The sequence below is a fragment of the Misgurnus anguillicaudatus genome, chromosome 12 (genome assembly GCF_027580225.2).
Source record: "Misgurnus anguillicaudatus chromosome 12, ASM2758022v2, whole genome shotgun sequence".
Classification (NCBI taxonomy): domain Eukaryota; kingdom Metazoa; phylum Chordata; class Actinopteri; order Cypriniformes; family Cobitidae; genus Misgurnus; species Misgurnus anguillicaudatus.
The window spans coordinates 22,214,637-22,502,994 of NC_073348.2; the positions used below are offsets into that span (position 1 = coordinate 22,214,637).

At 37.0% G+C, this 288,358-nt stretch overlaps 4 protein-coding genes across 6 annotated transcripts; 3 read left to right on the forward strand and 1 right to left on the reverse strand.

Moving 5' to 3' along the window:
• The first annotated feature begins 6,360 nt into the window (after positions 1–6,360).
• lrrtm4l1 (leucine rich repeat transmembrane neuronal 4 like 1) lies at positions 6,361–178,201 on the forward strand. Of its 3 annotated transcripts, none has more exons than XM_073874123.1 (3): positions 6,361–6,516; positions 143,675–145,299; positions 177,627–178,201. In XM_073874123.1, the coding sequence occupies exons 2-3, from the start codon at positions 143,758–143,760 to the stop codon at positions 177,690–177,692; spliced, it is 1,608 nt and encodes a 535-aa protein (XP_073730224.1). In that variant the 5' UTR covers positions 6,361–6,516; positions 143,675–143,757; the 3' UTR covers positions 177,693–178,201. The 3 variants fall into 3 exon arrangements, 2 of the variants coding, with proteins under 2 accessions (XP_073730224.1, XP_055064737.2); XR_008645386.2 differs by lacking the exon at positions 6,361–6,516 and adding an exon at positions 125,345–125,889 and having other exon boundaries at positions 143,675–145,367; XM_055208762.2 differs by lacking the exon at positions 6,361–6,516 and adding an exon at positions 125,346–125,889.
• A 19,843-nt stretch (positions 178,202–198,044) lies between these two features.
• Positions 198,045–241,296, reverse strand: LOC129447135 (probable flavin-containing monoamine oxidase A). The gene is made up of 12 exons (XM_073874124.1): positions 240,999–241,296; positions 240,788–240,875; positions 240,085–240,265; positions 239,549–239,663; positions 239,312–239,469; positions 237,087–237,176; positions 230,802–230,886; positions 216,461–216,561; positions 214,132–214,296; positions 209,919–209,999; positions 202,484–202,584; positions 198,045–198,482 (listed from the first exon to the last, which is right to left on the reverse strand). Exons 1-12 carry the CDS (start codon positions 241,144–241,146, stop codon positions 198,188–198,190), a joined length of 1,608 nt encoding a protein of 535 aa, XP_073730225.1. The 5' UTR covers positions 241,147–241,296; the 3' UTR covers positions 198,045–198,187.
• Positions 241,297–245,013: 3,717 nt separating this feature from the next.
• vsig8a (V-set and immunoglobulin domain containing 8a) lies at positions 245,014–254,659 on the forward strand. Its single transcript, XM_055206882.2, has 10 exons — positions 245,014–245,689; positions 245,966–246,031; positions 248,506–248,574; positions 248,691–248,782; positions 249,281–249,450; positions 250,542–250,746; positions 252,609–252,761; positions 253,615–253,737; positions 253,841–253,979; positions 254,054–254,659. Exons 2-10 carry the CDS (start codon positions 246,012–246,014, stop codon positions 254,217–254,219), a joined length of 1,137 nt encoding a protein of 378 aa, XP_055062857.2. The 5' UTR covers positions 245,014–245,689; positions 245,966–246,011; the 3' UTR covers positions 254,220–254,659.
• Positions 254,660–255,654: 995 nt separating this feature from the next.
• On the forward strand, positions 255,655–263,044 carry atp6v1b2 (ATPase H+ transporting V1 subunit B2). Its single transcript, XM_073874125.1, has 14 exons — positions 255,655–255,863; positions 256,717–256,772; positions 257,392–257,490; positions 257,574–257,667; positions 257,746–257,823; positions 257,913–258,052; positions 258,304–258,405; positions 258,485–258,579; positions 259,216–259,342; positions 259,420–259,570; positions 259,649–259,731; positions 259,810–259,914; positions 261,850–261,979; positions 262,066–263,044. The coding sequence occupies exons 1-14, from the start codon at positions 255,731–255,733 to the stop codon at positions 262,200–262,202; spliced, it is 1,530 nt and encodes a 509-aa protein (XP_073730226.1). The 5' UTR covers positions 255,655–255,730; the 3' UTR covers positions 262,203–263,044.
• The last annotated feature ends 25,314 nt before the right edge of the window (positions 263,045–288,358 follow it).

Below are 288,358 nucleotides of genomic sequence, written 5' to 3' on the forward strand. Positions count from 1 at the left end.
CTTTGGGATCAAATCTATTTCTGACACGCACAGATTCAACTTTCTATTAGATATTAAGTGGATTGTGAAATCCTGACAGGTTACCGTGAACACATTAGTCTCTCTCTCTCTCTCTCTCTCTCTCTCTCTCTCTCTCTCTCTCTCTCTCTCTCTCTCTCTCTCTCTCTGTGTGTGTGTGTGTACGTTGAGCTTAAGAAGCACTGCCTCCATCATTATCTGCTCCCAGTCATGGCACATGCTACATTACTCACAGCGGTGGTGAAAAGCAAGATTTCACACCAGCATGCAAACTGCATTTCTCTCTGTTTTGTTGGTTTTCGCTTTCTCTGGTCGTCATTCTTTTAAATTCGCTGTAAAATTAAATTGTTTTAGGTGTATGTGTATGCATACTTTATATAATCAACCATAAACCTTTTTTGATCTCACACACTGCAGGAACTATTAAAATAAAACCTTGCAAGTTACAAAGACGACCACCGGCACGCTGCACAGACTCTTTAATGTTTCGTCTGGCAGAGAGACCTGTTGTTGTGACCCCGGCCCTTCGCTGTCAGGTTAACGTGCACTCAGATGGTCTCTGCTATTTCTTCTCGGTGCCCTTTAGACCTGACTGATTATCCAGTCACCGTGTGAAAAACCTTTCATTGGCAGCCGCTGTAATTGGTTCTGGATCTTCTTCATGTACTTAACACAGTGAAAAAACCCAAGACATTTAATTAGGGTGGCGATCTTTGGCTGGTTTACTGCATATTTCAAACTAATGTAAAATAAATGAACATGCAGATTTTGGCATTTTGGTACCACCCTTTTTACTGGACGTCTGATTGACATGTACAGTAAAGTGACCAACCGTAACCTTAGAAAATTTATATCTGTATCATTTAGCTGCTGGTAAATGAGAAATGTGATGGTACTAAAATAGACCAACATGGGAAGAACATAGCATAGATGGTTGTACTAACAACCCCAAAGAAAATGAAAAAAAGTGCAGAAAACTAAGCATATACACTTACAGCAAATATGAAAATAGATTTCAGCTTTTAGCAGTACAGTAGTTGGCCTGCTTGTAAGTATATACATCATTCAAAACTAAATAAAAAATAAAGAAATCTGAGACCATGCATGGCAAACTTCAAAATCAAATCATTGGTAAGTCCATCCACCAACAGTGCAAAAAATTTTTCGTACAAATATCCAAACATTTCCAAATCAAGATGTATTTTCTTGATAAGCAAAATAGTTTTTAGACAAAAAAATATACAATTTAAGTGACTTTAAATAATAAATAGAAAATAATAAAATCTGCAAATGGGGTAAAAAATAATTGGATTAAGTGTTTAAGAAAAAAGTTAACTTATTTCAAGATTTTTTTCTTACCCCATTGGCAGATTTTTTATTTGCTTGTTTTGAGCACAAATTCACTTAAATTTGATATATTTTGTCTAAAAACTAGACTTTTTTTCTTGGGTCATTTTGCTCATCAAGAAAATGCATCTTGATTTAAGAATTTTTTAGAAAAATACCAAGTAAGAAAGTAATTTTTTACAGTGAAACATGTATTATGAAATATTTAACAACCATATTTTTATTTTATTGAAGCATAAATACTTATTTATTGCATAAATCGCTTAAAATTCCATGTAATACTTATTTTACAAAAAAATGGTGCAAAAATGATGCACTATATTTTTAAGTAAATCCAGCCTTTATTTTTTCAGTGTACACTGTTGTATCATGAGGTTAACATTGGTAACACAGTCACCTAAAAACCCAAATCAAGAATAAACACTTAAAAGAACAGTATGTAGGATTGTGGCCAAAACTGGTATTGCAATCACAAAACTTGTGGCTAAAACTGGTACTGCAATCACACAACTGGTGGCCAATACACATAAACATCAGTTGAGAGCTGCAACTCCACTTTTTAAATGACAATATACTGGCCGGACCACTGTTGTCAGTGATATAAGTATTTGAAATAAAAATGATTTCTTAATGTCTAGTGACATATCAGTGCCATTTTATGATTAATTGATATACATTTCTTACATACTGTTCCTTTAAGTATTAACTTTATAAACAAATGTTAAAGGGGACATTTCACAAGACTTTTTAAAGATGTAAAATAAATCTTTGGTGTCCCCAGAGTATGTATTTGAATTCCAAGCTCAAAATACCATATAGATCATTTCTTATAGCATGTTAAAATTGCCACTTTGTAGGTTTGAGCAAAAATTAGCTGCTTTTGGGTGTGTCCTTTTAAATGCAAATTAGTTGATCTCTGCACTAAATGGCATTGCCATGATTGGATAGTGCAGATTAAGGGGCAGTATTATTATTATAATAAGATCCCCTTCTGACATCACAAGGGGAGCTCAATTTCAATGCCCCATATTTTACATGCTTGCAGCAAATGGTTTACCAAAACAAAGTTACTGGGTTGATCTTTTTTCACATTTTCTAGGTTGATAGAAGCACTGGGGGCCCAATTATAGCACTTAAAGACATCATCTTCTCAAATGTGCACATCGTGTGTTTTTTAAGTTGCACACAAGTAGAGTATAAAAGCTGTATACTTATAATATGTTATGGTTACTGAGACAACAAATCACTTTTTTACAGTGTAAAAGTATAAAAACTTTAAGTTCTTTGAGGACATTTAAAACACAAAAAATGTCTGATCCGCAATCGTCGCAAGTGATTCCTAGTTGTACAATATCCATCAGAAGGTCAGTGAAGGGAATATCGTCATTCTGCGGGCATGCCATCTGAAGCTGAGACCATATTAAATTTAATCCTGTTCAGTGCCCGGTGTTCGAGGTTAAAGCCGTCTATCCCGCTCATCACAAGATAAAATTAGAAGCTGGACAGTGCACAATAGTTTAAATAACTGCAGTATACTCAGGTCCAGCCAGATCTTTTGATAGATTAAGAGAGCAAAGTGTGACGATGATTTCAGTGAACCTCCTAAGGGCATTAGTCATTGCAGGCCAGTCATTTTATTTTGGCATGAGGTATAGAAACCTTATAGTTGAAGCAGAAAGAGAATTGAATCCTCCATCTTCTTTTATAGTGAAATAAAAGACGATTTTCATTGTGAACGTATTTGTAGACATCTCTCTATTATACTTTATTTGTGTTGACTTGAGTACTTTCTGAATGCTGGGTAAAGACATAAAAACACTCTGGTGTGTCACTGAACATGATTTATTTTTCCCTTTATTATTCATGTGCATGTTTCATGCTGAACGTTTCTCTCAAGTGTCTTTTATATGGCGAAGCTCGGTTGCAAGTAAAGCGCAGTTAACAGATCTTCAGGGACGATGTTTTTTCACACTGCAAGTTTATTTTAAAGAGTATTTCACAGTGAGACTAAAACTGGTCTTTGGTCAACATCCAGGCTTTCTGGACGTCTAGTCTCTGTAAATCCAAATATAGTTAATGTTATCCTTCCCAGGTCCTGTGCATCATCTATACAGTAGCAGCTAAATCTGGCTCTTGCCGTCAGTTGTCCCTCATGACCTGTAGCTTGGCTGATGAAATAAAGTTGGAGGATGACAGCCCGTCTGTTTTTGATGACTGCAAATTTCATTTGATGGCTATTTGGTTCATGGACGCACATAAACTGCGTTGCATATATTGGATTGAATATCTGCTGCAGCACAAAGAGCCCCACTTCTGTTAGATTGCTGAGATCTTTACTGTTTGCAAAGGGAAGTGGAAAAGAATTGATGTTGAATATAAATAAATAAATCTATTTTTGAGCACGGTTTGTGAATATACTTGAGGAGGAAGGTTAGTTCACTGAACAATTGAAAATTATATAAATGGTTTCCCAGTATATTAAATCAAGAGACAGAACAGAAAATGCCTCCTTCTTTGTAAGATTCAGGGGTTATTTAAAGTATTTTATGTTGACCCTAATTTTCGATTACAAACACAATCTTCTGAAGCAAGAACAGGTGCACATTGAGATATGTAGGCCCACTCGAAAAATGAGAAATCCATTTAAACCTCACAGACGGTAAGTGAAAGAAAATATGGATTTATATTTGATCTATCTATCAATCATTAATTAATCAATCTATCTATCTATCTATCTATCTATCTATCTATCTATCTATCTATCTATCTATCTATCTATCTATCTATCTATCTATCTATCTATCTATCTATCTATCTATCTATCTATCTATCTATCTATCTATCTATCTATCTATCTATCTATCTATCTATCATGTATTTATCAATCATTCAATCACGTATTTATCAATCATTCAATCACATATTTATCAATCATTCAATCATGTATTTATCATTTATCTATCTGTCTGTCTGTCTGTCTGTCTGTCTGTCTGTCTGTCTGTCTGTCTATCATCTATTTATCTATCTATCTATCTATCTATCTATCTATCTATCTATCTATCTATCTATCTATCTATCTATCTATCTATCTATCTATCTATCTATCTATCTATCTATCTATCTATCTATCTATCTATCTATCTATCTATCTATCTATCTATCTATCTATCTATCTATCTATCTATCTATCTATCTATCTATCTATCTATCTATCTATCTATCTATCTATCTATCTATCTATCTATCTATCTATCTATCTATCTATCTATCTATCTATCTATCTATCTATCTATCTATCTATCTATCTATCTATCTATCTATCTATCTATCTATCTATCTATCTATCTATCTATCTATCTATCTATCTATCTATCTATCTATCATGTATTTATCAATCATTCAATCACGTATTTATCAATCATTCAATCATGTATTTATCATTTATCTATCTGTCTGTCTGTCTGTCTGTCTGTCTATCATCTATTTATCTAACAATCATTCAATCATCTATTTATCAATCATTCAATCACCTATCTATCTATCTATCTATCTATCTATCTATCTATCTATCTATCTATCTATCTATCTATCTATCTATCTATCTATCTATCTATCTATCTATCTATCTATCTATCTATCTATCAATCATTCAATCATGTATTTATCAATCATTCAATCATCTGTTTATCATCTATCTATCTATCTATCTATCTATCTATCTATCTATCTATCTATCTATCTATCTATCTATCTATCTATCTATCTATCTATCTATCTATCTATCTATCTATCTATCTATCTATCTATCTATCTATCGTACATATACAATCTTGAAAAATGCATGTCACATTCCCAGTGTAGACTGCCAAATAAAAGCAAAAAATGTCTTGTGACAGTTTGATATCTAAATAAATGTGTGCTGATATTTGTACAGTATAATGAGCTGAGCTTTTTTCCCAAAGAGACCATAAACTCATTTCATTACAGCAGTAAAGTGAAACGCTTTGATTTTGGCAGATTCTCTGTGCTTCCCCTCCAAAATAAAGTTAAACTTGTATTGTAAACTACACAGATAATATAGGACTAAACAAACGGAGCAAACAAATTTAGACATACAAAGTAAAATGAACACTTACTGTCTGTTTAATACATCATGCATAGGCTATATCTGCATATTTATGAGTTACTTTTGGTGCAGTCCAGACACGATGAGAAGGCAAGACTTTTCAGAATGACCTCTATGAAATTATTATTTTTATTGCTTATTATTATTGCAGGCCTTGAATTTCAGGGTCATTTCGCTCAAATACAGAATACTGAGAAAATAGTCTGTACGAGGGTAAACAAAGTCCTTTCAGAGACAGCTTTGGCTAGTTTAGTGGAATGAGATTTTTGTCAGTAGGACAAATAACCACGTTTACTTTCATTTTAACAAAAAACAATGTAAAAAAATGCTACATTAAATACATAATAATTAGCTTACTCTAAAAACCTTGACATTTACAGTTAAAAACTGTAATAGATTTATCAAAATATTTCCCGTATTTTTTTACAGTGGTTTTCTGGCAACCACCATATTTTTAATTTTGCCATGAAAAATACATAAAAATTGTGACATGTACAAAAACTTTGCTGAAATGAAAAATAAAATGCCACTGTATTTTTTTAAATAGTTTTTAACTGCAACGTTTTTTTTTACATGTTTCCTGTATTTTTTACGGTGATTTTCTGGCAACCACAGTTGCCAGTTTTTTTACCTTAAAACTGTAATGTCGCTTCCAACTTCATTTATAGCTATTACTATGGCTAACATATTCATACTAAAAATACATTAATAAAAAATATGATTTAATTATATATGGACTAATGCAGCCTTACAGTCAATTTATAAATAATATTTTTTATTTATGGATTTTCAAATAGCATTGTTTCTGACATCATTCCTGGTTGATGTGGGAAATACGAGGAACGGCATAAGCCTGTGGCTGAACAACGTTATTTCCGCCATTTTTCCTCCACCATACGTCAGATCTACCTGTGTAACGGCGGGCGGATATCGAGTAACAGTTTAGTCCACCTGTCACCTTCTTCTCCAAATCCCATCATTATCTCGAAGTCACAGCGAGGACTGCAACACATGTCAGCAAAAAAGTAAGTGACACTACCATTCAGTGGGTGTACAATCTATCTTTGTCTATTCAGTCCTACAGCAAGCTTGTTTCTGTCATCATCTGAGTGGGATGTCTACACAAAAGACCCGTTTTTAGATGTTGTTGCGCGTGCGTATTGTCTCCCACAAATCAGACCTTACTTTAACTGTATTCATTACAACTGTGTGTTTTATTTATGCACAAAGTGTAAAATAAATGATTAGTAATGGATGAAAAACAGAAACAAAAAATGTTTGTGGGATCACAACAAGCTAAACTCATCACACAAAGTAATATTGACTTGTCCCTCAGTTTCTATAGCAAGCAATTGAAAAGCAATGCATTCCAGATGGTTTAAAGCAGCACATATTTTTGGTACAACAGTTTTTAATGATTCCAGATGAAAGCGTGTATTCGGTCTGTGAAATCGGTCGTACATTTAGCAGCAGGATAATGGCGGATGAATTTCTAAGTATGCGCGTTTCTGATATAACTTAGTTCTTATGGGCGGATGTAAATAGTCCCGTTCTGGTATGCTTACAGGAATCATACAAACATTTAGATAATCATAGAAGGACAGATTGAATATAAATTTTACGTGTGGGCTAATTCATATAGATTTATTGTAAATATGTACTGTACATCTAAATATGACTTTTGCTGCTTCTTAAAAACATTTTTTATTTGTGGTGTTTTAAAGGATTAGTACATTTTCTTAAAAAAAAATCCAGATCATTTACTCACCACCATGTCATCCAAAATGTTGATGTCTTTCTTTGTTCAGTTGAGAAGAAATTATGTTTTTTGAGGAAAACATTCCAGGACGTTTCTCATTTTAATGGACTTTAATGGACCCCAATACTTAACAGTTTAATGCAGTTTAAAATTGCAGTTTCAGTATCAAAGGACTCTAAACACTCCCAAACGAGGCATAAGGGTCTTATCTAGCGTAATTATTGTCGCTTTTGACAAGACAAATAAAAAATGCACTTTTAAACCACAACTTCTCGTCTATCTCCGGTTATGTGATGCGCCAGCGCGACCTCACGCAATACGTCATCACGTCAAGAGGTCACAGATGACGAATGCGAAACTACCGATGCTGTTGTATGTGGAATGATACTAATTAATGTCTTTGTGTCAGTTTATTGTTTAAAATGGTCCACAAATGTGGGTTTAATATATCTAACACGTGACCTTTCCACGGCATTACGCAATTACGTGAGGTCGCACTGGCGCGTCAGACAGCTGGAGGAAGATGAGAAGTTGTGGTTTAAAAGTGCATATTTTTATTTTTCTTGTTAAAAATGACAATGGTTTCGCTAGATAAGACCCTTATGCCTCGTTTGGGATTGTTTAGAGTCCTTTAAACTTGCAATTTTAAACTAAATTGAATCTGTTACGTGTTGGGGTCCATTAAAGTCCATTAAAATGAGAAAAATCCTGCAATGTTTTCCTCAAAAAACATAATTTCTTCTCGACTGAACAAAGAAAGACATCAACATTTTGGATAACATGGTGGTGAGTAAATTATCTGGATTTTTGGAGAAAATTGACTAATCCTTTAAGGTCCGCTAAAATTCCTAGAAATGCGCAGCTTGTTCGATGTGTTGTTGAACATATTGAGTTGCTCCCATTTAAATTGGCTTGTAGCGGCCTGAAATCTGGAATCAGCCTGGGTATCTTCACTTTGACTTTCTGACACAGGAAGTGGATGTTTACAGGTCTATAGGCTCCTACAGGCCAAAAGGTAAATTATATTTATGTGCTTATTCACGAAGCTATAAACACAAACGTGGAAAACTTGGCTGGCATATTTTATTAACAGGCTTTAGCTCTGTGCAATGAAAATCCACATTATGAATTCCATACATTAGGCAGAAGGCTGTGTTCAGCACCTAAACTGTGTGTGTGTGTGTGTGTGCGTGCGTGTGTGCGTGCGTGCGTGCGAGAGAGAGAGAGAGAGAGAGAGAGAGAGAGAGAGAGAGAGAGAGAGAGAGAGAATTTACAACAACCAATTAGAAACATAAAAACAAGTAGTTGGAGATGTAATGTGCAAATGCGCAAAATTTCAAGCTTACTGTATGTGTGCATGTGATTAATATGTGTATTTGTAGTTATTGCCGGTCCATTCACTGTGTATTAAGTTGTCTGATTGCTTTGGGGATGAAACTGTGTACAACTGTATTCCTTCTGCCATGGTGAGGAGTTTATGTGAGGGGTGTGTGGGGTTGTCAATACTGTTGGCTTTGTCTGTAATGTTAATGAGAGAGACCCGGATGACCTGAAACATGCTGACAGTAAACAAAATGCATAGAATAATTATGAAGAATAAGTTTGTCCTTAAAGCTATTTTCAGCTAGGTTACAGACTTACCTTGCTCTTGTTAGCGCGATAACCCAGAACAGGTAATTATCAGTAATTATTTTCCCTGGTAATAATGACATAAAACCTTTACAATCGATTGCTTTTATCCGTAGCGACTTCAGTGCATTACAAGCTATCCTTTTAATCAGCATGTTTGTTTTTCTTGAGATTGAACCCATTTACTTTTGCACTAATGTAGACAGGTAAGTTTATTATTTGTATTATATTATTGGACCACAAAAAACATTACAAATTACTAATAAATATAGAAAAACATAATTTAAACTATCTAGATGTGTTAACATAGTTGAGGTGGTTCGATGGTATTTCATGCATTCTGACTTATTACAGTTTTTCTCCATTGGTTTGGCTCATTTCTTGAAACAGAAATTACATTCTCAAAACTCTAAGATCATTTGGCAAAACAGTCTTACAGTTCAGCTCAACACTATAGCTGACTTGCAAAAGCTCATATATTTCCCAAAACTGTTCACTCATGCTTCAAAACTAAATTCCTTTACCATATAAAGCGTCAGTGCCACAAAAATGGCAAATATCCTTATCCTTGCTTTGGCTCATTTCTTGAAACAGACTGGACGTTCTCAACACTCTTGGCGCTTTTGTCAAAATAACTTGGATGGTTCGGCACAACACCATGGTTCACCTGCAAAAGCTCATACCTCTCCCAAAACCGTTCACTCATGTGTCAAAACTAAATTTCCTTCTCATTTAAACAGTCAATGCCCCCAAAATGCTTTATCTCTTTGGCATTGTGTAAGCAATGCAAGTCAAAATGTTTAGATGTTTTGTCACTATGGCAGAGGACCATTGAAATATACCTTATGTCCACATTTCAGTCTTAGCCCAGTCCTTCATTGACAATGGTTACTGTACTGTTTTTTGTCTAGCTAACAGAATACAATTGTGTATAAAACTGAAAAAAAAAAATAGGATTTTAGGGTAAGAGTAGCCTCCAAGGTTTGACACCACACATTGCACTCACACTGCCAAGGAAATTGTAACCACTTTTATTCACACACAAAGTAACTTCCATACACCAGACCAAAAAGAAAATATATAAAGCATAATATACTCTAATATAAACACAAAAAACAATGAAAATTATATGCAGCCTACAGTGCTGTAAATAATGCGGGAGTTTCAGAACTAACATTTCTTCACTGGTCGCTGTCCTCACCCTTCCTCTCCTGGCCACCATCCTCACCCTCCTGACCATCCACACGCTGCTGTCTGTCTGGCCACAGATTCTCATCCACATCACAGTGTATATTCTCCCTTGCAATGCAACGAGGGAACAAAACAGCTTGCATGTCGCAACCATCCCCTACACTGATCTAATGTAATATCCTAACATGCAGCGTTCATCATGGAGCAGGGATCTTTGATTTTGAGCCCTATGCTCATATATCTCCACCTCCTAGAGGAGAAAAACTCAATAGGATTGAGGAAAGGAGAGTAAGGTGGTAGGAACACCATGACCATCCTTGGATGAGTAGTGAACCAGTCCCTGATTAGCAGGCCACGGTAGAAATTCACATTGTCCCATACAATGACATATTGTGGTAGGTGAGGCCCGACGAGACCTTTCTCATTTTGAGGGATCAAATCAAACTGAAGGCGGTCCAAGAAGATGAGGAGCATCTGTGTATAGTATGGGCCAAGACTGGGGATGTGAGTGGCCACACCATTCTCAGATATGGCATCAAACATAGTACAGTTTTTCTCAATTGCTTTGGCTCAATTCTCAAATGAAAATTTTATTTTCCAAAACAATAAGATCAGATCTCTAAACAATTAGCTTATTGTTCACATCAGATTGGAATTTCTTATTGATTTGAGCAAATTGCAAATGCTTTGGCACATGTGTGCAAACAATAAGTACAACCGTCTGCAGTTTGCCCAACAACTAATTGCATATGGCTTGTTGATCAAAACTGATGAGTCAATTCTCACTTAAACTGTCAAACTCTTCACAACTTCTCAATCATTTGTCATCGTGTACGCCATCACATTCAAAACGATCCATTCACTTATCAAAAACTACTAAACATGCATGTACATTCCATAAATATATGACATTGATATTGTTTGTAATGTCTGCTTCATTGGAGATTTTTTCCCCGGTGCATGGCAATGGAAAATATAAGATGTGGTGTGGATGAAAATCTTTGGCCTGACCAACAAGAGCGACAGGATGTCCAACAAGAATAATTAGTTTTTCATTGAGGTTATTTTGTAGTTATTTTCTATTATATTTTTTTGTAACATAGGAAATATGAAATGTACAGCAATTGGACAAGCAAGATTTCAGTTTATGTAAATGTAATACACCTACAAAAATAAATGAAGTGAATAAATAGAAATGTTCATTTACTTTATTTTTCTATGGTGACTTTCATGGTGAAAAAACAACTAAACATTTTGACCAGTGTTGCTCACACGATGACAAAAATACTTTATATTTTGGTGCCCTTGGCCAAATTACTGACAAGATAACTAGGTTTTGAAGCATGAATAAAATGTTTTGGGTGTGTAACTTCATTTTGCAGACATGCAATTAAGTTCTGAAGTTCCAGCAAACAGTTGTGACATTTGCACTCACAGTTTAGAGAATAATAAGACTGTTGCGAAAAATGTGCCAAAGCAATTGAGAAAAACTGTAATATTGCCCCCTCACTGGCCTCGGACATCCACCATGGCCCGGTGGGCAATAATTTTATGGCCACGTCTTCGGCCCTTGGCCAGGTTGAAGCCAGCTTCATCCACAAACACGAGGATGTGAGGGGCCTCGTTTCCTTCCAATGCCATTATTCTCTACAAAAGTGTAAACTCCTACTTTGTTAGTCAAGTTTTAGTTTTCCCTGACTGTCAATTGCTGTAATAAATTTATCAAATGTTCAAAGCATTCATATATGTTATTCATGGTATTATGTTCTTGACTAATTTTGCCAATTAAACAGACTATTGTGCATGTGATGACTTATACAATGAAATAACGCTGACACATTTTGGAGTAAACAACCATTAGACTGAGAATCAACCAATCAGTTTAGATCAACAAGATCTATTCACTTGAAAATTCTGCTAAATGTACTTAATCAGTTGCAAAGATGTACTGAGCTATTGAGACATGTACTTAGATATTTGCAATTTGATGAAATGAATGAGAAATTCAATTCTGTTGTGAACACTTGCCACGTGGTTTGGAGGTTTGTCCATGTTGTTTTGAGAATGTAATTTCTGTTTCAAGAAATGAGCCAAACCAATGGAGAAAAACTGTAACACAGTTATAGAGTCGTTTCCTCATGCTAAACGTAGGCAAAGTGTCAAAAAAGCAGTTGGGCATGTTACAGAGTATTTCTGTGCCGAATGCACTTCGCCAGGGTTCGTACAAGTTTCGGAAAGATTTTTTCCATTACAGGTCCAGCTGACGTTTCAGGGGTTTCTATACGTATCACTTCTTTATATGGGCACTTCCCCCGGAAAACCCTGCCCACCCGTCAATCAGCGGGAGACGCTAGAACTTACAAACATCACATCACGTGACAGCTTTGTTTAATTTCAAAACTCAACAATTGCATGAAAGAAGAAGTGTGTTTTTGGATGTAAGAAGAAAGCCAGACTTATGAAAACAATGGATATAGTTTATTATCTGGGGTAGCAGCGGAGTTTTGCGTGTGTGTTTGATGTGCTGGATTTCATTAAAAAGTCCCAACAGGGTCATGAGTTGCACGCGGTAAGTAAGACGTCTGTCTTATGTTGAAAATAGGCGCGTGCATATTATATAAATGACATGAACATGTAGTGAATCATAAGTTAAAACAGTGTTGTATAGTGTTGCATGACTCGTACTCGCTCCACCCGCGGTATAATTCCTCCTTCTTCATTTTTCATACGTTATCGGAAAAAAATCTGTAATCTTTCTTTTATAAATCTGATTAAACTAAAGACTCTTCGGAGATATAAAGGATTTAATACTACTCTATAGCAGTGGTTCTCAAACTGGGGTCCGGGGCCCCCATGGGGGCCGCGAGATGGTGCCAGGGGGGCCCCAGTTTTATGACATTTTGTAAAATACATTAATTTGTCATGAATTATGTGTAATTAAACCAAAAAATAAGCCTACTAACCAACAACACTATTTATTTTAATTAAACAAAATGTATTAAATTATACAGTTACATTTTAGAACTTGTTTTTGTCATAAATTTTCTTTGGGGGGCCGCGAAGGAATGCACCGTACACAAGGGGGGCCACTGCTCTATAGGTACTCCAGATTAACATCAGAAATGCAAAACCAGTGTGTGTTATGTGAGCTTTAAATGTCATTGGCTGCCATCGTCTGAGTTTTCTTCCACAGATCTCATCTGGCCCTTTGTCTAAAAACTAGTCCAAAAAAATATACCCAGTCTTGCATAAAGAACAGTGCGTGAAATTACAGAAGTGCCCACTCAAAGTAAGATGTTGCCCCACTGTGTTTTGGCTCTGAATGCATTGAGCTTCATTCCACAGAGCGATGTTACTTTAATTGTCTCCTCGCTGAATAGCTGTCATATTTAGAAACATTTACATAATCAGACTAATTTGCATAAGGGCCAATCGAGTTTGCCGTGGAAGAATGACTAGCAGGTGCGTGATATTACACCAGCTCCGTGTATGTAGTTTTTAATTTTACTTAGTGTTTGTCTTTGAATGATGGGATAGACTCTAACCTTTCAGTGTATGCCTGTAATTTGAAGATGGCAGAAACTTGGGTACAAGAAACGCTTAAAGCAAAGTGTAGTAGACTCTGCCTATTCATTAAGGAGCATTACTTTGGGATAATTTTATCACAGGTAATTTTTTCGTTCTTAAGCTCTGTGTACTTATGTGGAGAGATAAATGAATTTCTCATCTTATCATAAATAAAATCACTAGTTATGCTAAGGGACCAGATATCGGTACCTTTTGAGGTTCAGAGGAGTGTTTGCTAAAACCCTGAAGACAATGCTGAAAATTATTTATGGAGACATAAATAAGGTCAGTCTTCAGGGAGTGTAAAGAATCATGCTGTTTACCCCAAAGATGTGGTAAAATCCTTTTTGTCTGTTTTTAGGTTAACAATAGCATGATTTTTAAAAAATGAAAGCAGACTTATATTTATGATGTTATATATGTATTACTGTAAGTTTATGCATTTGGCAGACACTTTTATCCAAAGCACTTTCAGTGCATTAAAGGTATACAATTGAACCCATGACCTTTTGCATTTCTTTATTTTACAGGTCTATATTCAGTTATAATTTGGACCTGGAACAGGGTGCATAAACATAGCCGTTAAGTGAAAGAAGATATGGTATTTTATGCATTCTGACTGACTCTCCATTCAGACAGCCAGCGACCAGAAGTAGCAGAGCGTTGCGATCTTATTCATTTCAATGGAAACCGGGCGACTTCCGGCGGCATGAGTGAAAGTGACAGTTGGTGACCGTGTCCGGCGACGCGAGAAAGTTAAGAAAAGTTTAACGTTATGCAAATGTCGAGCGAATTTCGGGAGTGACTACCAATGAGAACGAAGCAGTTGAGTTCACGTCATCCTTCTCTCGTCAGTTACTGGCGTGGATGGTACTCATTTGTTTATGACAAGCAGATTTAGAAACGCCTCATTGAAAGAGACGGCCGACACACAGCGATAACATCGCTGGCTGTCTGAATGTAGCTTTATTAACACTGTTAAAGAGTTGGATTCCTTATGCTAAACATAGGCATAAGTGTCAAAAAAGCAGTTGGACATATTTCTATGCCAAATGCACTTCGCCAGGGTCCGTACAAGTTTTGGAAAGTTTTTTTTTAGAACATAAAAGATTCATAACAAATTTGATAAACTCTTTGGACTCTTTGGAGACATGAAGGATGCAACTCTGTACCCAGATTAACACAGGATTGGAAGAAATTGTGTGTTTTATGACCTTTAAAGTCTGATAATTTTCTGTAGCTCAGTGGTGATCCTAATTGGTGTAATTATGTCATTTTATAATGTAAAATGCAATTTTTTTTGATTTGAGGATTAGACCTATGACCCGTGTGAACGTTGAAGTTGGTTTACATTGTATGAAAAAATGGTTCAATTAAGTGTTCTAAAACAGATTGAAAAGCCATTTATGTTTAATTGGAGAAAAATTAAACCAAGAATAACATTGTCAATGGCAGTAATTGCTTTGCTATGTCTATTATTCTATTAAGGCACTCAATAGCTTTCAAATGCACACAATTTTATTATCATTTGTAAAGTCAAAACAAAGAATCCCCTTTAAAGATCGAGTCCATATATTGTTTCACGATTTTACATTTCTTTTGGTGTGTAAGTGTGTAAGTTAACAAAGTTACAAATCTCAAAGTCTATGACACAAGTTATTGTCTTCAACTGAAATCTCTTTTCTTAGTCTACAGTGATTGTAGGCAACAGTTTACTTCCTCAGCCTGTTGATGTTGACTCGATGCAAATTATCATAATTTGCTTCTGGTTGCAGCCTGTAGGTAGTCTGTTTTCATATTTCATATGTATTCATATTTTACTATTGAGTATTCAAACCATGATTCAAATGTGAGTTTTGATCAGTGCAGAGTAGCGCTTGTGTGTTTTTATGATTACAAATGCAGATATGGTTTTATGTTTTATTATCCTGACCTTACTAATTTGTTACTTTCTGCTAAAGTTGCTTCGGCAAAGTAAAAAAAAAAACAGTTTGATCAACTGCATTTTTTGAATTAGATTCAAGTTTGTATTGATAAGGTGGTAAAGGCGGTTATCTTCTGTTGGTAGCCGATCTTTCAAATATGGTAATTGGAGCCACATTATTACCACCAGACAGTAGACGTATTCAGCCAAATGCACTGGATCCAGAGTAGGGTTTAATATTTTCCCGAAAATTAGATCAAATCAAATCCCGGGAAAAGACGACCCATTTCCCGGGAATCCTGGGAAATAGCTGTTTTTTTGCACAAGTAATTTATCAATAATATCATTCAAATATGCGTTCCCAACATGTTTTATATTATTTGTATCATTATTAGGGCAAGAAACACAGTTTATGTCCATATCAACAACGTTTTTTGCAATGATCAATTCTGCTGCGGATCAAGTGAGCTGCGTGCGTGACAGCCTGCCGTAGAGAAATGCCAGGTGGATTGTCTGTGACTTCTGAAAATCTTTAAAATTATAAAACTATAATTTAGAATAACTGAGGAATAATCACTCGAAGTTAAGCAACAATTTCTTTATTAGGGCAGGTATATTTCTCTTTTAAATAAATATAGGCTACAAGTTTTGACTACCCTAAATAAAGCAAACGACCCACAGAAAAATGCAACTGTGCACGGCAATAATTAAAGAAAGGGCCATGCCTATGTAGACTAAAACTGAATTTAAATAATAATTTAAAAAACTACAACAAAAGCATAAGCATAAACACAAACAGTAACACTGCCGCAATAGGGCAATTTCTTGCAAAACTGTCAATTACAATTTAAGCAACAATTTCTTTATTACGGCAGGTATAATTTTCTTTTAAACATAAAACATTATTAACTGAATAAAAGCAAACGACCCACATAAAAATGCAACTGTGCACGGCAATAATTAAAGACAGGGCCATGTAGACTAAAACTGAATTGAAATGATAATTTAAAAACAAAAGCATAAACACAAACAGTAACACTGTCGCAATAGGGCAATTTCGCGCAAAACTGTCACTCACAAGTTAAGCAACAATTTCTTTATTAGGGCAGATATGAAGAGTTTCGTTGCAAAACGAGATAAATCCATTTTTAACATTTTTGTCAAAACATGTTTAATATTATGTTATCATGTTATTATTTTGTTTTATGGTGCTACTTAGCCGTATTTGTTAAGTTATGAAGTATTAAATCAAAACAAACCAACTGCAGTTGAATTGAAATTAATTGGAATGCACAACCAAAAAACGTGATTTCTGAACAATTAAAAAAACGGTGGTTATCTCGTTTTGCAACGAAACTCTTCATATATTTTTCTTTTAAACATAAATTTAAACTAAATAAAAGCAAACGACCCACAGAAATGTGCAACTGTGCACGGCAATATTAAAGACAGGGCCAGGCCTATGTAGACTAAAACTGAATTTAAATAATAATTTAAAAAACTAAAACAAAAGGATAAACACAAACAGTAACACTGTCGCAATAGGGCAATTTCGCGCAAAACTGTCAGTTACAAGTTAAGCAACAATTTCTTTATTAGGGCAGGTATATTTTTCTTTTAAACATAAAACAATTTTAACTGAATAAAAGCAAACGACCCTCAGAAATGTGTAAATGTGCACGGAAAGATTAAAGACAGAGCCATGCCTACGGTAAAACAGAACTAAAATAATAATTTAAAAACTAAAACAAACGCATAAACAGTAAAACTGCCGCAATAGGGCAATTACAAGCGAAAGTGTCACTCACATTATCAGCATTGCATTTCAAACCATTTTTATTTCTCACCTTGCCCTTCATTTATTTAATTTTTTTGGAAATGTGCTTTTAAAAAGCAGAGAGCGTCGATGGACTCAGGCGGTTTCGTATTTTTGTAACAAATTGGCCGCAAATAGAGAACGCTCTCTCCATCTCCACAGATGTAGCCTGAATAGTGCTAAGAGCATCAAACAGCTGTTGCAGGTGGGTTGGTCTCCTTTTGGTGGCTTCGAAGAGGGAAAACTCTTTGTTTAGAATGCTCATGAAGTCACCGTCTTTCATTTCTTCTGAGGCTGGCTTAGTGGTCATTGAAAAAGCCAGCTGCAAATCTAATCTAGCGCACGTTTATATAAAAAAATATATATATAAATTTCCCGTTTCCCGTCATAACTTTTCCCGGGAATCGGGAAATAGTCTTGATAAGATTTCCCGGGAATCCCGTTTCTCGGGATTAAACCCTAATCCAGAGCCGGCCCTAGACCTTTGGGGGCCCTAAGCAAAATTTGGTTGGCGGCACCTTTGACCGTTTTAAGTAAGGCCTAAAGAAAAGCAAAGCCTACCTTATGACTATATTGCACATATTATATCTACTATGTTATTTTTTTTAAATGTGTCTATTAAATTATGTTTTAATTATTCTATGTATACTGTATGTTAATGATCTTTTTTACATTGCTGGTCCTGAGTACGTATTTCGTTCTTATGTGGCAACATGTAGCCTACAGAATGACAATAAAAAACCTTGGGGTGGTCCCGGACAGGGAATATCTTAAGACAGGACTCGGCCTTAGTTTAATTAGAAAACATAACTAATTTTAACAAAAATGCCTTACTAAAAACATTATTTGTGTGGATTTTGAGGCAAAACAAAGGGCACTGGTGTATTTTAAGTTATGTCAGTGCAAGCTTTTTTCAGTTTGGACAGCTCTTAGTCTTCTTTTATTTTAGTCTAGGACTAGTTTAATTCCTGTCAGGGAAACTGCCCCCTTGAGTTCTTGATTTGAGTTCCATGTTTAATGTCTAACAGAAAAATATGATACCACTGAACTGAACTGAATGGCAGTGCAGTGCAACAAACACACACTGATGAACTTGCTGAATAAAAAGACTGATAGTCATTTTCACTGACCATCAAAGAAACATTTTTAATTGACACCAGAGTTTAAGAGGCACAAACAACAGCCTATAAATAATTTAAATTAAATAGAGTAAATAGAATAACATTTAAATAAAATATTATATAAAATAATAAATATAACACTTAAATGTTTAAATTTTTCAAATAAACAAACAAAAAAAAAAAATAATATCTAAAACACCACAAACAAGGTTAATAGTACCTAACATTCGCTATAACAACCCCCTCACTATATATTATCCCTTACGTAAATAGCATAACAAAAGTTTAGGCTTGTTTGAGATGAGCTAAATCTGACACAAACATAGGTTTGTGGATAATAACAATTAACTTGCAAATAATATCAATAATTGAAGATTAACAATTAACATTGCATTCATAACATTAAAGCTGGCTACTGTATGTCAAATGATACTGTATGTCAAATGCATTGCTATAGTTTAAATATTAAACACTGAACATTTTTCGATAACCACACACCTAACTTGTCAAATGTCTTAAAAATAGGCACCTTAGCAATGTTTGTGGTAACCGTGGTATAAGCAGAATAATTGACTCTGGTCCTTTGAATTAGTTGAAATTATACCACGGGTCTGTTGAATGCTGCATTCTGATTGGCTGAGAAATGTTCTATGGTGTTGATTATTTTTCTGTAAACCGCACACCTAACTTGTCAATTGTCCTAAAAACAGGCACCAGAGCAATGTTTGTGGTAACCTTGGTATAAGCAGAATAATTGACTCCGGTCCTTTGAATTATTTGAAAATAATGCACGTCGTGCCGCATTACCACCTTGGTGTGCATTATTTTCATATAATTCAATGGCCCGTCATCAATTATTCTTTACTTAACACATTGCATTACACCAAACATAATGTTTTTTTTAATAATAGCTCCTTTCAAGAGCCCAAGGACGCTTTTAATAAAACTGAATGTTTTTAGCAACTTAATAGGGGCTCTTTACTCTTCCTTTCACTCCCAAAAGCATCATTACATCTTTCCACTGTAATTGTGCTCATGGGTGATTCAGAACGATCATCTTTAAACTTTTCAATGCCATTCAATACACCGTGCTCATGAGACCCACAGCATGACAGGGTACAGAAAGCGTGAACGGAGGTTCAAAGCACGAGAGCCTATTTGACTTCTTGCAGACATGCTTACCAACACCTCTCGGTCTACAACTGATCAATAAAACATGTGCACAAACACAAGCAGCTAACAAAGGAAAGGTGGCAGGATGCCTGGATTTGTCAGCCATATTCTGCTTGTTAAAGTAGCAACAAAAGTGGCACGATTTCGTTCAATTTAATAAGATTAAAGCATATTGTATCATTTTCAGGCAACTTGTCATGCTTCATGTTTTTGTTTTTTTTACCCGGGGTGGTTAAAGTGTCACATTCATACTTAATTGTAAACCCGAGCCTTTATTTAAAGATGGAAAAAAAAAGGAATTCTGTCATCATGGGAGCAGTTACATGGTTAAGATTAATCCAAGACTAGGACATTTAAGTAGTTTTTACAAGCAAACCTTACAAAAACATTACAAGTGTGCATCTTGAGACAAAACGACAACACTGATATATGTTAAGATATGTGAATGCAAGGTGTTGTTAAATGTAGTCAGCTTAAACATGCATTTTAGTTTGGGACTAGGAGTTGTTATGATATATTTGTGTGAATAACAGAGAAATTTTTAATTATTCTCCGATAATCTTTCCATCTGTCCTATCAAAAACAGCAGGTTTGCATCAACAGTCATTATTATAGAGAGAAGAGCAGTCTGGATTTAATGCTAAAGCCGGTAAATCAAAAATTTGGGACATTATTGTGAGTAAATAATGGTAGAAAAAATGTAATGCGCAAATATGTGCCGCTGCACTAAACATTTCTCGCCTGGGGACGTACATATGGGACACATAAAAACGAACGTGTCGTTGTACATGCAGGCTGCTGCTGTTGTATTGTCGATTATGTGAGGATAAATATTCCCATAGCAGAATAATAAGCTTGTCCTTTGACCTGACACCTCACAGATATACAGTATGTCTATTATTCATTGAGTAGGGTGTGCATGGCAGTCAGCATAAGTGTTCACATTATTCATATTCATCTATTATTACCGGGTACATGTTTCATTTAGATCTACATGTGTGCAAACACAGTTAATGAACATTTTAAAATGAAAAATGAGAACATGTACGCATATGGAGGTTTTTATTTTTATTCATGACCCACGCACGCAGTCACGTGATCAACTGGCGGTTTGACGTGTCGTCTAATTAGCCATTTCTAATTAGAGTTATTAATCTAACATCAAATGAAAATAGACCGGGAACCTTTTGTAGCGCAAATTCGCCCTCAGCATGATTTCCACTGGCACTAAATCAAATTCAAGGGAGATAATAATGTGTTGTCAATTGCAGTGGCGAGTACAGTCTGTTTCTTTAAGAAAAAAGACCCTTCACGTTGTTTGTGTGGTAGTAGATTGTGTTTGCTCTCATACAACCTCTCTGTATTACTTAATAATGCAAAACGCTACGTTTGATCAAATCCGATCCCTGACGTAAGCAGCGTGCATGATTAAAAAACTGAATTCAATTACCGGCAAAGTCATTTGAAGTGCTTTGAGACATAGTTCATGTCTCCTCTGAGATATCATTTGTGCCTACAGAATGAACTGCAGTGCACCGTCACTGTTTATCTTTGTATACAGGGAAGGGTGCAGACAGATGTTTGCTTCAAGTGTCATGAAAACAAGGCAACTTTCTCATTTCTAATTTTTTTGAGGAGCTCGCGCCTCGCGGCTTGTTTGACTGGTGCTCTGTGGGACTCTGTGGTAGCGGGAGTGGATGTTGCCTGTTATAAGCACGTTTTTGTAGAGTATCTTTGACATTTGTACTTGTACAAAACTACGCTTGCTGATGTAATTAATGTTGTTTAATTCAGTGGTTTTCAAACTGAGGGCCGGGGCCCCCAGGGGGGCCGCGAGATGGTACCAGGGGGGCCCCAGTTTTATGACATTTTATGAAATACATTAATTTATCATGAATTCTGTGTAATTAAACTACTACTAACCAAAAGCACTACTTTTTTGTATAAGTTAATGTTTTTTTTACACAAATTTTCTTTGGGGGACCGCGAAGGAATGCACCGTACACAAGGGGGGCCGCACGCTGAAAAAGTTTGGAAACCACTGGTTTAATTGATAAAATTTCACTTGTGGTTACCGCCTGAAGTGCAAAGTAGGTAAGAAACTGGAGAGGATGATGTCTTTGTTACTGCAAAGGTCAACCTTACAAAACCGCGACAAAAAAGAATCTCATAACCAGTGTTTGAATTATGTTAAAGATCATGGGGGGGGTCCCATAGCTAAGCTCCTGCTGTCATTATAGGGTCACCATGATTTCACAAAGTAAGATGTGATCCTGGTTTAACATTTTTTGTTGGTCCTGAACAGTGGTGGCTCGTGACTCCTTATCAAAGGGGCGCTATTTCAAAATAATTGTTCGGAGTATCATGTGTGTGGTTCCCTTTTCCAAAATATGTGTCCTGCGTGTCGAGAGATCCTGTGTGCATCACGTGTTTTGTCAAAATATGTGCCTGCTCCACACGCGTCAAATCCGTTTATGATAAAAGAGACGCTCACATTCACCAAATACACGCAAGACACTCTCTTAACAGTAAACTGTGATTACACATGAGATTATGCGAGTATCTGGCAAACGCGAGCGTCTCTTTTATCATAAACCCAGCAGGCACTTATTCGGGCAGGACACGTGATGCACACACGATCTCTCAAAGCACAGAACACATCTTTTGAAAAAAAAAGAGCCAGACACATGACGGGCTACATACATGTTGTGACGAACTTCGCATCGAGCGCCCTCAGAAAAAGAAGTCACCAGCCGCCACTGGTCCTGAACCAACGTTTTAACCAAAGAAACCCTTAACTGAAACCCCAACAATTTTACCCCTCAAATTAGTGTGAAAAAATGGTTTAAGAAGATCTTGTCTGTCAATTCCTCCAGAAAACAGCATGAGGCGCACTTGAGAGTTCATATTTATTTCAGACAGAAATCTTTTTTATTAGTTTCTTGTAAAATTGGGACAACAGTATTGCTTGTGGCAGTGCAGGACGAGAATTTAACATTTTTATTTTTGTGTTTAATGTTATAGGAGGTCTGGGACCACCCCAGCCCCCCCCTTAATTTGGACACTGCTCCATACCCTTTCACACAGTGCGTTAGGGGCCGGACACACCAAAGCTTTTACGCCCACGGCAGGCGCATGTTTTCAGTTGTTTCCAATGGAAGCTCGGCGTTCTTCAAATAAGCCAGCAGCTAGCAGTTTTCTTCCGCGCTGAAAACCGGCACACGGTGGTTTTTCCGCGCTCAGCGCTGAGAGTTGAAAACTATTCAACTTTGGTTAAAAAGCTCCGCTCGTCAATGTCAGTTCTCACGCGGCCGTCCAATCGCAGTGCAGGAGGGGCGGGACATTACCACAGCAACCAACCGGCTCACAGCTGGAGTATCGGGACTACCAAGGCGCTCGGCTGAAGGAGGCTGGCGCTCGGCTGAGAAGGCAGCTGGCATTCGGCGTTGTCCGGGCGTTTTCAGCCGCGTTTAAAAGTTTTGGTGTGCACAACCCCTTAATCCTTGAAAATTGATGAAAAATCGGCAGAGTGCCTTTTGTGTGAATACAAACACATCCTGGAATTGATTATGGGATCGCTCCTGTAAAAAAGAGGATCTATATTAGCATTGCAGTAACGTTTCCGCTATGTATCCCGTGTGTACAAAAAGCAGGAACAATACCATAAGGGTTAGTGTCGTCATAGATATGTATAAAGGCTAGATGGCTCAAGGCGGAGTCCCTAACGGCATCACCTGGCGGCCATCTTACGACAGGGCGCTCGCTCACTCGTAGCATTGAGTTTAATGGTGCAGGTACTTTTAAATGACCATAACTTGCTCAATTTTCTACCGATTTTCAAACGGTTTGGGTTTTTACAAACGTTATTAACGTGGCTATAATTCTGGATGCTTTAACATGTTTCATGAATTTATTTTTTATTTTTAGTATAGGTATGCAGTGTCATAGGTACATCTTTGACGTTTATAACAAACCAAACCGTTTGAAAATCGGTAAAAAATTAAGCAAGTTATGGTCATTTAAAAGTACCTGCATCATTAAAACTCAATGCTACGAGTGAGCGAGCGCCCTGTCGTAAGATGGCCGCCAAAATGCGGACGTTGCACTCAATTGGCCAGCAGCGCCGCGGACGAGACATTTAGCCTTTATACATATCTATGAGTGTCGTACTGAGGTTGCAACAGATATTGTTCACACGACCCCTTAATGGAAAGCAGAGGGGGGGGCAAGGACCCCCAGTACATGTATCAAATTGATTACTGGATTTACATACTTTGTTGTGATGGTTACACTACAAAGATATTAAAATAATCTCTGTATATTTAAAAAAAATATTATAATTAAAATATAATTTTTGGTATACAGTCACATACAGTTAACATACTACATAACATTTAACATTTACTGACTCGTTTTTAATATGGAAACCTTAATTTTATCAAGCTGTATTTTTAAAATTAGCTTATTAATGTCTTTAGTTTAATTTCATAAAAAAATTAAAAGTCAAAGTTATTGAAGCACCCCTGGTAATACCACCACGGACCCCCTGTTGAAGACCTATGCTTTAATTTGAACACTTAATTAATTTTAATGCATCAATAAATTGCATAAATTCCTCAGGGCATTAATGTATAAAATGCTGCTTAAAATAAATTCACACTTATGTAATAGACTAATTTTGCTATAATTTATATAATGAGACTAATTTGTTTTAATATAAAAAATACATTTGAAGAGTTTCGTTGCAAAACGAGATAAATCCATTTTTTAACATTTTTGTCAAAACATGTTTATTATTATGTTATCATGTTATTATTTAGTTTTATGATGCTACTTAGCTGTATTTTTTAAGTTATGAATGTTGTTTAAATCTAAACAAACCAACTGCAGTTGCATTGAAATAAATTGGAATGCACAACCAAAAAACGAGATTTCTGAACAATTAAAAAAACGGTGGTTATCTCGTTTTGCAACGAAACTCTTCATTTGTTGTTTTTCAATTCAAAAAAACTTTCTGACAAGCGATGTATGTAAATGTGATCAGATTTCTCATCAGTAAGCAGAGGCTATTAAAATGGCAGGCACAATTATATATCTCAGCCAAAGGGCATTATATAGTAGGTGATTCTTATTTCTAATAACAGCGACAAATAAACCTGCCCTTCACCCGTCTCTCCATGTCATAAGTACAAAGCTTAACAGTTTTAAACAGAATTCATTGGTATGATAGACAGTTAAACCCAAAAGAATTATCTAAAGGTTGAAAGTCCAATGATGTCTGAATGACATATACAAATTAGCAAACTTCATCATATCGAGTTCTGGAGATAAATAGTTTTAAATAGTCTCTAGAAAAGAGTAAATTAACAGGTATTTCTCATTAAAAAGTAGCCTTCAAAATCTGTGCACTCTTAAAAATAAAAAATAAATACATTTATAAATTAAATACATTTATTCAGACCAACAAATCAGTTATACACAGTGGTGTAGTCTAGATTTTTGTAGTGAGTATACTGTGATTTTTCCCTCTCACCCTTATGCTCACTCGTCCCAGAGTGACACCCCACAAGCACCACCACACTTACAGATGCATACAGTATGGATCTTCATGTAATCGAGAGCATTTTGAAAGTGTACTCATAAACACATAAACTGAATGTGTTATCAACATGTCAGTTTATTATAAGAAAAAAAGACTTTAACAGTCAATGGGTTTACAGCTGGGGAAACTGGATGGATTTTTAGACTGGTTTAGTGTTAATCAACATCTAACTCAGGGCCAAAAGTTACTCAACTGTTAATTAAAATTAAATAAACTGTTTACAATCTTCAATCCGTGGCTAACACATGCATTGAAGGAGAATAAAAATATCTACTCTTTCAATAGCTATTATCTGACATATTGATAACATTACCATGTGTAATTTAATGGTGTAAATGTTTTTAATTAATACACATTTAAGATGACCATGAATTAACTCTAATTTGCATAGTCATTGAAATAAAAGCTTATTTTATGCATATAATACAAGCATTGTCTAAAAATTAAAATTGTCTTTTACTTAATTATTATTACAAGACCATCATGTAGCCTAATATTAGACACCCAAACCAAAGTGAAGAAAATAATCTTTAATTTGCAAGTCTGAACTGAACATCAACGCAGACATGATTTTCCTCACAAAAGTTTAAGATCATATACATCTTGAACGTAGATATATAAATTAACACAGAGAAGGAAAGTTTAACACTATGAACCACAAGCAAACATGCTGAAAGCTAAAACCATCAGGATATAATTACGGGCTTATTTTATTGCATTTGGAGCCTTACCTCCAGATAAAGTAATAAACTGGACTGATGTTTTAAATGTTGTTTACTCACATGTGCGTTGTTAACTCTCCGGATTTTATATTGCAGCAGCTCGTTCACTTCACATGGTTTGTTTACAGTGTCGCGTGAGCAGCTACACTGCAGGTTCGACTTCATTTGGCGCTAAGCAGACCCTTTGGTGATGTCAAAGTACCGCGAGAGCGATTTAAAGCAGATTTCTCCATGTGATAAATGCAATCGCTCTCGCGGTACTTTGCTGTCACTCGCATGTGGGGTCTTCTGGTGCCACACCAGTCTGCTCCCCAGTCACTTTCGCGCCGCTATGGTAATTTGATTTCATACGCGAATCGGATCGCGCAGTTCGGCAGGAATTCAAACCACCAAATATGTAGCCTAATATACAGTATATGCAGTTCAACCCGCTAAAATAGCAAGTGTAGCATGCTACTGGTCAGTGCTTTACATCTGAATTATGACTAAAAGTTTCAGAAAACCATGCTGTTACGCATCCTCAAGCTATTTTTAGTGGGTATACGGAAATCCTTGACAATTTCTAGTGGGTATACGGCGTATACCTGCGTATCACGTAGACTACACCACTGGTTATACAGTACTTGAAAAATACTTTTTAAAGAATGTGCTGTAATAATGATCATAAGTGAGATTTCATGACAACCCAGCTGGAACATAAACTTGCATAAAGCTTTTGTGTTCCACATTACCAAATGTCTCAGATGAAAAGTCATAAATGACTTGGTTAATTACTACTGTATTACATTGAATAAGCCATGCAGAAGGAAGTTTTTGGCTTATGACAGTAAGATCGCTCTTGCCCTCCTTTTTATCTTGCCCTCATTTCATCTTCAAAGTTACCAAAATACTAACAAAAGGATTTCTTTAGGTGAGTCTTATTTCACCTAATGATGTCATGCAATGAAAAGATGTGACAATTAGTTTCACACTTTTTGAAAAACCTGTAAGCTTCATTACCTTCCCAGGTTCGCATAGGACTTGGGTACCAAAGATGAAACATTGTGGAGTGGGTCACTGGTAGCATATAATTGGGGGAAAATGTCATGGAGAGAAATGCTAATTTTCACTCCCAATTATTAAGTCACAATAAGGGCAAACTTGGTTTTTGTGAAAATTAAATTGACCTATATATTAAGTGCTTGCTCTTGCTTGCCTTATTCCTGTAATGGTTTGAAGTGTGATTTTAACATGAGTTTCTGTACTGAATGTAACCTATTGTTCATCTGGGTTTGCGTTATAAATTCTTTGCCAATATCTCCTGGCATTTTAACTTGCTCGCTGTCAAATTAGCCTTGAGACTTTTTCTCAAATTGTTTAAATTTTCTACATTTGTCTCGCACCTGCGGTTATCACTTTGGGATGCTTGACAGTATCTGTCAACATCCTCCACATCCGCGTTCCACATCATCCAGCTAGCCAAGCCTGTATATTCAGGGTTTTGCATCATTCAGAATTTTTTTGAGAATGCCTTTTGAATTCCAAGTTTCTGATTTTGAAATGAATTACACAAAGTACTACACATGGTGTAAGGGTTACACCACACTCTAAAACATGCTGGTTGTTCCAAAATGTGCACAAACCCATCAATTATAACTGCATTACTGAAAATACTTTGATAAGAAATAGTCTTAACTCTCTATGCGTTTGTTGCACATGCCATTATGCACAATTGATAAAACTTTTAGAATAGGAAGAATCATACAACCTCCTTGACTAATTCTAGGCATAAGATACCCAAAAAGACTCGGTGTACAATAAAATGTATAACATTTCTGCCAAATATAGACGTCTTTTAAATTAGCCACAGAGATTCTCTATGCTGATCTTAGGTCAGCAACTAGTAAATATAATCACTATAGTTAAGTTGTAATTGATGTGTGGCTGGTGACATGCATAATTATATTAACAACATACTTATTTTATTTAACTATATATACACAATCAGTTATATTCAGTGTTATCCAGTCAGCATATTGTAATGAGATGAGTGGCATGGCTTTACATTAGTGGTTGACCGAAGTGGGTTTTTAATGGCTGATGCCGATATTAAGAAAGCAATGTAGCCGTTATTTAAAATGTATAAGAAACATACAAACAATTAATGAAACAAAATAAAAAATTTTTTTTAAGCATATTTATGCAATATTCACTTAATTTAAATAAACTGTACTGAGATACAAATTGTAATGCAATTAAATAATTCCTGCTTATAAGATAACATGTATAAATATAGCTGCAAGCAGCGATTACCGGGGTTCAAGCAATTTGGGAACTTAAGACCTTTAAGGGCATACATGTGTATATTTGCTGCATTGTACAAAATAAATGATGAAAAATAAGCTACCAGACACACGTGTTCAAAGTTATCAGGAAAAAAGTTGCTATCATTCAGTGAAATGTCTCCCTCTCTTCTCACGGAACATTGACAAACAGAACACTGAAGGAAATGTTTGTGGTCCTTGCATTGGCAAAAATGTTAAAATAGTGTTAATGAGTCAAAAGAGCCGAACCCCATGTCTCTACGATGTTCTGATACAGAGATACAGCTCTTGCTAAATGACTGCTAGGGTATTCTCATTGGTTGCTAGGAAGTGAATTGCAATCCACCAATGATTATACTCAAAGCCATGAAAGGCATAATCCATGATGACTCATGATTTTTGATGTAAGGTTGCAGTATTTTTAAGTGAAAATAACAAATAACCACTAGGTGGCGCTATGACAAACTCGTGCATGCAAGCTCAGGTCATGACTGTGTTACTTGTAGCTAGTATCACGGCTATTCACTTTAGTATAGTGAAGAAACAGTTGTATGACCATTGGGCTCACTCAATGTCAAAGATTTTGTTCAATTATGAGGCCAACTAGTGGTGCAGGCATACAATTTTTTTTTTGTATTGCCTCAGACTCTGCTCAGACATCAGCGTATCAAATTTGGTGAAAAAATGTCATTTTGTTGCAGAATTATATGCATTTATATCTAAAAAACACAAAAAATGAATGTAATTTTTCGTTTTTTTTGCAATTTTCGGCCATTTCTGATGGAAATTTTAACATAACGGCAATAGAGTTTTTTGTTCAGAAGGTAAAGTTAATTTCTTCGATTGTTTCGAGTCGATCGGAATAACCCTTGCGGAGTTATTCCCGCATGTTTTTTAAGCGCTATTTTGCTGCGCAGGGCTAACCGTTAGGCGAAACCTGGCACCTCTTTTGGGCCACTTAAAGCACTGCTAGGAATTAACTTTTTTTTTCAGTGATTTGCCATAAAATGCAATCTGATCATGCGTGTAATTTGCATGGGGGTTACGGGGGTCATGACCCCCTCAAAAATCAAATACAGCTAATATAACCCCCCCAATATCATCACATCATTCAGATTAAAATAAATACGAAATATTCCGAATGAACACTTTTGTTCGTTTTCTTTAATAATTTCATTTGCCAGCAAGAAAGATAGTATTATATTTTAAATAATCTGTAATTCTCAAAGTCAGTGTGGGGCATAGAGATATGACAAGTGGGGCGCGACAAACAGATTTTGTGCCTATCTTTTTAATTCCTTTATTTTTTGACCATACACTCAAAACAAAGACACATTTAAATGTAAGCCTTACTTAACCTTTTTACACATAAGTTTGAACGTTTTTTTTTTGAAGTTTTAAAAAAGTTTTTCAAGGCGACCGTTATTGATCGTAGTATCACCCTATGGCATTGGTTCCCACGGAGATGCGTCATTAATCACAGCTATTAGGATATATCTGATATTCCGATTGTCAAGTATGTGCAAGTGTCATTATGGCATAAATAGTCAAGTGAACAGCTGCATTTACGTTAAGTAGTCTAAATCAGTAAAAGTATCACAATGTATTTCTAATACAGGAACGGCAAATTAGCCTGTTACCTTTTACACAAGAAAATAATTTAATAAATAAATAAATATGCTGCGAGTTTAACCCCCCCAATGGTAGACCCAAAGTTACGCCCTTGGATCTGATCCTCATCTAGGTCACAACAATAGAAAAACCCAATGTGTATAAGCTGACAACACAAATATATATATTTTTTTGAAAACACCCATTAAACATTGACGGTTCTGCAGGAAAAAGTAAGTAAAGCCTTGGATTTAATATCTTGTTGAACCTCCTTTGGCAGCAATAACTTTAAGCAAAGGGATGATGTTGTTAAGCTGTGCCCCTTTTGCGCCATAGTATTTTTCCCGAACAATTCAACTTTTGTTTCATCAGTCCATAAAATATTTTCCCAGTAGCACTGGGGTTTGCCAAGGTGCTTTTTTGCACACTTCAGGCTCACAGCATGTTTTTCAGGAGAGCAGTGGCTTCCTCCATAGTGTTCTGCCATGGACACAGTGCCTGTTCAAATACGTACGTATGGTAGACTCATGAATAGAGATGTGTGCCTGTTCCAATGATGTCTTCAAGCCTTTAGATGTTACTCGTGGGTTCTTCTTTACTTCATTGAGTATTCTGTGTTGTGCCTTAGGGGTCATCTTGGCTGTGCACCCACTTCTAGAAAGAGTAGCTTGAGGTGTCGAATTCACATCTACCGCATCTAGTTTGCCGCTTAAACATTTTGAGTTTACTCGCTTTATTCGAGCGTGAAATTCTAGTCATTGAGACATTCATACGGAAATTCGCGTCATGGGAGGGGCTTCAGCGACTCCTCTTGCTTCCTGTAATCACTTCATTACCAGAGCAAGCTCCTGATTGGTTAACGTGCCGTGTTTTTCTGCCAAAATTCAATTTTTCACCTTGTGCGTTTCCTGCGACAACGCTCAATTCGCACAAACTAGACATGCGAATGAGGTGGAATGGTGTAAAAGGGCCCTGCAGCTCAGCGTTGCACCGCGTCGAGTCGCGTCGCATCTAGGACAACTCGGCGGAGGTATTGTAAACTGGAAGTGCACATTAAATAGCGCGAGCTTCGTCAGATAGCGTCTACTTCAAAATGCAAAATATACGTTAGCAGCCAATGTTAATCGTTAATATATATGATGTTATTTAATGTTAAACTATGTGAGTGGCGCAACAGGGATTTGAGTCAAACCCTGGTGGCGCTGGTGTGCATATACTCATAGAAAACAATGTGTTCAATTTTTTTTTGATTTTTTTAGAACAGATGCGCGTCAATTGACTTAACATTGAAATCACATTTTGGAATTGTTTTGTATCCCTTTTCAGCCTTATGGAGTGCAACAACTCCAGATCACATATCTTTAGAGAGTTCCTTCTTGCAAGGTATGCTTCATAAGTGTTGATGCTTTCTAAGGACAGCAATCTTAAAATGTTTAAGTGTCTTTTTATCATGCAAAGTATCACTAAACCACACCTTTCAACTCATTTTATTTCTGACAAAAATTAGCTTTCATTAAATTAATTAGTCTATGGCAGGGGTGTCCAAACTCGGTCCTGGAGGGCTGGTGTCCTGCAGAGTTTAGTTGAAATCTCCCCTTAACACACCTGCCTGAAAGTTTGATTAGGACACCCCTGGTCTATGGGTTCACTTACATTTTCTTTCAGCACTGTAAATGTTTAATGGGTGTTTTCAAAAAGACACAAGAAGCTAGAATTATTTGTGTGTTGTCAGCTTATACACATTGGCCCTCATTTATCAAAAGTGCGTACACCAAATTTCCAGCGTACACCTTGCGTACACCCAAAACCACGGTGACTTTGAGATTTATCAATATGGACGTTGGCGTACAGCACGCTCAAATCCTACGCCAGCTCAGGAGGTGGTGTACGCACATTTTGAGTCAGTGCAGAAATGCGCAAACACTTCCTAACACCACAAAACGCACTGACAAACTAAAATATTTTATATATTATGACCCACTGTAAAAAAACGTAGTAATTATAAACTTCAGTATTTATTTTTATGCAACAATGTTCAATGTTTAATTTGTGAGACTTTACCAAAGCATTTGATTTGTATGCATATGTATTCCTTCAGTTGAGAGCCTGTGCGCTTTACCTGATGTTTCAGAGCGAGCATGTGAACGGAGCTTAGTGGGAGCGGAGCGTTGAGCTGTGCGGTAATATTACCATCAAAGCGCCTTTCCGAAAATTCCGCTCCCTCAGCACCGCTCGTTGAACCCAGAACGCCCTTTGATAATTTGCTAGTTCGAGAATCTGTTAAAACGTCTAGCAATACGTTATGGAATTCAAGCCTTATACATAAATGTAAAGTAAAAATCAAAGTTAAGATTGAGCAGAAAGAAAAAATTGAAAGGGACTGCGGAGAGACTGAAGAGTTAGCAAATATTCATCCTGGAATCTGAAGCGGCACATTGCAAGAAAGCACAAGGATGTGCTACGAAAACATGGTAATGCAATAAAAGGTAAGCTAGTTACATACCATTCGATGATAAATAAATACAGATGAGGTAAGGTAAAATGCTTGTGTTGAATGGAGCCGTAAATCCGATCATGATGACATGCGGACAAAATTATGGCCACGAATTATCTTTTATGCTACATTATGGACACTTCTTTTTCTTATTTAGTCTAAAGTATGACCATACATTTAGAATTCGTTCCCAATATTCAACAGTTTGTTCCTTGGAATTAATTATTATAATATTTCGTAATTACTATTACAATTATTATTAATTAAAATTATGAATTAGCCTAGTAAAACATGTGGATGTCGTGGAAACAAATTGATAATTTGAATATATCTGGAGCTCCGTATCAAACTGGATCTAAAATATAGCTAACAAACAACTGTATGTAAATACAGAACAACACACTACAAAAGTTACTACATAATTTTAAAATATTATTTAAAAAAAATTAACTGAACCATTAAGCAGACATAGAATTTAGATGTAGGCACAGTAAATAATAATAATAATAAATCATTATTCTTCTAAATATCAATATTAATAATAAAAATAATCATAAGAATATTACAAAATGTCATCCAGTTATTAATGTGTCTTTAATCCCACTCTTTAAACTCCCAAATAAAACAATTTTGTTTCTTTTCACTTCCCCGGTTTCTGTTCTTTGCCGTCTTTCGTGTGTCAATGTCGTAAAATGAGGGCGTGGGGGAGGCGGAGACTTGAATTTATATGGGCTTGTTATTCTAATGACGATCGTTTTCAGCCGCGGCATTTATGAAGGGCAGATATTGCGTACACCTGAATATCAATGGTACGCACAGTTTCATAAATCAGGCGGTGAGAGGAGTGTAAGCATAATCTTACGCCAACATATACGCTCGTTTCTACGCAAGAATGATAAATGAGGGCCATTGTGTTTGTCTATTGTTGTGACCTTGATGAGGATCAAACCACATTTGATGGCAAATCACTGTAGAAAACCAGTTCATTTCTAAGGGTTCACATACTTTTTCTTGCCGGAGTGTTACACACAACACAATGTTATGTTGAAAAGAGAATAATAATTAGTTATCTCACCGTCTGTTAGATGTTGGCTGTGTTTTCGACTTTGTGCGATGCTCCATGAGTCGGTCGGCCTGTAGCACAGGGCTTCCGCAGGAGTGATTTTAAAGCATATGAAGCAGTTTGCTCTCCCGGTGCTTTGGTGTCATGCGCCAAATGGTCTGTAGGTTGCTGCGTGGGCTCAAGTGTATTTATCTTGAAACACAATGCTAATGCACTAACACAGAGCCGGCGCTAGACCATAACTAACAGGGGGGCACGTGGCGTCCATTGGGGGGGCACGCAATTAGCAACAATAACTTGCAAAAACAAGGCATTAAAACAACAAATACAGTGCAAGCACACACTCATACAACTGGTACAGACTGTCAGCTCATTTCCCGTTTAAATTGCAGAAGATCACAAACTATGCGTAAAAGTTCAACTATTTTGAGCTTTGACCGTGGCGTGAGCGCAAGCTCGTACAACAACAATAGCCCTCGTGTGCCGCAAGCCATTGAAATGAATGGGTTTCATAGCACAGCGCACACCGCGTCCTAAAAGCCGCTTTACCATAATCACGTCGTAATGCTGTTAACGGTCTATAGCCACACTTCACATATAACGTAAATTAAAACAAAGCTAACTTACCTTTAAAAAAGTTGAAGCCAGCGTGTACGAACAATAAACTTCCTTAAAACAGTGTCATGTAGATTTGGAAATTCCACCTCGACCTCTAATCTCCGAGTTTGAGCGGTTGCATGAAGTCAGATGAAGCAGGCGGTGCTGGTTCGTTCTAAATGTTCTAATATCCATATTTTACACAATCCATAAAATGCAGCGAAAAAACACGTTGCTAGTATCAAGTCACAAATATGCTAAAGACGTAAAGATGCATAAGAAGCCGCAATACAACCAATCAGAGAAACTGGGCTATTTTAATTAAAGAAAACATATATCAACTATATTTTCCTCATTTGATTACATTAAAAGTCATGAAACATTCAATGTTTAATTTATTTTAGTTATTCTTAATATGTATTAAATTAATAAAAAAACTGTGTAGAGGGCACAACAACCTGTTTGGGGGGGCACGGCCCGCGAATGCCCCCCCTTGACGCCAGCCCTGCGCTAACATAACCCAACCGGAGAATCTATTGGCCAAAAAGAAAGATTTATTGGCCGATGTCGCTAATAATGTTTTGTCCAAATATCACCTGATAAATCGGCCTTGGCAATATATTTAGAAAGATTATTAAAACTACAAGTTATAAGATTGTAGGCTCCTGTTTGTGTTTGAGGGAATACAAACGCGTCGTGCTGTCAGTCATTCTTTTTCTCTGTCTATCGCACTCGTGAGGCCGTTCATGGTTGGATAGCGCAGTTGAAGGGGCGGTTTCATTATAATAAGAGCCCCTTAATACGTCATGGGGGGAGCGAAATTCGAATGACCTATTTATTCACATGCTTGCAGAGAGAGCCTTACCAAAACAAAGATACAGGGTTGCTATTTTTCATGTTTTATGGGTTGTTAGAAGCACTGGGCACCCGATTATAGCACTTAAACATGGAAACAGTCTGATTTTCATGGAATGTCCCCTTTAAAGTTCGAGGGGATTTTTTTGAGGGGTGGCCTATTCTTTTCAAATTCATTTCAAACGTATAAACTGAAATAAAGCTAATTCTGAATTTTGCACAATCCTGAAAGTAACCGACTGGAGTCCTGTAGCTCAACTAGAAGAGCATTTTGTTACCGGTTTGATCCCAGGGAACACACATACTGATAAAATGTATACTGTAGATTGAGTACAGTAAGTCTCTATAGATAAAAGCATCTTGCAAATGCGTAAATGTAATAATGATCAAATCATCTGATGCATACAGTATATATTGCAAGTTTACTCTCTCTCCTGTGACTCACAGATACGTTTGAGTTGCAGAACTAAATCCACTTTCTTATTATTGCCTTCCTCCATGTCCCTTTCAATGGCAGAACAAAAGTGGTTGACGTGACAAGGAGACGCACGCTTTGCTTTGCCAGAGAGGATATTGGAAAAAATGCTTCTGAGGGGTTGTTTATTTGAGGAGATGTTTTGTATTTGCCATCCTGTTTGAAACATCCTCATTTGGCCTGGACTTTTCTTATTTGTGCACTCTTCTGAACTCCTGTGCAACTGCTTGAAAATCACACAAAAGATGATTACAAAAGTGATGTAGAAGCTAGGCTGCTTTTCAATGGATTCGGTGCTGTGCCTTAAGCACAACAAACGATGCAAAATCCGCTAAGTGCATCTGATATGTTTAGGTACTTCACTTTAATGGCCATGAAAACTTTCTTAGTCAGTAACTGAAATGCTTTATTTTCACACATACATTTGAAACTCACAGATAATCTCTGGTATCCCCAGAATGTGTCTGTAAAGTTTTAGTTCAAAATACACCACAGATCTTTCATTATATGATGTTGAATATGGCCATTTGTGGCTGTAATGAAAAATGCGCTGTTTTGTGTTTCTTTAAATGCAAAGAACGCTTCTGTTCCCCTTCCTGTATGCAAGGTAAGGGTGTAGTGCGGTTACACAAAGATTACACAAAGAAGAATAGATGGATTTGTATAATAACAGGATGTTTCTGCACGCACACTGGCGCTTCGTTTTCTGATAGAAACACATTTAAAAGTGCATTTTTTTAGTTAGGGGGGCTTTAAGTTGCAGAACTAAATGCACTTTCTTATTATTGCCTTCCTCCATGTCCCTTTTACTGGCAGAACAGAAGTGCTTGACATGACAAGGACTCCTTGAAAATCAGAACTGCTTGAAAATCAGAAGATGAGTATAGAAGTGATGTAGAAGCCAGGCTGCTTTTCAATGGATTCGGTATGTGCTGTGCCTTAAGGAACAACAAAAGATGCAAAATCCTCGAGTGCATCTCACATGTTTTCTTTTTATTAGGCTTTTAGGCTAAGTAATTTCACTTTAATGGAAATCTTAATTAGTCAGTAATTGAAATGCCTTACTTTCACAAATTTCACTAAATAGTAATTTCATTGGTATTGAACAAATTTGACTGACTTTCGTTGCAAAACCCTCTAAAGGGCTCATTATAGTTGTTTTATATGAAGAGATACGCACCAGTTTTATATGAAGAGTTTGGTTCCAAAATGCGATAAACGCCAAAAAAATGAGTTACTCCCAAAATCAGTATTGTATTAAACAGTAAAAATTCTTAATTTTACGCAAAATCCAATATCTGCCATTTTATTCTGTCATCTTTTCTCCATTTTTCCCAAAAACGCGATAAATGGCAGTCCTCCTTCTCTGCAGAATGCAATAAATCCGCTCAACAAATCACAGTGCACCATTCCACGCATTGTAAACAGCAATGATATACAAATACATAAGCTCAATGTTTTCGAAGTAAAGCCAATGTTTTTGGGCTATTAAAAAGCAATCAGCAACCATCTAATGGGAAGCAATTAATGGCAATTGCAAATCATTTTAATGCACTGTGAAAATGTTTGTCAGTTGCTTTAACATGATACTAATATATTTAAGGAAAACAAATAATAGGTAGTTTGACTGACTTAATTCAATTTCATTTTATTTATATAATGCTTTTAACAATTGTTCATCCTACCAAAACAGCTTCAGGTGAAATAGAAATGAAGAAAACACAAAATAGCAAACTCCTACCTTTTTACATTTACCATGGTACTGCCATGGTTTTACCATCTGATACAATTACTGTACCACAGTGCAAAACTTTGTGTAGCACATGTGGTTTCAGTGTGCTTTATAATGTTCAAAGTATTTTTAACATTTCTTTATTTTCTTCAAGGCTAAAAAAGATTCACTTAAGCTTTATTTTGAAAGTTTATGTCACTGAAACCGACAGACGTTGAATAGAATGGAACAAACACCAATTTGTTGTCTTGCAGTTATTGCTGGAAACAAACTGATGGCCACTGCTTGTTTGTACCTAATCACAGAAAAGAGCTATACAGTAACTTTAAAACTTTATAATAAAGAGTATTTAAAGAGCTCAGACGAGCTTAGACGCAAAACCCTCTATGTACATCTGACATGATTTCTTGTAAATTAGCATTTTTATCAGACTCTTAACAGATTCTGCCAACAAACCAATATTTTTGAATGACCTAAAGCCGGCATTACGCGGATTTGATGCAAAGTATTTAATAAGCGTTTATACCACGGGGCTGTTGAATGCTTTATTCTGATTGGTTCAGAAAAGTGTGTTGATTATTTTTCTGTAAACCGCACACCTAAACTGTCAAATGTCTTAAAAATAGGCACCAGAGCAGTGTTTTAGGTAACTGTGGTATAACCTTTGAATTATTCAAAAATAATGCACACCCGCTTCACGGCATGCGGCATTACCATCTTGGGGCGTGCATTATTTTCTTATAATTTAACATGCATTTGTTTAATATAATTATCTCATTTTGGTGAAGGTGGCATTTAGAAGCTTTTGCATCATCATTTAGTACCCCAGAGACACATGAGTGGCAGATGAAAGTGTTAAAGTCTGGTAACATTTAACTAACATGAACAAACCATGAGCAATACATTTGTTACAGTATTTATTAATCTTTGTTCTATTCATAAATGCTGTATAAGTGCAGTTCATTATTAGTTCATGTTAAAGGCTCTCTAAGCGAATAATGTGCGATGTCACTTCCTGTTGATGCTTGAACTGTTTTCAAACAAACGGAGCGTAGCTAATGCCTCCCCCTCCCTCTCCCGTCCGTGCTTTCATGAACGCGCCCAACCCCCACCCCCAAATCCTTCTTGTCGTTTATTGGCTGGAACACTTTGTTATGTTTTGTTGTGCTAGGTTTGGCCACTATGTTGATATTGTCGGTTGTCGAGCCTGAGCTGTCTACAGAGATCGCGTTTTTTTACAGTTTGATCAGCGGATAGTGAGGAGATGTTTGCTGTATGTAACAAAAAATGTTTTATGGTCTAAAACGTGTCAATTCGCTAAGAGCGCCTTTAACTATAATGTAGTTAACTAATGAGCCTTATTGTAAAGTGTTACCAGAAGTATTTTCCACATTGCTTACCTTCTAAATATAATTCCATATTGTCACGACTGGGAACAAGAATCAGGACGCAAGTGCAGGGTTCACCATGAAATAAATAACATTTAATATAAAATGAACAGAAACAAAACACGAGGAGTAAAACAGCAACACAGGAACATCCAAAATGTGACACGGGGAACAGACAGGGTAGTAATGACAATGACAATGATCCGGCGACAGGTGAGAAACAGACAGCAGTATAAATACACAACACTTAACAGGGAACAGGTGTGATGAATCAGTCCGTGAATGTCCAGGTGACGTAATCGGAGAGACAAACAAAACATGACACGGATCACCGTGACACATATATCTTGTGTAAAACCTCACACCAGGCCCAAATTAAACATGGTCCTACCTGTAGATATGTCTCTGATCATTTCAGTGCATTTCAGTGCAAGACATATTTAGGAGGTCAGAGGTTGTCCTTCATTCTTTTGCCTGATAGTTATCCTTTACACTGTCGGAATTAAACGGTCCCTAGCTCTTACTGGGGCGATACCCTTTCAAAAAGTATGCCTAAAGAGTTCATAATACCAGTACTTTACCAGCCATTTACACTTTTTAAAGTGTACTGCCTTAGTGACAGATAGGGACCATTATTAAAAAAAAAAAATTCTGACAGTGCACCTTAGATTTTGGCACCTACAGTTTTTAAGAAAAAAAACTTTGATTGTCCTTTTTATTATATTTTTTACATGTCTACAGTGATTTTCATGATGATAATAAATACAGTAATGATGGAATGCATGGCAAACAAATTTGTAACCAGACCAAACATGTCATTTGATGTTTGAAAACGAATCTCTCACACCTTGTTATAGTAACTCGTTCCCTAATAGCTCCTAAAGCAAACATCCACTGTAAAAAATGGCTGTGAAATCTACAGTTATTTACCGTAGATTTCACAGTTACATTACTGTATAAGATTTTTACAGTAGAACATTTTAAAGTTTACAGTAAGACAGTAAAAATCACAGTAATCCAAGCATTACAGTTGAAATCACAGTAATCAAATCATTACTGTAAAAAAATCACAATTTAGCCACTATGGTACTGTAAATAGTAAAGTAAACTACTGTAATTTTCCTTTTTTTATCATATCTTTCTTTGTACCCCTTTCACATGGACGGCCCCAGATTATTGTTGTTCAGAATTCATTACTGGAATATGAATAAATACTCAATGGTGAGTAATATTAATAAATTAAAAAAGGGGCCATGTAACTTTTAGTTTGAGCTTTCTATTCCATACAATATATAATTTTTAAAGAATTCACATAAGATTCCAAGAATATATATATATAATATATATTGTGACTGGGTGTTTAGGTGTAAAATGGGTGTTAACAGGGCAATCAAATATTAAAATATAAGCTTTATCTTAAACTTCTCTAAAGTCTTCCCTCACATGGTCTAACAATATAGGCTTCATAAAAGCATAATTTTTGAAGATATAATCCTCAGATCTCGCGAGATTAAATATGTCACGAGATTTCTCGTGGAGGTGAAATACTGGCCGTTTCTCAAACAAAAGGCTGCATCCTTAGGAGGTCGCATTTGTAGACTGCATACGTCATAAAGACTGACTTATTACAGAATTAACAATTATAACGTTTTACACTATTATATTTAGTTAATCATAAAATGTTGTAATATGCTTATGACTTGCGAATGTAATGCTCAGTTAACTGAAATAAACCAGGCTTGATGACGTATGGAGCCTGCATATGCGACCTCTGGAGGCTGCAGCTTTCTGTTTTTATTTTTGAGCTTATGTATCTCAATTTTAATAACATCTGGGGCCTATACCATGAAGGTAGCTGAACAAACTCGGGGTTACAGGATTGATTTTGAGTTTTGAACTTGAGCCAAAACTCTAAAGCGTGTCTATTCATAAAGACTTTTATTTTGGGTAGACTTTTATTTTATGTCATGTGCATTACTTGCCAAAATTGGTGCTGTCTGGTCAACTCATAAAAACGTATCATTGTTTTTTTATATATATTTACAAAAATCTGTATTTTTTCTTCGGAAGCAGCTGCAGGAGAGATAAACGTGCAAGTTTTCAGAGCTGTTTCTGAGCTGCAGGGCGAAATCAAAGCGCCGGCGGAGTGGGCGGGGTTTACGCAACCCAGTCTAGAAAGTTCATTCTGTGGGAAAAAAGCGCGAAAGAAGCAACACTTGAATTTCTGACTCGTCGTTAGTAACAGAAAAGCTCCATTAATTCTCAAATTAACGTTTCTTTACACACGACTTTGTCTTGTGGTTGTATTTATTTCGTTTTCTTCTTTGTGTTGATTTCTTTCACTTTTTGCCTGAGAGGAATTCAGCGAAAAGGTTTCAGTGAGAGCTCCGACGGAGACGTTTTCACAGACGTTAATAACATACTATTACTCAAATGTATCTTTCTTTACACACGGCTTTGTCTGGTGGTTGTAACGTTATTTATTTTGTTTTCGTCTTTGTGTTGATATTTCACTTTTTGCCTGAGAGGAATTCAGCGATAACGTTTCCGTGAGACGTACGACGGAGACGTTTTCACAGCCGTTAACGTTAATATATTTTTCCCACCCGTGGCCTCTGCCGGAGTATTCATCTTGGAATCGCGGATCCGACCTTCACCAACTGCTTATACCTTTATACAACTTCCAGAATATAAGTAAGTACATTTACTATCACTACTAGGAGCAAAAAGTTCAGTGCCATAACGTTAACGTTACAAATTTTAGCTTGCCATAAAAATGAATTACGTACTCGTGCAAGCACTGTATTTTCACCACAACTTTAATTACTGCATTTGTTCGTCATTTGAGCATACACAGAAATCTAGCTAACTTTAGATTTCCATGTGGCGTCGCAAAATGCTTTGCCACTTTTGTGACGCGTGGTGCCGTTTAAAGCGTTTAAATGTACCGCTTTCACAAGAAGACAGCTAAAAGTGGCCGTGACGTTAAGACTGCGTCGAATGATTCTGACTAACTAGCAATTAGTTATGGCTAATTCAGTCTTATTATTTCGATTTAAATTAGATCAATCTACCTTTCTATGTAACATACTTAAAACAGTTATCAGTCTTGAAGAAAAAAAATGACTAACTTTTAAGACTATTAAAATTTTATGCAACCGGCCACAGTACTTAAAAGGAAAATTTATGGAGTGTTGTAATTGATAAGGTTATTGTGGTACTTAGTTAATTTTTTGTGTGTAAACATGCACAAACCTTCGGAGCACAACAAATTTTAGTGCTTCATTATATTCATTATCAACCTTGTTTCAAGTAACTCTTTGCTGTCATAGGCGAGTACCACTCCCGCAGACGCAGAGGCCCATCTGTCTCTCCCAATCACTCCAAAGATCATCATGCTCGGTAAGTTTCACATTTAATGTTAACGAATCCTTTCAATGTATAAGGCACAAGCAAAGCAAAGTTTCTGGAAAACACTAGTGAATGTGTGTTGTGTCATTCTCTGCTATGCACCAGTCAGGAAAAGCACCAGTCAGGAAAAGCATCACTTCAAAAAAGTAAGTTAAGTGGAGTAATCTAAACTTTAGTAGCCACCTATAATGTTGTGATTGCTATTTCAGATAGCTTGCTATGCCTGTTTCACTCATTGTTATTCTATCACCAAACCAGCTACTGCTGCTTAAAGCGATATTCCATCGTTTTGTCATATTAAACTATGCCATTACCTTAACTAAGAAGAGTTGATACATACTAGTGGTGGGCGATACTGCAAAATTTGGTATCGATTTGATACCAAATACATATAGGGTCAGTATTGCCGATACTAATATAATACTTTTTACTTTAAAAAAATACTTTTGTGTAGGGGAGAGCAGTATGTCATTATTTCTGAGGTGAATGAATGATCAATTCTTTAGGGATTATTTTTTTTATTAATGTATTGAAGTCCACAAAAGTATTAGTTATTAGGAATTGTAGAATGAATTCTGTACAACCTTTTAAAAAATAAAGAATAACAATCTCTCCCTTTTTTCTGGTTTTAATAGCAAATGAAATAAAGTAAAATAAAGTGCACACAATTATTACTTTTTACACAGTATTATTATTTAGAGCTGTAAAATAGCTCCACACAACGCTTCTCTTCCTCTTGGCCATCCTGATCTCTCACTCAGTTCGCTGCTTCTCGGCGCGTTGTGTCAGTGAGTCACGTGATGACACAACAACGAATTGCAGCAGGAGGATGAGGAGTAGCAAAGTGGGCAAGGATGTGAAAGCAGCGTTTGCTCAGGATTGTAGAGTTAGGAGACATGAGCAAAGTATAAGAACGTAGAATAGAGATATTTAAATTAAAGTATCTTCAATTACAATTGTATCGATCTGATACCAATACCAGTGTTGGCATCGATACTATTGATATTTAGATCGATCCGCCCACCCCTAATACATACTCTATCATCTTAGTGGGTGCACTTAAGCAATGTGGCGCGCGGCGACATCTTGGTAGCACTTAGCTTAGGCCAGTTCATTCAATGGTACCAAACAGAGATGAAGTTAGAAATGACCAAACATATTAACGTTTTTCCTATTTGAAACGAGTAGTTATACGACCAATATGGTGGCACAAAATAAAACATGGCGCTTTTTAAAGCGGTTTAAAAGGGTAACTATAATGTATGGTGGAATAGCACTTGTTGAAGTACTTTGACTCAGCGCAGTAAAACTCTCCCTCTCATTATGAGAAGGAGAAGGGGAGCAGATTTTTCAGGCATGACTTTTTATTGCGCCAAAAGTATTCCCAATAGTGCTATTCCACCATACATTATAGTTACCCTTTTTAACCCACTTTTAAAAGCGCCACGTTCTATTTTGTGCCACCATATTTGATCGTATAACTACTCATTTCAAATAGGAAAAATGTTGATGTGTTTGGGCATTTCTGGCTTCGTTTCTGGTTGGTACCATTGAATGAACCGAGCTAATCTAAGTGCTATCAAAGTGTCGCCGCGCGCCACAGTGCTTAAGCGCACGCACTAAAATGATAGAGGGATGTATCAACTCTTCTTAGTTAAGGTAATAACATAGTTTAATATGACAAAACGATGGAGTATCCCTTTAAAGGATTAGTTCACCTCAAAATGAAAATTTCCGAATAATTTACTCATCCCAATGCCATCCAAGATATCCATGTCTTTCTTTTCTCAGTGGAAGAGAAATTAAGTTTTTCTAGGAAAACATTGCTGGGTTTTTCTTCGAATAATGGACGTTGTTATCAATGTTTTGAAGTCCAAATCAATGCAGTTTCAAAGATCTTTGAAGTGCTTCAATGGGCTGTGCAGGATCCCAGCTATTAGGGTCTTATCTAGCGAAACGATCGGCCATTTTCTAAAAAAAAATATATGGGAACTACGTTATCACGTTGAAAGGTCGCGCTCGATGTCGCCGGCCATCTTTGGGTATTTCCGGCGGCGATATCGAGCGCGTCCTTTCAACATGATGACATAGTTCCCAGCTCAATCTGAACAATTGTAGTTAAAAAGTATATAAATTATATATATATATATATATATATATATATATATATATATTTTTTAAGAAAATGAAAGATCTTATCGCTAGATAAGACCCTAATCCTCAGCTGTGATCCTGCACAGCCTGTTTAAGCACTTCAATTGTAACCAACGTTTTAAAGTCCAAATCAATGCAGTTTCAAAGATCTTTGAAGTCCACTTTTAGAAGAAAAATCCAGAAATGTTTTCCTCCAACTTAATTTCTCTTCCACTGAGGAAAGAAAGACATGGATATCTTGGATGGCATTGGGGTAAGTAAATTATTAAGACATTTTAATTTTGTGATGAACTAATCCTTTATGCACTGCTTCGAAGATATGTGTGCTCCCTGCCCTGTTTTTACAGTTTATGTGGAGAAAATCTTTTATAGAATGTATTAGAGCCCGACCGATTTATCGTTTTGCCGATTTTATCGGCCGATATGAGCATGTCGCAGATATATCTGTATCGGCGTATAAGCCGCAGATATGCGCCGATATGAACGTTTGTTACAGAACACATTAAATGCATTTGAAAGATGTAAGTACTTGTTTGTCCAGCAGAGTGCGCCATACTGGTTGCTAATGGCGACCCAGATCACTCACTGTAGTGACACCAGCCAATCCCCCACCCCCTTCACTTCAGTCAGTCAGTCTCTCAGTTCAGGTGGCATGGAAGCAGTCACGCAGTGTCTTCTTCACAACATTTTTACACCTGGTATTAAGACGCGCTTTGGTCGATTGGATTATAAATGGACAAGAGAGACGCATTCCCGCTTACATTTGGTGTTTTTAATCCGTCTCTTTGTCGACTTGCGAGTTAAAACGCAAGCGGGAGAAATGACGCGAGACGGAGAAATGACACGTTTAAACTACGCGCAGCCGTGCACTTATATAACACTATATGAGATTACTGCTGCTTGTGTTGTTAGTTAACAGGCTAATTTCAGAGCAATTGATTCAATAAGCTCGCGCAACTCTACACCCTTGCTAAATAAAAGAGGCGGAGCGAAGACGCTTTAGTTTTATAAAAGTCTAAAGTTTGCACGGACCCCTGGGTTTGTGTTATAAAAACGTTGTGCACAACATTAAACATAGCGTACATTAGTATGTGCTCCGTTAAGCATTGTCTTCGTAACTGTGAGTGGCTAACTAATTTGTGAAGAACACAACTTACTGTAAAGCTAATATTAATCAATGACTTCATAAGTTTCTCTTTATAACGTTATTCTCGTCAAAACTGCAAATGATGCAAGTTTTATGTATTTTGTTCTCTTTGTGTTTTAAAGTTATTTATAATAAGTCAAGTTTACTGTTTGGTGCACTGATATCAGACTAATTTTGGATAATAAAGTTTATTGTTAACTTCTTGCCTATAGTACATATCTTTGTCACATCAATATAAGTGTTGGATCACCACATTTGTGAGTGATCATTGCATTGCATTGTAGTTATTCATAGTATATTATGTTAAAGTATATAGTGTATTCTATGTACAGTACTTTAGTATAATATACTGTAGTATATACGTAAGCAATAAGGTACGAGAGGCTGTGCTGTATCGTGAATAAGTAACGGCTGAAGGGCGTTGTTAGGCACGACGCGAAGCGGAAAACCACAGAAAGCTATTGTTCAATAACTATTTTCTTTGTGCATGCCCACAAATATCAAAAGAGTTATATCTGACTTAATTTCCCTAGAAATGCCAAGAAGTGGCAATCCAATCAAATGTTAATAATTATTTTAATACGGTATGTCACTGGTTTAATTCAAAGCTTAGAAATCTTTCCTGTAAATTCTTTCAAAATGCCTGAGCAGAAAATAAAAACCAACCTGGAACCAAGGATGCTAAAAAAAGTATGTATTTCGCTGTGTTGAAAATAGGTGAGCAGGGGCTTCTGGAATTGGCGAGAACATTTTTTGCTCTCCGTGTTTTATATTTAGATGTTAATCTAAGAATGGGCTTGCAGACCTGACACCATCTGAGATGAAAACGCTAATGGAAAGTGCACAGGACGAGATACAGTTAAATACAGAAGAGGAGTGCAGTAATTTACCGTACGAGCTTTAAATGGCATCGCTTAAAGAAACAGCCAAGCAATTTCCAGGCAGATTTACAACAACATTTGCTGCATTAAACTTATAAGCCACTCTCTGGTGTGATTTTATATATGTTTTAAAAACACTGGATAGTTTGACCTTTAAATATATTGACAGCTAACATTTTAAGACAACTACACTGTAAAAAGTGAAAGTTGGATCTACTTTAAGTGAAAAATTAAGTGAAAAAATTAAAGGTAAAAAAATTTAAAATCACTTTAATTAGTAACGCCTAAATATTTTGGCTTTTTCAATGTAAATATTTTACTTAACCCTCATAAGCCCCTCTATTTTCTTGTATACATTAGAGTTCCTTGGGGATAAAAATGACCCCAGAAATTAAAAGAGTGATTACAAAAAATATATAAATTTTTAATGATACAAATAATATATCGATTTTTTTTTTGTTTGTTTACTTCTCATCTATACATTAATGCTGTGTTTTGGGAGATATGAAGTACTTTTGTACTTGTTTACCACTCAATTCCTCAACATCATTAGCTTGCCTGTAAAATATCAAATTTTTATGAAAATTTCACATAAATTATGATCTAAATTTGATTTAAATTGTTTTTAGATATTGATCTAGATGTTATGTGTTAATCTGGTAATTTGGTCATCTGGTGTTTAGAAAAAAACAAAAGAATTACAGTTTAGGAAATAAATCATTTTGACCAGCGGATGCCCATAGAGACCCATTTATTTCACTGGATGTGGCCAGCTGCTCAAATAACCACTTTAGTGATACATTTTGTGAATTTATGTATATATATACATTAGAACAGACATTAAAAATAAAAATTATTTCAAATAGTGAATTTTTTGATGCATTTTGATGCAGAAATTTGACTGAATGTAAGTGTGTGTGTCTGTGTGTGTGTGTGTTTTGTGTGTGTGTGCACATGTGTACGTTTGTGTGCGTGCATGCATGTGTGTTTGTGTCTTTATGTGTGTGTCTGTTAGGGGTGGGCGGTATGAGCAAAAATTCATATCAAGGTATTTTTCACTCTTCAGCCGGTATTACGGTATGTTGCCATATGAGATAAAACAATTTGGAGTCACACTGTAGTAAACCTTAGTTAAATTACGGACAAAATTTGTATTTTTAACCTTATGTTACTAATAAGTGAGGGATTGGAGATAGACATGATTTTTTATGTTTTCCCATTTTTTCCTGTCAAAGCGCCATTGTGTGGATGGGTGGACTCATCTTCTTATGCATATTGTCACTAATATGGGAAGTATGAAAATATGGAAATTAGTATGGTCATTTGCTGGTAGGCTATGTGCCTTATTACAATGTTTTACGCTACGTCCAACAACTTAAAAGCTGTGTGCTGTGTATATCTTGTGTCTGTTTGATTTATAAATATACAAAGAACAAGATTTTCTTTTTGTTGTTAATATGAACATCTGATGGGAGATGCCATCTCACTTTAAATTATTATTAATCCCTGAACGCATTAATGAATGCAGTTTATTAATACAAGTTAGTTATATTAATAAATGTATTTATTGCATTTAATTGCATTTAATTTAATTAACCAGCAGATTCACATTGCCAAAAACACTCCACTCATACGATTTTATGCGTAAATATGCACTATGTATTGTTTAATAGCCTCTCTAATTAATAAATCTGCATTAAGAAAACGAAATTTACCATTTAAAGGCTGTTTTTAATGTGTTTGGTACGTTGCTTGCGTTATCTGCTAAAGCACTCTGAAAGCGCTCTTCATTTAACCGTAACTCCTCAACCATTTGCGCTATCAAAAAAAGGAATGGTTCCTAAAAGAAGATACTTTGCACTTTTTGGCAATTATGGGTTATTACGGTAATTTCTTGCTTTCCGTCCTCGAGCGCGTGCAGGGCGCAGTAGAGAGAGCAGATCTGAGTAAAAAGGGAGTAACACCGTTAAACGACTTTTAAGCCGTGAGGTAAAAAAGCCTCCTAAATGTATAACACTGTTGACGCACTGTTAGTGTCTTGGAAATCGACAGCCCGACTGTTTAAGTTGATTTTAAATAAAGCAGTGTTGATTTTGTTCGCTTCTGGGTCCTGTTATGTTTCAGAACCTGTAATGCTTAGGTAAGCCACGGGCTTGTTTCTCGCCAAACTCGCTGTATACAGATCACAACACCTGAAATATAGGCTTTGGCAGGATTTGCGTCCACTATAATGTGCATCCTCTTAAAAAAAAATGAGGATTAAAAATGGATTGAAGTGCGATCGGAGCCTTTCGTTTTGTGTTTCTGTGGACAGCGCATCTCGGGACCGGAGGTATGACTTTTAAGACTTGGGTAAACTCCCGCGGGGTCTTAAAAAACATTCATAAAGTTAACGTTAAATGTAAGTCCTAGGATGAAGATCTGGGCGTTTTAAGGCCATAGATATAACTTTCTGAAGGTTAGTTTTTTGTAACACCCCGCGGGAACCCTGATAAGTGCAAAAATATAATTTAAAATATGTAACGCCGGTATCAACGGTTTTGCAAAATCCATATCATGGCGTGACACAATACCGGTAATTACTATCATACCGGTTTATTGCCCACCCCTAGTGTCTGTGTGTGTAAGTTTTACTGTGCCCCAAAGGGCCTCTTTTGGTCATTTTTTCATCTTTAGAATGACCGAATAAATCCCAGTTTTTTATATGAATGTTGACAGATAGTCTAGAAAAGTCACAAAATCCATTATTCCACTGAGATGAAGGAAACCATGTTTTTTAACTAAAGAAAAGTGACTTGAGGGTAAGATTGACCCCCAAGGGACTTACTGTAGGGTTAAACTGAGAAAGTTTTTTAGGAGTTACCAATGCAAGTATTTTTTTTTTAGTTAATCCAACTTTTCGCTTTTTAGAGTGAAGAGAGTATTGCTGATTTTTTTATTTCTCTATACATTTGTTTGTGTACAGTACACATTATGAAGATGAGTCATGCATTACGTTAATCTTACCTATTAAAGGATTACTCCACTTTCTTAAAAATAAATCCCGATAATTTACTCACCCCCATGTCATCCAAAATGTTGCCTTTCTTTGTTCAGTCGGAAAGAAATTACGTTTTTTAAGAAAAAAAGATTCTATGATTTTTCTCAATTTAATAGATTTTGTTGGACCCCAACAGACAATGCAGTTTAAAATTGCAGCGTCAACGCAGCTAAAAAGTGCTCTAAACCATCCCAAACAAGTCATTTTCGGCAAGAAAAAACATGAATTCCCAACTGAGGCATAAGGGTCTTATCTAGCAAATAAAAAATGTGCACTTTTAAACCACAACTTCTCGTCTTGATCCAGCCGTGTGATGCACTGACACGATCATGTAATGCGTCATCACTTCGAAAGGTCATGCATGATGTATGTGAAACAACCGCCCCAGTGTTAACAAGTATGGAGAAGAGGACCGTTCCGACATTGTTGTATGTGGAATGATACTAATTGATGTCTTTGTGTCAGTTTATTGTTTAAAATGGTGCGCAAATGTGCATTTCATATATGTAACGTGTAGGGCTGCAGCTATCGATTCTTTTTGTAATCGATTAATCTAGCACTGAATCGATCGATTAATCGAGTAATCGGATAAAAATTTTGTTTGTGTTTTTAAACAACCAAAACAAATAATGCATAACGAAAATGACGTGGCTGTAAAATGTTTAAGCATTTGGCTTTTATTTCTAAAAAAAACAGAGGTATTTGGCTCCAAAAAATAAGCCTATTAATTTCAAAGTTTATAAGTGCCAGTGCCAACAATTAAACAACAATTAAACTTTAATTTATTAATATGCATAACAGGTTTCATGCTGTAATCTAGCACTGACATCAAAGTAAATATCTGGTTTATGTACATTTCTACACCTGCAGCATTTACCATTAGGCTACTAACATGTAATATATCATTTCTGGGGTGAGCCTATTTGCTATGGTAACAACCTGTGTGTGCGCGCGCGCACACGTGCACCTGTGTTTGTGTGTGCACACGTGCTGTGCGTGAGGAAGAGTGACACCCCAGTCAGACGTTTAGTTGCTTCATTGCATTTTGGTACGGCAGAAAAACATACATTCCTTTTCAATAGAATGCTGCATTTGGTTTGCATCACTTGCATTGCGGTGCATTTTAGGTTAAGAATCCGTTCGAAAAATCACAACATCACGTCCCGCTCTATACAGTGAATGCATGCTGAAATTACTGTTGCGTGGCTACATAAAAGTTTAAGCATATGTGATGCATTGCGCGATCGGTCTGACTCGCGTGAGAGAGAATAACTTCCTAATGCTAAACTCCAATAAGACAGAGATTATTATTATGGAACAAAATATGTCAGATTACAAGTTGCCCATATATGATTGCACTGTGGAGACGTTTTTTTGGTAAACACACCTGTAAAGTGCATGCGTGTTTGTGAAGGGGTTCTTTTTTAAGCAATTGAACGTGAATACGAAAACATCAAAGCTAAACATCATATCTAGTCAAACCGCATAACGACATCGCTACAAATACAGTATGGGATTAAAATCAGCGAAAGCTATGTTACCTTGTTTCATCGACGCTTGGTGAAACAGCAGTGGATGTTTTCGGTTCAGATGCTGAATGTAATGATAATGTAATGATCCCAAACTTTAAACATTCTCTCTCTGCCGTTTATGGACATATTTGCTCCGCCATCGCGCCAACTAAATTCAAAATGTATCACGCGCTATGATGTGCTTCCTGAACATTGAACAACGGTCGGTGTGAATCAGATCTCGGCGCGTGTAGTGCGCGTCATAGGAATTTAACGAGGCTTCGAGGCAGAGTTTTTGCCTCGAGGAATTTTTTGAATCGAGTAAATCGAGTAACTCGATGAATCGTTTCAGCCCTAGTAACGTGTCACCTTTTGCCATCATTACGCATTCCGTAAGCATCACACTGCTAGTGCAAGACGAGAAGTTGTGGTTTAAAAGTGCATATTTTTTATTTTTCTTGCCAAAAATGACAATCATTTTGCTATACAAGACCCTTATGCCTCATTTGGGATCGTTTACAGCCCTTTGAAACTGCAATTTTAAAACGTATTAAAACTGTAAACTATTGGGTTCCAATAAAGTCTATTAAATTGAGAAAAATCTTGGAATGTTTTCCTCAAAAATTAATTTCTTCTCAAACCAAATCCTTACCGAACGCAATCACTGCTTCATTTAACTGGCTTTGCATTCAGGCATTCGGAACAAGAAAAACTTGAACTTGATTTATAGCCAATTGTTGAGTGCTCTGAAAGAGGAAAGGTCCTTGGAAAAATATAGCTCGGCAATAAAATATCACCTCCACACAGTGCTGTGTTTTGTGTGGGAGATGGGGCTGAAAAATTAGTGGGAGTTTTATAAAGAAGATCTTTATGAATTGCGTGATGAGGCTGCTTCATCCAAAGCTGTTTGATCTGGCTTTCCTCCAGTCAAAGAAATTCTCTAGGACTTAAAATTCCTTTACATTTACATAATGATGTGAGATAAAATTCATGTGAAATATCTCCTTGATAGACGATAGCATCTTATGAATAAGAATGATGCTATTATTGAATTAATGAGTGGAATGAATACATTCACATCTTCAATGATGGATCTATGATATTACTGAAGTAGTTCCCATTTTCTGCATGTGAATGTTGGCTGATCTAACAAGCATTTGACTTAAAAATTGATTATTTCATGTACAGTATACTGTGCAAAAGTCTTAGGCCACCACCACCAGACTTGTTGTTTTAAAAGTTTTAATGTCCATCCATATTCATTTTTCAATCTATTTTAATAAAAAAAACCCAGAAAATACAGGAAATATGTACTGTACAAAAAATAAACTTTTCAGGACTAAATGTCTTATTTAGGCATCGTCGGTGTTAAGTGTGACCTCTCTTGGCACTAAACACATCTTGAGCGTTTTTGAGCAGAATGAAGTAAAAGATTAATTTCTTTAAAATGATTTGTATACAGTTTTTAATACTATATACACATTTCCTGTATTTTCTGTATTTATTCTATTAAAGAGACTGAGAAACAATTATATACGATCACTAACATTGCAAAAACAGCTAATCGAATTCTGGCATGGTGGCCTAAGACTTTTGTACAGTACTGTTCATACATTTTTATTGCAATAACGTTACTATGATGTATCATATATCTTGCATTATATGCAAAGTAAAAATCTTTTTATGGATCAGTGCTTTAAGGTTTCATATGTAATTGAATTCTTACAAGACACACAGAAATGAAATTAAACGGCTTTAAAGCTAAATAACATGCATGCAAGATTACAAATCACTTAATTTGTAGCAACATTGGTGAAAGTCTTTTCGACCTATACCTCTTCGTCCTCTGCGTACGTTTTTCTCTGAAACATCTACGTGATCTTTTCCCTCACCTCCGTTAACTCGGTTTAATCCAAAATAAATGGTTTCTAGAGGAGAAAAGAGCAGATGCTATCAAGCGTAAAGATCACCACACTCCGTGCACCTCTGAATGTGGGTGTGTGGATCATTACAGTAAATGCAGTGCGGTAGACCCCTATGGCATTTAAAATCATTTGAGGAAGTGCTTGTCAGTTCGCTAGTCCGTTGTTATGATTTATGTTATCCTGATTAGTAGCTATTTTTAGGTGTGAGTTATTAACAGAAATATTGTGATTGAAAAATACAAGTATCTGCCCATGTAGGTCAAGTCAAACAGCTATGCTTGCAACACCATAGTCATTAGTTTTGAAGATCATAGATATTAACAGGACACTGTCAAAAAAAAAGGTACAAAACTGGGGTGCTATAGTACCCTTAAATGTAGATGTTAAAATGTTGTACCTTTTGGAGTACAATATTATACCTTATACCATAAGGACCTAAAGGTACACACCCCAGCAAAAGAAAAGTTTTGTACCTTTTCTCTGTATTGTATTATGGGGAAATGTTCAATATGACTGCCCAAGCAAAGAAAGTCAAGTAAGAACAGCCAAACATAAAAAAACTGTGTTCCCACGGGTCCTTGAAATCCTTGAAAGTTTGCGAATCTGGGGGAAAAATGCAAGGCCCTGGGAAGTTTTTGAAAATATAAATACATAGATACAGGTTATTGAAAGTGCTTAAAATCTATTTGATGCAAGACGTTTTCTGGAAAAAAATCCATATTATTCCCTGTGTAGTGTAGTGTAGGATAATGCTACCCAGTCTCACAAAGTTTCATGATATAGTCACGTACTTTTTTCGTGCTATTATCACGAATTTTCGCGTTTTTTCGTGATCGTATAACGAATTCCTGTTTTCGTGTGATTATCATGTATTGGTTACTCAACTGCTTTTTCCTATTTTTAAACCATTGTCGCTTCGGTTTAGGTGCTTGCATTAGAATGTCACTTTATATATTGGTTTATACTATTTTTTCTGATTTATTTGTTTATATGTCGCCTGGCATTAGGATTAGAGTTGGGTTAGGGATGTCATTTTATGTAAATCTAACCCTAAACCGAAGCGGCAATGGTAAGAAAATAGGACAAAACAGTTGAGTAACCAATACGTGATAATCACACGAAAACAGGAATTCGTTATACAATCACAAAAAACGCGAAAATTTGTGATAATAGCTTGAAAAACGAAAAAAAAAAAAACTTGACTATATAACGAAATTTCGTGAGACTGGGCTGGATAATATCATCAAAATTTTAGACTTTTTAAGCATACGTGTGAATGTAGATTCATACCAAAATGCTTTTTTTCCACAGTTGTGTTTGACACATGAAAACGTTTCGGGTTACGTATGTAACTGTTGTTCCCTGAGAAGGGAACGAGACGCTGCGTCTCTCTTGCCATACTTCCTGCGTCCCTGTAATGCCATCTTTGGCAATATTTCAGATAGCAAATACTTCCTGGCTCCCGCGTCACCCTGTCTGTGTCATTAAGCCTCACTATTGGTTGAATTTGATAAACACATTCAGACACACTTACCCCTGGAGGTGTCCCCAAAGTGTCACCGCAGTGATGCAGCACGGGTTTCCTCGAAAGGGAACTGTAATAATGTATCTTAAAAGGTAACACGATGCAACCTTGCTCTCACTTGAAATGTGTCCCCACATTTAGTCCTTGAATTTAAGGGTATTGGACCTGGAATGTCCTTGAAAGGTCCTTGAATTTGAAGTTAACTAAGGTGTGGGAACCATGAAAAACCTATGGCCTTGGTGCATTTCATGTTGTCTTGTATTCTTGTGAACTTACAATAGCCAACACATGCGTGTGTCCATTAAGGCCACAAGACTGTAGAGTGTCCTATATGTCATTTAGATTTCAAAATGGTGCTCATGGAAGCCCTCTTTTCAGTTAGTGTGCGTCCTTGATGCACACTTTTCCGTATCCCGCACTTTTGCAAGCTTCGCCTCAGATTTCTTCCCAAAAAAGTCAAAGCGGAGTGTTTAGGGTGCCATTTGCGACCGGGGCAATAATTCTCCAGGGGATGGGTTCTATACAAAGTACGTAAAAAACAAACCATTTTTGAGCTACAAGAAACAAAGGATGTGCTACATTTGGTGTCAGGTTTAATATTTTTGGAAATATGTTGTTGTGAACTTAGCAATCGATTTTAAAGATACTGGCCTTTCCCATTCAAGGAGATAGGACTTGGTCTTGTGTGACTGTAAAAGATGCCTGGAAGCATTGCAAATATGGCTGCCAAGTGTGGAGACTTTACTTTATAAAGGAAGATATTTGTAATGAAGCAGGAAGCAGAAACACCATTGACTTTCATATTAGGAAAAATAGTACTATGGAAGTCACGGTTTGGTTACAATCATTGACCGCGTTTACATGCACCCTAATAATGCGATTATAATGGGATTTTGTCAATACTGCGATTATACTTTACCTCATGTAAACGCAATAATTCGATAAAAATAATGCGATTAAGCTCATAATCGCAGTAAGTATAGTCGCATTAAAAGAGGTGGCGTACGCCGTTTATAATCGCAGTATGCGTCCATGTAAACGCTTTAATCGCATTTATACCGCAAGGGACATTATAACGATAATTATAACGATAAATATATTAGTGACCACATCATAATCATAACTTCATGCTAATTCGCTCAACGAGTGCGGCATTACCTAATATTGGATATTTCTTGTAATGAAAACTTTTTTTGGAATTGTTTACATGTCATTGAATATGTATGCTGTTCTTGTTGCATTTACACAGCGGGTGACCAGCAGATGTCCTCAACTCGCTGCGTTTCGTGTAACTAAACAATGAATGTAGTAGGTTAATATCTTACCTTTTGGCGTAGTCAGTGTGGTAGAAAAATTTCACTGGATACCTGAGGTAATTTTATGTTATAACCTCAGCAACGAATGAGCTTTCTACTGCACTTCAAGTTCAAATAGATTTGATTGGCTGTCAATGGTTTATCGTTCATCATGTGCCAAAATCGCTATTGTTATAGTTGTTGTGTGAGCTCTGCTATTATCTTTAATATAAAACGATTTTTAAAACTATATTTTTATATCATGTGAACGCCCTTTACAGGCACTGTCATATTTATATCTTCATCACGGCACCGGATAATGAAATACATCCATAACAACATGTTTGTCATTTAATGTAAGTAAATTAAAACAGTGGACCATATATGTGAGTTCAAAATTTGTGCTCTGCGTTGGGCTATGTGTGAATAATCCAAAAATAAAAAACTGCATGTAAACCGGAGTGAAGAGGTTAGCTCCAGTCATGTAAACATCTTACTGCGATTAAGACCTTACTCGCATTATTGGAAATAATCGCGTTATTGGTGGGCATGTAAACGTGGTCATTGTTGTGTTGAACACAAAGGAATATATTATGAGCAAAGAAACAACACGAGTGTGATTAAATGAATTTTTGGGTGAACTATACCTTTTAAGGGATTTTTTTAGATTGGCAAATGAATAATAAATGGTGATTTAAAACGACTCTAGTTGACCAATCAAATCTCATGTAAGTCTTTCTGCTGCCCTTACTGGCAGGGCTATAAGCCAAATCATAATTTAGCTCAAGTGGTTATGGTATGACATTTATTTGAGACCCTTGTTCTGGATTCGTCCCATATGTCCTATGACTGTTTAAACAAAAGGGTTTAAATCATTTTACTGGACCATTAAGCCAAAGCAATTTTAGAGTCAGTTGGACTTAAATGACCCACAAAGATTTTTTTAAGTATTCCTCTACACCTATTACTCCACTGGCATATCCCTGTTAGAATCAGGTTCAAAATAATTGTTTACAAGGTAGTCAGTGATCAAGCACTCTCCTGCATATCTTCAAGAGTCTCAGTTGGTAATTTTGTGATTTGGGCTTTGATGCTGCTCTTCTGTGTGGATGCATCTATTGGTTGGAGCTATACGTGTGCCCATGGTGATCCTCTGAGAGCAAACAGCATCAATCCTGCCGACTTACATATTTACAAATTTCTGTATCACTTGGGGATGGACAGAAATTCTCTCTATATATTTACATTATGCATTTGGGAGATGCTATTACTAAAGAGCACCTATTACGTTGATATAAAGAAAATTATTTTGTGTATTTGGTTCGCGTGGTTTATGGTTTACATCTTAGTTTGCAGCACCTTGCCGTGCAGTAACATCATCACTCCTGACTACTCCCCCTCTCGCTCAAACTTCGATATTACTGCTAAACCCTTTAACTGCCTGCTCGACCAAATGGTTGAGCACATTTTGAGTCCCTATATTTTATTGAGAGGAGTATAACTTAACTCAAGCTGATTGAGCCATCTCTACTATTTGGTTGAGCTATGTTATGACAAAAAAATCCACTAGATGTCAGTGTGTCAATCAACAGCACTTGTCACAACACATCTTCAATGTCAGAGAGAAAAAAATCACTCCTGCTATGTGAACTGTTCTTGTTGAAATTTTGCAAGTGAAGCATATTTTTTTTGACATATTACACTGTAAGAGCCCTAACTTTACAAAATTATGTTACTTGGTACCATAAAAAAATTGTATGTTTTTAATAATTTTTCAAAAACATGCTCAACCAAACGATTGATTTGTCACTTTATGGTAAATGTAGAAAAGCTAAAGTAATGTTTTCAGAGCATCCATTTCTGCAGTCAGAATGTACTATTTGCTATATATGAAATATACATTTCTGATCATTTACAGCAATGAATATGACACAGCTTGCTATTTCTTATTGAACATACTGAGATAATTTCTTAAGTATGTATTTTTTGCCACTAATGGATTTTTTTTTAAATAAATATAATGAATTCATATTTAGGTAATGTATGGAAATCCTAATTACTGATTAATTAATCAGAAATTACTTCTTAAATGATGTTTTATATTGTTTGAAGGGTTGTTTCTAATGTTAACAAAGAAATGTTTATTTATCAAAAAAAAAAAAAAAAAAAAAAATCTTATTGGACTACCACACTTGACAGTCTATTTCTTTAATCATAAATTAATTGTATTACTATCTTTTGCCTTCTATTATTTTAGGTTTTGAATGCAGAAAGAATGTAATATCTTAAAAAACAAGAAAACATTTCATTTGTTAAAATGAAAACCTGAAATATTTTAATAGTTTAACTTCAACAAATAAAGAAGATTTCATATACAAAACTATTTTATTTTGATTATGTTTAAAAAAAACAGTATTATAGTTAATATTTTTTGATTTCCATAGTATGTGTTATTAAGTGACATATCAACCATTTGGTAAAGGCCGATATTTAAAAAAATGATGGGATGTGTTGAAAAAAAATCCATTGAGTGTGTTAATTAGCGACATAAGGAGATTTTTTCAAATGCCTTTTCTTGGTGTCAGTTAAAGGGTTAAAAAAACGCCACGTTTTATTTTGTGCCACTATACTTACTCATGTAACTACTCATGTAACAGACTTTAAATAGGGAAAACATGAAAGTGTTTGGTGGCTTCTAAATTCCTCCATGTTTGGATCCTAAGGAATGAATGGGGCTAGGCTAAATGCTAACACATTCACGACACGCTGTACAAAGATGAAGTGCAATCATTGAAAAAAGATAGGTATGTATTAATTCGTCTAAGTTAAGATAAGATCATAGTAAAATATTGAAAAACGTTAGTGTTTTCCTTTAAAAAATGTTTTACAAGATTGAACCCATAATGCAAACAGACAGCATTTTTTCCCAACTGGAAATTTAAAGTATAAGAGAGACTATTTTTTTTTTACTTTTTTCTTATTGTTTATATAATATGCATTGCACAGTCTCAGTAGAGCTAAGCGTTTTTCAATATCACAGTTTTTGTTGCTCTTCTGTGATTGGTAATGGCTCAAGGCCGCTCCATGTACCGCTGTCTTGTCAGTAAGAACATTCTTTTCAGCCTAAAGCTGAAAATCGTGGGACTAACAATGCCACCCTTACAAAACAGGAGAGCACAGAAACATCTCCACAAGGACAAGCTTTCTGTCTAGAGCCATGGACTTCTGTTTAGTTTCACATTTAAACTGAGCTTCAAGAAATCCTTTTTAAATCCCTTACAACATACATGGAAACGACAGTAGTACCGTAAAAAGTTTTGTATCTAAAAAATAAGTAACTAAATCAAATAATTTCATCCTTTTTGTTTTTTGCACACTTGTGCAAAGTTTTTAAGGTCATTTTGCGAGTAAGCTGTTTAAGGCATATTGGAAATGTTGACAGTTTTTATGGATTTTGGCTGTCTAAGGTATTTCTGTCTCTTCATGTAATCCCAGACTGAATTGATGGTGGTGAGATTAGATCTCTGTGTGGGCCATATTGTCTGATTTAGGACTTCTTGTTCAAACAAACCTCTCCTTGTGCTATTGCAGCAAGATGCAAAAATGTTTACAAATCCAATCTAATTGATATCTCCAACCCAGGTGTTTCAGCTTTAGCACATATAGAGGAGTCGCTGGTAAGATGAGCCACCTCTTGTTTCTAAGCAACCATTTATGGATAAAGCATATGGCAGCATTTTCAGCAAGAATCATTTATATCATATCTATAGAGCAGTAGAGCACATAGGTGTTGCCAACAATTTGTCGAAAATGTTTTTGAGAAACTTGAAGTCTATTTTACTTATGATGATTTAGAGAAACCTCGCATAGTTTTAGATACATTGCATTTTTGTTGATGCTTTTTCTAAAGTATAATGTGACATTTTAACAAAAATAGAAAAAGTTATTCTATGTGTCATATCCAATTTGCCTAAAAATCAGTTTAATTTTCAACTGTATCTTTAATTTTAGCTGTGGGGTGGCTCGGTGGGTAGCACTATTTGACTCACAGCAAGAAGGTCTCCGGTTTTAGGCCTGTCTGGGTATCACAGAGTACATTTACATGCACAGAATAAGCGGATAACTATCAAAAATCTGCTTATTATAAAAAACTGTTTTCATGCGTTTACATGCAAATCAATAAACCGTCTATGCAGAAAACTGCGTTTACACGGGATTTGGAGATTTGTCAGGTTTCTTGCAGGCAGTGATGTCACAGCCTATAGTACATAATAGTCATTCAAAAAGCAGACGGCATATCTGTCTTAAGCTACACTGTTGTATCTCTTCTCGTGTCTGCAGAACCTGTTAATATAACATTAGTTTCTATTTGCGCAGTTTCTCTGGAGACTTTTATGCGTTACTTTGCGCTTACTTGACGTTTATCTTTTACACACGGAGACATGCGCACATGGACAAAACCGTAAGAAAGATGTTTAAGGTGTTTACATGCCACGCAAAATCGGGGTAATGAGCAAAAAACTACTTTTGCCGATCGGTTTTTGCTTACGCTGTTTATGGGCTTTCCCCGCTAAAAGAAAACCGTTTTACGCGTTTACATGATCACACACATTTTCAGTTTATTAAGCATAATTGACTGTGCATGTAAACGCACTCACAGTTGTGTTTTGTGTTCATTGTCTTTTATTATGAAGTTTTGTGATCTATACACTCTAAAAAGGATGTATTTATTTTAACACATTGTTTTATCCTATTTACCACATTATGTTGTCATTTCATGTTGATTTTTGTTCAAATAAATAGAAGGGACAACACAAGATGTGTTAAAACAACACAAAGTGTGTTGTTCCAAAAATAACACAGAGATGTGTTAAGTTAAGGACAACACATTCGAGTGTAGTCATGTCTTTTATTTTGAAAGTGTTCATTGTAACGGTGCATTCACATGGGGCGTAGTTGAACATTTCTCAACTTTTCAGATCGCATTATGCAAATAACCTAGGCAGAGCCAGCCAATTACATTTATGGAAGACTGGAGCATGTGTTGCGGCCATGGTGATTGGCTGTTGGCCACGCTTCAGACAAGCCTTCCGTCAAGCGTTAACGCTTTCGCCCCGTGTTAATGTACTGTAATGTTGCGTTCAGACCAGCCGCGCTAGAAGCATCAAGGGCGAGTGATTTCAATGTTAAGTCAATGTAAAGACACGTTGACGCGCGTCTGGAGGTCTCGCGGTGCCAGTGAGGCGAATGGCGCGAATTGAGCGTTGCCGGGGCAAACGCGCGAGTTGAACATTTTCTACGTTGACGGAAAAACGGGCCGTGTTAACCAATCAGGAGCTTGCTCTAGTAGTAATGTGATTACAGGAAGTGAGCGGAATCGCAAAAGCCCCTCCCATGATACGATTTTTCGTGTGAATGTCTCGAAGACTAAAATTTCAGCCCGGCTTTCAAGCGCGAATGAAGTGAGTAAACTCAAACTGTTCAAGCGGCAAACTAGATGCGGTAGACGTGAATTTGACGCCTCAAACGCGACTGCTGTTGAGCCACTGTAATGGTTGTCTCCTGTTTCCCCATTACATGATGTGTCGGTATATAAGTCCTCTTGTTTCCCATTGTCCTTGTCAAGCTTTGTTTAAATGTAAGTGTATCATGTTGGTGTTTATGCCATTAGTGATGGGAGAAACAAAACTTTTTAAAGCTTTGAATCAATTGAACAATCAATTGAGTTTTTCAAAGCGTTTGAAACACGCACAAAATGGCGCAACTGCTGGTCAAAATAGTGTAAAAGCAACAAGATCTGTTCAAACATTTTACACTTTGTACAAAATAATAGCAAGACTTTTCTGAAAATATGTTTTTAAGAAAAAATATTTATTTATTTAACTGAATTCAGCCATAATTAAAAGTGTATTCTGTGTTTTTAGTTTTATGTATGGCAAACAAATCATTAAAAACGAACTCCCCTTTTAATTATGCACATGTTTGTCATTAAATCTGTCTATAAACAAAAAGTAGACAGAATTGTCGTGTTATTAGTCAGAAGGATGAATGTTTTATGAACTTGCATAATAAATCTCACCTAACATCATTAGACACTGCTCATTTGTGATCCACTTCCCATAATGGTGAACCATCAGATTTTTTAAACGTTTTTTGAAACGTTTGCCGTTCGGTTAAATTAACCTAGAAAATGTTTATATTTGACCCAACAACGGGTTAAAACAAGTCAGGATTTTGGATTTAAACAAGGGGTTGAGTTCGGTCCTTGTTGACGCAACACTGGGTTGAAAATAACCCAGCATTTTTAAAGTGTAAAAGCAGGGATGGCATTAAGAATAAATAAATAATTTTAACTGTATGTTTTCATGGACCAAAAATCACAACCTAAGTCCAATAATATGCCCCGTGTGAATGAATCTACCACAGTCAGATTAAAAAACCTAAATATAAGATAGGAATAGCCAACTTTGCTTTTGCATGTCTGTTCCACTAGAATTAAGCCCCTGTCCTATCCAAACACAATTCAATCTAGTTTTCAAGATTACTTGAAAATTACAAGAAGCTGTGTTGGAACAGAGCTGAAAAGAAAATCTGTATTCACGGAGCAGGTTTGACTAGCCCTCCTCCACAGGCCTGGAAAAGATGTGTTGTGACGTTTTTCTTGGTTTTTCCAGAAAATATGCAAGGACAAACAGCAAAAAAAATATTTTATTACTTGTTGTTCAGCAGTGGCTTTTTAAAAACAACTGTCAGCGCACTCATTATCAGAATAAGACCCAGGTTTTGCCAAGTGTACAATAGTGGGAGGACAGGAATCTGATGTCAGTGACTGTGTGTCTGCTGTTAGCAGCTCAGGTTTGTACTCCCACATCCGCTCACTGAAATAATCTATGGTGCCATATATAAAACAGCAACCGGAAGATGGTTTGCATTGACAAAAGATGATCACAAAGAATATAAGGGGTGCATTAGTATCATTTCAACATGAAAAGATGCAAGTTACTACCATAACCATTCTCAATTCACTTTCATCAAGCACCATTACCACAGAAAACAGAGTTTCTTATAAAGAGATGTTGTTTATGTTTTCCAGTGACCATGATGGCCATCATACATCATTATTTGATGGAGGTGGTTGTAAACAGTATTACAGAATGGCATTTTAAGGCTGGCGTTTTGTCATTTTAAAGTGCAGATTCAGGTGTACAAATCTGGTTGTCTAGCATAGATGCAGAATCGCGGCACACAAAATGCACTAAACGCAATTCGTAACATGGCCTGCATTTCTTCACCCACAATGGTGGGTGTTGAAAAACATTTCCACATGCATGCTAATCACGTTCAATATTTCAATTCAGCGTTTGATTGAAATTTTTAATACCTTGTTGGGGAAATTTGTTAATGCATCAAAGCACATGAAAGCTATGAATTATGCAAAAAGAAATGGCGCACAACAAGCGTGCAGTCTCAGGTTAATGGTAATTGAATTTGATGATGAGGCGTCCCTTTCGGACAAATTGTTTCGACGAGTTGTCTCTTATTCCCCGGCTGTAATTAAACATGCTGAAAAAGACGAGAGTGCTCACAGTGTATTAGACAGGCCATGTCACTGCGCTACCTAATGCTGGCTAATGTGACACATCGCATTGTGAATCATGAGCGGATGCGCACAGGTCCGACCGACTCTAATTATTTAAGACAGAAGCTTTTACAGCTTGTGTCACCAGTTTTTTTTCCTTCATGCAAACTCTAAATTATATGGTCTTATTTTAGGTGGCAAAAGTTTTGTTGAGAAGTTGAACTCATTCAAGTTTTAGACTACACGCTGTAATGATAAAGATCCTTGCACACTGAAGTCCAAGTCACGTTTTCGTATTCGTCATCCTAAAATTTCGTCAGATGCAGAAACCTTGCACACCAAATCTGATGCGCGTTACTTTATTGCGAAAAATTTGCAAAACAATGCAAGATGGAGTCTTCAAAACATCCCACAGACCGTTGGCTGAACGCCTGATCCATATGGGGCACACTTCAAGCTGATTGGTTGAATTATACAGGATTTCCGGGACAGATCTCTGTGTTGAAATCTTTAATGATCCGTCCGGAAACAACACAAAGCTGTCTGATCGCAGTAGAAAGCTTTCATGTTTACATCACTGACAATATGAGATTGAATAAATGCTGCATGTTTTAAAGTATGGAAGGTATCTTAATGTGTTTGCTATTGTTGTTATAAACTTTAGAGACGTTCGTGAATGATGGTTGCACACCGGTCTGTTATTGTGGCGACATCACCAAGCCCCTAAACATAACACGGCACAAAATAAAACATGAATGATTGTTTTGCATGTCAATCATATGACCTTGGGCAGTTGAAGCTGCCATGGTTGCCAGACCTTCAGTAGGCTACGCGGGACGTTAGCACTATTCACTATGAATAGATGAATGACATTTGCAAAAAACTATTGTTTAGCTAACTTAAGCACACTACTGTATTTTCATACTCAGTATACTACAATTCTGTTTTCCAAACTGTTACACAATCATCTGCCACAGTCTGTCTTTATATTCGTCTCTTTGTATCCCACACTTTGTTTGTCATACAGTGCTTTGTGCTGCGAGATGAAGTGAATCAACTTTGCAGATGCCATTCTGGATTTTGGCGTTTTCTCAAAATGCTTGCAACAGATGCAAAAAGCACAGAAAACGATCCAAAAATTTTATGACAGACAAATGTTTCGGAGGCCGTGTGTAAATGGGATTAACACAGTGTGGGCACAATATGCATCTTCGTCTTTGTAGGTAGCACCAACATTGGTGTTGGAGTGCTTCTGTGGTGATAATGCACCTTAATGTTGGTGCTACCTGGCATTAATTGTTTTCCAGCCATTGAAGAGTTATCTTGTCAAATAGGAGAAAAGCAAATTTGATTGTGTCATCTGAGTATTTCACAGTCTGCTCAGTTCTTGGGATTTTCACATACAACCATTTCTAGGGTTTACAAAGAATGGTGTGAAAAGTGAAACATCCAGTATACGGCAGCCCTGTGGGCGAAAATGCCTTGTTGAGGCTAGAGGTCAGAGGAGAATCGGCCTACTGATTCAAGCTGATAAAAGAGCAACTTTGACTGAAATAACCACTCATTAAAACCGAGGTATGCAGCAAAGCATTTGTGAAGCCACAACACGCACAACCTTGAGGCAGATGGGCTACAACAGCAGAAGACCCCACCGAGTACCACTCATCTCCACTACAATTTGCACAAGCTCACCAAAATTGGACAGCTGAAGACTGGAAAACTGTTGCCTGGTCTGATGAGTCTCGATTTCTGTTGAAACATTCAGATGGTAGAGTAAGAATTTGGCGTAAACAGAATGAGAACATGGATCCATCATGCGTTGATACCACTGTACGGGCTGGTGGTGGTGGTGTAATGGTGTGGGTAATGTTTTCTTGGCACACTTTAGGCCCCTTAGTGCCAATTGGGCATCGTTTAAATGCCACAGCCTACCTGAGCATTGTTTCTTACCATGCCCATCCCTTTATGACCACCATGTACCCATCCTCTGATGGCTGCTTCCAGCAGGATAATGCACCATGTCACAAAGCTTGAATCATTTCAAATTGGTTTCTTGAACATGACAATGAGTTCACTGTACTAAATGGCCCCCACAGTCACCAGATCTCAACTCAATAGAGCATGTTCGGGATGTGGTGGAACGGAAGCTTCGTGCCCTGGATGTGCATCCCACAAATCTCCATCAACTGCAAGATGCTATCCTATCAATATGGGCCAAGATTTCTAAAGAACGCTTTCAGCACCTTGTTGAATCAATGCCATGTAGAATTAAGGCAGTTATGAAGGTGAAAGGGGGTCAAACACAGTATTAGTATGGTGTACCTAATAATCCTTTAGGTGAGTGTATATTGTATGTTATTATACAACAGTTCTTTCTGGTTCTCGAATCTGATTGGCTAAGAGCTATGCGATATTGTGCTGATAATGGCACAGTAACCGCTTCACCTTTCGTATCATTCCGCCACCTAGTGAATGGAGGTCCTAAGCAGGCTCATCTCTGAATGGAAAAACACAGACGCTCTGTTTTTAAACACTCTCCGTGTGTCTCAGTTTACTAGCTCATAAATCAGTCTGTGAATCCCCAACCAGAAGTTATTATTCCGTCAAAGATCAGCGCTCTTGGATGTTACGTTAAAGATAATGGGAGTAATGTCTTGTCACATCGTGTGGACGATTAACACTTGGAAAGAGGAATATAAACACTCGTTTTTTTCTGGAGCTATATCTCTTATCAGAACACGAAAACACAGTGGAACTGCAGGTAAGCACCGCAGCTTTTAATTGTGGACATTGATCATTTACTTTATCGTGACGTGACTATTAAAACATGTTATGAGATATTGCCACTGGTATATTTATAAGCAGCATGCAAAAACATCTCTCTGACACTTATAAAAAAACGTTTTATATAGTACTGACAAGAACAAAGTTTAATAATAATAATCGAGTGCTCGTATCACGTTAAGAATAAATGAGAAAGCAATAGTAACGTTTAACAAGTATAGTTTTATTAACTTTTACCTCGCGCCAAAATAATAACAACACAAAAGACACAAAATATGAATAAAAAAACAAGTAATAGTTTGATCATGACACCAAATACTGCTGATTTGATCTCATTTTGACGATCATAAACAAACAAGGCCAACATGAGAGCCAGGGAATCCCTGTCAGAGATGTAGCCCAGAGAGGGCGGTGGTCAGCAGGGCGAGTGAACACTGACGTCCGCTCATGCTTTGGTTCTCATACGTACCGAATCTCACTAAGCAAACGTTCAAACAGGCAGAGGCGGACAGAGTACACAGGTTCATTACTTGAGTAAGAGTACAGTTACCCCTTGCTAAATTTTACTCAAGTACAAGTAGTACTGCAGTCAGATGTCTACTCAAGTAAAAGTAAAAAGTACTTGTTTTTAAAAGTACTTGAGTATCAAGAGTACAAGAGTACATTTTTAAATTTTGCATTACTACTGCCACAGTGCACATTGAACCACGTGAGATGACTGACAGCTGTACAGCAAATGATAGAGCTCTGAGGTCAAATCTGACACGAATCAGGAAGAGGAGACACACATCTCACTCCGTTCGCTCTTTGAGCTGTTCAGATCGCATAATTCAGTGGAAAATGAATAGAAATCTTATTCTATAAGACTATATATTTTACTAACATGTGATAATTAATCATTATTTCTCCAAGTATGCGCCCCATTGTACTAATAGCCCTGGCGGATTCTGTAAATTTTATGTAGGCCTATTTGAATACAAATAAACCGGAGAAGATGAGAATAAATGTTTTATGAGTGATGATTTCTATTCAAAATAACGAACGTTACAGATTAATTATTTTGCACTCCTGGCATAAATTAAGAAATGAATGTCACTGCAAACCAGTTTAATCACAAACAGTGGTCAAATGTCGAAGCTGGAGTCTTAAACCTGTCTTGTGATGCTGAGTTTGTCCAGACCAAGATAGAGTGTGATGTTTTGAAGAGTAATACATTTGAACAACAATAATCCGGGATCACCAGTGATCCCTGCCACTTTCAAGGGGTTGAATTTTTGTAAGCGGTGATGAAGTTTTGTTTTGGTAAACACAGCAAAAACTTGAAGTGAAAACTATCATAAACTTGTTCAGAAAATTTAAATAGTCTGGCGAGGTGGAGCCACGGGTTGTCACATTCCCAGGGTGGACCTGCTGTGTCTTCATCCTTTGTTTCGTCCATGGTTTCTTCTCTTATCTAAATCTGACTATTGGGACTTTGGTGGAAAGCTGAAGGTGATAGGCTGTCCCAATCAGTGACGCCTGCACAATCCAATCACGTTTGAGAAAAGGGTTTCTGAGATGTTTATTTTTTTTTAGAAGAAGTAACGGGTACTCACGGTTATGGATAGAAATGTAGTGGAGTAAAGATTAGAATATTTGCCTCTCAAATGTACTTGAGTAAAGTCATGAGTACTCCCCAAAAATAATACTCGAGTAAAGTACAGATCCCTCAAAATTGTACTTAAGTACTGTACTCAAGTAAATGTACTCCGTTACTGTCCGGCTCTGCAAACAGGCGCTATCTTTACTAATCGACTGTAGATTTAAATATAATACATATATATTCTCGGCTGAAATAATCTTAAAACTACACTTTGTGACCAAGAAATTGTAATATTTAAAAACGGCGAATCCGTCCATTGAGTTAATATGAGATTCAAAACAGCCGTGGCGGAAGAAGTAGTTCTCAAACAAAGAGGCTTTTAAAATTACTCCGTTGTTGTTTTCTAGTTTTCGTTTTTCAAACGTGTGCCGTCGAACTGTTGTATAAAAGCAATATCGCTCTCGGAGTCGTGCGACATAGCTCTATATCATCACGGCTGTGATTAGGCCAGAGGCACGAGGCCGTAGAGCTATATCACACTCCTACTCGAGCGATATTGCTTAAATATATTTTCTGGAAGGCATTAAACTTTTGTGAAAATCTTGCACTGGCTGACGTTTTTAAAAATGCTGGTGGGGATAGAGTTAAAGAAAGAACAAGAATTGTGTTCTTTTGAAAGAAGATGGTCATATTTATCTCGGATGGCTTGGGGGTGAGCAAATCATGAAGTAATTGTTTATTTTTCAGCAAACTATCCCTTTAACTGTTATATGTCTCTATGGTGTGTTTTTGTTGGCGTCAAATTGTAAACAAATGGTCACATTGTTTAAAGATATAGTAAAAACTTACTATATTGTTAAAAACAATGGCTCCTATAAGGTTCTTTATAAGGCTCTATGGTTCCATAGAGAACCTTTAATATGCACAATACCGTTCTGTGGTACAAAAGTGGGAAAAGTGTAATATAAAAACTGAGTTTTATAGTCTCCAGATTATAAAAAGATAAAAAAGTTATTTTAAAAAACCTATAACCGATGGGGTGTAACCACAAAAAGTTTCTTTTAAAAGCACTTATTTTTAAGAGTTTATTTCTATTCCTAAAAGTCCTATTTTGTAATAAAATCTTTAAAATTACTGCAGCTGTCAGATGAATTTGACTGTGAAAAAAGAACACATTAAAAATATGAAACTATAAATTTTGAAATGACTTATTCATATTATAAAATCCTTGACACGAAGGCCGTTTTTCCATATACAGTATTCTGAAGGCGGAGTGTCTGCATTTGTAATTGCTCCCTTGGAGAGATTAATTAAATTTTCTTGAAATAAAGAAAATTCAGACCAGCTGTTTTGCTCTCGGCTATTTGCTTGCAAACGTTTAAACACTTTCGTATTAATTGGCATCGGTTAGATGTTTAATCCCACTGAAGCCCCATTGGGAGGCCATTGAGATGATGTGGTGAGAAACAAATAGCGAAGTTCATTAGGGATAAAGACGTTCCCTAATGATCTTTATCATGATGTTATCTTGTAGATAAAAACATGGCATTCCTTTGTCTCTAAGCGAGAACATTAGGCATTTGAGTGCTGTGATGTGCTTCAGTTAACAAATGCGTTTGATGAAAAAGATGATGACCTCCCAAATGTCTGCATGCTGTGGTAGTTCTGTTTAGAGAAAATAAAGTTTATGTATGTGGGAATTAAGCTTGCTAGAGTCGCATCTTGTGTGATTGGATCTGTTTTGCAGCATGTGGTCTTCATTATTAAACAGCTACACACAAAATGCTGGGTTATTTTTAACCTAGTGTTGGATCAAAAAGGGACAAACCCAGCTGTTAGGTTAAAACAAGCCAGCATAAGCTACATTTCAAACCCAGCATGTTTGATTTGTCACTTTTGACCCAACGCTGGGTTGAAAAAACCCAGCATTTTTAGAGTGTATGGTATATCTGAAAAGTAAAATGCTAAATGATAATGCAATGATAAGTAAGAGTGACTAAGTGTAAGTTTATGTTTTCTAATTGGTGGTATACTAATCTTTACAAAAAGTAACTTTTATTTTAAAGAGCCACCACAGATCCAAAATTGAAAATGATCTGTATTGTAGTGTGTCATGTAGCTGTCCATCAATGTAAACAATGTGCAAAGTAGTTGAACCAAAAAGTGCACGATTAATAAAGTTATTGGCTTCTAAAGAAGGGAGTCGACTCTAAATCTCTGAAACGAGTCGTCATATGGATTGAATCTCCTGCCTGACTTTATCCACGTAATACCAACACTTTGCATAATAATCTCCGCCTACAGCCTTGCTCGCGGGAGAAACAAAAACTATGACCTGCCCACAGCTAGTTAGTAAACATCATATCACGCAGTTTGTGTTGTTTTCACTACCAAAGGATGAAGATATATATGAAGAATCTTGCTTAAAATTACTTTTTCACGGAGGGATTTACTAGACGTTTGGCTGTGAAGAATCAGTGGTTAAAATTACTTTTTCAAGGAGGAATATACTAAACGTTTGGCTGTGAAAAATCAGTGGTAAAAATTACTTTTTCATGTAGGGATTTACTAGACGTTTGGCAATGAAAGATGGTTGAGTACCCACTTTATTTGTACCACATGCGTCTCCTAATCACAACCTGTAAGTATGATTATAGCTACATACTTGCTTAAAGGCACACAAGGCAAGTCTGAGTATTATTTCTCTACTATTCTCTATCTGAGACTACGAGACTGAAGGACACCGGGTCGGATACAGGAACTTGCAAGTGGGGTATTCTTCCTACAGACGGTAGGGGCGGGCGAGAGAGTCTTCATTCGTCATGTAATGAGTCATTTAACCATATACCGACTTACGAAGATGATTTATTAACATAAAAATGCTGCCTTGTGTCCCTTTAAATGAGTGTAAAATGTCTATCGTCGTTTTTAGTGCTTGGATTAATGATGAATGATGTTGTCATTTCAACTCTATATACTGTCAGAGTCACGATAGCAAGCGGTTAACGTAACGCATGCTCCCTTAGGGTTTTGCTATGACCCAGTTAGTTTACATAAATGCTTAAATGTGTGTAAAATGTTAGTTTCTATCATCGTTTATACTGCTTGGATTAATGATAAATGATGTCGTTGTTTAAACTCTTAATATACTGTCAGAGTCACGATAGCAAGCGGCTTATGCTGCACTTACGGGTTTGCTATGACCCGGTTAGTTTACATAAATGCTCAAATGAGTGTAAAAATGTTAGTTTCTATCGTCGTTTTTATTGCTTGGATTAATGATGAATGATGTTTTTGTTTAAACTCTATATACTGTCAGAGTCACGATAGCAAGCGGTTATACTGCTTGGATTAATGATGAATGATGTCGTTGTTTAAACTCTTAAAATATTGTCAGAGTCTATACATTCCGCCCCATTTATAGTAATAGCAGTAATATCATCTTGTTAAATCTATTACTTTTGGTCAGAGGTCAGTACTTTTAGGAATACTAACACTCTAAAAACAAACGGTGCTATATAGCACCAAAAGTGGTTCTTTGCTCGTAATCATAGAAGAACCGTTTTTAGTGCCATATAGCACCGGTGAAGCACCTGTGTAGAACCATATAGTGCTATGTAGAACCAAATGTGGTGCTATAGTGGTGCTATATGGCCCCTATATGGTTCTACACAGGTGCTTCACCGGTGCTTCACCGGTGCTATATGGCACTAAAAACGGTTCTTCTATGGTTACGATTCAAATCAACAGTTTTGGTGCTATATAGCACCGTTTGTTTTTTTAGAGTGTATATTGTACATTCGTTTGTAAGTACAGTAGCGTTTCCATTAGTTACAGTACACTTATACTACAATGATGTATCTGGCATTACCTAGTACTTATCTAGACTTATGTACCACTGGTAAGTACAGTAATGATACCATTTAATTACCATGTAGATACTCAAAAGTAAGTACCACACATTTGTCTGTAAGTACAACATATTTACCATATATGTACAAGGTAAGTACACGTACTGTAAAATAGAGTGCTGCCGAAACGTCTTATATATTAAATGTGAAACATCAATTTACTCTTCAGGAATATACTTATTCTCTGTGATATTGATACGATTTAAATGGCAAGGTGTAAATATGCAAATATGTCTTGAACAACAGCCCATCATATTATCCCTTTCATTGCAGAAGAGCGTAACTCTTCCATTTATGGATGTAAAGCAATTTACACACAGCGCAAGAATGCTTACATTGCAAGCATTCATAAAAGATTATGCACAGCAAAATGCGAGTTAAGTCGTGTATCATATTATGAGATGCGTCAAAAAGCGTGCAGACAAAAGTAATGTCATATGTGACACAGATCTTCATAATCAGACCTGCTTCAGACAGCATCATTGATTTATTAATGTACACTGTGTGCCTATGCTATTCATGGGCTTTACAGCTGGGTGAGTAAAGCTTTTAAGAATTAAAATGTGCAGTGGATTGCTTGCCAACGAATAAACTTTAGCCCTTTTTTGATTAATTTCCCTTATCATTTGTCATTCCTTCAGTGTATATTTATGATTCGTGACTGATGCTCGAGTAAATAAAGTACAGTAAAAAAATTCTGACACAGAAACTGTGTCAATTATAAAGACACACACACACATATTCAGAAAACAGCACAAATTCATGTGGGCGACTCAGTTTCTTAGTCTTCAAAAAATAAAATAATAACAGAGAGAAATTATCATGGGTCCTAAAAGTGTCCTTGTGCGGTGGTCCAGTGTTGATGTTTTTGCCAACCTATGACAAAACACATTAAACCAATTTGCTTACAAAACTGGTTATTTTGCCAAACTTGCAGCATTTGTGGCAAATTTACAGTAATGTTTGCCCCAAAGGTTTGTTGGAATGCAATATTTTTGTGAACACATAATAAAAGTTTTTATACTAGTTCGTTTATATATTTGTAACAAAATTGACTTAATAAACACAAAAATTTGTGAGCCTGTGCTTTACCAGGCTTCTGTGACAGCCCTGTGTCTTATCTAAAGGCATGATGTTTAAATCACGACTTTTTGTTCTTGTATTTGGCCTTGTCCTTGGTGTCAGGATCTAAACTCATTTCCATTAAATCATTTAGCAGACGCTTTTATCCAAAGTGACTAACAAATGAGAGAGCCTTTAACATTTTGTCAGAGGAGCCAACAATAAGCGTAGTCTACAAAGCTGTACAACATAGAAAATTGAGTATTTTTATATATAAAAAACAAAACTTACGCTCTTGTGTTGTATGTTGGAGCATTGTCTGGATTCCACCACTTCTAGCCTGGTTGGAATAGTTTACAGTTGGATCCTTAGCATACTAATCTTATGGTTCGTTTACACAAGACACGGAAGAGGCAACAAGTGTGAGTTATTTACGTGTTAAGTCAATGCAAAGACGCGAATAGGCATCCTGTGGGGTGTTAAGTGTGAATAGCGCAGCAATTTTTTACTATTTATTTGTATGATACAGCTGCAAATTTGAACACCTGTCTATCAGCTAGAATTCTGACCATCAAAGACCTGTTAGTCTGCCATTACAATATCCACCTCCACTCCCTTTATTATCCTAAATTAGATGCACCTGTTTGAGGTTGTTAGCTGCATAAAGACACCTGTCCACCCCATACAATCAGTAAGAATATAACTACTAACATGGCCAAGACCAAAGAGCTGTCCAAAGACACTATAGACAAAATTGTACACATCCACAAGGCTGGAAAGGGCTACGGGGAAATTGCCAAGCAGCTTGATGAAATAAGGTCCACTGTTAGATCAATCATTAGAAAATGGAAGAAGCTAAACATGACGGTCAATCTCCCTCGGACTGGGGCTCACCTCGTGGGGTCTCAATGATCCTAAGAAAGGTGAGAAATCCGCCCAGAACTACATGGGAGAAGCTGTGTCAATGACCTGAAAAGAGCTGAGACCACCGTTTCCAAGGTTACTGTTGGTGATACACTAAGACGTCATGGTTTGAAATCATGCATGGCACGGAAGGTTCCCCTGCTTAAACCAGCACATGTCCAGGCCCGTCTTAAGTTTGCCAGTGATCATTTGGATGATCCAGAGGAGTCATGGGAGAAAGTCATGTGGGCGGATGAAACCAAAACTAAACGTGTTTGGAGGAAGAGGAATGATGAGTACCATCTCAGAACACCATCCCTACTGTGAAGCATGGGGGTGGTAGCATCATGCTTTGGGGGTGTTTTTCTGCACATGGGACAGTGCGACTGCACTGTATTAAGGAGAGGATGACCGCGGGGCCATGTATTGCGAGATTTTGGGGAACAACCTTCTTTCCTCAGTTAGAGCATTGAAGATGGGTCGATGCTGGGTCTTCCAACATGACAATGACCCGAAGCACACAGCCAGGATAACCAAGGAGTGGCTCTGTAAGAAGCATATCAAGGTTCTGGCGTGGCCTAGCCAGTCTCCAGACCTAAACCCAATAGAAAATCTTTGGAGGGAGCTCAAACTCCGTGTTTCTCAGCTACAGGCCAGAAATCTGACTGATCTAGAGAAGATCTGTGTGGAGGAGTGGGCCAAAATCCCTCCTGCAGTGTGTGCAAACCTGGTGAAAAACTACAGGAAGCATTTGACCTCTGTAATTGCAAACAAAGGCTACTGTACCAAATATTAACATTGACTTTCTCAGGTGTTCAAATACTTATTCGCAGCTGTATCATACAAATAAATTGTTAAAAAATCATATATTGTGATTTCTGGATTTCTTTTTTTGGATTATGTCTCTCACAGTGGACATGCACCTATGATGACAATTTCAGACCCCTCCATGAATTCTAAATGGGAGAACTTGCAAAATAGCAGGGTGTTCAAATACTTATTTCCTCACTGTATCTTAAAATACATCACTGTCCTTTGTTTTGCCTCAAAATGCACACAAGTAATTTTAGTAAGGCATGTTTGTTAAAACTAGTTATTTTTCCAAATTAAACTAAGGCCTAGTCCTGGCTTAAGATAATCCCTGTCTGGGAAACCACCCCAATATGTTTAATTAAGTACTTTCACTTCAAATCTGCTTAATCCCGGCATCAGGTCATTCAGATATGCCGGTTTGTTGGCAGAATCCATTAATAAAAAAAAGCTTTTTTACAAGAAAACATGTCAGATGTACTTTTTGGGTTTTGCATCTAAGCACCTCATATACTGTAGTATATACACGTAGGTGTGCTGTAGAGCATTTTTTTTTACAGTTTTTGAAAACATGAAATTATGTAAATTGAAACCGACAACTCAGTCAGTACAAACGCTTAAGACCACAGTGACCATGATGCTCATCCAACCAAAAAATGAAAAATCTCTCCGTACTACTCTGGTTTCCTTTTGCGACTCAGTCTGCTACATGTAAATGCATTAAATACAGCTTGATGGGCTTTGATTTATATCTATACACATATGGGTGCTTTTTGGCTCAGTAATCTTTAGGAACATGATGCTTCTTTTGAAATGCAGAGAAGAGCGATGCTATACATTAGCTTGATTGGTTTTTGGTACGGTAATGGCACTGAAGCGGTTATGTGAAACTGTCTATTGTGACTGAACAGACTTGGAACAAGAGTGGAACTGATGAGCCAGTGCTCCTAGTCCTCTCCACTGGACCAAATCCAAGCTGCCCGTCATCCGAATGCCAGGCCTCGGAGTCAAATTAACAGCAAAAGCTATCTATGCAGCAGATCAATCAAGATTACTTCAATTTTGATAAATGAGCTCCAGGTTATCAACACGTTCTATAGATCAAGCGTAATATGATGGCATTCGCGGAACAGAAAACAGGCCAGAGGAAAATGTTGGAGGAAAACGTCTGAGTGAAAAGGAACAGAAAATATGCTGTTTAAAAGTAATTGAAAGTAAACACACAAGAAAACAATTGTTTCTGACATGATTGTTTTTCGCTTTCAATCTTTCATTGATAATCTAAAATTGTTCTCCTCTCAAAATGCACTAAACAACACATCCATGTGTGACACATGCAGTCTGTCTGTCCTCCTCCTCCTACGATTTTCTTTTGCTGGTGATGTGGGGTTAGGGTCATGGTTTTGGGTGGCGTCTATCTTTTTTATGAAAATCGCTTTTGTATGATTCATTTCGTACAAATTCATACGAATTAGCCAACACGTAAAATACATACAAATTCATGAAACCAGGCTAAAACAACCACAAGCAACTTATATGTAGTTAAGTTTTAAAGTTTTATGCTAAGCCCTTTAGCTGGCATGTTGTCATGTAACGACGTAATGTTTGAACTTTTTAGATAGTCCCTTACTTACCATTTTTTAATATCTACTTCCCAAATGCACATTTATTTATGCATTATGCATTTGGCAGAAGCTTTTTCCAAAGCGATTTAGGGGCTGTTTACACTTGGTATTAAGATGTGTTTTCATCGATCGGATCACAAGTGGACGAGAGAGACACATTACGTTTACACCTGGTATTTAAATCCGTCTCTTTTGTTCACTTTCGACCGCTTCTGTGCTGAAAACTATGAGGGGGTGGTCTGTGAGACGGTGGGCGAGTCTCTCTGCTGTCATTCAAACCCGAGCGGGAGTAATTTTGAGTTTATATGGACGCAAACTAATATTATGCCGGAGTGCACTGCTTGTTTAGCAAGTAAACATGCTGCACAGTGTTTTGTACATGAGTATGTGAGAGCTTTCTTTGAATTTTCTGCGCAATTGATGAAATAGGATCGCGCAACTTTCACACGCTTTCAAAACGAAACTACGGAGATCAGCCGCTTAATTTTATCAATGAAAGGCTAAAAATAGCGCTGTTCACCGAATGTTCACGGTAGAAGTCAAAAAAGACGTAAAACTTGTGTTTAATACCTCAGATTAGATAAATGGGCGGAGAGAAGGCGGTCGCGTGTGGCTGTTCGAATGCATTCAACCACATGTGCGTTCCGCAACTCCAAAGCGATCCGATCGAAAGTGGTTTCGACCACCTCTGGATGTGGTTGAAAGTGGTTGAAAGTGGACGAGCTCAAAACATTTTTGAACACCGTTTACACCTGGCATTAACGTCGTCCACTTGTGATCCGATCGACGAAAACACATGTTAATGCCAAGTGTAAACAGCCTCTTAGTGTGCATTCAAAATATACTTTTAATCAGAATGTGTTTTCAAACCTACAGAAATCACTCGTTATCGCACATGAAACCCACAATGCATTGAGGCTTATGGCGATGGGGTAGCTAATTTAGTGAAAACTCCTATGGGTCGTATTTGAGAAAAGTGCCAACCTATACTGTCATATGGATTTGAGCGTATGTTCCATTTACAGAAAGGGATTAATATTGTGTTTTCGCTCATCTTTTTTATGAATGTCACAACATCAAGTTACTGTACTATAATTGTCTTCTATTTTTTGTGCTAAACAATTATGTGTATATAATAAAATTAGGTATTTTTAGTAACAGTAAGTAGTTAGTATATGATTAAGTTAACAGGCCAAAGTTCACAACTGCTTTAATTCAAATTAATTAAGTTGCAATCAAATGCTTTTTCCTGCATCCACCTACAGTTCGTTTGCTAACCGTGCGAAGCAATTTGCACATGGAACTTAAAGGGCCCATATCATGCAGAATCCACTTTTACTAGGAGTTTGGACATACATGTTGGGCCCTATAATTTCCGCGATCACGGAATCACGGAATTGGCAAATTAACACAGAATCTAGTGTAACACAGAATTTTACATATTTTGAATACAATTCTGTTTTTGTGTGGGAGAAGAACGTATGTCTGGGGGAAATGCAGACCGTGGGAAGCAAATCTGTGTTTTATGCGTTTCAAGCGAGCTGAGGCAAACTATCCCTCGCGTTTAAAATATAATCATCTGCTTCGTGGCGCCACTCTCTGTCTCTCTGCACATGCAGAGAGCTGCGCGCTTATGCTGTCCGAAGTCTGATTGCTAAGTAATAATGTGTATGTTTGTAAAGTTTAATGCATTTCAAGCGATTGTGTTTAAAATATCAATGTGTTTAAGGCACTTCTGAAGGCACCACTGCTTTGACACGTGTAGCCTTCTGCAACAACACTAAACAATGCATTGAATTGAGTAAAGAGTGTGTGTGTGTGTGCGCGCTTGTGTGTGCGTAAATGCGTGTTTTTACTAGGGATGGCCACGGATATTCGAATTTTCGATCAGCAATAATAATTCGAATTTAAAAAATGCTATTCGAATGTTTGTTTGTTTTTAATGCGCCACCAAAGGGTTACGACTTATTTAATGCTTTTTCACTTCATCTATACTGTCTTTTACAGACTTAAATGTAAAATATACATGAACATTATTTTGTATGTATTTCTGATTGTTTGGCAATGCAGATTGCAGACGAATTTAAGTTTTCCTTTTATCTCCGGGTTTGTCACGTGTTATTAAACGTGCTTCTCCGCCTCCCGCATCAACACGATATTTGTAAGCTTTCTGTTATAAAGCCTACTTTATTTTGTTAATCACGAGACAGACATGGAGAACGAAATGAAACGGAGAACATTTATTATATGCGGTGCTCTTTCGAAAATGAACCGGATGACTGCACATGGCAGTTTAAAAGCTCCGTCTTTGTGAAATGTTGTTAAATTAAGCTAACGTTAGTAACTTTGCACAGTCAACAATAAGGTTTTGAGCCAGCCTACGTTATTTGTAAAATAATGTTAATACAGATATTTAATCTTGTATAAACCATCTGTGGTTTTTATTGGATAACCATCACGAGGAAGAGTTTTCTCCGCAGCACCGGCATTATTGTATTTAGTCAGAAAAACGGGCTTTCACCGAAGCAGGTAGGATAAATATGGTTTTCTTTATTTACAAATACATGTCAAACTAAACTGAGAAGATATTTATATGGCGACTGAGCAGTCGGTTATGTAGATGTGTTTTTTCGTTTGCTCCGGGCTCTTATTTGGTGTTTTGAGTCTGTTTAAATGATGATAGCCTACTTTGTCAAGTCCTCAAACTTTAAACTGCGCAAGTCCTCAAACTTCGCTTAGATTTGGGGTTAGTGTATAATATTGGTATAATATAATGTATGTAAGATCAAACAGTAATAAATTCATACTAACAACCGACTTGAAACTAAGGATTTGACTCAGACTTCGCTCCGCATGGGGTTTTAACCCCTTTTTTTCTGTAGGATATTTTTTAGAAGAATTTAAAAAATATTTATATTTTTTACAATGTTTTTAACTTAAAAGTACATATATATATATATATATATATATATATATATATATATATATATATATATATATATATATATATATATATATATATATATATACATATATATATATATATATATACATATATATATATATATATATATACATATATATATATATATATATATACATATATATATATATATATATATATATATACATATATATATATATATATACATATATATATATATATATATATATATATATATATATATATATATATATATATATATATATATATATATATATATATATATATATATATACATACAGAATATAAGTTTAGCTTGTTGTGGATATTTCCTAATTATAAGCCTTTATAAAATTATGACAAAATGAAAAATACAAAACACGCATGTCTTAATTAACATAATTTAAATAAACAAATATTCAAATATTTGTTCTTTATGAGCTTAAATATTCGAATGGTAAATTACTGAAAAATGCCCATCCCTAGTTTTTACAGTCATTAAGTAATAGTGTTTTCCCGTTTTTGCCATAACCGAACAGCCCTACTGCAAACAGGGAATGTGAAAAAAATGTTACCTCAATAAATTTAAGGTCATGCCTATTGTATTTGTGTACATTTTAATCATTAACATTAAAGGCAGACTCTTTTTATGACTAAAATAACAGTAAAGAGTAAAAAAATTAATTGTCAAAAATAAAAACTGACAAAACGGAATTAGCAAAAATTAAAACGGAATTTGGGAAAAAATAAATTGGAATTTATAGTGCCCTATAAATGTTTTTTAGCAGTGTGTGAACACAACCACCGTGGTAAACCACTCACTATGAAAAAAATCCACCCTCTCCTTCTTTTTTTAAACCACAGCAGTTTCATTAAACATGCGTTTTGATTCTCTTGTTAATGTGATGTCACACTGATTAAGCCCCACCCACAGCCACCGACTGACTGGATAATTTGACCCAAATGCTTTTCTAAATGTGTTTCTTAGCACGTCCTAGCACTAATGGGGCAAAATATACTATTTTCCCAGACTACTGTATATTCACAGGAAACAGATCAATTTTAAGCAACAGCAGCTCATTTGCATTTAAAGGTACACACACCAAATAGCTCTTGTTTCCACCCAAATAGGGGGATTTTGGACTTGCTACAACAATGGATCTGTGGTATATTTTGAGTTAAAACTTCACAGGCACATTCTAAGCACACCTGACACAAATCTGCAGGAAAGCAGAACGTAAATGGAAAAAGGACAGGTTACATGTTTCTCTTCAGATATTCAGAGACTCTCTTACATCTTATCAGAATTTAGCTAAATCTGTGAAAGCTGCTTATTTCTCTGATTTAATTGAAAGAAACCACTCTAAACCTATGATTCTATTCTCTATTATTAAATCTGTGACAAATCCCTTTGTTAAATCTGTGACTACTGCCTCTGTTGCTGTCTGTGAGGGCTTCTCGAGATTTTTTAGTGACAAAATCACTAAACTAAGACTGAATGCTCCCCCCATTACAGTTCCTATTTCCTCCCCAATCACGCCAAAAGCCTCTGCATCTTTTAGAGCTTTTGAGCTCATCAACCTCCACCAACTTAAGGAGGTGATTGACAAGCTCAAACCCTCTATTAGTCCAAGTGACATAATTCACCCCAAATTTTTTAAAATGATTTTCCATTCACTGGGTCCAGGCTTGCTATCCTTGATCAACAAGTGCCTGCAAACGGGCTCAGTCCCTGCCAACTTCAAAATTGCCACTGTTACCCCTTTACTCAAGAAGCCTTCACTACACCCTTCCATTCAAAAAAACATTCGTCCAATCTCTGTCTTGCCTTTTATCTCAAAAATTTTGGAGAAAATTGTGTTAAACCAACTTCAATGTTTTTTGAATGAAAATTGTATTTATGAGGTTTTTCAATCAGGCTTTAAATCTGCTCACAGTACTGAGACTGCCCTTTTGCGAGTTTTAAATGACATCTATCTTTCTACTGACTCTGGAGATTCTGTAATTCTTATTCTTCTTGATTTATCAGCTGCATTTGATACCATAGACCACTTCCTTTTATTATCAAGGCTTGAGTCCTGGGTAGGTCTAAAAGAAAATGTGTTAAGATGGTTTCGGTCATACCTAACTGACAGAAAGTTCGTAGTGAAACTTGGTAACTTTTCCTCCTCTCCTGCCGCACTGTCTTGTGGCCTTCCACAGGGCTCTGTTTTAGCTCCTTCTTTATTCTCATTGTATATGCTACCCCTGGGCTCGATTTTCCGGAAACATGGTGTTTCCTTTCATTTCTATGTGGAGGACACCCAAATCTACTTGCCAATTAAGAAAAATAACCCGACAGCAATTTCTTCTCTTCTACTATGCTTGGAAGAGGTCAAATTATGGCTGGCGCAAAATTTTCTATTTTTAAATGACGAAAAAACAGAGGTTGTAGTGTTCAACCCAAATGAGAAACCCTGGTCCGCAAGCATCAATTTAGAGAGTTTATCTGTTTTTAAATCTTCACAAGTGCAGAATCTTGGCATCTTTATTGATCAGCACTTAAAATTTGATAAACATATCTCCTCAGTAATTGGGGCTAGCTTTTACCAACTAAGGCTTCTCTCCAAAATTAAACACTTTCTCACCCCTAAGACTCTAGAAATGGCGGTACATGCATTTGTAACCTCTCGCCTAGATTACTGCAACTCCTTATACTGTGGTATATCAAAAACTCAGGTCAGGCGTCTCCAGCTAGTTCAAAATGCTGCTGCCAGATTTCTGTCTAGTTCTCGTAAGTATGAACACATCACTCCAATTCTCAAATCTTTACACTGGCTGCCGATCTCTCAAAGAATTGATTTTAAGATTTTACTTTTTGTCTATAAGTCTCTTCATAATACTGCTCCTCTATATAAACTTCTTCATCTCTACACCCCTAGTAGACATCTTCGTTCTTCTGACCAGGCTATGCTAGTGGTCCCTCGTGTACGGCTAAAGCGCAGAGGAGAGCGTGCCTTTTCTGTGGCTGGCCCGCGCTTATGGAACTCTCTGCCTTTAGAAATTAGGATGGCACCCACCGTCTCTAGTTTCAAGTCCCGGTTAAAGACCCATCTTTTCTCTCTAGCTTTTTAATGATTACCCAGGGGTTCATGTTTGTTCATTTTATGGTCTATTATTTCCTTTTTTAAATTGTGTATTTTATTATATTTTTCTGTCCGTGTTTTTTTAACAGTCTATCTACTTTTATTTTTTATCCTTGCTGCTATTATTCTTATTACTGTGTCTATGTGTGTGTGTGTAATGTCAGATGCACTGTAAAGCACTTTGGTCAGCCATGTGGCTGTTAAGAAATGTGCTATATAAATAAAGCTGAAGTTTGAAGACACTTACATTATATCTTGTACAAATGGGGGCGCACCACTGGTGTAAGGGTATACAGTTTTTTTCTAACATACTCAGAGTCTCTACGTTTGTCCTAAATTTGCTTGCTGATTGTTATTTGTTTACATCGGTTTATTATTATGATATATTAAATCTTCATCTCCAAATGGCACTGCGATTGTTTGCATGTGCCAGGTGGTTCTTAACCAGTCCGGATAAAGTATATCCCCCACAAGTTGAACACAGATCAAAGTAAACATTATTAATAATAATACTGTACAGTAAAACCATCCTTCTAGTATATTAGACTTTGTGCTGCATGGCCACAGAGGCCGTCATGCATTATTCATGTAATCTCTTTCAAGGAAAGGCCTTTTCTGAACTGCAGAGTCCACTAAATCTGGCAGGAAACACAAAACGACACACAGCAGAGATGCCATACCACGCCGGAGGAAACCTTATGCAAACCTCCATTGTGTCCCCAATCCATCAGAGTGGGGGGCTTCACCATCGTGCCCACAATGTGCCAAAAATACAAGTTTAGGAACCAGAGGGTGAAACTGTCGTGCAGGGAGGGCCGATGCACAGGCATATTTAAGCGTATAGACATGCACACATGGATGAATTCCTCCCCCACAGCTTCCATATCTGCCACCACTGCCTGAAGAGGCTTAGTAATGGCGAAAAAACACTGCCCACAAAATCCGCCCTGGCAGTGGAGCAAGCAATAGAGAGAGAGAGAGCAACAGATATTAATGTTGAGTAGGATGGGAACCTTGATGTTCTCAGCTTGCTGTAACATCCAGGATCAGCACGATCCTTATTGTAATGGCCATATAATCACAGCATTCAAGAAAGTGCATACATTGATTTTTTACACAATGAGCCTGATTAGCCGTAGGCTTTATCTCCAGCTTTCGAGTTACAGCGCAGCGGGAAAACAGCTGAAAAGACTGTGGCACTCAATACCTTACCATTAGGTGTGAGGTTTTGTTTGCTTTTTTGTCTCACTGTCTCTCACTCTGACTTCCACCTCTTCCCCGAATTGCATCTGTCTATTTTTAGAATTAGCATGACAGATTTTCACCTTCCATCTCTCATTGGGTTCTCACAGAACTTTAGATGTATTATTGAAATGCAAAGAAATTAGATTGGAAAGATATGAGAGAAGTTTGTATTTTCATAACAGCAGAAGGTCTGATGTGACGGCATTTAAGACTCGCAAGTGTGTTAGAACAGATGAGATTTATGATGGCTTTTCTTTGCCAAGAGGTTTGAAGTGTGTGCACACTCTCTGGGCAAGAGCGGAGAGAAATTCACAGCACATACCTGAATGCACACGTCCCAGTTTTGTCAAGGGAATCAAGGGAAACCCGCGAGCTACTTTGGGGAACAATAATGCCCTCCTGACATTTGTCAGTTAAAGAGCGCCTTGAATTCTTAAATCACTTTTAACCGTGATCAAGCTTATAAAATACAATCTGCATAAACAAGTTGACAGTAAAATTCATGTACATGTCTTGAAAGTATTTACTGCTGTTGTTAATAAATATTTAAAGGGTTTTTGTGTTTACACCCCTGAACCATTTTTAACATATTCATTAGAAGTTAATGTTTTGATGCCTTACTAGCATATTTTTCATGCACCTAAATATATGATATGATCTATACTGATATACATACCAGCTAATAAATGTAGTCTTAATTTGGGTGATCAACATTACTCAATTAAAGTCATTTTAGGATGCCAAAGTCACATATAATCATCAGGGTTCCCACGGGTCCTTGAAATCCTTGAAAGTTTGTGAATCTGGGGGGAAAAATTCAAGGCCCTGGAAAGTTTTTGAAAATATACATACATAGATACAGGTCATTGAAAGTGCTTGAATCTATTTTATGCAATATTTTTTTGTGGAAAAAATCCATATTATTCCTGTAGTGTAGGACAGTGGTTCCCAAACTTTTTCAGCAGCCGGCCCCCCTTGTGTACGGTGCATTCCTTCGCGGCACCCCAAAGAAAATTTGTGACAAAAACCTGTTCTAAAACTCAACATTTTAATAAAAAACCCATTAAATTCTACAAAAAAGTAGTGCTTTTGGTTAGTAGCCTTATTTGTTTAGGTTTAATTAAACAGAATTCATGATAAATTAATGTATTTCATAAAATGTCATAAAACTGCGGCCCCCTGGCACCATCTCGCGGCCCCCCTGGGGGCCCCGGCCCCCAGTTTGAAAACCACTGGTGTAGGATACAGGCTTGTGCAGAATTCAGAATTGAATTGAGAATGACTCCGAAATTCCAATTCAATTCTTGAATTTGAATTGAATTTATGTCAAAAACAGGATCTAGAATTACAATTCGAATTTGAATTAAAGGAAGCAGAATTGCAATTCAATAGAAATTCAAAGAAATTCTTATACATATTATACAGTAAGTGAAGTGTTAAAAATGAAGCTTTCAGTATATGTCAGATATGATTGCATTACATATTCTATAAATATATTCGTTTGTACAGATTATATTAATAGGAAATGTCAGCAATAAATATTAAAAACTCTAGTCACATAACAAATAATTAAGTTAGATTTTTTTGCAATTGTAATTTTATGGAACACGATGTAACATGACTTCGTTTCCTAGAATGCTTTAATTTAGTGTTTAAAATGGTTGCCAAACAATTTTCCAAAGCAACTTTCCTAATACTGAATGTATGTGAGATTCTTTCTGTTGTGTGACTGTGGAATTTCTTTGAATTGCTATGAATTTAATTCCACTTCCTGTCATTCCAATTCAAATTCAACTTCCTGTAGGGTGGAGTCAATTCAATTCAAATTCCAATTCATGAATTGAATGGAGGCCAATTCTGAAATTCTGAATTGTGCACAAGCCTGGTAGGATAATATCATTAAAATTCTAGACTTTTAAAGCACACGTGCTAAACGTTCGCTTTAAATGCTTATATCTTCTGTATGTGAATGTTGATTCATACAAAAATGCTTTTTTGCATAGTTGTGTTTGACACATGAAAACATCTCTGGTTACATGTGTAACTATTGTTCCCTGAGAAGGGAACAAGGCGCTACGTCTCCCTTGCCATATTTCCTGCATCCCTGTAACGCCATCTTTGGCAAAATTTCAAATAGCGATATACTTCCTGGCTCCCGCGTCACCCTGTCTTTGTCGTTAAGCCTCACCATTGGTTGAATTTGATAGACACATTCAGACGCACTTACCCTTGGAGGCGTCCCCAAAGTTTCACCGCAGTGACGCAGCGCGAGTTCCCTGGAAAGGAACTGTAACAGTGTATCTTAAAAGTTAACACAATGTAACCTTGCTCTCACTTGAAATGTGTCCCCGCACATTTAGTTCTTGAATTTGGGGGTATTGGACCTGAAAAAGTCCATGAAAGGTCCTTGAATTTGAAGTTAACTAAGGTGTGGGAACCCTGAATCATATAAAATGTATTTTACCAACAACAAAATTGTGGCCAGTAAAAATGCTGAGGGGCTGCTAGTAACTTTGGGAAACAACTAGCCATTTTGGCTGGTGAGCAAAAAAGTGAATGTCATTTAGAAATGTTTCTTAAGAGAAAATAAAGAAGTAGGCATGCATAATATTATAGTGGTGTCACGATTCTCCAAATCTTCGATTCATCTCGATTCGATTCTCGATTTTCATTTTTTTTTGAAAGACAAAAAAATGCTATTCCATGATTATTTATTATTATTATATATTTAACATTATCATGCACATTGCGTGCTTTTCCTCGCATGAGGGTTTGTGGGCTTCACTTTATGCGGAGAGCTTGTACAGAGAATTCCTTCTTGCATGCACATGGACTTAATGCGCGTGTCTTGGACTCCTAGCATCTGTAATAAATCCAGCGCGTCATAAGCAGCTGCCCTTCTCTTTGTCTCATGTGCACATGCTATCGCATCTGTCCGAAGCCTAAACATAAACATTTTTTCCCGCTTGGCAAGCCAACCGGACGTGACATGGAGCTGTGGCAGAATCGACAATCCCATTTTTTTAATTCGAAGTTCGAGGTTGTGACTTAATTTCGATCGATTTTATATTTAAAATCTAAGTCGTGACATCCTTAATAATATAGCATCATGGCAGGTGATGCTTTTTGATACTGACACAAAGTGTGTCAAACTGGGAAGCAATTTAACTTTAAAAACATAATTTATGTTTTGCGGAGAAGTTAATGTATTTCAATAAAGTGAAAAATAAACCCAAGATGGTAAATGAAGCAGTAGAAATGTGGGATATACTTTTATTATAAATGTTCCTGTAGCTCACGTGGTACAGCGTTGTGTTAGCAGCACAAAGGTCATGGATTCAATTCTAAGGAAACTGAAAAATAAAAAGCCAAAACCTTCACTTAAAAAAATATTAAGTTACCTGATTGTCTTCAAATTGTGAATTCGACATAAAAATATTAGTTGACACAACAATTTTATACAACTTTTTTGAGGTAACAAATATTTGTAAGTTGAATTAACTCAAAATTTGAAGGCAACCAGGTAACTCATTTCTAGGTTGAACAAACAAATCTTTTGTTACAGTGTTATATTCACAACCAAAAGCATGGTTTTCTTTGAACGTAGCACACTGTAAGAACACAACTTTATATCATAAGACTTCAAGAAAACAAGAATTTGATATTTTCAGGGTGTAAAAACACATCTAAAGTGAAAAAATGCACTGTAAAAAATACTTTGCTGCCTTAAATTTTTTTGTTAAATCAACTCAGAATTATCATGTCAACAGAGATGAGTTGTCACAACTTATAAAATATAGTTGAGAAAAGTCAACTTATTTTTATAAGTTATAACAACTCACCTATAGTTATAACTCATCTCTAGTCAAGATAAATAATAGTAAGTTGAAATGACTTGTAAATCCGAGTTGAATCAACAAAAAAATTTAAGGCAGCAAAGTATTTTTTACAGTGTGTAGAAATCACATCAAAGGCCAATTATTAATGAAGGCTAATAAATGATTATATGCCAAAATAAAGCATGCAATGCTCCATCTGTTTAACTCAGCATGACTCAAAAAAGAAACGAACAAGACAGATAACTTTGCGCATTCAAGAAGCCAAGGAAGTGGTTTTGCCAAGTTTCTTTTCTCACGTTATCCATTATTTATATCTTAAAACATAATTGTTGTATTTATTGTTAAAACAGCTCTAACCTTGCAGCAATCCAACCGAGTAGAAGTTTCAATTAATAAACATAAACAGCATCCGTGCTGATACACAGCAGGGGCTCACAATGTAATCCTATTAGCATTTGAAAAGAGGCTTAATAAAGTACTGAATAAAGCCCAATAAAACATTCATTTTTTAATGTTTTAAATCAGCTAAATCTCAAGTTTTGAAAGTTTAGCTTTTTGAACTTCAATCTAGACATTCAACATAAACTCTATAGATATTCAATGCAGTTCTTTCAGACACTTTTAAAGGGGACATGTCACAATATTTTTAAAAATGTCAAATAAACCTTTGGGGTCCCCGGAGCACATATATGAAGTTTTAGCTCAAAATACCATATAGATAATTTATTACAGGGCTCAGAATTAACTTTTTTATGTGGTGCTCCCAACTTTGAAGAGTAAGGAGCACCAGCAAAAATTTAGGTGAATCCATCCAAAATTTAAAAAGCACCACAACTACAATGTATATGTTTTTTTTTTTATAAAACACCACCACCGGGCTTTACACATCCTATGGCCAGCATTTAAAATTTGGTCTTCTATTTTATTTATTTATTTATTTTTGCTACATAGATTCCTAAATCCTAAATGAATACCCAAATCCTGTTGAAATAGTATAGCAGCAATAATAATTTAACAATTACAGGTAACATCATTAAGATTACAATAGAAAATCTAGCAAACATGTAAAACACTGAATAATTGTGACATTACAAAAGTGACCTTAAAGGGCAAGTTCGGTATTTTACACTTAAAGGCCTGTTTTCAGACTGTTTATGATGAAATAGAACGGTTTTGACTGAAATTTTGACATATGCGGCTGCCCCGAGAATTTTCGGGTGTTTGTGTTTCGCCTCCCACCTCTACAATGGGTTGATAGGTGCACAGGAACACTCCCTCCCAAAATGCATCAAACCTTCGCCCACAAAGACATGAAACTCACCGAGTGGCCAGAGGTGTTCACTGATATGCTCACACAAAAATCGCTGCAAAATACACATTCCAACGGGTTTTATCGTAGTTTTTGCCAACTCCATTGACTTGTATTAGATGTGCTGTGAGGTACGGTATCACTTCACGCCGGGAACTTTGATTCTATTCTTGCTATTGGCAATGGCGGATTAGCGCCACCACCTGGGCTGGAGTGTCTATTATTCAAGCTCTCAACGGAAGAATATACAGGTGTGAGGCGTTTGGAAAAATAGGTCCACAAGTTAACAACGAATGCTAAAACACCTGTTGGAGGGCGTCTTTTGCGGCGATTTTTGTGTGAGCGTGTCGGTGAGCGCCCCTGACCACTCGGTGAGTTTCACGTCTTTGTAAATGAAAGTTTAATGTATTTTTGGAAGGATTGTTCCAGTGCACCTGTGGACCCATTGTAGGGGTGGGAGGTGAAACACAAACACCCAAAAATTCAAATATGTCAAAATTTCAGTCAAAACCGTTCTATTTCATCATAAACAATCTGAAAACAGGGCTTTAAGTGTAAAATACCGAACTTGTCCTTTAATATAGAAGGCTAATATATATTGGTATTGATAACTGCATTACCAGGATGCTATTACTACTAAATAGGCAATGTTTTAAAAAATACAACAAAAACATACCATCAGCATTGTTGTGTTCCACATCAACATGGACCACAAGGATGTTTGTCGGATGTCCATTCACCAGCGCATGCGCATTGAACACATTTGTCATGACACTTCTTGTGTTTTTGGCACTTTTGCCATGTTTAAGCAAGGTTTTGATTCCACCACCAACGCCATTTTACAGGATTTACAGTAAACACAGCTAGTTAAATTGAGCCATTTTCATAGCGGAGACACTCGAAATCTTTAAGCCACTCTCTCCGAAAGGTTTAACGTCAAGTTTTATTTTCCAGTGGTGAAGTTGCATTTAAATCCGGACCGTCGTTATGAATTAATACAGTAGTAACATTAGCTGTAATCGGCTCGTTCTTGTCATCCTCACGGTTCGTCTTTTCACATTTTTGCGCTACATGTAGCAACGTAGCACAGCAACAAGGAATGATTGAAGCTCATATTAGCCAATCTGCGTTCTTCATTAAACGCAAGAACTTAATGGTGAAATTTGATTGGTTATGTAACGTTGGAGAGAACATTGAACCTGGGACAGCAGCACGCAGCATCACAATCTAAATCAAGTCGCACCACAACAAAATGGGCAGTCGCACAAATGGTCCCAAATATATTTTAAGGTCGCGACTAAATTTAGTTAGCATATGTGACCAAAATAGTCGCAATTTCGAGCCCTGTAATATAACATATTAAAATTACCACTTTTTAGGTGTGTGCAAAAGTGTCATTTTGGGTGTGTCCTTTAAAATGCAAATGGGGATGCGGATGAAGTGCAAACACTGATTACAATGATTGTGGTTTGTTGCAATTCAAACACAATTGTGCTGTCAATTATTTTTTCTCTCTCTATTTCTCTCTGAACTAAATGGCAGTGCCGTGGTTGGATAGTGCAGATTGAGGGGTGGTATTGTTATAATAAAATCCCCTTATGACATCATAAGGAGAGCCAAATTTCAATGACCTTATTTTTTACATGCTTGCAGAGAATGGTTTACCAAAACTAAGTTACTGGGTTGATCTTTTTCACATTTTCTAGGCTAATAGAAGCACTGGGAACCCAATTATAGCACTTAAGATTTTTTTACAGATTTTCATGCCATGGCCCCATTTTAAGGTGTGGGTGGAACCGACACACCCTGGCACACCCGTGGCTACGCCCCTGGTGTATAGACAGCAACAGTGTAAGACTCATAACTGCCCGGTTTCCATTATGACCCAGAAGTCTTGAATAAATAAAGCTTTCCCAAACCATTTCTAACATACTGTCTCCCAGGTGTTCATGTAGCTTGTTGTTGACACAGTGTTTTATGTTTTTCTGATTGTAAAAACTGAAAACAGACAAAAGCATAATCCTGTAATGTTCAAATGACCTTCGGTCTACTCCGAACGATGTGATGGAAAAAGGTAAATGAGTTTACTTTCCTCTATTCACCAGCTGTGGACTATTGGCCTTTCAATACAAAACAACATTACACATTCTTACTCATTCTCTCTATATAGATTGATATTTCTCGATTCCTGTTTTAATGGTTTTAAACATGATACACTGTAAATTCCTCAACAGTGTATGATAGCGGCACGACCCTATCTCTATTTAAACCTACTGTAAGTACTTTTAATAAGCAGTGCTAAATGTCAAGAAAGTGCAAATCAAAATAAATGGAGACCAGGGACCAATTATGGCACTTTTTCTACTGTATATACTGTGTCTACATAATATACATGTTTTTCTATACAAATGAGCTCATTGTACCTCTCAAAATAATAAAGGGAATAAACGTGTGTTTATGATGTTCAAGTCTTTTTGTTGTAAAATCTTAAACTGTTCGAAGGGTTCATCTTGGTTGTAATTCACCGCAAATGTATTACTGATGTTAAAGACAATCACTTCAATGAGAATTAAAAAAAATTAAAAAGGTGCTGCTGTGTAGTGTTTTGGAGTCTTATATGGCGCACAGCACGTTAGCTTTTGTGAAGTGGTGCATACTAGAAGTCTTGCTGTATTGTTCTCCATTTAAAACTTGATTTCTCACCCCACTCTGCATAAACTGAATCAAATGGTCATTCATGTATCATCATTACAGTATGATCGCCCTCCAACATCTTGTGGGCATCTTACTATGAGTGACTACCCATAATTAATGTTCAACATCAGGAGATGAGGCTCTTGGAAAACCCCTGCGGGCTTCCAGACAAACACTGCGGGTGACTCACAGCTGTTGTTGCTTCATGGATCTGTTTCTTAATAACTGTATGAATGTGACATGGATACAGATCAAAACATGGACATTCACGATGCAGGCTTGTGGACCATCTGTAGATGCGTATACATTTTTTTTTTTTATCGATTGAAGAGATTGGTATAGGTTTGTCTCCAATGGCCTGTGAGCTCACTTCGGATATCACACTTCATATATATATAGTCGATTTGTAAAGAAGACATTATTCAAATCTACCTTTTTTTGCAAAGAGCTCTTTCACTCGTATGTTGGATGAAATTTTTAGTATTTAGGAAAAAACACACGGTATAATCTTTCTCAAGGTTGGCTGAGGACAGCTTATTTGAATTTCAATTGTGGAAGTATTTCCCAGGGAACACACTAAAATGTATTGCACTGTAAGTCACTCAGGATAAAAGCATCTGCCAAAAAGAAAAAAAATCAAATAAAAGGTGATTTTCTTTATAATCAAGGATGTAGGACGTATTTGAAAAGTGTGGGATGTTTTTCCGGTTAGTTCACTTGGGAATGATTAGTTTCATTAGCTCCCCGCTGTTCCAAACCTGTTTGCCTTAGCTTCCACAAAAACAAAAGATGTGAGACAGAATGTTCATGCTGTTCTTTATAATCAAAGTACTTAATATAACAAGTTCTGTGAACAAAGCAGACTAAGACAATCAGTCAATCTTATTTAACCCATATGTCATGATGGTTGACTAAGAATCCATGCTAAGCTCAGCACTATTTTTAATACATTACTTTACCCCTTAACGCAGATTTTTTTGAATAAATCAAATGCTCTGCAATTATCACTCATTGAGTCATTTTGCGCTTGTACTTTATTATTTTGAAAAGTGTTTTCCAAAATAAGTTCCATTTATATGAGGTAATTAGTGATTTGACACTTTCTAAGGTTACAGTAAATTGTTTTGTAGATCTGTAATAGCTGTCTCAGAGGCTTTTAGTCTAAAAGGAAACATTCAGTAATTGGTGAATAGGCAAAAGCAGCATTATACAGTATTGTTGTTTTTAAAATAAAACTTAAATGTTCATGTGAGCTCATTTGGAACTGTTAATTGATTTATTTGTCATTTACATAAGACTTAATTTGTGATAAGTTGACATCTTTTAAAGTTAAAAACTTTAAAAGTTGACAACTTATCACAATTTAAAAAACATTTAAAGTTAAAAGTTAAAGTTACATACTTTAAACTGTTTGGTGATATGATACAATTTTTTACAGTGTATATATATTTTAAAGTGATTATAGCAGTAGTTCTATTTGAATACTGAAGGTCTGGTGTTTTTTGCTGCTTTTTCTGGACAAAGCCCGCCCACGAGCTGTTTGACCGACATGCCAAACAACCAATCACAGTTTGTTTCGTCTAGCGTCACGTTTCTGACTCCCCACAATAACCCACAACTGGCTTGCAACAAGTCAGTTATTGAAATAACCAGCCACAACCGAATAGCATCTAAATTAACAACATTACTCACCATAGAACAACGTTGTGCACTTCATCAACAGCCACACCAATGAGACGCTCTCATTAAATGTCTGTTTGAAGCATATCTCTCCACTTTTTAACACATACAGGAGAACCAAACTTTTTGACTCCACTAACTGCCTCAAGCAAAACTCTTGGACGTCTTTTAGAGAGTCTATGCCGCAAACTTTGCATATTTTTGAGAATCCAATGTTTAGCTGATCATGATAACTGGTCTTTATTATCCACGTGAACGCGACTGATTCTCTTCCTCAATGGAACGTCAGAGCTTTGTTTTCCAGGGACCGAAACTAATCGCGACACTCGCGTCTCCTGGATATCTGGTTTATTTCAACCAATCAAAATGACTTTGACATCTGAGGCTGAGACTATAGACCGTTTCAGCAGTAACAAAATAAACAAGCGGTCCGCACGTAACTTCCGGTAAACTCCGCTAAGAATAAATAACAACAAAGTACTTTAAACGTAGTTTATTTATATAACTAGCAAAAAAAACAACACATAGATTACCTAGGAAACCAAAACATTTGTTATTTTCAACGAGGCATTTGTTCAAGAGATCAGTTTAGCAACTAGTCAGACCATTAAAAAACGAAACCGGAAGTAAAGTTCGGATCCAGACGTGTATCACGTGGGTCCGATGAAACCGTCTATATGAAAAACTCTGTGATCAAAAGGCACAGTCAGATCTCATTCAAACATAAACCAGCATGATGTAGTCGGTCACAAGAGCCAATAGCGCTTCAGATTCTTAGCTAACATAATGATGCAATCTGTCAATATATTACGTTTCACCTGCAGCCGGTAGAGGCGCTATTTAGTAAGTGCATCTATTGGTCGTATTTGATTAAATGGATAAACGACCAAAGCAATTTTATGGTATGGAGAATAGGTTGAGATGGGTTGTTATAACGCATAAAATATAGTTGGTTAAATAAAAGTCCTTTACAAAAGTTTATGTTAGCTTTTTGTTTATTATTTAGTAATTTTTAAGAAACCCACACATATTTGAGAGGTGATAAAAAGAGAAAAAATAAATTTGATGAGAATATTTGAAGAGTTTGGTTCCAAAACGCGATAAACGCCATTTTTGAAAAAAATGAGTTACTGCCAAAATCAGTATTATATCAGGTCAGTATTTAAAAGTAAATTCTTAATTTTACGCAAAATCCAATATCCGCCGTGATATTCTGTCATCTTTTCTCCCTTTTTTCTCAAAATGCGACAAACGCCACTCCCAGTCCCGGCGCCATGGGCGGGCTTTAGGAGGCCGGGCCCGCCCTGTGAGTCACTAGTGCCCGCCCTGGACGAACCTGCGGTCTCCCTTCACCTGTTCACCAGCTCCATGTTTTTATCAATAGGCCACTGTTATTAATTAAAAGTTATTGTTTTGTAAATATATAACTCATGAATAAAAATAAAAATGTGTTTGGTCTGATTTAAAAATATATATATTTTAAACGAATTTGATTGGTTTGTCAGTAGTGAGCGCGGAAATGTTTGGTTGTTTGCTAAGCGCGCCACCGCTTAATGTTAAGACACGATTGAGTGCTGCCTGCAGTGAGACTGACACGTTATGGTTCTGCTGTTATCTTTCACTATTTTCGCTGCTGGAACAACAAAAACAGTAAACATTGCGTCTAAAACAGTGGTTTTCAATTCCAGTCCTCGGGCCCCCCCTCCCAGAACATTTTAGATGTCTCCATATATAAAAACACCTGATTCAGTTTATCAGCTCGTTAGTGTGTTAATTAAGGAGCCTGATGAGTGTAATCAGGTGTTTCATAAAAGGAGACATCTAAAACATTCTGGGAGGGGGGGCCCCGAGGACTGGAATTGGGAACCACTGGTCTAAAATGTAAGTGGCTTAATATTAATTACTTGTTTAGTGAACTGTCATTAAATCTGTCACATTTTCAACCGTGTTGTGATGCTGCTTAACTGTATCATGTTATTAAAAAATCCACATTTTTACCGCAGTACATTTAACCCACTTTGTTAACACACTTTGTGTTTGCTGTGCTTATTTGTTTAACTTTGCGTTTTTACATTATGCACTTTCGGTCGCCATTGATTAAAGGATGCAGAATCATTATCGTGTTTTGGTGATTGTTATTGGCGTTTCTAATCAGACTAGGCTACTTGTTCGGTCGAGCAAGTAAAATTCTCTTTCACTTGGCCTTTTAAAAAATCCACTTGTCTCTGATATTAACCGGACAAGCGTTGATGTCGAGCCCTGCGACGTGTTTTATTTGCGTTTAGATTGCTTCAGTAAGCTATAGGTCCAATCTTTACGACTTCTCCGTTGTATTGCGTTAATGGAGAGGTATGTTAGTTCTTCCTCGCTTTTTTGTCCACTTAATTCATACTTAATGATATTATGCATTGCAGTGACGTTGCTCTCATTTGTGCCCCCCCTGAAAAATGAAATGCCCGTCCGTGAATTTGTGTCTGGCGCCGGGTCTGGCCACTCCTCCTTTTTTACAGAAGGCAATAAATCCATTCCTGATATTACAGCCCACCAGTCACGCAATGTAAACAAACAATAGCGGCACGCTGAGTACACGGAGTCCTAGTTTTCCTCATCTACATTGTACTTCGTGATCAACAAACAAAACAAAATAATACTTTAATTGCATTGATAAACCTGTGATGGTTTTCTGTGATGGGAAAGAAACGTAAGCCATCAACATCTAATAATTTCCGCGAGAGGCACTCGGTTGCTTGTTCTCCCGACAGCATCAAGCTTCTCATGCTAAAACATTGACCCAGAGGATCTTATGAAAACTTTACATTATTTTACTCAAAGTCAACGAAAATCGAGCGGGACCAAAACATTTTACAGCTGATCGCTGTGAAAATGTAAAGAGACGACGTCAAGTACAGTATAATGTGTTCTTAATATAACAAAGTAAGTGTTTTGGTTAATGCCATTAATGTTTATTTTTTAATCATTGTATACTACTAGTCAACTAAATAAATATAAAATGGTAAAGATGAATGCACATTTATACATTGATTTAATAGATTTATAGCATTTTGAAATAAAAAACTGTCATGGATTTATTGATTTTTGTGGAAAAAAGAATTAGTTTTTATAATAAATCTTTGAAAATCAAGTTATGGATTTGAATTTTTTATGTTTTTATAACCTAAAGATGCTATGTGAAAGTTTGTAACAGAAAATAGTGGTTTTCATCTTGTCACTTTCTTGGTATAGAAAACACGTTTTACCGAAATTTGTCAAAATGGATTTATTGCGTTTTGGAACCAAACTCTTCATTTTCTTCACTGTAAAAAGTATTTTGTGGTGCTGCTGTTTCAACTTATTGAATTTGTTCATTTCAGCTTAAAATGTCAAGGTTTTACTGTCTCATCTAAAAAGAATAGGGTAATAGGGTAACATCTATATTTTTATATTTTAACTTGAGCCAATAAAAAACAAACTACTTCCCATAAACAATATTTTGTACGTCTATGAAAACCTGACGAAAAGTAAATTTTTTCTTGTTGAAGAAAGTTCATTAATTCTAATTCTAGTCCAGTTTTTTATGTTTTAAGAACGTTTGTTGGTTGTGTGAATGTTAGAGGAATGTTACATTCTATCATTTTAAAACAATTTCTGATTGTTTTGTAAAACATTGTTGTAGAAAACACTGTTGACTTATTAGGTTTAGATGTTGTTTTGTTTCAGTTAAATTCACCATTATGGTGATCAGTGGTTGTTTTAGTTGGACTCTTGACTCTTAGCTTGCTAGCTTATTCTCTGGCTGCTACAACATAAGAAACCAACCATTTATATAGACAAACATCAAGAACCAAAGTATGGATCTTAACAAAGGTGACAAAGCTTCATGTTGCAATGCATGCTGGGTATCAAGAAATTACAAATAACATCCAGGATTCCCAGCATGCACTGCGGTGTGAATAAATGACCTTTTTTTACCATTTTCTTTGTCAGCATTGTTGAGATGCATACTCTGATTCTTGGTGTTTGTGTGTCTAAATGGGCGAAATATGGGCACAAGTGTATTTGCTATTCGGGCTGAAACTAGCAAAAAACATTGTGCTGTGCCTGACGTCGCACTGCTCCTGGTGTATGATAGGGCCCTATATATTCTTAAGGACATTGAGGCAAATTTGACCGCTACTGTTGCAGCCCTGCTGTTGATCATATTATTTTTCATTCTTCTTCTGCAACATTTTTTTTCTATGCTAGTATACACTTTCATTCCTCTTATGTAGTCAAGTATGTTTAAGCTCAGACAAAACCTTTTAAGCCTTCTGATGTTGTTTGTGTCAAAAAGAGTTACCATCATGTGTGAAGAGGTTTGTAAAGTAGGGCTATGCGTCACGTGTAGGTTCATTCTGATTCAGTGATTGAGTGGGTGGCCATCAGTCTACCTGTGAGCCAGGAATGTTGACCTCACATTGAGGAGATGTGAGGAAATGCTCTGAACATTTGCCAGCCACGAGTGTTCAAGTTAGGGCATCATTATCCCATCAAACAGTCATGCCAATGTGAGGCAAATTGTGGCTCTCCCACACTGCCTGTAATGGCGGAAAGTGAATAGTCTCTGATGTCATCAGTATTAAAGTCACAGAGACGGTTAGTCAAATAACCTATTTAATGAATGCTTGAGATAGGGTTGAGGTCAGGCTTTCAAGGAAACGCAGAGACTTATCGATTGTCATTTTTGTCCTTATTCAACCTGCATAAAACATAAGACAACTTCTGCTGTCATCTGCCTCCTAATTTCTAATTGGTTAAACTGCTGCTGTTATTACAGTAAAACTTTTGTACGCATTTACAGTAATAGCTCTGAATACAAATGCTGTCAGTGACGTGCCAGATTAAGACATAAATTCAAAAACAGCCATTACACTGTATTACAGTTACTATATTTAGGTTTATTTATCATCTACTTTATATACCTCACATAGCCAGGCTGTTCAGTCGGTGGCCCTCAGCCCAAATTCGGCCCATCAATCATTTTTACTTAGCCCTCTCATTGATTCAGATGACATCACGTTTTGTTTTTTAAAGAGCTTTGTTTACAAAACTCAACCATGTATTCACAGTTAGGGGTGTGCGGTCCATTTTCAGACCAACGTAAATATAGACCTCACCTTGATGTATTTTAGCATGATTTAAAGCTGCAAACTTTTGCCTCTTTATCGCCATCTCTGGTTGAAACATAAAATTGGAAGAAGCGCCAAGCGCCAGTGATTTACATCTTAAGTAAATGCAAAGACGTGAATAGGCATCCTTCGGCGCCCTAAGTGCGAATGGCGCAAATTGAGCGTTGCTGCGTGATCCGCGCGAGCTGAAAAATCTAAACTTTGGCGGATTTTCGCGCCACGTTAACCAATCAGGAGCTTGCTCGAACAGTGACATGATTACAGGAATTGAGAGTTGTTGTGTGATCCGCGCAATTTGAAAAATCTGAACTTTGGCGGATTTTTGCATCGCGTTAACAAATCAGGAGCTTGCTCTAGCAGTGATGTGATTCGAGGAAGCGAGTGGAGGCAGAAAAACAAAACAACAATAGAGGACAATCATCATCGCTACACGAGACATCTTCGTACTCTTGCAGGAATTAAAAGGATCTTGTTTGGAAGAAAGTGAGTGAGGAGGTCGAGTAATCTGGTACGTTTATCCAATTTGAGCTATATAAGCCCCTCCCATGACGCGAATTTACGCGCAAATGTCTCAAATGACTACAATTTCATGCAATTAAACTCAAAATGTTCAAGCGTCCAACTACACGCAAGTAGCACGTTTTTGCTCTTCAGCGTCTGGTGTGAACGCACAGTTACACTTTGCCCCGCTACTCTGCGCAGATAAGCCTGATGTTTGTGATCAACGCATAAGACTGGATTATTATACATCGACAGATGATTTCACAGATGTGAGGACATAATAAATTGACATATTTACATATTATTCTCCAGATGATCTTCGCTTGAATTTTTACAGATTATCTTCATAACAATTTTAAATTCTAACCAACTGTTAAGTAACCTACAAACTCTTCATCATCTGTGGCAACACACACGTGATATAGTAGATGGGTCCTCTTCTTTCTGTTTATAGATATAACTTAATCCTGCAATAAGTTAAAAAAGTCAAGTTATATGATGTCCGTTTTTTTGTTTTCCTTATTTATACTAATGTTCTTGGTACAACACTTTGGTCGATCTCTACCATTTTTAAATGTGCTTTAGAAATAAAATTGAAAAATCCGACCCGACCAAGCAAATAGACATAAACTTAATTTTGCAAATCAGTATACTCTATTTTTTTATGTATACTCAACAACTGATTTTTGTTTATATTTAACTGAAAAAGTGATAGATTGCTGCTTTAATATTTAAATCATATTGAATGCATTTTTAAGGGCAACTTGTATGTTCAAATACTTCAAAATGTTTTGAAGCGTGCATACACACGAACAGTGAAAAATTTGAAATATGGCATAATTCCTAGAAAGATTATTTCTCATTAAATCATAATGCGAATACAGAAGGCAAGCTGACTTCATCACAGATCCAGCCCACATGGGTTAAAAATATCATGCAAAAAAAATTTAATTGTAAAGAATAGCATTGTTATGAATCCATTTAAATATTACCATGACTTGTGTCACAGAAGAGCAGATCTAAAGTCTTGCAGAATAATTAAATTAGAACAATCAAGACATCTTAGTCGCTGCTGTGAAATGGTTTTACTCGTCTGTGTTGCCAGGTCTCACAAGTGAACCATGCAAACTTGTGTTATAAAAATAAATGAAACTGAGATAAAAAAAATCGCAAAAGATGTCTTGCTAATTATTTACTGGCACCTCTATCACTAATCTTAGAACTTGACACATTGTGATGAATGCTTTAAGCTTTCCTCCTTTTGAATACATTCATTTTTAAGCAATGAATATGAAAATGCATAACTTGATTGGTAACAAGTTCTGGGTTATATTTTATGTACTAAGATACATTTTGAATGTTTGTCAACAATGACATAGCTGGGGTACAGCGTTTTTGTTATAAGTGTTTTTAGGCATATGGCATTGCTGTTTGGATTTTCATTCATTTCATTACAACAGCCTTGTTTGTATGTGCCACATTAAAGAGCACCTATTTTATTGCTAAAAAACAATGTTATTTTGTGCATTTGGTATAATACAGTGTGTTCGTGTGTTTTATGGTTTAAAAAACACATTATGTTCCACATACAGTACATTTTTGTAGCTCCAGATATACTGCTTTCCTCAAACGCTCTGATTTTGTTAAAAACTCATTGATTTGAAAAGCTCTGTGTCCCTGATTGGCCAGCTAATCTGTACATTGTGATTGGCCTGAATACCTCTGACGTCAGCTGAAGATGTGACCCTCCTTACCATTTTTGAAAGATTCAGTCACAATGCAATGCTAACAGTAGTTAACTTACATGCTGTGAGTCTGAAGCGGGAGGAATTATGATAATGTCGGTCTTGTCTACATCACCAATCCCAGGAAGTGAACTGTTGCCTACAATCGTGAACCGGCCCCCACCAGCCTTAGCTAGCACCCACCAAATTGTGAACCGGACCTTAGTTGTTCTTTTTAGGAGTGATTCAAGTGTAATTTACTGCATTGCTAAAGTCTGAATATAGAGTGGTGCCCAATTGACTGTGACCACTTTGAAAAATCTATCATTGCAAACCTGTGGAGTTAATGCCAACTGGAGTGCATGCTGTCAATAAAGCAAAAAAGCAACATACCAAACAGGAAAGCATTATAATAGCATATGTACATGCTACATTCGACAGTTAGAGCATTTACACTCCACGTGTGAGCATTTCAGAAGTAGAACTGAAGCAGTTGCAATCGTTTCAGTGCCAAGTCTTCACGCGTTTAAGACCATAAAACATTTTTGTTACATACAGCAAACATCTCCTCACTATCTGGTTGCTGCCTGTCCGCTGATCAAACTGTAAAAAATGTGATCTTTGTAGACAGCCCAGGATCCACAAATCGCAATAAACACACCAAACCTAGCACCACAAAACAAAACAAAGTGTTCCAGCCAATAAACGACAAGAAGGATTTGGCGGTGGGGGCTGGGCGCGTTCATGATAGTACTGAAGGGAGGGGGAGGAGCTGTTTGTTTGAAAACAGTTCAAACATCAACAAAAAGTGACGTCACACAGATTCGATTAGAGCGCATTTAAAGCATATTAAAAACGCCACATAGACATATAAACAACAATTAAAACTTGATTTTCACTACATGTATATTTTATTTATGAGTTTTTCTGAATGCACCACCATCACCATAAACAAACAACCAAAAAATAAGAACAATTGGTAACAGTTTGTATTTAGTAAATGCCTTAGCTAGCACCCACTAACAATGATTGATTAATATAGTTTTTAGCATTTACTAATCTTTGTTATTGTTAGTTAATGACTAAGAAGTTCGTGGTGCATTAACTAATGTTAACAGATACAACTTTTTATTTTAATAATATATAAGGAAATGCTGAAAAAAATAATGCTGTGGAAGTTAATTGTTAGTTCATGTTAGCTAGTGCATTTACTAATGTTAACAAATACAACCTTATTGTAAAGTTTTACCAAACATTTAAATGTAATAGTTACACAACTGAATAAGAAATAGGGTTGACCTTTTCTCTGTAGATCCACAGTCTTTAAATACTGTGCACTAATGCAGAACCAATTAGGACGTCAAATGATGCTTCAAGCATGAAGCACTTGAAAATCTACCTCATGCTCTGAATTATACTTTATTTAAGAATGCAATTGTTTTACAACATATAAGTGCTTTTGAACTTGGGTTTATTCTCTACTACCATTGTTATTGTGATTCCTGCCTAAAATGAATAAATACAAAATGCACAAAAAAATCCTGCTTCATGTCTCTCAAGGGTCTGATGAAGATATTCATAGCTTGACTATTTGGTTGGAATGTTGTTCTGCATACAAAGATTTCAAAGCAGCTATGTCAGTGAAAGCACTAGGATACAATTTTCAAAATGATGCTCATTTCAATACCATTTCAATTGGATTCTGAAAAATAAAATGCTCTGTGTTGAGTTCACAGTGTAACTGTACAGTATATGGTTTTATTGTGATATACAATTATATATTCTTTACTAACCATAAGATGAAAGTAAGCCACTTTAATGCATTTTCTTATTCAGCGCTAGATGCTTGGAATGATTTGGATATTGATGGATTTTTAGTGGGTTTAATTTTTTAAACTCAACACAAGGAAGTATTGTTTTCATTAGCCTAAAAAATTACAGTTTTAACATTTCAGGCATAAGTGTCCAGTTTTGCATTGATTATTGTTTGCATTTTTCAAAAATAGTTTTGTTTTCTATGTGTAATAATAGTAGATATTTATTTTTATTACTGCTGTACTAGTTAGTCTGATGGAGTGTAACAATAGTTCACACACCAAAGCTTTATTTAGGCGCCTGAAAACGCCCGGCGGATTCCAACTGCCAGCTTTCTTCAGCTGAGCACTTTGCTGTGGTTGCTGTGATACTTTGTTTATCAGTAGGTGTACGATGCGCAGGTTGGTTGTTGTGTATTTGGTATTTGTCCCGCCCCTCCACCACTGTTATTGGATGGACATGTGAGAACTGACATTGACGAGCTGAGCTTTCACCCAAAGTTGAATATTTTTCAACTCGCGCCGCTCAGTGCTGAGTGCGGAAAAACGGCTTTCAGCGTGAAAAAAGTACACTAGCTGCAAGATTTTTTTTAAAAACACTGCGCTTCCATTGAAAACAATTAAAAACATATGCCGGCCGCAGGCGTAAAAGCTTTGGTGTAAACATCCCCTTACACAGTAAAGTACAGCACTGTCAAATAAATTGCTATATTTTTAGTCCACACAAAGAAAGTCCATGTTTGAAGTTCCAGTAAAGACAAAGGTAGTAGAACAGTTATAATCCAAGAAATTAAAAGAAAACACTATTTAAAGTGGAAGTAAAGGCCGTTGAGCCAACACCTCTTCTCCGGACCGTAACCCCTTCCAGTCTACTAAGTACTGAAAACCTCTGCCCCAACAACGTACATCTAGCAATCTCTTAACTGAATAAGCAGGAGAGCCATCCACTAGTAGCGGGTGGAAGGGGCGGGTTGGGAGGGAACAGGATTAATGCGGGGGAAAAAAACAGGCTTAACCATGGACACATGAAAAACAGGGTGAATCCGACCAAGAGCTGGGGGCAATTTGAGCCTGACCACTACTGGGCTAACGACCTTGACTATACAGTATGGCCCAAGGAAGCGAGGAGCCAGCTTACGAGAAGGCTCCCGGAGAGGCAGATCCTTGGAGGAAAGCCACACTTTCTGTCCACAGATATAACGAGGAGCGGGTCGATGGTGCTTTGGTTTGTCTGGATGCCTGTATTAAGGCAGTTCTAGCCCTGGTTCCAAGTGCGCTTGCAACTTTGGACGAAGGCTAGGGCAATTGGAATGCCGGATTGGATTCTTGTGACATGAACAGAGGAGGCTGACAACGCATCAAGGCTTCGAAAGGGGACATATTAGTGGTCCAAACAGGAAGGGAATTAAGGGCATATTCGACCCAAGGAAGCTGTTGGCACCAAGAGCTCAGACACTGAGATGTCAGACAGTGGAGCATTCAACTGAGATCCTGATTAGCCTGTTCGCACTGCATGTTGGTCTGGGGATGGTAACCTGAAGACAAACTGGCAGTGGCACTGATCTGTCTGCAGAACTCTTGCCAAAAGCAAGAAATAAACTGAGGACCCCTATCAGATACCACGCCCAACGACAAGCCATGTTAGTGAAAAACATGTTCAATAAGTATCTGAGACATAGTTCTGGCACAGGGAAGCTTAGGCAGGGGAATAAAATGAACTGGAGAAAAATATAGTCAGTATAACTGTGTTACCTTTGGATACTGGTAAGTCTGTGACAAAATTAGTGGCTGTGAGTGACCAGGGTCAAGATGGCACAGGGAGTGATTTGAGCAGACCAACAGGAGACTGGTGAGATGTTTTATTGCGTGCGCACACCTGACAGGCAAAAACATACTGTCTGACATCCGAAACACTAAGTTGGCCACCAGAATAGTTGATGGACAGTAGCCAATGACCTCCGAAGGCTGGGATGGCAGACAAACCTGGACTTGTGGCCCCACCGGATGACCTTGGAGCAGAGCGCTGCTAATTCTAAAATAGAAAGAACAGGAGCAGAGATAAAACGGGATTTCAATTTATCAAAGGCCTTCTGAGCCATACTGTTCCAGTGGAAACATTCTTTAGTGGACGTGAGTGCAGTGAGCGGTTTAGCAATTTGACCGAAGTTTCTGATGAATCGCCGATAAAAATTGGCAAAACCCAGAAACTGTTGCAACTCCTTACAGATTGTCAGGGACTGGCCACTCAGCAAACGCTTTAATCTCGGCGGAATCAGGGCATATCTCTTTGGAAGCAATAACGAAGGCTAGAAACGAAACCGACTACTTATGAAACTCGCACTTCTCCGCCTGGACAAAAAGCTGATTCTCTAAGAGGCGCCATAAGACTCTGTGAAAATGCTGAGCGTCCACTGTATAGAAGGGGAAAAGATGAGTATGTCATCAAGGTATACAGAGAGAAATGTATTGATCATGTCTCTCAGCACATCAATAACCAGAGCCTGGAAGACAGGCGGGGCATTCTTTAATCCGAACGGTAAAACTGAGTATTCAAAATGCCCGGAGGGTGTTTTAAAAGCGGTCTTCCAGTATTCCCCCTCTCTTATGCTTACTAAATGATATGCATTGCGCAGGTCTAATTTGGTGAGTTCCCTGCAGAACCTTAAAAGCCGTAGACATTAAAGGCAGGGGATACCTATTCTTAATCGTTATGTCATTAAGGCCTCTGTAATCAATGCAAGGATGCAGGGAGCCATCCTTCTTTTTAACAAAACAGAACACGCCCCCACAGGGGAGGTAGAGGGATGGATAAGACAAGCTCGGAGAGAATCTGTAATATAACAATCCATAGCCTCTCTCTCGGGACCCGACAAGGAAAAAAGTAAATTTTTTGGCGAAGAAGTGCCTGGGAGGAGATCAATCATATGACCAGTGGGGAGGCAGGCAAGTGGCCTGGGCTTTACTGAAAACCTGGTGGAGATTCACATACTCCGCCCAGACCCCAGTCAGATCGGCTGCCGAAACCTAAAACACAGAAGAGACACTAATTGTGCCAATCAACGTTAAGGTTGTTCTGTGCCAGCCAGGCATGCCCCAAAATGATAGGAGAAAGGGAAGAGTCTAGGAGGTACAGCACAATCTCCTCACAATGATTGCCAGAATAAAAAGAGACTAACCGGGGGTGTACAGTGCATAACCTGAGTAGTCTGCTGCCCCTGTAAAGTCCACACGACCAGAGGTAAATCAAGGAATATGGCCGGAATAACCCCAGGCATGGACCAAAAAGGACAGGATGAAGGGCAGTTTGGTTCTCGAAATGGGAGAGTTTATAAGAAGCAGTGCCCACCAGGACATCTGGACTCACCAGAGGGCTGCATTTTTTAAAAGGACAGTTCTTAGCCATATGTCCCGGCTTTTCACAATACAGGCACAGGGCATTAAGCAGGTGGCGCTCTCTCTCCCTCTGTGTGAGGCGCATCCGGCCCAGCTGCATGGGTTCCCCTCGACGGAAAGAGAAAGCACAGCGCGTAAGGTGGTGTTGGCCGTCTCGTTCAGAAGGATGCGATGAAGCATCTGGGATATGACCTTAAGCCAAGCTCTTTGATGGTGTCCAGAGAACGAGGAAGGTCATGGGTGGCGATCTCATTCTGGATTTCGTCATTTAGCCCATCCACAAACTGTGCTCGGAGAGCCGCCTCATTCCAGTCGCACGCTGCTGCCAAGGTCTTTAGTTCAATGGAGAAATTAATGACAGAGAGGTCCCCCTGAACAGGACGAACAAGGCGAGTTCGTCTGTTAGGAGAAAGACCAGAGACAAGAATCCAATTGCAAATAAAAGTTTATTAATTAACAAGAAGCCACAGGACAATGCCAGGGAGAGATGACCACAGGATGATGCCAGTGAGAGATAACCACAGGATGATGCCAGTGAGAGATAACCACAGGACGATGCCACTGAGAGATAACCACAGGACGTTACCAGGCAGAGATAACCACAGGACAATGCCAGGGAGAGATAACCTCAGGACAATGTCAGTAAGAGATAACCACAGGATGATGCAAGTGAGAGATAACCACAAGACGATGCCAGGGGGAGATAACCACAGGACGATGCCAGGGAAAGATGACCACAGGATGGTAGCAGAGCTCTGCTGGACAGCGGCAGTGAAGACCGCTGAGTTCAACTGCTTTGCTGCAATAAAGGCTGCTGAGCTCTGCTGGTTAGTGATGATCTCAGCTGTGGTAGACTCGGCGTCCACAGAGGAGAAATGCGGGTGAATAGTCCTTACAGAAAGGGAGACAGGGAGAATAAACCTGGCAGAGAACGGAGGCAGCAGAGAACAAAGGTAAAAAACTATGAAAACAACAAACGCAATAAAAACACGATAACACAAACTAGACTGGGAGTAAACTAGACAAGACTGGAGAAAATGGCAAGGCACATACAATGACGAACTCACAAGGAACAAAACATGGAAGAAATACGAATCCCCAACGAATAGGGCGATAATCAGGATCAGGACGCAGGTGCAAAAGATAAGAGATGATGAGAGCGCCAAAGTGACGGACGCTCACATACTAATCTCTCATAACACAGTGAAAACACAAAACAGAGTGGTTGATCAGACCGAAGTCATGACAGTTATCAGAAATAAACTACTCTCACAAAGAATCAATAACAACAGGGTCCTTTTTAAAGTTTAACGGAAGTTATGTGTGTTCCATGAAAGTCGTTTATTTATGTTGCTACTGCTGAAACAATCTATACTATGAATTTTAATATATTAACCCCTTCAGACCCACTGTCCACTGAAATGGACATCACATGTTTTGTGATTCAAACCAATAAAAATGCTGATCAACCAATCGAAATAAGGCACACTGATTAAACATCTGAAAATAAGTTCTGAAGGCATTAAAAGAGATAATATTGATATTATTAATATTGATATGCATGAAAATCTTCATGATTCATCACTTTTTCTACTGTACGTGTAAGCATTGTTGCCTTGGCTAAGGCTTGTATTGTGTGCAATTTATTACCGTAATCAGTGCAATGAACGTTGGGATACATTAACAAATGCAGCAATCCCATAAACATTTTCTTTGCTTTTTTAGCAATACTTTTAAAATCTTTCTACGTCTTCTGGGTCCCACTGGGCCTCTGTTAACCTGTGCATGTGGGAACACAGAGTCTTGTGTAACAATGCTTCTGCATTTGTTAACATTATTTTTTGTGAGCAGGACAATGCATGGAAATATCAAACGTTTCCTTTTGCAAAGTTTCAAGGTGCACAAAGAGGCCCTTAAACTAAGAGCTCTAAGGAGGTCAAGATCTTTGTGAGAAAAATGTCTCTAGGGGACTGTCTGATAGCAAACGTTGCCTTACCATACTCATTAGAGTAAAAGAGGAGTGCTACTGTATGTGGAATGTTAAACACAGACTCTATAGAGTGATATTTTCACATTCTGGTTTGCTGTCACAATGTCAAGATAACCACCAGCATTATATCCATAAACAGTGTTTATCCAAATGTCAACAAGGCAATGAATCAAGAACCGGCTATTATTTCTTTCCTGTTAGCCATTATCTAGCTGCCAGGCACTGTCAGACACCGAGAAATCAATTAGTATTGAGGATTGTGACAGCAGACAACAGTGCTGGACTTCATGATGTCCCTGCTGATGGAAGCAGATAAAGTTTAAGTACTGTCGACAGGCACTCACGACCCCTCTGTGCCTGGAAAAACCTTTGCAATCGGTTCAATTAAATGAATAGTTCGCCAATGTGAACGTTCTTTCATAATTTATTTTCTTTTTTATGCCTTTTTTCACCTGAACACAAGCAAATAATTTGGTATTACAATAAATAGTTTAGATCTTCAGTCTAAAATATGTAAATTAAAAATTTTTATGTTTATGTTCAATAATTGAAGAGCTCAGATGCAAAACCCTCTAAGTGCGTCTGACATGTTTGCTTGTAAAAGAGAATATTTTATCCAACGTGATCTCATGGAAAGTCATGTTATAGTCACAGGGGTTAGGGTTAAATTTGGGGTTTGGGTTCAGATGTACTTTTATGTATTGGTTTCTGCATGGTTTTCTTCAGCTTTTAAAACTACTGTCTGACTGAAAACGACATTCGTGCTCAAGGCACACAAATAACTAAATTTTTTTGTGACTATAACATGAATTTCTGTGAAATCAGTCTGTTTATATCAGATTTTTAATTAATTATGCCAACAAACCAGTATTTCTGAATAGCAGTATGCTGGGATTAAATGGATTTGAAGCGAAAGCATTTGATGAAGGTATATTACATGCCAAGAGCATTCGGTTAATATCATCATCATTGCTCTTCAAATGTTGACATGTTATCTTCTTATAGACCGTTTCAGCAGTAACAACATAAACAAGCGGCTGTCACGTTCCGCACGTAACTTCCGGTAAACTCCGCTAAGAATAAATAATAACAAGCAAAAAAACCCCACATAGATTACCTAGGAAACCAAGACATTTGTTATTTTCGACGAGGCATTTGTTCAAGAGATCAGTTTAGCAACTAGTCAGGCCATTAAAAATACGAAACCGGAAGTAAAGTTCAGATCCAGACATGTATCACGTGCGTCTGATGAAACCGTCTATATGGGTTAGGGTTAACATGGAAAAGCTCTAAACCACCTACAGCCATCATTAAAATAATTCAAATGAGTCCAAATGTTTATATTGTTTGGAAGCAAAATTTTGGTACAGATTTACTTACAGCATGCGCCAGCGCAAACCATAATTTTGGCGTTAAATAATGACTGTCGGGATTTACTGAAGACACACAGTGGATCATTAACTCTGAAAAGGTGTGGTCTAGTTTTTTGTTTAACTCTGAAAAAGCATGTCTTAAATCATTTTGCGCTTGAAATGATTGAAGCATAAGTGTGTATGGTACAAGGCAAAGGATTTTTTAACAAGTAAATTTTTTTCTGGAATACCAGAGGAACATATTTTTCAAAAATATTGTTTGCCAAGCCATTTTTTATTTGCCGGAGGAAATAAAAGAGGAGTCACTAGGAGAAGTGACACAATACCAGGTGTTTCAAAACTTATTGTAACTTTTCAGTTTTTCGTTAGTTGTGATGTCCATGGTGCTGAACTCAAGAGCATTACGTTTCTATTAGGGATCGACCGATATGGATTTTTTTGAGCCGATGCCGATACCGATTTTTTTCCATCAGCTTTAGCCGATGACCGATACAGGCTGCCGATTTTCTTTAGTCGATATTTGGAGCCGATACTGCTTTTTCTCATTCAGTTTATATCATAAAAATGACACAATGATAAAACCAAATGTTACAGCTCTTAATTTAAAAAAGGAACATTTATTGAACTACATTTAACAAATAGTAAGGTGAGGTAGAACCAGTAAGAAAATTCAGTGCTGCTTAAAATACATAAATAAAATAATAATTACACCATTGCACACAGTAGCAACAACCAAGCAGCATAACAAGGGGAACACTTTACTTTATCCATGAAAGTAACCAACTATTTACAACCTATTTAATGCTTAGGTCTAAGTTTTAGTGCACTTAACTTAATCTCTTGTAGAGCAAATGTCTTTAATAAGAAGACAAGGAAAATGTAAACAGGAATACTGATCAAAAAACAACTTAAAAAGAATTCTGAATAATATGCCAATTGCCCCACTTCTGTACCTCACACACCCTCTTGCCCTATAATAAATGCGAGGGATAGTTAGTTTGCCTCAGCTCGCTTAAAACGCATAAAACTGAATAAATACATGAGGATTTGTGTACGGACTTCGGTCAGATAGTAGAGCGCGTGCACGTGGGAGAGGTGCAGTGAGACATGGATGAGAGAGTGCATGTATCTTTGCGCTCCCAGTGAACAGAAATGTTGACAAAACTTACAAAAAAACACTTCTCCGGTCACATAAAAGTCATGTGGGAACTGCTTTGGGTCATATTTCTTATTTTTTTTCGCTGACGAAAATTCCGCGAAACTCAACCGTGTTAACAACCATAAACGTATGCAACCATGAACTGCGCTTTCCACAATGACGAGAAACTATCAGCAGTGGATATTAATTTTTAGCCTTTTACTACTACATATATTTATGGAGATGAAAATTAAAAACGCAGCATGTCCAGCTATGATCAGCTGTTCGGCTGATGACCTGCGTTCGCTTGCGGCATTATGAGCACGCGTTGTGTCCAAACGTCAGACTGGTGGTCGCTGAATAAAACTCCTATAAATACCACGAAATCACAGAACAACGTCAGCATTATTTAATCCTATGATGTTCGTAACAGCTGCCGTATGCATACGGTTAGCCTAAAGGCTATTTGAAGCTCCCTAAATACAATGGCAAGCAGTTTTATAGGCATTAGCGTTTTCCATTATGACCACCAAACTTTCTTAGCTATGATTGCACGCACACATAGAGCAACGTGCTTACACTTTCAAAGTATATGGCAATATTTCAGTCAAACAGTTAAAAGATGCTTTGAAGTTTAAAACATACCAGAGCAGGCTTGGAGCGCTCCGCTCTGCTAGTGGGGGGAGGGGCAATGCACGGGCTGCAGGCAGCCTCCAAGAACACAGAGCTGCCTGTGGGCGCCTGTCTGTAATTAATGCCGGGGAAAAGCTATCGGCGAACGCAAGCCGCGAATTTGCCGATGCTGATACACCTAAAACCTGCTAAAATCGGTCCGATGTATCGGCCGGCCGATATATCGGTCGATCACTAGTTTCTATGGGTTCACACCAGCCGCGTTTGACGCGTCAAATTCGCATCAAATGCGTATAGTTTGCCGCTTGAACATTTTTTGTTTACTTGCTTCATTCGAGTCATCTAGTCATCTAGTCATCGAGACATTCACGTGGAAATTTCTAACAGTCTAACAGGGCTTCTGCGACTCGCTTCCTGTAATTATGTCACTACTAGAGCAAGCTCCTGATTGGATTAACGCGGTGCGTTTTTCCGCCAAAGTTCAAATTTTTCAACTTGCGCATTTGCCCCGGCAATGCTCAATTCACGCCATTCACGCAAACTAGACATGTGAATGAGGTGGAATCGCTAAACACCTCATTCACGCCGCAAGACCTCCAGACACGTGTAAACGCATCTTTACATAGACCTAACAATGAAATCAATCACGCTTGACGCCTCTACCGCGGCTGGTCTGAACGCAGCATTAGTAGAACATGCAAAACTCATCAACTCTAATTTGTGACCCTAAACTTATTTGCGCTACTCTTAGTAGATTGCATTGGTCATTATGGAAATCACCTGTTGCACCTGTGCTATTTAATTTGTGCCTTTTTAGGAAATAACCCACAGATATTACCACTCCCATCTGCGCTTTTTTGAAATTGCGCTCTCATGCTAATTTGCCCCGTTTAGTAAATCTGGCCCTATATGTCTTTGAGAGAAAACTATAAATATTTTTTAGCTTATTTAGCGACACGTCACATTTTCATAGCAGCTTAGTCTAAAATCTGTGTAAATCAGCCTCAGGTAGATAATGTCAAATCTCATTGGTTGTTGCGTGTCATGTGAGGAAGCCAATAAGATTAAATTGTATTGATGTCCCTCAACTTTGTGATATCCTCCAAAGGCATCTAAGAGACAACATATTAAATACTGTTTGATCACATAACATGGAGTCTAACAGGGTTCCCCTGCTGGTAAATGCCGTAACTACACTATTTTGGAAGCAAAAAGCATGCCCCGGTTATTTCAAGTACTTACAACATAATATTTTTTGCAAACGACTTATAAATCACACAAATGTAATTTGGATGTTTTGCTATTACCAGTTTTTTTGAAGGGCTCTTAAAAGTAAATGTGAATGGCTCCCTGATGGGTCTCTAGAGGATGTTGTTACATTTTTATATTAGAAAAGCCTTTTAGTTGAGAAAACATGCACTGATGAATCATGCAAAATAAGACCAGAGTCTTGCATTAAGTAAATGGGGTCAATTGCGGTGTCAGGATTATTAACATTTAACAGTTTGATTCGCATTGGCTTATTAGAATGGTGTCTTTAATGCAGATGCTCTCTGGTTGGATCCATATCTATAATAAGGTCATTTAGCCTGTTGGATAGCTTAGACTTAGCAGTTTTATTACAACCCCCTTCACCTGCTGTGAATTTACTGATAGAAGATGACCGAAGTTACGGGCGTACAGTAGATCACCGCTGCTAGTCCCCAGGGTTTAAATGTAATAGGGCAGACAGTCTGGGTAACTCAGTCTTTGTGAAGGCACATCTCAGTGGGATGTGCTTTTTAAATTCTAGCTTGATGTTTTTCCTTCGCCTTATATAAAGCTGTCCTTTTCAATGTCAGTGGAAAGCTGTGGAAGGCTCTGCTGTTGTTGGTCACTGAAAAAGAAACCATTTTGTTATAATTCATCACAATGATAGCATTGATCAGACTCCCTTATTTTTGTGATTGTGATCAATTGTAATTAATGTAATTGTTGGCACACTGCAAGTGTACCTGAGAGGCATGTATCAAGTAACTCTATTGCTACTGCTATAAGTAACAGGCATGTTGGATGACCTTGAGTTTGACTCTTTGGCTCTTCTGAATATGATCTGATTTTCATAAGATATATAATAGTATTAATAATCCAATCGGTTTAAGTATTCCCAGCCTGACCTTGCGTAGTTCATTGGTATCTTTTCGAGTTTACTATTTTGTACAGTATGAATTTATATGATGTGAAACACATGCAAAAAGTGCAATTACCCATGACCCTGATATGAGCCTTGCTAAAGTCATTTTTTGCTATATACAGTTTGGACAGAATCATCCTTTATAATGTAAAGAACATTCTGTGAAAATATAACCTTGATATCTTTAATATTGACTGAGTAAGGTCATGTTAAAGATTGAATTTAATGTAAATCAATTCAGTGATTAAAATCAAACATTGAGGCTTCTACTCTTATAATAGGATTATGAGACTTTAGCCAGGATTTCACAGATAGGGTCACATGTTTGAAAATACCATAATGAAACCCCAGCCTTAAAGTGCACATATTACATTGCTAAAAAAACAACGTTATTGTGTGTATTTGGTGGTTTATGGTTAAAAAAACATTATTTTCCACTTACGGTACATTTTTGTAGCTCCAGATATCCCTGCTTTCCTCAAATGCTTTGATTTTGTACAAAACTCCCTGATTGGCCAGCTAATTTGTAAGTTGTGAATTGGCCTGAATGACGCTCCTTACCATGTTTAAAAGATTCGGTCATAATGTCGATCTTTACTACATCAAAAGGCCAAGGAAGTAAACTGTGGCCTGCAGTCCGTGTGTTTGTTGTAGTCCAAGAAAAGAGATTTACGTTGGAGACGCTAACTTGCGTCATCATTTACTTTGGGGTATGTATCTTTTGCATATCGTTAACATGTACTAATACACACTTACACACCAAAGGAAATGTAAAATCGTGAATCGGGTCGTAGTTGCTCTTTAAACTCATTGGGGCGAAAGCAACTTACAAATTCCCACAAATTAACCAACTCGTAAAATTATGTAACGAATTACCATGAGAATGTGTCCCGACTGTGGTTTGTGAAAGGGTGGCCTTCAAAAAAAAAAAGTTATTAAAACATTTTAAAAGGATATTTGGGTAGTACTGTAGGAATCAATTTGAAAACTCTTTCATTTATTAATTTGTTTATTTATTTATTGATTCATTCTAACCAGTACAGTAAATGTCATACACCAACAAATAATTTTTAACAAAACCAAATAATTTTTACCATATACACATTCTCTAATTTTACAATCACTTCCATACATCCATACTGCCCTACAAAGCCAAAGCGCAGTAACTACGCATTTGGTCAAAATTGAGTTAAGGGTTGAAATGGGCTTTGTGAGATCTGTTGTGTCTTGTGACAAAGCCTCATGATGGTTCAATTTTGTCCCATTTCAGAGAAACGTGTGTGCCAAAATTGCAGTAACATGTTTGACTGGCTGGTGTAAAAACTTTTAAGGGCATTTTTCTCGGTTTCAGTGTTTGCGTAGTTACTGCACTTAGCTTTTGGAGGGCACTTAGCTTTACTTAAAAAGTTTTTAATATAACTTTTGCACTACTAATATTTGCATAATATTTTGAAATATGATATTTTTTTAGTCACACTTAATTTCACAATCACCGTAATACCTTCATATGGCATTAATAGAGTGTATAAAATATTCTGATGATAAAATTTGATTGACGATTAATTTCTCTTTATAGTGGTAATGTCCAGTTAGTTCAATTGGGATCTGGCATTTGTAAGTAAAAAGCAGAATATTAATACATTATTATTGAGTTGAACTTAATTAAGTCGTCAAACGACCCTGCTAAGATAAACGAACTGTATTAAAACATCAATTCAGTACAGATATTAACTAAATACCTGCGTGTTGAATACCAATAAAGAGGAACTGCTGTATAATGGTCAATGAATTTATATGTACTGTAGTACCTCCTGGAAAAATGTAATGTAGCTTTGGTAAAACCTGAAAAATAAAATAAAATGTAAAAGCAAAGGCTTCCAACTAAATATGACAGAAAGATCAAAATTTGCACAGGCTTTTTTACATGCAATATTAATCATAAGAATACAAAAACTCTGAAGTTCATGTTTAATAATGATTGTTTAATAATGTATTGTGTTCCAAAAAAATACTGTTTCGTTGTTATGGAGTGCTACAGTATTGTGAGCAATGTTTGTGCCTGGCGTGAAGTTAACTTGTAATTGCCCGAGCATACTCCAAACAGTTGGAAAATAGACAAATATGCTGCGCCCCACATTGTGTGCAATGTTTGCGTTCGACAGTTCACCTGTAATTGGCCGAACAGGAAGACAAAAAAGCACCATGCCCACTTTAAGAGATCAGAAATCGACTAGCTTAGCCTATTACATTTCCATGTTTATTACAAGTCAGGTTTTGTCTGACATAAATTTAAGCTAATGAAAATCTTTTGGCTCTGACTTGTGTCCTTTGGAAGGTCAAATGTTGGTCTTTCTTGCTTTCCATATTAATGCATTTACTTTTAATCATGTAGAGACCATAAGCGCGACTCATTCCGGGGATGAGCAAGCGGGCAAGCGGCATTAGCGATTAAACCTTCGACAGGTGACTATTAGGTCACGTACCGGCTATATCTACTACGCTCTTCGGCTTTGTTTTTCATCCTAACCTTTTTTTATCATATTATCTGATTAGCATTAGAGTTATTGCCCTCACAGTGTGGTGTAGAGAGTGTTACATTTGGTTGATCAATACGTACAAGACAGCAACAGTGCAATGCAATTAATGTCTTCCCTGCTATTTCAGCAAGCTGTTGAGAGCTGTAAATATCCTCTCTTTTCCTCTGCCAAGTTTAGTTACCCCTCACCGCCCGTGATAATTTGTGTGTGTGCGTGCTTGTGCGTCGAGTGCTGTCTTTGCACTGCGAAGGCGGAACGACTCCTGCACGCTGTCAAATACAACTTTAATGTATTTACACAGATACATTTGTGTGAAGAAGTAATGTAATGTTGTGAATTAATGTTTACGTATGGAGAGTACGGATATAGATACGTAAAAAACGATTGAAATTATTGATTATAAATATACTGTGGAGTTGTCATGACAATGTTTATACAGAACCAAAGTGGCATATGAGCCTCTTTTGAGGCTTTGGTGATGAAGTTTGGAGCTGGCATATTTTAATATGGCATTTTTGAAGCTAATACAGCAAGTGTTTAAAGTCAATAAAAATTTTGTCATGGCTGCGACTTACAAAGTATGACACAATAGCCTCAAACACACAGTAAATTACTATAAAATTACCAGAATTACTTTACCAATAAATACACAAATAATTTTTTAACCTGTAGGATATCATTCACACTCTATCCGAAAGCAGAGGTTTCCTTTAAACCACTGCGCGGTAAGGCCAGTGTTGATTTAACTTTATATCCAAACGTATCATATGTGGTCTTTTTGTTATTTTTATTTCTGTGGCAAACGCTAAAAGTCGTGCAGTTGCTTTTGACCAAACAATATTGTATTAGATGACTTCAACTGAACTTGAAGGTAGTGTTGTAGTCAAGACTAGAGGTCTTCACGGGTCCACTTAGATCCGAAAACCCGAGGTCCGACCCGAGACCCGATTGGGTTCGGGTCTAAAAGTTTCACAATGTGTTTTTTCTGAACGGACCCGAGAAGACCCGAACTCTCTCGCCTGTGTGCATCAATGTCCTTTTCAAACCTCTCATCCGTTTGCAAAGAGCGCTTGCGACATTGTGTGGTTGTCGGAAGGTTCATTTTTGTTGAGACAAACATGTAAGTAAATTATAAATGTACATTTTAGCGGTTACATTGGTGTCGTCGTCAGATAACAAAGTAAAACGAATGGAGCAGCTCGCCAAATTGGTTGCAAGGCCACCTGAGTTTCTTTCTGTCGGACTGCTGCGCGTGGGTCTGCAGAATGCACACACGTCAGTGCCGTTTACATTCGGTTCCAGTCGGATTAAAAAAATGGTCACTAGTTCGAGTCGGACTCGGGTCTAATTTTCTCGGGTTTGTCTCGGGTCGGGTCTTTCTTTAAATTTTTTTTATTTATGCACGTCAGGTTTGGGTATGAAGTGATTCGGGTCATTTCGGGTCGGGTACATTTCTTTGGACCCGAGAAGACCTCTAGTCAAGACCACCTAAACCGAGACCAAGTCATGACCAAGACCAAGACAGGCCGACAAAAGACCAAGACTTTGAAGGGTCGAGACCAAGTCAAACCAAGACAGGCCGAGACCAAGACCAGTGCAAATCACTGCATTAAAACACTTACGATAAAATGTGGAATATGCATATTAGGCCCTTCTCGTGTTTGTGTGTCTATGCCATGAGAGAAGTTGATGAAATAAAAAAATAATAATAATAATAAAATGGCACCGTAAAAATCTGTAAATTATAAAAATTATTTAATAATTAATGATAAAAAAAATTTTTGTCATATGCCATTAGTTGTGGTCTTGACTGGTCTTTAAATACAATTCTGCGTCCTTATCGTCTGAGACCGAGACGAGACCGAGTAAAAATGCAGTCGATTCCAAGACGAGACCAAGACCTGTAAAAAGTCATATAAATCGATCTTGAGTATTACAACACTACTTGAAGGGATAAAGTAGTGTTTTCTACTTGTGTTTTTTAGTCTTTACAGAGTTTGCCAAGGGCGTAGACGATTTGGCGAATAGATGGTAAACTTTAAAGAGGACATATCATGATAACCTGACTTTTTCCATGTTTAAGTGCTATAATTGGGTCCCCAGTGCTTATATCAACCTAGAAAATGTGAAAAAGATCTTACTTAGTGACTTAGTTTTGGTAAACTATTCTCTGCATACATGTGAAAAGATAGGTCATTGAAATTTGGCTCCACTTGTGATGTCAGAAGGGGATAATACCACCCCTTAATCTGCACTACCCAACAATGCAATTTATTGCAGATATCAACTCATTTGCATTTAAAAGGACACACCACGAGACTGCACATTTTTGCTCACACAAGTGGCAATTATCTATATGCTATTTGGAGCTAAAACTTTACATACGTACTCTGAGGATACAAGTGATTGTCCTATCATCAGCCTTTAAGATTGCCGATACACAATAGTATCGTGGGGCGGGGCAGTAGTTTACTTGTTTATTTATTTGTTCATTCTTTATTCATTCACTATATTCAAGTCACTTGATTAATGGACAAAAAGAAGCAAGGGCAACCAACACAGTCTCACACCCATGGCGTCAATATTTGACGACACTTGACCATGCGTCAATATGTTGACGCGGAGGGTACCCCTTTCGCGTCACTTTTTGACGAACTAGGGACTTCAATACTATTAGGTTCGCGAAATTAAACAGTTGTCACCTGACATTGGGGTTAGGGATAGGTTTGGGTAGGGATGTCATTATGTAAATCTAACCCTAAACTGACGCGAAAATGGTAGAAAATGGTAAGAAAATAGGAAAGAGAATTTCGCGTACCTCATAGTATTGAAGTCCCTAGTTCGTCAAAAAATGACGCGAAAGGGGTACCCTCCGCGTCAACATATTGACGCATGGTCAAGTGTCGTCAAATATTGACGCCATGGGTGTGAGACTGCGTTGGGGCAACACTGTCATGACCGCAACCTTCTTAACTCTTTCCCCGCTTGCGTTTTTTTTTTTTAAAGTTGCCAGCCAGCGCCAGCATTTTTCATGATTTTTACAAAAGCTTAATGCCTTCCAGAAAATGTTTTTCTTTAAATATATAAACAAACAATATATCAAATGAAAGAACAGACCCTCTGCTTTCAAACAAAAAAAGTTTCATCCTACATTCATTAGTTCTTTTTTTATCACCTGTCAAATATGGGTAGGTTTCTTCAAAAACGCCCAATTTTGCTGAGATAATAAATTTTTTGTGAAGGACTTTTGATAGAGATCAGATGCAGAGCGATATTTAAAACATACAAGGAGTTCTTTCTCTGTCACATGAGACGCTACTTCCGGGTTGTATAAGTTGCGAAAGTGGATAATAGCGATATTGCGGAAAACCAGAAATTCTCGTCATTGGCAGGGAAGCATTTTCTCTTAATTGCAAGTTATCTCGTCAATGGCGGCAAAAGACTTAAAAGTGATGCCATTAATCTGAGTGCGGAAAAGTTGAAAAATCTGAACTTTTGCAGATATTCGCGCCGCAATAACCAATCAGGAGCTTGCTCTAGTAGTGCCGTGGTTACAGGGAGTTTGCGGAGTCGCAGAAGCCCCTCCCAATGTCTCAAATAAGTAGAATTTCACACACGGCTTTCACGCGCAAATGAAGCAAGGTAAACTCAAAAATTGAAAGCGTCCAACTATGCGCGAATAGCGCGTTTTTGCCGCCTCTACCGCGGCTGGTGTGAATGCACAGTAAGACGTGTGCATTAAGTCCAGGTGCGTGCGAGAAGGAATCCGCATGCGTTACAAGCTCTCTCTCGCGCAAATCTCACCCTCTATGTGAGGAAAATCATGCAATGCGCATGTTAATGTGAGACTATGATGATAATAATAATAATCACTATCGCCAACTATCGTCGTGAAAGCCTACTATTGGCGATATGTCTGACGATCGTGGATACTCTAGACGATCGTCTGTCGGCACAACCCTAATCCAAACACGGCACTGCAATTTATTGGAGAGATCAGCTCATTTGCATTTAAAAGGACACACCCCAAAAGTTTCCCCTTTTTTTCTTGCACCTACAAAGTGGGAATTTAAACATGCTATAATAAATTATCTACAGTATATGGTATTTTGAACTAAAACTTCACATATGTACTCTGGGGACACAAAAATACTTATTTGACATCTTAAAAAAGTCTTGTGAAATGTCCCCTTTATTTGAATAGATGGCAAAATAGTTTTAAATAGAAGTACTGTAAACCAGTGGTTCTTAAACTGGGGGGCCGCGAGATGGTGCCAGGGGGGCCCTAGTTTTATGACATTTTATAAAATAAATTAATTTATCATGAATTCTGTGGAATTAAACCTAAAAAAAGGCTACTAACCAACAGCACTACTTTGTATCATTCAACATGTTTTGTTTAATTAAAAGTTGAGTTTTAGAACATTTTTTTGTCTAAATTTTATTTGGGGGGGCCGCGAAGGAATGTGCCGTACACAAGGGGGGCCGTTCGCTGAAAAAGTTTGAGAACCACTGCTGTAAACAGTCCGTAAACAGTGTGAGGGGTAACGTTGACTTCCTTAAGTTTTTGTCCTGTGCTTCCTTTGTCCATGTGTCACCCTCTGATTGATTTCTTTGTCTGATGGTGTGTCCTGTTCTCATGGTTTGCTTCCAGGTCTTATTTATTCATTTGTTCTTGAGGATAAATAAGATGCGTTTGACTTAATGCGGCATTGAGCAGAATGACAGTCTCCTGACAAATGCATTGAATTTTGGTTTGTCAGTTTTTGCCTTGAAATTTTCGCTGCCTTTTGTCACATCTGCCATTCGAAAACACCTATAGACCTCATGTTTCAATAGCCTTATGACTTTCTTCGTGTCAAGCTGCTATTGGTGAGTCTTGTGTGTTTAGTTTAGTCAAGTCTTTGTTTATTTTTGTACATATTTTTTTCTTCTTGACCCATTGTCAGTGGATATTTATGACAGTAGCTCAGCCCACAGTGAAATCTTACTGGTCCAAACTACAGTTCCACATAACTGTATATTAAATACACTCTGATTGGCAATGTGTTTGTGTCACACCATGTTGTATTTGTATTGTCAAAATCGCATTGCATTGTGCCAGGTATTCATTGTTACACAGAATTTCGATTCTGTGTAGAGCAGCCTTGACTCAGCTGGGTAAGGGCACCGTAGGCACTTTTGTACAGTAGTGCTTGTTGCAGTATATATGTCATTCTGCAGTATGTTACTGCACTCCATTTGTGCTCAGTTGTTTGGCATGGCAATAAGATAGATTTTGTTTAAAAGAGATCCAGTCTATGAGAAATTCTTATATGAAACAGATACAAATGGCCATGTTATGAGAGATTTCATTTTATCATGTTTAAAATGTCACATGCCTATTGAAGAGATCCTCAAGGGGATAGGTTGTTATTTTCTCTAAACAAAGAAAATCACAGACTGAAACTTCTGGCAAAGGTGCAGCAATGCTATTTAATGTGTGAACTTCCGATCTCAATTCCAATCCTTGTTGAAGAGTTGTAATCATGGAATATTTATGATGCCCTTGGAGAATAACGGAGAGGAAAGTAATTGGCTTACATCAGCATATCCCAAAATTTAGCTGTTGTTTCTAGATGAATGGTTCGTGTCTGGGCTGATATTCCAAACACTGATTATCACATCCACTCACTTTCTTAATAGGGTTATTGACACCAAATATTGTCAATTTCCATGTTTAAATCAGAAACTAGTCATGACAGGACTTTTTGTTTTTACTCATTTAGAGTAAAATGTGTTCATTGCATGTGTGTGGAGTCATGATCCCTTTATGAAGAAGACCACAGACTTGCAATAATTTTCATAAGGTCAATACACAGACTGCTGGGCGGTTCAGGCTATAGATTTTAGTTTAAATCTAATAACCTAGTCTGCATTTTAATTAAAAAACCTTAGCTTTTAAAATCCCATATGTCTATTAGAATTTGAGAACCAAGCAAGTACGGTGAACTCAGGTATTGTAAGACATGTTTAACGTTAAGAAAAGTGTTCAAACTGTGCCTAACTGCAGTTGCATTGTTTAAACTAAATAATCCTCTTCTATGATTTAAAGTCCCACAGTAGTCAATAGTTTGATCAGTTAAAATGCATCTTTGAGCATTATTATAAAGTTTTACCTGTCACAGTAATTTCTTGATGCTTTAAAACAGCTTGAATGTAAAGGGGGTCGAACACCGGACGAGAAGCGCCACGTCGAGTCTAGGACAACTCGGATGTATCGTACAACGGAAGTGCTCATTAAATAGCGCAAACTTAGTCAGATAGCATCTACTTCAACATTTATATGTACATAGAAACAGATTCACGCCCATCTATTCACGCCTATCAGAATACTATCATGTATTCTGTATAATATAATTTATTAAATATTTCATCATTTCCTGTTTGCAATTTCTTCCTTATATTTTTAGCCTACGTGTTTGTTATAAAACGATTATGTTTACATACAAATTAATTTGTATAGGCCTGTTTATATATTATTAACACTTTACATCGTGTGTGTGTGTGTGTGTGTGTGTGTGTGTGTGTGTGCTATGTTTATATATTTATTAGTAAACAACATAATTTAAAACAAACAGGAAGAAGACATAAGCTAAGATAGAAGGTAAAAAGAAGTAATAGAAAACGAAAAAATATAATAAATGGTAATATTATTGCTATTATGAACTCATTCAAATCTTTAATCTTTCTATATAAATTATAAACGTAACGTGATCAAAACGCTATAAGAGACACATTGAGGGAACAGACTTCGACAGAACACCGGATATCTTCTTGAATTATTTTATATTCAAATTATTAAAAGATTTCCAAATGATTTCATCACTCCAATCTGTCCGGTTGAGGACTTTTTGCAACCATAAACACCTACGTTTATCTTCAAATAGTGTCTTCAACGACGGTATACTATAAAAATGAAGGTCATCTATTTTGGCATTCCTATTCTGACATTCAACAGCACAACAAAACAGTTATATTGTTCGTTTCACTCGTGTCTCATTCATTTCCACTGTTTTTCTGCCACCACATTGCGCGTGTGACATAACTGTGACGTCGACTCGCAAAAGGTCTATTACCCGATTCACGATTTTATGTTTCCTTTGGTGTGTAAGTGTGTATTAGTACATGTTAGCGATTTGCAAAAGGTGAACAATGACGCCAGTTATCGTTTTTAACGTAAATCTCTTTTCTTGGACTATAACAAACACACGGATTGTAGGCAACAATTTACTTCCTGGGATTGGTGATGTAGACAAGACCGACATTATTATAATTCCTCCCACTTCGAACTCACAGCCTGTAAGTTAACTTCTGTTAGCATTGTATTGTGAGCGAATCTTTCAAACATGGTAAGGAGCGTCACATTTCGGCTGACATCAGAGGTATTCGGGCCAATCACAACGTACAGATTAGCTGGCCAATCAGGGACATAGCGCTTTTCAGATGCAAAATCAATGCGTTTGAGGAAGGCAGGATATCTGGAGCTACAAAAATGTACGTTATGTTGAAAATAATGTGTTTTTTGAACCATACACCTTACACATGTGACCAGCACAGAAACAGTGCTAAAGCAGCTGTGCTGCAATCGTTTCAGCACTGAGTCTATGCGGCATGCATACATGATATCTATGACTCGAACTGATCCATGTGTTCAACTGTGTTGATACGATTGGTTGTTTGTGACGTTGGAAACCAAGGCAATTTTAAACCACTGGAAAATACTCAGCAATGGTGTTGAATGATGAATTAGCACTTGTAAAACTTGTAAAAACACCACATGGACACAACAATAATAAAAACCTGATTTTTTCATCACAGTGGGACTTTAAAATTATCTGGCTGTCTTCAGTGCGGCATGAGATCAAACAGTCAAATCATCTTCAGTCTACTCGTATCAAGACTCCCAATGTACAAAAGCTCCAAAAATGAGATTATTATTGTGAGTCTTGTCTGAGACAGCCCTGATAGATTTATAGGTTGTTCAAAATTATATTCACAGAACTTTTAATTGTTTTAGACACTTATACTACACATTCGGAATATCAAAAAACAAAGTTGTGACTTGTTAACAGAGCCTGTGAAAAAAATAATTGACTTGCAGAGCATAAAATTAAATGGATTCGTAGGTTAAAGCAGGAAAAAACTAATCAGAATGCATTTCAGGAACATGCACCAGCTTCATGTCTCTACATGGTGAAAAATATCCAAAAAATGTCCCATTTCAACCGTTACATTCGTATTACCCACAGTAGGCTCAGTGAAGTAGATGGCACAGGCATTTCTTTACACGGTTTCTAACCTTTTCAGCCCTACAGTGCATTCAATCATATAAACTTAGGAAGATAGGTAGGTACAAATCACATGTAGAGCTTGAAACAATCCAGCTTGTCTAACAAGAAGATAAATCAAAATAATTGGTTCCTTCAGTTTGTCAAACTGGGTTGTGTTTCTTATACATCCTTTTACGTCATAACTCGCTCATTAACCATATACAAGCAATATTGTTGTCCAAAACTGGGTCGATCTTTACAGCCATGATGGTTATTATCTATAGCTGCTGTAATGACCATTTTTTGTGTTTAGATAGGAAATCAAAGTCACATTCACAATGGAAAGCCATTGAGTGAGACATGCTGAATACACAGACCTTCAAGTTTGAATGCCAGTGTGTTTTATTATTGGGATTTATGTCAAATTATGTATTATTGTTGTTGTTCTTATACTCATACTGTACTGTGCATTGACTTCTGTGTATGTCACGTGCTGTATTGTGTATTTTTGCATATTATTTTTCTTTGGTTATCTTTTATATCTTTTGTCTTTTAATAATATAGTTCCTTATGTCCCTCCACCCTGTCTTTATTGTGAGGTTTTTATTGTACTAAAGTACAGGGGACAATAAATATCCTGAATGTGTATTTACACACACTTTAGGATTAGAAATAAACACAATTTAAGCTTTGTCTCTCTCTCTCTCTCTCTCTCTCTCTCTCTTTCACTGCACCCATCGGTTTGTAGTGCACTTTTTGTTTTGTTTACATACAGTAAAACTGGTGGTGATAGCAGTACTGTTCCTCTTCTGACTGCAGATGAAGAGGAGTTTTTGTCAACCTGGGGCCCGAGGCATTTTATGGGATCCCCGAAGGCTTCCACTTTAAATTGTCTTTAACCACCAAGTGCCTTTGCCTTCAAGGTTAAACCCCTCAACCTCCTGTCCCATTCACCCTGGCTCTCTCCATCCTCTCCTTTTAGACAACAGCAGTCATTCTCCTGGGTCTTGACTCAGTAAACTTTGCACATGTGCTGTTTTATTTTTTTGTCAAGCCTTCTTAAATTCTTCCTTAAGCTGAGCTTCAGTATATAATCCAAGCACAACACATACAACATTTTAATACATATTTAATAATATATTTAAATAAAAGGGCAAAGGCATCAATTCGTGGACATTACTTTTGGCCATTACTGTATATGAAGAGCTCAGATGCAAAAGCCTCTAAACGCCATCTTCGTCAAAGTAAGATATTGCAGTCCTGTATGCTTCTAAGTTCAACTACGAAATTAAGAAATGGGAAAAAAAGATGTCCAGTAAGATCAGCAGGGATAGATAGTATTATTTAGAACAACAACTATGGTTAAATTGTTCTAACCATTACTTATCCCATACTCCAGCATTTGCTTTAATTATGATTGCAGGTTAAATTAAAAAAAAAAAAAAACCTAGGAGGACCAATTAAAAGCTACAGTATGTTGTTTACAATTAAATAATGATTTTTTTTATCTTTGAAGTGGCATTGATGTTGCAAGCACTGTGGATCACTGAACATTTCCTTCATTTTTTTTCTACAGTATGTTGTTATCAGCCAGAAAAAAAGTTGATGGAGTACCTGAACTGATAGATTTGAAATGCAAACGATATAAAATGATCATTTAAATATCTTTCAATGTATGCCCATTTTTTATTGTAAACAATAACATCTGTTTTAAAAATGTATGGTAACTAATTTAACTGTATTTATAAGTCTAAAATATACAATAAATCTAGGATTGCTCGGCATAATCAAATAATGGTAATATTAGTGATGGATGGATAGATCCAGCCAGATGACTCCGGGCCGGACCCACACCTGAGCTGACTTCGGGATGAATCTGGCCTGGAGTCATCTGCTGATATAGATTAACAAATTGAAGCACATTTTAGTTGACCTGACATATATGTTTAATGGCACCATACACACTGCATTTCCTATTAATACTATGCAGTGATTGCATGTCATTTAAATTCATCAACAGTGTCTACTCTTGACTATGTTGAGCAGGGGGTTGGGCATCCAGCTTACTGTTTACCGCTGCAGGTTCACCTTTATTATGACTGTAGAAGACCTGGAGGCGGGTGCGCGCAATCTGTATTACCACGCGCGGTGATATTTCTCAGGGACTGCGGCGGTGGCGAGCACTGAATTCCTCTCACGCAAAGCCCACGGATGTTGACTTAACACTCTCTCTTGCCTTCTTTTACTCCTGATAGTCTCTCTGTTGGACGGTCGATAAGCGTTCGCATGAATTAAAGATTTTTCCTCTAATTATGCGATCGAGAACAACTTTTGCTTCCATCTTTTGAGACTGCCGCGCGGCGAGAATTTAATCATATTCTGTGTGAACGACGGTTGACCATCATCATGTTGTTAAATGCTACGGGATGTGTACCGGTTTGCCGTGTGGGAATGAGTTGGAGTGGCATATTTTAGGTCATTTGCGCCATGGAGCCAAATCTGAAGCGATAATGTTATTCGGGCTGTAATAGTGATCGGACCACAGGTAAAAGTGTTTGTGGAGTGGATGCTGACAGACTGAAGCTGCGCGGTTACCGCAGGGATTAAACGCGAGCGGAATCAAGAGCGCGCAGCTGATATGGGTAAGTGCTCGGTTTCCTGAAGTAAAGTTTATCGATTACTATTGAAATGTTTTCTTAAAATGTTTGCATGTGTTTGAATAGACGTTTAACAAAAATGAATAGAAATGTTAAACGAAACGCGGTTACCAAAACGCATTCTCAAATCTTTACATAACTACTTGGATAGCTATACATGAAACCGATTTCTGTATTCATTAGACAACTATATAATATCAAAATCGTCCAAAACAAAGGTTAACGTGGCTAAATCCACTTGTTTGACTATTAAAATCGTTGTGGTTCCTCCGCATATTGCGTATGTATAGCTGCTGAAGAGACGAAGTGAAATGAAGCCCAAAACTCAACAGCTGAGCTCACCAACATGCCGACATCTCTCGAAATTGTTTGTTTGTCAGAAACCATTCAGATAAAAAGGCAAATTTTAGATAGCATCAGTGTCAGACTCTGGGTGTCAGGTCTGTGAGAGTTTTACACCTGATTAAATCTGTATTGTACTGTAAAAACGCCAACTGCCATATAAAGCGTATGGTTGGTAATGTGTGAATAAAATGTATCTGAAATTACCGTTTTTTTAAACAATTTTCAATTGTCTATTTAGCTATTTTCTAACTAAATATCTTATTAAATCATGACCCAAACTATGTAGATGCATAAAGCTCAGTTTTTAGGTTACCTGACGAACATCTCTTACAAAAATGAACCAAGTTCAACTGAAGTAATAATGGTATATATTTTTTTCTGTAGTAACCACAAATGTACAATTGTCTCACTCTTACTAAGTAATTAGTTACTGTAATTTGTTGAAAAAGTGAATTAGCTACACTGTAAAAATACTTTGCTGCCTTAAAATTCTTTGTTGAATCAACTCGGATTTCAACTTACTATTATTTATTTTGACTAAAGATGAGTTGTTATAACTACAGGTAAGTTGTTATAACTTATAAAATTAAGTTGACTTTTCTCAACTATATTTTATAAGTTGTGACAACTCATCTCTGTTGACATGACTTGTAAATCTGAGTTGATTTAACAAAAATGTTAAGGCAGCAAAGTATTTTTTACAGTGTAAGGCATTACTCTTATTTTTCCAATAATTTAGGCTAATTACAGTTATATCTGATGAATTATTACTGTGTATGGACTGTAGATCAATTATATATAATACAATAGTGGACTTAACATCAAAATTTAAAGTCTTAGGTTAAAATGCATGTTTTTTATGTTCCCTTCTCACTTTAAATACTTTGGTGAGTTAATAAGAATGATGGTAATGCTCTAGTGTAGTTTACAATTCTCACTATTAACTGAATGGTTATTAGCAGCATTAACATTACTGAGATATTGGCTGTTTATTTGTACTTAAAAAGCACACATTAATGCCTTATTCTGGAAAACCATATTCTACGTCCTTAATCCTACCCAATTCCTACCAATACTTTACTAAGTACACTCTAAAAACAAACTTAAAGTGGTTCTTGGCTCGTAATCATAGAGGAACCATTTTTAGTGCTATATAGCACCTATGAAGCACTTATGAAGAACAATACGGGGGTCATAGCACCACTATAGCATCACATATGGGTCTACATAGCACACTATGGTTCTACACCGGTGCTACACAAGTACTTCATCGGTGCTATGGCACTTAAAATGGTTCCTCTATTATCAGAGCCAAGAACCACTTTTAGTGCTAATTAGCACCGTTTGTTTTTAGAGTAATAAACAATAATTAGGACCATATTGAGGCAAAAGTAGTTAATAGGTAGTAAATAGTGAGAATTGGACTTTAGAAAGTGTGAAAAGAATAATTTATGTACTTTTTTATGATTTATTCAAGTTCAACTCTTTGTATCATTTACCAAATAGAATTTAGGAAGTAAGTAATACGTATTTAAATACTTTTTGCAAAGAGCACTTTTTACAGTAATCTAATTACATAATTAAAGATGTAATTAGTAACTAGTAATTAATTACTTTTTTGAGTACCCAACACTGGTCTCACTACAGTAACCCTAGTTTAACCCTGAAATTTTTATGTGACCTGTGGTAAAAAAATGGTAATCAATCCGCACAAAAGCATGGCTACCTCCCTTTTACTATAATAAAACCGTGGTTAATTTTCATAAGAAATTTCTTTCTACTGTGTGTTATTTCAGATATGCACTGTACGTTTGTCTTATAAATTGAGCATGTTTAGTTTATTTACTTTCTTAAGCAGTATTTCAATTGAAAACACCTTTCACTGGTGTCGATAGTGTTCCTGTGGCTCACTTAGCTGAGCATTGCATTAGCAGGGCAAATGTCATGGGTTCAATCCATGGACATGCACGGATGCAGGGATGACATGCACTGTAAGTCGCTTTGGATAAAAGCATCTGCTAAATGCAAAATGTAAATAGTGACCCTCACAACTGTTTTAAACATGTTTGTTGTAATTCCTTCTTATTTCCCCCACTGAAATCCAAAAGCTTGCCTGGCTTATGTCTAATTCTTATTCTGTGTTGGACTTCCAAACTGACTAACCTTGCTAACCTGATTTCATATTAATTCCTGTTGAATGAAGATCAGATGGGCAATGACAGGCGAGCATGATGGATTGTGCTAAGAAATTGCCAGTTGTCATGAATTTAGTCTACATCAAATTCATTCTTGAGGCTATTAAGTTGATCAGTAGTCTGGGCTTTAAGAGCCTGCCAGGGAAGTCTTATATTACAACGGCTTTATCACACCAACAATCAGCTTTGATGTATTTTATTCTGGGTTGAGATGAAAACATGTAAATCCGGCACTGAAATCCAGGTAATGACCAAGGATTTTATTTCCATTATAAAAAACCCTCAGACATATTAAAGTGAACACCATCCATTTCTTTCATTACTTCAGAGCTAATATTCGTTTTGGTTTGATTGACGGTTTTGATAACAGACACAAATGCGCACTATCAATTTCACTTGATTATATCAACACATGTTTAATCATTCAGTATTGCAGCTTAACTAAATGTTATTTTATGTTATTCTTTTTTGTTAATAGTCATTTACATTTACACATTTTGCAGACGTTTTTATCCTAAGCAACTTACAGTGAATTACAAGGTGAACTTTTTTTATCAGTATGTGGGTTTTTTGGGATCGAACAATTCGTTTTGGGGATGCAGCACCCCTACTTCCCACGCCTCTAAGTAGGGGTGCTGAGGGTGCTACATCACCCCCTAATTTACAAAAAAAATGTAAATGCAAGACAAGGTTAATTTATATTTATTTATTCAGAGTGTCTGTTTTCTTTAAGTGCAATTAGATTCATCCACCAATGTCGGTTGTTTAAACTAAAGTTTAAAGAAGACAATCAAAGCTCAACATATTTAGTGGCATAGACAGTAGAGTGTATAAGCTGGCTTTTGATGCAATGTCCCTGGTTCGAATCTACCTTTTTGCTCATCCATGTTCGGAGGGCTTTTATTCTCCAAACAATGCAGCATCCATTGAATCATTTTAAAGGGGACAGAGAATGAAAAAACATTTTTACCTTGTCTTTGTTGAATAATGGTAGTCTAGCCACATTCCAAACATACAAAAAGTGCTAAACATGCTAAACATCTCAGTCTCATAGAAATTCCTCTTTTAGAAATGTCAGCCAGAAAACAGCCCAATCTGAAAAACTGATGCTTATGACATCACAGGCATCTAACTGCCCTTCCATTTTAAAATAATTGGCTACATTTTTTTGAGTGGCAGCAAAGTCAGCCAATCAGTAATGAGATTGCAAGTTAAGCCAGTAGGGAGAGCCAAATAGGTGCAAAACCACTTGTTCGAAATCCCCCACCCTAATAGAGCTATCTGAGAGAGGTTTTTAGGAAGCTTCTAAGGCATTACAGACCCAAACAAACATAAATACTGTACCCGTGCCCTCATCACAATTCTATAGCAGACTCTGCAGCGATATCAAAGTACAGAAATAGTGTGGCGCGGTAGACGCGATTCCGCCTCATTCGCACATCTAGTTTGCGTGATTTGAGCGTTGTCGCGGCAAACACGCGTGTTAAAAAAGTTGAACTTTCGTGGAGAAAGATTAACCAATCAGGAGCTTTCTCTAGTAGTGACGTGATTACAGGAAGTGAGCGGAGTCTCAGAAGTACCTTCCATGACGTGAATTTCTGCGTAAATCTCTCGATGAATTTCACGCGCGAATGAAGTGAGTAAACTCAAACTGTTCAAGCCTCAAATGCAGCTGGTGTGAACCCACGGTAACAGTTTGCCAAACTGTCTAAAGTGATTTAAACAAGCAGACACTCAAAGAGTTTAAGCGCATTTTTATTTAATTCTTGTTAAGACGCTTCTTCCTTCTTTTCAAAGCACTTGGGAGATTGCGCTACTGTGGTGTTATCCGTTGCTAAGCAACCATGTAACATAAAATCCTACCATTTAAAGGTTTTAGGGTCACTTTAACTTATTTCTTAACCCCTTCAGACCCTGCGTCCACTAGAATAGACATCACATGTTTTGTGGTTCAAAAAATGCTGATCAACCAATTAAAACAAGGCACACTGTTTTCCACACATTTCTATAATAGCAAATTCATCAAAACTACAGTAATGGGCAAAAGTCTTAGGCCACCATGCTACCATTAGATTTGTTGTTTTTGCAATTGTATAGTGATATATCATTATTTTTCAGTCTCTTTATTAGAATACAACCAAAAAATACAGGAAACTTGTATGTAGTATTATAAGCTGAATTGTCAAGTATTAACTCCCCCTCCACTTGAGCAATAACAGGCAGCTGCAGGATCTCTTAAACCTAAATAAAAATTTAATCCTAATTTCTAATTCTAATCGAATGACTTCAGGACTTCAGTCTCCTCAAAAAAGCTCAAGATGTGTTTCGTGCCAAGAGAGGTCACACTAAATATTGACTGATGCCTCAAGAAGACTTTTAGTTCTTAGTTTTAAATTTTGTCAACATATTTACTGTATTTTCTGTTTGTGTCTTAAAAGAAGAGTGAAAAATATATATGGATGGACTTTGCTAAAACAACAAAGCTGGTGATGGTGGCCTTTTGACTATTGCACAGTACTGTATATGCAATTGTACAGATGGAACTAAGCAAGTCAATACTAAGTCAAAACAGAAACACTACCTGGTGGAAGAACTGTATAATAGTTCATAAATGTATTCAAGGAATTACATTTAGTGCAAGATTATTTAAGATAAGCTTAAGAAAAGATTTATTTACTGTTATAAAATAATGTATATTAAAAACCTAGAAAACAAACTGTTATAATATTTTTTTTAAATGTTAAAATAGCTCTGTGCCCTTCCTACAAGATTTCTTTCTTAGAAATAGCCCTATGCCATTTTGAGTTTGAGACCCTTGTTGCTGATTTAATAATGTTCAAAGGCACAGATGAACATTTTTCATTTATTCAAGCAGATTACTGCTGATGACTTTGTTCTCAAGTCATTTCAAGTTGAATTCAAAATCATTTTGATTCATATGTGATATGAATGTGGTGATGCCCAGCTGCGACTGGTCTGTCGGTTTCCACCAGTTTGACCCAGCAGGGCAATTTTTTGACATGGTTGTGAACGTGAACTAAAGTTAATTTACTCACTCTGCATGTTGTTCAAAACCAGCATGACTTTCTTTTACTGAACACATAAAGAGACAGAGTAAAGCATAAAATTTGTGTCTGGCAGCCTCATTTGCCATTCACTGTCATCGTATTGAAAAAGCATCAGATCTTCATTTTTATGTTCCATGTCGTTCTGGGGTACATTTTCCAAAAGCATCGTTAGTCAAATGGTTGCTTGTTCCATCATTACCAGCATAGTTCAATGATTTCAACAAGCATTTGCTAACTGGGTTGCCAACTTGTATTGTGTATGTGTAATGATTAGTGATGGCCGATTTCAAAACACTGCTTCATGAAACCTCGAAAACATTTACAAATCTTTTTTTTCTTAAATCAGTGGTTATGAGCTTGTTTTAAACTGGCCACGTGATTTTAGCGAACGAGGTTTCATCACGTCATAACTGTTTTGAAATGTTTCGAAAATACGATGGTTCACCACTGGGGGAAGTTGATCACAAATGACTAGTGTCTAATATGGTTTATGGTCGAATATGGTGAACTCGGGTCAGTTTTATTATGCAAGTTCATCAAACATTCTTTCTTCAGACTGATAACGCTAACATTTTGCCTACTTTTTGTTTATAGACAGATTTAATGACAAACATAGATTTAGTTAAGGGCCGTTCACAAAAAAAAAACATAGTTTAAAAAAATTTATATTATAGAGAATAGTGGAGTTCACACCTTTATAAACTATAACGATAAAGATACAATGAACAATGTTGATGGGATCACTTTCTAAGCGCAGATTTGAAATGGATAACACAGTGCAGAAGCTCATTTTGAGGTCCATAACATATCAGGTATCCAGCGCTGGATTATCTTATCATACGCTGTTTCTCAATATGCGTTCTTCAATATGCGTTCTTCAGCGATCTTACGTCCTTCTGTTCTCACTCTACGTCATCATTAACCGTCAAAGTTTAATTCCAATTCTCAAGAAGGACGGATGAAAAACCCAGATGTGTTCTTGATATTGAGGATGCATCAAGTGCAGACTTGCGTGCTGAAATCTGGTTAGGAAGATCTCACACATCTCAATTCTCACAAGTGCGTTTTGTGTTCTCACGACCTTTTAAGTTCATTCTTACAAGGGCGCCTGGCAAGACCAATCTCAATGAGAGCGCAAGTCCGTTCTTTGCAACAATAATCTAACTGATGGAATAGTTTGAATGATTAGTTAGATCTCAAACTGATTAATTAGTGGAGACTATTATGATGCATTCCCACCAAACCACCAAACACTTCCATTTAAAGACTGTTACATGAGTAGTTACACGAGTAAGTATGATGGCACAAAATAAAACTTTTGTTTGGAGCCATAGGGATGAATGGGGCTAGGCTAAATGCTAACACATTCACAAAGCAATGGACAAACATTTAAAGTGCACACATTGAAAAAAGATAGATATGTAGGTATGATAGGTATTTTTTTAGTCTAGGACTTGTCTAATCCCTGTTCGGGAAACCAGCCAACAGTATACCAATTCTAGACTATTTCGGATAGATAGTATGCAAGACACAGTGAGAATTTTTCTTTTAAGTGCAATTGACCCGCCTCGCAAAAACCCGCCCTATTTTGCTATACTGCATCACCTGGTGATTGAGACTCAGAACAAAACACTAAAAAGCAACATTGTCCCTGTAAAGCTGGTAGCTTTAGCTGGGATCATGTTCGTACAGTGTGACACCAAGCAAAAATCGGGAAGGACTACAGTATTTAAAATTTCATAGTGTGAAGCCGGTTTAACAACCGCTTTATGATCAGTTCAGAGTGGCTGTCATTCAAACTCCCTGTAAAGGGTCAATTCAAACATATACTCCTATAGCATTTCTTGCTGAAAGACCTTTCCGCATTTTCTTCATCCATTGCTGTGGATTTTACAATCACAACTGCAATAAATAATGCTTTTAACTTAAATCACTTTTTCTATTCTGCTCTCCGCATCCTTTCTAAGACACAGTTACGACACTCGTAAGTCTATGAATTATTGTTCGTCGAATAATACAGCCTGAGCGTGCAAGAGGTTTTATATCACAGCTTTGTTTTACCGGGTAAATTATGTCCTCTAGATGCATCTTTTTGGGGTTAGCATCACTTTTATAAAACTGGAAGGGTTCCAATCTGCTGAGGAGTCTGTGATAATTTAGACATTCTTAAATTTCATTATACTAAAACTGGTACTTAAGCTGGCTAACACTGTAAAGAGCTGTTGACGTTGTTATTACAGATACTCTGTCTTCTATCCAAATGGGAAACCTCTCACATAAGCTATAAAGATTTTTATTTGTAACCAGAATGAGTTAAGAGAGGTGTTAGGCCATTAGTTTGGTTTACTCAGTATAAAGATGACTGTGACTATTTTCATACTTGTAATTTTGTGTTTCATGTACATTTTTGAACAATGACACACAAAATTAGTGGTTCAGTTCACTAAAATGATTTAATGATTCAAATTTTTCATTACAACACGTAACCGCATTTCACAGACGTCTTTATACTTAAAATGCTTTGTCAGTCTGTGATCTTGACATAGCTAGTGCCTAAGGAAATACCAGCTTACCAACTTATCTTGTCTTGCTAGTGTGTTGCTTTTGAAGTTTAGGTAAGAGATGCTACTAAAACATTTCACTGAAACAAACCGTTTGAACTGATACACAGAAATGTATTGATCTCAAGTTGGAAGTCAGGACTTTTTTTAAACATATCTGTTTCATTGTTTATAAATACAGACAAAAATGGTTAATAAAAATAAACTAATTACAAAAGAAAGGAAATTAAGCAAATGGAAAATAACACATCAAAAATAATTGCAGTATTCACAAGGTTGCGTATATAGCCAAGTCATTGCATATAATTTGTGAGACTTCCTAATCAATTTTCCACTTGGTTTTGACTAGAGAGAAGGGACATTTTGAGTTAAACATTTATCCAGACTGTCAAGTTGACTGCATTAAAAATTTGTGTTGACCTGACAACCGATTAGTGCACACGACGGATTGCTGGTTATTGATCTTTTTCCTCCGCTTTACCCTGAAAAGTAAAAAGGACATAAAGAGAATATTTGTGGGTTAAAACCATTCAATTTCATTGCAACCATTCCATCTACAAATGTTCAAATTTTTCCAGGTTATGCCATCATCTTGGTACTTTGGGTAATGGCTTCGGCTTCAGCACACCATAACAGTGTAGCATTTAAATGAAATATCAACTTGTCACCTTGCCAGAAAAATACAGCAGCTGACTCTGCTATAAGTGCCAACATCTTTGGAAAGGGGTACAGCCACAGTCATACAGTTTTTTAAATGAGTGGCTTTTAAATGAACTAACCTTGCATGAGCTATGGCTCGTTGGTCATCAATGTATTTTAGTCAGCAGAAGTATAAAAGTAGCATCCAGATCGATTTTTATTTGGAGTATTAGTCACAGGTGGCGCATTCGCCACTCTGGTCCGCAATAGATCTCTAAATCATTATATCGTATGCTGAAGAAAATTCGCAGCCAGGTACTGCAGTAATACCTTGTAAAGTGGCCCAGCATTTGTTTTCTTGGATTATAAGTCATAAGTCGATACGCACTGCAGAGATTTGGCCTAACAGATGCGATCTGATGTGTGTTGTGAAAGAGCTCAGCTCGATTGTTGTGGATTAGCAACGCCTCTGTAGGCATCAGCAGTCTGTACCAGATGTTGCACCTGGAATATAATTTGCAATTAGGGCTGTGACGGTGCCAGTATTTTACCACCGCGATGGTAATGCACAAATTCACTGTGGTGGTGCGGTGATTATAGAATGTGTGTGTATTTGGACAGGCGCATTGATGCATATATGCTTACATATAATGGATACATATATTTTAAATTATAAAAATGTAAACGAGAATCAGATGTAAGTTTTTTTTAAAACGTGCGTGTTCATAGGCACCGATTTCTTTTTCTGCCGGTGGGTGCTCGTAACAACGTCAAGCAATAACTGACGCTCTCACTGTTAAAAAAATCAGTAGAAATTTGCAGCTGGGTTCCCGGTAATTTGCCGTGGATTTGAATTTATGTTTTTTACTGTCAACATTTTGTTCAAAGTTAAATAAACATTTAACATTTACAAGTCTTTGTCTTTACAGAAGAAAACCAGAAAAACAGCATCAAGCAAAACATTCTGGGAAACAAAATCCGAAGCAAAAAAACAGAAAAAGGTTGATGATGATTTCTGGCTCCCAGAATGCTTTGCATGAGGCTGTTAATGTATAGTTTTATTCTGTAAGATAAAGACTTGTTAATATTAAAAATTGATTTAACTTTAAAAAACTACTGCCAGTAAATAACATAAATTTAAATCTACAGTAATTTACCGGCAACCCAGCTTTTACTATTGTAATTACTATTTACTATTGTAATTACAGAAATTACTATTGTAATTTCTACGGATTTTTTTACAGTGTGGAGCGCCCAAGCACTGTAAAAAGGAGGAAAGCGGTGTGTCACATTTTGAGCCAACCCATCCTCACCCCATGTCGTCAATATTTGACGACACTTGACCATTCGTCAATATGTGACGGGGAGGGTATACCTTTCGCGTCATTTTTTGACGAACTGGGGACTTCAATACTATTACGTCCGTTGCATTCTCCTTCCTATTTTCCTACCATTCTCGCGTCGGTTTAGGGCCAGATTTACATAATGACATCCCTACCCAAACCTACCTCTAACCCCAACGCTAGGTGACAACTGTCGTACCTAACTCTAACCCCAACGCCAGGTGACAACTGTTTAATTTTGCGTACACTGTTTAATTTTGCGTAATCTAACCCTAAACCGACGCGAAAATGGTAAGAAAATAGGAAAGAGAATGCAACGGACGTAATAGTATTGAAGTCCCCAGTTCGTCAAAAAATGACGCGAAAGGTATACCCTCCCCGTCACATATTGACGAATGGTCAAGTGTCGTCAAATATTGACGACATGGGGTGAGGATGTGTTGTTTGAGCAATTGAACAATTTAGCATAATGTGCTTGGCTATTTTGTTGGGTACTCGAGCCTTGGAGCACCCACAGGATCTATGCCTATGAACGTGTTAATTGTAGCACTTCCCTTCCACCTTGAAAATAGCTCACTAACTCAGAGGACCCTATTTTAATGATCTTAGCGCATGGTCTAAAAAGGTGTCCACTTGTTGCTATAAATGACGGAAAAATGGTCTATGCGCCTGGTGCACAGTCTAAAAGGGTTGTTCCGATTCTCGTAATGAGTAATGGGTGTGTTTTGGGCGTAACGTTTAATAAACCAATGAGAGTCTTATCTCCCATCCCCTTTAAAAGCCATTGTGTATGTGCAAAGGCTGATTGCATGGCGGAGTTTTAAGTGGAAAAACTGTAAGCAGGGGAAGACCACCACCAGTTTAAGATTGATGTTAAAAAATAACATTGTGTTTTATTCAATATAATGGTTATCTGTGTAATTTAGGCTTTGGTTCTCAGTTATTTCAGTAATGAAGTGATAAGTAAAATAAGCAGTGTTTTAATTGCTGATAAAATATGATGCATAATTTAAAAAAAGTTTTATAAGAATAATTTACAAATATGCAAAAAAAAAAAAGGTTTGCATAAGTAAAAATTTGTAACAAACAGGATAATTTACTAACGTATAGGTGTTTCAGCACTCGGACAAGGCCGTGAGTGAAAGATATTACTTAAAAATGGTTCACATCTTATCATATCCAAAGTCATCATATACAATAAATTTGTGTGGTAGCATTTAAAAAAATCAAAATAAATGCAATATTAGAACTTTAAAAAAAGCTAACAAATCTGCTTACTTTCCAAGCTACAAGTGAAGCAGCTCTTCTGTCAGCTGATCTCAGCTTAATGCCTTTTAAAGTCCTGTAAACTGTCCTCATTTATGTCAAAGAGACACAATAATAATCTTTTAAGTTTTAATCGTTTCATTTTTTTATATTAAAAAAGTGTTTGTGTGCTGCGCATCTATGCGTGTAAAAAGCAAACGTGCATTGTCGAACCCGTTTATAGGCACATTTTACTAACACGCTCTTTAAATAACAAAAACAGTATTGCGCTGTAAGGACAATTTCCTGAATAAAGCATGAGGTCACCATACAGGCTCGGGAAAACAGCTCTCTACGCTTCACAGTAGACTACTGAGACCACATTTGGTTTTCAAAGATCACACCTTAGGGCGTCATACATTTGTATTCTCATTCTCTCAAAGCAAACTGTATGAAATGCCACATTCTACATGCACAAAGAATCTGAAACTGATCTTATTTGTTTTCTATTGAAATATCTCATTGCAAGTGGTTACAATGGTCTCACTCTTAACAACAGAATTCAATGTTAAAGTCGCCATGAAACGGAAGTAGCGATTACCTTATTTTCCCCATGGTGACGTATATCCGAATGAAACGGCTTTTGAGATGAAATAAGGCAGGACTGGATTTGAATTTGTCCATCGAGATCTGATTGGATCGTTTGAAGTTGGGTGGTGTTGCTAATTGCTAATCGCTGCGATCTTCTCCCGGACCCCGCCCACCTGCCATACTTTTGACCGGAAGTAAAGAGAGATCGTTTTGAGGAGGGGAGGAGATTTGCATTTTTGATTAAAGATTATGAGCACACACAAATTTTTAAAAAATAATGAAGCTCACAGATAAGTCATTTGTTAATAATACCACAATATTAAAAATATATATATCGTTTTTTATTTCAATTTCATTGCGACTTTAAAGTGTCAGCAAACTCAATCAATGTTGATAGACACCTCCCATCTTAGACATAAACCAATCACCCCCTGTATGCAAATTAAGGACAGCCCTGAGTTTTACAATAACCAATCAGTACCAATTCCTATATGCTTTGTCCTCTGGTTATTTAAGGAGATGTGTAGAAGATTCAGGTGGGACTTTCTATATCTAGAAATGCACCCCCATAATCTTTGATACAGCATCATGTATTTCATTTTACTTTGAGGAATCTGTAAACAGATCTTCATCAGTTGCCAGGTATGCAATATTCTCTTCATGTTTTAATTGGATTGTGAATTGACTTTGAATTATGACCTTCCTACCTGGCTAATAAATTGTGTTTGGATTATTCTGTGTTGCTACGAAAGTTATTGACATGACTAGTAAATTACGATGTATCCTTGTTACCACAATGACTGAAATCAGGCTAGTAACGGACTAAAATCCCAGACTAGATGGCATAGTGGTACATCAGCGGAGGATTTTGGAGATCCGAATAGCACTTGTTGTTAGTTTAAAGCGTAACTAAACCCCTGGTCAGAGCCTGACTCCACCCACTGGCAATATTTGAAAAATGCAAGAAAAGTGGGCAGATCCCAACGGAGATAAAGGGGACGAACTAAGCTCGTACTAAGCATGTGGTGAGATCGTAACAAGGGCGTGGTGAGCTTGAACCTGCTTACGTCACAAGTTACTTTTTGGACCCAACATCCAATAGGAAAATTCAACTGCAGTAGCCACCGTTCAACCTGAAGAGGGCAGCACTCAGACGTTTTTACACCATATATTGAAGTATTGAAACACTTTATATCCAAATGTAAAAAAACTTACTGAAATCAATGAACAGCACTAATAAACCATCATTCTTACAGATCATTAACTAAAAAAAGTTGGTTAAGGGTTTAGTTACTCTTTAAGTTAAATTAGATGCGTGGAGGCTAATAGTGTATTTCCTGTTTAGAGTAACATATAAATGTTGTCTACCCACTCTAAATCAGATGAGCCTCAAACTCTGGTTATTTTAATGTTAATCTATCTAAGTTGCATATTAAATTATGGCACGAGTATCATTGGAGAAGACGGTCAGTTTTGTTTTATGATAGTGGTCGTGAACCTTTGGTTTGAAATAACTATTGTAATAATTAAGTTGCACCTCTATGGGGACTAAATAAGTATGTTCAGAGATGAGCACGCATAAAAGGCGGCCTTCTGAACATATGGTCAAACCTCTATTAGCGACCAAGCCTGGTTTGATTGTGATCGTGGGCCCGCATGATTATTAAATATGAATAAACGGCCGGTGCGTGACTCCAAAGCGACATGTGTAGCCGAACGAACGAATGCAATAGCAAGTAGGGCTAAACCAGAATAACCAAACATCCACCCAAATTCTGCAACTGTTAAAAGTAATTATCAATCCGATTTATATTAACTTTATCTTTGGAGTCAGATAATAATACCAAAATTGCATAATGGGAAAACGTCATCTGCATGCGCCGGAAAAGACCGAACACGGCAGAATCTTTCGCCATGCCGTTGGTTACCGCCATTGGGCCTATGGATGGATGGGGATTATATATTGTTCCCTTTACAGCGCCATTGACTTTAGACCATATTTTAGTTGGTCAATGACATAGTCTATTTTAGTTGCCTCAAAATAGCAACGTGCCAACAATGCACCTGAACACACCTCGTTTTCAGACCAGACACCCATGGCCGCACAAATCGGCGCAAATGCATTTGCTATTTAAACATGTGACGCCGAACAAGAAAATGATAATAGCGCCAGTCTGAAAGTAGCAAAAAACACTTGCGTTGTGCTTTGCGCCGCATTGCGCTTAGTGTATGGTAGTGCTCTGTTGTGTCAAAATCGTGTCTGCTGCATCTAGTTTGCCGCTTGAACATTTTGAGTTTACTCGCTTCATTCACAGTGAAAGCTGCACGTGAAATTCTAGTCATCGTGACATTCACGTGGAAATTTGTGTCATGGGAGGGGCTTCTGCGACTAGAGCAAGCTCCTGATTGATTAACGCGGCGCATTTTTCCTCCAAAGTTCAAATTTTTTAACTTGCGGGCTTGCCGCGCAACGCACAATTTGCGCAAACTAGACACGCGAATGAGGTGGAATTGCGAATACCGCGGCGCACTAAACGCCTCATTCGCGCTGCGAGACCTCCAGACGCGCGTCATTGCGTCTTCACATTGACTTAAGATTGAAATCACTTGCGCTTGACACCTCTACCACGGCTGGTCTGAATGCACCATGAGTCTGTTGGCCATTTGCATTCACACGAACTTAAAGACATCTTGCTGGGCGAGATTGTACTTTATATTTTTCATAGTTTGTGGCGTGCAGGGTGGTGAGGAAGTTATGACAACTGTCACAGCACTTTTTGCAATCTGTCAATGTTCTTTGCATTTTAGATCGTGTGTGTGTTATAAATTAGTTAAATAAGTATGGTAAATAATTGTAACAGAAAAAAACATAGATATTAAATTAATCAACTAATTATTTCACTCAACTGGTTGTGGAAACATTCATTATATGGTAAAGAGCAGCTGTTATCACCCTGTAATAACATAATTCACAATTACGTGACTGTTTGTAATTGTTCAGTCCAACTTTTTAGTGTACGGTCAGATCATTTAAACCCATTAGCCAAAAGTAGCAGTTAATGCCAATGCAATAAGAACACAGCAATCAGCAGGATTACAGTATGGATCAGTGACTCATGACAGGGTCTTTAAAAACACATCGAATAAGACCCCTAATGAGATTTCGGATGTTTTTGTTGTTTTACTGTTGAAGTGGTCCACTGGCTGCAAAAGTTAAGGACCCACTGGTGTAGAATGATGAAAAAAATGTGACTGCTGCACAGTTCGGTTTGCATTAAGCTGTTTTCCTCATGGAGCTTGGGTCTGTAGCTACAGTATATGGACAGCACATTGTTTATCTGCAGGGTTTAATTGTGAGCACTGTCTTGTTTTCTGCTTCTAGTTTGCTTTAATGCATTTCACATTACCTGCTTGTTATATCTCATCAGCTCTCGTGGACTAGAGAGGTATCTTGAGGAACATTAAGACATTTTACAGACAAATATGTGTCTATTACATGGGGGAAAATAAGGTGGGTAATGGGATACCAGAGAAGCGTAACAATAATTAGTTGGAAACAGTGACGTGTCTTGGCTATTTTTTCTTCACAAGTAGTTTCGAGGAAAGGTAATGGCAGGTTTGCAGCTTTTCATTGCCACTTGTTTACTAGAAAATCTATAGCAGGCAGCTGCACACTAACAGTAATTTTTGACAATGATATGTAATTATTGTATGAGATTCATTTCTCATAAATTGGCTCGCTAACCAATAAGTTCTTAAAAGGGAACATTGGGAGGCACTTTTGAAGATGTAATGACAGTGACCTCTTTGGTTTCTTCTCCCACATTTCTCTAAAATTTCTTAACAGCACCGATGGGATTGCATTTTATGTGAAACTGATGACTCTGTAATTTGCTCTGTATGCTTGGATGGCCTCTGTTCGGTTCTTTCAGCGACAGCAAGTAATGCAGAATGCATGGCACATGTAGTACGAGTCCTCAGCAGAAGGGCTCTACGAGTCCAATCAATTTATTCTTTGTTATATCGCCTGGCAAAGGCAACTGTTTAAAATGTTTCAGAGGCAAAAGATTTTAACGAAATTGCTCATCTTGCATCATCTTTTGGCACAGACGACACAAAATGGAACAGTGGATGTAATGGCTTAAATGAATTATGTCTGATATAATGATTTTGCCTTTAATTGACTAATCAATTCCCATAGAAGGGTTTAAAAATATGGTATCAAAGTTATTGCCGGATGTTAGTCTCAATTTAAAGGAGATTAGTAAGTGGCAATTGCTAATTATAATAAATGGATCCTTGTAAATTCATCCAAATAAGTGTTTATGTGTTATACATCGGAAATGCCAAGAACTGCTGTATTTCTTCAAGTGTGACTTTAAATTTGTGAACTTTATATTTTTGCAATTGTACTTCTCAGTTTGTAGTGGCAGACCACCACAAATTCAAATGATGTACTGTAGTCAGCCCATCAAGACCGATTATTAAAATAGTTATTGCATATTTAGTTTATCTATAGTTTTGCTAATTTTTTTAGTTTAGTGTCTATGCATAATATGTCTAATGACTAATTTAGTCAACGTAGTCAATTAAAGTTTTGCACTTAATTTTTTAAGTATAATCAACTTGGAAATTTAAATTTTGTACTCATGTATGTATTTTAACATAACAACAGCCTGCCCAGGGACTATGGGTGGAAATTAGCTCTTAACCTGGTACTATGCATCTTTCCTTTTAAGGTTAATGTTTAATGTATGCTGTCCCTGTTTCTTTAAATAAATACAATTCAAATTCAAAAAAATTTAAAAGTCATTTTATTTTATATATATATTTTTGTGATAAGTTGTAACTTATGTTGTAAGTTAAAATAAGGTAATTTCTTGAGTTACGGAAACTGTCACTAGTCAAGATATAAAAAATGAAAGTTGAAATAACTTGAAAATCCAAGTTTATTTATGCTTAATAATTTAAGTGCAAAACTTTTTTTACAGTGCTGTTTAATTAAAATGTATTGATACTATAAAGGGACTTTATATATCAGGTTATCACATACACCAAAATCACTAATATGAAATTATATTTTAATTAAGCAAGTTTAGCATGTTGTTTAACTACATTTAGTTATATGTTGGAATGAAAAGGTTATAAGATAAATGTGCTTTTTTGTTTTTTGGTAACACTTTACAATAAGGTTAATTAGTTAACATTAGTTAATGTATTAACTAACATGAACAAACCATGAGCAATACATTTGTTACAGTATGTATTAATCTTTGTTAATGTTAGTTAATTTAAATAAAGTTTTTAATTGTTTGTCATTTTAGTTCACAGTGCATTAACTAACGTTAACAAGATTTGAATCAAGTATTACTAATTGTTGAAATTAACATTTAACAAGTATTAATAAATGCTGTATAAGTGCAGTTCATTATTAGTCCATGTTAAGTAATGTAGTTAACTAATGTTAACTAATGAACCTTATTGTAAAGTGTAACTGTTTTTTTATACGTGTTCCTGTATAGCTCAATGGTAGAGCATTGCATTTGCCGCACAAAAGGTCATGGGTTTGAACCCAGGAAACACAAATACTGATAAAAAATGTCTAGCTTGTAATGCACTGTAAGTCGCTTTGGATAAAAGCATCTGCCAAATCATGCATAAATAATATATATTGTTAAAGTATGGATGGGAGCAATATTTCCTCATATGTGCATTGAGAACCGAGAAAATGCTATTTGACTTGCAAAAAATGCAAGCTGATGTTGTGCTGTTATCTTTTTCAGGTTCTGTTGTGTGTGACAAGAGATTAGCGGGCCTCATCTTTCTCCAAGCCTCCTCCCTCTTGCTGTTGGGTTCTGGTGAAAGGATGTGCCCCTATAGCTGCAGCTGCGAGGGAAAGATCGTCCATTGTGAGTCAGCCGCCTTCCAGGACGTCCCAGAAAATATTTCTATCAGTTGCCAAGGTCTCTCCCTACGCTACAATGACCTGCACACAATGCTCCCCTATCAGTTTGCCCATCTTAACCAGCTACTCTGGCTGTACCTGGACCACAATCAAATCGCATTTGTGGATAGCCGTGCTTTCCAGGGTCTGCGACGGTTGAAGGAATTGATCTTGAGCTCTAATAGGATATCACAGCTTCATAACATCACTTTTCACGGAGCACCTAACCTCCGAAGTCTCGATCTCTCTTATAACAAGTTGCAGGAGCTGCAGCCAGGCCAGTTTTTTGGTCTTCGAAAACTGCAGAATCTGCACTTGCGTTCCAACGGGCTCACCACAATACCGGTCCGGGCCTTTTTAGAGTGCAGGAGCTTGGAGTTTCTGGACTTGGGTTATAATCGGCTTCGCATTGTCACTCGAACCGCGTTTTTGGGGTTATCTCGACTCATGGAACTCCACCTGGAACACAACCAGTTTTCGCGAATCAATTTCTTTCTCTTTCCTCGTCTTGTTAATCTTCGTGCCCTTTATCTACAATGGAACCGCATTCGAGCTGTAAATCAAGGCCTTCCGTGGAGCTGGTACACCTTGCAGAAACTTGACGTCTCTGGCAATGAGATACAGACACTAGATCCGGTAGTATTTCAGTGCCTACCTAATCTTCAGGTTCTCAACTTGGAGTCTAACAAACTGGCTAATGTGTCTCAGCAAGTTGTGGCCGCCTGGATTTCCCTAACAACTATTAGCCTTGCAGGTAACATGTGGGACTGTGGGCCAGGCATTTGTCCTCTCGTCATCTGGCTCAAGAATTTTAGAGGCACTAAGGACACTAGTATAATCTGCAGCAGTCCCAAGCAACTTCAAGGGGAAAAGGTTATGGAAGCTACAAAAAACTACATTGACTGTGATGATTATGAAATTACTGCTCAATCACCACTGTATCTCCATACCTTTGAACCAAATTTCGAGCTTACCTATGAACCAGATGAACCAACAATGGATCCTTCAACATCCCCTCCACCCCTGCCTTCACCTGCATCCGAGGCACCCATACTTCCTCAACTCCCCACCTTTCCCAGCCGTAAAAATACACATCCCAGAGACCCCCACTGGACATCCTCATCTTCCAATAGCTTATTAGTGACACCAGCTCCTGATCAGGACGTGTCTTTCCACAAAGTGGTGATGGGAGGTGTGGGACTGTTCCTCTGCGTGTCACTTGTGTTGTCAGTCATTTACATCTCCTGGAAACGTTACCCCGGTGCCACCAGGCTATTGCAGCAGAGTTCAGTTGTGGGTCGAAAGCGAAGGAAAAAGAGTCAGGAGCCAGAACAGAACCTGAGCTCCCAGCTCCAGGAATATTACATGAGCTACAACCCTGCAGCCACACCAGAAGCCATGGAGGTGCTGGGCAATGGGACAGGTACCTGCACCTGCACCATATCCGGCTCCAGGGACTGTGAGGTATGACATGTGAAAGGCAGCCTTAAGTCAAATCAGATCAAAACAAATGAACGGCTCAGGACCTAGAGGTAAATTCTTCATTGTGCATGCTGCAATTAATCATCAGAGCAGGGATAAGTACCCTTGACTCCTGAGGTCCTTCATAATGACTCATCAGGGAAGTCCAATTATGTCCACTTTTCATAATTTCACTTTTTAAAATTGAATTAACTCAAAACCAGGAGTCAAGGGTTGCTTTACCAAAAAGCAATGCACTGCCTACACATTAACTATTTTTGATGGCATCATCGCATTCATGTAAAGGTTTTTATTTGTTTGGTCATACTAATTATAATGTACAGTAATGGTTTCTGAAAATAATCAGATGATACCTTATAATTTAACAACTATATCTATTCCAAAATGGTTAATCAGATCTATGCCCATTGCATTTGGGATTTTGCGTCATTTAGCGTGTGAATCGGCAGCAAAAATAACTTTTAAATGAAAAAGGGAAAACAAATGAGGGCTAATGATATATGGAATGTCACAATCCATTAGAGCATACCAAAGCGCTTTTGCCTCAGTATCTAATGTGATGTGTTTAAAAGCATCTCTTATAACTGTTGAAGTCTATAACTGGTTTATTGAGCTTTAGATTTTAAAGGCTATATGTGACCCGTGCTGGCAAAATGAGTAGGAATGAGCTAATTAGCTAATTATATTTCACATTGTCTATTAAAAAAAAAAGAAAACTCATCCATACCTTAAAATCAGATTTAGCACGCACAAAGTCAAAAACAATACTATAGGAGAAATATATGTTCAACTTTTTTCTTTCTTTTATTGTTTGATTGACATTGAGACAGACAGCTTTAAGATCTACTATAATGCAAATATCTAATATAAATGTTACACATCAGATAATTTTTCCCAACAGTTATCCAAACATTCACTTAAAACATAACAGATTATATTTGGATGAATTCTTGTCAAAACTACGGAAGCCGAGAGAGGCCATGCACTATTATTATTTTGCTTGCTTGTTTTCTTGTGATCTCGACATAACAAAAGTTGTATTCTTGAGATGTGATTAAAGCTTACGTGTACTCGATAGAACGTGTTGTTTTGTTTGTAAACAGCAAAAGCATATTTAGCTAAATTAGCATGGATTTTACTTGGGTCAGAGATTCACTCAAGATGAAATAGATTTGTCAATATTTACAATTTTACAGTGGTAAATTTAAGGACCATCTTTAAGTTACTCAAAAACCTGTTTCTACTTTTAACAACATTTAAATGGAATGACTTAAAGTCAACAAACAGTCACAAAACCAACGTGTTTATGTGGTTGTCAGCTATAATGCACACTTTTTAGATTTTGATATTTATTCAAATAAACTGTTAAATGCTATTGAAGAAAAAAATGTGTACATTATAACTTTAGAGGTGATCCCTAAATTCACGAACTTCAACCGCCCAACTTTGGCTGCGTCTCAAAAACCACACTTGCAGTTTTGGCCACTTGAGAGCGCGTGCACACGACAGGAAATAAGTGCGCAAGACTCTCCCATGTCTTAAAACTGGCAAAGTGCAGTGCCCTTAACGCACACTAAACCCACACTTTCTCGAATACCACTTCGTGATCACGAAAAAAACAAGTAAGCAAAAATAATAATAGTGCATGTCCTCTCTCGGCTTCCGTACAAAACACATATTTTTAAAACTATAATTCTGTGTAGATGTCTATATACTGGGGTCGCGCACTCACGGATCTGCCAGTTAGTGCGAGGAAGATAGTTTTCATGTCTTATCGCTCTTAATAACTCTTAACATCAATCAGGTCTCGAACTTTATCTCTCTTTATTGCTATTTTAACATCAAACAAGTCCTGCACTCCAATTTTTAACTCCAGCATGTTTTAAAACCAAAATGTTACGCGCATATGGATGTACACGCATCTTTGTATTAGATTAAGCATTTAGGATGGTATACCTCTCAGAAAACGTACAAATAAAGATCATTTAAGGATGACAATTTAGAGCATTGAGATTGCTAGACGTGGGCTTAAAGACATAGTTTACCCCCAAATTTTAATTTTGTCATAATGTCATGCTGTTCGCGGACCCCATTTACTTCCATATTATTCTTTTTCCTACTACGAAAGTGAATAGGGCCCACGAACAGTTTGGTTTCAAACATTTCTCAAAACATCTTCATTTGTGTTCAACACAACAAAGAAATAAATGCGGGTTTGTAATATGAGAGTGAGTAAATCATGACAAAGTTTACATTTTTGGGTGAACTATCCCTTTAGTGTACTTATTTATACTTTTTTCCCCTATAGCTCAGTGCGCATTCCGACTCATTTTGACAGCACGGGTCACATATGTGCTTGTTTTTTAATGATGGTAGATGAGAGTTTCTACTTCTAACTTCATTAGTAACAACAACCTGACATGCAATCTAAAAAGGCTATTTACATAGCCTGTATATTAGGAGTTATTTACAACCCAGCAATGGGTCAATAATGGATTATCCCAAACCACTGGCTGGGTTGTTTCAAACAAAAATGCTGGGTTATTTTAACCCATTGTTGGGTCAAACATATTATGGATTAATTTAACCCGTGTGAAATTTTGTATTGCCATGCCATGGGTTAAAACATCCCAACATTTGTTAAAGTGACAGATACTGGTTTAAAAGTCATGAAAAATCCCATGACATGGTTCTACTTTAGGCGTCCTAAAAATAGGAGCCAAAATATTGAAGGAATTACCATAACCTTCATTTGTAAAATTTTAAGCTCTGTGATCCCTGCTTTGATGTCAGAAAGCACATTTAACCACAAAGATATAAATCTTATCAATATATAAGCACCGTGCATGTTTTAAAAAAAAATATTCACACATAAAAGAGAAGCCATGTGTCATAAGAAAAAATATATATATAGGGAACCGGAGGTAATCTGCGTATTCAAATGAGCAAATGGAGGTAACCGAATATCAGACCATACAATCTGTTAAATTTACTAAATGCTTAGTTTGAGTAATTCAGTCATTGTGTTGAATTCATGCAACAACGAACATACACAACACCACAGTTTCTCAATATCCAGGAATTCCTCCTCAAAGTTCAGCATTTTACTTAAAGGAATATTCCATTTTCTTAAAAGAAAAATCCAGATAATTTACTCACCACCATGTCATCCAAAATGTTGATGTCTTTCTTTGTTCAGTCGAGAAGAAATTATGTTTTTTGAGGAAAACATTGCAGAATTTTTCTAATTTTAATGGACTTTAATAGACACCAACAATTAACACTTAACTCAACAAATAACAGTTTTTTATGTAAACTATACTAACTATACTATAAACAATCCCAAACGAGGCATACGGGTCTTATCTAGCAAAACGATTGTCCTTTTTTACAAGAAAAATAACAAATATACACTTTTAAAGCACAACTTCTCGTCTAGATCTGGTTGTGATGCGGCAGGTGACCCCGCGCAATACGTCATGACGTCAAGAGGTCACAGAAGACGAACGCGAAACCCCGCCCCAGTGTTTACAAGTGTGTTGAAAGAGGAACGTTCCGACGTTGTTGTATGTCAACTGATACTAATTAATGTCTTTGTGTCAGTTTATTGTTTACAATGGTCCGCAAATGTGCATTTTATATATGTAACACGTGACCTCCCTACGTCACTACGCATTTACGTTAGGTCGCGCTAGACCAGACCTAGACGAAAAGTTGTGGTCTAAAAGAGCATTTTTTTTTTTTTGTCAAAAATGACAATCGTTTCGCTAGATACGTAAAACCCTTATGCCTCATTTGGGATTGTTTATAGTCCTTTGAAGCACCGCTGTTAAAAACTGTTAAGTGTTGAGTTAAGTGTTAATTGTTGGTGTCTATTAAAGTCCATTAAAATGAGAAAAATCCTGCAATGTTTTCCTCAAAAAACATAATTTCTTCTCGACTGAACAAAGAAAGACATCAACATTTTGGATGACATGGTGGTGAGTAAATTATCTGGATGTTTCTTTTAAGAAAATGGAATATTCCTTTAAGGTATTATTCGAAAGCACCACACAAAATCCTTCCTGTAGGTTTTTTTTTTTGCTCTGTTGTGGTTTTCATCCAAACAGGTACTCAATGCATTGTGAAACCTGCAAAGAAAGATAACTTATTTTTGATCCCAAGAAGACATTTAAATGTAACAGCAGCTAGAACAGATGTAATGACGTAGATTTAGCAGGTAGTTGAACACCTGGATGGCAGCAGGGAGGAAGGTGCCCCATGGCGTCTTACAAAGTAGATGCTTTTTATGATGGCTGAGAGCCTAGACAGCATTTCCCTTAGCCACCAACTCCAGGGGATTGGGGTTCAGTTCTTGCCAACTTTACTGATTAAACTATAACGTCATGTTCCCGATTTGAAGCTGCAACCTCAGCACATACTGTAGACAAAGTCCTTTGCCACTACCAGTTTAGCAAAATCTGTAGTTGTTCCCTTAAACATTTAAAAGTCCAAATTAGTTTTTATACACTGTAAAAAGTGAATCTTAAAAATGACTTCCGCGGCTAAGAAGCACATTACTTTGTGTGTAATACAAAATATTTGGTATAATACATAATACATATAATACAAAGTGTTTGCGTGGTTTATGGTTCAAAAAACACATTATTTTCCACATACTGTTCTTTATTGTAGCTAACGCATCGATTTGTACAAAGCTCGTCGTTCTGAGAAACCGTGGTGTGATACGATTGGCCAGCTATCCAGTGCATTGTGATGGGCCGAAAAACCTCAATTGCGTAAATGGAAATGTGACGCTCCTTACCATGTTTCCACAATCGTCTTTGCTACCTTATCAATCCGAGCCTGAATCTGACCCAGAAAGATGACCAAGCTGATCGATTCACTTTACCAGCACGACATGAGCAGAACTTAAAAGATTGATAAGGTTAGGATACTAAAACATTAAAACCATGTGTGCATTTGTGATCGTAGAAACGGCAAACAACAACCGCTACTCTACACTGCACAAAACATGCATTTGAATCGTCAGTGGGAAATTCATTAAAAATGAAAACAAAGTTGTGAATCAGAAGAGCCAGAGTGTACTTGCAAAGTTGGAATTGCTCCACTTTTTAGACAAAGCCGTTGGGCACATCCAGCCTTGTACTCCCCCGTGTTCAGAAAGTAATCCTCCGTAAAATGTGCAGCACACTATTGAACATTTCGGCTGTACTGTTCTGAAACAGTGTTGTAAATAAAACCACTGGTTTCTTAATGTTTCCTGTATTGGGAGGCCAAACAAAGTAGTTTTTGCATGGAAAAACAGTGTCTACACGACTTGGTTACTACAGTGCGAATGAAAGTTACACCCTCTGTCTTTGCATATACATTAGGGCGGTGTTATGCAAATGTTCTTTTTAGTATGACGTCCAACTGGGGTCAACTACAATAATGTACGGTATATGAAATATACTGCGTTTTTTGAACCATAAACCACACAAACACATTGCATTACACTAAATACACAAAGTAATGTGATTTTTAGCTACAGAATATTGGCCCTTTAAAGGGACACTCCACTTTTTTGAAAATATGCTCTTTTTCCAGCTTCCCAAGAGTTAAACATTTGATTTTTACAGTTTTGAAATCCATTCAGCTGATCTCTGGGTCTGGCGTTACCACTTTTAGCATAGCTTAGCATAATCCATTAAATCTGATTAGACCATTAGCATCATCGATATTTTTCCTATTTTAAACTTGACTCTTCTGTAGTTACATTGTCTACTAAGACCGACATTAAATTAATGCTATTAGCTCAGATATGGCTAGGAACGATACTCTCATTCCGGCTTAATAACCAAGGACTTTTCTGCCGTACCATGGCTGCAGCAGCGTAGGGATATTACGCACTACCTAGGGCGGGGACGGTTGTAATTATCACCGCACCACCGCGGTGGTGGAGTGCGACCCCTGGTCGGGAAGTGCGCCCTGCGGTTGTATGCACGTCACAATTATGAAAAATATAAAGTACAATCTCGCCCAGTGAGATGTCTTTAGGTTCGTGTTAACACAAACAGCCAGCAGACGCGGAGTTAATGCGCTATTTGCAAAGGAAGGCAACTGATATCAGTGATGACCCCTTGGTTACTTTCAATAGCAGGGGACTATTTCCAGGCGCTGCGTAATATCACTGGTTACTTTAGCGCAATGCTAATGGTCTAATCAGATTCAATGGATTATGCTAATGCTAAAAGTGGTACCGCCAGACCCGGAGATCGGCTGAATGGATTCAAAATGGTAAAAATCAAATGTTTAACTCTAGGGGAGCTGGAAAATGAGCCTAAGTGGAGGGTCCCTTTAAAGTATTTTCCACATGTATATTGAAAAAACAAAAAAAAATTGGGTTTTAAAAATGTAAGTAATTTTTACTTAACTTGCTCCAACTTTTCACTTTTTACTGTGTATATGAGATACTTCACACATATTTTAGTTTTATTTGCTCTTACAGCCACTGTTATCTCATACTTTTTGTTCTTTAAAAAAATTATGAAATGTATTCATCAATTACCAAAGCGTTTTACATATTTGTCTGTTGTCGGCACATTTCGTCTTCCTGAGCATTGCCATAGAAACGGATGAGTCCATTGGTTTCAAGGACGCGTGCCCACCCGAGTAGAATCTCCAAGTTGTCATCTCATAATTACAGTCATTTTCGACAAGACGTGAACGCAACATTAGTGAATGTCATTAAGATGAATATATGTAATACAGCTTTACCATGAATTTGTACGTTATAGGAACCATATTGAAACTTTATGGCTTTTCTGCTTATTAAATTTGCAAATTAAATCAAAGTCAATTTTCGTTGACTCCCTGAAATGAAAAAAAGCTTTCGTTTATTGATTCTTCAGTTCCTTACCAGCTGCTAACCAAAGGTGACAGGCAATTTTTTTGTTTACTCTTTCCTTATATGTTTTTATTATTGTCCTCGTTTCCGGCTACGCATGTTTAATAATGGAAGGGCAGGAATCCACTCTGCTTATGATTATGAAAGCACAGTGTTGCTGTGCCGGACGCAGATCTTTTCATTTCATCCTTGCTCGGTGGAAGCCGTCCCTGTGGATGCTGGTGAGACGTGCTTATCGTGAGTGGGATGCCGGTGCCGAGGCTTTTTCTCTGTGATTGAATCGGCACTGGTGTGGAGGAAGGGAGAGAGATGGAATGAAAGGCCAAGCCCAGCTCTTTGGGCTTGAATGACCTTATTCATCTGTTGTTATTCAATAGAGTGCATTAGTAAGATTCAGATCTTTTGGTTCTGAATTTGTACTACACAGAAATAAAATCATTTCAGGCATCAGAAATGGTATTTGAATATATAAACTCTTTGGAATAAGATATAATGATTAATATCACGCACAAGCTAAAGTGCTGTTGCATTAAATATCATCACAGCTGTGGGGGCTACAGGTTAAGTAGATCACGTCCGTCCCTGTGCTGTTATACTAAATATCAGCATTTTTGAAAGGTGTTAGACCAAACATATTTACTTATTTACTTACCTTACACATTATATTAAATCTTATATATTTGGTTTTGCACCATGTTCAGAAATTAAAGTGCATTAAGGAAAAGCACATTTGGTTAGCAAAATCTGCAAAATTGAACAACATATATTTTTAGTGTTTCATATAATAATAAAATGATTAAAGAAAATTACAATTATTAATTTTTATTTCATAAAACATTAATTAAATGCATGCAGCTTTTACTAATGTGTTGATTTACAGTTAACAAACAGCAAAGTGATAGAAAAGAAAGCAAAGAAATATAATATAAGCTTCTTCTTAACAAGGAGTGGCGGGAAACGGTCCCCGGTAAAAAGATTGCAGCGATTAGCAAATAGCAACGTGATCCAACTTCCAACGATTCAATAAATTCTCGATTTATTTAAGTCCCGCTCTGCCGTTTTTCTCATTTCAGAAACACTTATTATTATTATTATTATTATTAGCTACAATGACCGTTAAATTAATAAAAAACAGATAGGGGTTTTGGGTTGAACATATTGTTTTTATATCAAACATTTTGGAAAAAAAATACACTTTCCAAAAGTAAACTTTGATTCTTAAAGGGGCGGTGAATTTATCGATTTTATTGTTTTATACTGTTGTCTGATGTCTACTTATGATGTTTGCGTGGTTTTTACATTCAAAAACATCAAAAGCAATAAGTAATAGGCTATTTTGTAACATGTATTAGTGGCTCTCTGGAGAAATGGTTCGTTTGAAGGGGCGGGCCGCACTAAAGACCTGGACGTAAACGCCCACTGCTATGATTGGATAGCTTCATTCCCCCCGTCATTACAAGTGGGGAAATGTTTTAAAAACATTAATGGGTAAAAATAGCAGCCGAACACAAACATGTTTGAGCCACAAAAGATTCTGGGTGCTAAAGATGATACACATAAATGACAATACGTATATTAAAGTAGAAACAAAACTCGACGTGACTAAATTACCGTATACAACACAGTAAGCGCGCATCAGAATCTAAACTGCGGCTGATAAATCTTATAAATAACTTTGTATATTTCTATTGTGCTTGTAAGGTTGCTTTTACATTCACGTAATGTTACATACCACAGTTATATGATAAAAAATAAGCTTTGATGAGTGTTTGGCCTTTCAAACGCAACTCGCCTAAATTACCGTATACAACACAGTAAACGGGCATCAGAATCTAAACTGCGGCTGATAAATCCTTCCTTATCACTACAGTCGTATTGTTAAGTGTTGCACCTTTATTAATCGATTAATGTTTTTAGTAAATTAAAACAGTCAAACAAACGTGTTTAGACACGGATGTTACAACAGGACATATCAAGCAATCTCTTCTAACAAAGCAATAGTGAAATGCAGTAACTTAAATAAAGTAAAATGTCTTACTGTGTATACTGCAGCTGTGTCATTGTTGTCAGATCCAATACAAGTGGTGCTTTTAATCACAGTCTCTTTGCAAATCCAGCATCGACTTCTTTACAAATGAATCCGTGTACACAAAGTTAACAAACACTCCCCACACGAGCTGGAACTTCTTCAAAAGCAAACTTTATCCATGCATTCCTAATGTTATGTTCTAAGCCTCCGAATTAAAGTATTTAGCTTCTGTGTTGTTCCCACGTGGTTCTTCCACAACCGAAAATGCGTTTCCATGGTTTGTCTATCATAACAGATCACCGCGTCAAAATAAAAGTCTCTCAGAATTTTTTTTTATTTAAAAGTCATTTTGGTTACATTTGTCAATCTTTAAAGACATGTTTACTTGTTGAGACACACATGTGTCACGCGAAGCTGTGGGCGGGGCTACAAAAGTGGTGGTTGTATTTGGCTTTGGGAGGTGCTTAAATTCTACTTTGACGTCATACTTTTCCAAATTCCACACTCCCTTGTAATACTGGCTTAGTACCAAAAACTGTTATATTTCAGTAGCACAGACGTTTTCAGTTCTGAAACTTGCAGGATGTTCATCTAAGTATGATGACCTCTTATATAACAAATTATCAAGTTAAAATTGAGTATTTGATTCACCACTCCTTTAATTTATTATTATTTTTAATTTTATTCTTTTAAATAAAATGATAAAATACTGCTTAAATTCTCTCAGAGCTGCTCTGGGTATATTAATTTGTTCACATCGTCATATAGTGAGTGAAATGTATAGTTTTTATTATATGGCCTAAGTATAATCAACTTAAATTGATCTGTAATATAAATCACTTAAATGGGCATTAGTGCCTCTTTTTGCAGCCACTCTTCGTCCAAAGTATTTCCATACTGTAGATTTTAACTTTTCTGGTGGGGGATAGAGGATAGAATTTGTAGTCTCTGACATTTTTTGTATATAAACGTGTGGAGTCTAGCAGTCACGCCGAATGAAGTTGCATGTGCGTAGTAGTGCAGGTGAGATCTGCTTTATAAGCAAATGTTTACGGTATGATAATCGTAAATGTTAATATCAAGGTATACCCCAATACCGGTAAACCGTTACAACCCTAGAGTCCATGTCTGGTCATCTCAGATTTTGTTATGGAGATAAAATTAGGATCGGGTGTTTTTGGGAGTTTTGTATTATGATACGAGTGTATGTTAGGGTGATTGTTTTGTTATTTCCCTATGGGGATCGGTTGGACCTGGAAGCGGTGGATGATGTCAGACTTCACAAGCTACTTGTGATTCATTGTGACTTAAAGTCGCAGCTCCTCTTGTAGTTTAGTTAGCGGTTCACTGTGCTGCAGTTTGTGTTTTTTGTAAAGGCACATGACAAAGACACTTGTTTCACAAAATGTGGTGGAGGTGGCCCCGTTAAAATTTTCTATGCAGAAAACACCCTGAGAAAGCACCATAAACATGGTCCATATTCCTTGTGACTTTTATTTCATGCCTTCTGAAGCCATATGATACCTTTTCAAGAGGAAAAGACTCTTTGCTGAATTTTTTTTCTCTGTGTTTGATGTCAAGATAAGATGTGAGAACATTTGATGTTTTTTTATCCTGATATGACTTCATTTTAATTGAACATGAGCACGCATGAGCTTTCAAAATTATGGTAGATATAAACATTTTTAGGGATTATCAACTTTAATTTCAGTTTGACACAAATCGTATACACAGGTCATATAGACTTGAGATTGTTGTCCTTGATGGAACTCGACAGATCCAGTTTTTTTTCTGATGAGCTCAGTGAACACTAAAATACTTATTTTGTGTTTGACAGAAGAAAGAATTTCACAAAGTTTTGTGAAGAAAAGATGAGTAAATGATAACAATTTTCATTTCAAGAGTCGTTTCATAAAAACAGGTCCTTTTCAGATATAATAATTACCTAGCCAGGCTTCTTAAGGGTACTTAAGAGAATTACTAAGAAATATCGACATCCATGTGTCAGTCCTGCATTCTCGAGTATACTGTTTTCTACGTTTTCTCAGCATATTCATTGTGTTTAAAATGGGTCCTTGGCAAGCTGTAAAATATGTAAGGTTTTTCTCACTCAAGATTCATAAAAAAGTGAATAGATTCTTTCAGACATTTGCAAAAATGAGTCAAGACACCTGAGCGCTTAGACCTCACAATAACATGGCCCTGGTGTGCCAGAAAAGATGTTATAAACAACAAGTTCTCAAGCTCTTTAAGGAACTATGGTTCAAGCTTCCCTACAATTTCCATAAAAATATGTGATATATCATTCACCTGTTTTATGATATCATGCCGTATGAACCGATTACACCATATGCCAGTTGATTTATAGCCTCATCAGATTAAAGTGGCCATTAAATGCCTAATGCCACCAGATGTCAAAGAGTGCCACATTATGAATGGTATTAAATTTATGATTCAGATTCATTTCCTGTTTTAATTTTAAAGGTATCTTTTTAAAGCGGCTTCCCAACCACCCCTCACCCATTCCCCATTCATTTATGTATTAATCCTTTGTGGAGATTGTTTGGCATTTGAAAGCACATGCAGTAAAAATGCATAAAGAAAGGTAATTGAAAAAGAGAACAGGCCATAGCAAATAACCATAGGTAAGTATAGGTAAATAAGGAAGTAGGGATGTGCCCGAAGCCGAATACGTTATTCGGAAGGGCACAGATAATAGCTTAAAAAACGAATAACGAATTCATACGAATAACAGAGAAAATATTCGGCCAGACATAATCACGTGTTTACCGGAACGGAACAGCTCTAAATTATAAACCCCTTAAACACGAATAATGTGTGTGTGTGAAGTGAATGAGTGCAATCTATAAAATTACATGAATGACATTTTTAGCGCAACCCTTATTTAGAAACGCCAGCTGTTTTGGAATTAGTTTAAAATCTTAAAAACGCTGCTAATATCAAACTTCTTTAAACCCAGCTGTACAAAAGTACCCTTTTAGTTTTTGTTTTTTGTTTTACTTAATTACACAAGACCAAAAAAACTTGATAAAATGCTGCACTCTGATAATAAACTATTCGTTAATAACTCCATGTCTCCGTGTGACTCCGGTAGATGATCTTTTAATTACTTCTAGTCGAAGCAAGCTTTATTGTCAATCTAGGTGAATATGAAATAAATAAGTAAATAGACAAAAATATGAAAATGTAACATTTTAAAAGCTACATTTAAACTGAAGATTACTATGACATGAATTGCAATTAACATAAAAATAAAGTAGGCAAATGACAACTGAAACATTTGAATTAAATATTTCTAATTAACTTATTGTTTAAAATCATGTTGCTGATTTTTAATAGAGCATATTGTTATTTGAAAACGAATATCTGATTATTTATTTATTTAGATGAAGATTAATGAGAAAGTTTTTTTAAACAGTTCGTTATGTTCGCGCAAACGCTGTATGGACATAGATAAAAATGAGTTCAGCAAGTTTGTTGTAATGCTTTTATGCTTTTGTAAATTATAGTCAAAACAGATGTTTTTGAACTATTCTGTGCATATAGTGCGCACACGTGTCTCATCGTTGCATTTCGGATCTGTCAGTCAGCGCGAGTTTGTCGATCTTAATAACCTTTTAACATAAATCAGTTCCCGAACTTTATCTCCCTTAATAACTCTTTAAACATCAAGCAAGTCCTGCATTTTATTTTCAAATTCCTGCATGTTTTTAAACCGAAACCAAGACTCAGACATGTGGATGTATGAGTAGTGTTAGGTTATATTTCACTCTCAGAAAACTTACAAATAACGATTATTTTAGATGTTTAATTACTATATTTGAATCGCTAGATGAGGGATTAATGTAGGCTTTTTTTTCTGAAAACATCCCACTCATTTAGACAGAATGCGTCTCATGGAACTGTGCTGACAGGCACAATTAACGTTTAAAGGTGATGTAGCCTACAGTTTTGTCAACGTGCTTTCAAGTTTGTTATTTTAATGCTACAATTCAATGATGCATAGCACATAGGCACAAGCTGTATGAGGCTTTAAAAATGAGATGTTTGCTTTCCATGCGTATTAGTAACGAGAATCAAGTTATTTGTCTTTTTTATAATTTTTTTAGTAAATATTTACTGTTATTCAAGTTATAATTATAATAAAAAGCAAAAATGCATTTAAAATGCCATTTTCATGTAACATGACAAACTTCCGGTTTAAGACCCGCCCACTTCCGGTTCCATCCGAATACAAATACAGATACAAATAATTTTGAGACTGTTACAGGTACAAATACAGATACAAATACTGACTCCGCTGCACACCCCTATAAGGAAGTAAATCTATTATGCAAATTTTTACCAGATTTAATAAAATTACTCTTTTCTATTGCATACCGTACTTTACGGACTATAAGCCGCACCGGAGTATAAGCCGCATCATTCAAAAATGCGTCATTAAGACAAAATAACATATATAAGTCGCAGTGGACTATACGTCGCGTTTATTTAGAAAATTGTTTCACAAAATCCAAGCTGAAGAACAGACATTTAATCTGGAAAGGCATGTTATTCAACTAAACAATAGAAGACAAAGCAGCAATCTGAATAGATGTCTGTACTTTAAGTAATATTATCAGTTATTTAAACGATAAACCATAGCATACACAACTTACCTGGAAGTTTGAATAGGCTAAATTAAGCGAACAAGCCAACTAGCGTGAAGTTTGCATACTCATCATTCCACATCACTAAATCCATTGAATTATATAAATAAAGAAGCAGCATATGGCGGACTCTCGCGGCTGTAAACGGTAATGTTGTCTCTTGCCTCATAAATGTCAAAATTAATTCATACTGACTTACAAGGTGCGCCTGGCTATAAGACGCAGCACCAGCCAAGTTATGAAAAAAAATGTGGCTTATAGAGTGAAAAATTGGGTAGTACCCCATGGTTTGGGTCGGGTCAGCTTACTTTTGGGGGCTTTTCCACTGGGTGCAGTACGTAGTACCCAATACTTATTTAGTACCACCTCAGTGGGGGTTCCAAGCGAGCATTTATGTCCAAACACATTGTAAAATTGGATTTTGCATAATAGTCCCCATTATGCCCATCTCAGTGAACTAAACTTGAACCTAACTCAGCAGGTAGATAATGTTTTTTTTCAGACTCTTAAAGGTTCCTAAAAAGTATTTTTTATCGAACTGCATGGCTCCATTAATAACTTATAATATATAAAATTCTTTGTAGTGGAAAAAGTTATATAAATGTTAGTGAACCTTTCACCAATAGGTTCTTTGGGGAACCAAAAATGGTTCTACGATGGCATTGCTTTTTTGTTAAGAGTAATGACTGTACCTCAAATGGACTTTCTGTGTACAATACATCTTGATTGTGCGTTATTAAAACTTCCAGCTGGGTTCATGTCTGGCTTTCAAGCGACGGCAACTGATGGGAGCCTATTTGTTTTCTGTTTCATAGGACTTTAAAATAAATGCGAGACAGCAGAGGATTGGAAATGCTTTTTATGTGTAGTGACGGGATAAACAACAAAATGAGGACACTGACACGCTGCCTTCACTCTGAGCATGCTGCAGTATTAAAACTGCATTAAAGTTTTCATTTGATGAGTACACACACATACACACTTTAATCTAACAGACCTTTCGTGGCAGGCTGACAGGCATATTAGCTTAGATGACAGTGCAAGCTCTGTTTGGTCAGATCATCTTTCTTATTAAATCAGTCATTTTAATCTTCGCTTGAAGAAAATTTTAAGTTGGAAAAGTCAGGGACATCTGATGATAGCTTTGAACAACTTTGGGTTAAATGAACAGTTATAGAAACCTATGCTTCCCTTCATAGCTCTTAAATTGCTTTTCCAGTTTGAAATCAATGACGATTTGTCCTGACGTTTCTTCACCAATTGCCACATTTGAATGTGCACAAAAATAGATACGATTTGATTAGCATGCTTAGCATAATTCATTGAATCTGATTAGACCATTAGCATTGTGCTAAAAATGACCAAAGAGTTTCAATATTTTTTCCTATTTAAAACTTGACTCTTCTGTAGTTACATTGTGTACTTAAACCGACAGAAAACTAAAAGTTAATTTTTTTTTAGGCAGATATGTCTTGGAACTGGACTCTTATTCTGGCGTAATAATCAAGGACTTTGCTGTCGTACCATGGCTGCAGCAGGCACAATTATATTATGCAGCGCTCGAAAATAGTATTTTCTATTTTACTATTTTTGGGCGCTGCGTATTATCATTCATCTATAAACTTAATTTTCAGTCAGACTTAGAACACGATGTAACTACAGAAGAGTCAAGTTTTAAATCGGAAAATTATTGAACTCTTTGGTTATTTTTGAGCGTGATGCTAATGGTCTAATCAGATTCAATGAATTATGCTAAGCTATGCTAAAAGTGGTACCGCCAAACCCGGAGATCGGCTGAATGGATTCCAAAACGGTAAAACTCAATTGTTTAACTCTAGGGGAGCTGGAAAATAAGCCTATTTTTTAAGTGGAGTGTTCCTTTAAATTTTGGGATACACTGCCAATTTTTGGATGTTCCAGATGAAAGATTACCATCGTGAAGCAATCGTGATCATGGCTCTTCATTGGTGGGACTATGTCGTACATTGAGAGACGGACGTTTTCCCGGTCTTGCGTCCAAAGATAGCCTACGATAGTTTTCAGCATGATCAATGCACAGTGTGTTTGCTGCTACGACCTGCGTACCGGTATTTGTTTACCAGTAGCGCTTGCTGGTGACGTTGCGCTAACGTTTGATGCAGCCGTCAAAGCCTCCAATTCAATAGGTGTCATCATCGTACAGTTTACATGCTTGTCATACCCAAGTTGACACTGTCCATTTCGTATAGGAGTGCAAAAATACTACAGTGTATCCTGGGCTTTACACAAAGCTTAAAATGGTTTCAGCAAAATAAAAGACAATTCTCTCACAATTTACTCGCCTTCATACCATCCCAGACGTACTGTATACGACTTCAGTCAAACACAAACAAAAGATTTAATACTAAAGTGCCTTCATGTTATTTTATTTTATATGAGTCTCAAAATAGCAAGCGTCAAAAGAACATGCATCCATCATAAGGGTAATATGATGGCAGTTTAATATAAAATTATTCATTTGTGTTCTGCTGCCGAAAGAAGGTCATATATTATACATTTGGCAGATACTTTTATCAAAAGCGACTTACAGTACAATACAAGGTATGCATTTTTATCAGTATGTGTGTTCCCTGGGTTCAAATCCATGATCTTTTGCGCTGCTAACACAAAGGCAATACCAATGAGCTATACAAGAACACATATACAGTACAACGTCTAAAATGGGATGAGGGTGAGGAAATTAAGTGAGCTATTCCTTAAAGTATGGGGCATGAGTCATTAGATATGTTTTATCACATTTTTGCATTACTTTTTAATGGTCACTTTAAATAGGAATAGGATTTTTTTTGTAATTTGTCTCTGATATTTGATGATTGCTGCTTTTATATTTCTTATGTTGATTTATTTCCCATCTTTCCCATTTATTTGAATCTGATAGGGATAGATTGGGCTTTCTGTTGGACTGGCTGATATGTGCATAGGTGTCATTTACACTGGGGACGCTGGGGACATGTCCCCACCACTTTTTGAAATGGCTGATTTTGTCCCCACCAATTTTTGAAAGCATTTGGTTAAAATGTTCTGGAAAATCAAGCAATACATGTGCGACTTACACTGCAAAAATGACTTTCTTACTTAGTATTTTTGTCTTGTTTTCAGTAGGAATATCAAAAAATTCTTAAATCAAGATGTATTTTCTTGATGAGCAAAATGACGTAAGAAAATAAGTCTAGTTTTAGACAAAAAATATACAATTTAAGTGAATTTGTGATTAAAACAAGCAAAAATTTCTGCCAATGGGGTAAAAAAAAATCTAAAAATAAGATTTATTTTTTCTTAAACACTTAATTTAAGCACAACTTTTTCTCACCCCATTGGCAGATATTTTTGCTTGTTTTAAGCACAAATTCACTTAAATTGTATATTTTTTGTCTAAAAACGACTTATTTTCTTACGTCATTTTGCTCATCAAGAAAATACATTTTGAGTTAAGAATTTTAGATATTTCTACTGAAAACAAGACAAAAATACTAAGAAAGTCAGATTTTCAAGAAAAAAAAACTTAGTATTTTTGTCTTGTTTTCAGTAAAAATATCTAAAAATTCTTAAATTAAAATGATTTTTTTATGTTTTTAGACCAAAAATATCAAATTTAAGTGATTTTGTGCATAAAACAAGCCAGAAAATCTGCCAATGGGGTAAGCAATTTTTTCTTGAATTTTTATTGAATTTAGTGTTTAAGAAAAATGTTCAAGATTTTTTTGCTTGTTTTATGCACAAAATCACTTACATTTTTTGGTCTAAAAACTATATTTATTTTCTTAGGTCATTTTGCTCATAAAGAAAAAGATATTTTTACTGAAAACATATGCTATGCCCATTTTTGATGAGCCGTTATTCAATATTTTTCCCGTCCTGCTGTAATGTTTTTTCATCGTATCTTTTGTCCCCACCACTTTCAACACAAACTGACGCCCCTGGATATGTGGGCTGGGAATTGCACAATATGTGTGTAAATCTGTGGTGGGTGATTATCCATGAAGGTTTGTGAACTGACTGGATGCCCTCTAAAAAAAACCACTGGGTTATTTTCATATATGTGTGAATTATTGAAGGGCGATTGAGCAGGGTGGACAGAATACGGTAGGAAGCTGCATTTTTTCAGGGGGCACCAGATGCATGTTTGACACATGAAGGCTGGAGTCATGCACTCCACTGAAAAGAAATAATGCACGTCCCTCTATCTTCCTCCATTTCATATTGTGCCACAAGGGACAGGGGACAGACATACTTTTATGAAACTTTTTTGAGCTCCTCTAACTGAAAGAAAGTTTTTCATTGTTTTTAATGGCTTTGTTATATATTGTTTGCCAGTTAATGAATACATATATGTATATTTGTGTGAGAAGTTCTTTCTCAGGGTTCTGCATTTAATTAGATTATTCGTTGGTTTCAGCTATTGTACTGTATGACAGATCTACTTTTGAATATTAACTGTGCCCTCTCTGTGCTTTATATCCACGCAACTGCAGTGAAATCTAGTGAAGACTATTCACATTGCTAAAAAATATGCAGTAACAACTTTCTTAGGAGCTAATTATCACCACTGACAATGATATTGACAGTTAAATGTTTAATTATAGTTCAAAAAAGGTGTTATAAAAGCTTCGCCATGTAGTCAGATTGACCGTGTAACATTTGCGAGAAAATGTGAGATTTATTATAAAGAAAAGATATCTTATATTTCAGATGTTTTACTAGACAGCAATGAGATTACTGTATATTGACCAAACAGAGAAAACCCTGGGGTCTCATTTATAAAATGCTGCATAGAAACCATCCTTAATCTTACGATTATTTCTTAAAAAGCGCATACTAGTGATTTATAGAACAAACTTGTGCACAAAAAGCGCATATGTCTTACTTTCAAATGTAAAATCTATAAATCGCAAATAATCTTGAAATTGTGCCCAGCTAAACCCTTTAACCCGTTACCTGCCACTGTCCAAACTATATATTGTTGGAAAGGTCTAAGGGGCCAGTCACACCAAAAGCGTTTATGGCAGTTGCAGGCGCCTTTTTTGAACGATATTCTATGCGCAGGGCGCGTTTGCGCGCTGTTTATGTGCGCCGAGCGCCTTGCGTTTTTTTCGCCGTCTGCCGCGCACGCATTTTTGAAGGAGCGCTGAGAGCGGAGAAGCGCTCGACATCATTTGCGTCTTTCCATTGTCCAATCGAATGAGGGGAGAGGCGGGCCTTACGTTGTGGTGAGGGAAGTTTACAGTTTCTTTGAAGAACCGGACACCACTTGCTCACTCTCTCCTGCGTGTTTGTGCACCTCTCATCCTCAAACAAGGTCAGAGCAAGCGTCTTCTTTTTAAAGTTTCTGCTAATATGACAGTTAACAGCAAAAGAGCGCTCACGCTTCAATATTTGATTGACAAGACAGCTGACTCGGTGGTTGCTAGGGCTGGGCCGGTTTGAATTTTTTCTTACCGCGGTCGGTAATCAACAAATTCCCGCTTTTTTTGCGGTTTATTGGCAAGACAACGAGTTAAATAACATGCATGACTTATTTATGTTCAATAAACAACATGTGGAAATTACTTAAGGAACATGTAAAGTGAATATTATTTCCTTCCACATTTCTTCAATTTCAACATTCAACAACTTGAACAATTAATGTTATCAGTTAAAAAAATGTTAATGCATTGTACGTGTCCACACGTACGTGCCTACAGACATTTCTCCACTTTTCTATCCTTAATTTATCAATGGCCTGTAAATGACGCAAATTATTGCTGTCCTGATGGTCTGGTAAAATAACCATTTGTATGACAAATCTAGGGCTGCAGCTATCGATTCTTTTTGTAATCGATTAATCTAGCACTGAATCGATCGATTAATCGAGTAATCGGATACAATTTTTGTGTGTGTTTTTAAACAACCAAAACAAATAATGCATAACGAAAATGACATGGCTGTAAAATGTTAAAGCATTTGGCTTTTATTTCTAAAACAAAACAGAGGTATTGGCATTTGGCTGCAAAAAAATGCCTATTTATTTCCATTTTTACCCATTTAGTGTTTATAAGTGCCAGTGCCAACAATTAAGCACTTTAATTTATTAATATGCACAACAGGTTTCATGCTGTAATCTAGCCCTTACATCAAAGTAAATATCTGGTTAATGTACATTTCTACACCTGCAGCATTTACCATTACTAACAAATAATATATCATTTCTGGGTTGAGCCTATTTGCTATAGTAACAACCTGTGTGTGTGCGCGCACGTGCACACACACACACACACACATGCACGCGTGCTGCGCATGAGGAAGAGTGACACCCCAGTCAGACGTTCAGTTGCTTCATTGCATTTTGTTACGGCAGAAATACATACATTACTTTTCAATAGAACGCTGCATTGGGTTTGCATCACTTGCATTGCGGTGCATTTAAGGTTAAGAATCCGTTCGAAAAATCATAACATCACGTCCCGCTCTATACAGTGAATGCATGCAGCTGAAATTATTGTTGCGTGGCTACTTAAAAGTTTAAGCATATGTGATGCATTACGCGATCGGTCTGACTCGCGTGAGAGAGAGACAAGGGTGCATGCATGTGTGTGAAGGGGTTCTTTTTTAAGCTTCTCTCTTGCAATTGACCGTGAATACGTTTAGTACTTAAAAACATCAAAGCTAAACATCATATCTAGTCAAACCGCATAACGACATCGCTACAAATACAGTATGGGATTAAAATCAGCGGAAGCTACGTTACCTTGTTTCAGAGACGCTTGGTGACACACCAGTGGATGTGTTTCATTCCTGCAAGCCATCCGTTTTCATTTCAGATGCTGAATGTAATGTAATGATAAGAATAATGATCCCAAACTTTAGACTTTCTCTCTCTCTGCCGTTTATGGACATATTTACTCTCCGCCATCGCGCCAACTAAATTCAAAATGTATCACGCGCTATGATGTACTTCCTGAACAATGAGCAACGGTCCGTGTGAATCAGATCTCGGCGCGTGAATCAGATCTCGGCTTCGAGGCAGAATTTTTGCCTCGAGGAATTTTTTGAATCGAGTTAATCGAGTAACTCGATGAATCGTTGCAAGCCCTAGACAAATCACTTGTACTGCATATGTGTCCGTGCTTGAGTATAGATTGGAAGTTGCACGGAGACGCGTGTGTGTGCGCAAATGACCCAGTCTGTCTTGCGCGCGCCCGGGCGATCCGCGTCTGTCTCGCATGCTCGGGACCGCTTCTGTTCTAGACACTTACCATAAACATCTGTCTTTTTCCACAAACGGAGAAAGAAGACGCAAAAGCAAAACTTTTTGAAATGTGTACTGCTGTAGAAATGGCCACTGTTGTAGGCTAGATGAAAAATCTAACCTCTTAGGATATTAATCCTCGGACTGATCGCGTGCTCTTTATGTTGCGTGACAATTTAATAATGTATGAAACCTGATTCTGTTGTTGATCTGTTGCAGCTGTTTGCACGTTCAAATTAAATAAAATGTTTGTATTGCTTTTACCAAGTCACAGACAACGTCACCTGTATTTCTACTCAATGACAATTTAATATTAAAATCATATCAGTTAACATTTAATGTTCATAACAAGCTGCGGTTGTTTAAAAGCTGCGTGTATAACATCCCCACATATACACACAAGTGCAGGCCAATGTTTCAAGTTTTTTTTTTTTATGACGGTGAGGAGCTCAGACCCGCGGCATGGGTCACATGACCGCGCTATGGCGGTAATCCGGTTACCGCCCCAGGCCTAGTGGTTGCTTAGCAATATAAATAGCCGCGTCGCACTGCTCTTTTTTTAAAAAAGGCAGTGCGTCGCGCCTTGCGTTTGCAAGCGTTTAAAGCGCTTTTGGTGTGACTGGCCCCTTAGAATGTAGTTTTCATATTTCAAAACCTTTTAGCAGTAATAATAATGCAGTAACTGTAATTTATTCATTTGTGACAAGAGTATGCAGCAAACAACACAAACCTCATTTTTTAAATAATATTATGTATTAAAAATAATACAATATTGCAATTTTTATTTATTACAAATAAATGTAAACTGTTATAAAAAATTATATTTTCACCTCCAGATTTTTTTTTAAAAAATGTTAAAGTGTCTTCTTTAAAACAAGACCAAAATTAGGCTTCTAGACCAAAACAATTTTATATTACCAACCAAAGTTATATTAATTTGAAGGTGTACATCATCTTTTCACCCCCCCCCAAAGCCTTTAAAGGGACATTGCACTTTTTTAAAAATGCGCAAATTTTCCAGCTCTTCTAGAGTTTTGATTCTTACCGTTTTGGAATCCATTCAGCTGATCTTCGGGTCTGGCGTTACCACTTTTAGCATAGCTTAGCACAATTGATTGAATCTGATTAGACCATTAGCATCACGCTCAAAAATGACCAAAGAGTTTCGATATTTTTCCTATTTAAAACTTGACTCTTCCGTAGTTACATCCTGTAGACAGACGGAAAATTAAAAGGCAGATATGGCTAGGAACTATACTCTCATTCTGGCGTAATAATCAAGGACTTTGCTGCCGTAACATGGCAGCGGGAGGGACAATGATATTACGCAGTCCCCGAAAATAGTTGCCTGCTATTGAAAGTTACCAAGGGGACTATTTTTGGGCAGTGCATAATATCATTGCGCTTTTCAACTTATCAACTTTTAATTTTCCGTCGGCTTTAGTACACAATGGAACTATGGAGGAGTCAAGATTTAAAAAGGAAAAATATCTGAACTCTTTTGTTATTTTTTTAGCGCAGTGCTAATGGTCTAATCAGATTCAATGGATAATGCTGGGCTGTGCTGGGGGTGCTAGCGCCGGACCTGCAGATCAGCTGAATGGATTCCAAATCTGTAAAAATCAACTGTTTAACTCTAGGGGAGCTGGAAAATGAGCAAATTATTGGGAATGTATAATGTTTATCCTTCGATTTATTGATGAAAGAGTGTTTTGGTGGCATGTAGGTAAATTTTTTCGGTTTCTGAGTTGGGTGTGTAAGATACCAAATCCAATGCTATGTCATCTTAATTAGTGTCTTGTTGACTAAAACATAGCATCATTTTGAAAAATGTCTGCAGCTCTTAGCAACCTTTTGGTAGGCTTGAAAATATTTTCCCCCGGCGGGGTTAGTTGTAACGCCTCAGCACTAATTATGTGAAACCCCCTAATTCTTGCCATTGTTTTAAATAGGCTACACACTAATGATTTCTGGCTGCCAACAAAATATTTGTGCCTTTTAGAATGTCTTATCAAAAATGGTATGTCAAAAATATTTTTTGTTCATATTGATTGAATAAGGTTATGCCAAAGATAAAAATCATAATGAAACGAATGGCTAAAATCAGACTTTGATTTTCATTATCACAGAATTTGATTTTGAGACTTTAGTAGGCTATGGTCTTTACAGACAGGGTCACATATAAAAAATTATCATAATTGTGCTGCATATTTTCTCACATATTTAGACATTTGTAACCATTTATAATTGAACTATTGTTAGAAAAGGGCTGGATGAATGAATACAGTGTGGATACCAGTCAATTATAGACAATATAAACAATATCCACTTCAAGTATATAGATAAAATAGTATTGAAATATTTGCCTGAAACTTGATTTTTAGCAAGTGTTACAACTAACCCCCTTACTGTTACAATTAACCCCACCTATGGGGTAAGTTGTAACGTTTGCACTTCTGTCACATTTGGTGTATTTGTCCAAGAATGGTAAGCAATAGAAACAAACTTTAAATGGTAATTTGTAGCAGAGATGTGTGTGTTGCTTGTGTAAAAATAAAATTAATCAAACTCAAATATTTTTTTAATGATTGAGCCAAAACCAAAAAGCATTGTGCCCTGCTCTCCCCTACTATTAGCTCTATATGGTTTTGTATGTCAAAAAAATATATACAATTCAAACTAAGTTGACGCATACATGAAACATAAATCTGGAGGTAGGTCTCAGTTACGACGGAGTAATGTATAAACAAAAAAGTTTTCCTCTAGGGTGCTTTGTCTATTAACATCACTGTTAGCTGAAGAAATGTTTCCAGTTATTCAAATAATAACTCTCTCTCTAGCGAATTTCAATATTGCCTTTCTTGAGATTAGGGACCAATGATTAGCAATATCCATCTCGAGGTGAATAATATCTTACATGTGGCTCAGCCTTAATGAGTTCAATAATGGGAAAATGAACAAACACAACCCCAGGGTTTCAAGCAGACCTCCCCTGTCCTATATTTACATAGAGTCAAGGCTGATAAACCCAGTATTTGTCATAGTAAATGAATCAGAAAACACCACCACAACAATCTCTTGTAATACACATTATTAGGGCTGGGCAAAAAAAAATAATAATTACGCATATTTAAATGATTTTTCTGACGTTATGAAATTAAAGGAACAGTATGTAGGATTGTGGCCAAAACTGGTACTGCAATCACAAACCTTGTGGCTAAAACTGGTACTGCAATCACACAACTGGTGCCCAATACACAACATGACAACATAAACATCAGTTGAGGGCTGCAAACTCCACTTTTTAAATGACAATATCCTGGCCAGACCACTGTTGTCAGTGATATAAGTATTTGAAATGAAAATGATTTCTTAATGTGACATATCAGGGCCATTTTATAATTAATTTATATACATTTCTTACATAATGTTCCTTTAAGTAACGCTACGATGATTTTAATATGCGTTTCTTTGCTATTAGTGCAAGGGGGTAGAATTGGGTGGATAGGGTTGGGTTGAAAGTGTTATTTCTTCCACAAAGCACAGCTGAACAGTGATCTTACAAGTTTGACCATTGCATTGCATGTCGTGTCTTTTAGAGCAATTGCAAAATTTGACAAGGCATTTTCTTTTATCAAAAGCCTGTCTCAAGACCCTTGAGTTCACTTTTTAAAACCATTCCTGATTGCAGTATCCTACAATACATGTTCACAATGCTGCACAGTTCTGCTTGCAATGATACAACGCTTGAATCCCTGGAAATCAATAAATGAAAAATCAAACTTTGATGCTCCAAATTAGAGTGGTCCTTTTTATTAAATGTTCAACTCTCACTATCTAAATGTATTAGGATATCAATATAAACACACTGTGCAAAATTTTAAATTTTGTTCCTACGATATCTAGAGGTTGCTCAAAGCCTTTGAATTTTTCCAAAATCACTTTTTTTTGCAAAAAACGTTACCATTTAAAAACACACAACACACATAAAACTTGCTTCTTGGGGGGTAATTTTGTTCCAGTTATTTCAGTCTCTTTTGATCCGAGTAACCATATAGCGGACTTGCTTAGTGTTGCTTCAGCCATTGTCTCAGTGTATATTGTCTATTATGCTTCATTCACATTGAAACATTCTTGTTTTGAAAGACAAATCACAGCTAAAACAGGAGTTTTAATTGCATGGAGCATGGTCAAACAAGTCGATTGCTGCCATAAGTATATATTATTAAACAATTATACCTGCTAGCACAAAGTATCACGTAATACGCAAATGTCTTTGCTCCCCCTACAGGTTAGAAGCGTAATTGTCCATTACCACTGTTGTAAATACTGCAGCATAGCTGGCTCTGATTGGATTGTAGGTCTGCCGTAAAAGCAAGTTTTTGTAGTTTTCACATGAACTACAGGACCGCGACCCGACGGTTGGAAACGTCTTTAGTGCGGTTTTGGACGATAGAGGGCTGCAAAGCAAATGTGAAAGTGTCGTTCACCCTGTTTCGAGTGGATGAATGACTGAAACTTTTTTGGAAACGTTATTTTATGGTAAAAAACCCTTTGGTGTTGCTTTAAACTTTGCTTATACTTGCGCTTTGGTCCGCAACGCAAGCCTCTGCGGATCGTGCGCGCGTCTCACCAAACAGACGAGCCGTTTATAGTTGACACGCTAGCTTTTACACTATTTTTTGAACCGCCAGGGGGCGACACGAGCAATCAACTCACAAACAAACACAAAGAAGAGAATAGAAGAAGTCGTCTGCTGGAACAACCCTGGTGCTTGTAACATCAGAGCTTGATATATAAATATGAGAACATGAATAAAACAACAATCTCTTAAATATGTCTTTATTAAACATTATCATTTCATTGACGTTTTTACTAAAAAAACAGCACAGACAGGAATGTATTTTATTCCTCGTCCAGTGGTTCATTCAAACACATATAAGCCAAACATTCTGAATCATGTAAAAGAATTTGTGTTTTAAACTGCAAAGTTTCCATACTTTACTTCCAGAGTGTCAGATAAATATATACATTGTTTTGCTTGGATTGATCAAAGAGATTCGTCACAGGCTTGCCTGCTCGGACAGAATCGCCTCGAGTTCGGTCATTTTCAGATGCAGAACGGCTCGCACAGTTAAAAAATGCCGTGCACACCTTCACACGAAATGGGGTCTTGCGCACCCAACGCGCAAAACCACCCACTCCGCGTTGACGTCATTTTTGCCACGCGCACCAACGAGCCTATGCAGACCAAAGCGCGAGGATAAACATAGCTTTAAAGCAACAACAAAGAGTTTTTTTTACCTTAAAAAAAAGGTTTCCAAAAAAGTTTCAGTCACTCATTCACTTAAAACAGGGTGAATGGCACATTCACATTCGCTTTGCAGCTCTCTTTCGACCAAAAACGCACTAAGTTTCCAACCGTCGGGTCTCAGTCCCGTAGTTTGAGTGAAAACTACAAAAACTTGCTTTATGGCAGACCTACAATCCAATCAGAGCCAGCTATGCTGCAGTATTTACAAAAGTGGTAATGGACAATTACACATATATCCTGTAGGGGGAGCAAAGAGCAAAAACTCTTTAGTGTTGCTTTAAACTTCAAAGGTCTTGAGCAACCTCTAAATATTAATTAATATTGAAAAATTATTTTTTATTCAAACATATTGGTGGGGTGAGAGCATGAACTTTTAAAAGTAGAAAAATAAGGACCACTCTATACTCCTAATCTTACCATTATATAAAAATATACATACCTTATTATTTTTCTAAACTAGATTTTTACATAAAAATTAAACACTCAAGTTATATTCAATTTAATATAATTTTTGTTTAATTTTGTTCACCTAGCCCTAATGCACACTTTAACATTTAAAAGAAGCTACTCAATACCATTGCGATCACCAAAGAGAATTATTTCAAAGTCATACGATTCAGGCACCGAAATGTTGGAAAGATTTTCAAAAGCAACCTTTATCTTGGCATTCGAAACTTTTGCTCTATTACTCTTTTCTATTTTTCAAAAGAAAGAAAGAAACAGCATACAGTCGTTGACCTCCCACTGTTTGAAAGACACAATGGGATAATTGGAGCCTTGGGCAGGAAATGAAGAGGAAAACAGCATGGATTTACTAACAGGTTGAGCCTGACATACGCCTCACTTTGCGCTTCATACCCCTGCCACAATATAATATAATTACTGCATTTCTCTGCTCCTAATTAAACCTCACTAATATGATCTAAGTGCAGCTCTACCCGCGGTGAAGTGAGGTTAATTTCACTTCCCAAAACCGAGAGGAAAACGCGTGTAAAGTGAAAGTTCCTCATCCATTATTTAACTTGGCTCTTAACCAATGTATTTTCTGCTACTTGGTGTTAATTGGAGGTGCTGAAGGTTCAGCCAGGCGAGACTTATTAGCAGACTAATTAGTTAAGTCAGCTTTACTGCCAGGGGTTTCTGTCCACCTCCGTGTTGGAATTTACAGTCGCATGCGTCTCCTTTTCTCTAGCAGTGTTTAATGCCTTTCACCTTGTCTGTATCATTGACGTCTGTTGTCGCTTTGTTATTAGCTGGTGCCAGCTCTTTGGCCGATAATCACAGTCTTATCTGCCCAGTGATTTCGCCTTTCACTCTTGCGTGCATAACAGTGACTAGCATGCTACTAGATGTCATTGAAATAGATTTGCATGTGAAAATATGTATTTGTGACTTAGAAATGGGGAGCAGCTCAGTGAAAATGCAATACACTGACATACCGTAGTACATTTACTGTATTCAACAGGGAAATCGTGTATCCCACAATGCAAAGCGTTTGACCTATTCACATATATATTGCATGATTTCAACCACCAGTGCAAAAAAACATAGTGAAATAGTGGGATGTTTATAGTAAATTTAAAAATGATACATTTAGAAATAAGAGACCACTACAAAGTAAGCATCAGTCAAGCATTAAAGTGAATATTATACATTTTGGTTAAAAGGAGATTTGTCTTCTATGTTGTATTATTTATATTTCACAACACACAACTTTGTCAGAGATGTGTAGTTTTAGCTCAAACCTCACGACTTCTCTTGAAGTACAGGTTACAGAGTTCAAGGATATACATTGTGTGCTGTTATGCTTGTGTTTTTAGCACTCTAAAGTGTAGAGCATCTGCTTTGAGCATTTGTTTGGAGTGTGCCGAAGTGCTCGTCTATCCTCTTCATTTTTGTTGAAGTTACTGAATGTACTTTCAGCCTCTTGTGAAACTTCACTTGAAATCTAAGTCTGGCCTTCACCTTGTGTCAGCCACTTTGACTACAAGAACATCAAAGCTCAACCTTAGGCAGCTTAAATCTCTTGCAATGGTGGAAATTGTGGTCATTCTAGTTGCCTTGGCTGTTAGACACAAAATGCAACTTTCCTTATTTCGCAAATAGACTTCTATAGAATCCTTTCTGTTTGGCTTTAACTCCATCCACCACACATACCCAACAGATCATTATAATCAATGATGCATTCACCACAAACTATCAGAATTTCGACTACTGAAGTTGTGATTACGAGTTTGTTGTGTTCGGGTGTTTTGTAATCTGAAAGAATCGAGGACGCCAAATTCATGCATAAAATGTGTATAAAATATATAGTAAATGTCTCAAATGATTATACATATATGTAAATATGTACTACTTTACCGACAAGACAAGGAAATGAAGCTGTTGCAGATATAAACTAATACAGCATACACTCTCAGAAAAAAAAAACGTTACAAAACGGTACAAAAGGTCTTAATATCTACCATTTATGGGGCTTTTCTATAGAATAGTACTCCACGGTTTGGGTCGGGTCGGGTCAGCTTACGTTTGGGGGCTTTTCCACTGGGTGGAGTACGTAGTACCCAATAAATTTTTTTGTATCAGTGCCGGGGGTGTGGCAATCAAAGGGGCGGGGCGTACACATCATGATGAAAATTTAAATATTTTTATTTAAAACACTCAAATAAAACTTTGAAGAAACTATGACAGAATGAACACATAATTAGGGATTCTTAGATTAATCGCGATTCGGACGTGGGCCGATTTTGAATCGATTCACAAATGTCAAGAATCAATTCTTAAATGTTAGTTTACAAAATAATAACGTCACGTTATCAGAACCAAAAGGCGGAAGTCAACTGGGGGAGGGGTGATGCACACCAACCCAGTCTCACCCCATGGCGTCAATATTTGACGACACTTGACCATGCGTCAATATGTTGACGCGGAGGGTATACCTTTCGCGTCATTTTTTGACGAACTGGGGACTTCAATACTATTAAGTCCGTTGCATTCTCTTTCCTATTTTCTTACCATTTTCTACCATTTTCGCGTCGGTTTAGGGTTAGATTTACATTATGACATCCCTACCCAAACCTAACCCTAACCCCAATGCCAGGCGACAACTGTTTAATTTCGCGTACCTAATAGTATTGAAGTCCCCAGTTCGTCAAAAAATGACGCGAAAAGGTATACCCTCCGCGTCAACATATTGACGCATGGTCAAGTGTCGTCAAATATTGACGCCATGGGTGTGAGACCGTGTTATGCACACGGACAACTTAAGAGAGCGCGCACTGCACGAGCTTACAAGAGCAAAAGAGAAAGAACACTTTAAATGCTTGTAGGACTATACTGCATATATCTCTACATTGAATTTAGGGCTGTCACCATTACTCTATTCTTTTTGAGGAGTTTAAAAAAAATCCTTGAGTACATGTTGAGTACTTCTTAAAATAGCGGAGATATAACGACACGCCTATAATCCCTCCTACTCTATTGTCATTTAAAAAGTGGAGTTGCAGCCCTCAACTGATGTTTATGTTGTCATTTTGTGTATTGGCCACCAGTTGTGTGATTGCAGTACCAGTTTTAGCCACAAGTTTTGTGATTGCAAATCCAGTTTTGGCCACAATCCTACATACTGTTCCTTTAACCTAAGAAACATCTAAATTAATGTGATTGCAACATTAATATCACAGACAATTGCAGTTTTCAAAATTCAAACAACAACCTCATTCCAGAGTCCTAATGGCACAATTATGCATTAGTCAGGTATCTATTCAATTTTTTATTCAGATCAAATATATTATTTTGCATTGTTGCAAAGCTTTACAGAAAAAAAGGGACATAAAAACAATACAGATATATAAAAACCAAATATGAGAAAAACAGGAATATTCTAAAGAACATGGCATTAAAATATTTTATATAAATAAATAAATAAATAAATAAATAAATAAATAAATAAATAAATAGATAAATAGATAAATAGATAAATAGATAAATAAATAAATAAATATATATATATATATATATATATATATATATATATATATATATATATATATATATATTAGTTGAATATTTTTTATTTTGCATAAATCTGTTAATCAACCTCAAAACTGATCAAAACTACTAAATGTTAACAAATTTCCATGATTTTAACTCTTTAATTGCCAAGTTCATAAGGAATGTCACTGATTTGGGGGAAAAAAACACAAAATGACTGATTTTTAATGTAAAAAGTGATTGTGGACTGAATTGTTTTACCTTTTTCACATTGGCTTTGATGCATTTTTAGTTTTTGTGCAGCATCTTTTTGCACACACACTAATATGCTGTTATACTCCATATAACTTGGCCTACTGAAGGGTTAATGGTGTCACATGGTGATCAAAGGTAAAAATCACAAATTTTGCAAAAGGAAAAAGTACCAACAATCAAGAATGCATGATTATATGATGTCATGACTTTGCAATAAAAAATGGGGCAAAATCAGCCACGAACAGTAAGAAAAATGGAGAAAGAATAAAATCTGATGCTGCACACAAACTAAAATTGCATCAAAGCCAATGTTTTTATTAATCAATAAAATATCACATTTATGTAACGCCTTTTTTGCCCAGTGTTGAAGGTGCAAAACCCAGAAGGCTTCCCCTATGGTGCAAATTTCACTTCTCTAATTTTAAAGACTTAAATGAAAGACTTTTCAGATTCTTTAGTTTTTGTGAAGTCAAACACAGTACTTTGGCATTTATAAAGGCAGTTCTGATTGGCTTTGTTCACCAACGCCTTTTACACAATGGAAATCCATGTGAGATATATCGCCTAATTTGATGTTGTTGCATATTGCTGTTTTAAATGTATTTATTAAAGGGGTCATGGCATGAAAATCTGACTTTTCCATGTTTAAGTGCTATGATTGGGTCCCCACTGCTTCAATCAACCTAAAAAATGTCAAAAAGACCAATCCGGGAACTTAGTTTTTGGTAAACCATTCTCTACAAGCACATGAAAAAATAGGTCGTTGAAATTTGGCTCTTCTTATGATGTCACAAGGAGCTCTAATTATAATAATACCACCCCTTAATCTGCAATATCCAATCACAGCACTGTCATTTAGTGCAGAAAAAAAGAAAGAGAGAAAGAGAAAAGAATTGACAGCACAGTTGAGTTTCAATTGCAACAAACCACCATCATTGGTTGCACTTCATCCGCTCATTTGCATTTAAAAGGACACACCCAAAACGGCACATTTTTGCACACACCTACAAAGTGGCAATTTTAACATGTTATAATAAATAATCTATATGGGATTTTCAGCTAAAACTTCACATATGTACTCTGGAGACACCAAAGATTTATTTGTCATCTTAAAAAAGTCTTATGCCATGACCCCTTTAAATGCATAAGATTTTTATTCAGTGGGTGAAGAAAGAAGTGTATTCTGTCTATATTACTAATAAGTATGCAGATGGATTTTCTTAATCCATTTAGGACAAAGTGCTCATGTCAGGCGAGGTCACGTGAGCTGGCTAAATGTACCGATCCTAACTTTTAATATCGTGACAATAATAGCACTCGATGTGCTGCCATATTTCGATTTTTGACTCAAAATGATTTTCATCGCGTCTGCCAAATGACTGCTGCTTCGACAAGTTTTTAAAGAAACAGTTCAGCCAAAAATGTAAATTCTGGGATCATATACTCACCCCAAGGACTAACTTTCTTATTTTATTAACATGTCAAGGAGAACTGGGGATGTCAATAATTTTTGTTTGGTCTTGAAATATAATGAACAGGTTCTTATGGAGTCCTTTAATAAAACTTGTATAGCCCCAGTCTTCATTTACTTTCGTTTATTCATCTGTGTTATTGGGAAGAATGAATACATATTTAAAACGGCACGGGGATGAGTAGCCTAAACAATAATAGTATTATTGGGTGAGCTGTTTCTGTAATGCTCATGCATGACTGCTTCATCTTACGTACTGTACTGTATGACCGCATGTAGCGCCTTTATCATTATGCTTACATTATATACAGTAATTCGATTTTTATTAAATCAATGTTTTGGGCTGTTCACTGTATCAGTACCAAAGCAAAGCATCTGCTGTCGTATTAGGTTAATTTTCTTGTCTTTTATTTGTTACCTGCAGAATGAATACACCTGTCCTAGACCATTACCAGGGACTTGGATCGGAGACTTGCCCACCATACTCTAAAGGAAACGTTTTGTTCAGCACGAAATAATCCACCTTTTTACCTACCGACGTTTTATCAATCACATCAACTTTTGCTCCCATAATGCCACTCACGCTGTCACCGCTTTGAGATCTGGATATATATTCGAATCAGACATCCGAAAATGGATTCAGTACAGCTGGACGATTTTTCAGATCCATATTTTATTAAAAGATTGTTTCGTTCATTTGGATGGCCTACTTTGTACTTTAATTCACAAACTCTCAAAAACTGTGATGAGGACTTCAGATAGGCCGTATGAAACAGGGTCATATTGCTTGAATGACGAGCAGTGGATCATACCAATGAAAGTTATCCAGCCTTTGATTAACTACCCAGCGCCAATGAACTGAACTTTACATAAACTGTGCGACGGATCCACAGTCTTTGTTGATATACCCTCAGATTGAAACCCATCCTTTGTTATTTAATGTAAATTTGTGTATCAGAATAACTCATAATAAAAAACGACTTTGATTTCAAACTCTTATGTTTGCTGTCTAATACTGGATTTGTTTGACTTTTGCAAATCTCTGTACAGTTTTGTTTAAGTAGCGTTTACAGGTCGTTTATAACACTAATACACTTTGTTCTGTTATGCAGACTTCTTCAGATTCAGACATGGACTATGAACTCGAACTATGCCAACATTGACGTATATAATGACATTTTATTGGACTGTGTTTAAACATTGGGATGTTTGTAAGATAAGCAAATGTGTGTAACTATCAAGATTTAAAATATGGACAAGACATTTTAAATGCCAGTGTGAAGTGTGTGATTTTTCGCAATTTTTAAAATGCTGTATTTTCTCAAGAAGTCGTTCTTAGGTTAACTTCCTCGACGATGAAAAACAAATAATTTCTCTCATAATTTACTCAACCTAATGCCATCCCAGATGTATTAGGCTTATTTAAAAAAAAAAAACATCATTGCTTCTTGACTGTTTTGCGAGTTATTGTCATTGTGTTTTATTCATTTGTATGTTTTTATAAATGACGTATCAGTTGCTAAATATATTTTTTTCTCACAAACTTGTCAGTTTGCTCCAGGATTTGGATTAATTTATTGGTGATGTAGGTTATGTTTACCTTAATATGCTACCCAGGCTCACAAGGTTTCGTGAGATATACGTAAATTTTAGATTCTTTTTTCGTGATATTATCACGAATTTCCACGTTTTTTCGTGATCGTATAACGAATTCCTGTTTTCGTGTGATTATCACGTATTGGTTAATCAACTGCTTTTTCCTATTTTCAAATCATTGTTGCTTCGGTTTAGATTTGGTGCTTGCATTAGAATGTTACTATATGTTTTGGTTTATACTATTTTTTCTGATTTATTTTTGTATATGTCGCCTGGCGGGTTAGAGTTGGGTTTGGGTAAGGATGTCATTTTATGTAAATCTAACCCTAAACCGAAGCCACAATGGAAAGAAAATAGCTTGAGTAACAAAACTGTTGAGTAACCAATACGTGATAATTACACGAAAAAATGGGAATTCATTATACGATCACGAAAAAATGCGGAAATTTTTGATAATATCACGAAAAAAGAATCAGAAATTTACGTGACTAAATAACGAAATTTGGTGAGACTGTGCTGTAATATCTCAAGTTAACGCTGAAGATAATGTTGACCTTTTAATATAAAATTATGCATTTGTGATCAGATGAAGAACCAAGGTCATATGCATCTGGTATAGCATGAGGGTGAGTAGCTTAAATTATGAGAGATCAACCAATGGCATGAGTTTAGGGTGGGAGCACCTGTCGACCAATGGAAGAAAGGAGAGGCAGAAGGGGCGGGATGTAAAAAGTAAAAAATTACTTAAATTGGTTGCACCAAAAATGTTTTTTTTTCAACTTAAATATTTCACTTAACATATTTTTTAACTTAAATGGATAGTTCACTTTTAAATGAAAATTCTGTCATCATTTACTCATCCTCATGTTGTTTTAAACCTGAATTTCTTTTTTCTGATGAACACAAAAGAAGATATTTTAATAAATGATGGTAAACACACAGCAGATAGTGTCCATTGACTTCCATAGTAGGAAAAATATTTTGGAAGTATTGTGATAAGTGATGAAGAAAATATTTTGATAAATGATGGAAAGCACACAGTTAAAGGTACCCATTAAATTCCATCATATTTTTTTATTCCTACTATGAAAGTCAATGGTCACTATCTGCTGTGTGTTTACCATAATTTCTCAAAATATCTTCTTTTGTATTTATCAGAAAAACGAAATCCATACAGGTTTAGAAAAACATGAGGATGAGTTAATGATGACAGAATTTTCATTTTAAAGTGAACTATCCCTTTAAACATAAGTTGTAAAAAAATAATTGTTTTAGGTGCTACCAATTTAAGTCTTTTTTTACTGTTTGGGAATCATGTAAAAAAAAAAACGTCTCTTCTGCTTGATGTCACGAGCGGTACAGAAATTACACACTTGACCTATAAAATGCGCTTAGAGATGTGTGTGTATACAGGTGATTAAACAGGTGTCCTGTTCAGTCCACTATTCAGGGTGCACCTGCCCCTAAAACTGCAAAATATTGTCACATGAAAGTACAACTTCTGTATGCTCCCCACTTTTAATATAATAATTACGTTTTGTAACAAATTGTATAAATTGTACTCTACCAAATTCTGCTTTATAATGAGAATACTGTCGAAATCAATGGTGAGAAATATACATTTGTCAAATGAAAATTAGTATTGATCGACTTGCTCCATTTTTTATGAATATGTGATTAATTTGTAGTCAGATTTTTTTCGATATAGATTTTCCGGCAAAAAGAAATGGAAAACATTAGTGCGAAAAACATCAAGTGGGCAGCTGGACAACTAGAACATTTAAGTAATATGAAGCTGTTAACATTTATGTAATTATTCTTACATTTCTAATAGTCTTATAATGCTAGGGAATCCAAATGAGGAATGGTAAGAAAACTTTGGCACTTGTTCTGAAAGCTTGTGTGACTTAGGCAGTTCACGCAGACAGAACCTGCAGTGACAGTGCAACCCAAAGCCATTCATTTTCAACGAGAGCTGGCAATTTCCGGCGTGTCTGACGATGCAACAAAGTTGAAGGAAGTATATGCAAATATGAACTATAAATAGGAGTGAAGACAGTGGAGCTAATGTAATTTTTACTGTGAGATGCTTCCCAGCAAGCAATGTTGTGTTTGAAAGAGACGGTTTCAACAGTAACAACATAAACAAACAGCTTTCGTGGAACGTGCATAACTTCCGGTAAACTTCCAGAAAGAATCAATAGCAACAAAGTCCCTTTAGAGTAGTTTATTTCTGATTACAAGCAAAATAAATAATAAGTAGACTACCTTAGTTCAAATCATAGCTAAAGCATAACTACACTGAGCTAACGTTACTGTGTAAAATGTGTACTAATGTATACAATGTTAAATATAGATCGTCAGCCAACCCTCCGTTCACATAGCGGTGATCCATGATCTCCATCTCCCCTAGTCTCAAGAAAATCAAACATTTGTTATTTTCGACATGGTATCTGTTTCAGAGTTCACTAGCCAGACCATTAAACAAACAGTGACTGGAAGTTTCGTTTACACGCATAACCCCGACAACATGCGTGCGTCCGATAAAACCATAGCCGTTTTTCAATGTCAAGGAAGGATCCTCAGAAGCCAGAATTTCGAGAATGCTACGTCATCAACATCGGTTGAAGGACTTTTCCAATGTCGAGGATCCTCGGAATGTCAGCCAAGGACTGAGTCCTTTGAGAAATATCCCATATACAGGAAAGGATGCATATGTGTATCCTTCGCACTCTTCACATCTTTCATTGACGCAATGACGTGCCCTTGCAAGCCTGTTCCATTTACGTGTTCTCCGAATGCTTAAGAGGAGCCTCGCCTAGCCTCTGAAGGAAGTGACTTGTAAGGACCAGTCCTGCCAAGGAAGTATCCTTGACATTGAGAAACGGCCCCTCTATAGCAGTGTTTCCCAACCAGGGGGCTGGGGCCCACAGGGGTGCCTCAGCAGATTTCCAAGGGGCTTAAAAGTATTAAAAATTGGACAAAACAAGCATTAAAAAAGCTAAACAATCAAAAATATAGATGTTTCTTATTTTTTGGCCATCTGTATAGTCATTCCAAGCTCTAGTTAATTTTATTTGGGAAAAAATAAGTAAGTGGGAGGCCTTTAAATATTATTGTGGGCAACTAGGGGCCTTAAAGTGATAAAGGTTGGGAACCACTGCGTATATAGCCATCTGAACACAGCCCAGACGACTAGGCTAAAACAAGGCCAAATATGGGCTGTCAGTGAACTTTTAAAGGATAAATTCATTTTCATAACAAATTTTACTCACCCTCATGTCATCACCCCAAAATGTTTGTCTTTCTATCTTCAGTTAAAAAGAAATTAAGTTTTTTGAGGATTTTTCTCCATATAGTGAACTTCAATGGACCTCAACGGTTTAAAAGGTTCAATTTGCAGTTTCAATGCAGCTTTAAATGGCTCTAAACGATCCCAACAGAGGCATAAGGGTCTTATCTAGCGAAACGATCATTGTTTTCACCCAGAAATAAAAAAAGTACTTTTAACCACAATTTCTCGTCTTGCACTAGATCTGGGATGAGCATCCACGACTTTACGTATTGCGTAATCACGTCCCAAGGTAACGTATGACGTATGTGGAGCTAACGCTCCGGCGTTTACAGGCTGGATAAGGAGGACCATTCAGAAGTTGTTGTATGTAAATTGACACAAATGAATGTCTTTGTGTCAGTTTATTATTTAAAATGGTCCATATGTGTGCATACCATTGATGTTGCATTCGTCAACTTTTGATCTGATTGTGTAATGCCTTCAGTCTCGGACGCACATCCTAGAGCTAGTCCAAGAAGAGAAATTGTGGTCAACAAGTACTTTTTCGGCAAAAATGATGATTGTTTCCTAGACAATACCCATATGCTTTGGTTGGGATAATTTAGAGCCATTTGAAGCTGCATTGAAACTACAATTTGGACCTTCAAACTTGGGGTCTATTGAAGTCCACTATATGGAGAAAATCCTGGAATGTTTTTTTCACAAAAAAGTTATTTCTTTTCGACTGAAGAAAGAAAGACAAACATCTTGGATGACATGGGCGTGAGTAAATTATAAGAAAATTTTGTTATGAAAGTGAACGAATCCTTTACTAGTTGTCTAATCATAGACCCCAAAAATATGAAACCAAACACATTTTATTCACTGTTGACTTTGCTTACACGATGCAATATCAAACGTTATTTTGATATTTCTTATTGCCAGACTTAATTGGATCTATAGTAAACCTAGGCAGGACTTGCTTGCTAGGTTTATTGTAGTCTAGATGTGGGCATTTACATAATTTAGTTCACAGATATTTTGGAATTTATCACATACAGCAATATAATACAGAAATGTGTGGAAAACCTGAAATCTGCGGATAACCGTAACAAATTGTCTGCACGTTGAGTTCTATTCATGCCTTCAAAGTCATTCATTTTGTTAAAGAAATATTTTGATTTTACTGTATTCTCTTTAAATATATAAATATATATATACTTTAAAACATTCTGTTCTGTTTCTGTAGCTGAACTGGCAAATATTGTGTTTGCAGTGCCGAAGATTGTGGGTTTGATTCCCTTGTGACATGCATACTGATAAAATACACAGCCCCGATGCACTGTAAGTTGCTTTGGATAAAAGCGTATCTTGCGGTATCTGCAAGACATCTTACGGCAGAAATGCAAACCAGAAGCAACCCGCTGACCTCCAGCGCTAAACCGGTTGTCAGTGTGAATAGAAAATAAGTCAGGAAAGTAAGCTTGGGGTATTTGGCTGCGTCTCTACGCTTATAGTCTTTCTTGCAGTATGGCCTCTTTGTGATCCTGTCAAATCAATATTGGCCTCCTATACCTGAAAGTCTGGCGAACGCGCGCCAGCTCTGGTCCTGCCCGAACAAAGAAAGCAATCTGCAAGTTCAAATCTCATCCCGGCATGACATAATTAGTGCTAAATATGTCATTTCACAAAAAAGGAGCAAGCCCCGCGTAAAGTCCTCCAGGAACGCGTCAAGCTGTCTTACATGACATCCAGATGGCAAATCAGCTCTGATGTTTTCCTGCACCGTTCCAGATCTCTCGTGTCTCTCTCGCCCAGCGGGGCGACAGCTAAACAGACTCAGCACTGTGTCCGACCTAACTATCCCCATGAATTATTCACCAGCTCCTTCCCTTTACATTCGGCAAGGAGCCCTGACATTTAGCCCAGTCAACGGTCCCCTACTGGATGAGGGCTGCGCTCAGAAGGCCTGACTGCATCTCGATATTGGCTGTTACGTGCTCTATTAACCTTAATCATGACATCCCAAGAGTACAGCGCTCGGACACAAAAGACCAACAAAATCGGATTTGTCTGACAGCCCAGATGAATTCAGGAACATTTATGTGTTAAATGTCAAACAGAAACTTGGACTAAGGGATATACTTTTTTCGGTGGGTGCATTCATTTGATTGCTTTCTTAAAGGTGGCCCAAAGCCATTTCTTAATTCAAAACTCCTGATCACGATTCTGAGCGGTAAGATTCATTAATGATTTTAATTTGAGATTTTGTGAGAAATGTCAGTTATTTTTCAACCCACAGACATGAAAAGTAACCAGCAATTTAATATTTCATACAGAGATCAAAGAGCAAAACTCACATATTGCAGCTTCAAACATGATCTTTCAAAGACCAAGAATATATCTTTTAAAAAAGGGTGCGGTGTAACAGGGACACTCCACTTTTTTTGAAAATAGGATCGTAAATATTCCCCTTGGTTACTTTCAATAGCAGGGGACTATTTTTGGACCTGCTGCAGCCATGTTACAGTAGCAAAGTCCGTGATTATTACGCTAGAATGAGAGTATAGTTCCTAAAAATATCTGCCTAAAATCGCACTTTTAATTTTTTGTCGGTCTTAGTACACGATGTAACTGAAGAGTCAAGTTTTAGGAACAATATTGAATCTGTTTGGGTTCTTTTAGGTGCGATGCTAATGGTCTAATCAGTTTCAATGGATTATGCTAAGCTATGCTAAAAATGCTAGCACCAGACCCAGAGATCAGCTCCAAAATGGTAAAAAACAATTGTGTTACTCTGGAAAATGAGCTATTTTCTCCAAAAAGTGGAGTGTGCCTCAGCTTGGTTCCCATATACCTCCCTTGAGCTTCATTAAGGCAATAATTTTTGGGGTGTAATGGTCAAGTTTCTACATGAAGCTCTGCTCCAGGGAAATTATAGTTTTCTCCTAAATTCTTCATGGTTGAAATAATGGTTTAATGATTTAAACATGAATATAAATAATCAAGTTAAGTTAGTGTTACTGTCCCAAGGACATGGTAACATAAAAGGGGTTAGATTTACATATACCTCAGCTTCACAAAACAAGACAGGCCATCTTTCTTTGAAATCCTCAACCAAGTCTTCGATTGGAGAATGTTTTGGCCATTTTTTTCTTTTATCATCGTAATAGTTGTTTTTTTATATTTTTACTTCGTCGAGAACCTCATGCCTCTCCATTTAAAGGCTGTCATTAGTCTCTCCACTTAGATGCAGAGAAAAGTGGTTTTGCAGGAGTTTGCTCTTTTTTAAAGGAGTACTTGTCAAGCTCTGGACATGGTACCTCACGCTTTCTCATTTTAGAATGGTAATTTTATACTTAAGACACTGCTGTTACCTGAAAATGAAAATGCTTCTTCAGCTTCGGATGTTTGTTAATCAGAGCTGAATTTGAAGCCCAGTGGGATAGGCAGCATAAGTGAACATTTCTTCTGCAAGCTTTTGTCAGGCACATCAGAGGTACAGTAATGCTTGGACTGTGAAGTGTACCATCATTTTAAAGGAGAATTTTAACATCAATGATAAGACGTAGTTAGGGGCAGGCAGACATCATCACAGCTTTGGGCAAGCAGAACTAAAAAGTAATTGGACAAAAAGTAGCAGTTTTATGCCCAATTCCACAGATGTTAAAACTGTATGTACTGTAGATTAATACCTACTTAAATTTGAAATAAGGGTGCGAGATTTATTTAAACAATCAAACAATCACAATGGTTTGCCATAACTGTATGATTGTAATTTTTCATAAAGTTATATATTGTAAGTTTTAGGCAGATAACAGAGAGACTAGCGAGAAGGAGATATGCAGAAATAATTAGTTTTTAAATACATTTTGAAACAAATTTGAAGCATCCTATTGCAAGACATCAATGTGTTTTATGGGTGTTAAGGCTAAAGTACATTGTAAAAAGTTAAAAGTTGGTTCAACTTAAAAAATCACTTAATTTAACTTAATTTTATCATCTAAAGTGTCAACGCTATCTCACGAGAAGTCGTACATGTTTTACAAGTTGGCTAATTTGTATTAATTGATACGACCACATTCGTAAGTTTTGGTGCCTTGACCCCTGTGATGTTGAGGTAACGTGCAGGGTTAGGGGTCCGGTTTCGTTGTTGTTTTTAATGAGAATCGTACAATTTTGCACGATTAACTTCGTATGAATTGATACCAATTAGCCAACTCGTAAAATATGTACGATTTCTCGTGAGATCAGGCTAAAAGTTTTGAAGTACATTTTTAAGTTAAACCAACTTTTCACTTTTTATAGTGTATGGTCCATTTTTCGGAGCGAGTGGCGCAGTTTTTGTTATCAGAAGAGTGCGGGCGTACTGTACGCGCACCGGCAGATTTCTAAAGCCCCGCGTACATTGTACATGTAGGTTGCACATGCGCCTGCAGGAAAAATGTGTGGAACGTCTGTGTACACGTACAAGTTAAATAAACTACACTGCAAAAAAAAATGATTTTCAAGAAAAAGATTTTTTAGTATTTTTGTCTTATTTTCAGCAAAAATATCTAAAAGTTCTTAAATTAAGATGTTTTTTCTTGATGAGCAAAACGACCCAAGAAAATAAGTGGTTTTGAAACCAAAAATATAAAATTTAAGTGATTTTGTGCATAAAACAAAACAAAAAATTCTGCCTATGGGGTAAGCAAAAAATGGGTTAAGCAAAAAAAATCTTGCATCTTGCTAACATTTTTCTTAAACGAAAAATTGAAGAAAATGTGCTTATCCCATTGGCAGATTTTTTTTGCTTGTTTTATGCACAAAATCACTTAAATGTAATATTTTTGGTCTAAAAACTAGACTTATTTTCTTGGGTCGTTTTGCTCATCAAGAAAAAGCATCTTCTTTTTTTTCCAGTGTATACTTTGCAAGGCTGTGCATTTGACCATTGCGTGCACGTTCGCAAACATGTAGAAAAAACAGACTATACTCTGGGCTTAACTAGCCAGTGCTGCATCAACATCGAACTCCTGTCCTTAAGTACAGTAGGGAGAACATGGAAGTGTTTGGTGGCTTCTGGGTTCGTCCCTGTTTGGATCCTGGGGAATGAATGGGGCTAGGCTAAATGCTAACATATTCACAACATGCTGTACAAAGATTAAGTGCATGTATTGAAAAAAGATAGGTATGTATTAATTAGTCCAAGTTAAGGTAAGAACATAGTAAAATATTTGAAAACGGTGGTGTTTTCCTTTATTTCTGTGATCGGTCTCCGACACAAAATATGCAAATGTATGAACCAAAATCATCGGTAATCACAGAATAAGGATGTGCTTTTTATGACTTTTTCTAAGTGAGGCACAGAATATCTTCAAAGCTTTTTAAATCCCTTAAGGATAGCCAAATTTCTTATAACTAAGTAAATAATTGATGGTAATGCAGACCTTAATATAAAAAAATGGAATATCAGACTCCTGTTACCTTTTGCTTCTTGCGAGAGGTTCCTAACAGATTACAAATGTCAGAATCATCACAGTAGAGAAAAAGTGAAACTCCTCTTCAGACACACACATTTGTTTTCCTTGTAATTGGAACCATCACGAAAACTGGCATAGCGACATAAATCACAGTGTCTTGCACTCTTGAACACCTTATCCTGAATGTCACCGTTTTTAGAATTTCTGACAAGGACTGCAAAATTGGTACATACTGGAACGTCCTTTCCTCTTTTGCATCAAGTATATACTCCAATGGCTTCACGATAGAGAAATGCATTTTTAGATACCTATTTGGGTGGTACTGTATGCTGTGCCGAGAGGATTATCCTCACTGCAGAAAACATCTGAAATACATTATTTTTTATCTTCAAGGCATTGAGGATTGTGCTTCCTACTTCTATATGCGTAGCAAAAGTTGAATATATATTGGTACTGTAGTCACAATCTTTAAAAACACAATAAACAGTTTCATGCTTTTTCAGATTTTAAAAAATTCCCTCTCTGTACATTGGTGCACCCAGAAAATTGTAATAGGGTTGGCCAGAGGTGACCATAGAAAATCATTGTGTGGCACCAAATAATAATTCAGTGTAATGTGTGTTTTACTTATTACTTTTGTTTCTGGTTAATGTAACATTACAGCTTTTACTTAGCAATTTATTGTTCTTTAAATAGTGTAGTATTTCGCTAATTGATATAGGTGGATATGTCGACTGCCTTCCTCTTTATTTAGATTTTTATCATAACCCTACATTTAAGTGTAAATATATTGTTAGTGTTTAATCTACATGACACGCTAATTCGCCAACCGTCCTAAATATGTAATTTTACATATTTATATGACTTTACACATTACATATGTAATGTAACTTTGAAGTCCATTAAATGTTACCAAAAACTGCTAATCTAATAATAAAGATCAACAGATGGAGTAATACATTTTGTATAAACCAAAAACATATATAGTGTTCAATCCACAAAGAAATTGCTCAATTTAAACCTAGTGATGCCTAATTTTAATGCACTTTTTTAGTAAAATAAAGGAACTAGGCTATGTTTAATTTATACAGTAAAGACTACGCAATATTATTTTACATTTAATTACTTAAATTAGTTTCTGTATTGTACCTGAAAACTAAAGACCAACCTGAAAATCAAGAAATGCACTGTTTATTTCGTTTCTAAGTTTGTTAAGTTGTTATTGTATTTATTTGTGCTATTGCTTATAAAACACACTTGTTTGCTATGTATAAAAAGTTTCATCGGATGCACGTGCGGGGAAGCAATTGCGCGTCTGGTCCGAACTTTACTTCCGGTTTCTGTTTGTTTAATGGTCTGACTAGTTGCTGAAACTGAACTCTTAAACAAATACCTCATGGAAAAGAACAAATGTTTTGGTTTCCTATAATCTACGTGTTGTTTATATTGCTTGTTATATAAATAAAATACTTTAAAAGGACTTTGTTGTTATTTATTCTTAGTAGAGTTTACTGGAAGTTATGTGTTGACCACGAAAGCTGCTTGTTTATGTTGTTACTGCTGAAACCGTCTATTGAAATGAAAAGACAAAACAGACCCCTAAATTATACATCAATGCCATCAACATAATGGCCTGTGCACAACTGCCATTTAAACACATACCAAGTGATTTAAGCTACACTTGTCCTGGATACAAAGCACAATAATGTTTACATTTTTCTCAGCCGGTTTCATTGGATTACTGTATGATCGATGTAGAGTACAGTACAAAACGTTTTATCTCCAGTTATTTACAATTTCAATTGTCTTTAGAAATTATATTCATAATACATGTACTGCACAGTATTTTTTTTTTTTACTATACCACAAAAGTTTTACCACTGTAACTGTACGGATCCATAAAAGGATTCTTTTGACTTTTTAATCCTCAATTTTGTACTTTTCCAATCTTCTCAACAACTTCAATGTGTAATGTTAATCAATGCTTCTCTGCTGTTTTGCTCAGCATCCATAACACACTCAACACAGTGTCATCTAGTCACTTTCAACTAATAAAAAACAAGATTAATAGATATCATTAAATTGGAGTAGGATTATGTCTAGAATTATAAGCAAAGTAAAATAGGCCAAATACATGCACAACTGCGAGTTTATCTTTATCTTAAATTATAATTAACTGGAGAGCAAATGTTCTTGTACTCCATAAAGATTCACTTAAATAATTGAGGGATAAGAAACTTTACATTTTACATTAAACGTAAATGCTATTATGCTTTTTATTTAGAAACAAACACAGCTCCCTATGCGTTTAAGGCAGTTTTGGCTGGTCCGATTTGGCAAACTTACTAACGGGTTGCAGAAACAGTCCAAAGCTGTAAATGTGTGCGTATGCAGGGGTGTAACCGACATCTTAAAAGTGAGGAGGACAGGGACATGTACTATACTGGAGTCCTCTTCACTAATAAGCTGGTGTGTGGTGGGCATTCTTCTGGCGCAATATGGCTGTCAGGTGAATGCTGCACATTGGTGTTGGTTGAGAAAATTGCCCATTTCAGATGTAAAGTGCAGAAAAGTGCTATATAAATGTAACAAATTAAAGCAAAATAAACTGTGAAATATTATACCCAAACAAATTCTTCATAAACTGGTCTACCAGTAAAATTGATAAAAAAAAAAGTGGGACCAAAAATAAAAAGACATGTTGACATGACAATGTTTTGCTTAAGTGTTTTTTTTTTTGAAGAACTTAAAAACAAGTAATTGGTCAGTAATAACAAATAATAAATAAATAATAGAACATTCTGACTTATAACATTCAGGGACAACGGAAGAAAAATAGCCTTTGGCTAATTCTGGTGCATTTGCAGAAATGTTTTATTATTCTGCAATGTCCCCGAACCCGAAATAAATAAAATAAAACAAATAATATAACAAATTGTGAGCAATAGCCCACATAATTGTAATAAAAAGCACTGTTTATTTGTAAGCTTGTTATATATTTTTCATGTTGGTCTGTAGAAATGTATTCAAATGTAAAATAATCCTGCATGAAGTTACAAAAGTTAATCAATCAAGACAAATGAATGATTTTCTTTGTCCGTTGTTTGATTAACATTAGAAACAGCATACTTTCACTTTTAGAGTAAGTGCATGGATCCAATAGATAGGTTAGCCTGCTATGCGTTAAATGTCTCAACTGTTACATTCAACTTAAGACATTGCGTTTTTGCGTAAATATGTGCGCAAGATAACATGAACTTAGCGCTTACGCTCTGTCTGAAATAGGAATTGACCGATATGGATTTTTTAGTGCCGATGCCGATTTTTGTTTCATTAGCCTTAGCCGATGACCGATACAGGCTGCCGATATTTGGAGCCGATACTGCTCACTCAATTTACATCATAAAAATGACACGATGATGCCAAATGTTACAAGTCTCAATTTAAAAAAGTAACATTTATTGAACTTAAAAAAATTATATTTAACAAATAGTAAAAACAGGTGAGGGTGCTATGGAACCATGAACTGCACTCTCCACAATGACGAGGAACTTGTCAGCAAAGGACATTGATTTCTAGTACTCTACTACTACAAATATATATAGAGATGAGGAATAAAAACCCGCTTTGTACAGCTATGATCAGCTGTTAGGCCGAGTTTTCGATGTTGTTATGGAAAGGTTGGTTGTTTTTAGTCACATGACCTGCAATCGCTCGCGGCTTCCAGCACTCTGTCGGTAAATAATGGCGGAAAAAAATATCTGCGAACACAGCAGCCACATATCGGCCGATGCCGATACACATAAAACTCACAAAAATCGGCCTATCACTAGTCTGAAACATTAAAGATGCAGGTTTCCAGGCAAGCACTTCAAGTGGGCGTATAAGCAACATTTTCAAACAAAATGTGAGTAAGTCTGTTTCGTGATTTCTTTTGCATGCGAAATAGATGACTGACTTTATCAGGCCCCCGTTTCACTCTTTTACAGCTCAAACAGACACACGTAAGATGCTTGCACACTTGTGATTGGGTTAATGTTCACTCAAATCTATGTAACAAACAAAAATACATTGGTGCAATGGTGACGGCAAATTGACATGTTCCCCGCCTGATCTACCCCCATGTGTATATGTATACTTATGCTCAAATTTATTAACTTTACCATCATAAAAAAAATAATACATACTTTCAGTGCACATTACAAGTAGGCGAATTGGGACCAAGCACCAATTACTTCAATGGGAATCTGCCGATGCACGACGCGTACTTGAAATCCAGTGCAAATTTCAAATCGGCCTTTTCCAACGCAAATTTGTTAACTTCTTTAAAACTAAATCAGACGTCCAGCCAACAGTCTGTGGGTGTGACGTCTGAGGCTGAAACTAGCCTGTTACATGAACTATTACTGTAGGTTTACATGGGATCATGCTTACATAGTTTCTTAGAAACTTTATGTGATAAAAATGTCTTCCATACAGGCATGATGACATCTTGGTTCAAAAATACTCCTTCAAACTGGGTTTTCAGTCTATCGATGATCATAAAAAGTGTGATTGCATCACAGATGATTGACAGGTGATCTTAAAGATTGATGTGGGTGTCGAGTGACTGCTCGGGAGATTAGGTCTCATAGGAAAAATCTCATGGTGAAGAAGACACTGTCCTACTATTGATCTTACGTGTGGGTTTACCTTCTCAAGGGACCATGGGATTGATGCAAAACCCAAGCAGAACATCTCTTTTAGACTCACATCTTGTGGCTCATTAAAAGTTTAGAGATGACACATACTGCTCGGTTCTCCCTGCGCTCAGATTCACCTAAAGTACGAGGTCTAGTTGGAAAAGATGAAGAACTTGTTAATTAATATGAAAGCAGTGGTCTGTTTCATCCACAAGTCTTACAGAGATTCCCACTGGAAAGCCAAACCCAAAACAAGAAGCCAAAAAGAAAAGTGTTGCAATGGAAAGCAAACAGAGACTTTTGCTTCAGTCGGATGCTTCTCAGATTTTTGTTGATGGAATGTACAATATCATATCTGTACACATAGTTTAAAGTTAAAACATCTACAACAATGTTATTGCTTTCATGAAGAGTAAACTCTTGAAAGAGAAACCAACATTTTTAATGAGCTACGATATAAGGGTTAATCAAAGAAGAAATAATTAAATATATAGAGACTACACTTATTGTGAAGATAAGCTTTGTATTAATAAATTAAAGCTATTTGTGTCGTAATGAAATATAAACATGAAGAATCGACTGCAGTCTTGATTTTATTTACACTTTGGCAAAGAGAAATTTATGAAATAGGGTGCGACATGCTATGTAATGAAATATTCATTTGAAATATTTTTACTCAAACTGTCAAAGCATATTTCACTGCAAGACATTTAAACCTAAAACATTATAATTACTATAAAATCAAACAGGAATGCATGCGACTTACTCAACTCAAAGTTAGGTTGATGGAAATTCATGTTTCATCACTTATGATGGTACATTTATGCATACGGTCGATTTCAGCTCCCTATTGTCAATATTACAGATTCACAGCGTGATACCGCACATCACATCCCAAGAGAAGGACGCAGTTGGCTTTCTTGTCCAATCTAGCTCCAAAATTGTATGCATATTACCCTAAGGTGCTGCTTTCCACCTTGGCATGGATCTGAAGAAGATGTCTTCAAACCGCATACTGACACGGGCACTCTGCCAAAGCTCGGGACAAGTTGTTATATTATGCAATCTTTAGGCAGTAGATTCAGAACGTTCCCCGTGAAAGCCATCGGGCAGGGTGCGGGATGGCCAAAATAATAGCCAATCCACACTGCGCAACTGCTCTAAATGAAGACATGTGGCTATCCGACAGGACGTGGAGGTAATCTAGCAAATGGAATGGAAAATCAGATTCACGATAGCAAAAGACTCATCTTCCCTGTGGCTTTCGGCCAGAGTCTGGAGGACGTGCCTGTGTACAGTATGTCATCTCAACGCGGCTGGAGGCCGTAAATCGAACACGTACAAAGACGCGTCAGTCGGGGCAGGGTTTGATCTTGATGGGGTTTGGACGTAGCGTTGATCTCCCGTAAGACTCAAATAAGTTCGATCTCCCGCTGTCCACAAAACACCAGAGGAGTCAAATAGTGCCTCGGAGAGCGTGTAAGCTTGACGGGAGATTTTTTCATCATTCGTGTAATCAAGCGCCAGCGATTAAATCACTTTCACAGGGACGTGAGCTCGGTATGAACTGCTCACCCGTGGAGAGTTGTGTGTTTTGTCCAGCACGTGGGTGGCCAAACTTGTGAGTTTGTGAGATACTGTACAATATGGATGGCTACAGTATTTTAGAGTCGCAGTGACAAGCCAATTGCAGGTCAGGGATGTGCAAAGATGCTTTCTTGAAATATTCCTGTCAATTATTACTGTAGCTCAAGTGACAGAGCATTGTGTTAGCAACACAAAAGTCATGGGTTCGATCCCAGGGAACACACATACTAAAAATGTATAGCTTGAATGCAGTGTAAGTCTTTTTTGATAAAACACCCAAATCAATTCGTCTGGCTAGTGGCTAAACTGATCTCTGAAATAAATACCTTGTCGAAAAAATAAAATGTTTTGGTTTGCTAAAGATGAGGGGAGACGACGAGTATGGATCATAGCTGTGCGGAGAGGTCTGGCAGCAGGAAAGAATGACCTTTAGCAAACATCAGTGTTCCCACATCTTAGTTAACTTCAAATTCAAGGACCTTTCAAGGACTTTCCAGGTCCAATACCCTCAAATTCAAGGACTAAATGTGGGGACACATTACAAGTGAGAACAAGGTTACGTGGTGTTACCTTTTAAGATACATTGTTACAGTTCCCTTTCGAGAGAACTCGCGCTGCGTCACTGCGGTGACACTTTGGGGACCCCTCCAGGGGTAAGTTCGTCTGAGTGTATATCAAATTCAACCAATGGTGAGGCTTAACGACAAAGACAGGGTAACGCGGGAGACATGAAGTATATCGCTATCTGAAATATTGCCAAAGACAGCGTTACAGGAACGCAGGAAGTATGGCAAGGGAGACGCAGCGTCTCGTCCCCTTCTCAGAGAACAACAGTTACGTAACCCGAGATGTTTTCATGTGTCAAACACAACTATGCAAAAAAGCATTTTGGTTTGAATCAACATTCGCATACAGAAGATATAAGCATTTAAAGTGAACAGTTTAGCACGTGTGATGAAATTTTATGATATTCTCCTACACTACACAGGGAATAATATGGATTTTTTTCCAGAAAACTTGTTGCATAAAATAGATTCAATGACCTGTATCTATGCATGTATTATTTTCAAAAACTTCCCAAGGCCTTGAATTTTTTTCCCAAGATTCACAACCTTTCAAGGATTTCAAGGACCCGTGGGAACCCTGTAACATTGTATGCATTCATTTTACACAGTAACGTTAACTCTGTGTGTTGCTACAGTACACTATGTGTTAGATATGATTTATGAATGAATGTAATTTACTTTCATTTTTACCCTTGTTATTAGAAATAAACTACAGTAAAAGGACTTTGTTATTGATTTTATGTGGCAGTCTACCAGAAATTGCATTTAGTCCATTAAAGCCCTTTCTTGGGGCAGTTTTCTGGACAGGGTTTAGATTAATCCAGGACCAGGCCTTACTTGTTTAAGGACATTTAAGTAGTTTTTTACAATCAAACCCTACAAAAAAAACTATACTTTTGTGCTTCTTGACACAAAACAATGGTACTGATATATATGTTAAGACACATCAGTGCAAGGTGTTTTAAAATTAAAGCAGCTCAAACATGCATTTTAGTCCGGGAGTATAATAAGCCCTGTCTGGGAAACCGTTTAAAACTTGATATGCTGCTATATATATGGAAGATGCTTTGCATCGGCAAACTTGTTAGTTAAAGGTGCACTGTGGTTTTTAGCAGCATCTAGTGGTGAGATTGCGAATCGCAAACAACCTCAATGGCCCTGTCTCAAATGGCGCACTTCATGTGGACTTTCGTTCTTGTGGCTTAAATTGCGTATGCTCGCTTAAGACCAATTTATAGTCATGCATAACCCCTCGTTCAGAGAGCCAGCGACGTTATCGCTGTGTGTCACCCTTCTCTTTCAATGAGGCGTTTCTAAATCTGCTTGTCATAAACAAATGAGTACCATCCACGCCAGTAACTGACGAGAGAAGGATGACGTGAACTCGACTGCTTTGTTCTCATTGGTAGTCGCTCCCGAAATTCGCTTGACATTTGCATAAAGTTAAACTTTTCTTAACTTTCTTGCGTCGCTGGACACGCCCATACGGTCGCCAACGGTCACTTTCGCTCGTGTCGCTGGAAGCCGCCCGGTTTCCATTGAAATGAATGAGATTGCGTCGCTCTGCTACTGCTGGTTGCTGGCTGTTTGAATGGGGCGTAAGGTCTACGCTGTAGCTACGCCGTAGGTTATCCGTAGCCTCTGCGTAGCCTGATGTGCACCTCGCCAAATTTTTAACACTGCGTCAGTTCTACGCAGGTCGCAAGCGCTCCATGACTAGAACTGTAGTCGTCTAAAAAAAAAACGAAGGGATGAAACATACTCTGTAGAGCAGTTTGTCCGTTTAGGGCTACTGTAACAACATGGTGGCAGCTTCCGTCAGGTAAAAAACTGCGTCATAGGTATTTCTGTTTGCGACGGTGAGAACAAAGATGGACCAAGTGATTTAACTCAAACTGCAAAATTAGTTGCTTTTTATTTACTTCCATCACTGCTGGTCATCTCAAAACATACACAACAAGTTGCTGTTTCTCCTTCTTTGTGGGTTAAACTTCCTAAGCTGCTTCTTCATTGACGGTCGCGCTGCTACGGTGGTAACACGCATGGATACTGCCTACCAGTGGTCTGCATGTGTGTTTGCACATCGACGCAGACGACGACGCAAAAGTATAAATAAAAACCGATGCCTAACCTACGTCGTCGCAGCTACGCCATAGGACCTACTCACAACTACAATAATAAGCCCTTTAGTCTACGATTCCGTAGGGTATCCCATCTATCATTTTTACGTTCTGAAGTGTGCTCATCAGCGCCCCCTTTGCACCCTTGATGCAGTCTTCGGCAAAGCCCTCACTGCTGCAGAATTCGCGCACTTTACCAACCCAGAAGTCCTTGTGAAAGAGCAATCAGATGACGAATGGGAGGAGTTCACACTGATGGGCAACTTTTCTTCCTATTTATTTAAAAGGCTCGAGTCAGTCCCCCAATATGACTCCAGTACACCCTCGTGGACTCGTGTAAAGGGTCCCTAGAGTCCGCACTACATGATGTCATCAAAGTGTGGACTCTGAGGAAGTCCACAAGTCTGGAGTGTGCCATTTGGGACATTTTCGAACACATAGAGAAGCTACAATAGCTGTCACAGGACAAACATGTCTGAGACAACGTAGGGACGTAATGTGCGCTGTAGAGCAGTTTTTCCGTTAAGGGCTACTGTAGAAACATGGCGGTGGCTTCCATGTAAGGAGACCCACGGTGTATGTAGATAAAAACGGCTCATTCTAAGGTAATAAAAACAATACAGTTCATTATGTAAGGTCTTTATACACCACTGATAATATACCGTAGTTATGTATATTATATTGCATTTCTGTCAAAAGATCCTTTTAAAAGTCCCACATTGCACCTTTAAGCTAAATTTAAACAAACAAAAAAATCGAGATGTGCTTGTCAAACTGACTGAATTGACTAGTATATTGTTGTTTGACTACAGTAGTTTATCAGTCTGGCTCACCTTTTATTCAAAACCAGTCTGCCTACACACATTATTCCTAGCACCCCATCGAGAGAGCCATTACACAAACTGAGCATGTTTAAAGAAACCTTGACAAAGTTGAGTATCCAGACGCGTGTTATTCTTCTAAAGCACTGGAACAAATTGAGATGTCCCACAGGTTTGACAAACAGACAGGCACTTACTGTGCATGACAATAACGTTTACAGCTCAGTGTGCCTGCTTGGATTCAGCGCTTACACACATCACATAATAATTATATGGTGGAGTTCCAAAAGCAGCTTGGCAGATCAGATATAGCAATGTCATGTTGGATACATTCATCTTTTAATACTCTAACGCTGTTGTATTTTATGTATATATAAATACACATTTGAAGAGCTCAAATGCAAAACCCTCTAAGTGCCTTTGACATGTTTTTTAGTAAATGAGCTTTTTTATTTGACTTTTAATGGATTCTGCCAACAAACCAGTATTTCTGAATGGCCTGAGGCCAGGATTAAGTGGATTTTAAGTAATAAACATATAATACGTGCCAAGAGCATTCGGTTAATATCATTATCTCATTTTTTGATATAAGTGGTGTTTAGTGGTTTTTGCATCTGAGCTCCTTATTTTTACTTGAAGAAGCATCTGCCAAATGCATAAATGAAACTTTCTTTTGTTGAAAATCCTTTTTTGTGTTCTAGAGAAAAAATATGGATTTGAAACAACATGAATGTAAGTACATACAATTTAATGACAAAATCATTTCTGGATGAACTGCTTTAAATCAATTTCCCAGAACATTCTAAATGCACTGTAAGCTCTACATTATGGGACGTGTTCAAGACACAAATTATTGAAAAATAACCAACTCCCATCAAATCCATTCACCAAGTCCAAGTTGAGGCCTGGCCAGCAGGTAAGCGGTCACCAGTGCAGCTGCAGTCATGACCACAGTGAAGAGACGGCATGATGTAGATGACCTGCATCCTGAATCCTTTCTTTGATCGTAGGACTTCTGGGTAACCTGCACTGCCTGCAGTTCTTCGTGAGACAGAGAGGATGGGCAAACCTGAGCCAGGACCTCCACAGATGCCCGCTGACCAGACTGAATCGCCCCGCTGAGGTAACCACACCATTCGGTAGCCGTTTCCGTGCCTGCCCAATAAATCCTAACAACAGAGGTATGTACAATTAAGAAAAAAGATAAACAGCAAACTGCTTCTACTTCCTGTACGCCTGGATGAAATGAATGAATAATGCAAAAATTAGCTTGTATATGTCCATTTACAACTGTAGGATTTGTCCCCCAGAATGAAATGGTCTATTATTACCTTATTTGAAAAGGTCATGAATAATATTGTTGACCTCTGCTCTGATTGGCTGTTTCTCAGAGTGGCTCATTTCAGTAGCTTTGTGTGTGTGCAAACAGACCTTATGTTTGAGCCTGATACAGATTTTGAGGAATAATCAATTATTTCGAGATTGTTATGGACATTTCTGAGTAATACGTTTTTGTATTTTTTCAGTATGGACCTGCAAAACGAGATATGTAATGTCAATAGTAGAACTTTAGCCAAACGTTAGCATAATAGCATTAACTAGCATATAACGCTAACTCAGTGGTCAAACCTTTGTTTTTAGCGTTGTAACAACATTGTAATTAATTTAATGTGTGATTTAACGTTGTGGGCGTACATCTCGACTATAACGTCACAGTCGGTGTTAGGTTGAGATTGGCATGTTTTCCAGTGATCGTTTGCATAAGAAGGAGGAAATAATCGTGTTTGAGACTCACAATATGTCATTACCATGTTCAAAACTATTATTATTCATCTATGCCTATGAAAATACAGTTTTAGATCCTATGGTACCTTTAAAGCAAATATTAAAGTTGATTATACAGTACCATAGGACCATATATGTCACCATATGCTTGGGAAAACCCAGCTAAAGTCTTTATTTGTGTGATTTATTGCTTTCTACATAAAATCATCTTACAAAAAGAACATTCTGTAAAAATATAACCATATCTTTAAAGGGACACTCCACTTTTTTGAAAATATGCAAATTTTTCAGCTCCCCTAGAGTTAAACATTTGATTTTTGCCGTTTTGGAATCCATTCGGCTGGTCTCCGGGTCTGGCGCTGGCACTTGGCATAGCTTGGCACAATCCATTAAATCTGATTAGACCATTAGCATGGTGCTAAAAAATAACCAAAGAGTTTAGATATTTTTCTTATTTAAAACTTGACTCTTCTGTAGTTACATCGTGTACTAAGACCGACGTAAATTAAAAGTTGTGATTTTCTAGGCAGATATGTTTAGGAACTATACTCTCATTCTGGCGTAATAATCAAGGACTTTGCTGATGTAACATGGCTGCAGCAGGCGTAGTAATATTATTCTTTGCCCTGCCATATTTTTTAGCGCGATGCTAATGGTCTAATCAGACTCAATGGATTATGCTAAGCTATGCTAAAAGTGCTAGCGCCAGACCAGGAGATCAGCTGAATGGATTTCATAACTGTAAAAATCAAATGTTTAACTCTAGGGGAGCTGGAAAATAAGCATATTTTCAAAAAAAGTGGAATGTCCCTTTAATATTGATTGAGTAACGTCATGTCAAAGATTGACATTAAACTTTGATGCTCATGATCATTAAATTAAGAGACTTTAGCTTGGCTTTTTTACATATAGGTAAGGTCTGATATATAAAAACATTTGGCTTATGTTGTTGTTGACGTCAAAAGATGTGTCTAATCAAACATTAATACATTTCATTTTTCAATTTATTTTACTTTTCAACAATAACAACTTCTAGTGCTGTGTTGGGGCAATGATGTAAAATCTAAATCCGAAAGCATAACCAGCACAGGAGCACGGCTTAAATCTCAGCAGATGCTTGCGTAACCTCAAGTGGGGTTCTTTCTCCCCGCATGTACTGTTTAAAGTTGTATTAAACAATACAGACAACCTCCTGCAGACAATGCATGTTTCTTCCTGTCTGATGATAATTTACCCCAAAATACTTTCAGTTTTCTTGCATACACATTTATAATGCCTGGCATTTCACAACAAATTCCCAATGCAAGACCATTTCCATCCACTGCACTGTTTACGCTTTATGCATTATGGATGCTTGGACTTAGTTGTGCATGAAACCCTCAGGGATCTCTTTTTACCCACAGTGCTTTTCACCTATGCTCTTTGTATATGTGAAGACATGAAAGGGTGGTTTCTATTCCGAAGTCTACTGTATGGCAAGCAAGAGGCGCATTTCCAACTCTGCATGTGCGGATCAAAAGCAGTCAGGTACGTAATATCTTACAGTCTAGTGCTTTGTTAGAACTCAAACCAGAGACTTCTTGACTAAGATGCTCCAGACATTCATTCATAATTCAATCGTTTAAATTATTTACATCTATTAAAATAATCTGTTAAATATTCAGTATATCACAGGACAGATTGAAGTTTAATGCATCGAAATGATTATGTTTCCACAAGAACGGAAGCTCCAGCATGCCATCCGCTTCCAACTGGGTCAAGGACAGATTACGAGGTTCCTTGAGGAAAAGCTCTCCACCCGCACAGCACAGGTATCAAACAATGCGAAGTCCATACATGCCTGGACCACATTATAAGATGAGCTCATTCACTTCTCTACGGGTTTAATTCTATTATGGAAATTTCCCCCTCGACTTCATCCGCCGTGCGCTCGCTCTCTCCGTTCTCCTTGGGCGAGCATTAGTTCAGCCCTGTCAATCGCATAACATGCCAATTTCAAATAAGCTTGAGACGCTTTCCCCCAAGAGTGCCGTTCTTCTGATATTTAGTCATGCGTTTTTGGAAAAATTTGTGCTTCTGGGTGAAATGAGCATTTATACTTTTACCATGCATATCAGCAGGTGACGTCAAGCGGATCGATGGTTAAAGGGACAGTTCACCCAAAAATGAGAACACTGTTGGTGTGACTCTGTGAAATCCAGGCTGAAGTCTTGTACTCACAACATGTACTCACAGTAGCACATCGGTAACCAGTTTGCTCCAAAAAACTCAATAAAGTTTGACAACATTGTCACAATGACACCCTGTTGTATGAATAAATGTTGTGTGGACCCTAAACTGAATCAAAACTTTCCAGTCCTGCAGTACCCGGGTGATTCTCACGAATTCTCAGAATTAACACAATACTGTGTTCTACCTTGCACAATGTGTGATTTCAACATAAGAATTTATAATTGTAAATTTTATCTCATTTTCTGCTGAAATTCTCATTACCGCAATGTGTACAAATAACAAATAAGAAAGAAAACAAATAAATGGATGTTTTGCTAGACTACTTTAGATGACAGAAAAAATATTTACTGAATATTCATGTATAATAATAATGAAGAAAAATTAGGAAAATGATGTGTCCATGCCTGATGTTCTCATCCTCCGCAACACTTTTTGAGAACAGTTTAAGCACACATACAGAATTTTAATAAAGTTTGATTTTGAGTGATCAAGCACATGGACCAGTTACTTCAAGATGGCTACCAGGTAAGATCATTTTTTACAGTTAATTTGAAATATTGTCTTGTCAGAATGCTTACACGACATTTTGATTATCATTACCACAACAGATGCTTATTAAATGTTAATTTAATTAATAGAAGCATAACACTTTGATTTTAAATGCATGTGCAGAATCTCCAAATTATGTTCTTTCAGGTTTGTCATGTCATTTTGAAAATATGTCAGTGTTGATGTTTTCTGGCTGTTGCGATAATGAGATTTTTTAGGACTAATTTTTTAAATTATGTTACAAAAAGTGCTAAATGATAAGTAAAAGTTTTTAAATTAATGTTCCCATTTACTCCAGACTTTGTTTTTCAATGTCTGGTGGGAAAAAAAGTAAATTTAAGCAATTTTTACATTTTCATGCTTGACATTTTTAAAATCAAGTTTTCGTGAGAATCACCCACCCCTAAAACATTTCAGATGTCTAACCAGTAAAGACTCAGAATCAGATGGACCAGAATTGGGAAACACTGGAATAAATGATGTCGTATTTTTACTTTTGGTAAACTGTTTCCTTTAAGGACATAAGATGTAGTGCAATAGGCCATTGGGGATTTAAAATAGTCTTTCTTAAACATAAGAGACACAGTGTGGTGGATGGGTTTACCTGCCGAAGGGCTTTCGGAGACTGGGGTGGTAATAGGTTAGCATCCCAGGGGCCATGACATTCACAGGACATCCTCCACTGTATTCCTCTTTCGCCCAGTCCTGAACACAACACAGTGTACAAAAACAAACATTAACATTTTCCATTAGTCAGTGTCAATGTGAAGTCTAATTTCTTGCAAATAAATACCCTGAGAAACATTTATTAATTGGGACTGTGATGTAACCTGTAATTTATTTTCCAATGGAGGTGCATTTAATACCCAGGGGCTTTTTTGCATTGACACTGACAAAACTTTCTGACGTCTGGCAGACATGGTTTGGCAGGAAGTTTGCTCGTTTGGCTTAGATGAACCAAACAACATCAGGCAGGTTTTTATTTATACGGCTTCACATCATTTTAAACGTCTCGCTATAGCCTCATATTTCACTTTTAACAAGGTCACTCCTGTATATACTGAGAATTCAATGTGGGATTCACTAATTATTCCTCTTCTGCTTGTTGAGATCATGTCTAAACTAAGAAAAGATGTGAAAATCCGTTACTTAATTAAATCAAAGTGTTATTTATCTTTGCAGTCAGTACTCAAGAAAGACATGGGTCTTAAGTAGCCATTATGGTTAATTTTTTATGTTCTGAACTGTTCCTGTTAATCAGATCTTTTTAACCAGGACAACCACTCTGTCTTACAGAGTTTAGTTCAAACCTTAATGGAAAACCCTATTTAATATTTTTTAAATAATCATTAAAGGTGCAATGTGAGACTTATCTCTTGACATAAATACAATATAATATACATAGCTATAAGTTTATAAAGACCTTACGTTATTGTATTGTTTTTATTACCTTAGAATGAGACGTTTTTATCTACATACATCACTGGTCTCCTTACATGGAAGTCGCCATCATGTTTCTACAGTAGCTCTAAACGGACAAATTGTTCTACAGAGCGCGTTTCGTCCCTCTGTGGCGGATACCGTAGCTTCTCATTGCATTTGGAAAGGTAGGTTGCAATTTCACAATCTCACCACCACTAGATGTCGGTAAAAATCCACATTACACCTTTAAGACCATTACTGTGTCTAAAACAACTCCCTATTTCCTATATCGGCCCTGTCCCCAATGGCGCACTTCATGTGGATTTTCGGTCGTAGCCTAGGGTTGCCGCGGTGACAGGATTTTCCCACCGGTTAATCGGCGCGTCACAAACCCGGTGATCCCGGTATCACCGTGTGGGAGGGGCTTATAAATGCGCATGCAGACGTGCACATTTTACTTTCACTTTTGAATTACGCAACTGTTTAAATGCAGTTCTTGCGTGCGCTGCGTTAAATCGTGTATGCATTTGCGTGCAATGCGAGTGCAACAGCTGGTTTAATTAAGTGCTTGTGTCAATGTGTGCAGGTAATTCTGACAGAACCCGACAGTCCCAAGCAGAGCAACCAGCTACTTCTCCATAAAGCGCTGCTTGAATGATGGGTTTATTTTTCTTGATAATAAACACAACAACAAAACGATCTCGCTTATATTAAACATCATATATGTATATTATAACAAAAACGAGTAAGCACACGGCTTCTGCTATCATCTGGTCAGTCAGCTTGCCTCACACACTCTGATAGAAATAAATGAAATCTGACACCTGCTGCTCTGTGACGTGACGCGCGTTCAGCTCCGCTCAGCAGACACATTCAGTTCTTAGTGTGTTTGCTCTCTCTAACAAAACTAAATTATGTAATTACACGAAAATATAAACACGACGGTGAAAGACGGTGTCGCGGTGGGCAAGTGTTCTAACCGGTGAGAGGCTGAAGCACCGGTAATCACCGTTTCACTGACTATCGTGGCAAGCCTATCGTAGCCTTAAATTGCGCGTGCTCTCTTAAGAGGGGGGGGGGGGGGTGGGTCGCACACCAGACGTGCAGCTCAGCGTCACACAGCGCCCGCCGTTCTAAAAAAATCGCACACATTGTTTTCTATGAGTATACGCACACCGGCACCGATAGGTGGCGCTGTCCACGGCACCCAGCTTTGACTCAGGAAGTTGCTCAAATCCCTGTCGCACCACAGAGCGCCACACACATAGTTTAACATTAAATAACATCATATTTGTCCCAAATCATTAACGATTAATATTGGCTGCGTATATATATTTAGCATTTTAAAGTAGACTCTATCTGACTAAGCTCGCGCTATTCCGGATTCGCACTTACGGTTTACGATACCTCCGAGTTGTCCTAGACTCGACTCGGCGCTAAGCTGCGCATCCTGTGTGCGACCCCCTTTAGTCTACGAATCCGTAGGGTGTCCCGTCTGTAATTTTTACGCTCCGAAGTGTGCTCATCAGCGCCCCCTTTGCACCCTTGATGCGGTCTTCGGCGAAGCAGATGCTGCACTGCTGCAGGCTTCATGCACTTTACCAACCCAGAAGTCTTTGTGAAAGCGCAATCAGATGATGGAATGGAGGAGTTCACCCTGATTGGCAATATCTCTTCCTATTTCCAGCGTGAAGCTCGAGTCTGTCACAAAATACGACTCTGGTACGACTCCTCGTGGACTCGCGTCAAGGGTCCCTAAGGTCTGCACTACATGATGTCATCAAAGTGTGGATTTTCAAGAAGTCCACAAGTCCGGAGTGTCCCATTTTGGGACAGGGCCATAGTGTACTTTATTAAGTGTTTGAAACCTGAGCGATAAACTTCGATCAAGTTCACACTATTTTTGAATTACACTATTTTCCATGATACAACATGAGACAGCTGTTTGAGGACACAGCATGAATGTACAGTATGTTCAGAAACAGGCTGTGTGGGTCAGTATGGCCCTGTTTACACCTGGTATTAAAATGCGCTTCGGTCGATCGTATCACAAGTGGACGGCGTGTTTTATCAATGAATGGCTAAAGATCGTGCTGAACACTGGGGTTCGCACTAGAAGTCATGTTTGATGTTAAAACCTTTCGCTCGGTACATTACATTGGATCAATAGGCGGAGAGTAGACGGTCTTATGAACACATTCGTCCACATGCTCGTCTAGCAATCCGGTCAAAAGTGTTTTCGACTACCTCTTAATGTGGTTGAAAGTGGACGAGCTCAAAACGTTTTACAACTGTATTTAGCATCATGTGCTTGTGATCCGATCAACTAAAATGCATCTTATTACCAGGTGTAAACAGCCTCTAAAATGCTTTGGAGCAAAAACTGTAGGCATTGCGGTTGTCAAGCTTTACAAAACATACTGAGACCTAAATATATGTAATTTTGAAGATCCCTAAAACATACAAATAGCAGTCACTTATTTTTCCTGAAAGATTTGAGTAAGTGCACATAAAGCAGCTGACTATCGAGTAAGTGCTATCGAGTAACCTTGACATTTGGCACAGTGAATAGTGAATAGGTTAAATGGATCAAGTGGCTTTTTTATTAAAGTTTCCCATCTTTTTCAAAACAGCAAGTCATTAAGTTGTGTTTTCCTCAAGTATGGAAGAGGCTAAACAGGTAATACTGTACTTCTTTTCACCATGCTAAACACCACATGGAGTGTTCGATTTAAAATGTTACAGTACACAGAGGCAAACTGAATCTTTTAAACATTTGCTTTGTTGCATGCTTGCACAAAACGCCCTTGAGCCCACCGTACAAGGCATTTATAGGTGTGCAATTCTATAGATTGTAAAATTGTACGCTTCCTTTCTCTGCTGAAAGAAAACGTACCATCGGTAAAAACACTGAACGTTCACGCTTTCTGCATCCTCAATCTGAATTGCCTAAGGCTATTCAACCGTTTCACTTAGTGCTAAAGTGCTCCAGCATCCTTTTCACACCAAGACAGTAAAATGTTAGCATACTGTTGAAGCCGATGTCTTTCAAACCAGCCTGCCTGTTTGTCAATCTCAATTACACCTTGTGAGCATCGCATGGCACTTTTACCCCTCTCGGGGGGAATGGATTCCATTTCCTTTAGACAAGTGACTAGTTCTCAGTTTCGCCCAAAGAGGAAGGGTGTTGGCTGAGGAGATTTTCATTTCTGTTGGCGCCCTTGGCGAATGTCACATGGATACTCGTCCAAGTCGTGTGGCTTTGTGGAAGTGCGGTGGGGTAGATGAACTCTATAAGACCTTAAGAAGTTTCATACCTGCTGCTGGACAGTGTCGTTCATTTGAGATTCATGTTTGAAGTGAGATTTACTGCAGCTGAGTGCTGCGACATTTGGATCCATTCAAGACTATGTAATGTTGTCACTGCCACATGGGGTTGTAATTATAAATTGAATGGTGTTGGTGGATTTGAGTTAATATGAAAGAGCAACAAACCATAAAGCAGTCAAGTTGCTTGAAATGTCAACACCAGTGCTAATAATCGACATCAAACTGATTAGGGTACAAATTACATGTAGATGGTTTTGGAGGTGTGACCACTTCATTAAAGTTTGAAGCCCTGACCTGAGTGTTACAATGTAAAGCATATATGCAAAAAATACATAAATCTGTGAACGTAATGAATATGTAAAAACAAGAAATATTTTCCTAAAATTTTTAAAAACTTAAAATAATTAAATAATTATTACCCATCAGAACACAGTGTTTTAAAAATTAATGTTTTAGTGTACATGCACTTTTTCTTGCGTTCTGGCATTTCTCACATTGCCAGTGGCTCTCAGAGACTCAGAGGTGTCAATTAAAGGGTGATTAATAGTAATGACATCACACTACAAGGAGGGACACTAAGTGAATTATCTGATTTTTCTATCATCTCCACAAATCACGCGAATAATAGCCGTCTATAGGAAGTTTTCTTTTCCAATTTGAAGGGCACCAAGAATGTGTGAGTCAGAACTTCAACCAGACAAAGTAAACACTGTCTGTGAGCAAACCTGCACTAACAGGCAGTCTGCAAAACAAGCAACGTTACTGCTGCTATTACCTCAAACAGTGATGTTTACAATAACTTTCCCATGAGTGACCAGCACCAGCGGACCCCAATACCTTCACAAGCCTGTTTCATGAGGTAAACATCTTTTGATCTTTTTGACTTTTACTATACTGTACTATACTATACTATACTATACTATACTATACTATACTATACTAAACTATACTAAAAGTGCTTAACTCTTTCCCCAGCATTGATGAGTTAACTAAGGGAAAACCCTTCCCTGCCAATAACAAGTTTTCCAGGCAATCTGTATTTCCGATTTATCCACCAGTTGGCGCTCTTACCCAATTTATAAAACCCGAAAGTATTCCTTTAGGGCAAACAGTTCAAACTCTGTATGTTTTTGCATAAAATTTGGTATTTATTTACCTTATTTAAAGGAACAGTATGTAAGAAATATCATAAAATGGCCCTGATATGTCACTAGACATTATTAAATCATTTTTATTTCAAATACTTATATCACTCACAACAGTGGTCTGGCCAGGATATTGTCATTTAAAAGGTGGAGTTGCAGCCCTCAACTGATGTTTATGTTGTCATTTTGTGTATTGGCCACCAGTTTTGTGATTGCAGTACCAGTTTTAGCCACAAGGTTTGTGATTGCAATACCAGTTTTGGCCACAATCCTACATACTGTTACTTTAAGAGGAAATAGGAAGGTAGGATGAAATGTTTTTTTAAGCATGGGGAAAGCAAAGGTGACCTTACATGTTGCGTAAGCACGTCGAAAGGTCACGCGTCACATATGTGAAACCCCTATTTGCGACCATTTTAAGCAATAAACTGACACAAAGACATTAAATAGTATCATTTCACATACAACGATGTCGGAACGGTCCTCTTTTCTACACTGGAGCGGTAGTTTCACATACGTCATGGGTGACCTTTCGACGTGATGACGTAATGCGTGAGGTCATGCTGGCGCATCACACGGCTAGTGCAAGACGAGAAATTGTGGTTTAAAAGTGCATATTTTTATTTGTCTTGCTGAAAATTACAATTATTTTGCTAGATAAGACCCTTATGCCTCGTTTGGGATCGTTTAGAGCCCAGAACTGTAAAACAGTTGAGCTCCAATAAAGTCTATTAAATTGAGAAAAATTCTCGAATGAACAATAAGTACATCAACATTTTGGATTACATGGGGGTAAGTAAATTATAATTTTTTTAAAATAAAAGTGAAGTGATTTCTTTTATTCCCTGATGGAGGGGGGGGGGGTGCTGTAGCGGACCAATCACAATGCTTGCGTTCCGCATAGGACAGATACGTTTTGGTGAGGTGTGCGTCAAGCCACGCACAGCCTATGGTGTAGCTACGACGTACAACGTGCGACTATAAATTATGTATAACAAATTTACCACCACTGATGTCATTAGAAACCATACACTGTAAAAAAAATGGACGACGCCCGTTCGCTCTCTTCCATTGGTGAAAAGTGAAGCCGCCGGTGTCCCAATACGGCGCTGACATCTTGGGTCTTGAGTCTGCGCAGTAGCATTTTCGGGACCAGTCCTGCGCCGTAGTGAGCAGGAAATACAGGCCGCGAAATCAAGGCCCCGCCCTCGCAGAATGCGCATATCACAGCTGTCAATCACGACGTGACTCCACCCTTTTTATAGCATTAAAGGTCACGTTCTTCCTGATACCATTTTTTAAACCCTAGTTAGTGTGTAATGTTGCTATAATAGCATAAATAATACCTGTAAAATGATAAAGCTCAAAGTTCACTGCCAGGCGATATATTTTCTTCAATAGAATTCCTCTTTAAAAGCATGCAACGGCCGGTTTGGACTACAGCCCTCTATTTCCTGCTTTAATGACGTCAGTAAAACTGTTTGTTGACTAAACTCCGCCCACAGGAATACGTCAGTCATCAGCTTTGGCTCAAACGGCTCTGCTAAGCTAAGCTGCTATCAAATCACAGCACACTAAACAAACTACACAATCAGAACTCGTTATGTATTTCTCTGAAGGAGGGACTTCACCTAACAAGGAAGACATCAGCCTGTTTTGAGGACAGTGAAAACAGCGCTATACAGATAAGTAAATTGTGTGAAAAATACCCCGTTTTTTTACACGTGAAACATGAACACATGTTATATTGCCCACTATAAACACAATCAAAGCTTCAAAATCACAGACAGAACGGGAGCTTTAAATAACTAACTAAAGACAAACTTTTATATTAAAAACAAACACTTGAATTTACATCAGCGTGATAAAAACTACAGTAAATGACAGAAACAAGCTTCGAAAAAAGATAATTGAAGTGTAAATAAATTGTTTTGTTGGTCTCAAGTCCCATTGAATAACATGGGGAGGCGGGGTTTATGACCTATACTGGGACCAGTCATTGGGGGACGATCGAGACGTTTATCTTCAGGGCTTTTCAGGGCTTGTGCGGCAAGCTTGTTCGAAACAGCCTACTTACTTTTTCAAAACTTCTGTAAGATTAAACTCAGTTCTCAGTTTACTTTGGCTGAATTGACTACATACTTTTTCCTGGTAGTGAATGTAGTTGGACGCCTCAGGGCCGAGATATTTCACCAGATTGGAAACGACAGCGGCTCTTCTTTCCTCCATCTGTAATAAGCACAAACATATTTGTTTATTAGCTGTTAATAAAAGTTATTTCAAAATTTAAAAAAATGATATAAAACAATAACATAGTTAGTTGTGGCCCGTTTGTAGATATGAACATTTGAAAAAGCTTAATTTGTTCAAATAGTTAACATGAACTAAAAATGAACAATACTTCTACAACATTTATGTTAATTCCATCAAAAGTTGTTGATGCACAGTAAACTAACATGAACAATTGTATCTGCATTAACTAACATTAACAAAGATTAATATATAGTATGATGAAAAAAAAAACGTGTTGTACATTGTTAGTTTATGTTACCTTATGCATTTCCATGTAACTTTATTGTAAAAGTGTGACGGTTTAATCTTAATTCTTAAGTCAATTTTTAGTATTTAATGTCACTCATGTGACCAAATAATGTTAATGAATTAATCACTTAATCAGATTATAAACTGATTTGACAGCTCAACTGTAGATCCCTCAAATCACAGTATAGCAAAAGGCCGAAGGCTTTAAAATATAACTGTGCTTCCCAGAAAAATGTCCCAGGCCAGTTCTCCATCCTCCATCCATCTGAATAACTCATAGCCCTTTCAGCCTGAGATCTACATGAGTTATGGGTGCAGAAGGGCTGGGCCGTGCACTCCTGCTGTTACAACCCCAGCGAGTGACAGATGTTAGGAGGCGCATAAAATCCTGCATCTGCATGTTGTGCCCACTGCCTCTCGAACCCAGTGTCCCAGACCATAATTCAGTACAATTATTGCCTCACACCAGGTACGGAGGCTGAAAGCACCTGCAAGGGTTTTATAAAAGTGCCTGCGAGGTGCTGGAGGGCTATTTACTATCTCTAATGCCTGCCTATAAAACAGAATGCACAGATTACATTTCATGTCCGCTCATCAAACGTTGCCATCTTATTCATGTGAAGGTAAAACAGAGTAATGGTAGAATCTGCAGATCTGTACAAAGAACCAAACCTCAGATAACTGCTTTGTTTCTTTGTGTGTTACAAGGAAAATCAACTCCTTCTGTCAATTGATTCATTTTAAATGAAGCAAGCACACTCAGTCTAGAATGCTTTTATGCATTGAACCACCAGCGCACACGAAATGATGCGTTTATCCGGTTTGAGGCTCATGGATTTTAGCTTCAGGGATGCTTTTTCCGCTTCAGACACCGGATGTGTGGGCATCTTTGATTGAGCGATGGGTGGCAAGTAAATCAATATTTTGTCACATTACCAGAGCCTTTGACGGCGGCTTGTTTTCCGAGATAAAGCTTTAGGTTTAACACTTCCTCTGACATTTAGCTAATATGAAATAGTTTGCTTGCTTATTGGAACCATTTTGCTGTCAAGTAAATGACTTTGTTCCTCGTTACGCCGACACAAACAGAGTTTTATTTACTCTGCTGAAAAGACGCATTTAAATCTGTATACATATCCAAGCTGGTCCAGGCTTGTGCCAAAATTTGGCTGGTTAAAATGATCCTAGTCTCAGCCTCAGACGGCACGCCCACCAACTGTTGGCTGAATGCCTGATGCATGTGGCACACTTAACTGGAAACACTTAAGCAGATTCAAAGCCTTTCTCTGATTGGTTGAACTATACAGGATTTTCCAGAGACGTGTGTGTCGCGTTCTTTGAAAAAAAAAACAAAGCTGTTTACATTATTGACAATGCTTCATCAAGAACGAATCAACGCTACATTAATGGCATAAAGTCTTTAAAATATGTCCAAAAACAATTGCCATTGTTATTACAAACTTTAGAGACATTCGTGATTAATTTATTGGTTGCACACTGGTCTGTTAATTTGGAGACATTTCCACACCCCTAAAGACCTAAGGCCCTATCAAAGTGTTTTTTTGCTAGTTTTTAGCACATCACAGTTATCACTTTCACTTCTTGTGCCACATTATTTAAAGGAACAGTATGTCAGATATTTATATCAATTATTCATAAAATGGCCCTGATATGTTACTAGACATTAAGAAATAATTTTCATTTCAAATACTTATAACACTGACAACAGTGGTCTGGCCAGGATATTGTCATTTAAAAAGTGGAGTTGCAGCCCTGATGTTTATGTTGTCATGTTGTGTATTGGCCACCAGTTGTGTGATTGCAGTACCAATTTTAGCCACAAGTTTTGTGATTGCAATACCAGTTTTAGCCACAATCCTTCATACTGTTCCTTTAAAACAGTAAATGCATTTGCGCCCATTTGTACCCCCATGGGCGTGCTGGTCTGAAAACGATATGTGCTCAGGCGCATTGTAGGCACGTTGCAATCTTGAGGCAAGTAACATAGACTATGCAATATTTTTTGTTTTTTAAATGAACACTCCACCATTTTGGAATCAATTTAGCCGATCTCAGGGGCTGGTGGTATCACTTTTAGCATAGCTTAGCACAATTCATTGAATCTGATTAGACCATTAGCATCACGCTCAAAAATGACCAAAGAGTTTCAATATTTTTCCTATTTTTCCAAAAATAGTCCCCAGCTTGGTATCTTTCAATAGCAGGGGACTATTTTCAGGCACTGCGTAATATCATTGCGTCTGCTGCAGCCATGTTACGGCAGCAAAGTCCTTGATTATTACGCCAGAATAAGAGTATAGTCCTAGCCATATAGGCCTAGAAAATTGCAACTTTTAATTTTCCGTCAGTCTTAGACCACGATGTAACTACAGAAGAGTCAAGTTTTAAAGCAACACTATGTAGTTTCCATGTAAAATGACTTACAGCTCCCCCATGTGGTTGAAAAGCGCAACAGTGCCTGGTATCAGACACTCTTCTGCAGGCAGGGGGTGGGGCTGTGTTTCCAACCCTCCACCGCCACTTTCAGAGTGGGCTTGTACACCTAGGAGGCTGCTCAGGTTGCAGCAACAGTACAATTTGTCCAGTTAAAAGTTGTTCTATCACTGAAATAATTTTAGAGACATTATTTAAAGGTAAAAAACTACATAGTGTTGCTTTAAATAGGAAAAATATCGAAACTCTCTGGTCACCCCTGAGCGCGATGCCAATGGTCCAATCAGATTCAATGCATTATGCTAAGCTATGCTAAAAGTGGTACCTCCAGACCTGGAGATCAGCTGAATGGATTCCAAAACTGTAAAAATCAAATGTTTAACTCTAGGGGAGCTGGAAAGTGAGCCTGTTTTTTTTTGTGAAGTGTCCCTTTAACTCTTTTACCGCCATTGACGAGATAACTCGTTAATTAAGAGAAAACGCTTCCCTGCCAATGACGAGAATTTCCGGCTTTGCGCAATACCATGGCGCACTTCCGCAACTTATACAACCCGGAAGTAGCGCTTCACGTGAAAGAGAAAGAACTCTGTCTATGTTTTAAAGATCGCTCTGAATCTGATTTCTATCAAAAGTCCTTCACAAAAATGTAATTATCTCTGCTTTTTGCTTAAAATTGGGTGTTTTTGAAGAAACCTACCCATATTTGAGAGGTGATAAAAGAGAATCAATGAAGGTAGGATGAAATTATTTTTTTTTTTTAAAGATGATGGTCTGTTCTTTCATTTGATATATTGAATGTTTATATATTTAAAGAAGAACATTTTCTGGAATGCATTAAACTTTTGTGAAAATCATGAAAAATGCTGGCGCTGGCAACTTTTTTTTAAAAACGCTGGCGGGGAAAGAGTTAAAGAGCGCATTAGTAATACACACCCATAAACAACAACGACAATGAGGGTTTGCTTATTACACACATGTGAATGCACGCGCATTCAACATATTTAAATATGAAAAATAGAGAATTCAAATGTAAAAGATGATTATTGAGTCTCTTGGACATAAATGAGGACAGTTTACAGGCCTGAAGCTGAGATCAGCTGGCGGAAAAGCTGCTTCACCTGTAGCCTGGTAAGCTGATTTTAATAAAAAAATTACAAATTGCATCCTTAACCATCGTTTTTTTTTTTACCTCTTGTCTCATTACACTGAAAGTGTGAAACTGAGAATAGACCTGACACTGGAACATATTAAACTTCCTTCCTCATAATCTACCTCTTTCCATTTCTCACCCCCGGTGTATGCTATTTAAATAGTATGTTTCTTTCTATCTCGCTCACTCGCTCTCACACACTTCCTCTGTCTCCATCTCTCTTCCACACCAGTCACGAGCCTGTACGCCAGCGATGAATCCCACCAGCGCAGGATTGCCTCTGGGGCTGGTGGCATCAAATGTGACGCTTAAAGGGCAATCCTTGGAGGGGCGAGCCACGATTTCTCCCGAGAATCCCTTTTCTCTCCAAAACGCCTGAAAAGCATGGATGACGAGAAATTTTCTTAAGTATAAATGAATAAATAAATATACATAGAAATGCATAAATAAATACACAAATGCATAAATAAATAAATATTTTATATACTGTATGTACTGTATGTCTACATGACATTTCTTTATTTATTCATTATTTCTGCAGAATTGACATCAAAAATCTGTTTCATGAATGTCATGCAGGTTAGGAGGATGAAATTAAGGTGAGTAAATTCCACAATTTCATTATTTAAGTGAATTATCCCTTTATGCTTATATGCACATATGAGAAAATTCAATCAAATAAAAAATAAATTGCTTTGTAATTGGTGTAAGGTACCACCCATCAGCCCAACGACGGTATCCAATGGCGTGGGCGAAGTTATCAGCGTGTCTTGTCCTTTCTCGGCGCTTTTGACAGAATTGTCTCTGTTTTGTAATCTGACTCCAATATTAAATAATAATATATTAGTATTGCTGATCATAGTTTAACAGTAGTTATTTTATCATGGTTATAATATAAATATAGAATGCGGATACATTACTATAAACTTAAATTGAGGATATCCAATCTAATTTAAGTTTATACTTACTCAGCCTTAAGAAGAGGTTTCTCCAATTTAGTTAAAAGTTGAGGTTTCTCCATTCAAGTCTAAGTTGAGGAAGGTCCAGTCTAACTTAAACTAAGGCATTCTCCAGTCTAACTTTAACTAAGGTTTCTCCATTTCAGTTATATAAAGTTGAGGTTTCTCCATTCAAGTCTAAGTTGAGGTAGTTCCAGTCTAACTTAAACCAAGGCATTCTCCAGTCTAACTTTAACTGAGACAACTTAAGTGTAAGCATCAACATCTAATTTCAGTTATACATATAATGTTTGAATTAAGAATTACTGACCCATTTAGAATATGCCAAATGTAACAATTTATTATACCAGGCAGGTTTCAGCTTCAAACATAAATTAAACAATATCATACAGAATTTGATTCAATTCCAATTAATTAAAATGATCAACAGTTGCAAAAGTTACAAAGTCATACCTGGCAATAGACACTCTGGCTACAGAGTGCTTCCATTATGAATATAATATACCCAAAATGGTTTAGAAAGATTCTTGTTAAAGATGTCTTCCATAATGTTGAATACACACACCCAAAGTGTGGGGAAGATTCTTGCTAAAGAATGCTTCCCAGAGTCTCTTGCCAAGCCACCTTATATACACAGAATGAGACAAAGAATAATAAAATCTCAAAACAGGATTTGGTTGGTCTGTTCTCGTGACCTGAAGGAGCACCAAATGGGACTGTTAACCATCTGTAATCTAGATCTCCTCATGAGTTGACACCCATCACAGAAGTACAGATTATGTCTTAAGTTTTAAACTTTGATATACTTTCTCTTAGCATTATAGAAATTAGACCTTTTTAACCATCGCACCATGACCTTTAAAACAACACCAAACATGAAGATGAAACCTTTGTAGCATCACAACATATGATATACCCAATGTTACATGTGTTTAGTATATTTCCAGTAACCAAAACCTTAAAGGAGAAGAGAGAGGGGGTGAAATACAGATCAGTTCCTGTGTATCCGTGACCCCTGTGGAGAGAGACAACACGTCTCTCAAAAATAGACACAGAATGTGTTTTTTATTGTTTTATGGTCCAGCTCCAAAACCAAAACTTGTCCACCTGTCCTACATTGGTGAAAACTAAGCAATTATGCCCTATAGCAACATAATGCTTTGCATACTTTTATGCAATGCAGCATTTAAAATGAATAATTTATGAATGTATGCAATTACAGCCAATATAAAGCAAAGCTATGATATATATTCCTATGCACTCAGACAGGAAAAATTATCTAACTGCACAAAAGGTGTTCTTTAAGAAAACATTTTATAGCTTGATTACATGCACAATCCTTTCACGATCCAATTAAAATTGCATTGAAGTATAGCTTTACTGCAAAGATTAAATTAAAAAACTGAATTTGGCATTGAATATGGTTCACTGAACAGAGACAGTGGTCTCCGTGTCTTTCCAGGTTTTAACTGTATTACAATATTTAATCAATTAGAGCTGTATGAGGAATTGATTGCACTTGATTGGAAATTTGGTTAATCTGGCTGTGGGTAAACGGGTGGGTTATGTGTGTCACTCACAGTCGGGTACGTGATGATAAACTTTAACATGTGGCCGACGGGCGCACACTGGGTGAGACGCTGGCGTTCAGCTGGCAGGGCAGGCTCATAGTGGATCTGGGCTGTAAGGAAAGTAAATCAGGCATGGTCAGGGTAAAGTGAGTGTTAATGGGTAAAAATGCTGTCAGTGCTCTAGGGATCCAACACTTGAGGAAAACCCAAAATACTGATATATCAGGGGATATTTTTCATGTTTAAGTGCTATAATTGGGTCCCCAGTGCTTCTATCAACCTATCAAATGTGAAAAAGAACAACCCAGCAACTTAGTTTTGGTAAACTATTCTCTGCAAGCATGTGAAAAAATAGGTCATTGAAATTTGGCTCCCCTTGCGATGTCAAACTTTCGATCTTATTTTTCTTAAGATCTTTGGATCTTATTACAAAAATACCGCCCCTTAATCTGCATCCAACCACAGCACTGCCATTTAGTGCAGAGAGAGGGAGAGAGAGAGAGAGAGAGAGAGAGTTCACTTTAGGTTAGGCTTAAAAGTGCAACTTTTAGAAGGATCTCTTGACAAAAAAGCAATATAATATACATAACTATATTATCAGTGGTGTATAAAGACCTTACATAATGAACTGTATTGTTTTTATTACCTTAGAATGAGACGTTTTTATCCTTACATGGAAGTCGCCGTCATGTTTCTACAGTTCTACAGAGCGTTTCATCTATAGATTGTAAAAAATATGGACGTAGTGTCGGTGACGTCACTCATTGGTTTGTGAAGAGCATTTTTGAAGCTTAAAGTAGGCGGTTGCCTGCTGTCGCCATCTTGGTCGCGCATCACTCGCATATAACCAAAAATGGGTAAAGAGGCGGGACATGAGTAAAACTGAGGTGGCTGGTTGCTGAAACCACGCCCACCTAGCTCGATTCTAGTGACAGCAATGGCTGTTCACCCGTCACTTAAGTGGCCACGCCCCTAATTATGCAGAACTTTAAAGCTTAATATAATTTAAACTGAGGAGTTACAAAAAAATTCACCCACTCACAGTTTTCATGAAGGGCAGATTTAGCAATACAGACCAAAAACTATTTTTGTACCAGGCTGTAAACACATTATTTTCTACTTTAAAGTTGGGCATTTTAACATGGAGGTCTATGGGAATTGACTTCCTTTTAAAGCCAGCCTCTAGCTGCCAGTCAATGAATTGCAGTTCAGGCGATGAAGTGTTTGTCCTGTGGCGGCAACCATAGCTTCTCTATGCGTTTCAAAAAGGGAGGGGCATAGACTGTAATAAAGATGGACGTAGTGTCCGTGACGTCACCCATAGGTTTCTGAAGATCGTTTTTGAAGCTTAAAGTAGGCGTGGCCTGCTGTCGCCATCTTGGCCGCATGTCACCGTGCATAACTCGCGGATATCCGAAAATGGGTAAAGAGGCGGGACGTGGGTGAAGCTGAGGTTTCTGGTTGCTGAAACCATGCCCGCCTAGTTCGATTCTAGTGACAGCAGTGGCTGTTTACCCCTCACTCAAGTGGCCACGCCCTTAATTATGCAGAACTTTAAAGCTTAATATAATTTAAACGGATGACTTATAAAAAAATTCACCCCCCTCACAGTTGTCATGAAGGGCAGATTTAGCAATACAGACCAAAAACTATTTTTGTACCAGGCTGTAAACACAATATTTTCTACTTTAAAGTTGGGCATTTTAACATGGAGGTCTATGGGAATTGACTTCCTTTTGGAGCCAGCCTCTAGCTGCCAGTCAATGAATTGCAGTTCAGGCGATGAAGTGTTTGTCCTGTAGCAGCTACCGTAGCTTCTCTATGCGTTTCGAAAAGGGAGGGGCATAGACTCTAAAAAAAGATGGACGTAGTGTCCGTGATGTAACCCATTGTTTTCTGAAGATCGTTTTTGAAGCTTAAAGTAGGCGTTGCCTGCCGTCGCCATCTTGGCCGCGCGTCATCGTGCATCACTCGCATATAAACAAAAATGGGTAAAGATGCGGGACATGAGTAAAACTGAGGTGGCTGGTTGCTGAAACCACGCCCACCTAGCTTGTTTCTAGTGACAGCAATGGCTGTTCACCCGTCACTTAAGTGGCCACGCCCCTAATTATGCAGAACTTTAAAGCTTAATATAATTTAAACTGAGGAGTTACAAAAAAATTCACCCACTCACAGTTTTCATGAAGGGCAGATTTAGCAATACAGACCAAAAACTATTTTTGTACCAGGCTGTAAACACATTATTTTCTACTTTAAAGTTGGGCATTTTAACATGGAGGTCTATGGGAATTGACACCCTTTTGGAGCCTGCCTCTAGCTGCCAGTCAATGAATTGCAGTTCAGGCGATGAAGTGTTTGTCCTGTAGCAGCTACCGTAGCTTCTCTATGCGTTTCAACAAGGTAATGGCATAGACTGTAAAAAAGAAGGACGTAGTGTCCGTGATGTCACCCATTGGTTTGTAAAGATTGTTTTTGAAGCTTAAAGTAGGCGTTGCCTGCCATCGCCATCTTGGCCGCGCGTCATCGCGCATCACTCGCCGATATCCGAAAATGGGTAAAGAGGCGGGACGTGGGTGAAGCTGAGATGTCTGGTTGCTGAAACCACACCCGCCTAGCTCGATTCTAGTGACCGCAGTGGCTGTTTACCCCTCACTCAAGTGGCCACGCCCTTAATTATGCAGAAGCTTAATATAATTTAAACGGAGGAGTTACAAAAAAATTCACCCCCCCTCACAGTTGTCATAAAGGGCAAATTTAGCTATACAGACCAAAAACTATTTTTGTACCAGACTGTAAACATATTATTTTCTACTGTAAAGGTGGCCATTTTAACATGGTGTTCTATGGGAATTGAATGTCAATGAATTGCAGTTTAAGTCACTTCCGTATTGGCTTCATCTGAGAGATCGGAAGATTGCCCCTCGGTTTCATCATTACCGGTACATTGTCTCAGACGATGACGTGTTTGTCCTGTGGTGGCTACCGTAGCTTTTCTATGCGTTTCGAAAAGAGAGGGGTGATGCTTTTCACAGTCTTACCACCAGATGCCGCAAGAATCTACACATTGGTCATTTAAAGACGGGGTGCATGATCTCTGAAAGCCAATGTTGACATTTGAAATCCCCTAAACAAACACGCCCCTACCCCAATAGAATCTGGACCTTCTTTTGATAGACACGCCCCACACATACGCAACCCAGGAAACGATGTTGCTTAGTAGACATGTCCCTTACTGCTGATTGGCTTCAAGTGCGTTTTGGCACTCGGTCCAACTCCCTTTTCCAAAGTGTTTTTTTTTTTTTAAATCATGCACCCACCTTTAAGGATATACAGTATATTATCTGGTCCAAAAATGTACATTCCGAAGATATAAGCATTTTATGTATCTATTGCTTGATATGTATTTAATGTAAAGCATCTTTGCTAGAATTCAAAATTGCGATAAAAACACAATAGAAATAAATTTAAATTAAACATTTCAACCGCGTTTAATTCAAGTTAGACGTACTGTTAAAAGTTTATCAGTCTTCTACACAGAGGATTGTGGGATATGCACAAGAAAGTACAATTAATCTATAGATAAGGTTAATAGGTAAAAAGGGGAAATTCAGGAGCACAAAGGGTAAGATTATAAGATAGAATAACTTATAGGTGTGTGATCAGCCTCTGGTATTGATCCAGGTAGCTATACCTTCTAATCTAACAGCACTCTGGGAAATTGGATCCAATGCCCCAGTGACCGTCTCTTCGTGAAATTGCCAATCTATCTAAGAATCCCCACGATTAACACTACTACTTTGTCTGTTTTCTTAAAAGCCATAATTAAGAGTTTCGCATTTCGAGTGTAGGGCATGTGTGGCCCTCAGTACTGCCTCTAACATACGGTAGATAGCGCACATTTTTCGACAAGATGACCATCTGGCAACAAGCCAGTATTTGAATTACAGTATCCTTTTTAAGATGGGACACACATTGGTGTTTGCTTCAAGGCATAATGTCGAACTCTTGCTTGAAGAGGTTTTGTAATGCCTGTAAGAGAGAATGAATGTGAAACACTTCCAAAAGCCTCCCTGTGGGTGTTCACTGTTGTGCTGTGTATCCCGCTGTACGTGTTATGATACTTTCCAATATGTATCAACCTGAAAATACAATTAAAGCAACACCGCAGGTTTATCACAAAACAAACATAAAAGGGAGATTGGATACTGTCGGGAAGCATTTTGTAACTAATAAGTCCACTTATTTATGCACATCCGGCGCTATGCAGAAAAGCATTTTAATTGCTGGTAAAATGAATAAACGATGGCGATAAAAGAAAATCAAACGGCACATGTTTGGAGAAGCGTTGTTCGTGCCAAGCGACGGCAATCACGGGAGGTAATTTGATTACGTTATTTTTCACAAAGACGACGCTAATTGAACAATAGGCTCTAACGAACTCCGCCAACTCCTCCAAACAAAGTTCGAAGGATACAAACCACGGAATATGGAGCGCAAATGTGTGTCTTTCTTCTTGACCTCGATTCGTTTACATGACTGACAGACATCAACCCACACGAGTCTGTCTCTTCAAAGAGCAGCGACGGCAGGAGTGGGAAACCGATCTAATTTTGCCGCATTGACTGAGGCGTGGAGTTGCTCTCACTGATTGAGAACGATCGCTCTGTGCCTGGCAGTCCATCATATCCCCACGGCTGTGAGCGACAGGCTCTGTCTGCATGCTTTAGTTTGTTACAGGTGAGAAATGTTAGGAAATAACAAATATGCAACGTTGCCTTTTGGCAGTCACGTAGTACGATTGCGAGGGCGACCTAACAGTTGCATTGTACTACAGTATAACTTGATCAGATGCTAAATGCGCTAGTTTAGGGCCAAACAGCCTTATATTAAATAACTCAACGAAAGGTGCCACAAGCATGCGTTATTTTATACAAATGAAGCTTTTTTTATCAAAAAAAGACTTTGACCCTGCAAGTGTAAACCCAGATACAATCAGCTTTCGTGATTTATTGTTTCCTTTATATCTTTAATATTGTAATAAGTAAGGTCATGTCAAAGACGGAAATGTGTTTCACAAGCACAATTGTGTTAGTATACGGTAAGCAGAACTGTCCATTTTCTCATAATCATGGCAGCGGAAATTTTAACAAATCGCATGATGAAGGAAAGTGTTATAGCAGACCACATATTCAGATAAAATATACCAGATTGTGGTAGTCTGCTACATCCCCCACAACTTCGCACCCAGAACAAGATGGAAATATGGCCTGCGAGCTGCAAATACTAACCAAGGTTAACTACAAATGTTTGGACATCTACTTCATACCCTTTATAATCTGATTTACATAATTCTTGTAATGAATTATTCAATAAAACATACACATTCTTAAAGGTCACATAACACAGTGCTTCTGCTAATATCATATTAATCTTGAGTACCTATAGTACAGTAGTATTGCATCCTTCATATCTCCGAAGAGTCTTCCGTTTTATCAGATTTATATAAGACAGATCAGCTCTACCGGTAGTTTCTGAATAAAGCTGAGCTGCTGGAGGTGTACCACAGGTGGAGCAAGTCATGAGCAAGCAACACACACAAAACATTGTCCCAAAATCTCTGAATAACTTATGATTCTTTACATCTTAATGGCCTCGTACACACTACAAACTTTCGGGAGTGACAACCGGTAGTGAATCCCCTAAATGGTGGTTACATGTCTGTACGGAACAAGTCTCACTCCCGAAAATGTGATAATTGACACAGATATAACCATAGCAACGTTCTGACTTCTCGCGTGCTTATCACTCACAGCTTTGAACAAAATAATTTAACAGGGTTATGTTTTGCAATAAACCTCTATCTTGGCGTTGTGCATTGAATGCATTTTTGAGCCTGCTCCACATCGGGCTGTTTTGCAGTGTTGCCAGGTCCTCGTCTTTTTTTGTTTTTTTGGTGTTTATGGCTTTTGGCTCATTAAGCGATCAAGTTTTGGTGTTATTAAGGTGTGAAGGTGCCAATAATAAAATTTTTGAGGTAAAGCATTTGGATTTATTTCGGGGTTTTTTCACTGTTTGTTTAGTGCAAGATGTGGCAACACTCATGCCTCTGTCATTTTCTGCACCGCGCATACAGAAGACTTTTTCCCCTTCTAGGAATGTATTTTTTCAGGAATTTACTTTATTAACTACTAGGGGTGTGACGAGACACTTAATCTACGAGACGAGACGAGACACAAATTGGGTTCATGAGAACGAGACGAGACACGATTTTTACATTTTTTAAGAAATCCTCAATGATAAAATAAATGAATGGGAAACTAAAATCACATTATTTTTAAATGTTTTAACTAAACAAGGACTGTCACTAACAATTATTTTGCTAATTGATAATGAAGCATTTTGATATTTTTTGGTAATAAAAATAGACCCAATTTAGCAATAACCTTTAAAATTACATAATAATGACGATGCAATAATCATTTGTTCAAAACAAGTAAACAGTAATAAGTAGCCTTTGTAATAAAAACCAGCATTATGTATTATAACAAATGCCTACAGAGGGAGCTAGCGAACCCCCTTTTGTTACTTTTACTTTAGAATCTAAACTTTAGCCGCTTACTTTTAACCAAACAACGTTTAAATTCATTTAAATCTTTAATATTTGTACAATTCGTTACAACAGAAATGATATAGCCACTTTTATTCTTGATCAAGAACATGCAAAGATTAAATCATGTAAACTTTGAGTGAGGGTTTAATCTGCTAAGACACTTCTGACACTGATCAACAGACAATCGCAACGCGTAGACGAACATTATTGGAAGCCCAAACAAAAAAGCACATGCAGTAAAAGACTAAATATAATGCATGCACACTGCACTGGAAAAGCTTTAGCCAGAAACGTAACTTTATGCTGACAGTGACCGTTTCTCAAACAGAAAGATCCTATCCTCTGGAGGTCAAATATGCAGGCTGCATACGTCACAAAGTGGTTTATTTCAGTTAGCTGAGCATTACATTTACAAGTCATAAGCATTACAACAGTTTTCGATTAACTAAATATAATAATAAACTATATAATTGTATGTGAACTTTATAGGCTTTATGAAGTATGCAGTCTACAAATGCGACCTAGTTGTTCAGTTCGGTTATGTACACACTATGCAAAGTTAATTTGGTTGTAGAATGCGGTTGTCAGTCCCGTAAATGACTGAACTGTGTGTGTACAGAACAGGATTAAGTATTAAAAGGTGAACTGACAACCAAATTAATATGCAGTGTGTACGGGACCAATGTTGTTTACATTATATGCACTTACACAACGATAGCCAACAAAACACAGACATTTAAAGCAGTTTTACTTACCGCCCCATTTCAATGAAATCCAGCTTTAAACAAACACACACGCACAACTCCGCCGCTACCCTGGATGAACAAACTATTTCCATTGTTTCCATAAGGCTGGAAAGCTTAAATTTCCCTCACAAACAACAAAACACTTCTCTGGAGACGTTGATTTCGTGTCAGCTCTCGGTTGGTGTGCGCGTGCCCTATTCCGGTTGAAATGCCCATATAAGGACTTCCACTGTACTTTCAGCACTGAAATTGCCCATAAAAGAAATAAAGCAAGATTGTTACATATGAATGTCTCATGTATGAGAAAGACTTTCTGAAACTTGTACAAACCTTGACCTTGAAGTGCATTTGGCACAGAAATACACTTTGCTTATGTTAAGCATGAGAAATCCCACTTTTTAACAGTGTCAGAATGCATGAAATAGCTTTACACCCCCCTCCCCTTAATAATGTCGCTTCAAACTCTGCTCTCTTTCATGCTTTCTTCTTCCTTGCCTTTAACTTTTTTTATATGTGACTTCTGTATAACCTCTCCATCAAACCTTGGCTTTTGACACCTCTGCAGCCACACAGAAAGAGTGGTGGAGGAAGCACTCCAGGCTAACAGGTGCTTTCTGCATTTCTGCGAGGTTCCCCTATCTGCCTCCCAGCAAGGTGCCTTGGGGAAAACTGTGCTTAAAAGCAACAAACAGAATAAAAACATCAAGCGGCACACTTAAAAATACATCACGACAGTCAATCGAATGCTAATTTATTGGCTTCCTTTCTTCTTACAGTACAAACAGGCCTTTAAGCGAAACTGATATGAAGAAATGATGTGTCTGTGAGGTTGTTATCCAGCATCAAAGAGTCGTTGGGAGGCCGTGCGAGCGAATGCATTCTCTTCCATTCAGCTCAAATTGCATGCAGCTGTGCTGTCAGCTCGGTCAGGTAGAGGATTCTCGCGAGTTAAATATAGTAACCAGCTGGCTTCATCCGGTTATGCTTCGACATGCCTCTAACCTACTGATGTCACGCAGCCAAACCCCGGCCGAGCATCCGAACGCAGGCCAAGACAAAAAGCACAAAGCACATGCACCCCCAACCAGTCTGATCACCGGTATATTATATTTGAGAACGGCGTAGCATGAATACTTCATGGATTTATAAAGCAACATGCTCACCGACGCAGAGCAATTTCAGCTAACACACACATACACACACCTTCATTTCTCATGGTTGCCTACGCTCACCCACACTTCATATTCTGTTCTCTGCCAAACTGACAGAAAAAAATCAGGATTGCTGTACGCATGCATTTCAAAGCGACCTCTTGAAAACGGTCTGTCTCTGTGAATTAGAGACAATGCATGTACTCTGCAAAGTAAACTAATGTATAAGAATAATGGCTGTATGCACAAGGACAGAAAATGTTATTCAGGTCCTTTTACAGAAATCCCTCACCCATAAAGGAAAATTCAGTTTTGTTCTGTTGAACACAAAAGAAACAACTTCTATGCAGCTCCTGCCAAGGATAGTTCACGGTAGCTGTCAAGCTCCAAAAAGAATAAAACGCCAAAAAAGAAATAAAAATTGTCTTTTAAAGCCATATCATTTGGTTTGAAATACTGAAATATAAGTCTCACGCATCACTTTTCATAACTGCCCTCACAAGTACCAATTCAGTTTTGTCCTTTAGTGACATTAACGTACCACTTTTTAATAACAAAAAGTTTCTTAAAGAAAACTACTCTATGGGTTTCGAAAACTTGCACATAAAAAGTCATATGGACTTTTTTTTCATAATTCTTTAGAAGCCCGAGAGTCTTTATAAACAGACGCTGTATAAAGGACCTGCTAACATTTCCATTGCATAAAAAATTTTCCTCCTGAAAATTCCACTAAAGCAAAAAAAAAACATATGGATTTGCGTAAAGGCGAGTAGATATGAAGAGTTTGTTGCAAAACGAGATAACTATTTAATTTTTCAGATATCTTGTTTTTTGGTTGTGCATTCCAATTTATATCAATTCAACTGCAGTTTGGTTTGTTTTGATTTAAACCTTCATAACTTAAAAAAATACAGCCAAGTAGCACCATAAAACAAAATAATAACACGGTAACATAATAATAAACATGTTTAGACAAAAATGTTAAAAACTGGATTTATCTCGTTTTGCAACGAAACTCTTCATATATGAAGAGTTTGGTTCCAAAACGCAATAAATACATTTTGACTAATTTCGGTAAAAACGTGTGTTTTCTATACCTAGAAAGTAAAAAGATGAAAACAGGGTTCCCACACCTTAGTTAAAGGAACAGTATGTAAGAAATGTATGTCACTTAATCATAAAATGGCCCTGATATGTCGCTAGACATTAAGAAATAATTTTCAATTCATATACTTTTATCACTCACAACAGTGGTCCGGCCAGGATATTGTGATTTAAAAAGTGGAGTTGCAGCCCTCAACTGATGTTTATGTTGTCATGTTGTGTATTGGCCACCAGTTGTGTGATTGCAGTACCAGTTTAAGCCACAAGTTTTGTGATTGCAGTACCAGTTTTGGCCACAATCCTACATACTGTTCCTTTAACTTCAAATTCAAGTACCTTTCAAGGACTTTCCAGATCTAATACCCTTAAGGACTAAATGTGGGGACACATTTCAAGTGAGAGCAAAGTTACATCGAGTTATACATTGTTACAGTTCCCTTTGGAGGGAACTCGCGCTGCGTCACTGCGGTGACACTTTGGGGACGCCTCCAGGGGTAAGTGCGTCTGAATGTGTATATCAAATTCAACCAATGGTGAGGCTAACGACAAAGACAGGGTGACGGGGGAGTATATCACTATCTTAAATATTTCCAGATGGCATACTGGGATGCAGGAAGTATGGCAAGGGAGACACAGCAGATTTAACTTTTTGGTAACATGTTAAAGTAGCTTTCTTCTCTGGCCAACTTTTGGGGGCGGCGCCCCAGCGCCCCCTATTGACCAGCAGCCACTGGTGATCAGATACGATACTGATTTTGGCGGTAATTTTTTTCAATAGCGTTTTGAAACCAAACTCTTCATATTTATTACAAATACAGTGAGGCACAGCACTTGTTGACTGACAGTTGAATCAGGTATTCTATCACCTGGGATGGCAGACAGAAGCACAAAATAAAAGTATCAAGTCAAACAGTTCATTAATCATTAAAATGGAGAGGGTGAGGGAGTGACTTCACTCAATATAAAAGATAAATGGACAGGAGTTTAAATCTCCATCAGCCAGGAATACTGTCTATAGGCTGCTATTGGCCAAAACAAATCTTAGTAAGTGAGAGTTACATTCCCATTGTGGGTTTATATTATATATAATATATAGAATGTATTATAGTATTATTATATTTATATTAATATTTATATTTAATTTAAACTAATTTAATCATTAATAACACATTATATTACAATACACTTAATAGAATTAATTTGGATTATAGATGTGCCTTATCAAAAGCAATTTAAAGTGCATTCAAGTTATTTAGTGTGTGTTTTTTATATTCATGTCTTTTATTTTGAAGTTGTTTTGTCATTTTGTAGTTCCATTATAGTCTTTGTAGTTCTGTCATGTTTCCCCACCCTAATTGTCTCCAGACGTGCTTCTCAATTCTTGTTTGTGCATCCTCGTTTCCTTTCCTCCGCGAGGACTGAGGAGACGCAGCATTAAGTGAAATGGCATACCATTACTTACTCTCTGTATAAAGTTCATTTTCTATTATCAAGTGCATTAAAAACAAAAATATTTAACAAGAAATATAAAGCTAAATACACACTTGAGTTAGAGTTAATAGCCTTACTACATTAAAATAAAGACATTATTAAAAGTGCTGTAAAATTAATATACTGTACAGTATGTGTCTGTACATCGGTGGTCTAGACATGAATATTAAATATACTGTCTGAAACGAGTCTACATTTACAATAATTGAATGATTAATACCAACATTTATGCGTGTTTAAAGACATGATGATGTGAAGGGGGAGGAGATTAATATGTGCGTCAGGTTTAGTTGATAAAACACTTCCGCATAGGATACACTTGTGTATCCTCGCTCATGACTCCTCAGAAACCTCTTAACTGCTCGTTCCTCGCGGTGCAATTAAAGAATTTAGATGTCCTACAAGATGGCGGAGCTCGATCGGTTTCCGGGTCAAAGGATGTAAAACGTAAAAGCGAGATGAGAAAGCATATTGAGAAGCACCCCAGAGCTGTGTCCCAATTCGAAGGCTGGATCCTTCAAAGGATGCGACCTTCAAAGTCCACAATGAGAAATAAAAGTAAACCCCAACAAACACAGTATTGCAAAAATAATATTCATGCTAAACATATACTAAAACAGTGTCAGAGACCTTTGTCTGCCAAATACACACTTTTATTTAACTAAGGTTAAAGAGCACCTATGGTCCGATTCACGATTTTACATTTCTTTTGGTGTGTAAGTGTGTATTAGTACATGTTAATGATATGCAAAAGGTACATACCCCAAAGTAAACGATGACGCGAGTTATCGTCTCCAACGCAAATCTCTTTTCTTGGACTACAACAAACACACGGACTGTAGGCAACAGTTTACTTCCTGGGATTGGTGATGTAGACAAGACCGACATTATCATAATTCCTCCCGCTTTGAGTCATAGTGAAAGCATTGCATTGTGAGCGAATCTTTCAAACATGGTAAGGAGCGTCACATTTCCGGCTGACGTCTGAGGTATTCAGGCCAATCACAATGTACAAATTAGCTGGCCAATCCGGTACACAGCGTTTTTCAGATCGATGAGCTTTGTACAAAATCTGAGCGTTTGAGGAAAGTATTATATTTGGAGCTACAAATATGTACGGTATGTGGACAATAATGTGTTTTTTGAACCATAAACCACGCAAACACATAGTATTATACCAAATAACGTTGTTTTTTTAGCAATGAAATAGGTGCAGTTTAAAATAGCTGTTACATATGCGCAACGAATCTCGGTATAGCCTAGGCTGTGAAGGATCTATTCTTTCTATCCTTTGCAGCCTGCAGAAAGAGGAATGAACTTTAAGGGGCCAGTCACACCAAAAGCGTTTATGGCAGTTGCAGGCACCTTTTTTGAATGATATTCTATGGGCAGGGCGCGTTTGCGCGCTGTTTATGCGCGCCGAGCGCCTTGCGGTTTTTTGCCGCCTGCCGCGCACGCGTTTTTGAAGGAGCGCTTGAGAGCGGAGAAGCGCCTGACGTCATTCGCGTCTTTTCATTGTCCAATCGAATGAGGGGAGAGGCGGGCCTTGCGGTGTGGTGCGTGAAGTTTACAGTTGCTTTGAAGAACCGGACTCCACTCGCTCACTCTCTCCTGCGTGTTTGTGCTCCTCTTATCCTCAAACAAGGTCAGAGCAAGCGCCCTCTTTTGAAAGTTTCTGCTAATATGACAGTTAACAGGAAAAGAGCGCTCACGCTTCAATATTTGATTGACAAGACAGCTGACTCGGTGGTTGCTTAGCAATATGAAAAGCCGCGTCGCACTGCTCTTTTTTTAAAGAAGGCAGTGCGTCGCGCCTTGCTTTTGCAAGCATTTAAAACGCTTTTGGTGTGACTGGCCCCTAAGGCTGCATTTTAAGCATCCTTTGAATAGGGTCGGCCTTACTACCCTTTAGTAGTGCTGCTGTGATGCAATCGATTAGAATGCAGTCTTCGGCGTTCACAGCCTTTGAATTGGGACACAGCTCAGGTGTGTCTTGTATTCTTGACTTGCCAGTGTATATATGTGTCCCGTGCTGTCAAAATGAGTCGAAATGCTCTTATTTTGAAATAAAAATCTTGTGGAATATATGTTTTTTATAAAAAAACAAGTACATTGAGCCCTCATCTATCGATCCCAATGCTTCAAAAAGTAATTAAACATCTAAAATAGTATTTATATGTACGTTTTCTTGGGTGTCTGACGTTTTGGATTTAAAACATGCAGGAATGAGAAAATAAAGTGCAGACCTTAATTGATGTCAGAAGAGTTGGACCTGAATAATGTAAAATGAGTTATTAGTAGTGACAAGACACGAAACGCTCGCACTGTCTAACCTCTCGATATACACAATTAGCTACAAAGAATTACAGTTTTAAAAATATGTATAGAGAATTCGCACAGATGTAATCTGTTATGTCTTAAGTGAAGGTTAACAGTTAATGCTAATGCTTATATTCGAACAGAAGATGTGACATAAGGCTGAACTAAAGGAACAGTTCACCTACTCATATATCAGTCTCATGTCAAAATAACATCGCCATGTAACAAGCTGACAAAAGACATTCAATAGCGTGTGGGACTGGAATGTAAATCATTATTTACCAAACATATTCCACTCCACCTTTTATGAATACACATTTGAATCTCGAGCTACGATTTTCAGAGAATAAAGGTTTAAATTTCCACCAGTTATTAATGCAAAGCTATCCCGTGGCCTCAATTGAAACGCATATGGATTGCATCATGACAATTTCATGTCGTTTTAAGAGAAAGAGAAGTCAAACCTATCCTGTTGTGTTACACAGCAGACCCACAGGAGAGTAAATAATAAAACAATTCTCATTTTAGTGAAAACAGCCACACTGCATTCGTTTTAAATCGTCGAACGCATTTTGGACAGCTGTCTAATCTCAACAGTGTCTCCGGATTTTAAGAGTTCCCGTCACCTGTCAGCTTGCCATCCTTGCTTTCTGATTTCGAGCCAGCGGGAAGATGGCGGTTCAGGCACTCTGCATAATTCAGAGCTGTCTTTAGATCCGTCACATTACAAGCGTCCTCGCCAGACTCTGTTCAAACAAAACAGCCGAATTCACGGCCCGGGTGGCGGCACTCCGACAGGGAGTAGATAGCACCGGGTGTATGACTGACAGCTGTTTTGGGTCAGTGCGACAGACTGTTTTGTAGAAAATTCATGAGTACCATACTGAGTAAGGTGGGTTAGTATACAGTATGAAGCGTGCACTGACCTGCCATGTGTGGAGGACAGGTAACAATGACAGCATTACAAGTGACCGTGCCTCCAGATGTCTTAACTTCTACATTCTCTGAATTCTGTAAAAAAAAAACATTACAATTCATACAATTGAAGAGACAGAGAGAATACATGGTTATATGACCGAATCGGCAAGGACGCTGAGACAATGTGCCTAACACAATAATAAAGACTGAACATGAGGTACATGCAGCACACTGCACTCAGTCAACGGGGAGGCGTGTTGTATTAATATGACTCTCTATCATCATTCCCTTCCTCAGATCATTTCACAAACATATAGCTTGTGGCTTTCTCACTGATGGCCAAAGCGAGATATGGATGAGGGTTATCTGTTATGTATGTGTGACCCCCAAAGGTGTCACAGGCATATAAGCATGCCATTTATGATAGAGAACAGCAACCAAACTCATATCTGTTGTTATGTTTTTTGGAAGAGATTCCGGTACTGTCACAGTTCAGTCCAGTTTTGCATGATGGAGTGTATTGGCTACTTGATCAGATATAATGGAGAACCACGTTTTGTACTGTATATTTTGTTCTTTTTTTATATTTGTATATTTTGTTCTTTCCCAATTATTTTGGGCTGACAGACCCTTCATCTACATGAGCAGAAGCACTCAATGTCCTGACCTCTGTATTGTTCGTGCGATTCTGTTATTAATTATAACAAGGATGCACCAATGTATCCTCTTGTAATCTGTATTTGCCTGCGGCCCAAATGCGGCCCGCCAATAATCTTTATGCGGTCCGCCGGTGATCTTTGTCTGATTTAAAATCAGCATGGATACTTTAAAGATGCCTTTCCATTGTACGTCAAATGAGTAACAAAGAGGCTGCGTGGGGTGCCAACCATCTGCGAGTGTGAACTTTTCGGATCTGATTTGAGCTTTGGATGCTTTAAAAAAAAACTGTGCGACTACACCACATACGACACGCTGAGCGGAAGTGATGTATTTCAGTGTGTTCCAATCAAAACACTTTGTGCGAGGTGAAAATTATTAATTATTAATCATTTTTTGTTTAACTTTATTAGTAACAATTGGCATAAGTGTTGTTTATTGTTTCATTCATTTGCATTCATTTATTTATTCCACTATGGTGAATATTCGTAGAATAATAAGATTTTGCGCTTGTGTTTTCAGTAATTAAAAGGCAAAAATACTTTATACAAGATGTGTGCACCTTTTTTGTTATTTAACTCTTTCACCGCCAGCATTTTTTAAAAAAGTTGCCAGCCAGCGCCAGCGTTTTTCATGATTTTCACCAAAGTTTAATGCCTTCCAGAAAATGTTCGTCTTCAGATATATAAACATACAATATACCAAATAAAAGAACAGACCCTCTGCTTAAAAAAAAAAACCGTTTCATCCTACCTTCAGTAGTTCTTTGTAATAATCTATTGAATATGGGGGTAGGTTTATTCAAAAACAACACATTTTAAGCAAAAAGCTGAGATAATTCCATTTTTGTGACGGACTTTTCATAGAGATCCCATTTAGAGCGATTTTTAAAACAGACACGGACATGCAGTAGCTTGCCATAGGGCATTACTTCCGGATTTAAAAAGTTGCGGAAGGGCGCCACCTGGTGGATAATAGCCGTATTGCGGAAAGACGAAAAATCTCATCATTGGCGGGGAAGCGTTTTCTCTTAATTGACGAGATATCTCGTCAATGGCGGTGAAGGTAAAAGTAAAAAATAGGGGTAAAGTTTGGCCCGCATCATATTTACATTTTTTAAATCTGGCCGTCGATGAAGAGTAGTTGAAGACCCCTGATCTATGCCTAGGAAAAACCAGTTTTACAATCTACCAGTGGCGGCCGGTGACTTCTTTTTCGAGGGCGCTCGATGCAAAGTTCTTCACAACATGTATGTAGCCCGTCATGTGTGTGGTTCGTAATTTCAAAATATGTGTTCTGCACCTCGAGTGATTCTGTGTGCATCACGTGTCTTGTCAAAATAAGTGCCTGCTGCAGATGCGTCTAAAGGGTTTATGATAAAAGAGACGCTCGCATTTGCAAGATACTCGCATGATCTCATGTGTAATCAGAGTTTACTGTTAAGAGAGTGTCTTGCGTGTATTTTGGGAACGCGAGCGTCTCTTTTTATCATAAATGGTTTTGACGCGTGTGCAGCAGCCAGCAGGCACTTATTTTGACAAAACACGTGATGCAAATGGTTCACATGAAGCAACAAACACATATTTTGAAAACACAAGCAACACACATGTGTTCATCTGTGAATATCTTGTTGGACAAAACGTGTCATAAACTTTTGGCAAACACAGTGCTTATTTTGCGATAATCCAAAAGTCTATGTGAAAAATAAATGGGCTTTTTGCGAAAGAACCAGTGTCACGCTAACTACCGGGTTGGCTTACAAAAATACGTCATCCCTGAGGCACTCTATTGGACATCGGCCGATTGTTTAAAGGGACAATAAGTAGGATTTACCCCCATCTAGTGGTGAAATTGTATTTTGCATTCATTCGAACAGTGCTCTCTAGCGCCTCCCCTTTCCAAATGCGTGTTGCAACTACGGTAGCCCTTATGTTCTCACTGATCTCCTTGTCCATTGCAGCTGATTCTGAATGAAAACGTGTTGTGGAAACGCGTTGGTAGGCTAGTGCTTTTTGTCCCTCTATGCTATTATACTTTATTAGTATGGCGGAACGTCATGGAAGCCCTCCTTGGACTTACACGTTCAATGTAAAGAGAAGAAAATCTAAACTTCCAAAGAAGTCAGATCACTGGCAGAGGTCATTTGACACCAACAAGGACATATTCATGAATAAAGACATTGATTTGATGAATAAAACTCTTAAAACCCTACTTTCTGTCCCTTTAAAACCAGCCAATGATCCAGGCAGATTATATCTTGATAATCAAAAGAGGCTGAAAAACGCATCAGAAGTCATGATGTGTGATTATTTTGACTATTTAAACTATTTAAAACTAGATGTTAAAAACAAAATTATGGGTATTTATCGGTATCGTAAATAGCGAAGGTCATTTTATCGTCCGATATCGATTATTGGCCGATATATCGGTGTGTCTCTAGTTATAACCCATCTGATTCAAAGTAGATCATTCCTATATTAGGCTACATTTCACATTTTGAGTAACCCATGACTGTGCTTCATTTATATGGTAACAAAAATTATATATTGCAAACATATATCTGAAGGCTTTTTATTGAGGTTACTTCTATATTAATATTATGGTGTGATCTTCAAAACAAGAAAGTGTTACTTTTGTGTGGGCTTCTCAGTATTCATGGGTACCAAAGTCGTCAGTTCCGCCATGCCCGCCGGCATATTTGTGTCCATCTTGGCAGCGAACACAGCATATCAAATGCACTAAATTGTCACGTTTATTAGTTTTATTGAGGGCTTACGAGAGACAAAATGCTGCTTGTACAATCTGAAGTTAGATGTCGGCTGCCAGCAAGTCCCTCCAGTTGTTTGCGATCGCAGAAGAGCGCAAAATCAACAAAATGTCGAATTTTTGGGATCCTGCATTATTTGTCATATTCTGTATTAAATATTTCCAGAAATTGGTGAAGCAATATCATAATGTATTACAGTTTATTGTTTTGTAGTCCTTAAAATAAGTTGCTGGCACACAAAAGAAAGTCTCAGCGGGAACAAATGTGCACATGCAAAATGTTTTTGATATGTTAATCAAAAAAACAATCTGCTACTTAATTAATGTTATATTTATTTGTCTGTTTTTTCATTTGTTTCTGTTCTTATATTATTAAATTACTTGAGAACTTTTTATTATTTATTTAATATTAGGCAAGCATTTATGTTATCCTTAGTGGTCACTTCTGATTGAAGGCAATCCTTTATTCCGCCGATCTAACTCCTTTTGTATAGAATCAAATTGTAGTTCGGGGTTCCTCTGATGACAGCCAACAGCACAACATATCCCATGAATATTGTAATCTTGTTGTGAACCTCCTGGGAGCGTTTTATTGATCTTCATCATGACCATAGATTAAAGCAGAGCGCACAGCTGTGAACGGACACAAATATGGCGGCGACGAAAGACAGTGACGTCACACGGTACGGATGAATATGTTTCTATATACCCAGCAAGCAATTTTGCATTTTAAAGACGTCTAATTGCCGTCCAAACACAACCCAAACGTTTATGCTAAAACAAGGCAAAATTTGGGCTGTCTGTGAAAATTTAATATAGGTCTAACCATACCCCCCCAAAAAATTAAATAAATAAATTACTCCAAACACATTGTAATCATTGTTGACTTTGTTTACATGATAAAAAAATCAAACATCTCACAAGTTATTTTGGCAAAACCGACATGTAACCAAATTCAAGTTTCATTTGACTAGAAGTGTGTAACTTATAGCCGGATTATATCAGGTAGGTCTAGTTAAAGGATTAGTCAATTTTCTTTTTAAAAAATCCAGATAATTTATTCACCACCATGTCATCCAAAATTTTGATGTCTTTCTTTGTTCAGTCGAGAAGAAATTATGTTTTTTAAGGAAAACATTCCAGGATTTTTTTCATTTTAATGGACTTTAATGGACACCAACACTTAACAGTTTTAATGCAGTTTAAAATTGCAGTTTCAACGGACTCTAAACGATCCCAAACAAGGCATAAGGGTCTTATCTAGCGAAAAGATAAAAATAAAATAAATAAAAAGTATGCACTTTTAAACCACAACTTCTCGTCTATCTCCGGTCCTGTGACGCGCCAGCGCGACCTCACGCAATTGCGTAATGCAAAGGTCATGAGTTACATATATGAAACGCACATTTGCGGACCATTTTAAACAATAAACTGACACAAAGACATTAATTAGTATCATTCGACATACAACAACATCTGTCCTCTTTCTCCACACTTGTTTGGCATACGTCATCCATGACCCCTTGACGTGATGACGTATTGCGTGAGGTCGCGCTGGTGCGTCGCATGGCTGGAGATGGACGAGAGGTTGTGGTTTAGGGGTGCATATTTTTTATTGTTCTTGTCAAAAATGACAGTCGTTTCTCTAGATAAGACCCTTATGTCTCGTTTTGGATCATTTATAGTTCTTTGAAACTGCAATTTTAAACTACATTAAAACATTTACGTGTTGGTGTCCATTAAAGTCCATTAAAATGAGAAAATTCCTTGAATGTTTTTCTAAAAAAAAATAATTTCTTCTTGACTGGAAAGACATCAACATTTTGGATGACATGGTGGTGAGTAAATTAGCTGGATTTTTTTTTTAAGAAAATTGACTAATCCTTTAACCAAGATAGTGAAATGCAGCTGTTGCTTGCAGGGTATTTTGATTATTTTTCGATGTTCCTAATGCATCTACTATCTATACTCTGTATTTACTCTGTAAAGCTGCTTTACAACAATGCATGACTGTGAAAAGCTCTTAGGAAATAAACTTGAATTGAACTTTAAACACGGCCATTTTTCCAATTACGTTTGGTGCCGCTATGAAAGTTACATTTATGGGCTGATTAAGGACGTCGTTTGTGTCTCGCACAAGATTTCGCACAGCTTCAGTTCAATAGCGAAAATCAATAGACTGGTGGATTTGAAATGTTGCCCTTTCAATTTTTCTCTGATTTCTTGCTGTTTCCTCTTGATAGTTTTTCACTAAGATGAGCAGCATTACAAGTGTGCAGCATACAGGGAACATTAGTGAGAATCTATGCAAGCCTGAATTGAACTTGCATCAACTACATGAGCACTCATTGTTTTATCGTCACCGAGATCACACCTGTTTTCAAACTCAAATTTAGCACAAACCACCGTAGTATTCATCTATTTATAGGTAAAAGTCATGGAGTTTCTCTTGTTAAACAGTGGGGGTGAGTAAAACTTTATACTCAGAGATGCCGATGTAGCACCATTACGGCAGCTAATGGATTTTACCGCTCTACGTGTGAGAGCGACATTATAGGCTAATTCCCTGATGTGACTCAAAGGCTTTCAAAAGATTTTGTGTCACCAAATTGCAAATGAGAGCGATCCAATGGAGTGGATTTGATTTAGGTCATCCAAATATTTTAGCGATGACAGGCACTTCAGCTTACAACACTATATAATATAATATAAAAATAGTAAGAGAGGTAGAGGTTAAATTACGAAAATCACAAAGCAGGACTCTTCTACATACATTTCTTGTTTAAAGGAAAAGAAGTTATCACATGCACCGCTGGTTGAGAAATGCTTGTTATCTTTGTGTCAACCTTCTGCTCTGATAGAGTCTTTACCTGACAGATGGTCATTACAGGGGAACTCAGACGAACTCGATCTTTTCCGATCTGCTCCACCAGCTTCTGTGACAGCTGCTGAGTGCCACCCTGTGAAAAGAATGAGTATTACATCCATTTCACTCACAGCTGTCATCTTAATATAACAAACACAACAGCACCTCATTTTACTGAGAAACAGATGTTTGTGCTGCACTATGATTCCCTGAGCTTCTCCTGCCACAATTAATCTGAAATAACTTTATTCATTTACACACATGCATCATTTGGCAGATGGTTTTATCCAAAGCATCTTCCAGTGCATCCAAGGCATATATATATATATATATATATATATATATATATATATATATATATATATATATATATATATATATATATATATATATATATATATTTTTTTTTTTTTATTATTATTTATTTATTTATTTATTTATATAAACATATATATTAATTTATATTATATATAAAAAATATATAAAAAACATTTCTTAAATGTATATATATATATATGTTAGTGTTTAAATATACATAATATTTACACACAGTACAAACTCGTGTATTATGCAAAAAATGACTTTTATTTTGTATGAGATTAATCTAGATTAATCTATGCCCAGCACTTCTATCTATCTATCTATCTATCTATCTATCTATCTATCTATCTATCTATCTATCTATCTATCTATCTATCTATCTATCTATCTATCTATCTATCATTGATGAGATTGAGACTAATAGATCTTCTATATGCTGCAATGATTATAAGGTTATATATAATATTATGCAATCCCCATTGGTTAAAGTTACACAACTGATCCAGTGATAAACAATCAGTCACTGCTTTCAGAAAGTAGGTGAGAGAGAACTAGAAGATAAAAGGCTCAAAAAAGTGCTTTTGCAATTTCATGTACCTTTACCCGACATCGACGGCTGCTATCTAACGCTATTATTACTAAGTTTCCAGACCAGTCAGCACACACAAAACTACAATCTTATTTAGCATTAAAATAAATGTGTTTCAAAAACATGGCAAATAGTTGTGTGGCATAGTGTTTGCACTAACATAGTGTTTGTTTGGCTCAACTGGAGCATTGTGTTAGCAGTGCAAAAGTCAAAGGTCACAGATACTGTAAGATAAAATGTATAGCTTTTAATGCACTGTAAGTCGCTTTGGATAAAACTGTCTGCCAAATGAATGAATGTAAAAGTATTTCATCTTCTAAGCCTATGCAAAAATCCTGAAACGTGCAAACAGTGACCTAGTCTCTCCTAAATAATTTCGTAATAAAAAATAATGGCCAAGCTTTTATATTACAGGCTAATAGGTTTTAGATAAAACTTTAAAGGGGACATTTAACAAGACTTTTTAAGATGTGAAATAAATCTTTTGTGTACCCATGTGAAGTATATGAAGATCTAGCTGAAAACACCATATAGATAATTCATTATAGCATGTTAAAATTGACACTTTGTATGTGTGAGCAAAAATGTGCTGTTTTGGGGTGTGTCCTTTAAAATGCAACTGAGCTGAACTCTGCACTAAATGGCACTGCCGTGGTTGGATAGTGCAGATTAAGGGGCGGTATTATCCCCTTCTGACATCACAAGGGGAGCTAAATTTCAATTACCTATATTTTGCATGCTTGCAGAGAATGGTTTACCAAAACTAAGTCGCTGGGTTGTTCCTTGTCACATTTTCTAGGTTGATTGAAGCACTGGGGACCCAATAGGCTTTATTCCCAGCTGCACTACTTCCTGAACTTCAGCCAGCTCCTTGTTTCCTGTCTGCCATTATTGGACAAACTGATTAATCCAGGTGTTCCTGACCTCAGTAGTCACAACAGCAATAATCAGACACACCTGGATTAATCAGTTTGTCCAATAATGGCAGACAGGAAACAAGGAGCTGGCTGAAGTTCAGGAAGTAGTGCAGCTGGACATAAAGCCTATTATAGCACTTAAAGATGCAAAAAAGTCAGATTTTCATGATATGTCTCCTTTAAACTATGTAAGTTAAATTAGTTATTATTTTTCAAAATTGTTTCAATTTGAAATTAATCCATAGGTCCAGTCCTTAACGTTGAATGCACAGTACCTATGGTTTACTTGCAATAAGTCACAGCTACAATATTATATTATAATATAGCAAAGCCTCATGTACTTCATTGCTAAATAAATAAAAGAAAAGGGTAAAAAAGTGAGACATGTTAGACATCTCTAACCTTGACCCTAAACTCCTGAGCTGAACCGGGTGTGGCCTCCAACAGTTTTAGGGCGCCCCCTGCTGCAGCGGAGTACATGAGAAAGTAAAGGAAGGAGAGCTGCAAGGGTTCCATGCCAAACACGGCACGACTACACAAGCCCATCTCCTCTTTTATCTCTGCAAGACAGATAAGTAAGTATTGATAAGTATTAATGGGTTGTTTACAGCATCAAACAGCAAGACGTGCAAAGCTCACCTGTGGTCCACACGTGTTGTTCCATGTAGGAATGAAGGGTCATGCTGTCATAAAGCTGTGCATTAGGAGAACTCATCGGATCCTCCACTGATACGGTCTTCGTGAGTCTATTAATCTAAAAGACAGACGCCACATTTTGGGTGGTTTTCAAACACCATATAATCCACTTAGATGCAATTTATTTCTCACATCTTTGCCTATTATGTGGAGCTATAAACGACGATGATGTCATTTATGACGTCAAGAGATTGGACAAAACCATTAGTTCAATCTCTGACCGCACTGTTTCTTAAAAATAGTAGCTAAAGAGCTTTCATATATCATTATTATCGCTGCGAGCACTCTGAAAGATCTACACTATGGGCTTATAGATGATTGTATAAAAAATATGGATCATTGCGTAACCTTAACTCATCTTCCATTAAGATATGAAATGATGGTAATTAGTCACATCTCTTCAACTCTATAAAAAGGAAATATTCTTAAATTATTACAGACTGACACGTTGTCAGATGAGATGGCGCGGTTTATCTTACCCGCCAGAGGAACTGGAGGAAATCCAACATAACCAGAGGGGAATACGATGGGATGCTAGAAGTGTAAGTAGTGATTTTGGCATGCGGTCCACCCATGTGATGCACCTTCTTGCCCTTGGTGAATTGCGGGTAAACCTCCACACCAAATTCTCGTATAAGCTCCATAACGTGAGTCTGTGAGCTAGAGAAGACATGGAAATAAAATGTAATGATATAGCACATTTAAAATTCAACTTTTGCAGGCCCTATAGGGATGTCTTCAAAGCAGCTCTTTGTGTAACTTCAAATAAAATCCTGCTTTCTCTCATACAGTGAAGGGTCTTTAGCTATAGGCAACGGTTTATTGGCTTATTGATCTCTGTGGTTTTGAGAATGTTTCTCTGGGTATTTTGTGTACTGTATGGTAAATGCTTTGAAAATGCATTTTACTGCTTGTAGGCTTAGCTTCGATTAGCTTAGATTTTATGTTTCAATTAATCCAAAGTTTAAACAAGCCATACATATTGTGTGTAACAACAATGTTAATAGTAATTTAAAATGATTATAATTGTGTTGAATATATTCTGGCTTAGTACAATTGAACTGCGAGACAGCGAATGCGCATGCGTGCATAGACCAAAACAGCAGCGCACCCGGCTCCTCCTCACTTTTACAGTACGCTTGTTTACAGTTCATCGTGAAACGTCTTATTAAACCAACTTACCTGGCAACCCACTGTCCCCCCATATCCCAAAGATCAGTGCCATCGGCGGCTGGTAAATTTTCACCTACGGTTCGTCCACCGACACGATCTATAATGCAGCAAATAAGAAAACAATCTTATGAAAGAAACGCTTAAACGTTCTGAAGCCTTCTTTGACTGTTGACTACAGTTAAACGAAACAGTAACTGCATAAATCAATTTCGCAACGCACCTTTGGCTTCCAGCACGAGCACTTTCAGTTGCTTATTTCTTTTTTGCAGCTCGCGTGCAGCGCTGAGTCCAGAGAGACCTGCGCCCACAATCACGATATCACACGATTCCTGCTCACACATCATGCACGAGCTGTTGCACAAATGCATATAACGCTCCGATCTGACTGCAGAAAATAAGCCAGCAAGAGACAGTTGAAAGTTCGCATTTATTATCTGATAGTTGATTTACATGAGAGCTCGTGGACATTATCCTGATAAAGCTGAGAGAACGTGCAAGGGACACCGGAAGAAATCATAAAAAAAGTTTCTATCAGACCTCCCACTCTTCTTATTTTGCTTACACTTTATTCTGCACGTACAGAGACCTGTTGTACACTTTAAAATGTACTGTATTATTGCTGTGGTATATTATAGTTATTACTACATTTTGTTGCTGTGTAGCCTACTATTATGTAATATTAATTATAACATAAGTTGTAATTATTATAATTAATTGTAATATTAATGCTAGTATATTATAGTACACTTTGTTGCTGTGTACTATTATGTGATATTAATTATAATATTATCTGTAATTATTATAGGCCTAAATAATTGTAATATTAATGCTGTAGTATATTATAGTTGTTGCTACACTTTGTTGCTGTATGCTATTATGTAATACTAAATATTATATTAATTGTAATTATTATAATTAATTGTAATATTAATGCTGTAATATATTTTAGTTATTGCTACACTTTATTGATGTGTACTATTATGTAATATTAATTTGAATATTAATTGTAATCATTATAATTAATTGTAATATTAATGCTGTAATATATTTTAGTTATTGCTACACTTTATTGCTGTGTACTATTATGTAATATTAATTATAATATTAATTGTAATCATTATAATTAATTAAAATATGAATCCTGTAGTATATTATAGTTATTGCTAGGCTTTGTTGCTGTGTATTTTTATGTAATATTAATTATAATATTACTTGTAATTATTGTAGGCCTAATTAATTGTAATTATTATAATTAATTGTAATATTAATGCTGTAGTATATTATAGTTATTGCCACACTTTGTTGCTGTGTACTATTATATAATATTAATTATAATATTGATTGTAATTATTATAATTAATTGTTATATTAATGCTGTAGTATATTATAGTTATTGCCACACTTTGTTGCTATGTACTACTATGTAATATTAATTGTAATTATTATAATTAATTGTTATATTAATGCTGTAGTATATTATAGTTATTGCCACACTTTGTTGCTGTGTACTATTATGTAATATTAATTGTAATTATTATAATTAATTGTTATATTAATGCTGTAGTATATTATAGTTATTGCCACACTTTGTTGCTGTGTACTATTATATACTATTAATCATAATATTGATTGTAATTATTATAATGAATTGTAATATTAATGCTGTAATATATTATATTTATTACTACACTTTGTTGCTTTGTAGCCTAGTATTATGTAATATTAAATATAATATTAATTGTAATTATTATAATTAATTGTAATGTTAATGCTGTAGTTTATTATAGTTATTGTCACACTTTGTTGCTGTGTACTATTATGTAATATTAATTATAATATTGATTGTAATTATTATAATTAATTGTAATATTAATGCTGTAATATATTATAGTTATTGCTACACTTTGTTGCTCTGTATACTATTATTTACAGGAGTTGTATTGCAGTATAATACTATAATAGGTACTAAACCACGTTAAAAAAATTGCATTTATAGTAAAACTGTATAAAACCTGGATGATATTGTGTTTTGAACCTAGTATAGTAAATTATATAACTACAGTATACTATTGTATATGAAAATAAAACAATACTGGTCCAGAAGCACTTCCTGTTGTTTTTCAGTTCACATTTATTGCATTTTTTATTCAGTTCAAAATTTTCTGTTGGTTGTATTTTGTTCTAATTGTAATTAATATTAATATTTGTTCAGTGTTAAAAAACTTAAACAGAATGTGCTTTTGGACCAGTGTTCTTTATATCCTGAAAAATTGTGTATAACAGGTTTATATACTACAGATTACTACAGTACAGTAGCTAAATACTAGCTATAGTATACTATTTTTATAGGTGTAGTGGACAAAGTTATGCCTGGGCCAGAGGGGATATGCACAATATTTGCTTTAAGGACCCAGTCCCGGGTACAAAATTTCGTATTTTGACTCAATATAAAGTATTCTTTTAATCTTTAATGGTCCGTCATGTACCCCAGTAACACATATGAGATACTGTTTGAAAGCTTAGAGTCTCTACTTTCTGCAGATATGCATCACTTTGAGAAATCTTTTACTGTAAGAAAGTTATTTACACTTAATTTACACTATCACCCCCCCCCATAATTTTGTATATAATTTAATATTCACATATTTAATATTTTTCAAATATGACAAACATGGGCAAGTCTTATATCAAATGAAAGCTCTCATTCTCAGGAATAAGGCTACAGCGTTATTTTTGTTCTATTATCAACACATATCCAACAATTGTCGAATGAATAATAAGGTAAAAAATTGTCTTTTGTAAACGTATGTAAAAATTGAGTGTGGACTGCCTCAGATAGCACAAATAGCCACAAATGATACACCATCTTTTCTCTTAGGTCCCACTCTAAAAAATGAGTCCATTCACAGCATTTCCTTTGGTTGTGTGCATGAATAATCCCTTGCTATTTATTATATGTCCAAAACAAAAAATTAATATTTATATGAAAAATGTATATTCACACTCTTCAGTAAAATGAGAATAACTTTCGAATGTGACATGCTAAAGAGTTCATTCTTTTTTTGGGTGTTTACTGTCTGCTGCTGGTAACAACCAGAACTGTCTGCAGTCTGCTAGAGCACCCAGAAGAGTTATACACTATCAAAGGCAGTATTTACAACATAAAAAAGAAAATTTGGTGTTTCATCGTATGAAAAACAACATAAATAACACTATTGTCACAAACAGCAGCTTTTTATGTAACTTCAAAGGGTTTTCTTTAAAATGATATAAAGAAATTGCATTTATTCCACTGTATGTGGTTATGGGAGCACTTCAAATGTTTTTTGGCAGAAATTTAACTCCATAAGCGTATTATTCCTCCCATCAGTTGGAGTAAAATAACTTTTGTAAACATTATGATAGAGAAAAAATTTTTCCTCTGTACGCTGGCAATTGCTGGAATCAAACAAAACTGTCTGCAGGGAGCTGAGATACTCAGGGCCAGAGTTATACACTTTCAAATAAAAACTTTAGAAAAAAACCATCAAAAAGCGCCTATTTATTTTTGTGTTTATTAGAGGACTGACAACACATACAACCATGTTTAGCACTTTTAACAGTGTTTTATGTTATTTTAAAGGGTTTCCTGTAAAATGATACCAAACATTTGTATGTAAACCTCTGCATGTGGGTATGGGAAGCTTTTGAAATTGGGTAGGCCAAATCCAGGCGAAAATCCCCAAAATAGCTTCAGGGTGGAAGAAGTTAATGACCCCATTGCTTTGAGTAAATCATCAACATAAGTATAGCCTATTACAGATAGGTTCTGTCTTCCTGTTCTGGTGATGCTCCGCCCCCTTGTTTATCATTGTCTCTCCACCCACTGCCTATCTGTTTCCATAGATGTTGATTGTATCTGTTCTGTGATTGGTCCTTGTCTTGAATATACACTAAAAAAAAAATCGAATCTAATACTAATCTAGTTCATTCAACAACAAAATGTGTCTTGTCAGCTTTATTTAAAAATTATTTGTTCAGCCAACATAAAATTGTTGCATAAATTTAAACGATGAATAAAATAAGTTTTGCATCTCATTGGCTGAGGATTTTGCAGTGTATTATGGGTGATTGTGGTTCTGGCACCGTCTTGCAGAAGTGTATCACCAAGTATGTGAGTAATAAATGGCAAAGTGTGAGTCAATGAACTTGTTCTAATAGATTTAAGAGCGAAACCAACAAACTAACAAAGGTCTCCATGATAAGTTGTATTGAGCAACTGCAATATGATTGATTGAAAAATAAAATAGTTTTTTTCAATGTATTTATCTTATCAGTGGGATGTCTTTCATTAAGTTTGATAACTAGGATGTGTCCAAACATTTGCCTTTACTTTTACCAGCATACATACACACTATTTACTTCACTACACATACTGTATTACATCAATATAGCTAAAGAAAATGTAAACAATGGTTATGTAATGTATATAATGGTTACATTCAGACATCTCACAGACTTGCATTTGTTTATTTTGTCAGTCTGTCTGCTTTAAATGTTTTCCATGATCTGTCATTCTCACTGGACATTATCTAAACATGAGGTTACATTGATCAATCCAAGGTATATTAATCACAAGTGTTCATTGTAAAGGACTTTAGATTAATTTAAATGTGTTTTATTGTATTCTTTTTAAATAGCTATGATCACAATACTAATGCCTGATGTTTTAATCTACTCAAACAATCTAATCATTTGTTATCCCCTCCTTTGTTTTTCTGAGTGGAGTAACCAGTTGACATCTGAGACTGGTCTCTGTGGACCACATCACCATGGCACCACCTTCACATGATACCACAGGTGACTTGCAGTCTCACAATGTTGCCATTGAGAAGGTGAGGTGCATGAGATGGAGATCAGCTGCCCTTCAATGTAAGCTTCTATTTATAATTCAATTTCTTAAGTATGTGGCTTATTTTCTTGCTTGGTTAAACGCGGATGCAGCAAACTCCAAACCTGTTTTTCCAGTCGGTCGGCTTAAAAGCAGCCAAACTATTTCTTCTTTTGCCATGTAATGCGTAGTAGATGATGGATTTTGGTGAACAGTGAGGTTACAGGCTCTCGAAATATAGCAGGAGGAATAATAGAGTTTGTCAAAAACAAAAAACAAAGAGAACATAAAACAAGATGTATTTTGTTCTCTAACAGCCGGCAAGAAGAGAAAAACGCTTTTGCTTCGTGACTGTGTGCAAAAATGTTTTTGGGTCACCACAGGTAAGTTATTTTAACTTCCTCTTGCACTTTTACAGTATAAGCTTTGTTTCCTTTTTCTGTATGCATGATACCTGGATAACATATCAGACTTTTTGCGGTGATGCCATAGAATAACTGTTTTTGGTTCTTCAAAGAAACAGTCAAATGTTTTTAAAATAATAATTTCTTTCTTACATTTTTATAGTCTAAGAAACCTTTTCCTGCTACAAACAGAAAGGTTTTCTGGGTGTTGAATGTTCTTTATGGAATAAGAGAGCACAACAAAAACCTTTATTTTTAACAGTGCACATAATCATTATTGACAGTTTTTGGATTGCGTTTAGTCACTAGTTTGTTCATGTGCTGTAAATAGACTTTATCCCTGTTATGTTGATGTTAAATGCACTGATATTTCATACTGTAAACGTGATGAACATAATTAACTTATTCCCCGCCAGCCAATTTTTTAAAAGTTGCCCGCCAGCATTTTTTGCGATTTTCACAAAAGTTTCACAAAATGCATTCCAGGAAAATTTTCTTCTACAAATATATAAACATACAAATATATCAAATAAAGGAACAGACCATCTGCTTTCAAACAAACAAACAAACAAACAAACAAACAAACAAAACGGGAAAAAAGCCTTTCATCCAAATAAACGTACAGAAAGGTACACTTTTGTACCCAAAGAGTGCATATTAGTACTTCAAAAGTACATATTGGTAGTTCAATTTGTACCTAAATGGTACATATTAGGACATTTTTCAAAGGGTACTGCCCCAGTGACAGCATTTGTACCTTTATTTTTGGCAGTGTATCTATATTTTTTCTCTGCTTATAAACTCTTAAACATGGGTATTTTTCTTTAAAAATATTTGTTTTAGCACTGTCAGAAAAATATGTCCGAGGTATGCAGCAAAGCATTTGTGAAGCCACAACACACACAACCTTGAGGCGGATGGGCTACAACAGCAGAAGACCCCACCGGGTACCACTCATCTCTTGGACAGTTGAAGACTGGAAAAATGTTGCCTGGTCTGATGAGTCTCGATTTCTGTTGAGACATTCAGATGGTAGAGCCAGAATTTGGCATAAATAGAATGAGAACATGGATCCATCACGCCTTGTTACCACTGTGCAGGCTGGTGGTGGTGGTGTAATGGTGTGGGGGATGTTTTCTTGGCACACTTTATGCCCCTTAGTGCTAATTAAATGCCACGGCCTACCTGAGCATTGTTTCTGACATGTCCATCCATTTATGACCACCATTTACCCATCCTCTGATGGCTACTTCCAGCAGGATAATGCACCATGTCACAAAGCTCGAATCATTTCAAATTGGTTTCTTGAACATGACAATGAGTTCACTGTACTAAAATGGCCCCCACAGTCACCAGTCATCTCAACCCAATAGAGCATCTTTGGGATGTGGTGGAACACAAATCTCCATCAACTGCAAGATGCTATCCTATCAATATGTGCCAACATTTCTAAAGAATGCTTTCAGCACCTTGTTGAATCAATGTAAAATTAAGGCAGTTCTGGAGGTGAAAAGGGGTCAAACATAGTATTAGTATGGTGTTCCTAATAATCCTTTAGGTGAGTGTACAAATGTATAGAGACATATTTGTACCTAATCGTATATATCAGGCTCCTTTTAAAGAGTATTGCCCCATTGAAAGCTGAGGTACATATTTCAACCATTTTTTCTTACAATATATTTAAAGGAAAACACCACAGTTTTTCAATATTTTACTATGTTCTTACCTCAACTTAGTCAAATTAATACATACATATCTTTTTTCAATGAGTGCACTTCATCTTTGTACAGCGCGTCGTGAATGTGTTAGCATGTAGCCTAGCCCCATTCATTCCTTAGGATCCAAACAGGGATAAATTTAGAAGCCACCAAAAACTTCCATGATTTCCCTATTTAAAGACTGTTACATGAGTAGTTACACAAGTAAATATGTTGGCACAAAATAAAACGTGGTAAATTTTTAAGCAGATAAAAATGAGCACTATTGTATGGCGGAAGAGCACTTAGTTTGCAGCACTTCCACCTCGGTGCGCAGTAACATCATCACGTCTGACTACTCCTCAAACTTCTGAAGTAACGTTTTATTTCATGCCACTATACTTACTCGTGTAACTACTCATGCAACAGTCTTTAAATAGGGAAAACATGGAAGTGTTTGGTGGCTTTTAAATTCGTCTGTTTGGATCCTAAGAATGAATGGGGCAAGGCTAAATGCTAACACATTCACGACGAGCTGTACAAAGATTAAGTGCACGCATTGAGAAAAGATAGGGATGTAGTAATTTGTCTAAATTAAGGGAAGAGCATAGTAAAATATTGAAAAACGGTGGTGTTTTCCTTTAAAATAAAAATTTAAAATAATAAGTTGAATATATGCATATTGATTGTACTTAACAATTTAAGGAATCAAAAGTATTTTTACAGTGTAATGTGAAATGTCCGTCCATTTTGCAGCCTCTCTGATCAGCGTCACATAAAAGGAATTCCAAACATGAATGCACAAAAACGCTGCTTCTCAACAAGGTATTGCACAAGTTCAAAATATGTTACCCAGCAAGACATGCTCATTATTTCATGCTTTCTCAGCCGCTTTTAGTTTTCACCCTTCTCTCTCTTTTTTTTCCTTCAATCTCGCACAGTTTTCTAAACCAGCCTTGTGTTAGACGAACAAGTTTGTCCTCGTTGTCCTCATTTATGTTATTGACTCTGCTGGCAGTGTTCCTCAAAGCAAGTAAGTCTGATGTGCTTTCTACCATTTTTGAATGTGAGCACAGTTTGATAGACAGGTTTTCTTTCACATTCAGCTCACAGCACCCCTAACGTTCTTCAATAATCCTCAAACATTTCTCTTTAATGAATCTCTCATGAGAAAACACCGTAATGATGGTGGTCAGAGTTACAGAGCTTTGTAACTGTACAAGGTGGGGCCCATTATTTTCTCAATAGCTTACTCATCACCAGGCCCAGGGGAGAGATGGTCCGACCATTAAAATGTTTGTGCCTGACCCTGTAAATCTTAGCGATGGCTGTGCAGCTGGGTATAATATCAGTACAAATTGGGTACAAATTGTTTGTTTTTTAACTAAGGTCTTATATTACCAATTTGAATATAAGTGACCTCCTTATCAGAAGACAACTTTGCAAATAAATCTACACATTCTTTGAATCGTGCACCTCATTTTTGCATATCATTTGAATATTGGTACCTACAAATTTGAAATCTTTGCAGATGCGACTTTCGCACTTAAAGTGACTTCTAGTGGACCTCAAACTATACAGATGGCTCAAGGGGAACGTGTTACATTAGACTGCACCTTCGCGTCGACTCCAGAAGATGTAGGCCAGCTTGACATCGAGTGGTCCGTTGTCAGCCCAGATACAACACAAAAGGACCACATGGTGCGTAAGTCAGTGCATAGAAAGGAAATTAAGATTTGTCCTCCTTAGACACTGCTTTATGTAGTTTTATTATTATTATTTGTTAAATATCTACAGTAGGCCCACTTTCTTATTAAATTCATACATTTTAAAGGTCCACTGTGTAGATTTTTAGCTGCATCAGTTAGATTGCAATCAACGGATCAGTCCACATCTCACCCCTCCTTTTAGACCCTGTCCCAAATGGCGCACTTCATGTAGACTTTCGTTCTTGTGGCCTTAAATTGCATGTCCTCACTTAGTCTACGAGTCCCTAGGTTGTCCCATCTGTAATTTTCATGCTCTGAAGTGTGCTCATCTGCACCTTAAACGAAAGGATGCATCCTGCGGAGGTCCCATATGCAGGATGCATACGTCATCCACTCTGGTTTATTTAAGTTAAATGCTACATTTACAAGGCATAAGCATATTACGACAATTTACAGTTAAATTAGGGCTGGGAAAAGATTAATCACGATTAATCGCATACAAAATAAAAGTGATTTTTGGCATAATATATGAGTGTGTGCTGTGTGTAATTATTATGTACATATAAATAAATTCACACACATTTATGTATGTATTTAAGAAACATTTATATGTGTATATATATTTATTTATATTTTTATATATTCTATATTATATATAAATTTAAAAAAATGATATAGAAATTAAAAAATCTGACATAAATATATATGTATGTGTGTGTTGTTAAATATACACAATAATTACACACACATATATTATGCAATAAATAACTTTTTTTTGTATGCGAGTAATCGCGATTTATCTTTTCCCAGCCCTAGATTAAATTTATAATTGTTAATATTCTGAAAGAAGACAGTCTTTATAACGTATGCAGCCTACAAATGCGACCTCAATGCAGCCTTCATTTAGGGCTATTGTAGAAAAATGACGCCGACTCCCGTGTAAAGGGAACCGTGGTGTATGTAGATAAAATAGTTAATCTCAGTATGTAATTAATATACAGTATGAACTGTACCTTTGCTTGTATCTCTGAAATCTAAAATGTATTTTATGTAAAACAGATCTTTCAATCTCTTTTCTATTAGATCATGTCATATACAGCTGGAAGGAAATATGTCCATGGTGACAGTGCTTTCATGAAAGGTGTGGATTTCACAGCTGCTGACCCCGCCCAGGGCGACGCATCACTCTCAATCGCATCACTCACCGCTGATCATGCTGGAACATATCAGTGCAAAGTAAAGAAAGCCCCCGGTGTGGACAGTCGAAAGATCTCACTGGTCGTACTGGGTAATGCAGACTATTTCACTCAAGTAATTTATCGGACAAATTAACTACAACCCACATATTAAGTATACTAATTAGATTTTGGCTGATGAGTGTGTATTTACAAAATCTGGAGGGCTACTTTTTATATAGTCTACTCAAAACATTTTTTTGTTTTACTTGTTGATTTTACTAGTTGATGTTTTATCATTGTTTAAAATTTTAACATACATAAAAGCAGCCAAGCTAATAAAACATATATAATAAATTAATATTAAAATTGAGGCTATTAATAGAATGTGCTTTGGTGGGTAACTCACAGACTCTGTGCGGGCAACCAAGGGGGCCTTGAAGTGAAAAAGGTCATATTGTATAGTAAAGGGGGTCGCACACCGGCCGTGCAGCTTAGCGCCGTGCCGTTCTAAAAAACTTGAACAAATTGCTTATACGCACACCGGCGCCGACAGGTGGTGCCTGTCCGCGCCACCCAGCTACGACTCAGGAAGTTGCTCAAATCCCTGTCGCCCCACAGAGCGTCACTCACATAGTTTAACATTAAATAACACCACATTTGTCCCAAATCATTAACATTGGCTGCTAACGTATATTTAGCATTTTGAAGTAGATGCTATCTGACGAAGCTCGCGCTATTTAATGTGCACTTCCGGTTTACGATACCTCCGAGTTGTCCCAGACGCGACTTGGCACGACGCTGAACTGCGCGGCCGGTGTGCGACCCCCTTAAGAATTCTTAATATGTAAATATTATATTCCCATTAATGTATACCTTCAGTATCCTCTGCCATTATAGTCTGACACAAAGCAGGTCAAACATTAAAATTGTTTTCTTTAACAGATAAAGAAAATAAAACATGAACTACACACTTTTTTCTAACTACCCGTACACTTAAAGAACCTTTATTTACTATACAGAACCTAAAGGTTCATCAGATGTTGAAGGCGGGGTGCACGATCTCTGAAAGCCAATGTTGATATTTAAAATTACCTGAACAAACACGTCCATACCCCAATAGAATCTGGACCTTCTTTTGATAGACCCACCCCACACATACGCAACCCAGGCAACGATGTCGATTAGTAGACACGCCCCTTACTGCTGATTGGTTACAAGTGTGTTTTGATACTCGGCCCGACTCCCTTTTTCAAAGCGTTTCTCAAAAATCGTGCACCCAGCCTTTAAGTTCTTTACTGAAACATAGTCCAAACCACCCATTCTCACCAAGATGCGTACAAATGACGAGGTGTGATTATCGTGCAATATGCGCCGGGTTCCGCTTTTGCGTGCATGTGATGCGCCAGTCCTTCCCGTTCACTTATATCACGAATCATTTCGTGTCGTTTTATTTATTGGTTTCTCATTTGTTTTTTTGTTTTTAAACCATTTTCGCTTGGGTTTAGGGGTTAGATTTGGGTTTTGCTTTAGGATGTAATTCAATATATAGGTTTCTCCATGTTTCGTCTATTTTTAAAACATCGGTCGCTTGGAGTTGAGGTTCGAATCAGGGTTTGGGTTAGGATGTCATTTTATGTTACAAAAAGTTGTTCTAACCCAAAACCCAAGCGACAATGTTAAAAAAACAGAAAACAAATAATAAAAAAACAATAAATAAAGAGACACAAAACGATTTGCCATGTGGGTGAATGGGAAGGACTGGCGTGTCATATGCTCGCAAAGGAGGAATTTGCACGATAGTCACACTGCGTGTCATTTGTACGCATTTTGGTGAGAATGGGTTGGTCCAAAAATGGTTATGGGGCATCACGTAACACTTTTATTTTGTAATGCATAATTACACAATGCAATTATTTTAACATTCTTGTGTTTGTATGTGTATAAAATCAGGTTTATTTTGTCTTTGTGGCAGTAAGGCCGTCTGTGCCCAAGTGTTGGGTGGACGGAGGCGCAGCGGTGGGTGAGCCGGTGTCACTGCGCTGCAGGACGGATCGCGGCTCTGCACCTCTGCTCTATTCTTGGAAGAGAGAGAGCGGTGGTCCCATTCCTTTAGATGTTGTTCAGAGTAAGTACAACCACTACACCGGAAAAAAAAGGATTTGTTGGTTCAAATTAAAAAAGTAAGTTACCTTGTTGCCTCAAAATGTTTTGTTAATTCATCTTAAAAATAATAGTTGCAACTAATATTTTTAGGTTGAAAAAAAAAAGTATTTTTTGAAAGGGATAGTTCACCTTAAAATGAAAATTCTGACATCATTTACTCATCCTCATGTTGTTCTAAACCTGTGTGAATTTCTTTTTTCTGGTGAACATAAAAGAAGATTTTTTTTTTTTAAATGATGGTAAACACACAGCAGATAGTGACCATTGACTTTGATAGTAGGAAACCCAGTAAATTCCATCATATTTTTGTATTCCTATAGTCAATGGACACTATATGGTGTGTGTTTACCATCATTTCTCAAAATATCTTCTTTTGTGTTCATCAGAAAAAAGAAATTCATACAGGTTAGAACAACATGAGGATGAGTTAATGATGACAGAATTTTCATTTTAAGAACTATCCCTTTAAGTTGAACCAACTTTTTTACAGTGTGGTGTTAATAGGATGCTGGTCACCAATTTCACTAGTAATGTACTGTAGATGATTCATGCACAATTTTGTATTATTCCATCTCATTCAGGGCATGTCCTTAATTAAATGAATGTATCCACCTGGGATGCTTTTCAATCTGATTTTAAGAGGTTCCCATGTATGCTAGACATTTGTATGGTGCCTTTTCTTCTTTAGTTAAAGATATTCATAGTTTGTTTTATAAGACAGTCACTTGTCACCTTATTCAACATCAAACTTGTTTTAGATCAAAACTTTTCTGAAGATCGAGTGAGTCCAGACTGTTGACTGTGTTTATTTCTAGATTCCCTCACAGGAGAGCTTCTTATCAGTAACCACTCCATAAACCACATGGGGGTCTACTCATGCGAAGTCTCAAACGCTGTTGGAAAAGAAAGCTGTCGGCTTAACCTTCAAGCTGTAAAGCGTAAGTGTGTGCATGCACTCGAATTGCCAATACAACACACACTGTTGATTTGAAAAGCCAAGCATTTGCGCGTATGACTGATTTTTTTCTTAATCTTTCATAGCTCCGAACAAAGCGGGAGTCATCGCAGGCACTGTTGTTGGATGTCTGCTGCTTATCATAATAGTGCTGCTGGTTATATGGCTTCTTATCTTTAAATGTGATAGAAATCCACATGATAAAGAGTTCTCCAATGAGATCAGGTGATATATCACTTCAGATAGTTTGATGATAATAAACATGCACATTTCTGATGTCTTTAAATTTGTCTTTAAAGAGAGGATGTTCCTCCCCCTGAGAGTCGCCCTACCAGCCGTGTGTCCAGCTTTCGATCGGGTGTGGCCTATAGCCAAGTGGACCAAACTCATAAAGCATATTCTCCTTCAACTAACACCAGCCACAGCACAGCGAAGTATGACAGCAGATTCGGCTATCCAGTGTGATAGCGGAGGTGTTAAACGTACACTCTTAAAATAGAGGTTATTTGTCAGGCTGTATGGTGGGAAACTAATGGAAACTAATTTGGGAAACTAATGGATCTTCAGGGATATCACTAGGAAGGACCCTTTCTAGCATCTTTACTTTAAAGTTTGCATGTTATGCTAATTTGAATATGCAAAAAAAAATTGTTTTTTTAAGACATTGAGTACTCACGGCAAGGGTTCAATTAAAGATTTCCTCTTTGTAATGAGATTTCATGTTTTTATGTATTTAGTTTTGTTTATGTGTTTTTTATGTCTGGATATTTTCTATGATTTTGAGTGTCTCTAAAGTTTGTTTTGCAAAAAAAAAAAAAAAAAAAAAACACAAATTTTTTGTAATTCAACTTGAAGACTGATGATCTCTCTGTATGTTTTTACTTGATAAATTTCTTTGTTTTACTTTTTTGGTCTTCTTTGTCTCTGTCAAGGTCTTGCACTAATAATACTAGGTCATTGTCTGATTAGCACTGACCATAACCCAATTGTATGAAAGTTCATATGTCGTTTGTACGTCTACTTGAAAACAACCTCTGTCTGAAGTCAGGTTTTGTCATTTATTTTTTAATTTATCTTGCAGGCTAATAAATGTTAATATGTAATGCTAATATAAACATTTATATATTTGTCTTTTAAGTACAAGTAACTTATAAGAATTAACAATGAACTGGTAAATGCTAAATAATAAAGTGAAAAATTAATGTATTTTATGTTATCCACTCAGGCACCACTAGAGGGTGTCAGTGTTCACTACGTCGATTTAAAGGGAAGGGGGCCAAAGACTATTGATGTTAACAAGATACCGCGGTCTGTTACTGTGAATGGGATACGCCGGTAACTCTAGAGACGGAAGTCCCGCCTTCTAGTAAAAAGAGCCAACCACGGTTCTGGCTAGAGATATACAGCTACGGGCAAATCTCGCGATATGTAAGGTTTCGGGGGTAGGATTAGGATAAACAACAGCGGTTCTGGCTAGGTAAAATACAGCTACGGCCTAATTTACATTAATTGTTGGGGTTAGGATGGAAACAGAGCTCATCCGCCGAAAATGTACGAGATTTTGCCCGTAGCTGTATCCCTTCTAGCTACAACCGTTCTGCACGCAGCGTTGTGGACCTTTGCGCATGCGCAGTAGTTGCAGAAACGCGAGGTAGATATATTTTAAGCGCTACTTACGCTTAAGAAAAACAATTTGTGGTATAGTTGCTGTCAGATGTAATAATTGCTTATAAATAAGATGCTTACTTGTGACTTTAGCAAGGAATTTTCGAGTTACCTGCCTTCCCCCATTCAAGTAGATTGAATCGTTTGTCTCGTATGCTGCCCGGATGCTTTGCATTATGGCCGCGGAGTGCGGAGACTTTCCTTAAGGGGACTTTGGGGAGCGCACACATGTAGTCTGTACTGCGCATGTGCAGTCGTATTCTCACGCTTTGCTTACTAGGGTGAATTGAATTTGCAGTAGGGTAGTCATCATGAAGGCTCTCAGAGGCATGGTGAGCGGAGCCGTAAACGAAATATCATCCGCCGTTACCGGGAGCAAACACGTCGCCGTTCGGGAAAATGTGCTTGCCGTTACTCGTGACTACATCTCTCAGCCGAGATTGAGTGAGTGTGCAGAAGGGCCCTTTATAAACAAACCCACCTAACGGTCTTATTATGGGATGAATGTGTTTTTTATGATGTGTTTGGCGCAGATAAGGAATGACATGATGTGTTTAAAAGCAGCTTTTAAACATTATCGGCGAATTATTAAATAGATAACGTCTGTCATCCTTTATGATCCATAATCCTCGTAGCAGGTGAGTCCAGGGTCATCGGAAATTTAAGCCTGCTAATGATACAGGGATTGTTTCTTGCTTATGCATTTGGTTTAGTGTGGTCATAATAAAATAAATGAAAGATGGATTATATTATAAACGCATGTGAATGTGATGTTTGTAAATCATGATGCAGATTTCGCTCTGTGCAATGGAGGAAACGCGTAGTGGCCGCAGCATCACTAACTGCGCTGATGACGTCACGGCATCCAGCATCAATACATTCCCCTTTGATTTTGTAGCCCTATTGATTCTTTATGATAAAACATTATAGTTTACTTTATATCTACTGTTTAGTATATGCATTTAAAGTATTATTGTATCTACTGTTATAAACTGTAGTAAAATTCCTACAGGATGAACAATAATCTTTATTTTATTATTAAGCATAATATAGTATTAAAATGAAAGTGTACTGCATTTAATCAATTAAACTTTAATTAATAATACTACTACAGAATACTATAATATACATTACACATTTTTTTGTAATTAATATACTACAATAAATTATAATTTACTATACAGTAATAAATACTATAATGTATTAGATGTTTCTTTTTTTAAGTTGGTTTGTGTTTATAATTTGATCTGGACTTTGAAAACACATTTTTGACATGCATCTGTTATTGTGTGAATAGCATATAAAACCGTGGCTGGTGTTAATGGACCCCTGGTGATTTTGGATCAAGTGAAGGTATTGCATTTCTATGATATTTACTGTTATTCTGTTTAGCATCTCGGGATGCATAATGATTAATTGCGATTAATCTATAGGAGAATAAAAGTTTTTGTTTACATCATATATGTGTGTAAACTGTGTATAATAGTTATATATATATATATATATATATATATATATATATATATATATATATATATATCAAGTAGTTATATATAATATAAATTACATAAATATACAAATGTATATACACATGTAAGCATTTCTAAAATATATACATGCATGTGTGAGCATTTACCTATACAAAGTTATTATACACAGTTCACACACACATATATGATGTAAACAAAAACTTTTATTCCGCTATAGATTAATCGCGATTTATTGTTATGCATCCCTATTAGCATCCCTGTGTACAGTAGCATCACAACAGTATATCCATTATTTACATGCATAAAGCAAACAAAATGTCCATTGACTGTAAAAATGTGCATGTTATCATACGAAATGACCAGTAACACTCACATATATGTTCATATAGCCAGTCAGTGGCTGGATTTTGCGTAAAAAAAGGCCGTTGTTCTATAATGTACTGTTTACAAGTTGTTAAATAACATTTATGGGTTTGGTGAAGTTTCCCAGGTATGCCGAGATCGTCCATCTGACACTGCCTGATGGCACCAAGAGGAGTGGACAAGTGCTGGAGGTCACCGGATCCAAAGCTGTGGTTCAGGTCAGAGACTGAGATCATCCAAATGCACTTTTACTTATATGTGTTATCGGATTAGATGCCATTCCTTATTGTTTCATTTTTAGGTGTTTGAGGGAACATCTGGTATTGATGCCAAAAAAACCTCATGTGAATTTACAGGGGACATTTTGCGCACACCTGTATCTGAGGATATGCTGGGTGAGAATTGTGCTAATGGTAAAGTTACGTGTCGTTTTTTCATTATGTGTATCTGCTAAAACTCATGCGTTGTCGCAGGTCGTGTCTTCAATGGATCGGGAAAGCCAATCGATCGAGGACCACCAGTGCTGGCAGAAGATTACTTGGACATTATGGGTACGTTCTTCTGTATATTATTTGATTGGAGTTTTCTTTGTGGTAAAGCACATGGGCTAGCCTGGTACCAATTTCCAGTTTTTCCGTAGGTCAGCCAATTAATCCTCAGTGTCGTATTTATCCTGAGGAGATGATCCAGACTGGAATCTCTGCCATTGATGGAATGAACAGTATTGCCAGAGGGCAGAAAATTCCCATTTTCTCTGCAGCTGGTCTACCCCACAATGAAGTGAGACCACAGTTGTCTGTTTTCAATGTTTTTCTTTTGTCTCATCTTGGTAAACCCTTGAAATTTTGATAAATAAAATTTTACTTTATTTCCAAAATATATTTAAGTTAGCCCAGGTATCTGATGTAGTCATCTAAAGAGTAAAATGATATAATAATAATATAAATAGAAACAGATAGGAAAAAAATAATTTGTTTATTATATTTTTTCTCTCTCACTTTGCTTTTATAAAACCTTTTTTTTTTTTTTAGATTGCTGCACAGATCTGTCGTCAGGCAGGATTGGTAAAGAAGTCCAAAGATGTGATGGATTACAGCGAGGAAAACTTTGCCATCGTGTTTGCTGCCATGGGGGTGAGGAGTACATACAAGTTTGCAGTCTTAATGTATTTAAACCTCTGGGATATCTTCATGATGTTAGTTTTATCTTTAGGTCAATATGGAGACTGCAAGATTTTTTAAGTCCGATTTTGAAGAGAACGGGTCCATGGACAACGTGTGCCTCTTTTTAAATTTGGCCAACGATCCCACGTTAGTATCCTCTCAAATTAGTGCTGCCTCACGATTAGTCACGACTAATCATTTGCAGAATAAAAGTTTTTTTTACATAATATATGTGTGTGTACTGTGTATAATAATTATGTATATATAAATACACACACATACATGTAGAATTTTAAGAAAAAAATATATTAATATAATAAATATTTATATTTATATATAATATAAATTATATATAAATATAAACATGTATATACACATGCAAATATTTCTTAATTAAATACATGCATGTCTGTGTGTGTATTTATACATAATTATTATACACAGTACACACACATATATTATGTAAACAAAAACTTTTATTATGCAAACGATTAGTCACGACTAATCGTGAGGCAGCACTATCTCAAATATTGCTAAAATTCACCCAAAATAAAAATGCTGTTATTATTTATTTGCTAAACATGGATTATTGATTTCAAAAGTTAAACTTGAAAACTTTGATTTTGTAAATCATATCAACTGATTCGTTGAAAGATCTGACACAAGTCAAGTAAAATGACACTGTGTCAATAATGACAGATTTTTGAGTGAACTCTTTAGTGTTTTGGTTTAACTTTGATGTAATGGGTTAACTTAACCAAAAAGTTAAATTTGCCGTTGCACAATTGAACGCATCATCACGCCTCGACTTGCACTTACATCAGCTGAGTTTCTGGCCTACCAGTGTGAGAAACACGTGCTGGTCATATTGACTGACATGAGCTCCTACGCCGAAGCTTTACGAGAGGTACGACATGAAGCTCTGTTTGGAAAGTTTTTAAGCTCTGGTTTATTCTGTGCATTAAACTCAGTCATTTCTTCAAGGTCTCTGCGGCTAGAGAGGAGGTGCCCGGCCGACGTGGTTTCCCAGGGTATATGTACACTGATCTGGCCACAATATATGAGCGAGCCGGACGCGTGGAGGGACGAAATGGCTCCATCACTCAAATCCCAATCCTTACTATGCCCAATGATGGTTAGCAAACATCTCCATTGTGCACTTTCATTCTTAAACCAAGGCAGGATTCGCTTCCTCTTAACTTCTCATCCACAGATATCACCCATCCTATTCCGGATTTAACGGGTTACATCACTGAGGGTCAAATTTATGTAGACAGACAACTTCACAACAGACAGGCAAGTCCTGGAAACAAGTAAAACTGTGCATGAATTATATACATGAACATTTGATTAGATTTTATTATATTTTTGTAGATCTACCCGCCAATCAATGTACTACCTTCTTTGTCCCGACTGATGAAATCAGCCATCGGCGAGGGGATGACACGCAAAGATCACTCGGATGTTTCCAATCAGCTGGTAAGTGGGTCAGTGACAAAAACGGTTGAGGCAGGATGAGAAATTCAAAAATCTTAAAAAAAAAAGTTTATTTCAATGCACATAGTGTATTTTTGTCAATTTTATGCAATAAAAAATTACATTTGCATCATTTTTATGAAAGTTAAGACTGAATGGACCTGATAATGTCAAATGGTGTAACTAAAATATTTTATCCACCTTGATGGCATGTAAGCGTAATCATAAAAAAATAAAAAATAATAATAACAATAATAATAAAATATAATTTTTTAAATATTTGTCTGGGCATATGCTGAAAACAGCTTTGTTTTCTGAATAATCTTTGACAAATGACGTAACAATGTATGTAAAAAAATCACATTATACTATACTAGATTATTATATTTTTTCCACATTTTTTTGAATATATTTATATTAGGGATGGGACGATTACCGGTTTCACGATTAACCATGATAAAATGTCCTGACAGTTAGTATTATCATTTAAAATTTAATTATCATTACAACCGTGTTTGATTACCGTGATTTTGAAAACTCGCGTTAAATCCTGTCCAGCCAGATTCAGTTTGACGCAGGCGCGCACATGCATCATAGTTTTTTTGCACAAGAAGGCATTTAAGGGATAATGTATTGTGTTCATTCACGGTAAACTTATTGGATAAATTTATTTATATATTTACCACAGAAATAATTTCAGGGACATGAAATATTTGTTTAATATTTCATGCCCCTGAAATTATTTCTGTTTTGTTCAAATGTTTTCAGTGTGTGTATCAGTTCTTTTTGAACACTTCCATCTCATTTTAACAAAACCATGATAATATTGATAACCGTGATAACTTTGGTCACTATAATCATGATATGAAATTTTCATACCGTCCCATCCCTCATTTATATTTTCATAAAAAAAAAATACTAGCTACACCAATTGACAGACCGGTTACACCTCATTGACATTTTTGCAATTATCACCCAAATATTCTTTCAAAAAAATAAATACATAAATAAAACCAGAAATTTTAGACTTGGTCCTCAAAAGAGAGTGTATGCACATTTTAACATACATCAGCACCATTGTTTTGTCTCAAGGTGCACACAAATATAGTTTTTTGTAAGGTTTGTTTGTAAAAACTACTTAAATGTCCTAAATTAACTTAAACCTAATCCTGGTATTAATCTAAATCTAAATTTGCGTTCAACTACTAAAATTCATTGATAGAAACACTTAAATCATTACTTTAAAAAAACATGTTATACTCATTTTAACCTGTGGAGGCCGCCATTATGTAGTTGATGACGCGTAATGGTTGTTGTGAAATATTACTAAAGTTTACTCTGGTAAACACTATAGTTTTTCATCTGAGAATTTTTTATTTTCCACCCACACCTCTCAGAGCGCCTTTATTTTGATCTTTTATCATTAGTATGTTTTCAGTATTATTTTTCATTTATGTTACCCTCTGATGCTGTATTTTAAATTAAATGCAGACCAATACCGCCACCTGCTGTCTGTGTGCATTTATAACTCTCGTCTTCTGTTTCACATCTTTTTATGATCTACTGATTGAAGACTTATCTACCTCGATTTGGCATTAATAGGACAGGTTTTATACTACTATTTGACTTCATGTATAGTGATTGAAAACAAAATGACAGCCTCTGATAAAAAAAAAGATTTTTTAAAGTTTATTAAAACTATAACATTTGTATGGTTTTTATTCTCATATTGACAATCCCAGTTACTACCTTTTAAGTCATTTCAGAGCCACTGCTATCATCAAAACAAGGTTTTCTTTACAGTCCCCCTTATCTGCCATTGGACAGATTTGTTTAGTAGCTTCATGAGATTGTTTTTTGTTTCCTTCATATTGGCCTTTATGTACACATTGAGTATAGAAATTTAAGGAGTTTATAACAAAGCTTCTTTCTATTTAGTATGCATGCTATGCCATCGGAAAAGATGTGCAGGCAATGAAGGCCGTGGTTGGAGAAGAAGCGCTGACAGCAGATGACTTGCTGTACTTGGAATTCTTACAGAAGTTTGAGAAGAACTTTATAGCTCAGGGTAAGTAGTGCCACTTGTTCAACAGTCTTGAACAAAAAAATTAAATGTAATAGTAGCAAACATGCCTAACATATTTCGTGTCACAGGTGCGTACGAGAACCGAACTGTGTTCGAAACATTGGATATCGGCTGGCAGCTCTTGAGAATCTTCCCCAAAGAGATGTTGAAGAGGATTCCTCAGAGCACTTTGGCTGAGTTTTACCCTCGAGATTCAAAGCATTAGTTCTTCTTCTTTTCTCAATCAATCAGTCAGTCAATGTCATTGGTGAATCTTCTACAGTAATACATGCTACTCAATCTCTGCTACTCTAAGTCAAGTACACTGTTGCTCCAGTAGTGAATGGAATACCAAGTTGTTATTCATGCTGCTCTTGAAATTTATTTGATATGTAAGTGTTGCTAAATAGAAAAATATATTGTGTGAATTTAGTCGCTCTGTTGTTGCACTGGAAGGTCAGAGATGTTCAGTGTGCTCAGTGTTTTGGTATGATGAAGTGGTGTGTGTGATGTGGCAATGGGCTTTTTTTTTCTCATAGTCTCGCTTCGTTACTTTAAAACAATTGACTGAAAAGTCTGCATCACAGCACTGCCTGATGTTTCTTTATATCAAAGGTGCCACGTTTGAGTATATATATCGTCTTACTGTATTTATGGACTTGACATCATTATAATTATTTCACTATATAAAACAGATTTTGAAAAGAATGTAAATATGTTAAGAATACATACATATTATAGTTGGACAAACACAAAGTGAGCAATAGTACGTTTTCTATTTCTTTGTTGGCATTTACTTTTTATTTATTGTAGTTCTCATGTTTACATTTCGTAAAAGACGGTGTTGGTAAGAAAATTAATTTATTCTAATCAAATGTGTCATTATTTATTATGGTTGTGTAAAAAAATTATTTATGTTGTTACCATGAATTGATGTACAATGGTAAAATGTGTTAGTGTTTTTATGTTTAGTGCATGGAAGCTACTGTATGTTGTAAATGTGTATGTGACCACTTGCTTAATAAACTATGCTGTGGTATAAATAAATGGTGATATGAATAATAATAATTGCAGTGATGCAATGTAAATTTTTTAACTATAATAATATCGATTAATATTAATGTTGATAAACTAATACTGCTGTAATATGTTTAGAAAAAAATGTATACTAGGCATTTTTACTAAATGGGTGATTCTCACGAAACCATTGAAACACCACGGCACTAATGATTTTAGCTTTCAAATGTGTAATATAGTAACATTAAAAAGCATCAGAATTAACACAATACTGTGTTCTACCTTGCACAATGTGTGATTTCAACATAAGAATTTATAAATGTAAATTTTATCTCATTTTCTGCTGAAATTCTCATTACCGCAATGTGTCCGGCTGTGTTTGAACATGCGTTATGTTGTAATTTAATCAAATTAACACAAAAATATTAAGAAAAAAATAAATGGATGTTTTGCTAGACTACTTTAGATGACAGAAAAAATATTTACTAAATATTCATGTATAATAATAATGAAGAAAAATTAGGAAAATTATGTGTCCATGCCTGATGTTCTCATCCTCCGCAACACAATTTGAGAACAGTTTAAGCACACATACAGAATTTTAATAAAGTTTGATTTTGAGTGACCAAGCACATGGACCAGTTACTTCAAGATGGCTACCAGGTAAGATCATTTTTTTACAGTTAATTTGAAATATTGTCTTGTCAGAATGCTTACACGACATTTTGATTATCATTACCGCAACAGATGCTTATTAAATGTTAATTTAATTAATAGAAGCATAATACTTTGATTTTAAATGCATGTGCAGAATCTCCAAATTATGTTCTTTCAGGTTTGTCATGTCATTTTGAAAATATGTCAGTGTTGATGTTTTCTGACTGTTGCGGTTATGAGATTTTTTAGGACTAATTTTTTAAATTATGTTACAAAAAGTGTTAAATGATAAGTAAAAGTTTTTAAATTAATGTTCCCATTTACTCCAGACTTTGTTTTTCAATGTCTGGTGGGAAAAAAAGTAAATTTAAGCAATTTTTACATTTTCATGCATTTTCAAGTTTTGGTGAGAATCACCCAAATATGTGTAATGTGATATTAGCAGGCTCAGGCTCGGACAGCCCCAGCTCAATTTAAAAGAAAACACCACCCTTTTTTAATATTTTACTACATTTTTACCTCAACTTAGACAAATTAATACACACCTATCTTTTTTTCAATGCGTGCTGTGCACTTTAAATTTTTGTACAGCGCCTCGTGAATGTGTTAGCATTTAGCTTAGCCCCATTTATTCCTTAGGATCCAAACAGGGATGAATTTAGAAGCCACCAAACACTTCCATGTTTTCCCTATTTAAAGACTGTTACATGAGTAAGTATGGTGGCACGAAATACATTTTTTGTTTGAAGCCATAGGAATGAATGGGGCTAGGCTAAATGCCAACACATTCAAGAAGCGCTACAATAGGGTGGCCATTCGTGCCAGTTCCGCCGGACACGTCCCGAACATGTTTTCGGGTTCGTTCTCTGGAAGTCGCCTTGCTCGACCGCATACATCATCACATTTCAGTTAAGAAATTAAAATTTATTTCTTTTAAGACATACAATCATTGTAGTTTCATTCTTACCTTGAAATGTAATGGTTGCTTTTCTGAAATTAAACCCGAAATATTAAACCTTGATGACGTATGCGGTCGACCAACGCGACTTCCGGAGAACGAACCCGAAAACATGTTCGGGACGTGTCCGGCGGAACTGGCACGAATGCCCATCCTACTGTACAAAGATTAAAAGTGCACGCATTAAAAAAAAAGATGGGTATGTATTAATTCATCTAAGTTGAGGTAAGAACATAGTAAAATATTGAAAAATGGTGATGTTTTCCTTCAAATCATGCTTATTAGTACCTCAAAAATAGATATTGGTACCAAATGTATAGATATTTGTACCTAAATGGTATTATTAGAACCTTTATACCTTTTTTGGTAAATGGTATTTTAGAACCTAAAAAATTTGAACACACTCAGGGATTTTAAAGGAAACTTGCTCAATTGTAATCACAATATTCTGAAAACACTATCACATTGCTAGAATGCAAATATAAGGCATCCCCTTAACCCTTGACTGAATCATATCGACTCGATACAGAAGAGCTCTGGGTGGTTTGTATTAGTCAGGAGAGTTCAAACTACTAGATATTATTTGACCACTAACACCCAAAGTCTGACCAGACAGGCTAGAAACACAGGTTTGAAGAAAAAGCTTTGCAAATCACTGTGGCCGTTGATTTAATGGACATAAGCTTTGAGACCGGGGAGATAAACTATTACTACTCACTTTCTGTGTGGAAACAAGTTGACTAGGATAACCTGCTGATAACAGGGAAGATAACATGTTGGGTGTCAGAGAGCTCCCCCCTTCCTTTGCAGACAGATAATGACTGGAAGCTGCAATTTGACCACCAGCCCTTCTTTGTTGACTCCAAGTTGTAGTTTGGAAAGAGAACCTACTGGCATTTTGAGAGTAACTTTGTGATACAGCTGTACCAAAAGTGCTTGGAGACTGGGATACACTGCTGTAATTTCCACTTCTTCCTTGTGTATAGAAAAGAGCTGAACTTGATTGTGGTCCAGACTGAGTTGTCCCAAGAAGTAGTATACTTGTAAGAATTATGTCTGTTGGCAGACAAACTCACTACATTCTGCATATTGGAGTCAGAAGAACCCTGGCGTTGATCTAGCAATGATCCAAAACCACCTGGGATACGTTCACTCTAGGACGAGGTCCATGAAGCAGAAACCAAGCCACTTGGAACACCTTGTGTGCGAGAACAAGAGTCAACGTTGCTGGAAATGCCACTCTTAACGTACTGGTGTGAAGCAAGCAGAGATTTGCTGGAATTCTGATATCTCCCAGTAAACACAGTGCCCACATCCCGACATTGGTGGGCCGTCAGGGCCAGCAAAGCCTTTTCTGCTGGCCTAAACACGATCTGAATCACTTGATTTACATTGTTATATATTTTTCCATGACTGTATTTTAAATGAATCCCATAATGTTGATTATCTTTATTTTAATAGCTTTTCTTCTCATTGCATTAACCAATAAGATTTCTAGTTGGCATTGCCAGGGCCTTCTGGAAGGCTTACAATGATGTCAGCATTTTCGCGTCATTTGATTGGATTGACCCTCAGCGGTTTCAAACATACCAGAAAAAATTTCTGCAAGCGTTCTCCATCTTAAAGGCGCTCTAAGCGAATCTGTGTGACGTCACTTTTTGTTGATGTTTGAACTGTTTTCAAACAAACGGAGCGTAGCTAACTCCTCCCCCCCTTCCGTGCTTTCATGAACGCGCCCCACCCCCACCCTGAAATCCTTCTTGTCGTTTATTGGCTGGAACACTTTGTTATGGTTTCTGTTTGTAGGTTCTGGTTGTTTGTAGTTTGGCCACTTTGTTTTTATTGCAGTTTGTGGAGCCTGGGCTGTCTACAGAGATCGCGTTTTTTTACAGTTTGAACAGCAGACAGGCAGCAAGCAGATAGTGATGAGATGTTTGCTGTATGTAACAAAAAAAAATTTTATGGTCTAAAAGGCGTGAATTCACTTAGAGCACCTTTAACGCAGAGTCCCGGAATACTATTCGATATGTCCCAGCTAAAAACAGAACTGATTGTAATGAATGCCATGATTTTGAAGGCAAAAATCCCATTGAAATCCTTGATTTCCTTCAGCATAAAAAATCTGGGTGAGAGCATGTGACAGCTGTATGCGTTAACATGTTTGGCGGTGACTATTCTGGTGTCCACTGCTTCAGTCAAATGGACTTTCTCAGTCCTAAAACAAATTAAAACTTATGTCAGAAATACTACTGGACAGTCTGGACTTTCAGCATTAGCCTCTTTGGAAATAGAAAAGGAATTATTGTTGAATAACAGTGATCGAACTCTTCTTGACGAAAGAAAGGAGCATGGACTTTCTTCACAAATAATCCACAGACTAATTTGGTGAGTTTAATGCATTTTATTTAGTAAGCAAATAATATTTGTAAAATGTACATTTTGTGAACATCACTTTTTAAAATAGTTAACCTTTGAAAAACTCTTTGCATTATCTTTGAATAATAGACTGTCAACAAAGTAATTTGCTATACTTTCTATTCTTCAAAACACTTGGTAAGCTTTTTCAAGAACCATTTATGTGATTTCTTTCGAGTTTGCCTTTATTTTAAATACCTTTCAAACGAGTTTCTGTATAATATTTGTTGCGTCTCATTTTATAGTGTCCTTTTTTAATAAAGTAAAATTTGACTTATTCTTTGAGGTGTAAAATACAGTCATTTCTATTTTACTTTGCAATTTAACAGTTGATGTGTTTCTATTACTGTGACGTCATTATGGTATTATGAGATGGATTCATTCAGATTGGACACCACTAAAGGCCAAGGTGTGAAATGCATGGACCACCACTGCATCCAGAGGAGTGCTTCCAGTTGCGCAGAAGACTGGACTCCACAAGGAAAATGGTAAGGCTTGCTCCACTCAGGCTTTGTATTCAAAGAAGCCCAACTTAGTCAAAAGTAGAACAAAAGAAACAAAATAGCACAACTCTCACCTTTTAATCCTAAAACATTAGTCAAGGGTAAAGTTTGGTGAAAGGGGGATTATGGTACGGGATTGTTTTTCAGAGGTTGGGCTTGGCTCCTTAGTTTCAGTGGAAATAACTCTTAATGCTTCACCATACAAAGACATTTTGGACAATTTCATGCATCTAACTTTGTGGGAATAGTTTGGGGATGGCCTCTTCCTGTTCCAACATGACTGTGCACCAGTGCACAAAGCAAGGTACAAAAATCCATGGATGAGTGAGTTTGGTGTGGAGGAACTTGACTCAACCCAATATAACATATTTGGGATGAATTAGAGCGGAGACTACGAGCGAGTCCTTCTCGTCCAACATCAGTGTCTAACCTTACAAATGTGCTTTTAGAAGAATGGTCAAAAATTCCCATGAACATACTAAATACACCTAAAATGTGTAGAAGGTCTTCCAAGAGTTGAAGCTTTTATAGCTGCGAAGGGTGGGCTGACTCCATATTAAATTCTTTGGATTAAAAATGGGATATCATTCAGGTTCATGTGCATATAAAGGCAGGTGTCCCAAAACTTTTGGCAATGTAGTGTAATTAGACATTTAATTAGTCATGGGATTAAACTGCTACAAGTCCATAAAAAACTTCCACCTTATTACTTGTGTGTGCCTGGATTTGTTCTTGTTTGTGTCTTTGGAAGAAAAGAAAAGCTGGAATAAGAAGATTGTTTGTCACTTCCTTAGCTTTCCTATTGTGGATCAGGGGTGAGAGTTCAAGTATTTAGGATATTGCAAGCCAGTAAACAAGTGGACAAAGTTCTCAAAACCAGTATACTTCATCTCAAGTCAACTTGTTTCTCTCCAGGGTGAGGGCAGTTACAGTAAGTTACCATCATCTCCAAGTATATCTGGTCAGTTTATCCCAGAATCCAATGACAAGCTAAGTATGTTATTCCTGATTGCTTCTAGCCAAGCCACCAGTAATCAGAGCTTCCCCAACCTGTCTACATCTAACTTTCTGGGAAGTTCTCGCCATTCTTTGGAAGCTTTAAATTCTGTCTTTGGACAAAAAGGGGTTGACACCTGTGGGGACTTGTCTATTCAGCTTTAAAGCACCTCTAGTCGGTATGTCTCTGAAGCCTCTACACTGTTTGTATCCTCACCCTTGGAAGTTTCTAGTCAGTCTACTGACCAAAGCTCTCACAACCTTTATAATGCTAGCTCTCAGAGTAGTTTTGATCACCTGTTTCACTAGTACTCTCAGGAAAGCTTGTTATGTAGTCCATCTACCCAGGTTGACACCTCCACATCTCAGGGCAGCTATAGTCAAGAACGTCAAGGCTGCAAAGTGTTCCTGTAGCTTATATCAAGGCTGTTCTCATCTTAGGCTACTCATGTCTCCACTTCAGTTGGTTTCTTCTCTGGTCCATCTCAGCTTCAAACCACACACACTCTTGGTGAATATAGGGCCCAGTCATACAGCACTTCAGTGGCTGGTGAAGGTGCTCCCTTACAGACTTTCTCAGATAGCTATGTTGCCTCCAGTGTGGGGCAGTTTTCAGAGATTTTGTACTATGAGCCAAGTGCTGATCCAAAAAAAGAGAGTTTCTAATCAACCCACATGCAGCCCCTCTGGCTTCAGCCAGTACTACTCTTCAGTCAAGGGCAAAAGGTCTCTTTGATCCAACAAGCATTACTCCCAAAGTGATTTCAGTATTTAGTCATTTTATGAATGTCAATTTAATACATTTGACAAACTATTCCCCTGAGTTTTTGATTTGTTTTATCTTTGTAGAACAGGTAAAATGTCTGGGTAGGAAGAAGGTCAATTCCTATAATGTTTGGCAGGATGGAAACTCTTGTTGAGCTAATCGAGAAACTTTTTCGATTAAAACCTTTTTTGGTGTACTTTGTACATGGTATTGTCACATGCCTTGCTTTAAAATGGTGTATTTTCCCAGAGTGGCTTCATGCAATATTATGGCCAAACACAGTGTATATATTTGAACTGTTCAAGGGCTGCTAAACCTTAAAATTTTGACAAACACATTTAGGGTAAACCTCTTTATCAGCACGTGAGTTCCGTTGGAACTGAACCCACAATTTTTGCTTTAAAGGGACATTTCACAAGACTTTTTAAAGATGTAAAATAAATATTTGGCGTCCTCAGAGTACATATGTGTTGTTTTAGCTCAAAATACCATATAGATAATTTATTAAAGCATGTTAAAATTGCCACTTGCTAGGTGTGAGCAAAAATATGCCATTTTGAGTGTGTCCTTTTAAATTTAAATGAGCTGATGAATGCAAACACTGATCGCCATGATGGTGGTTGAAAATGAAATTTAATTGTGCTGTCAATTATTTTCTCTCTCTCTCTCTCTCTCTCTCTCTCACACACTCACTCTCTCTCTCTCTCTCTCTCTCTCTGTGCACTAAATGGCAGTGTCGTGGTTGGATAGGGCAGATGAAGAGGCAGTATTACTGTATTAACATCCCCTTTTGACATCACAAGAGGAGCCAAATTTCAATTACCTATTTTTTCACATGCCTGCAGAGAATGATTCACCAAAACTAAGTTACTGGGTTGTATTTTTTACATTTTCTAGGATGATAGAAGCACTGGGGACACAATTATAGCACTTAAACATTATAAGACATGTCCCTTTTAACACAATGCTACCATATGAGCTACAAGAACATTTTATAGTTTTAACAGAGACGTTTAAGTATTGTTGTTTTACTCCATACCTAAGAATTACAGAGCAGTACAGAAAGTTGTTAATCGCTGTCACAATGACGTTTATCATTATGTAAGCATTGGTGAAATAGAACATTTACAGCAAACATAGCTTAAATTTAGTTTTTTTTGTAACATGGAAAGTACACTTACTTGTTCTACACATTGGATGTGACTGCCAAACTATTGCAATGTTTAATAAAAAATGCAGGGTTTGAGACATTTAACATTTATTATACTGTATCTGTAATCTGTACACTCAAAATTATTAGTTGACTTTACTTTAAAAAAATTGAGGAAATGTGTTGCGTTTAGGGCTGCAACTAATGATTATATTTAGTATCGATTAATCAGCAATTGGTTGACTTTACTTTTATAAAAAATTAGAAAACCTGTTGCGGGTAGGGCTGCAACTAACAATTATTTTCATAATCAATTAATCTGGTGATTAGTTGACTTTACTTAAAAAAAATGGGGAAATATGTTGCGTTTAGGGCTGCAACTAACGTTTATTTTTATTATCGATTATTCGGGTGATTAGTTGACTTTACTTTAAAAAATTGAGGAAACCCGTTGCGTTTAGGGCTGCAACTAATGATTATTTTCATAATCGAGTAATCGGGTGATAAGTTGACTTTACTTAAAAAATTTGAGTAACCTGTTTGCTGCGTGAAAAAATTAAGTAAGCAATTTTCATACTGTTACATATACATATCCTGGGACTAAAAAAAGGATATTTTTTCCCTTTTTTTAAACTTATTTTTAAATGTCTGGTCCTGAAAATTGCCCTGTCCCTTTGATCAAACATGAAAGTTGAACTGTGTACTTATTATTTAAAACCATGTTTTTAATAAAACAAATCTAATTTACATTTACCTTTAACCCTGTATTATACATTTACTACAACACTGAAATGGTAAAAATACACTATTAATATGAATAGTTTCAAATAAAGATTTGTCCCCCAAATTTATGTCATTGGTGTTACCCTACCCAAAGCACTTTTATTTTAAAACAATGCATCAGCTCTTTAAAATTTTTCATGGGTCAAGAGGTCAGTGAAAGAAGTGCAGTGGAGGAAGGCAAAAGGTTTGTGAGATGTCTTACTTTATTTGTCTAAAATATCATGATATATCTAAGAATTTTGAGATAAGATTTTTTGGATGTCATTAGTGTTACTCTTTTTTATAGTTGGGAGTGTTAAGATCTTTACATAAAAATACATTAGACTGAATAAGTATGTGATTGTTACATCTCTGATGAAATAGCACACGGCTAATGGCAGCCATTTTGTTAAAATATTAGTTTTTTTCTGTAAATTGTCATTAGTGTTACCGCCATTGGTGTTACTGTCATTGGTGTTACCGTCATTGGTGTTACTTCTCTAATGAGTACTTCCTAAGCACTATTCCTTTAACTGACTAACATAAAAGCATAAAAACAAAACAAGATGGAAATTTTTTTAGTTTTATCATATTCATTATCTATTATTATATTCTAATTTTGTCATTGGTGTTAAACCAAGTTTTGGTGTTATGAATGTATTTTCTTGTACTTTCTAGTAATATTTTGTTGTTGATATGGGATGTAAGACATTGTTGATATTTCAGTCTTTGCTTTAAAGCCTTTTTGGTTGAATATTTTTGTTTTTGTTGGTTTTAAAGAAAAAAGTCAAACTGAGAATCAAATAATTTCATAAAATGCTGGGTAAAGATAAAGAATTTACTTAAACAAATATTAATAATCAATTCTTGCTGTTATCATTCCTCTACTCAATCTTTAACTAAATACACAAGCTGTAATGAGAAAAAATATTTAGTATCAACATTAATGTTGTTTAAATCACAAGTAACACCAATGACAAATAAATGACTCATGGATTCTTTATTAAAATGTATTAAAAAGTTAAAAATAGATTAAGCTCCCCGTTTTGCAGATTCATAGATTTGACAAGTTAATTAATGCTATTAAAGAAGTTTTGGGTATGTTGAAAGAAGATCATTTAAGCAGATTTCCATCACCCGAATTCCACCTTTTTTGTAGAATGACCCGGGTGCGAATTCAAAATATGTGTTTGGGGTGTCATGTTAACCATGTGCATCATGCCTCCTGTCAAAATAAGTGCTCGCTGCACATGTGGCAAAAACATAAGTCAAAACAACCTTACGTAACAGAAAATACGTAACAGTATGAAAATTGCTTATTCTTTTAGGAAATAAAAATGTAAAAGCCAGAATAGCCGTAAGTGTAAAGTGTTTAAAGGAGAGACTTCTTAAGTGCTATTTTGACCCTCTCTAACAATTCACATATGGTTCTAAGCATTGACATATACAGGAGATTTGGTTTCACCTTAATATTAGTTTATATTAATATTTTTGAACTGCAGACAACAGTTGGCTAAATAAGGGCTTATAAACTGTATTTAAGATGCTACCACAGAGTGGTGCTGTGGCCTTTAAAAAAAAAAGACTGTCTCCTAACAACACATGTTTTGGCTGTCTACATTATTCTTTATGTCTATGTTTGTGTATGGTCGATAATCCTTCGCCCATATTTTTCAACATTTATTTGAGTCACAAGAGGCTAGTTGTCTTTTAGGAACATTTTTGGAACATTGTAAGAGGATGCATGGATGTTGCTTACAGTATAGATTATGACGCTTTATTGGTTTTTGTAAATGTAAACACTGTTAAGATGTTAATGAGAGAGAGAGAGAGAGAGAGAGAGAGAGAGAGAGAGAGAGAGAGAGAGAGAGAGAGAGAGAGACTACACTATACTGATAATAGTGTGAGTTTTTATAATGCTTTTCTGTTGAAATGGGAAATATTTTTTCCATACCAAAACTATATCACTGCTGTGTCAAAGGAGATACTGTACATGTTTTTCATTTAATTTAGCTGCATGTGTATAATATTACTGGCAGCTGTTAATTAAATGTTAGAGGATAAGGCAGTTTGTAGCGAGAAATGTAATGTTTGTGCGCGTTGCGACCGCATCGCCTCCATTATGAGCATGCATACCGCTTTCCTACATTTGAAATAACGAACTTGAGCACGCAAAAACGCGATATGTGAACAGCCCCTTCAGCATCTTTATTTTATTAAAATTGATTTCTGAAGGTAAATAGTCCAAAATACATAAGAATCATTTCCAAACCTTTGATGAATAACATATAACACAAAACAATATTTTGAAGGAAGAATATTCTTTATTGCTTATTGTGTAGATTCCTGAAAAGTTATATGCAATAAGTTATATAAAAAAAACATTTTTTTTTAAATCTAGAATTTACCAGAAATATGTCAAAACTGAACATGTATGAATAATAATAATAAACCAATCACCATGCAGGCTGTTTCATGCTCTCAAACTAAATACTCACTTCACAACATCTGTCAGGCTCTTTATAGTCAACCAGCAGGGTTTTGTGAAAGAGAAATGTTTCTAGTGGTGGCTCTTGTTCCACTCTTGTCTTTTGCAATAGGACAGATCCTGGCATACAGCTCTGTTTGGCATCCCATCTCTCTTTTTGGCAATAATCATTTGAGCCATTCGTCCTTTCTCTCTAGTGTATTCTCATTGTCACATATAGGTCAACATCTGATATTATGGCCACAATCCTACCACGAGAATAGATGTGTCAATGGCCCTAAGTTTGTGCGGTATGTTGGTGCCAAATATCAGCCAGTAATGGATTCTGTCATTACATATCACCTTTGGTATCTCGCATGGTAACAACAAAGACACAGTTTGTTAGACTAAAGCCAGGAGTACACACTCGTACGTGTACACAGACGTCCAACGCATGGGCATTGCGACAAAATGCAGTGCATCTTCTGGGCTACATACATTCTCTTGTAGGTACATGAGCGACTGCGCATTTAATGTACGGGGGGTTCAAAAATCTCTCTGATAAGTGATAATGAAAATTGCGGACCCGTCCAAAATGGACTATACTTTGGCCAAATTCCGACACAAATTCCTTGTGATTCCACATGATTACACTATCAGAAAACAAATGGTTTTAAAAGCCATCATTAGGGCAATACCCTTTAAAAAGTTCCTAATATGTACCATTTATGTTTTGATTTGTATACATTTGGAACCAATAGGTACTGTCACGGAGTGATTTTGTAAGGGCGGAACCGAAATAGTGGAGAGAAGTTCCGCCCGGACCTAGATGTTCAAACACCCATCACTTCCGGAAACCTCGGGCAACCGAAACTCGAGTGATATTGGCAACAGGTGCGCCAGCGAGCGTGGCGATCGCGGATTGGGCAATTCAGACGGCGTGAGGAGTATAAAGAGGACGTTGGAAATGCAGGAAGTGAAGTTAATTTCCAAGAGATACTATGGGTGAGACGGAGTGTTTGGGCGACTTGAGACAGGAAGAAGTGGATACGTATGTACATTGAGAATTCGCTAGACGAACTGGAGGATTGGATACAACTGCCTAATCAGGTTTGCAAGTAAGAAATCTTCAGGAGGAAAAGTTATACTTACCAGTTTGTCTGTTGTGAAAAGGCCACGTACACCGAGGGACCATGGGAAATCCGATAATGGGGTAGAAAAAGGACATAATCTCTTTGGCACATGTGAGTAGCTGGAAAGAGAGAGAGAGAGAGAGAGAAGACCGGTATCAAGAAAATTGTGAGTACGCTGAATTGCATTCATATTATCGTATACAAATGAAGATGGATTACTAGTATCTTCTTGACTGTGTAACAGCTTGTAAAGCGACCCCACCGTGGAAAGAGACGAGTGGGTGAGCCGAAATCCAGTGAAGTGGGCGGATGTTATCTTGCTGTGGCTACAACGTCTATTTTGGGCCATTCGCCGTGTCAGCAACCCTGACCTTCTCCAGGACGAAGCCCGGCCGAGTGTAGAGTGCTGACCTTAAATCACTGAAGTGTGTGTAGTGCAATGGGTGAGTCTGTCCTTGACGTGTGTACACCTGAAGTTTGCAGTGTTGTGCCGTGTCCCTGTCGTCTGTGCTCACCCTCTAGGCCGAGGAAGCCCCCTGTTGAAGGGAACGTGTGCTGTGTTGGCGGTGACCATCCATTTTCATGAACGCCCGCTTGTAACTTCGGCCCCTGTGTTCCTGCCTGAAGGAGGCGAAGCTCTAACCCCAAGTAAAGGTATCGTGTGGATGCTGTGGGAAAACCATTCATTGGAGGGAAGTATTTGGCTGTTGTATGTGAAACAAACGGTTGTGCCTGCTGTGTATGTTTACCAACTGTGGAGCGATTTCAGAGGTCCGCCCCAGTCTAGATCTCTGTCCTGTTGGTTGGAAGAGAGGAGAGGGAAGCGTTCGAGTCGGTCCCGCGGTGCATACCTGGTGTAGCCAACCTACCTGAATCCACCTATCGTGGTAACACCGGCCATGGCAGGCCCAACGAACAGCAGCCTTGGATCTGTGTCCCCATCTGCCCTTGCACGAAGCCAAGAGGTGGTGTATGGTTTTCCCCATTTACTCACTGAAGTCAGCGACATTGCAAAGGAGTGTTCTGTGTCTGTCTGTTACTAGTCTGCAAGGTCGGAGCCTAATACCCTGTGTCAGCGTGGGAGGATTTGCCTGCTGGCAGAAGCGACCAAGTCGAACGTAGATTCGGAGAGCCACGTGGTGAAGAGGTGCCGACGACATGTTACAACATACCCCCTCCGTCTCTCCTATCTTAAGGAGGCCAAAGTCTGGTGCCCATCGCCCCGAGGGTCTGTGAGTAAAACTTACCCTGTATGCCCTATTGAACACGTACCTGTCTGTACAAGCTAAAGCTACTTACCTTCAATACGCCCCTGTATGCCCAGTGCAAAGATCCAGTTGCCCTACCGGACACGTACCTGTCTGCACGAGCTAAAGCTACTTACCTTGAGTATGCCCCTGTATGCCCAGTGTAAAGATCCAGTTGCCCTATTGAATACGTACCTGTCTGCACGAGCTAAAGCTAGTTACCTTGAATACGCCTCTGTATGCCCAGCGTAAAGATCCAGTTGCCCTACTGAATACGTACCTGTCTGCACGAGCTAAAGCTACTTACCTTGAATATGTCCCTGTATGCCCAGCGTACAGATCCAGTTGCCCTATTGAATACGTACATGTCTGCACGAGCTAAAGCTACTTACCTTGAATATGCCCCTGTATGCCCAGTGTAAAGATCCAGTTGCCCTATTGAATACGTACATGTCTGCACGAGCTAAAGCTACTTACCACGAACACGCTCCCGTACGTTCAACGCGAATGACATAATTTTTTACAGTGCACCTGTGAAATGTATAAACATTTTATAAAATAAAATTTTATAAATTGTACTCAAAAATAAGTATAGTTAAATGTAAAAATAAATATGATAAAAAAAGGATAAAATATACCAAAACTTAGAATTAAATGAGAACTAACATGAACTCCATTTATTTGAATTTTTTTTGGTAATATATATATATATTCAATTATAATTTATTAAAAATATATACTTAATTAAAATATAACTTTTTTACTTCACATTAAAGTTGCACTATAATTATTTGGTTTATCACAGTGATTAAAAAATTTGGGAAGTGAAAAGTGAGATCCTGACAGCCTCTGACAGCAACAAGAAAGTTATCAAAACAATTTCCCATTACAAAATCACCGCACTGGCACAATGCTTCAATTACATAATACACGGGCTGTCGGCTATCAATTGATCATAACAGTACATTTAAATACTGAGAGCGGGCAAAGCACAGCCTATTTAATGTGGGCAATGATACGCTTATCATTATCTTCTCTGGCCTCCCTTACATCTTTACAATCCCAATGAGCTCTCTTGGCAACATTATTTGCCCTACTTTATGAGAACATTAATCACATGTCCATGTACTATAAGTGAGATAATTTCTCTTGTGTCCTAGGGGTTTAGTGAAACCTCTCACTGTAACAGTCCTACTGGATTATGTTTATTCATAACATATGCGAACATCCTCAATGATTCGTATGATGTCAGTGTATTTTTGACTCTGCTGCCCTTTTCCTCATACATTTTTATTCAGAGCCCCTGGCAAGAATGTTGCATTAATGTGCTGCTTGCAATGATGAAGTATTTAACTTTCAATTTGTAAGTTTGTATTCCTGGCGTAATCGGGTTGATTATTTTCTGTTTTCCAGCAGATGACTTGTAGCAGTACTTTAGGGAATTAGCAAATACTCAGTCCGTATATTATATAATATGGTCCGATTGACGATTTTAAAGACCGACATTATCATAATTCCTTTCGCTTCGGCCTGTAAGTTAAATCTTGTTAGCATTGCATTGTGAGCCAATCTTTCAAACATGGTAAGGAGCCTCACATTTCCGGCTGACGTCAGATTCAGGCCAATTACAATGTACAGATTACCTGGCCAGTCGAGATATGAGGGAGTGTTAGTATGAACTGTAGCAGACATTATTTTAATAGTGTTGTTACAATAAAAGTAAACATTTCAAATGATTTTAGCAGCTGTACTGTACAGTTAAGAAAAATGCTGACAACACTAACAATAAAAATCCTATTTATTCCGTCCTGAAATTAAACTCGGAGGAGATCAAAGCCTGCTTGTCTGAATGTTAAAATGAACAATAGTGCTATAGGCATACAGAAGTGTGTACATGTTTCAAGGTTTTTTAGTAAAGCTTCAGCTGTCAAAATGCTATGCTGAAAAAACTGTAAAACACCAAAAATTTTGTGCAATTAAAAAGCGGCACTTTAAAGCTGGCAGAGTTTCAGAACTGCAATCATCTGGAGAATACAGATCTGGCCATCTGTAAGCACACCAGCAGATGACAGATTAGATGACCTGATTCTTACCATAATTTACACCTGAGGTATCTACACTAAAAAAGAGACGTGTCCAATGTTCTTAATTAAAACACATTCACTTTACACAATCTGTTCCCCAACTTGTCTGCAGATCAACTTGTGTGTCGATTAACCGGTTTTCAGCATAAAGCCATACAGTAGATGTTAGAATGGTGTAAATAAATAAAATAATATTGTTTTCTTAAAAAAAAAAAAAAAACTTAATTTGATCATGTTCAACACACTTAAAAAGCATTATGAGATGCCACTACAGTGAATGATTTTTTTCTAACAACCACACGCAAATGGGCAGTGAATCTGTAGTTCCCAACATACTTTGCATTTGACTGCACTTGGAGAGTGTTTTTTTTAAATAATGTGATATTTTAAGAAAAGAAAAATACCTGTTAGTGTTTAATGTTAATTTATGTTAAAGATAAAGAAGATCTCATGGCAAGTCGTGTTATAGTCACAAAAAATTTGAATAATTTGAATAATTCACCATTTTTCGTGCCTTGAGCACAAATTTCTTTTTTTGTGTCAGTCGCACAAATTGCTATAAATAGTTTTTCATGTCGGTGGCACAACTTTCCTTTTCATGTCATCTTATGTATTATGTTTTCTCATATTTTTTCCTATTTTTGCCACGAGAGTCTTGTTTTATATTTATGTTTTATCATGATGGCAGGGTTCTGACAGTCTCTTGTTTCATGTGGAGGGTCATGGCCTTGTATATTGGGTCATGTGCCTCTGGCGTCTCGTTCCAAGTCCCCGCCCCCTTGTTCTCCTTGTTAATTATTCATTATTGGTTATCCCTCTCACCTGTGTTGCCCTCGTTTAGTTCCCCTATTTAATCTCCTCTTGTCTCTTGTCTTGTGCTGGTTCATTGTGTTCACATGTGTCATGTCATGCAGTCTTAGTGTTCATTCATTTAAATGTTTTCATTAGAGTCTAGTTCATCATGTCAAGTCAGTGTTTGTAAAAGATCATGTTGTATGTAGTTTTGCCCCCATGTGGGCTTTTGTTTTCATGTCTCAGTTAATAAATGTTCTATGTTCACTCCCCGATATCGTCTGCGCTTGGGTTCTCTTGTTCCCTGTGTCAAACCCTGACAATTTTCTTACCATTGTCGCTTGGGGTTGGGGTTACAATCACTTTCTGTTACATTTTTAGACATCCAAACCCCAACTTCAGGCGAGAAGTTTTAAAAGCGGAAGAAAAACATGTAGAAACCAATATATAAAAGTACCCCAAATCTAACCCCAAGCGACAATGATTTAAAAATAGGTACATGGGTTGTGCAACGGAAATGAAAAACCAGCTTAATCTCACGAGAAATTGTACATATTTTACGAGTTGGCTAATTCAAGTACGTTAAAGAACTGGTGAATCGGTTTTTTGAACTGTCCGAAAGAACTGATTCACAAAAAAGAGTTGGACTTCCCATCACTAATTTGTATAAATTCATACGAAGTTAATCGTGCAAAATGGTACGATTCTCATGATAAAACAACAACGAAACCGAACCCCGCACCTAACCCCAACGTCTTAGGAGTCAAGGCAAATCGTACCATATGTAGTACGAATATGTAGGAATTCTCGTGAGATAGTGTTGGAAAAACTATTTTTATAAATTCGCCCTAATTGACCCAAAATAGACATTCATGCTCAAGGCACGGAAAAAAGCTGAATTTCGTGCCATGGACATGAATAATTTTTTTTGTGACAACAACACGACTTTCCGTGAGATCTCGTTGCAAGAAGAGTTTGTGTTATATTTTATTGAGTTTTGTGGGTACCATGGTGCTTGCGGTTAAATAGGCTTTAGGCCCAGCTGCACTACTTCCTGAACTTCAGCCAGCTCCTTGTTTCCTGTCTGCCATTATTGGACAAACTGATTAATCCAGGTGTGTCTGATTGTTGTTGTTGTGACTACTGGGGTCAGGCACACCTGGATTAATCAGTTTGTCCAATAATGGCAGACAGGAAACAAGGAGCTGGCTGAAGTTCAGGAAGTAGTGCAGCTAGGCATAAAGCCTATTGAAGTTAAAGTTATAAAACATTATTCGTTTGACCTAACTTATTTTATTCTTATTTTAAACTAATTGTGGAAAGTCCATTGGACAAACTATTTTTTGAGAGACTTCAGCAGTCATATCAGACCTTTGCTCAGTGTATGCAAATTGGTAGAAGATTAAACAGTACATTAAATACATTTCAACAAGAAGTGTGTTGTTTTATCTGCTTATCAGTAAATCAGATCCAGGTTTGCGATTTCCCAGGAAATCCATTTGGCTTACAAGAGCTTTGTGGTCAAAATTACAAATATTTCTGAATATTACATGCACATTTTCTTCTTGCATAACAGAATAGAAGACTCATTATCATGGGGTTAAATGTGTCTTTAAATTAAAAATGAATGAATATTTCAATTATTACATTGGATGATTTAACCAAATGACCCTTTATAATGGTAACAAGTTAATATGCAGTATAAACGTTTGATATAGAAATTGAATTGAATGGTGATAGAGTTAGCTAATTTAAAACACCCGAGTCTTTGAAAAAATGGTTCAGCGTTACACCTAAAGAGTTCATATTAGTACCTCAGAGGTACAAATTGGTACCAAAGATAGCTTTTTACATATTTGTATCTAAAATTTATAACTGTAAGCCCATACAGGTTGATTGAACTTTAAAAAATTATGGACACACGTTGCCCTGAAAAAGTTAATTTTGCCTGGTTAAAATAACAATTAATTTTAAGTTTAATGTACTTAATGTTTTAATTTCTTCCAATATTCCTGCACTCTTAACCCGGATTAGTTGACTGTTATGTATGTGGTGGATGAACCCAAGTGCAGACAGAGATAACTCAAATAAGACTTTTATTAATGTACAAAACAGAAAACAAAATATAAACAATATAAACAAGATACTAAAACAGAGGAAGTGAACAGTAAACAAGACTAGACTATAACTACACTAAACACTAAACAGGGTGACACTACACAATGAACTTGACAATAAACACTACTTGACTAGACTTACTATAACAACATACTCACAGGTAATTGGAACAATGCACAAGCACAGTACAACAAACACAAGGATCTTAAATAGAGGACGACTAATGAGGGCAACAGGTGACAGGAGTTAAACAATGAAGATGAGGATAACAAGGTAGCGGGGTAAAAGAGACAAGACACAGGGAACACGTGGTCTAGTAAACCAATACTGAGACCATGTGAACCCACACAAAACATGGGTCTGTCATGATTCTGCCACAAGACTAGATTAAACAAAGGACAAGATGGCAGAACCATGACAGAATCCCCCCCTTAAGGAGCGGCTTCCAGACGCTCCCCAGGGGAACACTAAACACGAGACATGACAGACTGACAGATAGACAGACACCAAGAAAACATGACAAATATACACAGGGGCAGACAAGAAAAAATTACAAGAGGGTTGGGGTGACATAATAAAAACAACAAACAAGGGAGGGGGGGCGGAGGGAAAACAGAGTTCATGTAAGGAAGTCCAGGTAGGTTGGAGCTGGGTGGGCAAGGGGTCTTGGGTTCAAGGGTAGTGGAGGGCTTGGGACGAGGAGTCTGGGAAGGCTTGGTGGGGATCTTGGAGGGAACAGGCTTGGTTGGGGATGCAGACTGGTTAAGGGGTACAAAAGGAGGTAAGGTAGGGTTTCAGGGCGTGGTGGGGTAGACAAGGGAGCAGATGGGGGCGAGCCAGGACTCACAGGGTAGGGGAGAGAGTCAAGGGAGGACATGGAGACAGTGGCAGGGGAGGAAGCAACAGAAGGAGCCGGTAAGACAGGGGGCGTTGTGGCTGACAGCGGTGACGAGACAGGTACTGTGACAGGGGGCGCTGCGGCCGGCAGCGGAGACGAGACAGGTACCGTGACTGGGGGTGCTGCGGCCGGCAGCGGAGACGAGACAGGTACCGTGACAGGGGGTGCTGCGGCCGGCAGCGGAGACGAGACAGGTACCGTGACAGGGGGCGCTGCGTCCGGCAGCGGAGACGAGACAGGGACCGTGACAGGGGTCCTCCCGACACAACTGGTCCACGACCTCACGAAACGTGCGGCGGATCAGCCCCTCCCGTTCAGGCAAGTAAACCAATACTGAGACCATGTGAACCCACACAAAACATGGGTCTGTCATGATTCTGCCACAAGACTAGATTAAACAAAGGACAAGATGGCAGAACCATGACATTGACATCACTAGAAATTTGTGAGGAAACCCGTTGCATATAACTTTAGTTTTTATCACTTTATAATACTTTTGATGTTATAAATGGTATTATAACACAAAATGAATGACTGACCTTAAGTCAATCATTGAATAAACGTGATTCTCCACAGAAACACACACAAAACTGTGTTTTTGACATACATTGTCAGTACTGTGGATAAAAATACAATAAAATGTTCTGAACAGGGTTCAGAAAAAAAAGCAGAAAATAATCAAAATATTCAGACGCAAAGGATTGTGGGTACTCCTTAATTTTAAGTTCATTTTACTTGAATGTTCTAGTTTAATGGATTTTGTAAGCTTAAAAGTTAAATCAACTTAACTTTTTAAGCTTTGGCTTCAAAACAGAAAATATTAAGTGATGTTTACTTGATTGTTTAAGTTAAGACAATTTCTGGGTTAACAGTGTATAGGTATTCCCCACAAATGACTTTTTTTTAAAGGGTACTTCCTCAGTGACAGCTTGACCCTTTTTAAAGCGTACTTCTGAAAGCTGACAATAGTTGAGCAGACTACTAGCTTTACAATTCAAGGGCATCTCAGACAGAGATACGGTTAGGCACATATGAATAGCAATGTGCCCAAACATTTATGGCTCTGACAGACGAAACCCAAATTTACCCCAAAATCATCTCCAAATATTGATTAATGACATAGTGTGTTCGATGGGGATGTTTCATTTTTATTTAAGTCTCAATGAAGGCAGTCTGATCTAAACTAAATGGAATGTTGAGAAATGTGCTCCAGGCCGCAAACGTATAAGACATGATCAGCTTTTCCAGAGCGGGGCTATTTCGGAGCACCGTCAGAGAGATCAGTAAAGTCACGGTGACATTTGTTGGAAATAATACTTTTTGGAGTGTCATCCAAAAGACCATATCAGCAGCCGTGCAGCAGCACATGAAACCTCATTCCTTTGATATTGTTGAGGGACATTAACTAGGAAATGACTTCTCTTCTTCTTTTTGTGAGCATGCTTATCTAGTACAGTACATAAGAATGCTACAGACAGAGAGGCTTATAGTGTGAGACAAAATGGAAGTCCTATGCACTTGATCTGTCAAATTACATAGGCTTCAATAGAGTTAAAATAGACTAATGGTTGTTGTAGTGAACTGTGCTGTGGCTATATAATGCATATGTATTTAAGACCTTGTACTTTGATGCAATTATGTTTCACTCCACAGTCTTAGACCTTAAGCATGTTAAATTACTTAAATGTGCATTGTGTAACTTTTAGAAGGATCTCTTGACAGAAATGCAATATAATATACATAACTATATTGATAAGTTAAACTTGAAATTGAAAGAGAATTATTGCTTTCATTGTTAAATAAAGAAGAAAAATCTATCAGATTAAATTAGTTTTGACCTGAGATCACTATGAATACATACTATTGGTTGTGGGCACCAAGTGCAACCTGGAATGAACAAGGAAGCTGATTGGCCATTGGAACTCCACACTATAAAAAATGATTCATTGAATTTAATAAATTTTTTAAGGTAAGTGGTTGCAATCAATTTATTTAAGCTACATTTAAACAAAAAAGATTAGTAAAGTAAAATAAAATATACAACTTTTGTTTAAATGTAGCTTAACCCCTTTGCTGTCACCCAACCCTTTTAAGTGTATGGGGGGAATTTGATGTGCACCTTTAAATTAATATAACTCTGGCATTTTTTTGTCTAGAAGCCTAATCTTGGTCTTGTTTTAAAGAAGACAATTTAAGGTTTTGGATATGAAAATATTAAACAGAATGTTATAGCAGTTTAAATTTCTTTTAATAAATAAAAATAATTCCATAACATATTAATTTTATAAATAAAACTATTAAAATGTAATTATTTCAAAAAAGAAATAATGCAAAAATGAAGCCATAAGTCTCAAGTTGTTGTGATTCAATTTTCAAGGTAAAATCACAAAAAATGAGGTTTGTGTGACTTTTTTTGTCGTTTTACCAACAAAGGCCACTAGGTGTCATTGTCAACGGTTTGCTGCATACTCTTGCTGCAAATTAATAAATAACTGTCACTGCATTATTATTACTGCTAAAATGTTTTGAAATATGAAAACTACAGTCTTGGAGCTTTCCAATGATATATAGTTTGTCAACATTTTTGAAGATTTATAATATGATATTAGAATTATGAATATATAAAATTAATATGCATTCCTATGGGGGGTGGGGTCATGTAACTAAAAACTGTCACTACATTATTTCTATCATCAGATGACCTTGAAATATGAAAACTACATTCTGAGAGCTTTCCAGTGATATATAGTTTATCAAGATTTTTTAGGTTTAGAGTAGGGGTTTAGTGTTATAAATATGTAAAATCAAATTGGGCCTACATGTGGGCCTGTGACATTTTAGAAACTGAGTCTCACTACGTCATAATTCTCCCAAAATAGTGAGGATATATGAAAACTACACTCTTAGAGCTTTCCAATGATATATAGTTTGTCATGATTGGATAAGAATTCACATGAAAAACACTGAAGTAAACGTAGGCGCCCCGCTGGCAAGACAGTGACATTTAGCAGGATATAAATGTTTTGAGGCGCACTCTCTTCATAAATGAATCAATTACTCTCCCTTCATAATTTATTTTATAAAACACTGCTGAAATATGTATTCTAGAGGCTTAGACCTTTCCAACAATATATAGTTTGTAGTGATAGATTAACATTTACCTCAACAATATTGAAGTAAATACAGGTGTCCCGTATACGGGACGGCGACAGAAATAAATTTATTGCAATCACTTACTGTCACTGTACCTTAAAAATTGATTAAATTCAATGAATTATTTTTTTCAGTGCACATGTCACATGTGTGCAAATGATCTCTGTTGGAAAAGTGAATGTTCTTCTCCTACCCAACTTGGTGTTGATCCTGGTTACAAAAAGGAGAAAAGTTGCTAAAGCATTCATGGATGTAGCCACTGAGTTTGGAGTATGTTCTTTCCACCTATTTTTTTCACTTAAAAAAGTTGATCAAACTTAGTATCAATGCTGCTTGTATTTCCTGCTTCATTACACATAATGTAGAAATCTATAGAGGTTTGTAACAACATGACGGTCGGAATTTTTAATTTTTGGGTGAACTATCCCTTTAAACCCCATAACAAATTTTGCCAACATCACATGATGTCACCCTCTAATATTTCAGTTTTTAATCAATTGTAAATAACATCGCTCAGTTGGTAGAGCATTGCATTAAAAACATAAAGGTCATGAGTTTCGATTCAGCGAACACACATACTGATAAAAAAATTATAGAATAAATGCACTATAAAAATAAATAAATAAAAAATGCACTGTAAGTTGCTTTGGATAAAGCATCTGCCAAATCCATACTTTCAAAATGTTAAAACATACTATCTGTTTTGTTTTCACACACCATATAAAGCTGCTTTGAAGATTTTGAACTAAGAGGTTAATCTGTGACATTAAGATCCTCCATTGGCCAAACTTCTCTCTATTAGACCTTTCAGGGCAGATATGGTTCACAAAACGAAAAGCAAATTTCTTTGCACAAGCTCACGTTTTTGCTCTCAGGTTTGCACTGCAAATAAATCAAAGTAAAGGATCTTACTTAAAGTGTTCCAGGACCTTATTGGACCTGAGATTTCTTTACATGTCCCATTCATAAGCATGTTCAATGCCGACTTACATGAGAAGAATGCAGAATGGTAGCAAAGATGAAAAGCGTCACCAACTGACCTTCAAGAGTACAGATGTGAAAATGTTCTCACATTCCAATCAGGCTTTCTGACTGATGGTCTTGACTAAATAGACAGTGAAAAGAGAGGCTATCGAGCAAGATAAAATCATTTTTACTTTGAATTATTTTTCTGCTGTGTCGGGCATTCAATGAATGCCAGCGGCCATTGAGAGCAGATGCATGGTGCTCGGCACACGGTTTTACTCCGTAAATGTGTGTCCTTGATGCAATTAAAATGTTCTCAGTTAATCAGATGAGCCTTAATGACAATCACATTCCTCGCCCACATCCATGGCTGAATTTATTTTAAAACGTCTAAGGGCAATTGTCATGCATAACCGGTCGTAGTTACAAATAGGTTTACAGGCTACCTATATAAAGAAACACACTCTCTGGGCAGTTGCCTTGCAATTAAACCACAATTACCATGTAGAGAGGTGATTTATTGGGCGACTGCACGATACAACAAGCTGCAAGGTAGTTTAATGGCCTGATAGTTATAAGACCTATTTCAGGAACCACAGGGGGAAATGCCATATGAGAGACATAGCTTACAACAAAAGCTGTAACTTTATCTGTGTGTTAAAAAACAACAACTTGGGATTGGCATGACCCCTACACTTTTGTAAAGAGATCGGTTTGAGCAGAATGCATTGAACCATATTGTTGGTGCATTTTATGAGTAGCAGCCCGGATGAAAAAATACTGTAGGAAACTTTAGTATTTATTTCTATAGTTACCATAGTAAACTTTAGTATTAATAGTATCAATTCATAATATAATAGGGTGATTCTTACAAAAACTTGGTTTAAAAATGTCAAGCATGAAAATGTAAAAATTGCTTAAATGTACTTTTTTTCCCACCAGACATTGAAAAACAAAGTCTGGAGAAAATGGGAACATTAATTGGGAACATTAATTTAAAAACTTTTACTTATCATTTAACACTTTTTGTAACATAATTTAAAAAATTAGTCCTAAAAAATCTCATTACCGCAACAGTCAGAAAATATCAACACTGACATATTTTCAAAATGACATGAGAAACCTGAAAGAACATAATTTGGAGATTCTGCACATGCATTTAAATTCAAAGTAGTATGCTTCTATTAATTAAATAAACATTTAATAAGCATCTGTTGCGGTAATGATAATCAAAATGTCGTGTAAGCATTCTGACAAGACAATATTTCAAATTAACTGTAAAAAAATGATCTTACCTGGTAGCCATCTTGAAGTAACTGGTCCATGTGCTTGGTCACTCAAAATCAAACACTATTAAAATTCTGTATGTGTGCTTAAACTGTTCTCAAAAAGTGTTGCGGAGGATGAGAACATCAGGCATGGACACATCATTTTCCTAATTTTTCTTCATTATTATTATACATGAATATTCGGTAAATATTTTTTCTGTCATCTAAAGTAGTCTAGCAAAACATCCATTTATTTTTTTTCTTAATATTTTTGTGCTAATTTGATTAAATTACAACATAACGCATGTTCAAACACAGCCGGACACATTGCGGTAATGAGAATTTCAGCAGAAAATGAGATAAAATTTACATTTATAAATTCTTATGTTGAAATCACACATTGTGCAAGGTAGAACACAGTATTGTGTTAATTCTGATGCTTTTTAATGTTACTATATTACACATTTTAAAGCTAAAATCATTAGTGCCGTGGTGTTTCAATGGTTTCGTGAGAATCACCCATTAATGGTTAGATGAGGGATGGAAGGAGGTGTGGGGTGGGTGCAAGTTCAGTGTGCGATGATACCGTTTATACAGTTATGCATAATTTGTGTAAAAGAAATGCTTCCAAAATCAACCTTTTCCCTTTAAATTTTTCATTCATTTTGCTGTTGACCTTGTGATGGCACACTAGCACTGTTGTTCATGTGCTATGAGTATAGCTGTAATCCTGCTGATGTTTTTCTTTTTATTTACAGATGTTAACCTTCAGTGTCCACTGTCTCTCATCACCAGGGTAGATATCTAATCAAATAAACAGCAGATGGGTTAAAAGGGTCTGCCACGCTTTTAAAACAAATGAACTGCTGCGTATCAGCTCTGCAGTAGACGGATGACCGTGAGTCAAATAATATGTTTGATATGGTTAAACCTCATGAAACGTATTAAGAATTAAAAAATCATCTCCTACTGGGTATATATGACCACCAGCAGAATCGGTTTAATATCCTTATCCGTTTACATACCCCGATA

Excerpts from the sequence above, each read along its gene's own strand:
- vsig8a (XM_055206882.2), top strand. The coding sequence starts at position 246,012 with ATGTTTTTGGGTCACCACAG. Across the intron at positions 248,783-249,280 it reads GGCAGTGTTCCTCAAAGCAA|ATGCGACTTTCGCACTTAAA; the intron begins GTAAGTCTGATG and ends AAATCTTTGCAG. Across the intron at positions 253,980-254,053 it reads GAGTTCTCCAATGAGATCAG|AGAGGATGTTCCTCCCCCTG; the intron begins GTGATATATCAC and ends TTGTCTTTAAAG.
- atp6v1b2 (XM_073874125.1), top strand. The coding sequence starts at position 255,731 with ATGAAGGCTCTCAGAGGCATGGTGAGCGGAGCCGTAAACGAAATATCA. Across the intron at positions 259,732-259,809 it reads GACAACTTCACAACAGACAG|ATCTACCCGCCAATCAATGT; the intron begins GCAAGTCCTGGA and ends ATATTTTTGTAG. Across the intron at positions 261,980-262,065 it reads GAAGAACTTTATAGCTCAGG|GTGCGTACGAGAACCGAACT; the intron begins GTAAGTAGTGCC and ends TTCGTGTCACAG.
- LOC129447135 (XM_073874124.1), bottom strand. The coding sequence starts at position 241,146 with ATGCATTTGTGCAACAGCTCGTGCATGATGTGTGAGCAGGAATCGTGT. Across the intron at positions 214,297-216,460 it reads TTATCATCACGTACCCGACT|GCGTTTTGGAGAGAAAAGGG; the intron begins GTGAGTGACACA and ends CATGCTTTTCAG. Across the intron at positions 202,585-209,918 it reads ACATTCACTACCAGGAAAAA|GACTGGGCGAAAGAGGAATA; the intron begins GTATGTAGTCAA and ends TGTTGTGTTCAG.
- lrrtm4l1 (XM_055208762.2), top strand. Across the intron at positions 145,300-177,626 it reads CCGGCTCCAGGGACTGTGAG|AATGAATACACCTGTCCTAG; the intron begins GTATGACATGTG and ends TGTTACCTGCAG.